The sequence below is a fragment of the Pleurodeles waltl genome, chromosome 12, assembly GCF_031143425.1.
Source record: "Pleurodeles waltl isolate 20211129_DDA chromosome 12, aPleWal1.hap1.20221129, whole genome shotgun sequence".
In the NCBI taxonomy this organism is placed as follows: Eukaryota; Metazoa; Chordata; class Amphibia; order Caudata; family Salamandridae; genus Pleurodeles; species Pleurodeles waltl.
This window is the reverse complement of record NC_090451.1, coordinates 539041952-539330309: the sequence shown is the minus strand read 5'-3', so window position 1 is coordinate 539330309 and position 288358 is coordinate 539041952. Positions and strand designations below refer to the sequence as shown.

At 45.3% G+C, this 288358-nt stretch overlaps 1 protein-coding gene across 3 annotated transcripts; it reads left to right on the top strand.

Annotated features, from left to right (window-relative positions):
* The first annotated feature begins 57687 nt into the window (after positions 1 to 57687).
* Positions 57688 to 235271, top strand: GFOD2 (Gfo/Idh/MocA-like oxidoreductase domain containing 2). Of its 3 annotated transcripts, none has more exons than XM_069217565.1 (4): positions 57688 to 58062; positions 151274 to 151378; positions 174924 to 175277; positions 232575 to 235271. In XM_069217565.1, the coding sequence occupies exons 3-4, from the start codon at positions 175019 to 175021 to the stop codon at positions 233474 to 233476; spliced, it is 1161 nt and encodes a 386-aa protein (XP_069073666.1). In that variant the 5' UTR covers positions 57688 to 58062; positions 151274 to 151378; positions 174924 to 175018; the 3' UTR covers positions 233477 to 235271. The 3 variants fall into 3 exon arrangements, with proteins under 3 accessions (XP_069073666.1, XP_069073667.1, XP_069073668.1); XM_069217566.1 differs by lacking the exon at positions 57688 to 58062 and adding an exon at positions 122259 to 122845; XM_069217567.1 differs by lacking the exon at positions 57688 to 58062 and adding an exon at positions 140039 to 140214.
* Positions 235272 to 288358: the final 53087 nt, after the last annotated feature.

Genomic DNA, 288358 nt, shown 5'->3' with positions numbered 1-288358 from the left:
GATAAACTTAGTAATCTTAAGCAAGACTTACAGCTAGTTAAAACTGACATCCAGATCCTTATACACATCACCTCAAATCTCCAGTAGCTCTATATTCCTAACCTGACAGCCTGGAGTAATAGTACCCCACATACTAAACATTATAATCTACCCTCAAGGGGCAGGCTGAATTTCTCAGGGCATGAGACATCATTCAAGCTGAGATCACCTAACCTGCATTGGAAAGTCTGACCCCATCTCAATACCATCGCTAGACCCGAGAGGGCTACAGTTCACGTATCTGATGCACACATTCATTCCGTTCTGTTATCATACTCCTCAACTCATTAGAACTCGTCAACCTCACCAGTCCAAATCCAGACTATTCCTTCCAACCGGCTTAGAGAACCTAGCCGCAATTATAAAACCATTACACATCCCCACTGTATACCAAGAGACATTAGTAAACAAATATAATTTTAAGTCTATGCTTCTTAATTGCAGGTCAGAAGTTAAACATGCAGCTGACATTGCTGATCTCAACCTTCCACAAGACCTTGTGCTCAGAATCTTAACTAAAACTTAGCTTAATGACACATCCTCACTCATTCTGGACACTCTGGGGGTGATTCTAACCCTGGCGGTCGGTGTTAAAGCGGCGGCCAACCCGCCAACAGGCTGGCGGTAAAAAAATGGGATTCTGAGCCTGGCGGGAACCGCCAACACAGACAGCCACCTTAACACTCCGACTGCCACGGCGGTACAAACAAACAGCGCAGCGGTCACCGCCAACAGACAGGCGGCAGACAATGTACTTCCCACACTATTCCAACTCACCAATACGCCACCTTTTCCGGGGCGGGAGCACCGCCGATAAAAACACGGCGGAAACAGACTACGGACGGGAAAACGCTCACCACTACGCACTCCAGGAGGAAGGAGGACAGCATGGAACCCGAATTAAACATCCTACCTGCTCTCGTCTACCTTCTCATCTACCACGAGTACGAAGTCCGGCGCAGACGACAACGGTGAGTACTGCACCTACGACACACGGGAGGGGGAGGACGAAAGGTTACGGGCACACACATATGCGACCCCCCCCCCCCCCAACTATGTACTCACCAATGCAGAGCACCAAGTCACAGTGACACCACCCAAACACCCCTGAAAAATGCCAGGACATAATCATATTTGGAATAAATATTTATGTACCAAAAAGCTCCAGAAAATTAGCGTACAACCATGAAAGATATCCACAACAAAACTAATGACATACACATCAGTGTATAACTGAAGTAACAAGTCCTGCACATCCTACGAATTCAGCATGTCCGTGGGCCAAAGTCTTGAGAAACAAGGGCAAAGCCCACACAGGAGACCCGAGTCCTTTGGAGAGAACACTGCAGGGGCATCAGATGTAAAAACTACAGGCACCTCAGGGGGAAGGGAAGGGGGGGGCACCACAGCCACATGAGTCCACGACGCCAGATCCACGAGGAGCCACCATGCCCACTGGACCATCCTGGGGAGTGCAAAGCCACAGTCTCTCAATGTCTCTACAGTGGCTGGGCTGCCCACTGGACCATCCTGGGGAGTGCAAAGCCACAGTCTCTCAATGTCTCTACAGTGGGTGGGCTGCCCACTGGACCATCCTGGGGAGTGCAAAGCCACAGTCTCTCAATGTCTCTACAGTGGGTGGGCTGCCCACTGGACCATCCTGGGGAGTGCAAAGCCACAGTCTCTCAAGTCTCTACAGTGGGTGGGCTGCCCACTGGACCATCCTGGGGAGTGCAAAGCCACAGTCTCTCAATGTCTCTACAGTGGGTGGGCTGCCCACTGGACCATCCTGAGGAGTGCAAAGCCACAGTCTCTCAAGTCTCTACAGTGGGTGGGCTGCCCACTGGACCATCCTGGGGAGTGCAAAGCCACAGTCTCTCAATGTCTCTACAGTGGCTGGGCTGCCCACTGGACCATCCCTGGGAGTGCAAAGCCACAGTCTCAAGTCTCTGCAGAGGGTGGATTGCCCACTGGACCATCCTGGGGAGTGCAAAGCCACAGTCTCTCAATGTCTCTACAGTGGGTGGGCTGCCCACTGGACCATCCTGGGGAGTGCAAAGCCACAGTCCATCAGGTGGATGACAGTCTCCACTGGTCAAGGAGGAGGCATGGTGGGCACAGTGAACCATAAACGGTGCTCGAGACGGCGGTGCCCAGCGGAGCGGTGCTTGAGAGGAAGGGCCCAGCGGAGCGGTGCCTCAGAGGAAGGGCCTAGCGGAGCGGTGCTTGAGAGGAAGGGCCCAGCGGAGCGGTGCTTGAGACGGCGGTGCCCAGCGGAGCGGTGCTTGAGAGGAAGGGCCCAGCGGAGCGGTGCCTCAGAGGAAGGGCCCAGCGGAGCGGTGCCTCAGAGGAAGGGCCCAGCGGAGCGGTGCTTGAGAGGAAGGGCCCAGCGGAGCGGTGCTTGAGACGGCGGTGCCCAGCGGAGCGGTGCCTCAGAGGAAGGGCCCAGCGGAGCGGTGCCTCAGAGGAAGGGCCCAGCGGAGCGGTGCCTCAGAGGAAGGGCCCAGCGGAGCGGTGCCTCAGAGGAAGGGCCCAGCGGAGCGGTGCTTGAGACGGCGGTGTCCAGCGGAGCGGTGCCTCAGAGGAAGGGCCCAGCGGAGCGGTGCTTAAGACGGCGGGGCCCTGTTCAGCGGTGCTCTTCTCCACGGCGGGGCCCTGTTCAGCGGTGCTCTTCTGCACCGCGGGCCCTGTTCAGCGGTGCCTATCTCCACGGCGGGGCCCTGTTCAGCGGTGCTCTTCTGCACCGCGGGCCCTGTTCAGCGGTGCCTATCTCCACGGCGGGGCCCTGTTCAGCGGTGCTCTTCTGCACCGCGGGCCCTGTTCAGCGGTGCTCTTCTCCACGGCGGGGCCCTGTTCAGCGGTGCTCTTCTGCACCGCGGGCCCTGTTCAGCGGTGCCTATCTCCACGGCGGGGCCCTGTTCAGCGGTGCTCTTCTGCACCGCGGGCCCTGTTCAGCGGTGCCTATCTCCACGGCGGGGCCCTGTTCAGCGGTGCTCTTCTGCACCGCGGGCCCTGTTCAGCGGTGCTCTTCTCCACGGCGGGGCCCTGTTCAGCGGTGCTCTTCTGCACCGCGGGCCCTGTTCAGCGGTGCCTATCTCCACGGCGGGGCCCTGTTCAGCGGTGCTCTTTGCACCGCGGGCCCTGTTCAGCGGTGCCTATCTCCACGGCGGGGCCCTGTTCAGCGGTGCTCTTCTGCACCGCGGGCCCTGTTCAGCGGTGCCTATCTCCACGGCGGGGCCCTGTTCAGCGGTGCTCTTCTGCACCGCGGGCCCTGTTCAGCGGTGCTCTTCTCCACGGCGGGGCCCTGTTCAGCGGTGCCCATTTCCATACCACCTCCTTGTGGTCAACAAAGAAAACATATTAATAGTTTATAGAACTTCTCATGTGACATATATTCAGGCCTTTGTACATAGGTGGTGACTTTAGCATTAAGCTCTTTGAATGCAGTATGTGTCTGGGCAGTTAAACCTATTCTTTATGGGACATGCCCAATGAGCTCTTGCTGGCCATGCTAATAGACATTGGGTTTTGCTGACTCAAACAATGCGTGGTGGCCGGGACAAAGCAAAGTAGTGAAACAGTATTAACTTGTCCTCAAAGGTGCATACTCAGATGGTAGAAGGCAGGATACAACCTTTCTTACACAGCTGGAGATCAATCATGTTAGACAGATGGGTCTTGCAAATCATTCAGAGTGGCCACAACTTGGCTTTCATTTCCTCCCCATCCTGATTTTCCTCCACATATCAGAGTGAGTATCATTGGACAATTCCACAATCTTTCTGCAAGAAATCAACTTTCTGCTGGCCAAGGGTGCTATCGAACAGCTACTGGTTGCGGAGAGAGGTGGTATCCTCTATACTTCCTGTTACCAAATAAGGATTGTACTGTATTGCAGCATTTTTATAGCACTTACTACCCCATGTGAGATGCTGAAGTGCTTGCCTACATGAGTAGCATGATACGCCAGATAGGGTGTGTGGTTGGAAGGATGTAGTTTTTGATCCTGTGTGGGAAGTGTTTCCATGTCATGCATTATGACCACTGAGTTGTGGGTATCGTTTTAAGGGACGCAGCGCATAGCAGAGTGTTACGCAATGAAGTGTAGAGAAAGTCGTGAAGTTTTATGGTTTTCAACATGGATGGAGCTTTTAACAGCTACGCAGGTCCGTTTATGGTATTTCATAGGATTATAGTCTGTTTAGCAGGTTACAGCACTGAGGTGTCTAATCTCAGATTTTATGTATAGTTGTGATCCTGAGCTAGTATGGTTGGAGGGAGAGAGAAGAAGAGAGATCTGTTGAGATGGACATTTTTTGTTATCATCCCCTACAAGTCCAAATTTGTTGCTGACCACTGCATATGATGGTTTCAGTATTATTGTGGGCCATAACTGTTATGTATAGAAGTGCATAACTAAATAATTCCATGGTGAACTACAGTTTTGCCTTTTTCGCTTACCTTTATAATGAAAGCAGTTTGTTGGTTGAGTTGTTTGTAATTTGTGGGTTGTACCCTGAGGACTGCACTTGAGGGTGAAACTGTTTTCTGTGCTCCGTTGCCTGGGTGCAGGCGGTGCAGTTATCTAGTGTCCTTGCAAGAGACACGGTGGTATGATGATAAGTGGTGCAAGCCCGGAGTGCAGTGTTTTGTTTGGTTTGTATTGCTTGAATTTAACTTGTAGGTACAGATGTCCTTTTGCTTTTGGGGCCTCAGGCCCCCCTCCCCATTGAATGCTTTTCTGGAGAAAGATGAATGAATGAAATGGTGCTTGTAAAGCAAAATGGTCATCACTGGTGAATGACAGCCAAACTCCTAAAAACTTTGGGGTTTATCATTTATAACTCTAAGCTCCACCTGGGCCCCAGACAGTGGATTTCCTTCACTGGGACTATCCTGGACACATTGGCATTGAAGGCATTTCCGCTGCTTCAGGTTTCAAAGGGGCCAGCATCAGGGTTGCCTCCCAGACTCCATCCAGCTCTTGCAAGGGACAGCTACGGATCTTCTGTGATGGTAGAGAAATGCTATCTGACCTATGGCAAGCCAATCTCCTGTCAACAACCCAGGGTTGTGGCATATGCATCACCGCTTCACCTGTGGGAGGTGGCGATCAGATGCTTCTGGTATCTGTCAAAAACATGGTTGTCTGTCAATCTTCTGGTGCTTAGGGTGATCTGAGTGGCTGTGAAAGCCTTCCTGCCATTTATCAAAGGGAGATTGCTGCAGGTCCTCACAGACAACACAACCACTGTGTTTCAGTGGAACAATCAGATCAGGGTGGAGTGGGGGCATGGATCCTGTGCCAGGACGTCCTACGTTAGTGGAGGAGTTTAAACCAGCAAAAACTATTTCTAGTATCCAACCTTCTAGCAGGTTCTCTGAATGGCAGTGCAGATGAGGTGAGCAGATGTTAGATGGCAAATCAGGAATGGTATTTCCATCCTGAGGTGCCAAGGGACATCTTTGATCAGTGAGGCTTGCCCTGCTTAGATATGTTCACCACTGTTGAGAAAGCATAGTGTCAAAACTACTGCTTACTTGAGTTTCCTGGTGGCATGGGTGTTCTGTACCCGTTCCCGCCATTGTGTTTCCTACATCAAGTTCTAAGGAAAGTCAGAGCAGACCAGGCACAGGTCAGCTTAGTAGCCCAGATCTGGGCCAGAAGAGTACGGTACCCAGAGCTCCTGAGAATGAACATTTGCCCTCCGAACTGGCTATTATTTAAGTAGGACCTCCTATCGCAGCAAAAGGGAAGGGTCCAGCACCCGAGTCTCCGCAACCTACACTGACATACATGTAGATTGAGCATCAACAGTTACATGCTTTTGAGCTGCTGGCTGCAGTAGTCGATGTCATCCTTGCTTACTCTAGATGATTGTTCCTCGCTCCTTAACATTCCGTTCCCCCTTCCATTTAATAGTAAGTATTCCCCATTTTCCAGCCATTTTCCCCAGCCCCTCCCACACATTTACTATTAAAATGTAGGAGCATGTTTGCTGAGATCTATGCAGTCAGGGCATCTCTGCACATAAAAGATAGGAGAGGCGGAAACGTCCACATGTAGGCTTGTGAATGGCATGTTGTATGTGAGTACTACTACTAAGTAAATCACAAACCGCAGTTTATGAATAGGCCATTTAGTGTTGACATTTCATATGTGCATGCTCTTTGAACTGATGCACAGTTACTCACTGCAGCTAAAGACGCTTAAATCAGTTGTATTGGTTTCTTTCACCTCTGCAAGCCACCACACGAGTGAACTGCAGTTGCTCTTGTTGAAACCACCCTTTACTAATATGTTTGTCTTAGCCCTTGTTGCCACTAAAGCCTTCGCTGAATGGACATTTTGAAAAATCTAAATTGATGACACGTTCTATTTAATTCTAACTATCCAACGTTGAGTATGCTAAATCATTGCTGCTGTTTTTGGCAATGTAGACATTGATGGACTTGGAAATATCTATAATTTGTAGAATTAATATATATGCCCTGACTCATCTGACTTTATCTCTCACCTGCACTAGCTTACCAAGCAGTTGTGAAGGAGGCAAAAATGCACATCAGAAGGATCTTGCCTTCAACTTTGAAAGCATACCATTTACCATTGAGCAAATCTGCATTTCACCTACTCCTGATGCTTTAGCCTAGTAACTTAAGTTTGGGTACTCTTTTAACTCCTTGAATAAATCTGTTGTATAATGCTGGAGTTAGGAATCATTAGACAATGCACACTGGAAGAGTGAAGGCTTTCTTTCTCACGCACTGGAGCCATTTGCTTACTTTCTAATGCACAGCTAATAATTTGCTGTCATTTCCCGCTTGGACCTTTCCCTTGAGACTGGAAATCGTTCCCATCCTGTGTCTCACCCACTGCAATGCACCTTGTGTCAGGTCCCTTTTTATGGTCCTGGATGAGCCTGTTTTCCCACTTACCATGTAGAGCTGCTGAGCGCTGAGGCCTTCAGTTCCCAAGGATCAAATGTGTTCTGGCCTCCAACAGTAGGTGCCATTGTGGGTTCTTCCTTGATTAGGGACTCAGTAGCAGCTAGCAGTGCATCATCTCAGCCTCCGCAGGTCATGCTTGGTGTCCCGGGAGCCTGATTCTCTGATTCTGTGAGACAACAAGATCTTGCAGGATTACCATCTGGATCCAGTTTGGATGCAGTTCTATATAAACTACAACAAGCCCTTAATGATTAACTCTGGACATTTATGAAGTGGCAAAATACTTTCATATAGACATCAAGAAAATGTGCAACATAATGCTGAAAAGCACGGTGCAGAGCAGAATGCCACTCTGGTACATTGTTGAGAATCTTCATAACAGGCAACCAGTGTGGTCTATCTTAAAAATATTTTTCAAGGAACAGTGGTCAGTGAAAATGAGGGAAGAAGTCCATGATCGCTAGTAAAGCCTTACCAAAGCAGAGGGCTAAAGAACTCTGCACCCAACAAAGAGCAAGTCGAGCAGTGCCTAAATAGACTTTATGAAAACTTATCAATCAAAAATACAGAAAGATATTTAATATCTCAAACATATACAAAGGAAAGCTACATCACTGACTCCTATAGTTTAGCAACAAATATGTATACAGCATTTGGTGTTCTTAATGTCTTATGAGTTTGTATACAAAGTTTGATCATCTTCAGTTAACAAATACTAAACCAAGGTGACACCCTTGCAACGCTGAACAAACAAATGGATAGACCAGCTCCGATGGCTAGCTGAGATCAACTATGCTATAATCCTATTCCCTCGCTCTACCCTAGCTGTTTATCCATAGCTATTCTACTGTAGGATACCTGTGACACAGGAGGGAACTTGTGGAATCCACAGTGTCTCCACAGCATATCTGAAAATCAAGATGGTAGCCATGACACTTGCCTTGCAGCTGTTTGCTGTCCTTCTTCCAATGTGGTCAGACAAGGCTCACACAGAGCGCAAATACACAATGGAAACATCAGGTTCACTCACTTGTGAGGCAAAAACTACAGAGTCTCAAGACTTTCTCACCCTGGCGTGCTATTTGCCTCAGTTGGATAAATCTAGAACCTTGCATGATTTGCTTGATCAAGGACTTTGAAGTATAAACTGATGAAATGGGCATTGACAGTGAAAAGCACCTCAAAGTCTGTTGATGCACTATGTGGAGTCTTGCACATGGGACATTTTAGTATTTGGCAGAACGAGACTGGTACCTGTGCAGGTTTGGAAACTAAGACCTTTGTGCCAAAGAAAATTTTTGATTATGAGTGAAATGAAATCATGTCAGCATATCAAAACACTGGGTGTAAGATTAATATTTATAGATCATGATTTTTAACAGTTTACAGCATGGGAAGGTCACACCTTTTTGGTTGCAGGTAAATGGCAACGTAGAAAGCTTCAGGGCAACACTAAAGAATATTATGCAGCTCGCCAAGTTCACTACCGGCCTTCTTTAGAGTCTGGCTGACAGGATACTCCATCACAAACGTGGAGGATGCCCTGTCCACTGTTATTAAAAGTCCATTATAGTCCACAGCACTTGTAATATAGTGGATGAGACAGCCTTCACATTTTAACGGAGTTTCCTGTCTGATAAACTATTTTTTTGATAAACCATTTTTATTAGTTTCATATAGAACGGCTCAATAGGTCACTGGTACAATCAGCACAGGTAAAGTAATGCACCATATAGATCCAACGCATGACACACTAATGCACACACAGGAACCACGGCCCCACTCGTCAGATTGCACACATCCCCCTATGGTAAAACTAGGCTTCTTGCCCCTTCCCAACTCCCCCACACCTTTGTGTATTTGGCTAGGCACCCTCGTGGTTCATAGACCACCTTATCCTGCTGAGCACACCAGTCCACCCCCTGATGCAACTTTACAGTCGCGGCAATGTCTCTTTTGGCAACCAAGCAGGCCACCCTCACGAATGTCCGATGTGCTCTGCTGGAACCTACCCCGTCGAGCACCCCTAGGAAAACTAGTAGTGGAGCCACTTCGACCTCCACCTGTATAACTCTTGAAATCTCTCAGAGCACAGCCCTCCAACAACAGGTTATATGGGGGCAAGTCCATACCATATGAAAGAAGTCTGCGTTGGGGCTTGCACAACGAGGAATATTCACCTGGGGGCCACTGGCCTGCTCTATGTAACTTGTCAGGTGTGAGGTCTGCCGTGTGAAGAAAGTATGTCTGCACCACTCAGAGTCGGGAGGTCGTAATTAGAGACCGTGGGGCCATCAACGCTTCCCTCCAGTCTCCATTGTCGATCGGACCCACCCACTGCTCCCATCGCTCTCGGAACTTGTCAAGTGTTTGGGTGGTGTTACTAACTAATGTGCGGTAGATGCGTGACACTCCCCCTCTGCCCATGGCGCGCATCATAATTTTGGCCTCTGCGGGGCTGAATTCCAGGAGTTCTGTCCCTGTCTGAATATGTGCCTGCAATGCGTGCTTGAGCTGCAGATACTTGTGAAATTGGGACTTATGCAGCTCGAATTGCTCCTGGAGCTCCTGAAACGATCTCATGTGGGAGCCAGTCCAAACATCATCCAGCTGGGAGATACCTATAAGGTCCCATTTATGGAACCCCCGAAGCGCTGAGACCTCCTCCAGCCATAGTCCCTGCTACAGCGGCATCTGCTGGGTAAGGGGACACCACCACCCTGTTGTTCGCTGTGTGGTCCTCCACCCCGCCAACACCACTGAGTTACTTGTTGTTTTTGCATTTGTCGCCCTAAGTGGGAAGGGTATGCCCAGACGTGGGTCCCGTGCTTCCCATGCCACTGGATTCAAGCTAGCCTGGCTGATGAGGGGTGAAACCCCGAAACCGGTCCCAGGATGCTTGTTTCCAGTCCAGGGAAGACCTGGCCTAGCAGTTCGGGCTGGACTGTTCCCATGGGGAACAGGGTCAAGACTGATTTGCATATGGCTGGGTCCAAACTGGAATGGCATGGGCAGCAAAAAAACGATGGATTAAACCCAGATCTGTGACTGGGGGTGAATGTCTGACAATGTTCAGCATTCCGTCCATCACTTGTTGTTTTTGCATTTGTCGCCCTAAGTGGGAAGGGTATGCCCAGACGTGGGTCCCGTGCTTCCCATGCCACTGGATTCAAGCTAGCCTGGCTGATGAGGGGTGAAACCCCGAAACCGGTCCCAAGATGCTTGTTTCCAGTCCAGGGAAGACCTGGCCTAGCAGTTCGGGCTGGACTGTTCCCATGGGGAACAGGGTCAAGACTGATTTGCATATGGCTGGGTCCAAACTGGAATGGCATGGGCAGCAAAAAAACGATGGATTAAACCCAGATCTGTGACTGGGGGTGAATGTCTGACAATGTTCAGCATTCCGTCCATCACTTGTTGTTTTTACATTTGTCGCCCTAAGTGGGAAGGGTATGCCCAGACGTGGGTCCCGTGCTTCCCATGCCACTGGATTCAAGCTAGCCTGGCTGATGAGGGGTGAAACCCCGAAACCGGTCCCAGGATGCTTGTTTCCAGTCCAGGGAAGACCTGGCCTAGCAGTTCGGGCTGGACTGTTCCCATGGGGAACAGGGTCAAGACTGATTTGCATATGGCTGGGTCCAACCTGGAATGGCATGGGCAGCAAAAAAACAATGGATTAAACCCAGATCTGTGACTGGGGGTGAATGTCTGACAATGTTCAGCATTCCGTCCATCACTTGTTGTTTTTGCATTTGTCACCACTGAGTTACTTCCAGAACATTACGTGGTAGGGGGTCACCGTACAACCTCCCAAATAAGCCAGAGAAGCCCATCGTCAAGAGTTCTAACTGATACGCCGGGTCCGACCAGCCCCCTCCCAACCAGTCGTGGATAATCAATAAATGCATAGCTAAGTAGTATAGATAGAGGTTGAACATTCTCAAACCCCCTTCATAAACATCCCCGTTACAGTTACGGAGCGCTAGCCAGGGGCGCAAACCATGACATAAGAACCGCGCGCCACCGCCTCCATCTCGCTAAACCACTTCTTAGGAATATGGTGCGGAAACGTTTTAAGCACATAGAGGAGCCGAGAAAGCACCATAATTTTATATAGCGCAATTCGGCTCAGAATGCTGAGGGGGAGCGACGCCAGCGCTGGAGGTCTTCCTTTACTCTTCGAGTCAAGGGTGCCACATTGAGGGACCAGGCCAACTCAGGCAAGAGTGCTACATGTATCCCAAGGTACCGGAAGCTATTACGGTGAAGGGGGATATTCTGCTGCCAATCATAGCTATCCCTGGCTGGGCTCAGCGGGACCAGGAGAGACTTACTGGGATTTACTACCAGACCTGAAGCTTCCGTGAACAGGCCTAAGAGCTGCAACACTCGAGGCCCGCTGCTAGCTGGATTTGCCAAGAAAACCAGTACGTTGTCTGCGTACAGCGTAATGCGATCTTCCTGCCCAGTGGGCCATGCCCACCCATCAAACAAAGGATCCTCCCTTATCAGCCTCGCCACCAACTCCATCGCCAGTGCAAATAAGAGCAGAGAGAGAGGGCAGCCCAGATGAGTCCCCCTCCGGATGGGGAACTAATCCAACACCATCCCGTTCACCTGCACTCTGGCTGTAGGGTTAGAGTAGAGGAGCCTCACCAACGCCCAAAATCGTGGGCCGAACCCAGCTCTCTCCAGCACCCCCTGGAGATGGGACCAGTCCACCGTATCGAACGCCTTCTCGAAATCCATGAGAAGGAGTGCCAGTGGAGGGGCCAAGAGGGCCCGGTTAGCCAGAGCCACATGCAGCCGTCTGATACAATGCCTAGTACTCCTATTCGGCATAAAACCACGCTGGTCCGAATGTATTAGTGAGGGCAACACTTTCCTCAACCTGGCTGCCAGAACTGTGGAAAAGATCTTAATCTCTGTATTAAGGAGTGAGATGGGTCGATACTCCGAGCAGCTCTGCAATGGAGGCTTTGTCTTGGGAATTACTACAATAGTTGCCTGGTCGAGCCCTGGAGGGAACCCCCCAGTCTTATCTGCCTCCTAAAACATGGCTAGCAGGTGAGGGGCAAGCACATCTCGAAACTTACTATAGAGCTCAGCCGGTAATCCGTCAGGACCTGGAGTCTTACCCGCCGCTAACTCAGAGATGGCGGCTCCAATTTCCTCAACACCCACAGGCTCGTCCAAGTCCTGCCTGTTCGCCACCGAAATCTTCAGAAAGGACACCTCATATAACAGGGGAACCATCCCTCTCCGCCAGGGGTCTGGGCCGCTCCTCATACAATCTTGCATAGTAGTTGGCAAAGCCCTGCGCAATCTCGCAAGGTAACCTTGAGTCCATCCCTGACTCGTCAATGTCCTCTAGAACGATCCTCCCCACCATCGGACCAGTCGCTAGCCAGTGCAGAAGCTTGCCGTTTTTGTCTCCCCACCCATAAACTGGGGCCACGGAAGCCCGCCACATGTGCTTCGCCGTCTCAAAAGTAGCGTGCCTAATCTCCTGCCGAGTAAGAATGAGCTGCCTCGTGACTACTTCACTTTCGGCCTCCACAAGTCGGTCCTCCAGGCGCACCGCTTGGGCCTCTAACACTAACACCGCCTGACTGCGCGCCTGCACGCAAAGAAGGTATTTGGCGTGTCCCCGAAGGGTAGCTGTAAGGAAATGCTTCCTTGGCATGGTTACCCCCTAACTTTTTGCTTTTGCTGATGCTAAGCTTTGATTTGAAAGTGTGCTGGGACCCTGCTAACCAGGCCCCAGCACCAGTGTTCTTTCCCTAAACTGTACCTTTGTCTCCACAATTGGCACAACCCTGGCACTCAGGTAAGGCCCTTGTAACTGGTACCCATAGTACCAAGGGACCTGATGCCAGGGAAGGTCTCTAAGGGCTGCAGCATGTCTTATGCCACCCTGGGGACCCCTCACTCAGCACATGCACACTGCCTCACAGCTTGTGTGTGCTGGTGGGGAGAAAATGACTAAGTCGACATGGCACTCCCCTCAGAGTGCCATGCCAACCTCACACTGCCTGTGGCATAGTTAAGTCACCCCTCTAGCAGGCCTTACAGCCCTAAGGCAGGGTGCACTATACCACAGGTGAGGGCATATGTGCATGAGCACTATGCCCCTACAGTGTCTAAGCAAAACCTTAGACATTGTAAGTACAGGGTAGCCATAAGAGTATATGGTCTGGGAGTTTGTCAAACTCCACAGTTCCATAATGGTTACACTGAAAACAGGGAAGTTTGGTATCAAACTTCTCAGCACAATAAATGCACACTGATGCCAGTGTGCAATTTATTGTAACATGCACCCAGAGGGCATCTTAGAGATGCCCCCTGAATACCAATCTGACTTCTAGTGTAGGCTGACCAGTTTCTGTCAACCTGCCACGCACCAGACATGTTTCTGGCAACATGGGGAGAGTGCCTTTGTCACTCTGTGGCCAGGAACAAAGCCTGTACTGGGTGGAGGTGCTTCTCACCTCCCACTGCAGGAACTGTAACACCTGGTGGTGAGCCTCAAAGGCTCACCCCTTTTGTTACAGCACCCCAGGGCATCCTAGCTAGTGGAGATGCCCGCCCCTCCGGCCACTGCCCCCACTTTTGGCAGCAAGGCTAGAGGAGATAATGAGAAAAACAAGGAGGAGTCACCCACCAGTCAGGACAGCTCCTAAGGTGTTCTGAGCTTAGGTGACCCCTGCCTTTAGAAATCCTCCATCTTGAGTTTGGAGGATTACCCCAATAGGATTAGGGATGTGCCCCCTCTCCACAGGGAGGAGGCACAAAAGGGTGTAGCCCCCCTCAAGGACAGTAGCCATTGGCTACTGCCCTCCCAGACCTAAACACACCCCTAAATTCAGTATTTAGGGGCACCCCATATCCCAGTAAATCAGATTCCTGCAACCTGAAGAAACAAGAAGGACTGCTGACCTACAAGCCTGCAGAGAAGAAGGAAGACGACAACTTCTTTGGCCCCAGCCCTACCGGCCTGTCTCCAACTTCGAAAACCTGCAACCAGCGACTCATCCGACAGGGACTGCGACCTCTGAAGCATCAGAGGACTGTCCTGGATTAAAGGGCCAAGAAACTCCCGTGAGCAGCGGCCCTGCTCAAAACCAGCTACTTCTTTACAACAAAGAAGCAACTTCCAAAGGCTGCACGTTTCCCAACGGAAGCGTGAGACTTCACACTCTGCACCCGACGCCCCTGGCTCGAGATCCAGAGAACAAACACCACAGGGAGGACTCCCCGGCGACTGCGAGCCCGTGAGTAGCCAGAGACGACCCCCCTGGCCCCCCACAGCGATGCCTGCAGAGAGAATCCAGAGGCTCGCCCTGACCGTGACTGCCTGTAACAAGGGACCCGACGCCTAGAACCAGCACTGCACCCGCAGCCCCCAGGACCTGAAGGAACCGAACCTCAGTGCAGGAGTGACCCCCAGGCGACCCTCTGCCTAGCCCAGGTGGTGGCTGCCCGAGAAGCCCCCCCTGTGCCTGCCTGCACCACTAGAGTGACCCCCAGGTCCCTCCATTGAAACCAATATAAAACAAGACGCCTGCTTAGCACACTGCACCCGGCCGCCCCTGTGCCGCTGAGGGTGTGTTTTGTGTGCCTACTTGTGTCCCCCCCAGTGCTCTACAAAACCCCCCTGGTCTGCCCCCGAGGACGCAGGTACTTACCTGCTGGCAGACTGGAACCGGAGCACCCCTGTTGTACATGGGCGCACCCATGTGTTTTGGGCACCTCTTTGACCTCTGCACCTGACCGGCCCTGAGCTGTTGGTGTGGTAACTTTGGGGTTGCCTTGAACCCCTAACAGTGGGCTGCCTATGCCACAGGACTGAGACTTGTAAGTGTTTTACTTACCTCCCAATCTAACCTTTACTTACCTCCCCCAGGAACTGTTGATTTTTGTAATGCTCACTTTGAAAGTAGCTTATTGCCATTTTTACAAAGACTGTATATGATATTGCTTTTATTCAAAGTTCTAAAGTATCTAAGCGAAGTATCTTGCATTTAAAGTGTTTATTGCAAATCTTGAACCTGTAGTTTTTAAAATAAACAAAGAAAATATATTTTTCTATATAAAAACCTATTGGCCTGGAGTAAGTCTTTGAGTGTGTGTTCCTCATTTATTGCCTGTGTGTGTACAACAGATGCTTAACACTACCCTCTGATAAGCATACTGCTCGACCACACTACCACAAAATAGAGCATTAGAATTATCTAATTTTGCCACTATCTTACCTCTAAGGGGAACCCTTGGACTCTGTGCACACTATTTCTTACTTTGAAATAGTAGATACAGAGCGAACTTCCTACAGTAGCCATACAGGCAGCCCAAAGTGTACCCGGGGACGACACCAAACTGAGGTTAATGGAGAAATATTCTGACAGGCAATCTATAGGCTGAGCTTAGTCGCTATCCTGAAGAAACCAGGCGTTAAGCTGCCACATCGGGCGTCGATCCGCATCAACGCCATCCATTCGAAGCAAGAGCAGTGCATGATCTGGTACTCCGTGTGGGAGCATTTCCCCGAGGTATGTTGAGGGCCGGAACAAGAAAGAGGTCTATCCTGGCGTGAGTGTGGTGCGCTGCCAATGTGTGGGTGTACTGCCTCAAACAGGGATGCCATGTCCGCCAGACATCGCAGAGACCGAGACCCTCCACCCAATTAAGCAGCCCTGACGCTCTGGCAGCCCGATTTGAGGACAAGGTTCCCATAATGTCTAGCTCTGAGTTTAGCACCGAGTTGAAGTCTCCTCCCAAAATAGTCAGTCCTGGGGGAAGCCCCGCCACTACATCCCTAAGGGTCATAAGAAAACTCTGCAGCGCTCCCGGGGGGCATAAACACTGAGGATGTTGATGGGGTGCCCTCCCACCAACCCGGAGATTACCACATACCGGCCCTGCGGGTCCGAGTGAGAGGTAGTCACCACCATGGATAAAGAACGGTGCAATAAAATGGCCGTCCCCCATAAGCCCCTGGAAAAGCCCGCATGATAGACTCTGTCATACCCCTCTCTCAGCAGCATGGGCATCGAGTGCCGAGTATATGTGTCTCCTGCAACAGTACCAGAGACGGTGCAAAGCGACAGAGGGTGCTAAACACCGCTGACCATTTGATTTTATCCAGGAGTCCGTTTACGTTCCAGGATAATACCCGCTTAGCAGACTCGGACATAAGCAAAAGATCAAGGCCAGTGCACCCCATGGCCCACCAGACATATCCATTGTGACCTATCAAGCCAACTCTGAAAAATGAAACACTGAGTCAACCTTAGCAAAAAAACACTAAACAACCCCTGGACTCCCCCCAACTGCCCCCTTCCCCATACTTTCACCCCAGAAGCATCTGTCACTGCAAACAGTAGATACAGAATGTCTACAGTAAGCGTGGAATGGTGGACCCCTCCATTTGAGTCGGAGTCCTGCAATGCGGCCAGTCACTGCCCCTCACCTCCGGGGGGAGCGCTCGCCCGAACTCTCCCAAATACCCACAATAAAAGGAGTCAGAATCAGGAGAGCAAGGGAGATTGGCACAGGCACTCCCCCTCCACGTCTCAAGTCGGCCTCTTCTCCTCAGGGACGTCTGGCACAGCCCCTCCTCCAGTGGGGGCCCGATCTGGCCAAACATCTTCCGCCGAATCTCCATGAGGATTGCTCCTCCCTCTCCGACGGGACCAGGTGTGCCTGCGGCCCCCCCGCACTCCCGGGGGACCAGCCCGGCCCATCGCTGGCGGACTGCTCCTCAGCTCAGAGGGCCCCCCCTAGTCACACATCGCTCTTCCGTGAGCCACTCCCATGCAGCCTCCGGCAAGTCAAAGAAGAAGGATTTCCCGTCCATCATGACTTTCAGCCACGCAGGAAAGAGGAGCATGTATGTCATTTATATTGCCCGCAGCTTCTGTTTGACTCCCTCATACGAGCGGCGCCTGGCCTGCACCTCACGGGTATAGTCCGGGAATATCAGGATCCTATGATTGTCCCAGCAGAGGTCCGACTGGGCCCTAGCCTCTCGAAGGACTACATCCCGGTCTTTGAAGTTGAAGAATCTTGCTATCATCGGCTGCCGGGGGTTGCCCAGCGGCGGCCGCGGCATCAGAACCCTATGGGCACGCTCTATGGCAAACCACGGGGAGAGCTGCTGTTCCGGGACTCATAATCGAATCCAACATTCCAGGAATTCAATTGTGGAGCTTGTCTCCACTCCTTCCGGGAAGCCCACGAATTGCAATTTATTAAGCCTGGAGCGGTTTTCGGCATCTTCTGCTCTGTGGTGCAGTTCACCGGTACGGGTTTGCAGCTGGGCAACCTTAATCTTAAGGTCCGCAATCTCGTCCTCAGCCTGAGAGACTCGGTCCTCAACCTCCCTGATGCAGCCTACTGCCACTCGCAGGTCCTGATCCAGGATGCCCACATCCTCCTTCACTTCACCGACCTTGACTTCCAATGCCAACTGCGAGGTCTGGATAGCTTGAAGAATCGTGTTCTCTCCCCCCGCCGCCGCGGTCTCCGTCTCTCCCATCGCCCGAGATGATCCTTGTTTAGTAAATTGGACTATAAGCTGCTGCGATGCCTCGAAGGAGCCCCAAACAGGGTCTCCAGCTGCACATTCTGGCCCCAGAGGGTATCTCTAGGCTGGTGGGCGGATCACAGCTCCTCTCTCCCAGGGAGCGCCAGCTCAGCCCCTGATCTTTGTCTCCACAGCTGCGGTCCAGGGCCCATTCACACCCAATCACCAATCTGGTCTCACTGGTCGTTCACTGCTCCGTGGTCCGATCCGTGAATTGCTCGCCGCACGCCTCTCACTGGGGCTCCACCCTGCCCCCCCTGGTCTGCGCGACTCCTCCAAAGGTCTCTGCCTCCACACCCGGGGTCCACCCAAGGGCCGCCGATGACTGCGCACGGCCCTGGCCTCCATCGGGGGGGTAAGGGGTGGGAGAAGGGAGTCAGGGGTCCCGGATCGCCTCAGAAGATCCACAGAGGCTCCCCACTGGGCGCATCTAGCCCAATCAGTCTACTGCTGCCGGCCCCTCTCAGACTTGCTGTCCCCTTCATGGGGCCCCGCCTGACTCGTGTCCTTCTGCCGCCACAGATTGCAGCAGGGCCATGACCATGTCACCGCCTGCCCCCGGGGGGCCCGGGCTCCTCACTGCCAGCGTCCAGCCTAATCGGCCTGCTGCCGCCAGCCCTTCAACACCCAGTCCTTACTTCTGTGGGGCCCGCTTCCTTTACTGCCACAGCCTTCCCCGCCAACGGGGCCCCGACCACATTGCCGTCCACCCCAGGGGCTTCGGGATCTCTATCACCTCCCGGGTGTCCCTGGTCCCAGGATCCACCACTGGCTATCAGTTGAGGCCCGGCCAGGCCAAGGGCCCCGCAACACACTCTGCTGTGGCTAATTTCAGGGCGGGGCTCCGGCAAAGTCCTGGGCCCGAGCGTGAGAAGCGCCAACTCCTCTCTCCGCCCAACCCTCAAACCCAGGCCGCAGCACGGACCAAAGGCCGCTGCCCGGGGGGTTCAAAGCACCAAGTCTTTTCTTTGCCACCAGCGCAGTGCACTCACCAGCCAGGCAGTAACGTCCCGGCTCCAGGCGCGCCTCTGCTGAAAGTGCGCCCGCCCTCAGCGGCCACCGAGACTCTGCCACGGCCCGCCTCGTCCACGAGGCTGCAAGAGGGCTCGCTGCGACAGCCTCAGGCAGCCTCCGCTGCAGCGTCCACAGAAAGAAATCAGGTCCCCGGCCACCCCTTCACCTTACCCGGAACCAGGGGTCTGCGGGTGAGCAGGGGGCACCGGAACAGCGGGCCTCTCGCCGGCAGATGACGGAGGGGTCCGGAGCACTCCTAGAGTGTGACCACAATCTTGACGCCATTGACCACGCCCTCCCTGCTAAACTTTAAGGCCATAAGTCTCAATTATCAGATGTTCTGTGCCCAGCCATAAGGGACTATTGTGAAACCCCTCACAGTGTGGCTGGAAATTCACCAACTGAACTACTACTTGGTTTATGCTCCAGACTCAGATTCCACATGCTACAATACTTCCTCACTCATGTAACGAGGATGTGTGACAAAATGACTGTCACTAGAAAGAGAAAGACTGAGGCCCTCATTATGAGACTGGCGGTCATGAGACCGCCAGCCTCGCTGTGGCAGTCCTACCACCCCAGAGCCGGTCCTACCACCCCAGGACCGCCACATTAGGAGTTGTGGGGTTTGACAGACGCCAAGCCTCCACAACCCCACCTGGACCACTGGTGCGGTCGCACCGCCAGGCCTCAGCTTGCCGTCCGGATTACGAGGTTGCACACCGCCAGGCTTTTCATGGCGGTCACGCATCGGGCGACAGGAATCTTCATTCCTGTCACCACACATGCACACATTCCCCCCACCCGTCCACACACTCACAGACACCCGCACACCCCTTCATGCATGCATGCATTCACATACACACCCATTGAGCATATGCATACATGCACTCATACACCTCCACTCACTCACATTCATCAACACTGACACCCCCACTCACTCGCACATACACACACACACACATACACTTGCGGACATGCACGCATTCAGCACCCCCTCCACAAACACACACGGACCCAAACACACCACAGACCACCCCTTCTGACGCCCACTTACCTCTTCCGTCAAGGAGGATGTCTGGGAGAGGATGAGTCCTGGCGGTCTTCCCTCGCCGCCCTCACCACGCCAGCAGGGATCTGCCAAGCCGTGTTACGGCTTGTAATGCGGACGCCAGAGTCCTGCTGGCTTGGCGGTGCCAGCAAGGGACGCGCCGACCACCAGCATGACTACTGGCTGCTTTCCGCCTCAATAATGGTGGAAAGCAGCCAGCACTCGTAATATGGCGGTCTGCTGACCGCTAGCCCTGGCGGTCATCTGGTGGGTTGAGTTTTGGCAGTCAGTGGAATTGACCGCCAAAGTCCAAATGAGGGCCCGAATGCTCACAGTAAGGAGGAGTGGCACCCATATGTTCATCTCCAACTCCTCAAAATTGTAGCATGCTGAACTGAGATTCTGCAAACGTTTGTGAGCTGATGAATTAACGGACAATGAAGAGGCCAGAGGAAGTGCGCTTTTTGCGTACAGGCCAATACACTGGATTTGGGCAGGAGTCTCCTGATTTTTAAGACCAGTAATGGCTTTATTTGAACTTTTTCTGCCTAAAATGGACATCACTTGAACGCAAGGCGATGGGAAGATAAATGCCCCCATTTATTTTTCAGCATCTCTCTCTTTATTTTACCAAATGTTGGAATATATACTGCTGTTTTGTGCTTGACCACATCTTTCTATCACCAACATGTTGTTTATGAGTTCAAGTTAGTAGGACGGGCTGCTTACTACCCAAAGGTCACTCGCATACAGATACACACATATCACTCACCAGTATCACTGGGTCCACTGGCTTTTTTAATAAATGGGAAGTACTGCACCCCCTTGTGTCTTTATGCTTGACCCTGAGCCTGAAATAACCATTACCTAGTTTTGAATCTGAACAAAGGGTCTCAACCTAAATGCAAAATCCTACCGCTTGAGAGATTAATCGCTGTAATAGACTAAACCCTGTGAGCTGTTTATATTGGGGAAGAAGTATTGTTTTCCTGCATCTATATTGCCACCAAAGCATACATGCTGACATTTCTAGTATAGCCCTAAAAGGAAAATGACATTGGGAGAATCGTAGAACAACATCATTCTTGAAGGTGACATTTTGTTGTAAAGAAGAGCTATAGTTGTATTTTATGGTAGATTTATATCTACCCCTGACAAGGCATTGAAGTGCTTTGCAAAGAGGTAGCAGTCAGTGTTGTGGTTGTGTGCTATGCAACATTATTAGATTTGATATATAGATTAGTTGCCTGCAATTTCTAGTTAGAAGGAAAGGTAGTAGATAATTGTTATTATTGATGTAGATACTTCAGTTATGTATTTATTTGAATTCCTAGTTCTGTCTCCTGTGATTGAAAGAAGTTTAGGAAAAGGGGATTATTCTGTTGTTTGGTTGTCCTAGCACACTGTTTTACTAGATGGCAGCATCACTGTTAGAGAATACCGTTCTAAATCTTTAGAGTCATGCTTATACATGGTGGGTCAGCGAGCCTGGTGGGAGAGCTCCGGAGGATTTAGTCTGGCAGGTCAAGTGGTTTAGGAGAGAAGGGCACAGAGGCACACACGTTAAGTTATTAGAGTATGAAATTATCCTGTTATGCAAGTGTTGGGGTTTGAAATTCCCCTGTCCGGTCTACAGATATTTTCTCCTGCCCAACTGCATTTCTATATGGGATACTGACTTTTATTTTGGCTTTGGCATCACACTAATCTAAGGTTATGCACAAAGGCCTAGGCCTGCCTCTTCCTATGTAAGATCTTGGGCCCATCCTGTGGCCTGTAGAAGGACACCAAGCATGACTTCATGAGAGCAGAGGTATACTATCTTTCCCCTGGATACAGCAGACAGGACAGTGGGGGCAGCAAAGGGTGCTTCTAGAAAAATGAGTAGTGTGACCAGACCTATTATCTGTTTCCACTTATGTAAATAACTTATGTTATTATGGGCATTCCATGTGTATGGCAAGTGCATGCACCTGTGTAGTGCATGTAGCACATGTGGTGAAAACGCTGCGTGTATGACTAAGCCTGAGTACTGGGATCCATTTGGATGCTGCTGACTTCGTACAGCACAAGACGGAAGGTAAAAACTGTGTTCCCAGACCGCAGAATTGCTTGCATTCCTGCAACTAGAGAGATGAGATTCAGACACTGAATGAGGAGTAGGAAGACAGGGTAATCTTTACAAATTCTTTCTGAGCACTGTCATTTGGTAGATGGTAGGGGTGAGGGATGGACCTGTAGTCTGTTGTGTGAGGTTAGTAAGTTTTTAGGTGCGGCTTCCCCTTCATTTGTCCCCGATTACTCCTTTAGTTGGGCTGATGATAAATGCAGAAACCTTAAAATGCACTGGGTCTGGGTTGTGTATGCTTCGGGCTACCCGCCATGCTACCCGCCGTGAGAAGTATCACTCTACACTGCTTCTCAATGTGACCCCTGCAAAATGACATGGAGTGGCTGCACGGGCTACAAGAATGGATGTCTCAATCTAATTAACCAAAATATATATATATATATATATATATATATATATATATATATATATATATATATATATATATATATATATTTATATTTACAGGGATGTTATAGTTAAGAAATAGAATTTAAAAAAACCTTAGAAAGTCACTAAAAAAAACAAAGGTTACAGGGATGTTATGGTTAGGTACTGAATTTACTCACAAGAAACATAGAAATTCAGCAGTTATAGTTACCAGCCCTAACTATAACTTACACCCCGCAATGCACTGGTTATGACTCACATCTTACATCACTCATGACATGGTCAGTGAGACTGCTGATGATATCACTGATGACACCTCAAATGACATCACTGATGACATCATCCAGTCTGTGTTAGTGTGTTAAAACGTTTCTGTGAGTTAAAAGATACATAGTAATGTATTGCATAATTTAAATTAGTAGTCTTCCAAAGATACTAATCACTGATAGAATTTGTAAAGTATGTCATTTGAGTGGACACGTGTGTGTCTGCATTTGTATGTAAGCTGTTGTGTGAGTGGCTGTATAGTTGGGTGACTAGCTGTGTCAGTAGCTATTTTATTGAGTGAGTTTGTTTCTGTGTAGCTATATGGGTAAACAAGTGCATGTGTGAGTAGTTTTATGTGTGAGCGAGTGGTTTTCTCAGTAGTTGTAGATGTAACTGAGTGAATGTTTGAGTGCTTCTATTGCTGGGTAGCTGTGTGAGTAGGTCTTTCTGTGAGTTAGAGGCTGTGTCAGTATCTGTATGGGTGACTTAGGGGGTGTGTCAGTGACTGTATGCACGAGTGATTGAGTCAGTGAATGTACGGGTAAGTGTACTTGTATCAGTGTCTGGATAGGAGAGTGAGTATATGTGTTAGTATCTATATGACTAAGTGAGTGGTTGCATGAGTAACTGTGTAGGTGAGTGACTGGTTGTGCTATTTGTTGTATTTGTTGTACAGGTGAGTGAATGGGTGTACACGTAGTTGGGTGAGTTACTCATGGTCTGGGTGGCTGAGTATGTGGGTATATGAGTGGACGTATGGGTGCTTGATTGGCTCAGTCAGTGGCTATATATGCAAATAACTGAAAATTGTATTAGCTGAGTAGGTGGGTATGTAGCTGTGTGAATGCTTTATTGGTGTATAAGTAGGTGTGTGAGTAATTGCATGGCAAAGTGAGTGGCTGTGTGACTGGCAATATGATTAAGCAAATAGGTGTGTGAGTACATTTTACAATGAGTAAATGTTTGTATGTGTAGTTGTATGGGTGTGTGAATGAGTATGTGAGTGGTTGTGTGAGTGGGTGTATGAGATGTTTGTAGGGACGTGTGAGTCTTTAGGTGGTTTAAGGATTTTTTTAAACACAAAGTTAAAGTATAATAATTATGTTAATCCAAACACCGCGTGTGAGTGGATGCATGAGTATATGAGTGAGTTTGTGGAAGGGTGCACAAGTCTCTTAGTGGGTCTGAGAGTGGGTGCATGAGTCTCTGACTCTATGAGAGCGTGCATGAGTCTCTGAGTGAGTCTGTGAGTGGGTGCATGAGTACCTCAGAGGGGTTGTGAGTGGATGCATGAGTCTCCGAGTCTATGAGTGCATGGATGAGACTCTGAGTGGGTATGAGAGTGTGTGCATGAGTCTCTAAGCGGGTCTGTGCGTGCATGAGTACCTCAGTAGGTTTGTGAGTAGGTGCATGAGTCTGAGTGCATGCATGAGTCTCTGAGTGGGTCTGTGAGTGTGTACATAAGTACCTCAGTATGTGTGTGTGTGTGTGTGTGTGCAATGAGTACCTCAGTGGGTGTGTGAGTGGATGAATGAGTCTCTGAGTAGGTATGTGAATGGGTGCATGAGTCTCTGAGTCTATCAGTGCATGTATGAGTACCTCAGTGGGTCTGTGAGTGTGTGCATGAGTACCTCAGTGGGTCTGTCAGTGAGTGCATGAGTCTCTGAGTGAGTGTCTGAGTGCATGCATGACTCTGAATCTATGAGTATGTACATGAGTCTCCGAGGGTTCTGTGATTATGTGCATGAATACCTCATTGGGTGTGTGAATGGGTGCTTGAGTCTCTGAGTGGGGCTGTGAGTGGGTGCATAAGTCTCTGAGTGGGCACATAAGTACCTCTGTGGATGTGTGAGTGGGTGCATGAGTGTCTGAGTGGGGACAAGAGAGTGTCTGTGAGTGTGTGAATGTCTTTTTTTCTGCAATATTCTCGAATTTGTTGAAATGTTAAATGGAGGCTACGCTGGACATTGCAACTAATTTGAGAATATCGCACGTGGGACAAGAAAACCTTTTTTTCAATGTTTTATAACATATTGTATCCAAGGAACACCCCTATATCCCACCCATGGGTCAGGGTACATCCAAACTTACCTTTTATACCTGTTTTCCTCAGTTGTTTTTAGCCCCGAGGCCCATATCATTAATTAAAATGGCAGCCCCAACATTCTGCTCAGGTTGTGGCCAGCCAATCAATGCACTGCTGTTTCCCTGCACATTAACCACTCATCGCAAATTCGCCGGGACCCTAGATATCCAAATTTGGATTTCCTTAAATATCCTGAAAACTACTGAATGGATTTACACCAAATAAAATGGTGATCTCCGGCCACCTTTCTGCCAAATTTGGGGTAATTCCATCCAGCCGTTCAGGCTCTAGGCATGTCTAAATAGTCTATGGGAATTAACATGGGAAACACACTTTTTTGACCCAACCCCTTTTTTTATTGGCCCCTGCTTGATGGATCACCCCAAAACATTCCTTGATCAACCAAACTCAACTTGACACTTTTTGGGGAAAATTTTGTGAAGATTCGTCAAACTGTGCCAAACATATAGGCACGTAAAAAAACCTTTTTCTATGGAACTTAGGTCCTAACTAACAAAGGTTAAAGAACTAGAATTAAAAGAACCTTAGAAATTAATTGAAAAAAACAAAGGTTACAGGGACGTAATAGTTAGGTTCCTCATCAATAATTTGATTGCAAATGTTGCAGTTATATTATGAATTATGTCATAGAAGATGTAATTACTGATGCAAATTGTGTGGTAAGTAGCAGGGCAAGGCGAGGCAATGCTGCCGGCCCCCTCGGCCCGGGGCTTTTTTTTTTTTTTTTTTTTTTAAGTGCAGCCTGGCGATCCCTAGGGCCTAACACGGTTGGGGGGGGTACATGTCGTTTATTTAAATAAGTGGCCCTGATGGATGGGTCCTGGTGCTGATAACGGCTTGGGGAGGGAGCCATGCTGCCCCTCCTCCTTTAAAAAAATACACGGTCCTGGAGTGCTGCTAACTATAACTAGTGAATGTAGTATTATATTTTAAAGTATATGCTATTGCTAATCACTCTGCTAGTGTATTGTGCTCAATAATACACAGCACCACCATGTGGGAGATTTTCATAAATGAGTGCCGGTATTAATGAATAAATACAGGTGCCAAACACTGATGCAGATTTAGCTTTGGTCCAGCAGAGAATCAACAGAGGAATGGCCATCCACTAATTCCTGTGAATGTACAGACCCACTACACCAAAAAGTGTGCTGCATGTTTGGAGACCCGTCAGTGATGTAAAACCACGTGGCACTAGGTGGACACCGGTAATCGCTGACAACTACTAACCCCAGCTGAGAAGAGCACAGAACAATACACATACTATCAACATCTAGCCCCTTCGCTGCCAGGCCTTTTCCCCCTCCTGTGCCAGGCCTTTTTTTGCCTATTTGGGGCAGTTCGCGCTTAGGCCCTCATAACTTTTTGTCCACATAAGCTAACCAAGCCAAATTTGCGTCCTTTTTTTCCAACATCCTAGGGATTCTAAAGGTACCCAGGCTTTGTGGGTTCCCCTGAAGGAGGCCAAGAAATTGGCCAAAATACAGTGAAAATTTCGTTTTTTTAAAAAAAAATGGAAAAAGTGGCTGCAGAAGAAGGCTTGTGGATTTCCCCCCGAAAATGGCATCAACAAAGGGTTTGTAGTGCTAAACTCAGCAGCTTCCTAGCTTTCAGGAACAGGCAGACTTGAATCAGAAAACCCAATTTTTCAACACAATTTTGGCATTTTACTGGGGCATACCCCATTTTTGCAATTTTTTGTGCTTTCAGCCTCCTTCCAGTCAGTGACAGGAATGGGCATGAAACCAATGCTGGATCCCAGAAACCTAACCATTTCTGGAAAGTAGACAAAATTCTGAATTCAGCAAGGGGTCATTTGTGTAGATCCTACAAGGGTTTCCTACAGAAAATAACAGCTGAAAAAGAAAAATATTGAAATTGAGGTGAAAAAAACATCAATTTTTCTCTATGTTTTACTCTGTAACTTTTCCCTGCAATGTCAGATTATGGAAAGCAATATACCGTTACGTCTGCTGGACTCCTCTGGTTGCGGGGATATATAGGGCTTGTAGGTTCATCAAGAACCCGAGGAACCCAGAGCCAATAAATGAGCTGCACCCTGCAGTGCGTTTTCATTCTATACCGGGTATACAGCAATTCATTTGCTGAAATATAAAGAGTAAAAAATTGCTATCAAGAAAACCTTTGCATTTCCAAAAAGGGCACAAGATAAGGTGCTGAGGAGCAGTGGTTATTTGCACATCTCTGAATTCCTGGGTGACCATACAAGCATGTGAATTATAGGGAATTTCTCAAATAGATGTCTTTTTTACACACTCTCCTATATTTGGAAGGAAAAAATGTAGAGAAAGACAAGGGGCAATAGCACTTGTTTTGCTAATCTATGTTCCCCCAAGTCTCCCGATAAAAATGATACCTCACTTGCGTGGGTAGGCCTAGCGCCGGCGACAGGAAACACCCCAAAGCGCAACGTGGACACATCCTAAATTTTGGAAAAAAACAGAGGTGTTTTTTGCGAAGTGCCTACCTGTAGATTTTGGCCTCTAGCTCAGCCGGCACCTAGGGAAACCTACCAAACCTGTGCATTTCTGAAAACTAGAGACCTAGGGGAATCCAAGGAGGGGTGACTTGCGGGGCTCGGACCAGGTTCTGTTACCCAGAATCCTTTGCAAACCTCAAAATTTGGCTAAAAAAACACATGTCCCTCACATTTCTGTGGCAGAAAGTTCTGGAATCTGAGAGGAGCTACAAATTTCCTTCCACCCAGCGTTCCCCCAAGTCTCCCGATAAAAATGATACCTCACTTGCGTGGGTAGGCCTAGCGCCGGCGACAGGAAACACCCCAAAGCGCAACGTGGACACATCCTAAATTTTGGAAAAAAACAGAGGTGTTTTTTGCGAAGTGCCTACCTGTAGATTTTGGCCTCTAGCTCAGCCGGCACCTAAGGAAACCTACAAACCTGTGCATTTCTGAAAACTAGAGACCTAGGGGAATCCAAGGAGGGGTGACTTGCGGGGCTCGGACCAGGTTCTGTTACCCAGAATCCTTTGCAAACCTCAAAATTTGGCTAAAAAAACACATGTCCCTCACATTTCTGTGGCAGAAAGTTCTGGAATCTGAGAGGAGCTACAAATTTCCTTCCACCCAGCGTTCCCCCAAGTCTCCCGATAAAAATGATACCTCACTTGCGTGGGTAGGCCTAGCGCCGGCGACAGGAAACACCCCAAAGCGCAACGTGGACACATCCTAAATTTTGGAAAAAAACAGAGGTGTTTTTTGCGAAGTGCCTACCTGTAGATTTTGGCCTCTAGCTCAGCCGGCACCTAGGGAAACCTACCAAACCTGTGCATTTCTGAAAACTAGAGACCTAGGGGAATCCAAGGAGGGGTGACTTGCGGGGCTCGGACCAGGTTCTGTTACCCAGAATCCTTTGCAAACCTCAAAATTTGGCTAAAAAAACACATGTTCCTCACATTTCTGTGGCAGAAAGTTCTGGAATCTGAGAGGAGCTACAAATGTCCTTCCACCCAGCGTTCCCCCAAGTCTCCCGATAAAAATGATACCTCACTTGCGTGGGTAGGCCTAGCGCCGGCGACAGGAAACACCCCAAAGCGCAACGCGGACACATCCTAAATTTTGGAAAAAAACAGAGGTGCTTTTTGCGAAGTGCCTACCTGTAGATTTTGGCCTCTAGCTCAGCCGGCACCTAGGGAACCCTACCAAACCTGTGCATTTCTGAAAACTAGAGACCTAGGGGAATCCAAGGAGGGGTGACTTGCGGGGCTCGGACCAGGTTCTGTTACCCAGAATCCTTTGCAAACCTCAAAATTTGGCTAAAAAAACACATGTCCCTCACATTTCTGTGGCAGAAAGTTCTGGAATCTGAGAGGAGCTACAAATTTCCTTCCACCCAGCGTTCCCCCAAGTCTCCCGATAAAAATGATACCTCACTTGAGTGGGTAGGCCTAGCGCCGGCGACAGGAAACACCCCAAAGCGCAACGTGGACACATCGTAAATTTTGGAAAAAAACAGAGGTGTTTTTTGCGAAGTGCCTACCTGTAGATTTTGGCCTCTAGCTCAGCCGGCACCTAGGGAAACCTACCAAACCTGTGCATTTCTGAAAACTAGAGACCTAGGGGAATCCAAGGAGGGGTGACTTGCGGGGCTCGGACCAGGTTCTGTTACCCAGAATCCTTTGCAAACCTCAAAATTTGGCTAAAAAAACACATGTCCCTCACATTTCTGTGGCAGAAAGTTCTGGAATCTGAGAGGAGCTACAAATTTCCTTCCACCCAGCGTTCCCCCAAGTCTCCCGATAAAAATGATACCTCACTTGCGTGGGTAGGCCTAGCGCCGGCGACAGGAAACACCCCAAAGCGCAACGCGGACACATCCTAAATTTTGGAAAAAAACAGAGGTGTTTTTTGCGAAGTGCCTACCTGTAGATTTTGGCCTCTAGCTCAGCCGGCACCTAGGGAAACCTACCAAACCTGTGCATTTCTGAAAACTAGAGACCTAGGGGAATCCAAGGAGGGGTGACTTGCGGGGCTCGGACCAGGTTCTGTTACCCAGAATCCTTTGCAAACCTCAAAATTTGGCTAAAAAAACACATGTCCCTCACATTTCTGTGGCAGAAAGTTCTGGAATCTGAGAGGAGCTACAAATTTCCTTCCACCCAGCGTTCCCCCAAGTCTCCCGATAAAAATGATACCTCACTGGCGTGGGTAGGCCTAGCGCCGGCGACAGGAAACACCCCAAAGCGCAACGTGGACACATCCTAAATTTTGGAAAAAAACAGAGGTGTTTTTTGCGAAGTGCCTACCTGTAGATTTTGGCCTCTAGCTCAGCCGGCACCTAGGGAAACCTACCAAACCTGTGCATTTCTGAAAACTAGAGACCTAGGGGAATCCAAGGAGGGGTGACTTGCGGGGCTCGGACCAGGTTCTGTTACCCAGAATCCTTTGCAAACCTCAAAATTTGGCTAAAAAAACACATGTCCCTCACATTTCTGTGGCAGAAAGTTCTGGAATCTGAGAGGAGCTACAAATTTCCTTCCACCCAGCGTTCCCCCAAGTCTCCCGATAAAAATGATACCTCACTTGCGTGGGTAGGCCTAGCGCCGGCGACAGGAAACACCCCAAAGCGCAACGTGGACACATCCTAAATTTTGGAAAAAAACAGAGGTGTTTTTTGCGAAGTGCCTACCTGTAGATTTTGGCCTCTAGCTCAGCCGGCACCTAGGGAAACCTACCAAACCTGTGCATTTCTGAAAACTAGAGACCTAGGGGAATCCAAGGAGGGGTGACTTGCGGGGCTCGGACCAGGTTCTGTTACCCAGAATCCTTTGCAAACCTCAAAATTTGGCTAAAAAAACACATGTCCCTCACATTTCTGTGGCAGAAAGTTCTGGAATCTGAGAGGAGCTACAAATTTCCTTCCACCCAGCGTTCCCCCAAGTCTCCCGATAAAAATGATACCTCACTTGCGTGGGTAGGCCTAGCGCCGGCGACAGGAAACACCCCAAAGCGCAACGTGGACACATCCTAAATTTTGGAAAAAAACAGAGGTGTTTTTTGCGAAGTGCCTACCTGTAGATTTTGGCCTCTAGCTCAGCCGGCACCTAGGGAAACCTACCAAACCTGTGCATTTCTGAAAACTAGAGACCTAGGGGAATCCAAGGAGGGGTGACTTGCGGGGCTCGGACCAGGTTCTGTTACCCAGAATCCTTTGCAAACCTCAAAATTTGGCTAAAAAAACACATGTTCCTCACATTTCTGTGGCAGAAAGTTCTGGAATCTGAGAGGAGCTACAAATGTCCTTCCACCCAGCGTTCCCCCAAGTCTCCCGATAAAAATGATACCTCACTTGCGTGGGTAGGCCTAGCGCCGGCGACAGGAAACACCCCAAAGCGCAACGCGGACACATCCTAAATTTTGGAAAAAAACAGAGGTGTTTTTTGCGAAGTGCCTACCTGTAGATTTTGGCCTCTAGCTCAGCCGGCACCTAGGGAACCCTACCAAACCTGTGCATTTCTGAAAACTAGAGACCTAGGGGAATCCAAGGAGGGGTGACTTGCGGGGCTCGGACCAGGTTCTGTTACCCAGAATCCTTTGCAAACCTCAAAATTTGGCTAAAAAAACACATGTCCCTCACATTTCTGTGGCAGAAAGTTCTGGAATCTGAGAGGAGCTACAAATTTCCTTCCACCCAGCGTTCCCCCAAGTCTCCCGATAAAAATGATACCTCACTTGCGTGGGTAGGCCTAGCGCCGGCGACAGGAAACACCCCAAAGCGCAACGCGGACACATCCTAAATTTTGGAAAAAAACAGAGGTGTTTTTTGCGAAGTGCCTACCTGTAGATTTTGGCCTCTAGCTCAGCCGGCACCTAGGGAAACCTACCAAACCTGTGCATTTCTGAAAACTAGAGACCTAGGGGAATCCAAGGAGGGGTGACTTGCGGGGCTCGGACCAGGTTCTGTTACCCAGAATCCTTTGCAAACCTCAAAATTTGGCTAAAAAAACACATGTCCCTCACATTTCTGTGGCAGAAAGTTCTGGAATCTGAGAGGAGCTACAAATTTCCTTCCACCCAGCGTTCCCCCAAGTCTCCCGATAAAAATGATACCTCACTGGCGTGGGTAGGCCTAGCGCCGGCGACAGGAAACACCCCAAAGCGCAACGTGGACACATCCTAAATTTTGGAAAAAAACAGAGGTGTTTTTTGCGAAGTGCCTACCTGTAGATTTTGGCCTCTAGCTCAGCCGGCACCTAGGGAAACCTACCAAACCTGTGCATTTCTGAAAACTAGAGACCTAGGGGAATCCAAGGAGGGGTGACTTGCGGGGCTCGGACCAGGTTCTGTTACCCAGAATCCTTTGCAAACCTCAAAATTTGGCTAAAAAAACACATGTCCCTCACATTTCTGTGGCAGAAAGTTCTGGAATCTGAGAGGAGCTACAAATTTCCTTCCACCCAGCGTTCCCCCAAGTCTCCCGATAAAAATGATACCTCACTTGCGTGGGTAGGCCTAGCGCCGGCGACAGGAAACACCCCAAAGCGCAACGTGGACACATCCTAAATTTTGGAAAAAAACAGAGGTGTTTTTTGCGAAGTGCCTACCTGTAGATTTTGGCCTCTAGCTCAGCCGGCACCTAGGGAAACCTACCAAACCTGTGCATTTCTGAAAACTAGAGACCTAGGGGAATCCAAGGAGGGGTGACTTGCGGGGCTCGGACCAGGTTCTGTTACCCAGAATCCTTTGCAAACCTCAAAATTTGGCTAAAAAAACACATGTCCCTCACATTTCTGTGGCAGAAAGTTCTGGAATCTGAGAGGAGCTACAAATTTCCTTCCACCCAGCGTTCCCCCAAGTCTCCCGATAAAAATGATACCTCACTTGCGTGGGTAGGCCTAGCGCCGGCGACAGGAAACACCCCAAAGCGCAACGTGGACACATCCTAAATTTTGGAAAAAAACAGAGGTGTTTTTTGCGAAGTGCCTACCTGTAGATTTTGGCCTCTAGCTCAGCCGGCACCTAGGGAAACCTACTAAACCTGTGCATTTCTGAAAACTAGAGACCTAGGGGAATCCAAGGAGGGGTGACTTGCGGGGCTCGGACCAGGTTCTGTTACCCAGAATCCTTTGCAAACCTCAAAATTTGGCTAAAAAAACACATGTTCCTCACATTTCTGTGGCAGAAAGTTCTGGAATCTGAGAGGAGCTACAAATGTCCTTCCACCCAGCGTTCCCCCAAGTCTCCCGATAAAAATGATACCTCACTTGCGTGGGTAGGCCTAGCGCCGGCGACAGGAAACACCCCAAAGCGCAACGCGGACACATCCTAAATTTTGGAAAAAAACAGAGGTGTTTTTTGCGAAGTGCCTACCTGTAGATTTTGGCCTCTAGCTCAACCGGCACCTAGGGAACCCTACCAAACCTGTGCATTTCTGAAAACTAGAGACCTAGGGGAATCCAAGGAGGGGTGACTTGCGGGGCTCGGACCAGGTTCTGTTACCCAGAATCCTTTGCAAACCTCAAAATTTGGCTAAAAAAACACATGTCCCTCACATTTCTGTGGCAGAAAGTTCTGGAATCTGAGAGGAGCTACAAATTTCCTTCCACCCAGCGTTCCCCCAAGTCTCCCGATAAAAATGATACCTCACTTGAGTGGGTAGGCCTAGCGCCGGCGACAGGAAACACCCCAAAGCGCAACGTGGACACATCGTAAATTTTGGAAAAAAACAGAGGTGTTTTTTGCGAAGTGCCTACCTGTAGATTTTGGCCTCTAGCTCAGCCGGCACCTAGGGAAACCTACCAAACCTGTGCATTTCTGAAAACTAGAGACCTAGGGGAATCCAAGGAGGGGTGACTTGCGGGGCTCGGACCAGGTTCTGTTACCCAGAATCCTTTGCAAACCTCAAAATTTGGCTAAAAAAACACATGTCCCTCACATTTCTGTGGCAGAAAGTTCTGGAATCTGAGAGGAGCTACAAATTTCCTTCCACCCAGCGTTCCCCCAAGTCTCCCGATAAAAATGATACCTCACTTGCGTGGGTAGGCCTAGCGCCGGCGACAGGAAACACCCCAAAGCGCAACGCGGACACATCCTAAATTTTGGAAAAAAACAGAGGTGTTTTTTGCGAAGTGCCTACCTGTAGATTTTGGCCTCTAGCTCAGCCGGCACCTAGGGAAACCTACCAAACCTGTGCATTTCTGAAAACTAGAGACCTAGGGGAATCCAAGGAGGGGTGACTTGCGGGGCTCGGACCAGGTTCTGTTACCCAGAATCCTTTGCAAACCTCAAAATTTGGCTAAAAAAACACATGTCCCTCACATTTCTGTGGCAGAAAGTTCTGGAATCTGAGAGGAGCTACAAATTTCCTTCCACCCAGCGTTCCCCCAAGTCTCCCGATAAAAATGATACCTCACTGGCGTGGGTAGGCCTAGCGCCGGCGACAGGAAACACCCCAAAGCGCAACGTGGACACATCCTAAATTTTGGAAAAAAACAGAGGTGTTTTTTGCGAAGTGCCTACCTGTAGATTTTGGCCTCTAGCTCAGCCGGCACCTAGGGAAACCTACCAAACCTGTGCATTTCTGAAAACTAGAGACCTAGGGGAATCCAAGGAGGGGTGACTTGCGGGGCTCGGACCAGGTTCTGTTACCCAGAATCCTTTGCAAACCTCAAAATTTGGCTAAAAAAACACATGTCCCTCACATTTCTGTGGCAGAAAGTTCTGGAATCTGAGAGGAGCTACAAATTTCCTTCCACCCAGCGTTCCCCCAAGTCTCCCGATAAAAATGATACCTCACTTGCGTGGGTAGGCCTAGCGCCGGCGACAGGAAACACCCCAAAGCGCAACGTGGACACATCCTAAATTTTGGAAAAAAACAGAGGTGTTTTTTGCGAAGTGCCTACCTGTAGATTTTGGCCTCTAGCTCAGCCGGCACCTAGGGAAACCTACCAAACCTGTGCATTTCTGAAAACTAGAGACCTAGGGGAATCCAAGGAGGGGTGACTTGCGGGGCTCGGACCAGGTTCTGTTACCCAGAATCCTTTGCAAACCTCAAAATTTGGCTAAAAAAACACATGTCCCTCACATTTCTGTGGCAGAAAGTTCTGGAATCTGAGAGGAGCTACAAATTTCCTTCCACCCAGCGTTCCCCCAAGTCTCCCGATAAAAATGATACCTCACTTGCGTGGGTAGGCCTAGCGCCGGCGACAGGAAACACCCCAAAGCGCAACGTGGACACATCCTAAATTTTGGAAAAAAACAGAGGTGTTTTTTGCGAAGTGCCTACCTGTAGATTTTGGCCTCTAGCTCAGCCGGCACCTAGGGAAACCTACCAAACCTGTGCATTTCTGAAAACTAGAGACCTAGGGGAATCCAAGGAGGGGTGACTTGCGGGGCTCGGACCAGGTTCTGTTACCCAGAATCCTTTGCAAACCTCAAAATTTGGCTAAAAATACACATGTTACTCACATTTCTGTGGCAGAAAGTTCTGGAATCTGAGAGGAGCCACACATTTCCTTCTACCCAGCGTTCCCCCAAGTCTCCCGATAAAAATGATACCTCACTTGTGTGGGTAGGACTAGCGCCCACGAAAGGAAAGGGCCCAAAACACAACGTGGACACATCACATTTTTTTATAAAAAGCAGTGCCTACCTGTGGATTTTGGCCTGTAGCTCAGCCGACACCTGAGGAAACCTAGCAAACCAGTGCATTTTTGAAAACTAGAAACCCAGGGGAATCCAAGATGGGGTGACTTGCGGGGCTCTGACCAGGTTATGTTACCCAGAATCCTTTGCAAACATAAAAATTTGGCCCAAAAAACACTTTTTCCTCTCATTTCGGTGACAGAAAGTTCTGGAATCTGAGAGGAGCCACAAATTTCCTTCCACCCAGCATTCCCCTAAGTCTCTCGATAAAAATGGTACATCACTTCTGTGGGTAGGCCTAGCGCCCACAAAAGGAAATGGCCCAAAACACAACGTGGACAAAACATATTTTTTCACAGAAAACAGAGGTGTTTTTTGCAAGGTGCCTACCTGTGGTGTTTGGCCTGTAGCTCAGCCGGCCCCAGGGGGGGGGCAGAAATGCCCTAAAATAAATTTGCCCCCCCAACCCCCACCCTCCCCCGCCGGGAGCGACCCTTGCCTACGGGGTCGCTCCCCCTGCGTGACATTGGCACCAAAAAACAAATCCCCGGTGCCTAGTGGTTTCTGCCCCCTTGGGGGCAGGTTGAGCTAAACTCAGCCAATCTGCCCCCAAGGGGGGCAGAAATGGCCTAAATACAATTTGTCCCCCAGGGGAGCGACTTTTGCCTGATGGGTCGCTCCCCATCTCTAAAAAAAAAAAAAAAAGAAAAAAAAAAAAGAAAAAAAAAAAAAATTCCCCTGGCGCCTAGAGGTTTCTGCCCCCCCCCCCCCCCGGGGGCAGATCGGCCTAATAATAGGCCGATCTGCCCCCCGGGGGGGCAGAAATGGCCTAAAATAAATTTGCCCCCCCAACCCCCCCCCCCCCCCCGGAGTGACCCTTGCCTACGGGGTCGCTCCCCCCTGCGTGACATTGGCGCCAAAAAACAAATCCCCGGTGCCTAGTGGTTTCTGCCCCCTTGGGGGCAGATTGACCTAAAATTGGCCAATCTGCCCCCAGGGGGGCAGAAATGGTCTAAATACAATTTGCCCCCCCAGGGGAGCGACCCTTGCCTGATGGGTCGCTCCCCATCTCTAAAAAAAGAAACAAAAAAAAAAAAAAAAAAATTGCCCTGGCGCCTGGAGTGTTCTGCCCCCCCCCCCGGGGGCAGTTCGGCCTAATAATAGGCCGATCTGTCCCCCGGGGGGGCAGAAATGGCCTAAAATAAATTTGCCCCCCCCAACCCCCACCCACCCCCCGGGAGCGACCCTTGCCTACGGGGTCGCTCCCCCTGCGTGACATTGGTGCCAAAAAACAAATCCCCGGTGCCTAGTGGTTTCTGCCCCCTTGGGGGCAGATTGACCTAAAATTGGCCAATCTGCCCCCAGGGGGGCAGAAATGGTCTAAATACATTTTGCCCCCCCAGGGGAGCGACCCTTGCCTGATGGGTCGCTCCCCATCTCTAAAAAAAGAAACAACAAAAAAAAAAAACACAAAAAAAAATTGCCCTGGCGCCTAGAGTGTTCTGCCCCCCCCCGGGGGCAGTTCGGCCTAATAATAGGCCGATCTGTCCCCCGGGGGGGCAGAAATGGCCTAAAATAAATTTGCCCCCCCAACCCCCCGGGAGCGACCCTTGCCCTGCGTGACATTGGCGCCAAAAAACAAATCCCCGGTGCCTAGTGGTTTCTGCCCCCTTGGGGGCAGATTGACCTAAAATTGGCCAATCTGCCCCCAGGGGGGCAGAAATAGTCTAAATACAATTTGCCCCCCCAGGGGAGCGACCCTTGCCTGATGGGTCGCTCCCCATCTCTAAAAAAAGAAACAACAAAAAAAAAAACACAAAAAAAAAATTGCCCTGGCGCCTAGAGTGTTCTGCCCCCACCCCCCCCCGGGGGCAGTTCGGCCTAATAATAGGCCGATCTGTCCCCCGGGGGGGCAGAAATGGCCTAAAATAAATTTGCCCCCCCAACCCCCCCCCCCCCGGGAGCGACCCTTGCCTACGGGGTCGCTCCCCCTGCGTGACATTGGCGCCAAAAAACAAATCCCCGGTGCCAAGTGGTTTCTGCCCCCTTGGGGGCAGATTGACCTAAAATTGGCCAATCTGCCCCCAGGGGGGCAGAAATGGTCTAAATACAATTTGCCCCCCCAGGGGAGCGACCCTTGCCTGATGGGTCGCTCCCCATCTCTAAAAAAAGAAACAACAAAAAAAAAAAACACAAAAAAAAAATTGCCCTGGCGCCTAGAGTGTTGTGCCCCCCCCCCCCCCGGGGGCAGTTCGGCCTAATAATAGGCCGATCTGTCCCCCGGGGGGGCAGAAATGGCCTAAAATAAATTTGCCCCCCCCAACCCCCACCCCCCCCCCGGGAGCGACCCTTGCCTACAGGGTCGCTCCCCCTGCGTGACATTGGCGCCAAAAAACAAATCCCCGGTGCCTAGTGGTTTCTGCCCCCTTGGAGGCAGATTGACCTAAAATTGGCCAATCTGCCCCCAGGGGGGCAGAAATGGTCTAAATACAATTTGCCCCCCCAGGGGAGCGACCCTTGCCTGATGGGTTGCTCCCCATCTCTAAAAAAAGAAACAACAACAAAAAAAAACACAAAAAAAAAATTGCCCTGGCGCCTAGAGGTTTCTTCCCCCCCTGGGGGCAGATCGGCCTAATAATAGGCCGATCTGCCCCCAGGGGGGTCAGAAATGGCCTAAAATAAATTGCCCTCCCCCCCAGGGAGCGACCCTTGCCTAAGGGGTCGCTCCCTTTGCGTGAAATTCACGCAAAGAAAAAACTCCCTGGTGTCTAGTGGTTTCTACCCCCCTTGGGGGCAGATTGGCCTCATCAAAATAGGCCAATCTGCCCCCAAGGGGGGCAGAAATGGGCAAAATATAATTTTCCCCCAAGGGGAGCGACCCTTGCCTAAGGGGTCGCTTCCCACCAAAAAAAACAAAAATGAAACATAAAAAAAAGAAAAAAAAAAAAAAGTCCCTGGTGCCTAGAGGTTTCTGCCCCCCCTGGGGACAGATCGGCCTAATAGTAGGCCGATCTGCCCCCGGGGGGGCAGAAAAGGCCTTCCCGAAAATATGCCCCCCCTGGGAGCGACCCTTGCCCAAGGGGTCGCTCCCTTTTGTCAATAACAATAAAAAAATAAAAAAATCCCTGGTGTCTAGTGGTTTCTACCCCCCTTGGGGGCAGATTGGCCTCATCAAAATAGGCCAATCTGCCCCCAAGGGGGGCAGAAATGGCCAAAATATAATTTTCCCCCAAGGGGAGCGACCCTTGCCTAAGGGGTCGCTCCCCACCTCAATAAAAAAAAATGAAACAAAAAAAAAAAGGTCCCTGGTGCCTAGAGGTTTCTGCCCCCCCTGGGGGCAGAAAAGGCCTTTTAAAAAAAATGCCCCCCCCTGGGAGCGACCTTTGCCCAAGGGGTCGCTCCCTTTTGTCAATTTCAATGAAAAAAAAAAAAATCCCTGGTGTCTAGTGGGGTTTCAAAAGCCGGATTGCAAGCAATCCGGCTTTTGAAACCCTCGGAGGGACTTCAAAGGGAAGGAAATACTTTTCCTTCCCTTTGAAGCCCCTCCGGGCCTCCCAAGTGATTGAAAAAGAAATGCTTTTGCATTTCTTTTTCAATTGCGCTGGAAGCAGAGCTTCCAGCGCGACGAGGGAGGCCCCTGTGACACATCAGCGCGCGCGCGCGCTGACGTCACAGGGGGGGGGGGTGGGGGGGGTCGGGGGTGGAAGGGGAAGGTCTTCCCCTTCCATCCCCGACTTGGGGGGGGAGGGGGGTGCACGGGGGCGCGCTAGCGCGCCCCCAAGTTCCCCTGTGCCATGGACGAGATGATCTCGTCCAAGGCACAGGGGAACTGTAGCCTTGGACGAGATCATCTCGTCCAAGGCACAGAAGAGGCTAGAGAGCCAGACCTAGCCCACTCCTGATAGGAGATTGTGTACTTGTCTAAGACTGCTTGTTGCGGAGGAACTTCTGAGCACAGCCCAAGGCAGGCAGGGAACATCCAAGGAATCTGGGTGACCTTTAAGTGCTACAATGTGACAGAAGACACTTGAAAACTTGACTGTTTCTATGATAACTACACCACCCCTTTGACAGAACCTAGAAAGACAGTGGCATCTTCAAGGTCAATCTCAGCTTACAACCCACAGATTGGAAACAACCCAACTAGCAAACTACTTTTGATATGCAGGCAAGATACAGAGGCTTGACCTATAGTTCGCCAGTACATTATATAGTTATTTAATTTCCTATATAACATTTCTGCCCAACATAATACGAATACCATAATACTCAATGGCCAGCAGCCACTTGTACCTCATATCTCTTACATTCACATAAGACGTATCTGCAACCATGGTTGTCCATCACTAGTAATGTACAGCTAATAAATCAGCCATCATTAATCAATCAATCTTTATTCAAAACATGAAAAGCCATTAAAGCACCACATCATGTAAACATGCAAACAAAAATACAATTAAGCAACTCTAAAATCACTAAGTACTCTATTACGTCACACATAAATACATATATATATCATAAATGCATAGCGGCAGGATACAGTTTTCTAAGACTGAATACGTATGAACTGCATCACATATAAATTAGGAAATGACAACAACAAAAAACATCCCTTCTCAAATGTGTCAATTGTTTCCTATTATGAAGACACAATTTACACAAAAGTGCTAGGTTCAATGTTGACTGAGTAGATCCCTTGTCTCAGGGACATACCAAATTATTAGAGCCCCAGCAGCCCCTTTCTGGAAATGCAACAAGATGGTGGACTAAACCAAAATGGAATCAAGTTAGGACATATATATGATGCGCATTGGAGACCAATCAAATATGAGGTTTTATCCTTGAGTACGTGTAAGTTGACAGGTAACTTATTAAAGTAATTTCATTATGATCTTTCAGATGCCTTTCCTGTGCTCTTAACCCACAAGAATAATCTTTTAAATCTCCTTTTGAGAACCATATTATATTTTCCGGAGTCTTCCAAAGTTTTATCAAGCCCTTCAAGATATCTCTTGTATGGGCTAACCAAGGGATTTTGAGTGCTTTGGTAGATTCCGTCTTAGCTTTGGACTAGACTGAAAGCCATAAAAGCAACAGTTTTGCATCTATTATATCCAATAAAAAGTGGAGCCCTTGTTACATAGGTATAACAGTCTCAGAAATATAATGTGGCACTGCACAGAGTCCATCTAAAAACGTATCTTGCCTTTGCCCCGAATACCTGCACCACATGATACTGCTGCAACTATTTTAGCACCATAGAGGGTCAGAATTTCATATCCCTCATTAGGTCTTAGCATATTAGTGCAGCTCATTTTCTTATGTTGATTTTAACGGCCATTGGAAGAAAAATGTAGACCTAGATGACTAAAGTTCTTGGTACTTGAAATCTTTCTCCATTTAATATAAAAGGAACTGGTCCTTAGTCTGCCTTTAACTCAGCTCATAGTGAATGTTTTCCCGTATTAATCCTCAGGTCCATCGCCTCCTTATACTCTGAGAAGGACTTAATTAGAATCCTCAGGTCTATAGGAGTTAGAGATAATGGGACCACGTTGGCTGCATACAAAAGCATTGGTACAGGCCACTGACCAACTCTAGGAGTTTCAGGACCAAGAGACTACAGTTTACCACCAATGTTGTTGATAAAAAGAGAGAAGAGAAATGGTGCAAGAATACATCCTTGCCGGAAGCCTATTTCAATCCTAAATGACTTAATTAGTTCCCCCATTGGCTCATTTCAAGCACTGGAAGATTTTCTTTATTTTAAATTTTTTTATTGATTTTTGAATGAACAAAACACAACATAACAATATCCAAGTCTGGCGCAGGCAGATTCATACTGTTAGCAGTTTGGCACCATTCCTCTACAACACCACCCACGGCCGTACATTTATATCCAAAGGATAATCCTCTAAGGTAAAGACAATAGAGACAAAAGGTGAAACCTAGGGTATCTAGACTTCTATATATAGCCCTAAACAAGGTGTACATTTTAAGGCTAAGTAATCCACCCAGACAGCCACCGGGATTCAGCAATCAAGATTTGGTGCAGTATTATTTCTAACAAAAAAGGGTCATTTATTGTTTTCCATCATAATATCTTATAACTAGTCTCTGCAGGCTGAACTAAATTTGCCCAGGCCTTCTCTTGTTACTCTGTTTTCCTATCAGAAACTGCCCTGTAATACCTGGTTCTACCTGTCTGAATAGCAGAAGCGTCTCTGGGATAGCAATAAAACAACTTGATAAGGTCTCTATGGGCAGGAGTGCATGTCTGGTTAAACCATCTCTTTTTTTCCTGTTCTATATCTTTAATTTTCGTACTCTGTAGTTGGCTAATGGAGTTAGAAATTTGATCATGTGACTTTTTTGACCAGCTAATAATCAGACTCAAAATAAAGACAGGTTAAAATATGAACTCTACTTTCAATTAAGTCTGTAGTGAATCTAGAAGGGTCAACTCAATTTAATACCATTCTGCCCAACAGGGACGATATTCAATAGACTACTGATCTGTTTTGATGATTGCAGATTTATTTGAACAGTAAAGGCTATCCCGTTATGGCTACTTATGAAATTCTCCCCACCTGAAAATTGATGGGTGTAATCATCTCACTAGCTGAGCAACAATATGATCACTTTTACCTCTGCTTCCTCCACCTTTAAAAGTGGGAGGTAGGAGGACACAACTTGAGCTATCGGAATCTGTCATATTTAAATTATATTTGAATAGCAATTTATTTAGGACGGATCCATAGGGTCAATCCGTAAAATATCCAAAGTCTTCACCCTGAGTATCGGTGAGGCTGCACACCTGTTTGGAAGAAAGGGGACATTTGGAGGTATTAAAATCGCTGGCCCATATTAAATAGACATCATTTGAACTGGAGGGAATCTAGGTCACTCTGCAATTCTTCTATCACCTCAACCTGTGAAGCATCAAATATATTATTAAGTAAATGATCAAAAGATTAGGGTTACCCTCAGATTTTAATGATACCAATTGTAATATACTGATGTTAAAAATGTATTTTGGCACTTTTAGCTGTACTGTAGTGGAAACCAGTACAAGTAAACCCCCTTTGGCCATACCCATACTGGATTGGATTGCCGCTATACAAAAGGATGTAAAGCCATCAACAGTGAATGTGTCAACTAAGCCATGTTTCTTGGAGAAGGACTATCTGTGCTTCATTGAAAATTTAGACCAGTCCTCCGAGACAAGGTTGACTCCCATAGTATTGTCCTCCGTTTGCCTGGATAGTTTTGTGTGACCCCTTTTCCTTTTAGCCGGTGGAGGCTGTGCTATAGATGTGGAGTGGTTTACATTTGGGGAAAGTAAAGCATGTGATACACGTGGATTAATCTTGGGTTATGGGTGAGACTTCTCCATAGGAGGGTTTGCTTGGATTCCCCTTAACCCCTCCACTGTACCTCTTTAACAGTATGCTGCGTCGCTTCCAGTCTCTCCTCCACATTTACAATCTCTTTATTTATCATGCTCATAGCCCCAGAGAGGTAGTATGTGATAGAGATGGAGCTAGGAAGAAGATTATCCTTGGAGATACTTTTCATTGTAGTCTTCCTTTTACCTATATTTATAAAATGTAGAGACCCAATGCTATATAATTTAACTAGGATATTTAAGAACTAAAAACATGCAAATGCACTTACAGTCTTAGAACCAGTTTTTAGAGGGGTGGCCCAGCCAAACCTCGACTGCCTGCGGATGGTCCTGCTCTTGGCCCGGTCTTTGCTTGGGCACACGCCTAGGTATGCCCTACACTGCGGGAGTTCTCAGCATCTCTTATACACCTGCCAAACATGTAGAACAATGCAGCTGCCTTCCAGCCACAGAGAGATCTGGGACAGGCAGTCAAGGCCTCATCAGCAACGATCAGGCATCCCGTGCTGCAGGAGTTCTCAGCATCTCTTATGCGCCCACCCGGTGGGTAGAACAATGTCACTGCCTCCCAGTCACAGGGAGATTTGGGACAGGTAGTCCAGGCTTCACAAGCAACAATAGCAACAGTCAGGCATCCCATGCCGCACAAGTTCTCTGTGTCTCTTATGTGCCCACCTGGCATGTAGAACAATGTGGCTGCCTCCTAGCCACATAGAGATTTGGGAAAGGTAGTACGAGTACCACCAGCAACAATCAGGTGTCCTGCGCTGCAGGAGTTCTCAGCATTTCTTATGGCGCCCAGAACAATGTGGCCGCCTTCCAGCCACAGGGAAATCTGTGAAATATAGTCTGGGCACTACCCTCAACAATCAGGTGTCCAGATTAATCTTTCAGACATTTGTAGCACTTTTCCACCAGCCTATTCAGAGGAAGTAGCTTTTAGAACAGAAAGTGATGTTTGTTGCATGCTGTTACCAGCCATCATCAAATGAACAGGGACTGAGTAACTAAACAGATCTGTCAAACACTGCTGGTCAATTGGGGGACTTTAATCTGCTCCACAACTGCAGGTCCCAAATATCTATATACTACGACTACTTCTGTACATCTCACAATGACACTCAGACATGGAATGATAGTAACAATGCCCATCCCAGCAGATCTCTCCCCTTCACTTTCCATCCAGCCATGCCACCCCAGGAACACAAATCTACACAAGATTTCATACTGCACAAGCCAGTGCAGTAGCCAGTGAAGCAGACTAGGTAAGTGCTTCAGAACATGACCTAGGTGCATTAAGCGCTATATAAATGCTGCAGTACAAGAAATGTTTCACTGTTCATGAAGATTGCACCACCCTGTAACGACCGGAGTCCTAGGAATAAAGTGTAAGAGGCACTGCGAACATGAATACAGAAGAGTATGTGTCGCACAAGTTAACATCAGGATGCATCTATTGATGCACCTATTGAACAGCAAGCAAGGGCATAGCAGTGCAACCTACAGCTAAGCCCTCACCTTTCAATAAGACTGAAAGACTTTTTGTGATTAACATTGTCATAACTCGCAGGAAACTACTAGCGATCATTAGATTATGTTTTGTTAGAGCCAATAAGGAGTGTAGTGTGCAGCTCATCACACAGAGAAGATGTTGTTTGCACCTCTGAGGCTGGGACAGCAGGCTGAGACAGTAAAAGGGACTAGGCTGCTTACATGCTGCCAGTCAGGGATACAGTGCTCACTGGGCTAAAAGAACTTAAGCCCATCCCTCTGTTCCTTTCCTTAGCTCAGGCTGATGCAGCTTCCAGTAGACCATTTTTCCCCTGCAGATGGAGTTTCAGTGTCAACCTAGCGGCAGCACTACAGGCTGAAGTGCATAAAAAATATGGTAACTGTGTTAAAGTAATCAACTGGAAATACATTTGTTTTTGTCATGAAAGCTCAGCTAGTTAATGCTATCAATGCAGATGTATGTGCGTGAAACCAGGCATAGAACTAAATGTTGGTTGTTGCACTAGGAAATAATAGCATATGTATTTTAGTGCTATGGGGTCCTAGCCTACAATTAAAAGCAATGTGAATATGCAAGTCAATATTTAAAAAATATATTACATGCAGTATAAAGCTGCTGCAAAATGTACAGAGATTTAGGACCAGGTTTACTAACACTTTGCATCAGATTGTTGTCAGCCTTACTTTCCAACGCAAAGCATGACTGTGTTGGAAAGTTGCCTAACAAAATGCAAAGTAGTGTTACGCACTACTTTGTGCCACTTTGCATCAAGGGTGCCTACCAAGGATGGTATATGAATGTTCCCATTCAACCATCAATGGATTTTGGCACAAATCTCTTATCTTCTAATATTGTAAGAAAAGGAATTGTGCCAAAACTTAGCCTCCTGGAAGCAGGCTTAACTGTGGAGCAACTTTAAAAAGGCACCACATTTGTTTCAACTTTGCATGAGTGCCACTGGTGTAACGAAACGTGAGCCCTCCCCTGCAAAGTACCTTGAGTGGGACCCCTCCCCCTGGACCCAGTCAGGAGCCTGCCGCCTGTGCACAGTATACTGTGCTGAGGAGGCCCCCTGGAGCTCGAACCCTGCACTGTGGGGGCTGCAGGGTCCTTTGTTACACCACTGATGAGTGCTGCATGAGTGTTGCACTGTACAGTACACATACAAAGTGGGGAAAGTATTAAATCATAATTTTGTACTGCAAGTGTCTCTTTCCAGTACAAAACGTAAGCTTGCCATCACACTTCAATCAATCAATTAGGAATTTGTAAGGTGCACTGCTCACCCGTGAGGGTCTCAAGGTGTTGACGAGGAGGGGGGGAAGGGGGAGGGCGGTGCTGCTACTGCTCTAACAGCCAGGTCTTGAGAAGTTTCCTGAAGGTAAGGAGGTCTTTGGTCTGAAGACATCCTTGCACTAGGGAGCAAGGGTGTATGCATGCCGCAAGGCAGCCTACAGAGCGCCAGAGACGAAGACAGCAAAACAGAGCCATATCTTAGTAGATATTGTGCTGTTCTGCTCTCTCTTTCACACAGCACAACAACTTTGGTTGCTGAGCTGTGTGAAAAGTTAGTTACTCTACTTTAGCATTTAACATAAAACAAGGTTGTTAAAATATATTTGTAATAATATGCAATCACACTGTGCCTAGTACAATTGTGTTCTTTATAAGTCTCTATTAAAAAGCTGCACTCCAGAACTTAGCTGAAACACTCCTGCATTACCTCTCAAAAGGAAAGTGTTTGTCACCATGAAGCCTCACATACCTCTAGCACCTAAAACCATATGCTGGATTCCCACCAGCCTTCAGATTTGCTGCTAAACCAATTGCACACATTTACATTTTAGTTGAGTAGCAGCCACTCCGGTGAGAAGGCTGGTTTCTTCTTTCTCTGTCTGCCTCCCCCTAAGTTTCACAGATCAGGAGAAATCATCACCTCCCCTTTTCAGCGAGAGGCACCTGAAGGTTGGCCTTATTTGTTCTGGTTGTTTTTTTTAACAAAAAGTTGAGGAACTGTTTTAGTAACATTTTAAACAATTGAGAACCATGCACCCTTTAACCAGTAAAGTTGGCCAAAAAACATTTAGAGGTTGAGGGGGCTTTGTTTTTGTAAGTGTCTGGTACCTCATGGTGTCATTCTCTATTTAGATATCCCCACCTGCCTGGCTGAGATTTCTGTGCTGTGAGGGCAGACATTGCAGGCTTGCTGAGAGAGCACTTAATTATAAAGCATCCACTGTGCAAAACTAATTGTATTGAAAAAATAAACTCTCAAAGCAGGAGTTTAGTTTCCTCAATACAAAACACAGGTGGCCTCGCATACAAGGAGCTTTCTCCCTGTGTGTGGGTGCCTTTCTCCATATGCCTTGTCCTTATCCAAAATAGCTTTAGCAGGAATAATGTGTGATAGTAACCTCATCCTCAATAGGGTGGACAAACATCTTTGGGGGTTATTCCAACTTTGGAGGAGGTGGTAATCCGTCCCAAATGTGACGGATTTACCACCAGCCGTATTACGAGTTCCATAGGATATAATGGACGCGTAATAGGGCTGGTGGTATATCCGTCACTTTACAGTCACTTTTGGGACGGATTACCACTTCCTCCAAAGTTGGAATAACCCCCTTTGTGACTTGACAGCCCCTTGGCAAATCAGCTGCCAAGTTAGAGGTTTACACCAAAAGAGCAGGGAGAAGCAGTGTAAAGATTGCCCTTCTGCAAACTAAATAGAGTGTAGGAATAGCAAGTTGGGAGAGATGAAGCACTGCAGAGTTACGGAGGTGCATCCGCTCCACCAAACTCTTGATTGAGGCCCTTAGTTTCACCTCTGTCTTTCCTCTCTGTGCCTTTAGCCTGCCAGCATGTGGTACATAGTGCTAAAGAAAACACTAAAATTGGTCTTATACATAGCAAACCATTGTAGGACAGGCTGGAGGTAGTTATTTTTTGGGAAACTTTAAGATTTTTGGAGATAAGGACAAAGGCAGCACATCAAGCATGAATATGCAAACAATATACACAAAGACACAGCATTACAATCAGACACAGTAGACCAGATCAATGAAGATGCATTGAAAAACAGGGCAAGCTGCAGTACAAAAGCACAACGTAGGGCACTGAAGGACATCAGTGAGCTGGGGGGCAATGGTCCAAGATAGGGGAGTGTCTATCCGCTACAGGAGGGGCGGGCGAAAGGGTTTGGAGATATGTCCTTAGAGGTTGCCATATATCTTTTGGGCGAGAAGTTGGAGGTTGTAAAGAAGCAAATAGCTCGCTAGTGGTGTTGCAATAAGTGAGGTCCCGTAGCCAAGCTGCCTCCGTAGGACGGGCAGCACTGCCCCAGTATAAGGTGATCCTCTGTTTAGCAAAGCAGTAGTGCCATAGCGGCAAAGCACCGAGTAGACTTTGACAGCATTTTCACATAACCCAGCAGAGCCTGGAAGGGATCAGGGGTAAGGTCTTGGTTGACCGTACATGAGAGAGTGAAGACGGTAGCTCCCCAGTATGCAGAGATATCGGGACAGGACCAGGCCAAATGTAAGAAATCGGCCTGCTCGGCCTTGCACTTTGGACAGAGATGGGATTGTGCATGATCTAATCTAAAGAGAGCAAGTGGGGTGGTGTATGCTTGGTGTATGAATTTAAAGTTTAGTCATTTGTGACAATAGTTGTTGGATACTACTTTAACCTGTGTGCCGCAGTAATACTAAATCTTGTCTGGCAGTGAGCACCCCAGATCCCTCTCCCAGGAGGTCCTCAACTTTTCCGGCCAAAAGGGGTTGCAGAGATAAGTGATACAGGAGGGAGATGAAATGTGCATTATCAGAAGCTGTAATGGTAAAGGACAAAGAGGGGAAATCTCTGGGTTCTGCAGGGTATGTAGGCAGTATAGCGGGCAGTGTACCATGGAGAGTATGCAAGATTAATCTATCCTTTACTGAGGATTGGTGCACCTCGGTCACATTCGTGGCCAAGTGGAGCTTGGAGTCTGCAAACAAATTGCCGATTGTGTAAAATTGGAGGGAAGTAAGAGTGCGCTGAGTAAGTCGCTCGCATGTGAGTGGGAGCCATGGATTGTTAGAGAGGGGGATGTGTGGTAAATAAGGGTTTCAAAGCCTAAAAAGCAGCATAGTTTAGTCCATGCCCATTAGGTTGTTGGGAGAGTCTGTATTTACGCCGGATTTCTCTGCAGGCCTTTAGGCAACAGGACGGAAAGAGATGCAGTGGTGGGGGAGTTGTGAACGCACTGGTCTGAGGTATTGGATACTGTTATCACGATGGTACCAATAGTAGGCAAAATGCGCTTGGACAACTAGGTAATGTAGATAAAAGTCCAGAACACCAAAACCTCCACATTCAAAAGGAAGCTTCAGTGTGGGCCCGCGTATGTGGGGACGCCTTCCCGTCACACAAAGAGTCAAAAAAATGCCTGGTTAAGGCAATAGGACTGTTAAAAAAAAATACAGGAATAGTGGAAGAACAATAATTTTTATAATGGCAACTCTCCCGGCATGGAATAGAGACAGGGTTATCCATCCTCAACCTGAGTGACCAGCCTGTCGACTGCCGGGCCATAATTACGCCAGATGACTTCAGCGCTGCACCTGTGAAGATGTACACAAAAGTATTTAGTAGAGTCATGTCTCCAAATCAAAGGGTAAGAATGCTGACAGGATACTGTGGCATCAGTGAGAGGGAATATTTCTGACTTATTCCAGCTGATGGAAGACCCAGAAAAGACACCGAAGCGGACCGCCTCCTCTATCAGTGGGTTGAGATTGGTGATCGGGTCCCAGGCGAAAAGCAGCATGTCCTCCGCATAAAGTGAAGCAAGGAGGGGGCCGTGGCGGAATCAAAGCCCACTATGCAGATGCTGCTCTTAAAAACGTCGCACCACTGGGTCCATACAGATGATAAATAACAAGTGGACAACCAGGTTGGAGGTAGTTTAGGCAGTTAGGAGTTCAGCAGGTGAGAAGCAGGGCTGCAACCCCTCTACCGCTGTATGTAAATTTTTCATTTAGCAAAAAATGGCTTGTGTGTTCACACAAGTACCCCAGACTTTGAAAGCATTGCATACATTTCGACTCTTCAGGCATTACAAAGTGTAATTTACTGCTATTAAGACTTCTTTTATTTAAATTCTATTTCTTAAGGCTCCAGCTCATCAAGGGCTCTATTAGAGGCAGTTTTTAATCTATACAATATTGATTGTGTCAAAGTGACTATTCCTCTCTCACAAGTTGTTTGTGACAATTTGGCATTTTTTCTACAAGAAGATCAAGAGATCGTGGTAATTGATGATTGTATTGCACGCTTTCAGTTTCATTCTGGTTCATGCAGCATAATTACAAGCCTTACCCCGCTTGTCACTCCTATATTAGCTCTCCCAATGAACCCCTTGGGTGCCAAGGACGTAACGGTTACCCCTTGGCTGCACCACTCGGGTGCCGAGGACGTAACCTTTACGTCCTGGGACTCGGCCCACGGCTCCCCCATGTGCCTCCCACTCCCCTCCCATGGGCAGGGATAGAAGGGGAATTGCTTCCCCTTCCACCCTCAACCCGTCCGTGCCGTTTTATGACATCAGGCTTTTCCTTTGATGTCATTCTGAGCATTTCTGCAGCCCAATCATAAAGTGATCGGGCTGCGGAAATGCCCACTAGACACCAGGAATTTGGGAGCGGCCCCGTGGGCAATGGGTCGCTCCCCAAGGGGGGGCTTTTTTTTTAGGTCATTTCTGCACCCCTTGGGGGCAGATTGGCCTATTTTAATTAGGTCGATCTGCCCCCTAGGGAGGCAGAAACCATTAGGCACAGGTTTTTTTTTTCTTTCAGATGGACACGACCCTTTAGGAAAGGGTTGCTCCCCTGTGGGGGGCAAATTTATTTTAGGTCATTTCTGCCCGCCTTGGGGGCAGAAACCACTTAGGCACCAAAGATTGGTGTGTGTGTGTTTTGTTTAGCGGGGCAGCCCTTTGGGCAAGGGCTGCTCCACATGGGGGCACAATACTGTTGGCCATTTCTGCCCCCCTTGGGGGCAGATCGACCTATTTATGGAAGGCCCATCTGCCCCCAAGGGGGGGCAGAAAGCCCACCAGAGACCAGGCATTATTTAATTTTTTTTAAAAGAGGGTGGGTGTATGGTCATACCCCCACCCCAAATAAATGGGGACAAAGTTGTTCTGCCCACCGGTGGGCAGATGGGGCAATTACCCCCGCTCCACAACCGGGGGGGGTCAGAAAGCCTACTAGATGCCAGGGAATAAAAAAATATATATATAGTGGGGTGGTGGATACCAACCGTTGGGATAAGATCTTTTAGTGCAGGGGGGAGAGGTTAAAGACTTTTACCCTCTTCAGATGGGATGAGGGCATAACCATGTTATGCCCTCATCCCATCTGAAGAGGGTAAAAGTCTTTAACCTCTCCCCCCTGCACTAAAAGATCTTATCCCAACGGCAAGCAAGAGGACATTTGATTATTTTGGGTTTTGGTTTTACATTTGGGCCATGAGAGTTTGTCTAACTCTTAAAATTGTCCCACTTGGAATGGTGAGGGCTGCACTTTTTCGACTTTGGGATGCTTCCATGTAGAAAAATCTACGGGACCTAGACACATCTGAAAACTAAATATCTGGGTGAGTCCAGGGTGGTGTGCTTCACATGCACCCGCACCATTTTCTTACCCACAATGCCCTGCAAACCACCAACTTTGCTTGAAATCACACATTTTCCCCACATTTTTGTAATGGAACCTTCCAGAATCTGCAGGAATCCACAAAATTCCTTGCCACCCAACATTGTCGCATCCATCCCGATACAAATCCTACCCCACTTGCCAGCCTAAAAACGTTTTTTTTTCAAACTGCCCTTGTGGACCCGCTTTGGTTCTCCCTCAATTTCGACATGTTTTTGGCTCTTCCCTTTCACAAGCACTTGGCCCACCTACACAAGTGAGATATAATTTTTATGGGGAGGCTGAGGGGAATGCTGGGTGGTAGGAAATTTGTGCCAGTTCGGTGATCCCACACAGAAATGTGGTGGAAAAAGCGGTTTTTTTTTTAGCTAAATTTGAGGTTTGCTGAGGATTCTGGGTAAGAAAACACTGGGGGATCCATGCAAGTCACACCTCCCTGGACTCCCTCGGGTGTCTAGTTTTCAGAAATGTCTGGGTTTGGTAGGTTTCCCTAGATGGCTGCTGAGCCCAGGGCCAAAAACGCAGGCGCCCCCGCAAAAACAGTTAGTTTTGTAATTGATAATTTCGATGTGTCCACGTAGTGTTTTGGGGCATTTCCTGCCGCGGGCACTAGGCCTACCCACACAAGTGAGGTACCATTTTTATCGAGAGACCTGGGGGAACACTGAGTAGAAGGAAGTTTGTGGGTCCCCACAGATTCCAGAACTTTGCAGCACTGAAATGTGAGGAAAAAAGTGGGTTTTTTTGGCCAAATTTTGAGGTTTGCTAAGGATTCTGGGTAACAGAACCTGGTGAGAGTACCACAAGTTACCTCATCCTGAGTTCTTCTAGGGTGTCTAGTTTTCAGAAATGTCCGGGTTTGCTAGGTATTCCTAGGTGCAGGATGAGCTAGAGGCCAAAATCCACACTTTGTAAAAAAGCAGGTCTGTTTTCTTTGGGAAAATGTGATATGTCCATGTTGTGTTTTGTGGCATTTCCTGTCGTGGGCACTAGGCCTACCCACACAAGTGAGGTACCATTTTTATTGGGAGACTCGGGGGAATACTTGGTGGAAGGGAATGTGTGGCTTCTCTCAAATTCCAGAACTTTCTATCACCGAATTGTGAGGAAAAGGTGTTTTTTTGCCAAATGTTGAGGTTTGCAAAGGATTCTGGATAACAGAACCTGGTGTTCCACAAGTCACCCCATCCTAGATTCCCCTAGGTGTCTGGTTTTCAAAAATACACAGGTTTGGTAGGTTTCTCTAGGTGTTGGCTGAACTAGAGACCAAAATCCACAGCTAGGCACTTTCCAAAACACATGTCAGATTTCAATGTAAAATGTGATATGATAACTCTCACGGGGTGATTTTAAATTGAGTAAATGGCGCTCTCCCTCAATTATCTGTAAAGGTTATCCAAACATTGCCATTCACTTGGACATCCCCCCAAATTAAAGCAGGATGATAACAGCTCCTGTTATCCAATACTATAAATCCGAACGGCACACGTTACGATTCAGTAAGCGTCAATAGTTCGTAATGTATGAATTGTTTTAAGAGTCCAATGACAATCTTCATGAATTCAATCAAAGTATTCTTTATTCCTCTTGAAAGTTCTTGTGTCCAAAATTGCTTCCGTTCCCGTCCCAGTCAACACGTGTTTCGTCTCGGGAATACCCCTTGACTTCATCAAGACTTCCTTATCATGAAATTGACAATCCCAAAAACGAAGTTTGTGAAAAACATATAGATGCATATCCTTCTAATCACTTTCTATAGTCCGCGAGTACGTCGGAAAACATCACGTACTCGCGGACTATAGACAGTGAATAGAAGGATACGCTTCTATATTATTGGGGCATCCAGATACAGATCTCTTACTAAGATAAGTACACACAGCCAGATTACATATGGCAGTACATTAAATATTTCAATGGTTATCACAAACTTCGTTTTTGGGATTGTCAATTTCATGAGGAGGGTTCCTCCTTACTTACTTTCCTAAAGTTGGACTCTCCAGAAGATTGATGTTCAGTCCAGTAAGTAGCCTAAATTTGTTACACCTGTTTTTACCTTCAGCCTTAACATCTATTTTATCTGACATAGTTCCTAGTGGGGGGGGGGGAGAAAGGGGTTGTCACACCCATTTTAGAAAAGTCAGACCTGGGCCCCCAGGCAGAATCTATCAGCCCAACTTTCATTTGCCAGCAGTCACTAAAATTGGTGAGAAGTCAATTACTAGTTACTAGCCAGATGAGTTTAAAGCGTGGTTAGGCACTGAGACTACTCATGTAGCTGTATTGAATGATGTCAGACAATATTACAATGAAGATATTTCCACCTGTGTCATCTTATTTCCTCCAAATGAGGATCCCGAAGAAAAATCTTGTTTTTATTATGTGCCATATGAAAACTTGTGTTGTTAATGCTATCATCATTTCTAACTTGAACTATGCCAATGCTTGCTGTGCTGGACTATCTGAGTCAGCTATTTAAAAGCTTCAAGGTGTTCAGAATATGGCGGCATGACTTGTCACAAAGTTCCTTCTCTTTGCTACTTCTGCTATTTGGAATGCACTCTAGCTTGGCCTGTGCAAAATAGAGTACCATTTTATGCTTAGGAAGGCTCTTAAAATTAATCTATTTTATTGATTACCTTCAAATCTTTCGTTGTGTTGTTAGTCAACTCAGTGCCAAGGTGCCTGAGAGCATTTGTTGCACTTTTTACGTAACAACTCAAATCATACCTTACATGTTTAGATCTTCAGTATATTTAGTGGGTGCCCTCAGCAACTAAACACAGGCAGGGCTGGTAGCAGTTTTAGAAGAAATCTAGCAGAAATGATGGGTTATGGCTCTGAACCTTGGTGATGGAGTACTGTAAATTGAGGGATAGCTTAGGTGTCTGGTGAATTACCTATTAGTAGACTGAGAGATAGCTCCATTATGTGAAGCATGAACATATAACTTATCTAACCAGAGTCATAATTCTCTGCCTAATTCAAAAAGCCTCCATGATTAAATTGTCAGAGTGGTTAGACAGATGTAAAATTTGTTTTCAGTTTTGGCTACTGTGTTTTTTCTCTGGGATGGTGTCTATACAGAGAAAGTACACAAGCATTCTACCTGTGCAGAGAGTATGCTGTATTGTCCTGCCTTTACACACTAGTATAGTTTGGCAGCAAAATGCTTGAGAAAACATATTCTGCAGTCAAACTAAGCCTGGGTCTCTCAAAAGTACTAGGTGTTTTAAGTCTGATATTGTGTATAATAGGTTGTCACTGCAAAACCATTGCACAATAAAAATACTACTCTGTGCATTACTTATTCCAGTGTCACAATACAAACAAGTAACCATGTTGTCTGCCTGGTGTCTCTCTTGAGCCCCATTCAAGGGTGTGTCCCTTTCGCTACCCAAGCCAGGCCAATTGCTTTAATTATTATAGAGATTTAGCAACAACCATTATAGCGATTATATTCATTCATCCTAACTGAATGTAAACAAATGTGCAGTTTATAATGCCCATTGCCCTTGCAGAATGTAATTACAACATTGATATTTTAGTGGAATTGACACTTTATGTGCTGGGGGATTCAGACCAGAACTGAAAGAAGCATGTGTTGTTTTTATTTATAGCATATGCAATTAAGAGGCATGTTTTTTTTCTGCTAGAGTGACCTCTTTACAGGACATTGTCCATCAGATACACATTCTATGTGTTCAGGAGATGAACAAAATACTTGTATTCTTTGTGTACTAGAACACAGTTTGTTGCAAGGTAAGAACCTTTTTTGGCAGTTCTTAAGGCAAAGTGGCTTTTTGCATGGATGCAGCTCCCTCATCTCATATGAAAATGCTCCATGTGGTATGCTATTTTACTATTTATTTTTTTAATTAGGACAGGGCAGATTCCTGGCAGATTAAGTAACGGGTGGCAATATTGCAAAATGATCGGCATTCACTTATTTGATTGCAAGAGGAATGGAAGATGCATTAGGAATCATTCCCTTCACTAGCCACTCAGACATGCCAAATCAATGGTGATAATCAGTAAACTCAATATTCTGAGACCTGCATATGTGAGAAGCCTCACACAAACATATGGATAGACTGAAAACGTACCTTTAATCAACAGTCAGACAGAAGAGCCTTTCTGAAGATGGAATTAAAATTGTTTCATGCCCTGATTGTCATTTCACTGAAGGAATTTTTGGAGCAATGGCAAAAATGGCTGTTGTCCTGAAACAACTGTGAGGAAACTTGTTCTAAAGTACTTTGTATTGAATTATGTAGAATCTGCTTTTTTAGTAGTTAAAACACTCATTAACCTTTTTAAAACTCTCAGTAGCCTAATAAACATTGTTCTCTATTTTTGTGTATTGGCTCTAAGGATAGCTCTGACTTCTTGAAGTGTTAGCTCCACCTCTGTTGGTTGACATATTAAACTCCTACCCCACCCTGACATTCGGGTAAGGTTACCTTGATCAGGCCACCCCTGCTGCCAGTCCACGAACTGACACTGTTTCCATCTTACATGCAGCACTAGATCCCAAGCACCGTGTGATCCCCGCATAATGCAATATAGCATTGCAGTTACTTTTTTATTTGCAATAGTTTTATTTTTCAGATGTGAGTAATGTTATTCATTTTGTTCTAATGGATGCATGTTGACACGCTCTATACTGGCTGTCCAATCTTGATTTTTATGTCTCACCTCAGACACTACCTACGTATTGTGTCACTTGCACGACATTTTGTTTGCTTACAGGAGCTTAGAACCCTTGTGTTGCTTACCATTAGTTGGCTATCTCGTCACTCTCATTTCCTTGCTTCTCTTTGGTCAGCGTGTGCCAGCTTCACTTCATGCTTGTGTTTTTGTCCCTTTTCTGGAGCATGGCCCAAGTACTGCTTCCTTGTCCAGTGTTCTTCCTCAACTTCAGCTTTCAGAGCTTATTTTTTCTTTTAATTGAGCACTTCATAGGGGTGCATGTGTTTTCAGGCCATCTCCCTTCTGCCCAACTCCACATTGTTGCTTGCCTCCTGCCGTCCCGTTGCTTGCCCCCTCATGTGTTGTTGCGTTTCACGTCCCACCCTCTACTCCTGTGTTGTTGCTTTCCCACTCCCTTTTGCATTTTTGTTGCTTGACCCGCCCCCTCGCAATGTTGTTGCTCGCCCTGTCCATTCTAACCCCTATATGCATTATTGCCTCTTGTCTCATCTCTCTTGCCCCCTTCCACGTTCTTGTTGCTTGTCCCATCCTTTTCTCCTACTTTCACACCCTCCTGCGTTGTTGCTTGCCGCCTCTCCCAGCCTACCACCTCCTCCTGCATTGTTACTTGCCCTCTTTTGTCCCGCTGGAAAAAAGGTGCTATGACACAGACAGTGCCACATCATAGTCCTTTTTTCCCCTCTAACTTTCAGCCACACTGCTCAGCAGCCGTGCTACTGTACAAAATGGCTAAAAGACATTGACAAAGCCAATAGCTTTTTTGTAGGTGAGACCTATTGACTTTGCCAATGCTTGTTTCACCTTACAGTTGTATTATTTTCGCATTCTCCTGCTTAAAATTTCCTCCACTCCAAAGTAAGGTAATTATGAAATTTAATTTCCAAAGGTTTTTTTTTTTCTTCGAATCTCTTTAAAGGTGTACCCAAATGTTTATATGCAAGCTGATGCTTCAACCTGACCTCTGATGTTAGCTATTCGTTGATATTCGTGAGTAAATGTGTTTGTTGTGTACTGCTGGTGTCATTGGGCTTTTTTTGTATCCTGTGCAGAGTTCAAAGTGAGTGGGATCTGAGAGGCATAACAAGCCTGTAATTTTGTAATTTGCCAAAACAGTTCTACTACTTTACATTAAAAGATAATAGTCCTGGGACTGTAATTTCTGACATTTGAGATACCTCAGCCGATGTGAAACGGAGAGCGTTTCCTGTGCTGTGAAGTCAGGGAAGGGACAGATAGCTAAACAAGAAACAAGCCTTATCATCATTGTGCCTGCTACCTGAAAGCAGTGTAGAAGTGTGCAACTGGGTAAAAGGTTGCTTGGAAGCTGACACTGGCCTTAATTGATGGAGTAATTTGAAGCTTCATGATGACTAAAATTTATTGTTTTTGAGAGGTATTGTAAGGTGACCGACCCGCTGAGCTATGAAGTGCCTGCTTTTAATGGGCAGTTATAAAAGAAAATGATTGCTCTAGGTACAGTCTGCATATTATAAAATCTACAATTTGGAAAAACTTTTTAGTCTTAAATCAAAATCTTTTGCACATTTTGTGCCAGCCTTCTTATACCCAGGGCCACTGGAATTATGTGACTTTTGCCTAATTATATATTTGCCAAATTTGTCACATAATCCATCTTCTGCTGCTTAATCTGCAGAGTTTCACAAAAAAAATCTTGTTTGTAGCTCAAACAATTCTAAAGTTGCTATAAACGCAGCAACACATGTTGCCGCAAAGTGGAAGGCCCTTTGCAAAGATGGACCGGTAACCTTTTTGTTGCTTATCGCTGTATTTGGGTATTACACTGGTATAATGGGGTGCAACAAATGCCAAAATAGTGTTACCAAGTTTAAAAATGATGAAGTAATAGTATGCCAAAATGTGACGCGTTATGCCATATAATTTGCCTTTTTTTGCTGCATAATTTACTAAACCCTGCTGCATAATTTGGCCCACTCCTACCCCAAAATCCAGTGACCCTGCTTATACCAAGTTTAAAACAATGACTTACATATGCAGAGTGCTTTCTGTCAAAGGCAAAGACCTCATAACACTAAAAATACGTCAAAATCCCCCACTGAACCTATTATGTGGCTTTCTGTGTACACACTCAGACAAGCGCTAGGATCACATTAACCACTAGAGATTTCATAACATAAAATAGCTCATCTTTCATTGATTAGTTTAACGTGCATGTATTATTAATTTAAAATACATGTGTTATTCTATATACAGTTATCTGAAGGTGAAAGGCAAACAAAATAGTTCAAGAATATATATATATTTTTAACCCATCTTTGATGCCGCCACTCAATATATTAAAAGCAAACTAAAAGTCTCACAGTGCTATTATGTTCACTGTAAAAGTGTAAATGAATTAGTCAACGTGTGCCACTGGGCTTGGCAAAATTTAGCAGCGGCCAAACATCACGACAGCTCTTTGTAGCTGTTGCTGCGTGTACACTTACATCCCAATTCGCACTTCTATCACACTTTAAAAACGCAGAAAAATATCCATTTGTACAAGTTTATCGTGTATATTACGAATCGCAGGTGCATTTACGACTCAATGTGCCTTTATTACGTGGGTTTTTCCAGTCGCAAAGACTGCAATTGTGTGTACTTCATATTTGCGAGAGACAAAATCAAACAGCGTCAGGTGTTCCCTACTTTGACCGTGGGTGCTTCTTCTATGTCTATGACTACCTCACGCCTGCCATAGAAACAGAGAAGGTCCTCAGTCCCAGGGATCCAGCGAAATGGTTCAGCGGTCCGGTCCGTTGCAGCCGCTACAGAGGAGGTGCGCAGGGTGGGCAGGGCCGCGCGCTTCCATGCAGGTCTGCACGCTCGTGATTCGACTAAGACCCACTCGATAACAGATAGCATCGGAGGAATAGGAGAACGGGAAGCTCCTCCCAGGGGCAAGTGCTGTCACACAGAGAGGACTCCTCCCCCGTCTCGGGGTTGTAGCTCAGTGGTGACATTCCAGGGAGACGCCCGGGATATTGGCAGAGGGCGGTGCGAGAGCCTGGGCTTCCGGACCCAGAGAACCGAAGATGAGACTGGACCGAGAGCCTTTCGATGGCACTCAAACCAAGAGAGGTAAGGTTTCCCTACCACTCATGCGACTCACAGCACCTCCTCAAACGTCAGACACTTCAATCTTTGCCGCTGGACATCAGCCTCTCGGCAACTTCTCCCCCGAAATCAACATTTTTCCCACACCTTCTTCCTTGACCTTAGTCACCATGCTTCTCCTCTCAAGACATGAGTATCCTGGCATCATTCATACTTTCCCTCTACATTACTAACTCGGTAACCTACTGCCCCTTTCCATCCTCTACCCTACACCACCCGCTGCCGTCTCTGCAGATTCCTTCTGGTCCCCTCGCCGGCATCGACCACCCGGCAGAAACACTTTCATTCTTTCTTCAGAATTCCAACCTTTACGCTGTACCCCTGTTCTCTGACCTCTGCCCAGGCACCAACTTGCCAACTTTATGCGTCTCGCAAGTTCCACATCTGTCCTCCTTATTTCTGTTCACCAACACCTTCCTTTAGGACTAGTTCACCAATACAGTTATAGATCACTTGATTCTTAACATCTTTTCTCACCACTTGTTTCTAGACACAGCTAAATTCGTCAGTATATAATTCTCTATAGCATCCCGATAGCCTCACTCTGTCACCAGCTTAGCAGGAGCAGCACCCCTTCGTCAAGTACAGCAGAAGTTGGGTCTCTTGACCAGTGAATCAATAACTGAATCATATCATTGCTTACATATCTGCCTCCGACATCCGCTCAACAACACCTTTTAAAAAAACGTACAACCTTTATTGTATTGCAGCATTTATCTAGGGCGTACCAACCCTTTGTGGGGTACTAGTTTTGCCAACATGATAAGCAAGCTAGGCCATGTAGGGTGTGTGGTTGTAAGTTAATTGTCTTTGTTTTTTGATTCTGTGTGGGAAGTGTTTACAAGCCATCGGTGATGACCTCTGAGATGCGGTTATTGTGTTATGGGATGCAGTGTGTTAATGACGAGGTGTGTGAGATAGATGCATAGTTCATTATTATTTTTAATAAGCTGGCAGCATTTGGGCAGCTCAGCAGGCCCATTTATGGTGTTTTTTTATGATCATAGCCTACGTAGCAGGTTACTGCATTGGGTTGTCCAACCTGATAATTTGTTTAAAGGTTTTGGTCCTGAACAGCTATGGTAGGAGAAAGAAGTGATGGGGAGACCTGCTCGGATGGGCTTTGTTACTATCCTCTCATATATGAATTTACCTGTGAGAAGTAAATAAGTGATCTTAGTGTGTAGCTAGTTGGTAGCTGATGTGGTGGACTAGATTAGAGTTTTCTAATTCACCAGCAGTACTTTACCCATCTATTGAATTATGCCTTGCCTGTTCAGTTGGTGATGACTAGTTTATGGGCTGGTACTGTACTGGTTGATGGACAAGACCCTCAGCCTATATGTCTTGTGTAAGTGCAAGAAGATTAAGCTATAGCTATCTGCCAACTTCTGAGTGTTATGGTATTAGTATTACTGTAGAACAGAAGGATTATATATGAATTGACAGTACTATATAATATTCAGGCTAACTACAGGTCAGGCCTTATCAGCTCATCTGGATATAGAATTCAGTGTGTTTGTTGAATTGTGCCATGTTTCTGGACTGTAAATTGTAGAGTATACTTGAAGGTATGCTTATATTGCCGGGTTATATTATGATGTGGAGATTTATAGAGTGCACTTTCACCTGTGAGGGTATCTTGGCACTGAGCAGTTGTGAGTCTAGCCACATCTAGGGTTTAGTGGGACTACTCAAAAAGCCAGGTCTTTAGCTTCTTCCGAATTCAAGAAGTGAGGAGGAGGTTCTTATTTATAGAGCCAAGTTGTTCCACACTTTAAGAGCGATGTAGGAAAAGGCTTGGCCACTGGATCTGGTTTTCCATATGCTTGTGACATGTGCAAGTAGGAATCCAGACGAGCGGAGGTGTCTGAAAAGTTGTGAAAGCAGATGCAATTGTTTGGGTATGCTTGGCCAGAGTTATATAGTGCATTGAAAAAGTGGGTGAGCAGTTTGATTTATGCTTGTTTTTGAAAGGTGAGCCAGTGGAGCTCCTTTAGGTGTGATTTGACATGAGTGTGGTGAGGGAGTTTACGAGCTGAATAATTTGCAGCCTTTTGGTGAGTTTCATGTTAATCCCGGCATAGAGGGTGTTCACCTAGTCCAGCATGCTTGTGACCAGGGCATGCGTGATGGTTTTCCGGGTGCTGATTGGGAGCCGTCTGAAAATCTTTCCACACATAGTCAGTGTATGGAAGTATGAGGCATTGACTTAGGTGGTCTTGTCGAGTTTGCTGTCAGTGATGAGCCCAAGGTTCTTGCCATGGGTGGTGGGGTTGGGTGTTGGTCCTAGCTCTGTTGTCCACGAGGTGGAGTCCTCTGTGAAGTGTTATTCTTGAAGATCACAATTTCGGTTTTGTCAGTGTTCAGCTTTAGAAAGTTGTTTTTCATCCAGTGGGTGATTCCAGTTATGCAGGCATTGAACTTGATCTGGATACTAGGCGCGTTGTCTATGAGGGAGTGAACAAGGTGTGTGCCGTTAGCGTAGTAGAGGATATTGATGGTATGAGAGTGGATGATGCTGACAGAGGGATCATGTATACATTAAGGAGTGTCGGGCTCAGGGAGGGTCCTTGCAGAACTTCTCAGATGAGGCTGTGGGCATCTGATGTACGGTGCCAGTCTGACGTCTCCTTCCTGACTGGAAGGACCTAGTCAAATACCTTTGAGTGTGTGTCCTGGGATACTGATGTTGTGTAGGCGTTGGATGAGGATAGGATGAAAGACTTGTCAAATTCTATGGAGAGATCCAGGAGGACAAAGGCCACTGTGTCTCCTCTGTCCAGAGTAGTGCAGATATCAGCTGTGATGGTGATGGGGGCAGTTTCCGTGCCATGGTTGGGTCTGAAACCAGACTGAGTGGTCATTGAGGTATCTGTTAATGATTTTCTATAAGTCCCTTTGCAGGAATTGTACAGGCAGATCGGACTGTAGTTGACAAGCTTTGACGGGTCTGTAGGGCTTTTCAGTAACGGTAGGACAGATGCATGTTTCCAAGCATTCAGAATGGGTGTGAGCATGGCGCTAATGGTTTACAATCCTTTGGAGTAGGCTTGGTGGTGGCATGGTCTGATGGGGGCCCTTGAGTCGATGGACTTCATGGTGACGGCGGTTTTCTCTGGTGTGATGACAGTCCATGTGGTTCGTGTTGTTGTTTTTTTTTTTTTTTTTAATGATATTGGGAGGCATTCAGAGAGGTCTGGTTGTGGGCTGAACTTACTGTAAATGGTGGTGTCTTTGTTGCTGAAGAATTGAGAGATTGTTGCAGAGGTCCTGTTAGGGGGTAATAGAGGTGGAGGCAGCCAATGGTGAGGTGGTATCTTTTACAATGGCAAACATATCTTTGCTTCTGTTGGTATTGGAATCAGTGTTGTCCACCACGGTGGCTCATTTGGTGGTAGCATCTTAAGGCAGATTTGAGCATGTTCCTGTCTGTATTGTTTTAGCTCATTCTTAATTTGTGCACCAGTTTGTTTATATTGGCTTTTCATCAGCCTGAATTCCTCTGTGTACCAACTGGCCTGGGTTCTGGATCTTCTGTCGCTGTGTACTGGGAGCGGTGGGGGTCTGCGCAGAGGGTCCGCACGGTAGATGATCGAATTGTTGTAATTCTAGATGGCTTTTGGGAGACTTTTGCTGTGTTTGGTTTGGTGGATGTTGACATCTGTGTTCCAGACCTTGCCAGTGATGCTGATCCAGTTTTGGGAGGCTGGTCTGGTGGTGGTGTGTTCGGTTGGACGAGGATGCTGAACTTGATGAGGGCGTGGTCTGTCCTGGGAACTGGTTTGGGCTCAACTTGGATGTTGTTGAAGTTTGTGCAAAGAAGGTGTCTGGAGACGTGCTTAGGTTCCTTTAGTCATTGGGTGAGGCGCAAACTTCCAAATATAGTGTTGTGAGACTGTATGCACTAGGACCCTTGTGGTTCTAGGCGGCCTCATTGGAGGGATTACGCAACTTGCTGGGTGTTGTTAAGATGTGGTTGTTAATGGTTATGATGTAATCCGAGTGCAGTGTATGCTCGTATGTTCAGGAATAAAGATGTCTGCTATAGAGTTCTGTGTGAGGTGTGGTCATTTACTTGATCCTGGGCTGGGGCAGAGGCTCCAACAAGTAGGGGATATGTGCCCCTAAGAAATGAGAGTGCGCTCCCTTAGAGTTTGCATCAGTACAGCAAACTGTTTGTACATGCCATGTATGCCCAAATCGATGAGAAGAAGTTTGAAGTTGGTGTGTGTATGGAGTTGAAGCCCTGCTCCAGCCCACATACAGTCTTCGAAGACGTGCAAGGCCTTGCAGAGGACTGCTTTCAAAAAGCCCACCGGAATCCTTTGGTAAGGCTAAAGGAAGAAATACTGTGTTGCTCCATAACACAGAACCATCATCCGTGCAGTCCTAAAGACGGTGGTAATCCGGTATGAAAGTACAATTGTACTTTCCCGCAAGAGCGAAGAAAGTGCCACATAACCTCGAATCGGGTGTGACGACCCAAGCCCATGTGAGAAGCCGATGTGTACCTAGCGGCAAGTGGCATCCAGTGCACCAAAAGCCATCACAATAGCAAATTTATTCAGTGGCTGCTGAAAAGAGCATGGTTTCTGCGGCGGTAGCACCGCCCCCAAAACCATGGCAGTAGGGCTACCAGTGACAGGGAATTCCTTCCCTGTCAACGGTAGACCCGTTCCCTCCTCCCACCCCAAAGCAGGCACCTAACTCTCCCCTACCCCCCCTACAGTCACAGCACCCCCTACTCACATTCGCCTCCCACATGCACCACACATACACCCATTCACCTACACTCCCAGAAATGCATCCACTCACCAATACAGGCATTCGCTCACACTCATCCATAAACGCATTCACTCACACATACTCACACACATCCATAAACGGACACACATTCATACGCAGACACCCCACACACAACACCCCTCCCCCTCCCCTGTTGGACGCCTGACTTATATTGTCCGGTGAGAAGGCCGACCGGTAGGGAACTGGGAGGGACGCTGCCACTGCCGGCAGTGCCCCGCCAACAGGATACCGCCAGGCTGTATTAATGGTCTTAATATGGCTGGCGGCATCCTACTGGCGGGGCGGTGCAGGTGGTAGCAACGCCAGAACACCACCACTCACCATCACGGCTACTGCCGGAAATCTGCCCACAGTTTGGTGGAAATACAGCAGTACCCATTATATGGCAGGCGGAAGACCGCCAGCACTGGTGGTCTTTTAGCCCCTCTGGCTTTGGCGATCTCTCTCAGAGTCATAATGAGGACCCAAGTGTGGTTCCCGCGCTTAGACAAGTGGGTTGAGAAGGAACTAAAAGAGTGCCATCTTTGCAACTGCCTTTTACCCAAAGTTACGCAGCGTCCATTGACAAGGTCTGACCTTCCTGCACAGGTTTGGGAAAGAGTTGCAGTTGATTTTTTTTTTGGGGCTCTTAGGAAAAGGTTATCATCTCATGCTAGTCATTGATGAATATTCAGGTTTACTTTAGTAGAGAAGTTATCATCAGCAACCCATGACAAGGTCATCAAACAACTGGATAACATATTTTCAATGTGGGTTGTCCCCGCCGTTCTTAAATCTTACCATGGTCAGCCGTTCAGAAGCAAAGAGCTTAAGGAGTCTCTAGCTAGTCTAAATATCAAGCATCGAAAGACTACACTTCTGTGGCACCAAGCCAGTGGTGGTGTGGAACAATTCACGGGTACCCTCAAATGGGTAGTTCAGCGAGCATCAATGGAGGGGGTCGAGTTGAACCAGGCCTTATGTTAAGCCCTCAAAGCTTATCGTTCAAGTTGTCACTCCACAACTGGTGAGAGTCCTGCCACCTTGCTATTTGGCAGAGTCATCGAAGCCAAAGTGCTACAGTCAACAGTGAACAGACCTTTCAATGCTGATAAGCTTCGTGTCACAGATACTTTTCGGAAGGGCAAAATGAAAACATTTGCCGACCGACGTTTACAAGCTCATGGAGCAGTCTTTGATGAAGCTGACTGGGTCCTGGTCAAACAGAAACAAAAGCAGAAAACAAACACTGTGTTTGCTGTTGAGCCTCTGAGGATGGTGACTTGCAAAGGACACATGGTGATGGCTCATCTTCCGGAAAGTCCATCACATGTTACTCGTCACACTTTAACTACCTACGTCGACCTTAGCTCCTGCAATTATGAATTAAGCAATCCCGCCTAACAGTCTAGATCAAACATCAGAGCCAGTGCCATCAGTGCACAACCAGAGTGCATCTCAACTACCTCATATCACTCGACCTGGCAGACTAGTGCAAGCACTTCTATAACTTATTGAACAAATGTAATGTGACTGTTGTTTATTCTTTTTTATTTAGCAGAGGGGGGATATGTAGTGTCGTCAGACTGTGTGCTAGGATCCTTGCGGTTCTAGGCAGACTCAACAGAGAAATAACTTAACTTGCTGAGAGGTGTTAAGGTGTGATCATTAAGGTTATGATGGGATCAGAGTGCAGTGTGTGTTTGTATGCTGATGAATAAAGACATCTGTTATAGAGCTCTGTGTTTGGTGTGGTCATTTACATGCTTTCGGACTGAGGAGAATGATACAGTAAGGTCTTTATTCAGTATCCTTGAGTTTGGGTCAGCGTGGTCTTCCAGGTGGAAGTTCAGGCCTTTGAGTAGAATGTAATTGCTTGCATTGAGGGCTAGTGGGGCAGCTGGGTCTTGAAATGTTGCCCAGTACATAGTCCAAAACGGGGAAAAATTGGATGTGGTATGTCAGAGTTATATGTGTAGGACGAGGTTCATTTTGCTCCCACTTTCTAAAATATGATTAATTGTCCTACGTTCTGTCATCGGATATCTGTCCACGTCTGACCAGGTATGAGATCTAATTGGCATTCCTTTCTCAGCTTATTGCTAAGTAATTCACCACCATTTCCTTGACTGCTATTTCTAAAATGCTGTGGTCTTGAAGATAAGGAGTAGTAGCAGATTTTAGATTCTCTAAACTAAGGTCTTGCAGAATTAAGCCACCAACAAGGTTTTCATATCCTTTGAAGCAACTTCTTATTCAGTTATGTACTTAAGGAGCCCTTTTGTGCTTCAAGCTGGCTGAGAATCTCTTAGCACCACACAAGGGATGTGAGTTGTGGGGTAATTAAGTCCATGTGAAAAGAGTCTCACTCTAGGGAACCATGTCACTTTTTGAGGCTTCTCTGCTCTCAACAGAGCAAGTAGATACCCACAAATGTAGTTGAGATGCATTATTTTAATAGTTAATTGTGCCCATAAAGTTACAGGATTTCTTCTGTGTATCGGACCGATTGCCCCTACTTATCTTCACTCTTGGCCTTTAGTAGATGGCTCGCGCATTGTCCTTTTCATGTGAGCCAAGTATATATACCTTGGTCTCTGAGGCCACCATACACATCTTTGTTACAGTTGTGAAGTTGCTTTATATAAACATCGACGCTCCTCCTGCTGGTGTTCTACCAAGCTGTACTGAGATTAGCCAATGGTGCCAACACCCTTAACTGCCAATTTCACTCGCACATTTTCATTGCTACCAGTGTCTTTGATCTTTTGATGCCACTTGGATGGCGAGGATCAAACCCTTTTTAGTCCTCAAGTAAGGTCTCTTGGCATTATCTTCCAGTTGTCGAAATACAGAAAGTCTGAAGTGGGTGCCTCTTATGGGGCTGAAATTTAGAGTGCTATACCTCATAAACTAGGCAGTATGTTTTCTTGAATAACCAGTTAGCAGTGGGCCCAAGAACCTAATGTTGTTTTTGAACTTTGAACTATATTTGAAGCTTTTGGGAGTAATAGTTGCACTTAGGTCCCTGCTGCTACAGATATCGATGTGAACTAATCGTCGCAAATCCATTCATCTTGTACATCTGAAGAAGGTAGCACCTTTGATCAATCCCCTTGTCTCCTAGAGTTTGCACATACAAGAGCATTTCTTGAGCGTTTGAGTCACGTGATGCAAATGCTAAAAAAAAAATCTGTTTTCTCAAAATAAATTGATTCTTAAGTATGCATTTCGGAAGTATTACAAAGTGATTTTTTTATTATAAGTTGTTACTATCTTTTTGGGTGCGTAAATCCTGCAGACCACAGTCCAATGGACCGTAGAAAACCACTTTGAGGAAATGCCTCCTCTATTTGAAGATAATTTACTAATTCACTAAGCATAGGTTGTGTACCTTGCCACTCTTCACTCTGTACCATCTAGGCCAGTGGTTCCCAATCTGTGGTCCAGGGACCCCTGGGGGTCCGCGAAGCCTCGTCAAGGGGTTCGCAACTGCTTAGAAAATGTAATAAGCTTAACAGATAGGTCCCCATCTTTGAGTAATGACTCAGTGGGGGGTCCCACAATTAATTAATGATTCAGTGGGGGTCCCCAGGGTCCAGTATTGATAAAGTGGTGGTCCACAGAAGTCAAAAGGTTGGGAACCACTGATCTAAGCAGTTCATCAGACTCTAAGGCACCACTGATTTGCAGATATGATGGTATAAGTTATGAAACCTTTGGGTTTATTATATTCATGTGCAAGATGTTGGCAATTCTCCCATTTAGGCTATAATATCTTTAGGCTGCCTCTTTGATTCTATGTCCTACACATGGTAAATGTTATCAGTGTGCCTTGACACAGAAAGCAAAATGCTGTGGAAGAACATTGATTTTGTAAATATTCCTACAGTGCTATTGCTTAGAGTTTATCCCCGATCTTTATTTTGCTAATGTATTCATAATGTATTTTTTAATGTAGTTTTCTTTATTTTGTAATCAGTGACATTTGTGTATGAATAGTTGGTTGTGGCCTTGCCAAGTGCATTTTTTAATGAAAGGTATTGCAGCGGGCTCCTCAGAACTGGTGCGAGCTTTCACACCACTCTTAGCAGTAACTATTAAAATAAATTCTATAGACTCTATTCTGTAGGCTCCTCTGCTAGTCACATTTTATGCAGTTAGCACTATTGATTCTCCATGAGTCAAGCTCCAGCACCAGATAGAATCTGTCTCTAGCGGGGGTAGATTTAAATTTACATGTAAGCCAGTTCTGGAAATGAACTTGGAACAATTCTAGGATTCAGTCCTGGGTTTCAGAAGTTTAGACTGAAAAGAGGAACAACTCTCCCAATGTTTTTGAAGTAGTGAGCGGCATCCAACACCAGGTTGGGGATGCCTCTTGTTCTTCTTATTGTAGGAAGCTGGGTTCTATTTGCACTAAACACCCCCACCCCATGTTTTGCATGGTTGTTGATGCAGCTTAGACTGAAGTGCACTGGGTTCCTGCTAACCAGGTCCCCAGTGTCTGTGTTCCTTCCCCACAATAGGACTCCTGGTCATTTGATCCCCAAAGGCCGGGCACTTTAGCACCTCTGTAAGTTCCTAATAAATGGTACCAAAGGCCTAGGTACTAAAGAGGGCCCCTAAGAGCTGCAGGATAACTTATGCCGCTCCAAGGGGCCCAACACCAACCTCATGCAAACTGCCTTTGGAGGCTGCGTGACAAGGTACTCCCAAAAGTGAAAACATGACATGAGACACAGCCTGTGTGCCACATCCCCTAAAACACTGCATGTAATATTTGTAGGTCACCCCTACAGCAGACTTAACAGCACTAAGGCAGCGTGCATTATTTTACATGTGTGGGCATATGTACAAGAGCAAATATGCCTCTACTATGTCTTTGTTGATTCTTAGACATAGTAAATGTGCAGTGAAGCCATATTAAATACATGTGCTGGACGCTGGTCAATACAAGTTACCCAATTACATGATGGCTTCACTGAAACTAGGGATGTTTGATAGCGAACCTCTCGTATTTATAAACCCTCACTGATGCCAGTGATGGATTTATTAATACATGAACCCAGAGGGCACCTTAGAGTTACCCCCTGAAAGCCTACCAACTGCTGGTGGGCTCACTGACTAGTTTTAGCCAACCTTCCACCAACAGATAAGATCCTGACGCCCAAGGGTGATAGCCCTTGCTCTTTCGAGGTCAGAAATAGAGCCTGATCTGGCAGGGGTGTTACACACCCTTCCAAACAGGATGCTCTGCAGATCTGCATTCCAAAGCAGGAGGCTTCAAAGAAGGCCTTCGCCTTTGGTATGCATATCTGGCCTTCCTCCGTGGAAGATGCCGATCTCCCGGCCCCATGGCCCATCTGGCACCTGAACAGGCAGGAAAATTAGCACTTGCAGGCTGGGCACACCCCTAGGGGAACCATCCTGAAATGAACACAGCCTTAGGAATTTTGTCATCTTGTGTGTGATGGAATTGGAAATTCTGGGACAGGGTGATGTCCACTCCCAAAGGAAGTGGTCATCTAGTGGTTGTAGTGTCCCCGAGGGCACATAGCCCATTGGCTACTACCCTTCACTCCCCTTAACACCCCCTAAATAGAGTATTTAGGGGACCCTCTAATACCAGGACCTCAGATCTTTGCTGGTCATAAAAGGAGAGGGCAAAGAAGCCTGCTGACTCGAGAACTGAGAATCACGACTGACTTGGTTCCAAACCCGTAAGCTGCATCTGACCTGTCCTGCCACTGCAGTATCCAAGAAACCAGAAGAGCTGCCAGTGCTTTGCAAAACACCAAGAACTCCCTTAGAGCAAAGGAGCTGCTTCTCTTAATCTGCAGTCAACCCAAGAAATAACTGTGAGGACCAGGACTGCCAAAAACCTGACGCCGGACATAACCACTGCATCTGAGCCAAATATCTGGAGCTGAAGTGGGCCAATGGTATTGATGTGGGTCCCAGCCCCTCCGGAGATGAAGCCCACCTTGAGTTTTCCCACTGTGACGCTTGCAGCCCCTTTCTGCTGATGCCCTCAAACCATGAGTATCGTCTGCACTGGAACCCGACGCTAAGACACCACTGCACCCGAGCCCCACAGCCCAAGGGGAAGTGGGTCAGCGGTGTCCCTAAGTGCACGAGGATCTCGAGGGTAGTGCCTCCCTGTGGGTTCCTCCAGACGGGCCTCCCAGTCCCTGCTTGCAGCCTCCTTCTGACCGGACCAATCACCATTGAAGTGAATTGGACACCCGACACCGTAACACACCTTTGCATCCAGATGCCCCAGAGCCCCCCGAGGTGAACTGTTAGTCTGGTCTTGGACCTTGCCCCATACTCACCTCAAGTCCAGAAGAACAGTCCCGATAACATTAGGGCACCCAATGCTGAAAATGTCCTACATGCGGATGCCCAGTGCCTCCAAAAGTCATCTGTTGATGCTGCCTTGGACCTTGCCCCATGCTTACCTCAACTCCAGAAGATGGGTGCTGTAAGTCGCTGCTAAGCACCTGTATTCAGTATATGTTTTCTCTCCATAGGATAACATTACAGCTCCAAGAATTGCAATGCATCAACTTCTGAAAACTGTAAAAATTCATACCACCTAAAAAAAGTACTCACCAGGTTCTGATGATCTTCATATCAAAATGTATATGAACCTACATGTTATTTTTACAAATTGGTGTCTGATTTCTTTATTGAGTGCTTCTTGCTTACTGCCTTTGTGTGTGCAGTACATGCTTAGCACTACCCTATGATCTGCAGAACTGCTCGCCCACACTACCACAAAAAAGAGCATTTGGGGTGTCATTTGTGCCTTTGTAAATCCTCTGGTGTTTGTTTGGACTTTTTACACAGGCTACCTCTTTTTGGTCCACTACATAAAGAGCCAGCTTCTACACTTGTTGTTACCAAACTTGATCTGAGGGGCAAATGGCTGGAACCGTAAATCATGTCATAGAACATGTCACGAGTGATGCAACATTTGAGGTCACAAGCAATGCATTGCTGGGGTGGAAGACTATAACTGGAGAATTTCTGTAAACAAATATTTTTAGTTCAAAACCTTAATGTTGTCATTGCCAGATTCACCTAACTCTAAAGTTACTTCACCTTTGTTTGTTTTTTCCGTGAATTTCTAAGGTTCTTTTTTTTTTGTTTTAAACAGAAACATCTTTATATCAGACCTAACCATAACATTATTTAAAAATTTCAACATTGTTTTTCAATGGGGAGCAAAAAAGAGAAAAAATATATACTAGGGAACACTTTAAATCTCTTTTATTTAATGCGAAATTGTCCAGGTAGTTTTTTTGTACAAAAAAGAAACAACAACATTCCAGAATATATACAGACAAAAAAAACATTATGCAGATATTTTTTTGAAAAACAGTTTCATTGGAAATTTAATACATAAGAGCAGTGATATCCCAATATTATCCAAACAGGATGTACTGAATAGCTGTTCTCGAATTTATTGACATATTCCTAAATTGAGTTTCCAAAAGTTCTTTTAGAAAACAACCAACGTGATTTGTAGCCATAAAGCAGGGCTGTGAAGAATAAACACAAATCTCATAAGTCAGTTGATATTGCATTCAAAAACGTTCCTATGTTATTAATATCAGTCTTTACATTGCTAATAGTGCTAAGGGATATAGTGGCAAAACATAACAATCAACATATCAATTGGCCAAGTGTAGCACATTGCAGATTTGTCAAAACAATTTATTTGTGGAAAAATTCGAAAGGGCCATTCCCACCCTTTTATAATTATAAAACCCCTTCAGGATCTTCAACAATCTAATCGCAAGCTCCTTACTTAGTGAGTACTGTTAATATGGCAATATTGAAAAGTTAGGTCATAAATAATGGTACTCTACTGACAAAGGAGTATGGTATGGTAAGGTCTCACATTTGAGTTCATACAGGTCGCATCTGTAGATAAACTGAAAAGAAATGTGAAATAAGAACCAAAATAACATGTATCTATAGTGAAATGGAACCAAAGTAATCTTCATAGCTATTGTGATGTTATGGAATCTCTACATTGCCTTCTTACAGAGGTTAGTAGCTGGAACACTACAATTCTGCTAAAATAATTACATTTATTACGTTGGGGTTTCCATCATATTTATCATGTTGAGATTTCCACCAATCTTATATTAATGATGACATACAAGTCTGCCACAGCCAAAACAACTAATATGAGCTTATCGTACGAGACCAAAAACAGATTAACATCACAATCACAATTTACTGCTACCACTACGTCAGACTTTAACAATAAGGGCTGAAAAACATCAAGAGAATCATTAAAAGTAATTTTAATTTCCTGCGGCGGTATTCCTACTCATTTTTCCACATTATATGACTTCTGCACAAATAGAACCGGGCAGGGGTTTTTAAACCGCACTCAGCACTCTGATCAACTCATGTTTTCACAGAAAGCAACATGAATTTAAAAAGTGCTGATGAAAGAAAAAAGCAGAAAACAACAGATAATGTGAATAAAATCCAAAGCTGTCAAACTTTCATGAGGACTGAGTACTAACAGAGTGTGAAACAACCTAACATTCATTGAAGAAAGACCAAACATGTTATTACAGCACATTCCTAATTCTCCTTATTAATGGCATTAGTATGATAGCTTAATCGCACCCTTATTGTTTACCATATCTGAAATATCTCCTATACAGTGGCATGTACATTATAATCTAATATCTCAACTCATGACAAAATCAGAACGTCAGTATATTTAAAAAAAAACTATAACTTTCAATAAAAATAAAGAATTAAAAAAAATAATGGATATTATAGTTTATAGTTCTGCATATGCAAGTCTCGAACTCACGCAAGTAGCAAGAAACATCCAGTAGGATTAACCTTTGTGCTATATAACAAGTTGAGCATTGCAGCTTACTGCTTGTACTTTTATGGTCTTATTGGTATTGAATAAAGTTACTTTGACTGTTGCCAACAAATATTGACTAGTAGTTGGTTTATCCCCACATATGCAGTTGACACACCCCTGTTGAAGTAGTTGATCGCAAACAAACATCCCAGTTTTTGACAATCATAGATAATTAAAATATTCTGGTATGGGCAGCTAAAAAAAAAAGAAAAGAATTATAAGGGTTTGTTATATATATATATATATATATATATATATATATATATATATATATCTCCCACACCCACACAAAATTGCAGGAAACATCCAGATGTATTGTACTTCTCCTTCCGAAGTAGTCCTACATTCCATTCAGAGAGACTAGTACAAAAAATGAGTAAACTCAAAAAAGCCTTTCACCTGTTATCCATTAAGGTTGATATTAAGATGGCAAGTGGTCTGCAGCATCATGTGAAGCTCCCTATCAATATTTAAACCCAAATCAACAGTACAACGTTTTTCAATCCACCAGGTCTCTCACACATTCATAATCTGTGAATTCTGTCCCTCCCTCTGTGGTGTTCTTGTACCTGTTGTATGCCAACGGCAGATACATTTGCTTTTTAATTTGACTTATGGTTATCATGGAAATGTTGACTAACCGGATATTTCTCATCTCTTTTCCTAATAGCATTAATGTGGTTGTTCAGCCTTTCGTTTAAATGGCGTATAGCTGATCCTGTGTATTGTTTCCCCACAAATATAAGTGTTTAGATAAATAAAAAAGCATTTGCAATGCAGCGTGTCTCCCATTTGCTCAAGTTAGAGCTATTAGCATTGTAAACTCCTAACCGGACGTTTCTTGCCACACAAATTAAAAGGAAAAAAACGAAGCACGATCGCATTATGTAAAATGCTGCGCGATCACGCTGAAATTGAAAAGCCGCGCTGTGGGAAAATAAAAGAATAAAGTAGTCCAGAAACCATGCCGAAAACATGAAGCCTCGTATGTTTTCAGTAGTTTACCAGTGCTGTTTAGGTCGGCTAAACACCGGAAAAGGCATGACGTATGCATGCCTTTGACGAATTAAAGCAAGTAGATTTTAAAAGGCAAGCCCACGAACCAATGAAAGTGACTGACATGACATGGGCTTGGTTAGAAGCCCAAAGAGAAATTACTGCAGGGGACGGAGCGCTTTGCGATCGCCCCTAAAAAGTAAACTGGCAATTATTGAAAGATTGTATAGAAAATTTGTTTCTCCCATCATGGTTCCAGAAAGTCTTGGTTTTGTTCACAGTGTTTTTGCAACAAACACATGTGCTGCACTTAAAGCAACCTGAAACTTTATTATGCAGCCAACCCTCAGGTTTTCTTGTCCTATATCTTGTGTGGCATAGAGAATATTCTTTATTGTGTCAGCTTTTCTAAAAGTAAATAATGTTTTTTTGTGAAATACATGTGAACAAATCTGTATCAATTCTGAGAATATCTGTGTTTTCTTAATATACTGTGGATTTTACTATTCTGAGTATAACATTTTGTCATGAATTTCACCTCATGTTGACATTCCTTCTCTCTTGGGGGCTTACTTATATCAATTGAAAAAGTGTGTCTTTAAATGTTGTGTGCTTTCTTCACTGATGCAGTAAATAGACAAGTTCCTTTTATCTATCTAACAAAGACTTCTCAGCCTCGTGATAGTCTGCAGATTTGGTACTGTTCTGTTTGAGTTTAATTCATATCTCAAATGGGATATTCTTTTTTTGATTATAGAGATATCTTACATATAGTGAATGATACTGTTGCTTGAAGTTTTCTTTCTGTATGATCTCATCATAAGTTTCTGCTCACTTATAAAAAGTTCTAAATCAAGAAATCGTATTGAAGTCTGATGGTATTCTAAAGTTAGTTGTACATTGACATATTTACTATTGAGAAACCTATGATACTCCTTAAGTTCAAGTTCAGTGCCATCCCAGATGATTAAAATGTCTTCATTATAACGGGCCCATAGGACAACATGTTTATGCAATGACTCATTCCATGGTCCCTCTCATGCCATTCCATGAATAGGTTAATATAAGAGGGAGCAGACCTTGCACCCATAGCTGTACCTCGCATCTGGTGATATAATTTCCCCGGATAGAGAAAATAATTACTCTTCAAAACAAATTGGACAAATTCAAGATTAATTTTGATGTGTCTATAAAAACTATAAAAACATTTAAACCAACCATATGATTGATAATTGTATACAGGCTTTTCACATGCATGGTGAGTAATCAGAAACTGTCATCCCATAGAATATCCTGTAATTTCCTTAGTAGCTCTTTAGTGTCCCTGACATAATATGCAAGATTTGTGACAAGTGGAGCTAAGAACAAATCAACATACTCTAACATTCTCTCTGTACTGGAGTCTATCCCAGATATAATTGATCTACGTGGCAGTATTTTGTGAATTTTAGGTAAGAAATAAAAAATCAGGATGACAGCTTATTTAATATCCAGGTATTTATATTCCCCACAGTCCGGCATTTCATCATTGTGCTGTTTTGTAAGTAAAATGGAGGCTTCAACTTGTATCATACAGTAGTTTATATTTTAACACAATTCATACTCAGTACAAATAGAAAGCTGTTTAATAGCTTCAGAATCATAGACCACAAAGTTAACTACCACAACATTTTCACCTTTGCCTGCTTGATGAATTTTATTTAAATCTTGTTTCAAAGACATCAAAGTCTGTCTGTCTATGCATGTCAGGTTATTGTGACCCACAACTTTTCTTCATTGCATCAATTTCCTTGCATGTCATTGTGAAAAACTCGTCAATCACATTTTCTTTAGTTAGAACAGGAATAAAATGAAATTCATTGGCCAGGAAGATATTCCTAATTGGACCTTCCTCAATCTCCATATCTCGGGTTAGGTCTTCTATATCTGGAATGTCTTCATCACCCAAACTCAAAAGGACCTGAATATCCTTGATGGTAATTTTAGATAACTTAGAAGTTTAGGAAATTTTCCACTGGAGTTTAGGAACAGAGCAAAAAACATTTTTAGTTTTAACTTTCTTACAAACTTAACTAGATCGGATTTAAGTTCGGAAGCATCACAGTGCCTAGTAGGAACAAACTACAAGCCTGTTTGTAGGACTTTAAAATCATTTTCTGACTACAGCCTATCTAAAAGGTTCACTACAATGTTATTGACTGTCTTTTGTTTGCCTTCACTTGCAAGTGTGTGTTCATTCCCTGAGGTTGTTCTCTGCTTGTATATTTCCGGCCTCCTCTTTTTCCTCTTGATTTTCTATTAACTGCCCATTTCTGTGTTCCCCATTCTACAGGCCTCGTCTTATTTAGATCGTCTTAAAAAAAAAAAAAAAAAAAAAAGTGCCAGATCTGTTAACAGTATTATCACTTCCATCAGATGCTGATAATGTAGAATAAATATTGGATGTGTCCGATATAGTCAGATTTTAACTATCTTAGTGGTTGTCTTTTTACCACTGAAAGTATGGTTATTTCTTAGCGAAGGAATATACCTTACCTAGTCAGTGGTCTCTTCATCTCTAAGAAATGTAGATTTTTTTTCTTACTTATTTTAACCTTTTTTCAGTGAATTACAAGGGTTTTTTAAAATGTATGTTTATTTTTTCAAAGTAATATTTTATTACCATACATAAAACCCGCATGCAGCCAACCCCAAGCTGCGCACAGCCTTTGGCTGTGCTCGTTAGGGAGCTGATGATGGGGATCATAGAAATTCACCTGCCTTGCACAGTTTTTTCCTCAAAGATTTTACTGCAAATATTACATTGATATTATCAGTGATGTTATCAAAGATGCCATGAGTGCCGTAATTTGTGGGGTAATTGGCAGTGCATGGCAAGGCCGTGAGTTATAGTTACCTTAGGGCATGAATTACAGTTACTTGAGTTAACTCTTAACAGGTGAATTTCTATGGTTTCGTACATTTAAAATGTGAGCCTAACTAAAACGTCCCTGTAAGCTTTTTTTTTTTTTAAGTGAAGTTCTATGGTTTAAAAAAAGAAATATTATTTCCTTACTGTAACGGCCCTGTAACCTTTGTTTTTTTTTTCAAGTGAATTTCTATGGTTTTTCTAATGTAAAGTAATTTTCATTACTATACGTTAATCCAACCATTGCTGAGCATGGCCTGCCGCCAGGCCCTGTAACCAACTCTCCTAACCACCCAATCCCACAGTGCGCACGGCCCTTTGGTCATATGCAGCAGGAGTTGGATGTGGCCTGTCTCTGTGGGTGTGAGAGGGTGTATCATGGGGTGAGAGTGGGTGTGAGAGTGTCTGGGTGTTAGAGTGGGTACATCAGAGTTTTAGTGGGCACACCAGTGTCTGTGTGGGTTTGTGAGTGGTGTGTGTAAGGGTTTCAGTGAGTCTGAGTCAGTGTGCGAGGGTCTGAGTGAGTCTGTGAGTGGGTGCATAAGGGTCTGAGTGGGTGTGTGAGTGGGGGAAAGACTGAAAAAGTGAAATGGAGAGAGAAAGAGAATGAGAGTTGGAGGCAGAGAGAATTTGTTTAGGTTTTGGTGAATGATATACTTAGAAGATAATGCCGGACATATTGAAAATACGATCTTTGCAAACTTACAGAATTATCAACTTTTATTATGAACTTGAAACATTTAAATTTGAATCTAAAATAGAGTAATGACTACTGGCACAACTGGACTAGAACCCTCAACTTTCAGTGTAATGATCACCTTAACCATTATTCCACAGGTGACTTCTTGTGCTGTTTTTTTCTGTGAAATATATATATGGCTTTTGTCATTTTACAGCTCGGCAAGGATGACACTGTGTCAATCCTATGCTTAAAGATGTTGCTGTTCAAAATGGCAAAAGACTTTGTCACTATCTAGCTCGGCGAGGATAGCACTGTGCTGATCCTATGCTTAGAAACTTTGCTAGATAAGCAGACATTTGAGGTGAGAAAATCTAGAGTGTCGCTGGTGTTGCAGGGTGCTCCTTACTAGAGCTGCTCTCCACCTAAATTTTGGAACTTCCCAGAGTTCTCCTTTGTTTTCAGCATAACTTATGCGTCACTCTAACCCTGAAAGGGCCTTGTTTTGACTTGTACTGGGTGCTCCCTTGTGTCTGGACAAAGCTAAAACCCTCTGAAGAGCTCTAATGAGAGCGAAACACGTGTCAGGGGTTGCTTTACTCATTCCAGGTTGGCCTGGATGGTATTTGACCAGTCCAAAGCTGTAATACTGTGCATGGAGTGGTAAATGGCTTTTGGTATTTTACAGCTCGGCGAGGATGACACTGTGTCAATCCTATGCTTAAAGATTCTGTTGTACAAATGGCAAAAGACTGTCATTATCTAGCTCGGTGTGGATAGCACTGTGCTGATTGTATGCTTAAAAACTTTGCTAGATAAGCAGACATTTGAGGTGAGCAAATCTAGAGTGTCGCTGGTGTTGCAGGGTGCTCCTTACTAGAGCTGCTCTCCACCTAAATTTGGGAACTTCCCAGAGTTCTCCTTTTGTTATATATATATATTCTCTCATCTCTTTTCTCTTCCCCGTTCTCTTTTTCTTTCTTTTCTTTCTCCTCTCTCTCTCTCTTTCTGTCTCTTCTCTCTCTCTTTCTGTCTCTTCTCTCTCTGTTTTTCTTTCTCTTCTCTCTTTATTTTTCTTTTTCCATCCAATTATGGGATGGGAGAGAGAGTGACAGAACCACAAGGGGTGCCTCAAGGCCCCCACAGTCCTAGCTGGCTCACCACATTCTTTGGGAGCCAGCATTGCTCCACCAAGGAGGGAGCTGCTTTTAATAGCAGCTCCTTGCTAGTGGGAGCAATGTTTTCATCTGTTTTCCCTGGACACATATTTGTGTGCAGGGAAGCCTGATAAACTCCGCTTTCTGACAGTGGACAGCTCCGGCTATCAGAAAGCGGACTTTGTTGGCTTTTGCTTGGTAGAAGCTGTCAGCTCGCACCAAGCAAAACAACTAGCTGCGTCGAGGGGATGTGCACCCTGTGACATAGCAGGAGTCTTCCCTCAGAGATGGCGGACCACATGGCCATCAGTAGCTCCTCAAGAGGTGCTGCATGCCCCTTCTCCAACAAGTATAGCCCCGGGGAGGTGGTGGTCCCAAAGGCTACAGGGGAGCCAGGCAGCCACCCTGCACTATTTATATTTAGTGCCCTGAGAGGTGGTGGTCCCCTGGGCTGCGGGGGCTGCCCGGCCTCCCGCTCCATTTATAATTAGTGCCCCAGGAAGATGGTGGTTCCCCAGCCCTGCCCCCAACATTGAATTACCATTAAGCCCCGGGAGGTGGCGGTCTCTTCAGGACTTGGCACATGCAGGGGCTTGGGATTGATGAAGCAGAGTCCCAGCATGGCTCCCAACACTTCCTTTTTGTTGAAGTGTTGGCAGCTAATCAGATCTCTGCACGAGATTGGAAGGGTTCTCAGAGCCTTTGCGTCCTTACATGTATACATTTGAATTTTCTTTAATTTCTCTAACTGACTTACACTAGATCACAAAAATGGTGCTTTCTGGACCAGGCCTCAGCTTTCTGTCAAATTTGGTGTAATTCCCTCCAGTGCTTTCTGTGCTGGTGCTGTTCTAAATCCCTATGGAAAGATGAATGGGGGGGGAAGTGTTTTGGACCCCTCCTTTTTCTTGGCCCCTTCTTTTTCTTCGCCCCTTCTTGACAGATCACCCAAAGCTTTCCAGCAGATGCTGAAGTGAGTGTCGTATTTTCTTGGAAAATTCCATGAAGATTTTATATAGAAACTAGGTCCTAACTATAACTACTTAGTAGATATATATATTTCCTCACGGTGAGGTGGGGAACCCCGTAAATGAAGCTGGCAGGCTTCAGATTGCAGAAGAAAATCACGTGCACTCCTGATGAGAATGTAATCCAGTAAGGTTTATTCAAAGCAACGCACCCAACCATTAATATATATATTTTGTTCTCTAAAAAAGATCAGTGTACTGTTGTAGTTAGGTGAATATGTCCGTGATAACAATGTTTTGAGGAAAAAAAATAATAATACAGAAATTCACCAGTTATAGTTAGCAATGCTAACTATACCTTTCGACCCCGCCGTGCACTACTTATGACCTCACATATGACGTCTCTCATGAGTAATTTGAAAAGGTTTCCCTGCCCACAGGCAGGGAAACCACTGTGTCCCAGGGGTGGGCTCCCTAGACGTAGCATCTGAGCCGGCCCCTGGAGACAGGGTCACTGGAGACATTAATGGTTTAGGGAGTGGGGCTGAGCAGCCCTCTCCTCTTTTTGTTACATTTCGGCCTCTGGGTGGGCTCCTCGGGTCCTTTTGAGGCTTAGGGAGTGCGCCGCTTGGCCCCCCCTCCCCATCTAAAGTATCTTTGGCACCAGGGGTAGGTTCCCTGTGGCTTGTCGAGGATCAGGGATGGGGGGCTGTGGGGCCCCCTCCCCATATAAACAAATTTTTGTCCCTGGGGGTAAGCTGTCTGGAGCCTCCGAAGGATCGGGGCGGGGGGTGATTGGCAACACAACTCCCCATCCTCTTCATGAATACAACCCCTGGGGTAGGCTCCCCAGAGCTTATAACCATTTAATGTGCCCAGCCAGAGAAAGATTTTACACACACAAAAGCATAGAAATTCAGCAGTTATAGTTGTACTTATGTTAACAGACATTAATTCATGACCTAAATTTACTTCACTGCACAAGTTATTGTTTCTTTGGGTAACTGTATCTGCTGAAATTCTAGTTTTTGTACATGAAAAATCTGAACCTAATTATAACATCCCTGTAAACGTTTTTTTTTTTAAAGTACATTTCAAAGGTGTTTTTAAATTGCATTTACTAACTATACCATCCCTGTACCTTTTTTTTTCTTTTTTCTGTGAATTCCTATTTTTTTTCTTAGCGTTAAGTAATATTTAATTACCTTATGCTAATCCAACAGCTGCCATGCACCACCTGTGACCAGGCCCTGCAGCCAACCCCCCCAACAGGCACCCAACCTGTGGCCGTGCCGGGCTGGAGTTTGGCCAGAGGTCAATATCCTGCATGCAGGATAGGGGGCACATATCTGCTCCTGCTGCAGATGGGGCGCTGGCTGGGACCATGGGGGGGGACATTAGCACTCTGTCTGCCCAAAGTTGGTTCCCTACCACGGCCCCTTATATATTTTGTTTTCCTAAGTTCAAGAAGGGGGACTATGACCCTGAGTCCTGTAATGGCTGCCATTATCACTTTTTGGTATGTTGGTGGCAACCAGTCAGAGTGCTTGCTCTTGCAGGAGTAAGATGGCCTAAGCAAAATAAATCTCCCTCAGATGGAGGAGAGGTGGGCCTGTGTAGGTAAGTGGTAATTAAAGGAAGCGGAATAATTGTATGTGAGACAGGGTGTAGTGGTCTTTTAATCCCTGAAAGGACATCAAGGTCACCTCAGTAGACATCTCCCAAGAATGTAATAACAATACGATCCCATTGGCAAAACCTTCGAGGTTGGATACCTGTTGAAACCAGGTGCCCTGCTAAAAAGCAGTCACCCAGTCAGACGGTGATCCCAGCAGGTAAGGCGCACCTTTGCCCTTCAACATAATACCGCTATACGAGTGTAGGATGGTACAGTTAGAGCCAATCTGCCTCTGTAAAGCAGATAGAGAAACCCTACAAAGCCCAGAATGTGAAGCTCTAATCTATAGGCAAGATCCTCTCAGCCCTCTGTAAACCATTCATTTCTGGGTACCCAGTGTGCTGCTAGGTAATATGCATAGATGTCGGACATGCCAAGGCCGCTGTCAAAAGAGGACTTTTGTGCTGAGGTAAACGACAACTGATGACACTTGCTGGCCCACATAAAGGATGTAAGTTTTAAAGTCAGAGAACTGAACCATTCCTGGGGAACTCAGATAGGGAAAATTTGCAAGGATGTATAAATATCGAGCAATGCACATCATTTAAAAAAGTGCGCTGCGCCCCATGGGGTTAAAAGGTAGTCCGTTATATCTGTGGAGATCGTGGTCCAGGGATGATCTTAGGGGCTGGAAGTTAAAGATCCAGGGCAAGTCTGGGTGGCAGCATTCTACGAATTTGCAGGTATACAAAGGAGTTCAGCATAAGAAGTATGTCAGTGCACCAGTGTCACCCCGCAGCATACCTGGTCATCTCCAGCAGTAAGGATTTATGCAAGTTAATCTGTAGACCCAAGGCCTCCCCATAGAGGCGGAAGATTTCCAGGCAGCGGGGGCCAAAGGACAAGGGATCATAAAGGAAAAGGAGGTAATCATTGGCATAAAGAGCTATTTGGTCTTCAAATGAAGGGCCTCACTTCCAGCTTGAGATTTTAGCATCACATCATATTAGACGGGCCAACAGTTCAATAGACAATAGTAATAAGTAATAGTAACAAGGAGAAGTAATAAGGGGAGAGGACAGCCTTGGCGTTTACCTTTACAGATTGGAAAGGAGAGGGATAAAATCCCGTTAAGACAGACCTGAGGCATGGGAGCATTGTATAGGAGATGTACAATTGTACGTAAGAGTGGGCTCAATCTTGCTAGGAGTAGGCCGGCATCCAGGAAAGACCAGGAGTCTGTGTCGCAGGCCTTACGAAAATCTACTAAGAGAAGGGCCAGGTTATGGCCCAGGCGGTGGGTCAGAGATGGGGCCAGTCATACTCGACAAATACAGCTGTTGGTACTTCTATCCAGCATGGAGCCACATTGGTTGGGATGAATAAGATGGGAGAGAGTTTGAATCTGGTCGCAAGGATTTAAGCAAAGATCTTAAGATCAGCATTAATGAGTGAAATCGGGCAATATGAATCGCACTGGTCCGCAGGAAGTCCCGGTTTTGGGATTACATCAGTAGTGGCACAGTTGCGGTCTGGGGGGAGTGATCCTTGTCGTAATGCCTTCGCATAGAGGGCAGCTAGGTGAGGTATCAGAATAGTGCAAAATATTTTACAGTATTTGAGGGGGGTCGTCCCAGAACGGAGTTCTGAGATAGCCTGGTCCACCTCTTCGATCGTTAGCGGTTGGTCTAGATCATGGGCTAGAGAACATGGGACTAAGGGGTAAAAGGATGTCCCAAAGAAGGGGTCTCTCGCTCTCCGAAAGTGGGGGGAGTCACACGTCATAGAGGTCCTGATAAAAAGCAGCAAAAGCTTGAACAATCTTCGGCAGATCCTTTCGGAGGTCACCTGCCAAATCTCTGATGGCCAGCACTATTTTCGTAGAGACACCGTGGGTTGCCAGCCAGCACAACAATTTACTAGATTTGTCTCCCAAGTTATACACCCATGAGGTCAAGGCCCTCCAGCACTGCTTTGCCTCTTCAAAGGAGACCTGCCACACCTTGGACCATCATCTTGCCAATAAATGGCTCACATCACCTGTGATGGAGCTATGAACCTGGTGCTCCGAAGTAAGAATCGCAGCCTCCAGATCTGTCACCTGTGCCTGTTGTAGGGATTCCCATTGTTTCATGTAGCCTTTGAGTAGTCCCTTCAGGGTAGGTTTACCTGCTGCTCACATTGTTGCCACTGAGGGTACGGAGCCCAGGTTGGTTTGAAAGAATTCCTTTATTTCCTTCTTTACAAAGGTGGCACATTCGCAGTTAAATACCATACATTGAATCTCCAAATGGGATGCTGGGTCGGCAGTTGGGAAACCCTTTCAGTAAGGAGGGAGGTGTGTTTTGAAATGTTGCTTGGAAGGATCCGGATGGGCCACAGTGACAGGAGATCAGCTACTGGCAACCAAACCAGGCAGATCCGTGATTACGTATAGTGTGCCACGGACTGGTGAGTGCATGAACGTTGTGAGGGATACCACGAATGCCATGCATTGCAGAAGCCCGTGAATTCTAGTCAGGCGACTAGCCATTCTGAGTGTGTCCATCTGCCAGATCGGGAAGTTAGAAGTGTCGAATTGGAAAGCTTGCAATGTGAATACCTGAAAAGCAAAAACAACCTTTTAACAAAATAACAACCCTGCAATAACCAGCAGATGTCTCTTCACCCCCCACCTCCCCCCCCAAACTTCTACCCCTTAAGCATCTAGCGCCCTTAATCAAAAGATAGGTTACAAAAGGAACACCAAGAAAAACTTGGCGGGATTCACTGTATGTCACCCATAGGTCTGATCTTGTGCCTGACCGTGGTAGAACAAGTTACTGGAAACTAAATGTCTATGTTTGAGAATCGTATATAAAGTAATTTAAGTAATATAGCATCAAGGCATTGGAGTGTGACATACATAACCTCCTCCCCTCGCCCCCGGCAGGTAAACGATCTGGTGTTGAGGTATACAATACCACTTTTGAGTATCTGCCAATAATCTTGTCTCCCCGTGGGCCCCCTGCCTTTACCAGGGGCTGCATCAAAGAGGGGAGGCTCAGGCTTGGGAGTTGGGTGTACTGTCCAAAGAACCAAACAACTGTGGGGTGGCCGCAAGGGTAACTTCAGGCTCCTTATCAGCTGGAGTTTTTGCCACCACGGTATCACCGGACGAGGAGGAGCTCTGAGTGGTAGCTTCTTGATCAGGGCTCGGCGCATCCTTTCAATAGCCAAGCATTTGGATAGGTTTTCTGTGGGGAACTAGGATCTGGACCAATGTTTGAGACGGTCGCCCAGCTGTGGGTCCTCCATTGCCTCTGGAATTTTGACCCCATGCAAGTTATTACACCTAAAGCGGTTCTCTGCATCCTCCACACTCATTTAGGGCCTCCACTGAAGCTGTCCGCGTGGATACTTAGAGCTTGAGTGTCACTATATTGTCCTCCGTCGTGGAAATTTGTGTTCATGCTTCAGTCACTCTTTTTGGCCACTTTGCGTAGGTCCTGGCACAGAATCGAGAGGTTTATCCGGAGGGCGATTACTTTGATCTCAACTGCCTCCTGTGAGTCCTGGATGGCCTTGAGGACCGTGTCCAGATCTGCATGAGTCTGAGGTGGAGCTATGGATTGGGGGCCTTCAGCCGCTTCTTTGGTGTCAGATTTCGGGACCATGTATTTTTTGGTCTGAGCTGTTGCAGGTGGGGGAGGCTTACAGCATCTGATCTTTAAGTATATTCTGATCAAGGACAGAAGAAGGAGAAATCGTAGGGAGCGAACCCACTTGCCTTGGGACAGCAGGACCTGCCTGCTTCTGTGAAGTCTGGACCTCCAGGGAAGGCCCACCACAGCATGCCAACTAATCAGACAGGCAAAGGGTGCTCAGAGGAGATCAAAAGGAGGGTCCAATTTCACTGACCCACTCGCCCAAAAGGCAACACAAGCAGTCAGGGGCATCCAGTCAGGAATACCAGAGACAGAGCCGCGGCAAACCACACTCTTGTCACCCTAGTGTATAGTCCTTCATACAGTACATCAGAGTGCTAGTAGCGTCCCTCCAATTGAGTGGTGCTCGCCCCTCCCCCCCCACATAGTAGCTATCTGGGTGGAAGGGTCTAGCCAACTCCCTCTCCCCAAAGTCACAAGCAGGCAGCGGTATTGAGACATTTTGCCTATATGGCAGTCTCAGATTGCAGACGATCAGTGGCGAGGGCACCGTGCAGGCTACCCAATTGTGCTGCAAAGTTATAAGGTGAAGACGTGTGAGGGGAGGGCTAGCACTCATGTCACTGTATGGGAAGTATAGGAAATCATTTGATCTCCTCCTGAATTCAAAATGTCACACTGCCCCAGCTGCCATGCAAGGATTATGGATGGCATCAATAGCCTCAGAGCTGAACACTGCTTGCCGTGGTAGCGGCCCATCAGCAGACCTTTGTCACATCTGGGGGAGCACTCAGAGCAGCTTGCAGGTCCACTAGTGCGGTGTTAAGGTTGCCATTTTGTCAGGGCTTGTGGCCTGTCCCAGCCTTGAAGGAGGGTTCCTGGCAGCTTTGTTATTGGTGAAAAAGGGGGCAAAAATGGTGTCCCGAACCCGGCAAATACTCTGCAGGGAGTGAGGAGGGTGAAAGTGGCCGCTGTCAGGCAAGGTGGGACGAAGGTGAGTCAGGCGATAGGAGCTTCACTAATGCTCAACCGCAATCTTGGCCTCCGTAGCCACGCCCCCGCATGTTATATTTTTCATGTGCAGTTGTTACACTTATAACTTTGATAGACTACTGTAAATGTGTTATATTATCCATTCATTAGTTTGATTCTGGTTGGTTATGAATATTGGCGAGCTATAAGATTTAAACTATGGTTTGCATGGCCATTGCGCCAATTATGGATTGCGGTTGTAACTGTAACTTGCAAATTTCAATGTGTTTCTTCGGGTTTAGTTTGTAATCATAAAAGTGTGTTGTGTTTTTTTTTTTTTTTTTAATGATACTTTGAGGTGTTATACCCAAGCTAACCAAAGCTTCAATTTAACTTTTTTTCCAATTATTTTTTGCTTCTTTTAGATCATATACAACCTGTAGAGGTTCCCTGAGATGAACGCTCAGTAGGTTGCCAGGCTCCACTACGCACAGCTGTTGGCAGTGCAGTCTCTGGCCAGGCCCTGCGTACCACCCTTGTGGGCAGCCAACCTCTGTTTTTGAGGGCCTTTGTCCGAGTGCAGCAGGCTGGGGTAGCGGGTGGACAAAGTGTCTGTTTATAGCCAGGTCCTGATTTTTTTTCTTCTTTTTTTTTTCCTTTTGAGTAATATCTTTTAGGTTTTATGCATCTCAAAATTGGATTTTTGGACTGCCAGCAGGGTCCCGGACGAGGTTCAAAATTTGATTCTGTGACCCCAGCGCAAGCTTCAGACCTTTGCCTGAACCAGTTCTGCTGATCCAACAATAGGCCATCAATGGTCCAATATGCTTCCCCTGGGTTCGCAGTCCTGTGCTCATTTAGCTTGTGACGGGTTTACAGTTCACAATTGGGATTCACAAAACTGAGGCAAGGAGCTGTGGTGAGTGCAAACCCTAGACTGGATCTGCGAATTCTGCGGCAACAAAGTTATTATTATTTTTTTTTTATTATTATTGGCTCTGTGGTTTCCCTTTCTGTTCCCCAGGCATAGGCCTTGGTGTCTAGGAGTGTCTCACGCTTAGGATCCTTGACGTTTTGTGTTGTGATAGATACTTCTAACTGCAGATTCCTTAACTTGCGCATCTGCAAAAAAAATGTAACAGCAATGCTCTTCCTTGCTTGTTGGTGGTGCCATGCGGCTCCTCAATGACTGATCTCCCCCAGAAGTGAGATGGAGCAGCGCTTATATGCACCATCCCTGCACATCAATGTAATTTTCTTTCTTTCTTTGCCTTTGTATGTGGATCTAGAGCTTGCGTCCAGCTTTTTCCTTGTCCATTTCAGGTTTTTTTTCTTGCAAAATTCCTCTTTCCAGTGTGCAAGAGAACTATGTCTCCTCTTAAAACTATAGGGTTTAAACCTGGTAGGGACAGTCGCAGACAGATGCCTGTGACAGATCCCCACGAAATGTTCCTCTGTTGTCTTGTTCAGTGCATGACTCCAAGTCCTGTGGGAGGTGTGGCCTTGTGAGCCTGAAGGCATACCAGGAATACCAAGCGATGCTGTATGTTGCTGAGCACTGAAATAAGTTTTGGAAGCAGGGACCTTTTACCAGGTTTTTTCTACGCAACAGGTCTCTTCACTGTATGAGTCAAAGCACAAGAAGGCCCAGCAGGATTCGTCCCTATCTTGCCACTCTCAGCCTGAGAAGTTGCAAAGACATCAGGGTGCCGCTTAGTCTGGCTTCCAGCTCCACCATCTCCCCCTCCGGGAGGAGCTGATCCCAAGGCACCCGAGCTTTTGGTTCTATCTGCAATGTTGCAGGCGATAGAAACCTTTTATGAGGCAGTTTTGAGAAATTTTGCTTCCCCTTCTGGCTCCTTCTGGTGTGGATTTGTATCTCGAGGATTTGTCAAGATCTCTAGTTTGGTAACTGCCTGCGGGTCCACCCTCTGCTCCATCTGTGCCTCCTGAATCCACCTCTGGTTTACTCTGACACCTGAGCCAACCACCGATCTGAGCGCAAAATCCATACAGGTCCCTTTTGTATTGACATAGAGGCAGACACCACTGGCGCCGGAGGATGACATCATTCAGTCTTAACCAACTATATCCCCAGCCTCTGAAGATCGTGTTTCATGGTTGTAGTGACTTTAGCTCGCCCTTTTGAGTGAAGTCAGAGATTTCTTTGGTTAGCTGCCTTACAGGTCCTGTTTTCCAGATAAAGTGGTGCTTGGGACTAGGATGGCCTTTTTAGGCCAAAGCCTACCAGACAGCGCAGTTGTCTGGTTTGCTAACAACATCTTGGGTACATTCTAAAGCTTCCTTGGGAATGCATTCTGTACATTGCTTACCATTACTTTTCTTTCTTTGACTTCAAAGTGAGAGGATTTATGTGACAATCATGCTGGCTACTGGGGTTGTGCTGGATGGAAGGCTGTATGATGGTATTTTTTTCTAGCACACAACAACATGTAAATGTCTGTAAATTAACTGTACAAATATTTCAGAATATATTGGAATTACAAAAGTGCAAATCAAGCACGTTTTGGCATTTTGGAGTGTTTAAAACAAGTATTTTAATACAATCAAAACAAATCAATACACTAGGTTAGTGGTTCCCAGTCTGTGGTCCGGGGACCACTGGGGGCACGCAAAGCCTCCTCATGGGGTCTGTGACTGCTTAGAAAATTAAATAATATTAGCAAATTAATAAAGTGTATGTACCTAAAGTGGCTAAATGTACAATTTAAATTTTTAAAACGTAATGTAAATGTCAAGGAATTTGAAATTGGAGGCTAAAAATTACATTAGTATGCTGAGATGGATTTGTGGAAGCAGTGCAGGTGCATAAAACAGAATATAGTATGGATGATGTGTGGCTTCAGTTCCATTTATAAAAGCTCCAACCTTCCTATTAACATTTTTATTATTATTTGTAATCTATATTTGTTTGCAAACAAAAGAGAATGTGTTACCATTTGTGTACGTGTTTGATGGAATGCTTGTTTTTGTATTGTTTTGCGGTTCAAATCATAGACATAGACTTGGGTCCTCGACTTCCAGAAATGACTTAGCAGGGGGTCCCCAGATTCCAATATTGATTCAGTGCGGGGCTCCGGACTCCGATAATGATTCATTAGGGGTCCTGGGTTCCAGTAATGATAAAGTGGGGTCCACAGAAGTCAAAAAGTTGAGATCCACTACACTAGGTTATGACATTTTCACACGATCATTTGTGTGCCTCCTACTTTTTCAGTAAAACTGTATGCCTGTGTAGACGTAATGGTCATTTTAATTGAAGAAATTTTGTCTGTAATGGCAGTGTGCTACCACACCATGCATACTTTACTTTACCCTACTCCACTCTCCTCTGCACCACCCCACACCACTCTACTCCGCACCACTCCACCCCACTCTACCCCACACCACTCCACCCTACCCCACACCACTCCACTCTACACCATTTCACGCTACACCTTTCTCCTCTACACCACCCTAATGTATGCCAATGCACTCTACCCCCCACTTCTCTGCTATGCACCACTGCAATCTTTGCCACTTCACTTTACACTTCTCCGCTCTGTGTCACGCCACTTACTCTGCATCAGTGCATTTGGTATGAATCTGCTTTGTGCCACTGCATTTTACTGTGTGCAACTGCACTCTAAACTGTAACACTGCACTCTACTCAGTGCACTCTACACCACTTTACTCAAAACCAATGCACTATACGCAGTCTACTCTGCACCACTGCACTGTACAACAGTATAATCTACTCTGCAACACTTTATGCCACTGGAGTATATTCCACTGCACTCTACGCCGTTGTACTCTACGCCGTTGCACTCTGTTCCACTCTATTATATTCTGCACCACTCTGCTCTATACCACTCTATGCCATTACCCTCCACGCCATTGCCCTCTACGTCACTATTATACACCACTGCACACTACAACAGTGTGCTGTGCAACACTGCACTCACTGCCACTGCACTCTACGCCATTGCACTCTACTATACACCACTCCACTCTATGCCACTCTACTCTGCAATGCTGCACTCTTCGCCATGGATCTTCACACCACTCTTCTATGCACGACTGCACTCTGTGCCACTGCACTATACACCAGTTCACTCTATACCACTCTACTCTACACCACTGCACCACTCTACAGCAGTCTGCTCTCTGCCACTCTACATCATTTCACTCTACGTAACTTGACTCTGCACCTCACTGCTCTCTACACCAATGCACTCCACTCTACACCACTACATACTACAACTCTGTAATCTGTGCCACTTCAATCTACTTTGCACCACTTTACACCACTCTGCTCCAGTACACTCTTCACCACAACACTCTATACCACTACACTTTAATCTCCTGTGTACCACTGCACTCTATGCCACTTCACTCTGCACTGCTCTACTTTATGCCAGTGCAATCTATCCCACTCTGCTATGCACCACTGCACTCTTCGCCACCGCACTCCACATCACTCCACTCTGTCACTCCACACCACTCTACTCTGCAACCCTGCACCACTCCACTCTACCCTGCACTGTCCTTTATGCACTACTCCACGCCACTTCACTCTACTTTGAAACAATCTACTCTACACTGCTGTACTCCACTCTGCGCCATTCCACTCTGCCATTGCACTCGGCACCACTCTGTGCCACTGCGCTCTACGCTACTACTCAGCCACTACACTCTACCCTACACAATTCCACTCTACGCCACTTTGCTCTACTCTGAAACAATCTACTCTGTGCCACTGCACTCTGCGCCACTGCACTCTATTCTGCATCACTCTGCTCTGCATCACTCTACTCCGCACCACTGCGCTGTATGCCACTGTGCTCTACACCACTGTACTCTATACCACTGTGCTCTAAGCCAATGCACTCATCACCACTTTACTCAGTCAATGCACTCTATGCCAAGTACTCCCTGTCTTCTGCACTCTATGCTACTATATTCTACTGTGCAACACTGTGCCACTGCAAGCTACGCCACTCTACACCATTGTGTTCTACATCACTATCCCACTCTGCACCACTGTACTCTATGCCACTGCTTTCTACACCATTCTATTCTTCCCTTCTGCACTCTGCTCTGCAAGACTCCACTCTCCACCACTGCACACTGCCACTGCACCCTTCTCTGCACCACTCAACTCTCAGCCGCTTTATTGAATTCTAGGCCAATGCACTGTATGCCACTACACTATGCATCACTCCACACCACTCTAATCTGTTCTGCACCACGCCACTGTACTCCATACCACTGTACTTTGCTACTCCACTCTACCTTGCACCACTTCAGTCCACGCTACTTCACTCTACGCCACTGCAATCTACGCTGCATCACTCTACGTTACTGCATGCTATGCTATTCTATGCCAGTGCACTCTATATCACTTACTCAAAACCAATGCACTCTGCCACTGCATTCTGTTCCACTGTACTTCACAACACTTCACTCTAATCCTACTCCCCTCTACAACACTCCACTCTGATGATCTGCCCTGTTGCACTCTACTTCACTCTGACATCCTACTCCACTCTGTGACACTCTATAGCACTACTTCAGTCTATGCAACTCCCTCTGTCACTCTATGCCACTTTACTCGACTCTGTTCTGACACACTACTCCACTCTACTCCATTACCTTACTCTATGCCACTCCACCCTACTGTGCACCACTTGACTCTTCAACACTCTACTCCACTCTGTCATTCCACTCTCCCTATACTACTCCCCTAAATGCCACTCCACTCTATCAACTCTGCTCTGTTCCACTCTACAACACTCTTCTCCACGCAGCACCCTCTATGCTGCACTGCTCTACACCACAACACACTGCCACTGCACTCTACGACACACTACTCCAAATATCTTCATTCCACTTTGACACTCAACTCTGCTCCACTTTGACACTCCACCCCATGCCACTCTATTTAACCCCACTAATGTTTAGCCATGCTGAACAGCAGCAATGCTAGTATACAACAAGTCTAAAACATTGGCAAAGCCAAAAGTGCTTGCGTAAGTGAGACTATCGGCTTTGCTGATGCTTGTTACCAAAAGTGGTGACTACTGTTCATGTGGGACAAGCCGTCTCTCTCCCATCGTTCTTTGCTCTAGCTCACTCCTTAAACGAGGAGATTAGGCTCTGTCGGCTGGCCCCCAAAGAGCTTCAAGTTTTTACATCGATTGCACCTAAAATCATTGTGTGAACCATCCGTTCTTTGTGAGGTGCTCTGGGGAACAGAAGGGCAAGGCAGTGCAGAAAAGGACTCTGTGAGGTGGATAGTTCTCTGCATTAGGATCTGCTGTGCACTTGCCAAGAAGCAGCCTTCGAAGGGATACTGGCACACTCCACCAGGGCCAAGGCTGTGACTACTGCGCTAGCACACGGAGCGCCTGCCCTTGAGGTGTGTCAGGATGTGACTTGCACATTGGTACCCACACGAAACACTGTTGTGACGGTCAGGTCCGACAGGATGTGACTTTTTGATCAGAGCCATTCCACCGGCTTACCTTTGGTAATGCTCTTTCTGAGGATACACTAATGGCAGGTTACTTATTGCCCTCCCACCTTCCCATTCTGTGGGATGGTATTTCTTCATCAAAAAAAGGTTCCAGGTGAGTAATTCTGCACACTTGTATAGCTGATTTATTGTAGGGCTTCATGTCTGAAGGGGCGGACAGAGTCCAGAACGAAACGAACATTGATGCGTAGTGGGGGGGCACTTATTTACAGCTCAATCATCATTTAAAGTTAATGCAATATAAAGTTAATGCAGAGCTGTGCGGCGCCACCTAACAGCGCTGGGAACATTTATGTTAAAATTATCCAAAATCCAGTCTGGCTCTTGGGGATATTCTAAACAAAAGGAATCTGCAGCTACAGTATCCACCAGAATTAGCCTTACCAAAGGTAACTTGTGGCCGTTTCCCCTTGTCCTTTAATGGTGGCTGCAACATATTTTTCCGAAGTTACAGACGGAAATTACATTGTTTGATTTTACATTTCTGGCTCAGGATCTGGAAACCTGAAAAGGCAGGTGAGAAAATCAGTTGAGCTGTGGATGCACTGTTTTTTTGTGTTTTTTTAATTTTTTTATTTTGTGCCTGGGAAGGTCTGCAAATCCAAATTTGCAAACCTCTGTAAATTAATGGCCCCGATATCTATAAAATGTATCCTCTTCATCCCAACTGAAGAACCTCTTTAAATGCTAATTTCTACTTAACTGATTTACACCAAACAAAGCAAAGGCACGTTGTTGAGTACAGTTTCTTCTTCATGCCAGATCTGGTGGAATTTTGTTTGACCTTTTTTCTGTATTGAGGACCAAAGAATCTTAAGGGAATTAAAATGGCAAATAGCACACTTGGGACCCCCGCCCCCTTTTTTTCTTGGCTTTGAATGGATAGATCTACACAAACCTTGCCAAGAAGAACCCAAAGTTGATGTACTTTTATTGGAAATGTTTGTGCACATTCCTCCAGCTACATCAGCGTTAATAAGAAAACAAATAAGCATTGGTAAACCCAGTACGTCTGGTGTAGGCACCAACTTTTTGGCTTAAGCAATCCTTGAATTTTGTGTGGATGTGCTTCTTGTGAAATGGCAGAATGCTGCCGCTCACAGCAAAGCTAGCCAATGGCTGAAGTCGACTGACCGATTGTCCCAGGTTGTATGCTGTAATGGGAGGAAGAAAATACGAATGACAGAATAATAGAGCAATGGATGAAGAGGACTGGCTGAAATGTATTATAGGTAAGTATATTATAAGTATTATGTTAGTGAGCTAAAAAGGTTTTGGCTAATGCCAGACTTTAAAAAATGCCTTTTCAATGGACAGTCTGACCTAACTATAAATTCAGAAGCACTATTGGCGCTTCTGTAATAAATGTGTGTGTTCCTTAAAAATAAAAACACATAAAATAAATTGACTTCAACCTTATATTTTGAGGTATATGCCTACCATGTTTCTTCCTTGCTGCTTTTTTATTCCTTTGCTGTTGTGAAGTTTGTCTTCGCAGGTGATTGCACATTTGCTCACAACCATTCTAATTTGTTGTGACACTGATCAATCTGGTTAAACTGTTTTATTGGCCCTTTGTCTTTCCCTCAAATTCACTGATTCGGTTTAGTCCAGCCCCTAGATGTGATTTGATTCAGTATTTGCAGGACACATTTCCAATGTTTTCACATTACTGAATTATAATCTCTACTTTTTCTCATAAAATAAACTTGTCAAGTGTAATTTAGAGTTAAACAATGATTCTTTAGTAGTGAGTTTGGGAGCTACTTTAATCAAAGCAGTCCATTTAAGGATATGTTGACTTGCTAGATTTTAGGATCAAATCACCTTGAGTGGTTCATCATTTCCATTTGCAAAATGAAGAAATGCTCGATCCTAGTATTCCACTGAATTTACTGAGCCAGCTTTGGTCACAGTTTTACAGCAGTGGAATAGGTTTCTGTTTTCCCACTACCGTTTCTTCACTTAGATGATCTATTACTAGACACACTGGCGTCATCAGAAAGTATCCTGGCATCCTCACTGAGGTTGTTGTCCAATCCATTCTTTGAAAGATTCCAATGAAATTGTTCATTGTTCTTTGCAGACCGTCTGCCTTATTTTTTAATTACTCTTTTTTGGGGTTGTTCACATGCCTCAAGGCAAACAACAATAATGTGGTGCACTTTTCAGTGCTCATAACATAGGAAAATATCCATGCTGCATAGGGTGATGCCCAATGAAGACAAGACTACATTAACATCAAAAGACATGTTGGAGCTTGAACAAGTACAAGTACAGGTTGCCAGGAGAACTGTTTTAGGCATGGTATAGTGGTCAGGACTACTCAACAAGGATCCCATATATGCGGTTAATCAGCTGGGCCAGGCATATGGGAGTGTATGATATCATGCAATGTGTAAGGAAACATGAACATGTCCTAGCTACTTTTATGACACTATGTTACTGGATTTGTGCGCTAGTGCCAGCAGAATAGAGTCCCTCCCTATTACAGCAATTGGTCTCCCAACCTCGTTTCTGTTGTGCCTATTGGCATTGTTCTCCATCTGTGGTCATTTGTACATCTCTGCTTTCCATTCCTCAGTTTACAGGGAGGTGAGGATTTCCAATTCATGGCAATGGGTCTTTTTTAAAGATCCATAGCTAAATCACTACATTTACTAATTGATTTGTCAGTTTTACGACTCGTCATCAACCCTAGGAGGCAGGTTGTCAGCATTTTGATGTGTTGTTTGTGGGTCAGTTTTGTCACCTGATCTCATTTCTCAACCCAGAAAGTATATTTCGCTGTGCAAGCCCTGGTCATGTGGTAGAACTCAGTGTGATTGACACTGCACTGGGGCACCGGTGTGGAACAATCAGGGAACATTGAGTGTAGTCTAGCAGGTGGTGAGATGTGCAAGATGCACAAAATTTATTTGCAACAACTTGAGAAGTACACTTTGGCAACTTTACTGAGCATCCCCACCGGTCACTGTTGTTTAGTTCCAATTCCAGGTCTCTTCCCTTCGCCACTTGGTTCTAGGGGCTGGTATAGCTGCCTTCTTCTTCTCCCTAAGTGCCTTGTATATACGTATTATTCTGTGGCGGTGGGTGTCACTACATAAGCAATATGTATAAGGTGTCATCATTTTTGGGTTCGCTGTTGGAATCATTACATGTAGCTATTACCTCCCTACAGAGGCCTTGATTTGTTCGGAACTGTCCAGCATGCAGGACATATTCTTCTCATAATTTTGCGAATGTCATGCGGGTCCTATCGTTATACAGCGGCCCACTTAGGTGATGGTGGCTCTTGACTGGTGTGCACTATGAGCTGTTAGCCATGCCTTCTTGAGTTTGGGCATTCATCACAGCAGTAGCTCTGGCGAATACACCACACACCACATTGTCTTCTAATGATATTTGAGCAAGCAGAATATTGACACACGGAGAAGAATCTCGGTTGATTCAATACCTGCACAGTCCCTAGTTCTGTCTGCTTAGAAGTGACCTGAGCAACGGACTTCCAGGGTGATTGAGGTCATGAGCCATTGGAGCTTTCTGCCAAATTGTAAGTTTTAAAATTGGGTGCTCCTACTGTCGTTCTGGAGCAATAATTTATGAAGGGTATACTGCACCTACCCGAACTCTAAACTAGTTTTGTTTTTTTAATGTGTGCAGTAAATTAGAACAAGCATTGGCAAAGCCAATAAGTCTTGCCTTTGTGACTGGTTAGGTTTGGCAGTGGTTTTAATCATACTTCTCAATGCTGTGTAAACCAAAAAGTTTTTTACGTGGCCCCTGATACATTTTTGCGCATGCGCCATGCACAGTGCATTCGTACGTGCCCCTAGAAAAGGACACAGCCTTCTTTTTGGTTTGTTTGTTACCTATCTGAGCCGGATCAGTAGCTAAAACCAAACAGACAAAAACATTTTTTTTTTAAGGTGGGCTGGGAAGTGGAAGTCCTTAGGGGCAAAGCAACAGGACGGGTCTGAAGCATCATGGGGGAGGACGGGTGATAAGGAGGCAGCACAGAGGAGGGTGGAGAACACTGAAGCAACACAGGGACTGTACTGGGACACAGAAGCAACAATAGGAGGGCAAGAGACACAAGCAACATGGGGTTGGCAGGGAGACGTGGAAGAGATAGAGAAGCAATTCGTCAGAGGGCGGATGGAACACAGAAAAGCACAGGTGCGAACTCAACAGCAAGTGTGTCAGGGAGAAGCACATAGGGACGGACAGCAGCATGAGGGGAGAGAAGTACATGGGGGAAATTGTTTGAAAACACATGCACTCTGTGTTTCCACAAATAAAGAACAAACTAGTTTCCTAACATTGAACACCGACAGCGGGCAAACGCACTCTGCACAAAGAGGGACTTTGAAAAGGTTGAGAAGCTGGGACTTGATTGAATTTAGAGCGACAAGCAAAGCCATCCAATAATAAGCAATGGGTGAGCCCCAAGGTCCTCCTTGGTCATGGTAAGCTACCGTATGTCTTGCAACTGACAGCTAGTAGGCTTGATCTAAAAAAGGAATACTGCTGTCTCAGAAGCACCATTTGATAAGAGGAGCTTATTCTAGAATTCCGAGGTGACTGTGGTTAAAGCCAGGGCCTTGTCCATGTTCCCAATTTTAATGTTGGCTATCTGAACATGTTTAATTCTATGGACAGGTCAGGAGTGTCCTACTAGGCCTCCTGCTTTGTGATCAAAATCACTTATCCTTCTCAAAATGAAGGGCTTGGACAGTTTCTTGCTGAGCTCTGAGGCGAAAGTGTTGACAGCCCTCAACTTCTCATCTGTATCAAAAATGTCCAAATATTTTTCTTTATCTCTGTTTTCAGTTTCACGTTTGTATAATGTTTTACTACCCTAATAGAATTCCCAGGTTATCTCTATGGGCCACTGTCTCTGTTGCACGATTTACCGGAATGATCGGGTATCAAAAGGGAGCGAGACTAACTAAAAGGCCCAGCATGCTGGCCTTTTCAAATTTGCTAATCCCACAGTTTTCTTAGTGCTTTGTTCCCAGGATATAGGGACCTTGTTGGTAACGGTCACCCCCTTTAGGGAATACCTTGTCACCTGCCACAGTAGTGCGTTTCCTCAGACGTTCTATGGATTCGACCACAGGCTATCATTTTATTAATGGGAATGATACCGCAGTGTTATACGATTCCTTATAACGATACAAAGGACTGACCTATGGACTGGTTGGTGGTGTGCCGCAATACATCATGTTATAACAAAGGCTTAGTCCTTAGGAAAACTGGCTTTTGATGAAAATAAGCAGTTGTTATTTTTTGTGGGTAATAGACTTGCCTGTGTAGCAAATAATGCAGAAGAGTTGTGATTTATATAGTTAAGGGTTGGCACTTGTTGCATCTCCTTATTAGGTTTGGTTTGGCAGCAGAGCTATCACTTTACCTTGCTTGGTACACAAATAAAGCTTTAAGTAGTACAGATGAGAGTCGTGCTTTGGGTCTGTCCCCATTATGATTATCATGAATATACCATTTGATCGGGCATTAGTTGTGTGCCTTCTTTGGGGGGAAAAAAGGTCTGGAATTGTACTTCCTTGCTTGTGGAAAAGCTTATGTTCAATGGAGCTGGACTACATTGGTTATGGTGACTAGCCAGTGATCAAGGCTATAGGCCTGTTCAGTTTATTTTGAAAATGTATGACAAAGTAGGCCTGGGGTATTTATTTTGAAAAGCACATGTTAAAGCCAATAGGCATTTAAGTGTGGGTTCTTAATACACAGTGCTAGTCTGTAGAGATATATTTTGCTACATAATCTCTTACATATTCATGTAATAGGCACAGGATGTGGTGCTAGATACCCCCTCTGACAAACCCAGAAGGTACCACAATTTGTACCCTGATAATCCTTGTTAAACCCACTTAGGAGTGCTTGCGTGTTGTTTTACCAACTGCAATATTATACATAGTGTGTATTTTTATACCTCATGTTCACCCTAATGAGCAAGCTTACACTTAATACATCAGAACATAGTCGGTTATGGTGACGAGTCAATGATCACTTCTACAGGCCTGATTGGTAGTCTTGTAAACGTTATGCCAGATGCCATAAGCCTGACTTGTTTATTATGAAAATGCAGTAGGTCTAAAAAGCATGTGAAGTACAAAGGACTTTTAAGGGTAGTTTGTTACTAGACTGTATTAAAACCTGTAGATAGGTATTTTGTTACATTGTAGCTCACAGATTACCATAGTAAAGGGTTTTAGTACTAGGGGTAGATGTTTTTCAGTGTGATCGTTCTAGACCCTCTAAGGAAGTAGGTGTTTAATGTTTTGCTAACTAGATTTGTGGATATTTTTTTTTTAAGACTGTGCCTAATGGCTTCCTTTTTGAAAATATTAGGCACTGTATAGTGTGCCTGTATTTGTATTGCTGATAAGCCAGTGGTAAGGGATGTAGGCCTTACTCGTTCATTGTTTATTATTAGAATCTAAAAAAACAGTCATAGACAGGTGACAGTGAATTAAGGGGATGTTTTTCACCTGGGATTCTGAGTGACATCAAATGGAGAACAAGGAGTTGTCTATGTCACTCAGAATCCCTTGATAAAAATATCTAATAGTTCTTTTTTTACCCATCTATCATTTTATGTTATGCATGCACCCTCCCCAAAATCACCTACCTCTGCTTTCGACAACTACGCATGAGCAGAGGAGTAACGAGGCAGCCATTCATAACATGGCCTTTCCTCCCTGTCCTGAGTTTTAAAAAAAATTGCCTCCTGCTTCTTACCCCACCACTTCATGTGCCTTGCCTTCCCTCCAGAAGTTGTGCTCCCTCCTTTATAGTGTTGCTCTTGCATGCTTTCTGAGAAAGCTTGTGCTCAGTACATAAGTCCTGTGTTGGTTATGATGACTGTTAGACCTGGCAGCCTTAAGGTGGTCTCCCTCCAGCTTTTTATCTACCTCTTATACTTTTCTGACCCCGTTTTGCTGGTAATAGGACTCTCTGCACTTTACCACAACTAACCAGTGGTAAAGTGCATGTGCTCTTTCCTCTGAACATGGTAGTATTGGTCTATCCCCAATTCACATATTTAATTTTTGCTTATAAGTCTCTAGTAGAGTGGTACTATTTGTATCCGAGGGCTGTAAATTAAAATGCTACTAGTGGGCCTCCAGCAGTGATTGTGCCACCCACTTAAGTAGCCCCTTATGTCTCAGGCCTGCCATTGCAGAGCCTGTCTGTCCTCATAGTGAAAAAAGTTGATTTTCTCTACTGCAAGGCATATCTCTCCCATAGGATAACATTGGGATTGCCTTATTACTTTTTATAAGTGTAATTCCCAGCTGTGAAGAGATAGTCTTTTCATGTTTGGTGTCCCTGAAATAACAATTTAAAATCCAAACTTATGGTGAAGTAAGATCTTAAATTGCAATTCTGAAAATGCACTTTTAGAAAGTTGGCATTTTCTTACTTTAGTCATTTGATGCCTGTCTCTGATCACATGTCTGGGGTAGGTGACGGTTGAACTGTGTGTATTTCTTCTAGACAGCCACACACATTGGGAGTGACTTGATGGGCCATCCTGGCAGGATGGGAGGGAGGAGCTGGGCACAACCTCACACCTGAATAGGCAGTGTCCTATCCACACATAAAGAGCTCCAAATTCCCCTGTAGTGAGTCTGGAGCCAAGGAAGGACTTATGTGCATTTCAAAGGCCTGTCTGAAGTCTCCCCCACTTCAAAGGCATCATTGGGTATAAGTACTGGACCTCAGACACCATCGCTTGAGTACACTTCTGGACCTGTGGATACCTGCCAGGAAGAAGGGCTGTTGTGCTGCTGAATTCCTGTTCTGTGGACCTGCACCCCGCTGCCCTCTGCATGGGTGAGAAGGACTGGGCCTGCATCACTTGACCCCAGAACCCAGAGTGACTCCAAGAGCTAATTGATTGACCTCCTGATCTGAAATCTCAGGGACATAAAAGACTTAAAACACCCTGCTTCTGCACCTGGAGTCTGCCAGCTGTGAGTCTACCCTGCCAAGTGGTGCCACCCCAGTCCTAGGCTCTTGGAAGTGGGCCTAACGTGCTTGCCAGCAGAACCAGCGCATCCTCTCTGCTGAGCGATGCAATCCCCAGCAGAACCAACGCATCTCTGCTGAAGCAGGGCATCTTGAAGCAGAACCGACGTATTCCTGCTGCTGCATGGATTGGACTACTCGCATAGACTCTCGTCACCATTGCATCTGCCGCATCTTGAGCCCGACACGTCGCCTTCGGAACCGCCACTGAGGGACTCTTTTCCTGGCGCAAGATCCTCGCATTTCCAGTCAGCTGCAGCCTCAGCAACAACACCGAAACTCTGCATTGCAGCTCCACTACTCATTGGAACAGAGCATTGTCTCGACTGCACAACACATCCTTGACACCGGCCTTCGCATCACAAGCCCCGTCAACAGGATCCTCGACTCAACAGGACATTGCACCGCAGCTTCACCTCTTCTCAGAACCAACCCATTGCATTGGCTGCGCAGCGAATCTTCGGGGTGGATCCACACAACTCCTCGCAACCATGATTTAAGAAATTTTGAATCAGCATACCTAACTTGGGTCCTTGTAGCTAGCCCGCGCTCCCTCACGGTTGGCCTGAACTTTTGACTTTGTCCCTGTCTTGCATGATCATATATCCCCTATAGCCCTTCTTGGTGCTATTTTTACTTAAACTTTGAAATTCAGTATCTCCAGTTCTACTTAATGAATTTTTGTCTGGTGTTGAATCTTTTTGGTGATGTTTTCGATGTTTTACTGTTCGAAGTGTTGCACAAATACTTTACACATTGTCTCTAAGTTTAGCCTGACTATGTGCCAAGCTACCAGAGGGTGTGAATGTGTTAATTTAGGGTTTGCTTGTGCCTTAACCTGACTAGGATTGTGGTTGCTGCTTGACCAGGGCTGAAACCCCAGGTAACAATCAACCCAATTTCCAGCAATGTCAAGTCAATGATAAAGGCTATAGGCTTGATTAGAAACAATTATTATGCTGTGTTTAAAGCACGTTGACAGCAATTTTGTTACATTAAATCTTCAGTTTGCTGTAGAAGGCAAGAGATTTGTTGTTGGTTTCCCCATTTGACAAATCCTGGAGATAAACGATTTGTACTGTGATAATCTTTGCTAGGCCCTTTTAGATGTCCTTGACAGGTTAGGTTGTCTGCCAGGGTCTTTTAAGAACAAAAATCACATGGGTTTGGTCAGTCCTCTTCTGCCATTGGTCTGTCCGATTGTTATTCATATTCTGCACTGCTAATGACACCATGGGGCAGTGCACCAGCCCTTTTCAGCCATGAATCTATTGCCTTGTAGGTCACATGTGTACATTCACTTGAAAATGCGTACATTTCAGTGACAGGACTCCAGAGCCAGACCTTTGTTTTTTTTATTTGGTTTTTCTTTTAAAGGTCCAGTTAATTTTTTGCCCTCCTTTTTGTTAGTTTAGAGTTTCATACAGTGATGCTAGGCCACTTGCTTGCCAATCATTTCATCTGGTGTGTGCCGCATCCCGAATCGCCATTGCTTCTAAATTGGATGGCTACCTTGCAATGGTATTGTTCATACTGTATAATTGTTTGCCATTTCAAGATGACTGTCATATTTAGAAGAATTACGCCAGTCATCTTGGATTGATACAACCATGAAACACTATGCACAGTACCATTCCAAGATGACCCCTTTGTGCAGTGTTTACTGAGTGGCCATTTGGAAAGATATTGTGGAGAGTGTATCATTGTTTTACTGTTCTTAGATGGCCAGCGTGTTGCTGCAAAATGTGTCAGCCGTGATGGAACTTTAAAACCACAAAATGCCATGTACAATACCTTTGAACGGCGGTCGCCCACTTCTGTGTTTATCTTACTTGTTACAGCAAGAATATGCCTAAAACATTTAGGGGACTGCATTTTTCTTTATCTACGCTATTTTTTTTTTTTTTTTTTTTTTTTTACATATGTTTGTTTAGTTTGTGGCAGTTTTATTGTGGCTTTGTCTGTGAATTCAAGAATGAGCCCGAGGGTAAAGATGAGTTATAGAGTGCACTTATGATGCCTAAAGTTACCAGTGACTGCAGACGGGCTTAAGCGAGACCTATTGGAATTGTTTGTTAATAATGCTAGGCAGAGTCCTTAATGTGCGAACTGTGCATCTGACATCTAACCCAAGAGCCATTCAACAGAAGCATCGACCCATTGAGATACTTCATTGTAAGAGGTTTTAAATCGCTCTGCACAGAACTAGCTTAATGAATTTAGCCTTAGATGTAAAATAATTTAAGCTCCACAAGTAATATTGAAGTGATACAGTCAGCCACGCCTGGGAAATTGTGATACGTTTTTTTAAATGCCCACCTGAGGGAAGCAGAGTGTGTGTCTGAGCAGCCATCGGGGGTGCTATTAGTCTGGTATCCTTACTTTCCAGCAGGAGCACCAGCTCAAATGAGAAGCTTTTGTTCGAGATGTGTGAACCACTGAAAGCTCAAGTATGAAAGCTACTGAAAGCTCGAGTCTAAAGTCTGGCTCTGCTCGAGGTTCTATTGGAACCTCGACCCCATATAGAGCCGAGTTTTCATGTGGCTTCTGCCTGCCTCTAGCCAGGATGTGGCATTAGGGCCAGAGCGGCTGACCATGGGACTGGGGAATCATGTTTGAACCTCGGCATCGGCTGAACATCATATGATTGGGACAACTCATTTCATCTCCCTGTGCTTATAAACAATGCCGGTGACCTTGTGTAATGGAACTGGTACTCGTGTAAAGTGCTCCAATACCTTCAGGCCGAGGCTGCGCTATATTTTAAGAACTGCAGAAAAATGCACTGAAAGGTAAAAAAGCATTTACATATCAAAGACAAATAGATAACCCATTTACAATCTGATTTGTACAAAGTGAAACCAGAAAACATTGTTAAGTTGTATGATCTTAGGTCAATATTTTATTTCACCAAAACTTTTTTTCTTCATGATCCCATATGAAAGCACTTTCAAATTCGTAAATTCAGACCACCAGTTGTACAAAACTATCACTTTTAATAAGTACTTCTCACTACAGTGCTATAATATTGCCTATTAATCAGTGGCGGCCGGCAGCTTTAGGAGGGAGGGAGGGGGTGGGCGGGAAGTGCACATACACACATTCTTTCACACACAGACATGCATGCATGCACACACATCCATTAACAACTCTTCTAACATTCAAACATGCACGCACGCACCAAACATTCATTTTAAAAGTTCACACACACTCATTCTTTCACACACACGCACATCCATTAACAACACTCATAACATTCAAACATGCACGCACGCACCAAACATTCATTTTAAAAGATCACACACACACACACACACACACACACACACACACACACACACACACACACACACACACACACACACACACACACACACACACACACACACACACACACACACACACACACACACACACCCCTTCAGCCTCGGAGGTCCCAGGAGGGTTGAGACTACTGCTAAGGTCAGCCAGTGAGGGAAGGCAGCAGTCCCAGCCTCGTCACAGAGTGGGATGGGGTCAGTGAGGCTGCTGACCCCACCCTACTCTGTGACGAATTGTCACTGATTGACACTCGCCCTGGGTGCTTCAGGGCTTAAACCTGAAGTGCCCAGGTCGAAGTCAATGGGTGACGCTTTCCTCGTTTCCCAGGGGAGGGCCTTGAGGCACCTTTGCTGAGCCGAGGAGGTCACGCCCACAGGAGCTGTGACCTCCTCTGCCCAGCAAAGTTCTGCTCAGGCAGCCAGGAGTCTGAGCAAATCCCACATGTCTCACTCCTGGCTGTCTGAGCTGAAAATGAAGAGTGTCTGTCAGGCTGACCTTTGTTCAGCCTGACGGACACTCTTCATGAGGGGCAAAAGGTGGGGGTGGTGTGTCCCCTCCGCCCTAAAGGACGGACCGCGCGTGCTATTAATGTCAAAGCTTCCATATGTTAAAAGAACACACTTTTTTTTACATTCCTAGGAGACGTTATCATAATTTACTTGATGTTTGCCGTATTATTTGCATAGCAAATATTTCCAGGACTCTGCTGGTGCACAGGCTCTAAGATTCAAGCCAGACCATGGGCACCGCTCTCCCTGTTAATTTGTTGGCTTGCTCACCTCTAGCCATTGTATGTCAGGTGGTGAAATGCGGGCTGCTGTGATTGCGAAACTGTACAGTCTTGCAGGGTGCTGGTGTTTGGTAATGTGGGTCTAACTCCGAAATTACAAAGCATATGTATCCAGAGCCTAAGATTCTTAGTATGGCATAGGAAACCACAAATAGCGTAATATCATTGGACAGTTATTATTTTTGCAATCTTTAGGAAAGACCAGAAATTCCTTCTCCATTTTGTAGCACTGTCTTGGTGGTACATGTAAATCAAAGAGTTGGATAGGTATTCCTTGAAATGTGTGTGAACAGTGAAAAGGTATCTTATTTCAGCCCATTGAACTATTGACGTGCCAGTGATCCTTGCACCCATAATAACTCTTGCATAGCACTTGAGGACAGAGTGCACTCCGTCCTGGCACCCAATTTTGAGCTTCCTCGTGGCCGCACCTGTTTTTCAGAGTTTGTAAAATAGGACTGAAACACCGCCCTGCATGGATCGTAATCGCCTGCGGTGTTAATCGAAAAACCTAGGCAGTAACAATGTTTTTTCTACTCATGGATTTTAAATTCAGAAACTTGGATCCAGTGCTGTGCCTCCCAAAGATGCAAACAGCACAGAACCTGAGCAAAGTTGCGTTTTGCCCTTTAACTGTAGTCTGTTTTATGGCCAATACTAGCTAAAGCATTTTAAGAAAATTGATAAAATGCCACTGTAGAATGACTCAAAGGCCACCACATAGATTATACTATTTATGTTGCCCTCCTGGTTTGCACACTTTTTTGGGTTGGACAAAGTACATAAGGTGTTTTTTTGTTGTTGTGAAGCTGATAGCCCCAATAATCAGGGGATTAAAAGGCTATGAGGAGTGCCTACTTTTGATCTGGGATCCTATTTTTAAGATGAAAAAGCCCGATGTTCTGGCGACAGCCAGTGGCCTGTAACTGCTCTGTCAGATCCATGCAAGTAGGAATGTAAAGCCACTAGTAGGAATGTAAAGCCACTAGTAGATGCGTTTCTAGTAAAGGTAATCACTAGACTTCTTTATGGAATAGCAGCATGTGGTGCAAGCCCAACTAGCCAGCTAAATTAACATGCTGCTATTGTTAAAAAAAATAAAATCTTTTATTTGAGCACCTTAACTTCACTGGTGCAGCTGAGGTTGGAGCTTGGCCTTGCGACACTGAGTGGTCATCGTGCACATTGCTGAAAGATCCCAGCCTGGACTAGAAGTAGAGTCTGGGTAGTGTAGTAAAAGCTGATACTGTCAACACATTTAAAGTGCCCCTTTAAAAAAGTATGGGGCATGGGCTAACATGCGCGCCGCCTATAACCAGTTCCATTTGCGGCACTGCAGGAATGCAGTCACTTCCGATGGATGCACCGTTAGACAACAGATAGAGGGGTAGTACAATAGGTTGCAGTTTTTGATGTTGAAGGTTTCTGTTATAATGGGCAGCCGAACAGCTACCTTTCGAAAAACCAGGCAGTAGTCTGCGTCTCCAAACGCCGACCTCCCCTTTAATCAGTTTACTGGCCGGCCCTTGGGTAATAAAAGCAACGTGTCAAATACTGCGCCCCTTTGAACTGTCTCTTATAAAGCTCTTAAATTGTACTACCTGCTCTAAACGTATGGGCCCCCTCCTGCAGGTGGGGAGAATCTGCCTAAAATCATTTTTAATAAACGCTTTAAATTTGTTCTTGCATAGGCCTGAATACAGAAGGTGCCGCGAGAAGGATATTTTTAACTGTTTGCTGCTGTTCTGAGCTGGGCTACTGCTCTCCTCAGTGAACCAGATGGTTTGACTTATGATTAACACCCAGGTTTGTTCCGCCTCAGTTTTTGGGATGTACCATGTAAGCAGAGGGTTTTCCTTTTACTCCCTAACTGCATAGTTTTGATAATGTTGAATTGAGTATGCCGTTAATTGGGCCAGTTTTGTAGGGTTAAGCTATTATGCATTATTGCGGAGTGTGATCTAGTTAATCTACAAGGCATTCACTAACAGTATTTGATGTTTTGGATTTAAGTGCTAGCCAGGGAACAGTGAGTTTATTGTGGGAAGACTACCCCTACTACGGAGTGAGCATCACAATTTTTGCATAGTTTAAATATGTTAATATTCATGCCTTCGTGCATGATTAGATGTAGAAACCAAACCTTCGTAGTTGTATGTCTGCCTTCTCCAGTAACTACCAGTGAAAAGATGCAATTAATCAACACCTTTACTCCTATCTTTTTTAAATTTATGTTTACAAACTCCCTGTCAGTCAGCTATGTACCGTCAGTGTGGCTCATGTAAAACGTTTCAGATAAAAATATTGACGTTGCTTGGAGTCTGTAAGGTTGCCAATTGTTTTTTTACTTTTTTTTTTCTATTAGTTTTCTTTATTGCGTTGTTATTATTGTATTGCTTTTAAGTAACTCGCAATCGAATAAAACTAACCAGGTATAGTAAGTAAGCAAAAGGGGAATGTAGCTGATGCAATTATAGTGCACCTTCAGGATGCATATAGCACCTTTTAAAGAATGCAGTAGGTTTGAAGAATTTCAACTCTACAGATATACCTCACATATTCGGCGTGCAAAAATCCAGACATGAAAGCTGGTGTTTGTAGCAGTTGCTGAATCTGGAATGTCTACCGAATTTCTTCTAGATTAGGGGTCTCCAACCTCTCATTAGTGAGAGCTTCTTCTGATCAGTGAAAATCATACTGAGCTACTGAAGGCTAAACAATTCGTGCATTGTTACAAGACATGCTCAAGCACAGCTTCATTTACTTTAAGCCTAATATCCATAGATTCAAATACTATTGTGTGAGCAAAATAATTTGACTAGGGACACTGTGACAGGGCTGCAGTAGGAGTATGGTCTTTAGGGATGTACGAACATGTGTGCATATGAATGAGTGATATGTGTATGGGTTACCAAGAGCCAGTGTTGTATGGCACAGGACATACCTTTCACCGTATGTGGCACAGTTACACGTATAACACAAACATACAGCCATTGTTTTTAAATGGGAAAAATTTAAAGGACAGAAAAATGTTCTGCAAAAAATGTTTGTTGAACCTGACCTTTTCGCAGGGTTACCCCCAAACTTTTTGCCTTCTTCCTTCTATTTTTTCTGACTTGTTTTTGTTGGCTTTAGGACTCTGGGCACTTTACCACTGCTGACCCGTGCCAAAGTGCATATGTTCTCTGTCTAAATTGTATTAGTGATTGGTTCCATCTTGATTTACTAGTAAGCTTCTAGTAAGTGCACTATATGTGCCCAAGGTCTGTAAATCAAATGCTACTAGTGGGCCTGCAGCACTGATTGTGCAACCCACGAGTATCCCTGTAAACATGTCTCAGACCTGCCACTGCAGTGACTGCAGTTTTAAACTGCCATTTGGGCTGGTATGTGCACTCACTTGTCAGGCCCAAACTTTCCCTCTCACTACAAGTAAGTCACCCCTGCAGAGGGCCCAATGCAGCCCCATGGGCAGAGTGTAGTACATTTAAAAGGTAGGACATGTACTGGTGTGCTCTACATGTCCTGATAGTGAAATACTGCTTATTTCGGTTTTCACTATTGTAAGGTCTATCTCTCCCATAGTGTAAAATGAGGATTGCCTTGAAATATCTTAAGTGTAATTTCACATTGGGAGCAGATAAACATATGGAGTTTGGGGGTCTCTGAAGTCACAATTTAAAAATACATCTTTTGATGAAGTTGGTTTTCGAATTGTGAGTTTGAAAAAGTTACTTTTAGAAAGATGGCATTTTCTTGGTTAACCATTCTGTGCCTCTGCCTGTCTGCTGTATGCACGCCTGGGTTAGGATGACAGTTGGGTTGTTTGTGCATTCACTCTAGACAGTCACACAAAAGGGACTGAGGTGTGCCCTGCATATCCTGATGGCCCATCACCAGGGTCTTCCTGAGCTATAGTGGTGGGAGTAGCTGACACTTGCACCTGAATAGGGCTGTGCCTGTCCTTACACAAAGCAGTCTCCAACCCCCTGGAGTGTGTCTGGGGCCAGGGCAGGGAAAGGCAGGGTCTTATACACCACAACGGCTTCTCTTTGAATTTTGCCTACTTTAAAGACAGAAATGGGTATAAGTACTGGACCTGTGACACCACATAGTTACAATCATTCTGGACTGACGACTTTCTGCCAGGAAGAAGAGCTGAATGCTATAGGAGGGATTCTGCCTGTTGCTTGGTTATGCTGGCATGCTGCTAGCTGCTTCTGTCCTGGGAGTGAAAGGACTGGACTTTGCTTTTTACATCCTGCTTTCCAAGGTTCTCCAAGGGCTTTAACTGAGCTTGTCTCCTGATTAGAAGTTGCAAGGCCATCAAAGACTTAACCTGTCAGCGCTGGGCTCTCCTCCTGAGAGTCCTGACTTGCCAAGTGGTGAGTGAGGTCTGGTGCAACAAAGAAGAAACTAAGCACATCAACTCCAGAGCAACTTCCGAACCGGCGGCACTCTCCAGTTCCACGCTGCTGCCTGCACCGGAGCCGTGGTCCCTGCTGAGTGCAACAACCACTACCTGCAACACAGGCCCGATGCCACCGCAGCACCTCCGAAGTCCCATCACAGTGTGAGTCCTGAGTGCAGTGTAACAGATGTCCGTGACACCCGACTCAGCCGCAGCACCTGTGGCCACGTGGTTTGTTCGCAACACCGCAGAGTTAGCGCCTTATATCTTGACCTGCTGTATTCATCGACCCCCGCCTTGTTGTAAGGATCCAATGCCTTGCCACCAATGCTGCATCACTTCCCCTGCAGCTGTAGGGGACCGAACCCCTCCTCTGCCTAGCAGTATTGAACTGATACCTCACCTCTCTGGTAGCAGGAAGGAACTGACGCCGCACCAGCTCCAGAGATGCCTCACCTCCCTGACTCCATGCACCGTCTGTTTCCTCATCGTTTTTCAAAGTACTGTACCTGGGGTCCGTGCATCTCTTTAACCGGCCCGCACTACCTCGCGGGTGGTATCGAACTATTGAAAGCAATGCCGTTGAGCCATTTTGATAGCCCCAGTTGGAGCTATTGTGTTTCTAAGAGCTATATAGCATTTAATCCTAGACAATTCATATCTTTACTTGTTTATGTTGGATTTTTGTTATTTTGGTCTTGGTTTACTCAGATAAATATTGGGTATTTTTCTAAACTGGTGTGGAGTACTTTCATGATGTTTTCACTATGTTGCTGTGTGTGTACACAAATACTTTACGCATTGCCTCTGACAAAAAGCTAACTGCTCGTGCCAGGCTACCAAGGGTGTGAGCAGGGGCTATCTTAGCTGTGTGGCTCCCTTACCCTGACTAGACTGAGGGTCCCAACTTGGACAGGATGCAAACCACTGCCAACTACATTTCCCATTTCTAACAATGTTAAAAATATGGAATTGTTTGCACTTTAAATTTCTCACATTTAAAAAATGACTGCATTTTTCAGTTATAAGTATGGCACAGTGTCTACTGGCCACTGGGAGCAAGAGGCCTTTTGTAAATGTTTATAAAGTTTTGTAAATGTGACACTATGAAATCGCAAATCAAAATAACTTATTCAAGGTAACTTTTTATTTTAACCCCTTCGCTGCCAGGCCTTTTCCCCCTCCTGTGCCGAGCCTTTTTTTGGCTATTTGGAGCAGTTCGCGCTTAGGCCCTCATAGCTTTTTGTTCACATAAGCTACCCACGCCAAATTTGCGTCCTTTTTTTCCAACATCCTAGGGATTCTAGAGGTACCCAGACTTTGTGGGTTCCCCAGAAGGAGGCCAAGAAATTAGCCAAAAAACAGTGAAAATTTCGTTTTTTTCAAAAAAATTGGAAGAATGGGCTGCAGAAGAAGGCTTGTGGTTTTTTCCCTGAAAAGGGCATCAACAAAGGGTTTGGGGTGCTAAAATCACCGGCTTCCCAGCTTTCAGGAACAGGCAGACTTGAATCAGAAAACCCAATTTTTCAACACAATTCTGGCATTTTACTGGGACATACCCCATTTTTACGATTTTTTGTGCTTTCAGCCTCCTTCCAGTCAGTGACAGAAATGGGCATGAAACCAACGCTGGATCCCAGAAACCGCAACATTTCTGAAAAGTAGACAAGATTCTGAATTCAGCAAGGGGTAATTTGTGTAGATCCTACAAGGGTTTCCTACAGAAAATAACAACTGAAAAAGAAAAATATTGAAATTGAGGTGAAAAAAACATCAATTATTCTCTACGTTTTACTCTGTAACTTTTTCCTGCAATGTCAGATTTTCGAAAGCAATATACCGTTACGTCTGCTTGACTCTTCTGGTTGCGGGATATATAGGGCTTGTAGGTTCATCAAGAACTCTAGGTACCCAGAGCCAATAAATGACCTGCACCCTGCAGTGGGTTTTCATTCTATGCCGGGTATACAGCAATTCATTTGCTGAAATATAAAGAGTAAGAAATAGCTATCAAGAAAACCTTTGTATTTCCAAAATGGGCACAAGATAAGGTGTTGAGAATCAGTGGTTATTTGCACATCTCTGAATTCCGGGGTGCCTATACTAGCATGTGAATTACAGGGCATTTCTCAAATAGACGTCTTTTTTACACACTGTCTTACATTTGGAAGGGAAAAATGTAGAGAAAAACAAGGGGCAATAACACTTGTTTTGCTATTCTATGTTCCCCCAAGTCTCCCGATAAAAATGATACCTCACTTGTGTGGGTAGGCCTAGCGCCCGCGACAGGATATGCCCCAAAACACAACCTGGACACATCACAGAAAACAGAGTTGTTTTTAGCAAAGTGCCTACCTGTAGATTTTGGCCTCTAGCTCAGCCGCCACCTAGGGAAACCTACCAAACCTGTGCATTTCTGAAAACTAGAGATCTAGGGGAATCCAAGATGGGGTGACTTGTGTGGCTCGGACCAGGTTCTGTTACCCAGAATCCTTTGCAAACCTCAAAATTTGGCTAAAAAAACACATGTTCCTCACATTTCTGTGGCAGAAAGTTCTGGAATCTGAGAGGAGCCACAAATTTCCTTCAACCCAGCGTTCCCCCACGTCTCCCGATAAAAATGATACCTCACTTGTGTGGGTAGGCCTAGCGCCCGTGACAGGAAACGCCCCAAAGCGCAACGTGGACACAGCCAAATTTTTGAAGGAAAACAGAGGTGTTTTTTTTGCAAAGTGCCTACCTGTAGATTTTGGCCTGTAGCTCAGCCGCCCAGCGTTCCCCCAAGTCTCCCGATAAAAATGATACCTCACTTGTGTGGGTAGGCCTAGCGCTCACGACAGGAAATGGCCCAAAACACAAAGTGGACACATCACATTTTTTCATAGAAAACAGTGCCTACCTGTGGATTTTGGCCTCTAGCTCAGCCGGCACCTGGGGAAACCTAGCAAACCAGCGCATTTTTGAAAACTAGAGACCTAGGGGAATCCAAGATGCGGGGCTCTGGCCAGGTTCTGTTACCCAGAATCCTTTGCAAACATCAAAATTTGGCCAAAAAACACTTTTTCCTCTCATTTCGGTGACAGAAAGTTCTGGAATCTGAGAGGAGCCACAAATTTCCTTCCACCCAGCGTTCCCCTAAGTCTCTCCATAAAAATGGTACCTCACTTGTGTGGGTAGGCCTAGCGCCCATGAAAGGAAATGGCCCAAAACACAATGTGGATACAACATATTTTTTCACAGAAAACAGAGGTGTTTTTTGCAAAGTGCCTACCTGTGGATTTTGGCCTCTAGCTCAGCCGGCCCCAGGGGGGTGGAAAAATGCCCTAAAATAAATTTGACCTAAAATCGACCAATCTGCCCCCAAGGGGGGCAGAAATGGTCTAAACACAGTTTGCCCCCCAGGGGAGCGACCCTTGTCTGATGGGTCGCTCCCCATCTCTAAAAAAGCAAACAAACAAAAAAAAAAAAAAAAAAAAATTTTTTTGCCCTGGCGCCTACGGCAGATCGGCCTAATAATAGGCAGATCTGCCCCCAGGGGGGGCAGAAATGGCCTAAAATACATTTGCCCCCCGAACCCCCCCCCCCCGGGAGCGACCCTTGCCTACGGGGTCGCTTCCCCTGCATGACATTGGCGCCAAAAAACAAATCCCCGGTGCCTAGTGGTTTCTGCCCCCTTGGGGCAGATTGACCTAAAATCGACCAATCTGCCCCCAAGGGGGGCAGAAATGGTCTAAATACAATTTGCCCCCCAGGGGAGCGACCCTTGCATGATGGGTCGCTCCCCATCTCTAAAAAAAAAAAAAAAAAAAAAATACCAAAAAAATATATATATATTTGCCCTGCCGCCTAGAGGTTTCTGCCCCCCCCTGGTGGCAGATCGGCCTAATAATAGGCCGATCTGCCCCTAGGGGAGGCAGAAATGGCCTTAAATAAATATGCCCCACCAAGCCCCTCCCCTCCCCCTCGGAGTGACCCTTGCCTACGGGGTCGCTCCCCCTGCAACATATTGGCGCCAAAAAACAAATCCCCGGTGCCTAGTGGTCAGATTGACCTAAAATCAACCAATCTGCCCCCAAGGGGGGCAGAAATGCTCTAAATACAGTTTGCCCCCCAGGGGAGCGACCCTTGTCTGATGGGTCGCTCCCCATCTCTAAAAAAAAAAAAAAAAAAAAAAAAAAAACACAAAAAAAAACACACATTTTTTTTTTTTCCCTGGCGCCTAGAGGTTTCTGCCCCCCCTGGGGGTAGATCGGCCTAATACCAATAGGCCGATCTGCCCCCAGGGGGGCAGAGATGGCCTAAAATAATTTTGCCCCCCCACCGCCCCTCCCCGGGGAGAGACCCTTGCCTACAAGGTCGCTCCCCTTGCGTGACGGCGCAAAAAAAAGATCCCTGGTGCCTAGTGGTTTCTGCCCCCCTTGGGGGCAGATTGACCTAAAATCGGCCGATCTGCCCCTAAAGCGGGCAGAAATGGCCTAAATACATTTTGCCCCTCCAGGGGAGCGACCCTTGTCCAAGGGGTCGCTCCCCATCTGTAAAACAAAAATACAAAAAAATCAGGGCCTAGTGGTTTCTGCCCCCCTTGCGGGCAGATTGGCTTCATCAGAATAGGCCAATCTGCCCCCAAGGGGTGCAGAAATGGCCTAAATATATATTGCCCCGTAGGGGAGAGCGACCCTTGCCTAAGGGATCGCTCCCCACCTAAAAAAAAAAGAAAACATCACAAAAAAAAAAAAAAAAGATCCCTGGTGCCTAGAGGTTTCTGCCCCGGGGGGGGGGGCAGAAAATGCCTTTCTAAAAAAATGCCCCCCCCTGGGAGCGACCCTTGCCCATGGGGTCGCTCCCTTTTGACAGTTTCATTGAAAAAAAATGGTGTCTAGTAGGGTTTCAAAACCGGATTGCAAGCAGTCCGGCTTTTGAAACCCTGTGAGAGACTTCAAAGGGAAGGAAATATATTTCCTTCCCTTTGAAGCCTCTCAGGGCCTCCCCCATGGGATTGAAAGAGAAATGCAAAGCATTTCTCTTTCAATCGCGCTGGAAGCAGAGCCCCTGTGACTTAGCGCGCGCTGACGTCACAGGGGGGGTTGGGGGGGTCGGGGGTGGGAGGGGAAGGGCTTCCCCTTCCATCCCTGACTTGGGGGGGTGAGGGGGAACCCCACAGAGGGAGCGCTAGCGCTCCCTATGGGCTCTGTGCACAGGACGTAATGGTTACGTCCTGGGCACAGCAGCACTGTGCCTCAGGACGTAACCATTACGTCCTGGGCACAGAAGGGGTTAATGTTCTCCCATTTAAAAACATTCAAAAACATAATTGTATTCTCAGGCTCTGAGATTGAGTTGACAAGGACTCTTAATTAAAAGTTAAATACCACAGTGCTTCAGTTTTTCACCTCTGTGTCCCAGCGCCAGCCTGAGTCATACATCTGACTGAGCACTGCTCATTGTCAGGCCCTGCTATCTGCAATCTGAGGAAAATAAAGACGTCCTTTTCTTAATTTTAAAAGGAAAATGTGACCCTGGGTTATTAACAATTGAACTCAGGACTGTGAGCTACGCTTAAGGTGTCTTGGTGCTACTGGTAGCTCCTGAGTTACTGGTTGGAGACACCTGTTCTAGGCAAACCACTGTTGGCCATGGCACTGTCTTTACCCTTAACAGCTACAGAGCTGTTGCCTTAGCTCTTTTCTGTTTTCTCTTACTAGTCAGCTCTGGAGAGCTGTGGGTTAACATGGAACTTTGCATAGTCATGGAGCTTACATGAACAAGCTAAGAAAGTGTTGCACAGCCTTTCTATCTGCATAATTCCACATTCCCTTGTGTGTATGTAAAATGCAGTCTTTCTGCTGGCATCCAGTCCTATATGTTTCCCCAGTGTAATCAACCAGTCCAGAGGCTAGCTAGGATTTCTACATTCCAGTATACGCCTGTGATCTGTTGCAGTTCGCATCTACAGGGTGACTAGTCTGTCCATGTATCAATATTGATGCTATTCAAATATTACTTAGTAATATAGCCTAAACTCAGGCTTGCTCAGACCTAAAAACTCTTTTATTGATTATTGATGGCTTTCTTCTCTGCCTTCAGACCCAGTACTATGCTGAGAAAGTATGTCCTGTTCCACCTTCATCTGCTCCCAGGCTTATTTACATTTCTCACTTGAATTCATTGATTTCTTCCTACATATTTCAGAGTTGATGTTTTATCTTATTTTTTAGAAGAAAGTGTAGTGTTTAAAAGTGCTTGTAGGCCCCAGTAAACATGTTGGAAGACCAGCTTCTAAGTTGTGAGTAAGGTGGTTCCGGGAACCTTGAGAATGATGTGGGAAAGTGTTGGATTTGAGAAAAGCTTTCTTTTGGATGAAGGAAGATTTTCTTCTTCTTTCCCAAAATGTTTTTATTGCGTTTTTCATTGCAATACAGGTGATCAAAAGATAATTCTTATTTTCAAATTGCCTTTCTATGCTTTACACCCTCATGCACACATGGGTTGAAACCTACTCCTCTCTCCTGAAAACAATACAATTTTCAAGGCAGCATTACAGCCGGATTGATTCTTACCCTCCTCTCCTGTCAAGATATCCTCTTTGAGGACTTCCTGTATTAGACTGAGATTGAGGAGCAAGTGCAAGTGTGTTGAATTTTGTTTAGTCTGTATTACTTCTATTTCCTTACTGCCACTTGTTTACTGTTAATCAAGTTGGAGGTGGGGGCAGCCTAAGCCTTGCAGGGTTAGAATACTTCTCTTTAGTCCTTGCTCACAAACCTCCCACCTGGGGTCAGGACTCTGTAAACCTAACCTCTATCCTTAACTGGTGGGACTTTTTCTCCATTGCTATAGTTTCCCAAATTTTCAAAGCCATTGTTCCTTTGAGAGGGTGATTTTCTGTTTCCACAGACTCACTAAAACCATTTTGCTGTGGTCAGCAGTTTAGAGATTAGTTTCCATGTCCCCGATTGTGAATTAAACCACTTTTCTGGGTGAACTTCCAATGTGGTGTGTCTGAGTGCGCGGATACCATACTTTAGTAAAACTGAGTTCTTCCTCCTAATACTTTGTAATTTGAGTCTACGTCCACCAAATATGATTTAGTACCCTCTACTTACACATCTTTTCCAGGATCTATTTTTTGCACCCTTTTATAGGTAAATAAGCTTATCCAGTGTTGGATAAAACCCCATCTAGATAGCACAAGGTGATTCTCTGTGTTGAATGGGTTTGTTACATTTTGAAAATACAGTTTAATCATGTATCCAAAGCTGCATCAGAGATGCCTTTATTAGCATTGTTTTACCATTGTGTCATCCATCTCCACTTGAGACTGTGCAGTGCCTAATGTCTAAGTTGGTGATATCAGAATTTCTTCTTTTGAGAGATTTTTATAGTTGTCAAATCTTCCCTTTGTCATAAAGATTTCTGGGGGCCAGGGAGATGGAGTTGTAATGTGTAGGTGCATATGGTGAAGGATGCGATGTAAGGATTCTGGTCAAAGCCATTGCATCCCATGTGTTAAAGTGTGCCGATAATTTGGATATAGGGGAGCATGGCTGGTTTGCTGTCTTTAGGTAAATATGTAATGTTCAAGAGTGTTCTACCAGCACCAATCTCACTCTACCAGTTCTAATTATACCATGTGTTTTCCAAACTACTTTTTTCTTTGTTTGCAAAGCACGGCCATTGCTGCTTGCAGTTCACTTGATCTGCCTGTGCAGTCCCACCACCTCCCCCCCTGTCAATGCTTGTTTGCCACTGTGACCGCTAAGTGCAATTGTCCTTCTTTTGCCCTTGTAAAACAAAAGAGCTTCACGTTAATTAACTTGTAACTATCCACGGAGAAAGTAAACAATAGAATAAGAAATATTACATATTTACTGGTTTCTCAGCAGAACAGCCTCGGATTGCTGTAAAAAATATTTATTAATTAAAAACAATCGCTTCTGAAACAGCAGGAGAGCTAAAGTTGCAGCTTCCCGCTTCCAGTTCATCCCAATGCTGTATTTTTCCATAGGAAGCCTTCGTGGTCCACGGAGAAGAGACCTACAAACCAAGGACTGGATCCTGCCAGTGCTGGCCTGTAGGTGGGTCGGCCCATCAGCTTGGCCTCTGCTGTCCAGATTGTGATGCTTATAGAAACTCTGCCATGTGCTTCTCCCCTCCGTGGGTCTTCCCCCTATTTTTAATATTTTTTTTTAATTTTTTTTACAGAATCTCCCTCCACCCCTTGCAACACTTTTTATCCCCATTTCTAGGCTGGCTGAATGCCCCCTCCCCACTTAAATTCATGGTTACATGAAAAGCGCTGCCCGCTGTTGCAGGGCTGCAGCTGCGTGCACGTTTAAGTATTTTTTTTAACCTTCGGTGCCCGGTCGAAGCTGTCTTTGAAGAGATAAGCCAGGTTTGCATGTTTAGCCACAGATGGTACAGGAGTGGGGTTGAAGGTGGTGCCTATGGATGGGTAAAGGGAGGGTAGCTTATAGTGACTTTGAAAGGGAGTGTGGGGTAGATGGTGCCTTTAGAAGGGGTTAGGGGCAGCCACAGATGCTGTCCTTGAAGGGGGGGGGGGCATGGTGGTACAAGTGCCACAAGGTATGAACATGACAAACAAGGGCTGTCCTTGTGTGCACGGACACGTGTACTCTGGAAGACAAAAAAAATTACATTCCTTGAGGTTTTTTGCAGCCTCATAAAGGGGCCATCCAGTGTAAAATAAGCCAAGCTGCCCTTCACTAATGATGTATTTGTCCCCGCCCCCTCCACCCACCATCATCTCCTGTCAGCCACAATAATTCTAAAACGTTCCTTCGTGGCTTCTGATCTCCTTCACTGTAGGGTCTTTGAAGTGTATTTTCATTTGTTTCCTGTGACTGGTCCGAAGCTTCCACTCCAGGAAACCCAGCCCTGCACACATTTAGATTAATGTGCTGTAAACATTCCCAGTGCCAGGTTTTTTAAATAAATAATCCACCTCACCCCTATCCAAGCCACCTCAGTCCAATCCACCACGCTCAATCCAGCCCACCCCACTCAATCCAACCCAACACACTCCAATCCACTCCACCCCAATCCACCCACTCCCCTCCAGTCCAATTCACCCCATTCCAATTAATTTCAGCCCTCGCCTAAGTGCAGTCCACCCCACCCTACTCCAATCCTATACCCCACTACACCCCACCCACCGTTCAGTCCACCACACTCGAATCCAGACTATCCAGCCTACCCCACTCCAACCCACCCCAATCCAATCCACTCCACTACAGTCCACCCCACCCCATTCAAATCTACCCCTCTGTATCCCAGTTCAGCCCACCCACCTTCAATTCATCCACCCCACCGTACTTCAATCCACTGCACCTCAATGCAATTCACCACACTCTAATCCAGCACACCATAACCCAATCCACACCACTCTGATCGAGTTTACTGCAGCCCACCCCTCCCCAATCCAATCCACCCACCCCATTTAATTCCACCCCATTCCACCCCAATCCACCATACTCTCATCCACTCTACTCCACTCCAATCCACCACACTGTAATCCATCCACCCACTCTATCCCAATCTTATCCACCCTACCCCATACCAGTTCGGGCCACCCCACTGTAATCCATCCAGCCACCTCACTCCAGTCCATCCAGCACACCCTAATCCACCCCAGTCCAATCCAGTACACCCCAATCCTATCCACCCACACCACCCCACTCAGTCTAATCCATCCCACTCCAGTCCATGGAATACAATCCACCATACTCCAGTCGACCAGATTCCAGTCCAATCCACCCCACCCCACTCTTCCCCAATCCAATACAGCCCACTCTACTTCAATCCAATCCACCCCACTACCTTGATCCACTCCACCCTATTCCATCCCACTCCATTGCACGACACCCTCTGCCACTGAACCCTACTCCCCTCTACTCAACTCTACAACACACAACTCCTCCTACTCCACTTTGCGACAATCTACTCCTCAACTCCCTTCTGACACTCCATACCACTAACTTCTGGCCATGCTGAACAGCAGCCACACTGGTGTACAACATGGCAAAACACATTGCCAAAGCCCATAACTCTTGTATAGGCGAGACCTATTGGCTTTGCCATTTCTTGTTTTAAGCTGTTATATTGATTTTATAAACGAGGTGCATACATTACATATGCATAATGTATCAAGTATATATAATATCGAGTAATTTTGAGTGTGAGATATAACAAGAGAATGATAACCAGAACATAACCCTAATCAGAACTGTATATTGCTTTTTGTTCAGATATCAGGAGATGGCTGTACAAGTTTCTTATGATGTATGAAGCCATATCTCTTGAGCTCCGAAAGTTCTGGGTGGAATAGGTGTTTATTGGAGTGGAGCTAACATGTGGTCTGTTAACTGGTGTTCGGGTCGTGGATCATCCTGTATCAGGATCAGGACATCTAGCAATAATGAATCTAGTTATCATCCTTGATGTTGTTGTTGCGTTGGGGTGCCTGTTGGGAGTACTTCCCAACTCTGCCTTCCCAATCCATAACCACTTCCCCCTACCCCACTGATTCATAAGTCCTCTACGTCTGTCAGCTGCTTTAAATTTCAGTGTTATGATCATTTCATCCCACACCATCAGGCTGACTGCGCCTACTTTGTCGTAGCAGTATATTGATGATGTCACACTTCTCCTTGGCCTACTTTTCCAACTCTTTAATCATGATTCCAGTATTGGAATCGGAGTTGATTTCCAGTCCATAGCATTATACAAGACTCTTAGGTATATTCAGTTACCTTAGACCATTCTTTGGTGAATAGTTGCTTATTCAGGTCATGCTGCCACTGCTCCCTCAGTGGTGAAATATCCATTTTGGGCTTTTTCTCTCTCCAACAGGTCCTTCGTGATTCTGCAGCACCTTATTTGTTGTCCCTACTTGCATCTCACTTTCTGTCAGGGCTTATTCTTTCGCAACTCGGGATTCACCTTTAAAAGTCTTCCAAGCGCCGGGTAATACTTATGTAGCATACTTTTGGCACGACTCTTTTTAATTTATCAGTAATGAATTCACATATTCATTTCTGTATTTTTTCATTGTCAATCTACGTATTTCTTGGTTTATTCTCCACGCTCATGCCATTTTCCGATACGTAAGCCATCCTTGTGACTGTCATACATGAAATGGCAGTTTCGAGATAGTTTGGTCACATGCCCTTGTTGAGACTCTGCAGCCCCTTGCCTGGTTTTGACCACATGCCCTTGTTGAGGCTCTGCAGCCCCTTCCCTGGTTTTGACCACATGCCCTTGTTGAGGCTCTGCAGCCCCTTCCCTGGTTTTGACCAGTGGAACAAGAAATACGTTTCTCACTGGGCTCAAGAACCTATCATCCAGCCTCCCTTTTTGCCCGATAGTTTTCTTATGCATCTGTCCTCTTTCAGACGAGTGGATTGGACCACACTAATGTTGCCAGCAGTGTCTTTCTTAACATGTGCTCGATACACAGCCTTCAAAGATTTGCTACACTGCACTGGTAAGTGAGTTGCCGGGCAATCTATCTGTAGTAGCCAGTGCCACCAAAATAAGACGATTCTGCACCCGTGGCTTTTTCCTCATAATTATGGGTTTGTTGCATTTTCCACATATTCCTTCATCTGCTGCATAACTTGCAAATTTTAACAAAAAAAAGTCTGCTCCAACAGATTTAAAACCTACTAAACGTGGCAACATGTGTTTCTGCGCAGTGGATGGCCCTTCAAAAATGTTGACTAGTTATCTTTCAGTTGCTCAGTGCTGTGTATTTGTGTTAAACTAGTACCTGTAAGGTGAAATCTTTGCCCAGGCAGTGTTACTATATATAAAAATAACAAAAATAATATGTAATAATATCACAAATGTGCAACACTATCATGTCTCCGCATAATTTAGTCAAACCTGACGCCCAATTTGATCCTCCCGTGGTTTGATTCTCCAGTGCCACAATTTCAGTGTAGCATAGGTATGGCTATAAAACTTTGCTGCTGTGTTTCAATATTCATTCAACTTCGGGTGATAAAACACATATCAATTGGTTCTTAAGAGTGTATGATAAACAACAAACTGCAGAAGGAATGGGTACAGTGGATATAAAGAAATTAGAAGTCCATGCTGGTCCTGTCAGCTGTGTATAAGCAGTTTCAAAGAGAAAGACTTCTTGACTGCGTTCTGTAAAATGTTAAGAGATGCTCTTAACTCTCGATAATCGTGCTTATTTTTGGATTATCCCTTGGGTTTTGACCCTTTGGAGCAAAAGATGACAAGTATATCTCTTCTTCTACATAATAATGTGGTCCTCCTTGAGAACAGCTGAAGATCAGTTTGAATTTTGTGGTTGAGAGATGGTATTTTATGGATCTCCATTCAGATCGTTATGTAGCGAGGAATGGGGATTGGTTTATCAATTATTGCTAGCAGTTACCTTTGCTTCTTCTCCACCACTTTGCTTAGCGAGTCAAATTGTGGACAACGTTGATTTAAATGCTGCATGTGGGTACATAGATTTTTTTTCCTTACTCATTTCCCCAGCACACGTTTTCCTAACGCTCTTGCGGCCTCAAACTTTCACATAGCATGGTGAGCAAATACGAGTCCTTTTCGGTGCGCACACCAACCAATTGTGATGACCCCTGTATTTTTAATTTAATGACATTAAAACGTGTTTGAAATATTGCCTAAGTTATTATTGACACATAAAAAGCTTCACCTTAGCAGCGAGGGAGACACTGGAATGAAACTATAGAGTAGCGTTCTTTTGCTGTTCTGGATGAAAATACGGACTTACAAAAAACAATTAATTACAAGCATAAAGATTTAGAGATGTATATTGTATTAAAGTGTTTATTGAATACACGTCGACCTGTTACAATTCCAAAATCCAACCATCCACTATTGTAGGTCTGGGCATAATCGATATTCTAGTTTGAGTCTTGGCACAATTTGGGGGCTTTTCTTGAGGGTAGGTTAATGGTGTAAAGCTATAATTTTTATAAACATATTACCGTGTGGTCTTGATCTTGTTAGTACACATTGTTATGTCTGGCTTGAGAGCGCAGCTGTTATCAGATTTTATGTGATCAACGAAAAACATTCAGAGTACTGCTGAGAGGGGCTTAGGCGCCACCCACACAGTGTTTCCTAATTACATGATTTGATTGGGCTGCAGTTGCGTGCTTCCATTGAAAAGAGTGCTTTACAGGACTTTTTGGCTGGTGGCAAAGCATAAACTCAACACAACAAGACTGAGTTGTTTGTGGCAGCAAGCCAGTGATCATGGCCTTTGGCCTGATCTTTTTATTATGAAATGCTATGATAAAGGCAGTAGGTCTGGCATATTTATTGTGTAAAGCTTGTTAGATATCAATTTAAGGTTGGATTGTTGTTACTCTGTATCAAAGCCTGCAGTGAAGGGTTTTGATCCATGGAATCTAACAGATTAATGTAGGAGGCAAAGGTTTTGGTGTTGGTTTATTCCCCCCCAGGATGAACCATGGATACAGAAGATTTGCTCTGTGTGGCTCTCTTAGGAGACATAGTATTTTGCTTAGCCATTTGTAATTTTGTATACCATTGTACTTTTAGGACTGTTTGTGTAATAGTTGCCTTGTAGGAAAGTTCACACTGAAAACAGTGAGGCTGATTTGGTTTTGGTGACAAGCTATAGGCATTGATTGGTTTGGTGGACTGGGAACAATTATTTACTATGTCATAGGTCTGATCTCCTTACTATGAAACGTTTTATAAGAAAGGCAGTAAGCCCAGCTCATTTATTGTGAAAAGCATTTGTTAATGTAAGTAGGCCTTTATCAGTGAATTGTCACCATGTTGGGTTTCAGCTTGTAGACTGGTATTTTGTTACATGCAATCTCACAGATTACTGCAGTAGGCAAATGTTTTGGTGTTGGGAACCCTCTCCGACAAACCTTGGGGGTTGTAACTGTGTTGATTCTTGTTAGGCACTTTTGAGAGGGGTATATGGTGTTTTTCTACATATTTGTAATTTTATAATTGTATGCGTGATGCGTGCCAGTCAAAGTGCATTTGAATAGGCCTAATTATTTATGGTGTCAAGCTATAGGCCTTACTGATTAATTGGGAAACATTATGCCAGACTCCATAGGTTTGATTTGTTTATTATTAAATGTTATGACAAGGCCAGTAGGCCTAACTTACCTGACTTACTTATTGTGAAAAGCATGCATTAATGGAAATAAGCTTTTAATTTTTAAGTGCAGAGGGCGACCATTGGATGGCCTCTCACTATCTTGATAAGAGTGGAGGATGTCAACGAATGAACTTTTTTACCTGAAAAGAAAATGCCTATTCAAAAGGGCAAACGGGCGAGTAATGGCATTTAACGAGGGACCGAACAGGAAAATGCACCATTGCAGGACACTCTGCCAGGTCACAGAATGTGAACAGTCTCCAGCAGTGACGGAGTGGTATTATCGGTACAAGCATATGTTTTGCCTGCCTCAAAAATACCACCAATTTTGGGGTTTTGGGATTGCAAATTTGCATTCTTGCAGCAAAATTTGTCATTCCAGATCACAAAATTATGGGGGGGTGACGGGCCGACCTGGTCCGACCCGCACTGTGTTCCCGCTTGTGCTGACTCTGCCCAGGCTGACCCGGATCCATCTCCGGGGTCAGCCAATCGTGAGGTCCGTCGTCCTTTCCGACGGGGAAAAGGACATTTAAAAACCCGAGCCGCGGGTTGGAAGGTGTGGGAGGCTGACGAGGAAGAGAGGATTGGGAGGAGAAGGTCATTGGTGATACCACAAAAAGAATAGGACGAGAATGCAGCCAAGGAGGCTACCGGGACATCCCCTTTGTGCACTGAGCAGCCTGCTCCTTCCGAGGACGAGAGGAGGAAGACGCCCGGAAGGCTGGCAGTTCCAACCCGAGACGAGGTGTGCTGACTCTGGGAAGCGAAACGTGATCTCCCGCCACGCTCCAGGAGGAGCGTGGCACTGGCAGGTGCGTGGCAAAGTCCTGAATAGGGTTAGGGAGGTTGGGAGGGAAGGAAAAACCATATAAAGTAAAAAAAAAAAAAAAAAAAAGGTGGCGGGGAAGGGTGAAGACAGATCCAAAATACACAACATACAGGAGGTAAGGTGGCGGGCATCTAGTAACAGTAACAGGCAAAAGGATTGAGAAAGAGAGAGGAAAACAGATAAAGAGAGACAGATAAAACGCGGGACAGACGAGGAAAAGAGGTAAGAAGGACTGCAGAAAAGGAAAGGGAAAGAACTGGGAAAAGATCAGAAAGGAAGAGTAAGCACAACAAGAGGCCTATCGTCATAAGAAAAGTGACCAAATCAGTTGAAACGAATAGATATTTAACTAGAGACGATATTACAAATTAAACAAGGGAACAGGGAACAAAAGATTGAGAAAGAGAGAGGAAAACAGAGAAAGAGAGATTAAAAAGAGTCCAAAGACCTGAAAGTAAATACCAGGAGAAGAGGGAAAGACAGAGGCAGGAGGAAAAGGAAACGTAAAATACTTACCGAGACTATTTCTCTTCCTCCCACATGTGCTTCCCTAGAGACCAAAAGGAAGGACAGAAGAAGAGGACAAACCTGTGAATCCCTGGTTGGCAAAGAGACTTAAAGGGAAACCCCAACCCCCTACGCATTCCATGCCATCGGACTGTTGCTTATTACCAATAAAATCATATTAAAACCTCTGTTCACTGCTTCATGTGCCATTACTCGCGCCAATCCTGTAACAGGGGGATTGTTCAACTGTGTATCCACTATAGCAGGCTTAGGAGAACAAGCCCAGCCCGTGATTAGTGTAGCCACTAAAGAGGACCTTGCAGAGTACAAGGGCTGCCTGAACATTGCTTCTGATGGATACAACTACCTGTGGATTCCTCACTCATTGAATTTTCACCCTGCGCCAGCTTTCGACGCAAATTTTCTTCCTAGCTTCTGCACGTCAACGAGGACGTCACAATTGCCCACACGACGCTGTCTGACATCATACTGGCAATAAGAGGTCCGTGCCGACGTCCGTTTCCTTTTTTCCGTGCCTTCAAACAACGGTTATTCTTCGAGGGAGCTACGGTTTCTACTCTGCGTAGTTACTGTTTCTTTCTTCAAAAAGAAAGCATGTCTCAGCGAAAGTTGGGATTTAAGCCCTGCAGGGAGTGCAGAGGCAAAATGTCGGTGACAGACCCACATGTAGACTGTTTGTGGTGTCTCAGCTCCGACCACGACGTGGAGAAATGTGACTCCTGTCAAAGTATGAACCTGAAGGCGTTGAAGGAGCGTGAGGCGAAACTCTTTTTGGCGAAATCCAAGAAGAAAGAGAAGCGGCATCGGCGCAAGTCATCTTCACCTAGGTCCCATCGGCGTCACCGTAACTCCCGGCGTCGTCGTGAATCTCGGGAGGTTAGTCCCACCATCACTCCGCAGACGCCTCCTGCATCACCGACTTCACCGACTTCGCCTATGACTCCACCATCTGTTTTTGAGGTTCCTCAACGTCAGGAGTTCTCACCGGCTTCTCAGACGCCGGGGCCGGCGCCGTTGTCACCTCGAGCCCAGGCTCCGCAGTATCCGGCTTTCCCGGCTCCAGGTGCTGACAGTTCCTCGTTTTTAAATGCGATGTTTGCCATTTTCCAACAAATGGCTCCAGGTGGGCGACTGGCTGGTCCTTCGGGGCCATTGGCCTTTAATATGGGTGCTCCGGCTCCTCTGCGTCCAACACCTTTCATGCCCTTCCTTCCTTTGGGAGGTGTTGGTTCGGCGCCGGTACCTTTGGCGTCGACTTCACAGCCTGCGACGCCGAGTAGATCTGCTGGTCCGGCACCGGAGAGTTCTCCTGTTCATCCTTTGCCTCATTCGGTGCTGAAGAAGTCCACGGCGCCGATGTATCCGGCGTCGGATGGATCCGAGAATTGGCGTCCGGCATCGACGTCGGCTGACGCCCTGTCGACGCCGAGGATTGAAGCCGGGCTACATTCAAGGAGGCTTGCTCTTCGCCCCCTTGAGGAGCAAGAGTATCGGAAGCAGGCCCTGGAGGAAGGGGAGATTGAAGAACCTCTGGGAGATCTCCAGGGTTTGGATACAGCAAGTGGCTTAGACACCTCTCCAGAGTGGGACTTAACATCTCCTGGAGAAAATACAGAGGAGGCTGCTTCATTCCACTCTGTAATAAGAAAAGCAGCTGACTTTTTGGACCTTCCCTTGCCGGTGTCTGAATCTAAACCCAATATATTGACGGAGGTGTTACATCCTGCTTCGACAGTTGCAGAGCCACTTCTGCCATTTAATGAGGCTTTGTTAGACCCAATTTTAGAGATCTGGAAAAAGCCGGTGTCATCTTCGGCCGTTAATAGAACGGTGGCACGCAGATATCGTGTGGCTCCTGCGGATCCAGGCTTTTTGTCTAGGTACCCGACTCCAGAGAGCCTGGTGGTTCAGGCTTCATGTTCATCTCGGACTGCCCCAGACTCTTTTCCGGGGCTGCCTGCGGACAGGGACTCAAAAAAGATGGACCAATCTTCCAAGAAAGCGTTTTCATCATGCAGTATGGCTCTCAAGTCTACTAATGCCACATGCATTTTGGGCAGATACATCTACGCCCTTTTGGAAGAGATAAAGTCATCCCATTCGGAGGTGTCTCAGGAGGTGTTGAGTCTCGTTTCGATGCTCAAGCTGCGGCAACCCAAGTAATCCAGTTGGGGCTGGACACTTCTGATTCTGTGGCCAGAGCTATGGGCACTGCCGTTGCTACGAGGAGGCAGGCCTGGCTTCGTTCTTCTGGATTTTCATCTGATGTCCTGTCAGCCCTGCTGGATCTTCCCTTTGATGGGGATAAACTTTTTGGATCCAAGGCGGACTCAGCCCTTGAGAGATTTAAGGAGAGTAGGGCCACAGCGAAGTCATTAGGCTTGCAAGCCTCCTCTTCTGCTTCTTCGAGACTGTTCACAAGATTTAGGGGGTTTGGTCATGGCTCATCCTTTTCCTTTCGGGCAGATTTCAGCAGCAGCCCTCCACTGCTCTCCCCTATAGATCATACAGGGGGAGGGGTAGGGTCCGAAACAGAGGAGCCGCCCAGCAGCAATCTGCCTCTTCCTCTTCCTCTGGAGGGGTGCAGCATGGGAAGCAGCCTTAGTCTTCCACCAATTCCTTTACATACCACTCCTGTAGGGGGGAGGTTAATGAACTTTCTCCACAAGTGGGAGGAAATAACATCAGACTCCTGGGTCACCAGTATTGTGGGGAAAGGCTATGCCCTTCCCTTTCGGGAGTTTTCACCCCCATCCTGTCCCGCCCATCCTACTGTTCAGAAGAGCATCTCCTGTTACTAGAACAGGAGGTTCTAGTCCTCCTTTCAAAGGGTGCAGTGGAGTTGGTTCCAGAGCAGGAGAGGGGTCAGGGTTGTTGCTCAAGATACTTCCTGATCCCCAAGAAGGATGGTCGGTTGAGACCAATCCTGGACCTGAAGATTTTGAATTGGTTCCTCAAGCAGGAAAAGTTCAAGATGCTGACCCTAGCTCAGGTGCTTTTGGCGTTGAACGAAGGAGATTGGATGGTGTCTGTTGACTTGCAGGATGCTTACTTTCATATCCCGATACTCAAGTCGCACAGGAAGTAGGAGGAAGGTGGGATCGCAGCACTATCAGTTTGCGGTCCTTCCATTTGGTCTTACTTCAGCACCTCGAGTCTTCACAAAGGTGATGGCGGTGGTTGCAGTAGAGCTCAGAAGGAAGGGGATAGCGGTATTTCCTTACCTAGACGATTGGTTGATTAAAACCAAGTCTCCGGAGCTTGTGCTGCGTCACCTGCAGTCGACAACCCAGTTGTTGTACGACCTGGGTTTTTCGGTGAACGTGCCCAAATCTCACCTGGAGCCCTCTCAGCGCCTCCTGTTCATAGCGGCAGTACTGGATACAACATTGAATCGTGTCTTTCCTCCGCCTCAGCGGATTCAGGCGTTGGTTCCAATGTTTCAAAGTGGAGCGGTCATTGCAGTCCTCAAGGTCCTACGTCTGCTCGGTCTGTTCGCTTCTTGCATTCTGTTGGTCATGCATGCTCGCTGGCACATGAGGCTCTTCAGTGGTGCCTCCGAAAGCAGTGGTCTCAGCACAAAGGAGATCTCGAGGGATCGGTAAAGATCTCCAGGGACGCTGCAGTGGATCTAAGATGGTGGGTTGCGGACGGCAATCTTTCCCAAGGAAGGCCGTTCTCGCAGCCTCCCCCAGTGACCACAGTAATAACGAATGCTTCCACTCTAGGGTGGGGAGCTCATCTGGGGGACATGGAGGTCAACGGTCATTGGTCTCCAGTGGAACAGATGTTTCACATAAATCTGTTGGAATTGCGGGCAATACGTCTGGCTCTCAAGGCCTTCCTCCTTTCCCTTGGCGGTCAGTCGGTTCAGGTCCTGACGGACAACACTACTGCGATGTGGTATATAAACAAACAGGGAGGAGTAGGGTCGTACCTTCTCTGCAGAGAAGCTCTGTGGCTATGGTCCTGGGCAAGGGACCATCGGATTTGCTTGGTAGCGAATCATCTGGCCGGAGTCTTGAACGTGCGTGCGGATGGTCTCAGTCGGCACTTCTCGACCGATCACAAGTGGCGTCTTCATCCAGATCTAGTCCGGCAAGTCTTCCAGATGTGGGGAATCCCTCTGGTAGATCTTTTTGCCACTTGGGAGAATACGCACTGCCTGTTGTTCTGCAGTATCCGGTGCAAGGGGCGTTGGGGGACGCGTTTCAGATATCCTGGTGCGACCAGTTGCTTTACGCGTTCCCCCCCCCCATACCTTTGATTCCTCGGGTTCTGAGGAACATTCGCCAAGACCGGGCTCAAGTCATCTTAATAGCTCTGGATTGGCCAAGGAGGGTATGGTATTCAGATCTTCTCCAACTCTCCCTCTGCCCCCCGCTCCGTCTCCCTCACAGGGCCGACCTCCTCTCGCAGTCACAGGGGCAGGTTTTACACCCCCACCTCCAGAGCCTGCACCTTCATGCCTGGAGATTGAACGGGGCAACCTGAGTTCCTTTTCTCTCTCACCTGAGGTAGTGGATGTTATTTTATCGGCCAGGCGACACTCCACTAAATCTATCTACGCTAGCAGGTGGGCTAAATTTGTGTGTTGGTGTGGAGAGAAGCAAATTGATCCCTTACATGCCCACTTATCAGATATCTTGTCTTTTGCGTTGTCCCTGGTACAGAGGGGTTGTGCAGTTGCTACAGTCAAGGGCTATTTGTCGGCTCGGTCAGCCTTTCTGTGTCTTCCAGACCAGCCTTCTTTATTTAAATCTCCTTTAGTATTGAGATTTTTAAAAGGCCTCAATAATACATTTCCTTTCATTATGCCTCAGTGGGATTTAAATCTAGTCTTAACGTTTCTTATGGGCTCACCGTTTGAGCCAATGCATTCTTGCCCCATAAGGTTATTGGTTTTGAAGACTGTTTTCCTTGTTGCAATTACTTCAGCTAGAAGAGTGAGTGAGCTGCAGGCTCTTTCTGTTAAGCCCCCATATACATCCTTCTATGTAGATAAGGTGGTGTTGAGGACCGAGGCTGCTTTCTTGCCCAAGGTTGTTTCACCCTTCCATTTGGGTTAGACTATTACTCTTTCCTCTTTTTATCTTCTGCCTCATCCTTCGAAAGAGGAAGAAAGGTTGCAATGTTTAGACCCGAGAAGAGCGCTGAGCTTCTTTGTGGACAGAACGAAGGAGTTTAGATTGGAGGATCAACTCTTCATTGGGTACGTGGGAAAGAGGAGAGGAAGGGCAGGCCACAAGAGAACACTCTCCAGGTGGGTCATTCTTTGCATTAAGCTGTGTTATTCTCTGGCAAAGAAAGAACCCCCTGATGGAATAAGAGCTCATTCCACCAGAGCTAAGTCGGCCTCTTCGGCCTTGGCTAGGGGTGTTCCTGTGGTTGACATCTGCAAGGCTGCAACTTGATCATCTCTCCACACTTTTGCAAAGCATTATTGCTTGGTTTCGGAGGTTAGGAGGGATGGCCATTTTGCACGGTCGGTGCTGCAGGATTTCTTGGTTTGACCATTCAGGCACCCTCCACCGAGTGCGGTACTGCTTTGGGACTCTATTCAATGAGTGAGGAATCCACGTGTAGTTGTATCCATCAGAAGAATGAGTTACTTACCTTCGGTAACGCCTTTTCTGGTGGATACACTAGCTACCTGTGGATTCCTCACGGTCCCTCCCGCCTCCCCGTTGCCTGTCTGGTCTTACCAAGTTATCCTTGGGTGAGCTCCTGTTGGTAGTTTATTACTTTCATATGTAGTGTATATATTTATTTATAGAAGTACATGTGTTAAAAAATACAAAAAAAAGAGAAAGGAATTTGTGAGGTTGCTATACATAGTATATATTTTTGCGTATTGACATATTTGAGCTGATGTTTTATCTATTTTGATTTAATTAAATATTGTTGTATAAGTATTTGTTTCAATTGCCTGTTCGTCTCAGAGGCACGTAAAAAATGTTGGTACTGACGTCTGCACGTCGGCGAGGACCTCTTATTGCCTGTATGACGTCAGATGGCGTTGCGTGGGCAATTGTGACGTCCTCGTCGACGTGCAGAAGCTAGGAAGAAAATTTCCGTTGAAAGCTGGCGCAGGGGGAAAATTCAGTGAGTGAAGAATCCACAGGTAGCTAGTGTATCCACCAGAAAAAGCGTTACCGAAGGTAAGTAACTCGTTCTTATCTACTAAAGAGGACCCCAGAAAGTACTGCCTGTGATTAGTTGAGAGAGTCATGCAAAGGGCAAGTACTGGATGTGCCTGGTTTATTTATTGGATAACGATTTATTGAGGAGACTTCAGGTGCTGTGCTGCCTGTGATTAGTTTATTCGGTCGAGCCTACCAGGAAGCACAACTATCTAGTACCTGTAGCCTGTGCATTAATTACCATTAGTTGGCTTTACTGCCCATCTAATTTACCCGCTTCTTATTTGATGGCTTTTCATGTCCCATCTTGTCAGTACTGTGTTTGCCCTCCATGGAGCATAGCCTCTTTACAATTTCTTTCTTTGGCTTCTGTGCTTCCATTGCTTGCTTTTAGGGAACTTTTCTTTTGTTGCAGTACTAGTTTTCTTGCGGTCACACTGGCTCGCCCCTCCCACTAACTCATTACTGCCTCGTTCTCCAAACTATCCAAAAAGCTCTCTCACACCTGTGTTTCTCCCTTTGTCCACAGGTTATTTTGCTTGCTTTGCTTATCCTCCTGGCTTCTGTGTAGCTTCACCCCCAACCTGCACATTAAAAAAATAAATTATATACATATATATATGCGTTTGCAATACTTTTTTTTTTTTTTTTTGTAAACCCATCCACCAAGGAACGATCAATTAAAATAAAAATAAAAACGTGTTGAATGTATTATGCGCATGCCTACAAAGTGTCTCGACAGCCGCGACATTTGTTTTCATACACATACCGAAAAATAGTAATGATGCTGTACAACATGGTTAAAAGCCACTAGATCTCATAGTAGACCTATTGACTTTGCCAAATTGAGTAGAGCCTGCAAGGGAGCAATTCCTTTCTGGTGCTTTCTCGTACTTAAAGAGTACCATGCTGCGTTCAAGAGATAGCTGGGATTCCCATGTACTGTAGCGTGCCATGCCGAGATCAGCGCCATCTCTGCAGTTTCTACACTACAGATGATGCCACGGAGAAGCCACAGCGCTTGAGAATCCTGAGTGAGTAGCCACTGCCGGCCGCCACACATACTAATGTGCCACCCACAGTCCCCCTATGAGTGCACTTCTATTCGTTGCTATGGTTTAAAGTTATGTTGTGGCGAAGCCTGGGATAAAAACAGCGTCCCATTTTGCCTTTCCGCTGCTATTGTCGGGCGTCCTTGGATCCGGTTTCAGGTATTCTTTTTTATATATTTAGGCTCAATGTACAATATTTTGCAAAGGGAAACCGGAAGGTACTTAACCGTGTACTTTTACTTAGCAGTATTACATGTAGGTCAGCGCCATTCTGACTGGACTTAATGCACGAGGCTTAATCTTGCAGCTCGCAAGGGGAAAAACGTGCGCCATCTCTTGCAGGATGTTCTGGGAGTGAACAGCAGTACTTTGACGATGACGCACTAATATTGCCTGGAATCTTAAACATCGAGGAGCATATGATTACAGAGCAAGGGTGATGGCTTTACACATATCGACGTCAGACATTAGAATCCAGGGTCGGATTGGGTCAGAAAATAGAATCAGGCACCAAAATAAGAGGCCCCATTAGTACGTTCAGTGATAAAAAATAAATAAAAGTGAGACATATGTTTTCAAAATGAGGCAGTTTTTAACTTGAAAACACACACTATATACATGTTTACCAACGAACGGAAGACTGCATGGATTTGAGCTTTCTGCAGGCAGTGTTTTATATCGGGGAAATCAACAGTAAAGCCCGCACAACAGAACGTAAAACAGGCCCACAAACAGCCAACAAGCAGTGGCAAAACCAACAGGTCTCGTCTTTGGGACCTGTTGGTTTTGGCATTTGTTTTTGGCGGGACTGTACAGCCTTGGAGGGCACACTGGGTGGCTTCTTTAACCCCTTCTGTGCCGAGGACGTAGTGGTTACGTCCTTTGGCACAGTGCTGCTGTGCCGAGGACGTAACCACTATGTCCTCGGCACACAGCCCAGAGGGAGCGCTCTCGCTCCCTCTGTGTGCTTCCCCCCACCCCCCCAAAGGCAGGGATGGAAGGGGAAGCCCTTCCCCTTCCACCCCCGACCCCCCCCCCACACCCCCCTGTGACGTCAGCGCACGAGCGCGCGCTGATTTGTCACAGGGTCTCCCCCATCGCGCTGGAAGATTCTTTCAATCACGTGGGGGAGGCCCGGAGAGGCTTTAAAGGGAAGGAAATGTATTTCCTTCCCTTTGAAGTCTCTCCCAGGGTTTCAAAAGCCGGATTGCTTGCAATCTGGCTTTTGAAACCCCACTAGACACCTAGGATTTTTTTTTTTTGTCTGAAACTGACAAAAGGGAGCGACCCCTTGGGCTATTATTAGGCCGATCTGCCCCCAGGGGGGGGCAGAAACCTCTAGGCACCAGGGATCGTTTTTTTTTTTTCTTTTTGTTTTGTTTTGGTTCTTTTTTATGTGGGGAGCGACCCCTTAGGCAAGGGTCGCTCCCCTAGGGGGCAAATTATATTTAGGCCATTTCTGCCCCCCTTGGGGGCAGATTGGCCTATTTTGATGAGGCCAATCTGCAAAGGGGGGCAGAAACCACTAGACACGAGGGAGTTTTCTTTCAAAAAATGTGATGTGTCCATGTTGTGTTTTGGGGCATTTCCTGTCACGGGCGCTAGGCCTACCCACACAAGTGAGGCATCATTTTTATCGGGAGACTTGGGGGAACGCTGGGTGGAAGGAAATTTGTGGCTCCTCTCAGATTCCAGAACTTTCTGTCACCGAAATGTGAGGAAAACGTGTATTTTTGGCCAAATTTTGAGGTTTGCAAAGGATTCTGGGTAACAGAACCTGGCCAGAGCCCCACAAGTCACCCCATCTTGGATTCCCCTAGGTCTCTAGTTTTCAAAAATGCACAGGTTTGGTAGGTTTCCCTAGGTTCCGGCTGAGCTAGAGGCCAAAATCTACAGGTAGGCACTTTGCAAAAAACACCTCTGTTTTCTTTCAAAAAATGTGATGTGTCCACGTTCCGTTTTGGGGCGTTTCCTGTCGCGGGCGCTAGGCCTACCCACACAAGTGAGGTATCATTTTTATTGGGAGACTTGGGGAAACATAGATTAGCAAAACAAGTGTTATTGCCCCTTGTCTTTCTCTACATTTTTTCCTTCCAAATATAAGATAGTGTGTAAAAAAGACATCTATTTGAGAAATGCCCTGTAATTCACATGCTAGTATGGTCACCCCGGAATTCAGAGATGTGCAAATAACCACTGCTCCTCAACACCTTATCTTGTGCCCTTTTTGGAAATACAAAGGTTTTTTTGATAGCTATTTTTCACTCTTTATATTTCAGCAAAAGAATTGCTGCATACCCGGTATAGAATGAAAACGCACTGCAGGGTGCAGCTCATTTATTGGCTCTGGGTACCTAGGGTTCTTGATAAACCTACAAGCCCTATATATCCCTGCAACCAGAGGAGTCCAGCAGACGTAACGGTATATTGCTTTCAAAAATCTGACATTGCAGGAAAAAGTTACAGAGTAAAACGTAGAGAAAATTTGATGTTTTTATTTTCTGTAGGAAACCCTTGTAGGATCTACACAAATGACCCCTTGCTGAATTCAGAATTTTGTCTACTTTTAGGAAATGTTGCGGTTTCTGGGATCCAGCATTGGTTTCATGCCCATTTCTGTCACTGACTGGAAGGAGGCTGAAAGCACAAAAAATCGTAAAAATGGGGTATGTTCCAGTAAAATGCCAAAATTGTGTTGAAAAATTGGGTTTTCTGATTCAGGTCTGCCTGTTCTTGAAAGCCCGGAAGCTGGGGATTTTAGCACTGCAAACCATTTGTTGATGCCATTTTCAGGGAAAAAACCACAAGCCTTCTTCTGCAGCCCCTTTTTCCCATTTTTTTTAAAAAAAAACGAAATTTTCACTGTATTTTGGCTAATTTCTTGGCCTCCTTCTGGGGAACCCACAAAGTCTGGGTACCTCTAGAATCCCTAGGATGTTGGAAAAAAAGGACGCAAATTTGACATGGGTAGCTTATGTGAACAAAACGTTATGAGGGCCTAAGCGCGAACTGCCCCAAATAGCCAAAAAAATACTTGGCACAGGAGGGGGAAAAGGCCTGGCAGCGAAGGGGTTAAAGTAAAACAACAACAAAAATCTTTGACAAAGCCTGTAGCTCTCACATAGGTGAGACCTATTGGCTTTGCCAATGCTTGCTGTAAATAGCAAGCTTGGTCCTCATATTATTGACCTAGAAGGGTGAAAACACTTGCCAGGCCTGCCATATTCAAAGCTATATTCAGTAAGCTGAATGCAGATTCCAACAGATATATTCGTCCTCTGAGTTATCCCCCAGTCGCACTACCTGTAGGGAATGGGGAAACGTGTGCCTCCTCACTCAGTTATGTGCCCTTCAGTGATCCAAGATCGACTCTACTGCAAAGTTTACACGGCAAAAGGGAAATAAGAAGCCGTCTCGCTAGCAAACCTGTGCAATAAAATGCACATTTGGCAAAGCAGTATATTCGTGTCTGTCTTTTGTGGCAAAATTAAAGTAGTCAAAAGTAAGCATGTATGTTTTTGTACATGTGGTGCTTAAAATCCACTGCTTTGTCGAGTGCTGTAATTCTTCTAGTGCTTTACATGCACCCACTCTCAGAGCAGGGTAAAGTGAGCCGTGCGTACTCTGTCTGGTGCACTGCGTAGAGAACATATATACACAGTTTTCTGAATATGATCAGTGCAGACCAGCCATTCTATTGGTATTGTGCAAGATGATATTCATGTGCAATACTGAATTTTCTCAGGTGTACAGCACCAATTTTTTGTAGGAAGCAAGGCATCTGCACTCTGTCCATCGCGTTGTATAACTGCACAGCAGTATGCACAGTGCTGTGCAGTGCCTCGTGCAGTTGATCGCTTTAAGAGTGCTTGGAACACATCGTGTTTTATGAGGAGCTGGAACAGTTCATGGTAAGTGCGAAATATACTCCCAATTACACAATATTGTAGACAGCACAATACCTTGTGTGGCACGCATACACAAATCCTCTGATCATAAAAAGTATCTCGTTTGTATAAAGCACTTAGAATGCATTCTGTGAAGGTATACACACTAAGGACGGCTGTACATGCAGTTGGTACCGCAGGATGCTCCAGCATGAAGTTTTGGACGTCATGGGCACTCTGATACACTGCTCAGCGGTAAAGTTCAGAATACTATTGTGCCGTGAATAAGGATGGTTATCAATGGGATGTTTTGCGTGTGCCGTGTACTTCTACACTCTGCATTGCACAGCATTCTGGTTTAGCAAAGCATACAACACAGAGGGCTTATATGCCCCCCTGCAACACATGAGTTTCCGTAGGAATACCAGAGCAAAGACTGGTCCAGGTGATTATCAGTGGCCTGTCAGATGTATGCAGCTTACTCGTGTTGCAGTGTGTGGCAGATCTCATAAAGGGCCTGGCCTGCGCTCGGTGCTTCACTTTACCAGTCAGAACCTCCATCAATGTGAAAGTCAACAAATATCAATGTACTCTATGCTGCCACCTCTTAACACAAACTTAAGTGGTTTACAAAACGAACAAAATGAGTCTGGCAGGTTCATTACTGGCTTAAAATGGAAACAACAGATACATTTAATAAAAACATTTGTTGCCAGTCCCCGACCACACCTAAAGCCTTAGCCATATTTGCAATTTTGAAACACATAGCAGGGATGACTTATCTTTTTTTCAATAAGAAACCCTTCCTCAAAGACAGACAATCTTTAACATGGGCTACATAATGAAACCACCCAAATGAATAACGCCCATTGAGAGAAGCTGAGATGATGTTAAATTCCAGAGTTTAGAGCTTACAGGAGGAGTTACTATACACAACTCAATCATCAGGAGGGACTGTCCAACCTTGAACTCATTTAAAAGCGTTAATATCCGAGATTTTAACTGAATATCTACAATCAACATCTCATTGTTTAATATTGTAGTACTTTCCAAATAAAGACAAATTCATTTTTAGTTTGGTAGTTCCAATGGCATTTTGGTAAAACAGTACAGATTATAAATATTGGAAAGCAATCCTTTAAGTTATCGTTACTAAATTCTACAGGAAATAATATATACAAAGGCAAGGCCACAACGGTAGAAAGAACATTTTACCAAATTAAATTACTTACACAGACCCTACTCAGTAGTAAGCCAATTTATTTTTATTTAACTTTTCCTTTTCAAGAAGTTGATCCTGGCTCATCATGGAGACAGTGAGCTTATACTGCAGGACTATTAAGCATTTCCATATACAACCACTGCACATTTACTAACAGAAATCCAGTGTCTCACTGGGACCTATCAACTTGTACAGAAGCGGTCAATGAATCCATGAGCACCTAATATGTGTAGTTTTGAGCAATATTTTAGCCTCCATAACCACAATTGATTTTTCTAATGATACCTGGATGGAAGCTTTTGATCACGTAAATAAAACAGATGCAATTGTTCAGTACAGTAAAACAACTGATAGAAATCGGTAAAGGGCTTTAACTTTTCGTCTTCTCCGTTGAGCATACGTCCTGTAGATGAAGTCCACTCCTGTATCCTTGAGTGATACATTTTTACTTTTAGTTTGTGTGCTAGTATTTTATCCACACTATTGTCCTGTATTGAAATAGAAACCATAGCACACCTAGCTTTGCACTGTTGGTAAGAAAGGTGTTGAGTGATTCCATCACATAAACAGCTGTTTTTCTAATGTGTTCAGTAAGATAGACGGTCTGTTATAGTAAATCTCTTCTCCAACATTTTTCCTTAAGGGTATGTAGACATCTTATGTTTCTCATGGAGACTTCATTTTACCACAATTAATAGATAATTGAAATATTCATTATTATGCTCTTGCATGTCACCTCTGAAGACTGGGGGCCCCATTTAGAGTTTGAAATAGGATTACTCCATCAAAAATGTGACAGAAAGCCCATCTGCCCTATTGCACGAGCCATAAGATACAAAGCACTTGTAATAAGGTGCATTTGTAATAAGTTGAACTGGATATCTGTCACGTTTGTGACAGAATAGCCTGTTTGCCCTTGAATCTTTTTAGTTTGGTCTTCAAATATTGATTTTAGGATTTTATAAGCTTCCCTAGTGGGGTTGTCCTTTATAATGAAGTATATACAGTAACGCGCCAAACTATCTTTAAGACAGCAACTAAAATGTCCCTTTCCAAATTCTGCATATGTATACAGGAAGGCTATTAATGTCTCCTGCTACAAAGTGGGACCATACACAGTCTGAATGGGTAATGCATGGCCACCAACAGTACCGCTGCTTATGTTTTAAACCCCCTTTCTTTATCTTGCTTCTGTTCTATGGATTTAGGCATGGCGCTTTTGTCCTTGACATGGTTACTTCTTGATATTTTGTAGGTGCAGTTTGTTCCATAAAGTAATGTGTTCAGTTTATTCTTGAATCCTGTCTCTTTCATGGTTAATACAAAAGAAGCTTCAATAAGGCTAAGAGTCACAGAGAAGCTTTTGGTGAATTCATGGGGTGAAGGGTAGTGCTTCTGTCCTACCTGTAGTATTGATTTCACAATACAATTTTCATTGGATGTTTACTGCAACATTACATCTAATCGCAGCTACCATTTCACCCCTTCCGTACCGAGGACGGCCAGGAGTCATCTTCAGCCGTGGAGCTAGTGTGCTGAGGACAGCTCTCAGCAGTCGTCGCACATGAGTCAGGAAATCCCTCAGGTGCAGGCATTAGAAGGATTTCCTTTCTGCAAAAACAGCCCCGGGAGGTGGGGAACAAGTTCCCCACATCTTGAGGCTGTTTTTAGTTTTCTTTGAAATTACGATCAGCGCGTGTGGATTCCGGTTGACAGAACCTGGTGAGAGCTCCACAAGTCACCCCATCCTGGTTTCCTCTAGGTCTAGTTTTAAAAAATGTACAGTTTTGCTAGGTTTACCTTGGTGCTAGCTGAGCTAGAGCCCAAAATCCACAGCTAGGCACTTTGCAAAAAATGCATCCGTTTTCAGTGGAAAAATGTGATGTGTCCATATTGAGTTTTAGGGCATTTCCTACTGCGGGCACTAGACCTACCCATACAAGTGAGGTACCGTTCTTATTTGGAGACTTGGGGGCACACAGAATAGCAGAACAAGTGATATTACCAATTGTCTTTCTCTGCCTTTGTGCCTTCCAAATGTAAGACTGTGTGTAAGAAAGAAGTCACTTTGAGAAACGCCCTGTTATTCATATGCTAGTATGGGTACCCCCAAATTCGGAGATGTGCAAATAACCACTGCTTTTAAACTCCATATCTTTTGCCCATTTCTGAATTACATAGGTTTCATCACATCATCACGCTCTATAAATCCAAATGTGTCTCAGCGGCAATTTATGGGTGGGGGGGCTTTGAGGATATACCAGCTCAGCTATACTACAACGGGCGGAGAATACATTTCTCCATCGGCTACTTTTGGTACTTAAAAATGTAGCGAACATTATATGCCATGAGGAGTTGGGAATCCGCCATATTACAGATTTGATCGACATTGCCCCTCTTTTGCTATGGATAAAAGTATGGTTAAACCCTGCGGCTACTCTAATACAGGATTGTGTAAAAGACTGCATTTCGTTAGCAAACTACAACAAAATTCCATGGTTAAATTTTATTCAAAATCCAACTTTTCCGGCTCCTCTTAAATTAATTCCAGATCTCAGGCACATTGTTTCAAATTCTGACTCTCCCAGGACCACGTAATGAGCAGCTTCCTAATTCTATGTCAGGACCGGAGGCGAGGATTAGGCTGTTCTTTCTTTATTTTTTATTTTACAGCATTTATCACAACAGCCTAGGAACAACAGAACGTTAAAACTTAATTTCCCAAGAGACTTTGGGAAAGAATATCAAGAGAAGCACAGTTCATCAAATCCATGATCAGTACGCCCTTTCAAAACTCTCTGTAGACGCTCCCTCTCTCTCCTTCGCTGCTCCAGCAGCCTTCAGCTAGCTACCTCTATACACTGTCTTGTGTATTTGCGATTTAAACAATTTACTTGACTATTATTCTTTGATAATACAATTTGATACTGCCGCTTTCTCATCCCATTATTGCCTCCTTAACCATACTATTTCTTACAGTGCAGGAACATTTATCACTCTTTCGCTGCTGCTCCCTGTCACGTCTTCAACTGGTAAAATGCGACTGGCCGCGTCCTTGTGTGGGAGCTGGTATTTCTACCATTAATTCACCAAAATACATAAATTCACTATTCCTGAGCTCCCCATCTGGAATCTGAACACCCATGTGAATAGGACTGCTGCACCTCTGGCTGTTTTAATTGGGACATGACCCAGGCAGTAGTTGTCCCCATTAAAACTCAAGGGAGTATTAGTGTCCCGGGCCTTTATGGTGCTGCCTGTAAATCTCTTGACTCTTCCCAGCATGTTGACTACCCTCTTTCACTCACAGCCTTTTCCCAGCCCAGTATTATAAGTATGAAGGACCTGCTGAATATGTTGAGGAGGAGTAAATAACTTACCTCCCTATTGATGATAATGTTTGCCAAGTCATGGACGGCTCTATATTTAAAGTTGTGTCGCAACTTGTGGCATCCTTGGAGAAGAAAGTCCTTCAGATGGCATCACAACCCCTATGTCTAAGGAAAGAATCTTCTGGGTCTCTGGCAGCCCTCTCTCATCAGACACTAAACACAAAAGCTCAGATGACCCTGGGGTCTATCTCAGTGCTTTTGCCCACCTTAAAAAGGCTTTCATGAACTCCCAACACCCTGCTCTGCTTCCCTGTGTTTCTCAGAGGACCTGTCTGTTTCCCTCCCTTACCCGGAACCTTGGACGAGGAAGACTACCCGAGTGCCTCAGATGGGGATGGCAAGACCACTAGACCCTGGCTCCCTTCAGGCAGTTTCTCTTCTGCGTTCAGCAGAGTGGTCCCCAGTGCCCAAAGTTGCCTCCTATGTGGTGGACCACCTACGAAAACTGCTAGACAAAGAAGTCCGCAATCGCCTTTGGGCTGCGTGTCCCCACCCCTCCTTAGAGGGCAAGGTTGGTCTCACCCCGACATTGATGCTAGGATGGCCACTTACCTGGCCACTATTGTGCGGAACCCAGAAAGTGAGATTGACTGTTCCTGGCGCTCATGTCAAGATAAGCTGTTAGACATAGTGGGGCCCCTTTCCAGGTTTCTTGAAATGGCCAAAGATGCCAAGGCATGTGCCACCTTGATCTCTCCAGAGGGCACTGTCAAGATGGGCTCAACAGACCATAATTTCCTTACAAAACATTAATTATGTGATTTCCACCAAAAGGCACAGATCCCTTTTAATAAAAATTGACCCAAAACATCTGGGGCAGGTCCTATTGCCAAAGAGAGTTTCTTTGGAGACCCTTCAACCGTGAATTGGGAAAAGTTGTGAATACATTTAGTTCATTAGACAAAGCCCAATCCTCTATTAAAAGAATCTTCACATGACGTTTTTTTTTTAGCTGGAGCTGGTCGTGGAAGGGGGTGCTCGACTGGCTGCTTCCTCTATCAATCCGGCATACGAAGAGGACAGTGGACTCTTTCCGTTTCAGCAGCTTCTATCCCATTAGAAGCCATCCCCAACAGCGAGGTTGAAGAAGGACCTCCAGAGGCAATAGCTCCCTCAACTCCTCTTGAAGTGAGTATGCAACCCCAACTTGGGGCTCAGGCTTGGGGGGAAATTGTCAGAATCCATTCACAACTGGACTGGGAGGCTCTTACCTCAGATGTCTGGGTTCTTCAAACAATGAGGGATTTCCAAATAGAATTCTTCAGCTCACCTTTCCAGCCACGGAGACTACTAATTTTTTCCCCAGTTCAAATAGACCTTGTGGATTTATAGATTACTCAACTCTTGGAGAAAGGGGCGATTGCCCAAACAGAACTGCACCCTATGGTTTTCACCGCAACCTCTTCCTCGTGGTGGGGGCCAATGCCCTGTTATCAATCTGAGGGGGTTTAACAAGTGGCTAGTCTTCTGCCACATCAAGATGGAGGGAATCCATCTTCTTAGAGACTTGTTGCAAGCAAACCATTGGATGGTGCATCTAGATTTGAAGGGCACCTACTTCACAGTTCCCATCTTCCCTCCCTACAGGCATTTTCTACAGTTCCATTGGAGGTCACAGATATTCAGGTTCACCTCCTTTACTTTCGATCTCTCATCAGCTCCCTGGTGTTTCATCAAGGTACTGAAACTGGTGGTGGAACATATAAGATCCCAAGGTGTCGGACACATTGTCTATCTAGACAATATCCTCCTAATGAATCAGTACCCAAAGAGATTATTGAGACACCCCCAATCGAGCATCAATCTTCTGAAGTCACTCAGCTTTTTTTTCAACAAGACCTTGCAGTTCTTGGGGTTTGTGGTGAATTCAGTCACAACCACGCTGAGGCTCCCATCACAGAAACTCACCGAAATTGGACACAAACTCAGGAGAACTCTAGCCAGACGAACCAGCTCTTTGCAACATCTCACCTGCATAGTGGGTCTACAGGCCAAAGTCCCAGGACCCCCACACTACCAAGCCCTACAACACATCAAGATCTTTAGTCTGCAGCTGGGCCTCACATACTCTGTTTCCCTCTCACAGGCAGCCTAAGAGTAACTGTAGTGGTGGATCTCCCATATCGAGGCCTTGAACGTGCGAGCCATTTTTGGCTTTCAACCCGATTTGATGATACAATCAGATGCCAGTGGCTTGGATTGGGGAGCATGCTGCGGAGAGTTCTCCGCAGGAGAAAAATGGTCTTCCTCTGAGCAATCCTTTCACATCAGTTGCCTCGAGTTGATGGGCGGCTCCTTTGCGGTGAAATGTTCGACCAAGCACAGAGCCCAATGCTGCATCATTCTTAAAATGGACAATGCAGCAATGGTCCGCTACATCAGTTATCCGGGGGAAACAAGATCAAAGTCCCACTTCAACCTAGTGTGGACGTTTTGGTCCTACTGACTGACCAACCAGATTTCGGTGACAGCGGAACATCTGCCAGGGTAATCTAACCAGATAGCAGACTGGCACTCACTGAATTGGAAAGATACCAGCTCGTGGAATTTGCACCTTGGAGTGTTTCTGGAGATACAATTCAAGAGCAGACCTTTCTTGATGGATCTATTTGCCTCTTGTCTGGATCACAACCTGAATCAGTACTGCAGCTGAAGACCAGATCCCAGTGCAGAAGCAACAGATTTGTTTCTCCAGGATTGGAGCAAGGAGAAAGGATATGCGTTTCCGCCGTTCGCCATGATCATGGGGGTGTCCACCCAAGTCTGGAAACAACAGGCAGATTTTGCATTTGTCACTCCGGTTTGGAGATCTCAAGTCTGGTTATCGGTTCTGATGGAACTTGCTTGGGATTTTCCAATCCGTCTACTCCTGTTTCCAGATCTCCTACTAGATTCCTAGGGGAACCCTCATCACCTGGTCTATCTCATGGCATGTAGGATTACCAGGAGTGCTGGAAAGTCCTGGGCATTTCACAGGAAGCTGCTTCACTGCTTGCTAAAGCCTAGTCGGATAGTACCAACAAGTGATACCTCTTGGTCTGGTCGCGATGGATGGGTGGATGTCATCAAGGACAATTGGATCCTGTGGAGGAGGATACTGTCCACATCATGAATTTTCTTGCTTCCCTGCCTCAGAAGGTTTGGGTAGTGGTCCAGTAACACTTTTATATCTGCCAGTTTGGCAGGCCACTCCTCAGTGAATGGGCATTCGGTAGGGGAGCACCCTTTGGTTTGTAAACTCCTTAGAGGTATTAGACTATCGCTTCCTCCTAAACCTAAATACTCTATACTTTGGGATGCTAATAAGATTATGCTCCTGTTCAAATCTTGGCCTTCGAATAAAAATCTGTCTAGGAAATATCTGTAAAATTAGCTAACATGTTATGCCTGATATCATATTGCAAATACTCAGATGTGAGCTTAGCAGGTAGAGTATTTACTCCGGATGGTGTGACCGTTCACATTTCTAGGATGAAATGAGATTCAAGAATTGCCTAATATACTATGTTTCCAGAGCTTCCACAATTGAACGTTGTAAAAGCATTACAAGCCTATGAATGTATGACAGAGGAACTCCCTCCTCACGGGGAAAGACAGTTGCTCATTGCCCTGACATAACCTCGTAAAGCAGTTTCCTTTCCTAGATTGTCAGATGGGTCAAACGAGCCATGCAGGAAGCTGGTGTTGACACTTCCATTTTGGAAGCTCATTCTGTCGGAGGGGCCACGGCCTCTAAAGCTTTTTCTTTAGGAGTCAGATTAGAAGATATTTTAAATGCGGGAGACTTGCCCTCGGTCTCTACATTTAAGAGGTTTTACTTTAAACCAGTCCAAAACCTGCTATCGCTGGTGGTGTAGAAGCTTTAAACTAGCCTAATCTTTGCCTCCAGTCCTGACATACAATTAAACATTTCCTAGCTTTCATAACAGAAAGTTTCAATTCTAATTTAAGGACGCGGAGGCGAGAATTTGACCAAGCAGTAATCCTTTCTATCCACCCAAGGTGAGGTGATTATGTAATGATACTTTCCTGGAAGACGTTTCTCCTAGTTACATGTAGGTATTTGATGACTTTGTTAGCTGATGGTTCCTTCTGTATCATGCTGGTTTAAATTGTCATCTCTTGACTTGGATTGTGATTTATTAACCCCTCCGCTGCTAAGCTTTTTCCCCCTCCTGTGCTAAGCCTTTTTTTGGCTATTTGGGTGGTTCATGCCGAGGCTCCCATAACTTTTTGTCCACATGAGCTATTCACATCAAACTTGCGTCGTTTCTTCCAACATCCTGGGGATTCTTAAGGTACACAGTGTTTGTAGATTCCCCTTGTGAGGACCGAGAAATTAGCCAAAATACAGCAAAAATATGTTTTTTGGGGAAAAATAGGAAAACAGTACCGCAGAAGAAAGCATCTGTTTTTTCCTGCGATTGGTGTCGACGAAGGGTTTGCGGTGTTAAAACCACCATCTTCCCAGCTTTCACGAACAGGCAGACTAGAACAAAGAAAACACATTTTTGAACAGTTTTGGTATTTTACTGGAACATACCCCCTTTATCCTATTGTTTGTGCTTTCAACCTCCTTACAGTTAGTGACATTAATGGGTATGAAACCAATGGTGGATCCTGGAAAACTATACATTTCTGAAAAGTAGACAAAATTCTGAATTCAGAAAGGGGTAATTTGTGTAGATCCTTTAAGGTTTTCTTATGGAAAGTAACAGTTAAAATGAAAAGATATTGATATTGAGTTGAAAAAACTGTTACTTCGGTCTGTTTTCATCTGTAACTTTTTCTAACTATGGCAGATTTTCGAAAGTAATTTACCGTTACATCCGCTGGACCCTTCTGTTTGCAGGGATATAAAGGGTTTGTAGTCTCTCCGAGAATCCAAGCTACCCCGAGCCAATTCCTGAGCTGCACCTTGGAATGGGTTTTCATTGTGTACCGGGTGTACGGCAATTCATTTGATGACATATTAAGAGTGAAAAATAGATCTTAAGGAAATCTATGTATTTCTGAAATTGGCACAATATGTGGCATTTAGAAGCAGTGGTTATTTGCACATCTCTGAATTTGGGGTACCCATACTAGCATATGAATAACAGGGCTTTTCTCAAAGTGACTTCTTTCTTACACACAGTCTTACATTTGTAAGTTGCAAAGGCTGAATTTGTGGGTACCTATAGTAGCATGTGAACTAGAGGACATGTTTCAAAATGTCTTACATTTGGAAGACGCAAATGCAGAGAAAGACAATGGGTAATAACACTTGTTCTGTATTCTATGTTCCCCCAAGTCTTCCAATAAAAATGGTACCTCACTTGTGTGGGTAGGCCTAATGCCCGCAACAGGAAATGCCATTAAACCCAACGTGGACATATCACATTTTCCCACTGAAAACAGTTTTTTTTTTTTTTTGCAAAGTGCCTAGCTGTAGATTTTGGGTTCAAGCTCAGCCGCCACCATCCAGAAAAATCTAGTAAATCTGTACATTTTTTAAAACTAGTGACCTAGGGAAAGCCAGGAATGGGGGACTTGTGGGACTTTCACTAGGTTCGGTCTCACAGAACTTTTTGCAAATCCCTTAAATATGTCTAAAAAACACATTTCCTCACATTTCTGATATGCAAAGTTCTGGAGTCTGAGGGGAGCCACAAACTTCCTTCCACCTTGTCTTATGAACACGCTTTGGTGCCCTTCATTCTCTACATGTTTTTGGCCCTTCCCTGTTGCATGCCCTTGGCCCAGCCACACAAGTGAGGTATCATTTTTATTGATGGAGGAAGAGGAATGCCTCGTGATAGGAAACTTGTGCCGGCGATGTGATCCCACACAAAAATATGAGAAAAATTAGATTTTTCTTTTTAGCTAAATTTGAGGTTTGCAGGGGATTTTGGGTAAGAAAATTTTGGGAGATCCACGCAAGCCACATCTTCCTGGGCTTCCATAGGTGTCTAGTTTTCAGAAATGTCTTGGTTTGGTTGTTTTGCCTAGATGACTGCTGAGCCCAGGACCAAAAACGCATTTGTCCCCCTTGCAAAAACAGGTTGTTTTGATAGATCATTTTGGTGTGTCCACATTGAGTTTTGGCCCTTTCCCTGTCGCGGACACTTGGCCGATCAACACAAGTGAGGTAGCATTTTTATCGGGGACCGAGGGGATCACTGAGTGGTAGGACATTTCTGTTTATTTCTGTTTCTGGATGAATATGGAACAGAAATGTAAGACAAATGTGTGAATTTAATCACATTTTGAGATTTGCAGGGCGTTGTGGGTAAGAAAACATGCTGGGATCCACAAGAGGCACACCACCCTGTACTTCCCAAGGTGTCTAGTTTCCGAACATATTTAGAGGTGGTAGATTTTCCCTAGATTAGAAGCAAGCACTCTACCAAGTCTCTTACTTCTGTGATGTCCCAAACACTCAAATTGTGAAAAAAAAACGGCCTTAGGTTTTGTTAAAAGACCCCCTAACCCACCAAACTAGTTGGTGGTATGCTTCTTCACTGGGGGCCCTCCTGAGATGCCTAGTGTGTCAGGGGTGTGCTTTGACGCCTGATTAGAGCGGAGCGATGTTTTTTCATGAGTTAAATTCCCAACTGAGAGGAGAAGTGCAATGAAATTGTCTTGTGGATTCCCACCATTGTGGCATGTTTTTAATTGTCGTAACCTTGGGCAAAGGTTAAAAACAGTGATTTTCATAATTTGATATGCTTGAGGCATCACAGACTTAAGAGACTTGGTAGCATGCTCGCTTCTTGTGGTTGTTGATAGTAATTTGGGAAGGTGGGAAAGCTTTCTCTTCTGACCCTCTTCACTGGTATCCAAACGTACTAGTTGGATTTGGCACGAGGGGGAGGGATGGTTCAACATATACATTTTTATTAACGAGAGATTTCACAAAAATTAAATGCACTGTTAATAATTGATAGGTTACAGAGTTGGACCAATGACTCAAAGCTTGTGAGCTGTAAAGCCACTCAATACACCAACCATTATACAGGCTATTCACACTCTTTTCATACATGACACACAAATCATTCACATGCCAGCCGCAGAGCCAACACATTACAACATTCATGACAAGGCACAATGTACAGACAATGTACACCCTGGCAGCGAAAGACCGAAAATAAAATTATTACTGCACAACCATATATTTGTCAAGAACACACACATACTGGTTGAATTTGGCACGACAGTGAGTGATGGTTCAATAGATGAAGTTTTAGTAACATGAGATGTCACAAAAATGAAATGCACTGTTGATAATTGAAATGTCAAAAGACTACCAATGACTCGCAGCTTGTGAGCTGTAAAGTCAAGTGTCAGCTCACTCACATCGCAAGCCAAGCACCAGCCCCTGCACAGCACCAACCAAGCGCCAGTCCACACAAACTGCCAGTCAACACGCATCCCCGTCACATTTGTTTTGACAAAAAAGAATACGCAAATGCAAAACTACAAACGCAACAGCTCTAACTAAATACATCACACTTAGGCCAGCCGTGAAACTGAACAAAAAATATAAAACGATACAGACCAGGCAATGCTCACAGATGCTCCCAAAAAGTTTATTTTTATTTTTTATGTGGTACGTTTAAAAACAAGAGGACACACACAGCCCAGGTTTAGAAGAATAATCAGGGCACTGCATATGACTCTCCTTCTGCACGCATCTTCGCATAAAGACTCTACATTTCTTACAGGGGCTATTTTGTTTTGGGCGTGGGAGGAGTGTGATCAGCAAAGTAGCCATCTTTCAGTCTAGCCACATCCTTTACCACTCCAACTCTGGGAAAACCTGCCTGTTCCTCTACAACAAAGCTGCTTATCACAGATCAAAAGTCATCTTTGACTCTGGAGAACAATCCTTGAACACAACAAAAGCATTAAAGGTTGCTAAATGGAAAAGATGGGTAGCCATCTTCTTATACCAAATGTAAGCCTTACGAATAGCAGTGTTAGGTTCCAACCTCTGATCTACTGTACCTACACTACCCATGTGCTTATTGTAGTTTAAAATGCACACTGGTGAAGTATGTTTACCATTGATGGTAGTCAGCATGTAGACATCCCTCCTGTCTGCAAATTTCACAGTTAGCAGTTCATCATTACACAAGGCACTGCACTGTCCCCTCTCAGTTTTTTACACACTAGCTCCTTTGGTTATCCTTTACGATTAGAGCGGACTGTGCCACGAGCAACAGAGTCCACTATGAACAATTCCCTGAAAAATTGCACACCAGTTATTTAGGTGCAAATAGTGAACTTAGCTGAAAAAGTCTTCTACCAGGTTCCCACACAATTTTCTTATTAACTCCAAAAGTGGATGGACAACCAGGGGGTCAACAGTGGAATCTGTACCAGTGTAGACTCCGAAATAATAGACATCTTAATTCCATAACATGCCCTCTTGCTAGGAATGCACAGCCTTAAAAACAAACAGCCTTGGAACAGGACCAAAGACTCGTCCACAGCTGTTTCTTTCCCTGGAACATAGATCTCTGACAATCGATCTACAGGGTGATCAAGGACAGGCCATATCTTAAAAAGACGGTCACAAACAGGGTGATTTTATGGCTACGCTAAAGCATTATCAACAAAATGCAGCATCTGAAGCAGAAGCAAATACCGATTATGGCTTATGTTTGCAGGAAATAAGGCTGTTGCCATCAAGCGACTTGTAGACCAATATAAACACAGTGACTGCTTCCTTATCAAGCCCATCACAAAAGTTGAACCCAAGAACTTCTTCAACTCTTCCAGAATTGTGGAAGTCCACCGGGTACGTCCAAAGTGGTGCCCAAGTCTGGTACTGTTGTTCCTCACATACTGTCAAGCATACAAATTAGTCTGCTCTACAATATCACCCAAAAATTAATTGTACATAAGCAACTCAAAGAAATTTATAGGCAAAAAGCTTTTAGTATTCACTTCGTGCCCTGCAACACCAGCAAAGGTAGGCAACGCCGGCTGCACCATGTTTGGGGCACCCCAGAGTTCAGATCTTCCTATGGGAAGCCTTTCAGCCCCAGGATGCTGCACTAACCACACGAGTGTTGTCCTCTAAAACAGGCACTTCATCCGCATTGAGAGTGGCTTCATCATCAGATGATTCCTCTCAGACAGAAAATTCACTACCAGAATCTTCACTTCCTCCTCTGCTTCCGATTCAGAGTCAGTCTGATAATCATGGTCGGAGGAAGATTCAAAAGGCATCCCAACAATCTGCTGAGCAGTCATCCTGCAGCTAGCCATGATCCTAATAAAAGTTACTTGACAAATATGTCAACAACAACCAACACTGTGTAAAATAAGTAATAAACAAAGTGTGGCTTTATCACAAAGACCTATATACTCACAAATACCACCTCTCACTTGCCAGAAACAGCTAGACTCGCCTGCACCTATTCTGCACAGACTCAGCAAGCACCAACGATATCCCGCTAAAAAGGAAAAACTAAATAAAATTACACATGACAACACAATACACACAATGCTCAAATCCAAGGATAATTTCTCACAACAATATAACATAGGCTAAGTATGCTGCTATTATCACACCATTTACAAAAACTGGACCATGCACAGCAAAACAGTATAAAAAGTTTTTCTTACCAAACAGAAGCAACTACGCAAAGTGCAGATCTACCACTGCTGGACCTGCAAGCAGTAGTCACAGCAAAGAAATCAAAATTTTTGCACTAGAATAAAAAAGAGAAATAAACATTACGGTCACAAATGCAAACAATGCGCCAGTCTACACACACCAAGTTTGGGGGCAGATGGGCCTAAAATATGGCCAAAACATTCAGCCCCCCTAAAGGGAAGCGACCCTTGCAGCAGCATAGTGAATAAAACATCCCTGGTATCCAATGGTTTCTGCCCCCCTTGAGGGCAGAGGGGCCTAACCAAAAGAGGTTGATCTTCCCCCACATGGAGGGTAGAAATGGCCAAAATATGTGCCCCCCTAAAGGTAGCGGTCCTTGCCCAAGGTGCTGATCCCCAAAATTTCCATTCGTGTCTAGTGGTAGCTGCCCCCTTGGAGGCAAGTGGACCTACAAAAAGAGACTAATCTGCCCCCTAGGTGCGGGGCAGAAACTGCCAAAATAATTGCCCCCTACATGGAGCGACCCTTGCCCAAGGGGTCTTTCCCCAAAATTGCAAAATGTTAAATCCCTGGTGACCTACTGGTTTCCTTGGAGGCAGATATTTCTCTCTCTCTCTCTCTCTCTCTCTCTCTCTCTCTCTCTCTCACACACACACACACTCTACACCCTCTTTTTTTTGGTAGGATGGAAATTTACGCTGTTTTGTCTTTCTCAGGGACGGACTCAACTAAACAAGACTAAATTTCAGGGGGAGTGTCCACAAAGCATCTTAAAGGGCGTTCTGATCCTGGATTGGATGAACTGTGTTTCTCTTGATGTTCTTTCACAAAGTCTTATGGGAAATGAAGTTTTGATATTATGTTGTTTACAGAGTGTTCTAATAGCTGCTGGTAAATAAAAAGTGAAGAAAGAACAGCCTAATCCTCGCCTCCTTGTCCTTTTTAGAATTGAAACTTTCCTTTACGATAGCTAGGAAATTTTTCATTCCCATTGGTATTATAAATGTTTCATTTACACACAGATTACATGTTTAAAGCAGCCGATATCTCTTTTATGAAAGCATGTGGAAAAGGAGGAACGACTAGGGCACTCGGACGTGGAATTACTGATTGCTCTGTTAAAGTCCTCATTTCTTAGTGAACCTTTATGGCCCAAATCATAATAAATGGAGCAGATTTCACTCTTAGTCCAACACCTCTGAAGTCACTAGTACCTCTGAGGGTGGGGGAAATATGGCTCATTTCCCAGGCTGATCGTAATGATGGTCCAGGCATTGTTGTTTTTGTTTAACTGTATTGAATTGTTATATGTAAAGTGCACCAGTACTTGCAGTTGTGCAAGAATAGTATATAAAACTCTTAATTAAATGGACACAGAAAGAAATAGGTGATTGCATACAGTTGGGGAATTCTGGGGGTTGAGTGAGGAAAGGAAGTAGGGATGAGTGAGGAGTTTAAAACCCTAGTTTCACTAGGACTGTCAGGCCAGCCACCTCGCTTGATGCTGCCTTGTATCACACAGTATCTTATACAGGCAGTCGGAGAAGAGACTTTTTCAAACACTGGACTCTTATGTAAGCTGAAATTGTGTATGCTGTAAGTTTCCAGCTTGTATTTTAAAGCTCTGTCTGATCTCAATTCTTAGTGGGATTTACAATTTCTTGTGAAAAACTCTGGTGCTGGTGTTCGTGCTGTTGTGAAGTGTAGGGGTAAAGTGTTTAGACTATGGCAGTGTTCCAAAGCCCTCTCCTCTTGCCCTTTCACATAGGATCACACAGTGTAAATTATTCAGTGGTTGGCAGGTCTTCTAGGTATCCCAAACATTTTAAATTCCATTTTAGAAAACATATTTTTGACAGTCAAGAGTGGCACCTACATGTACTGTGTATGTTGTGCAGGTTAGAGCTTCTATGGGTGTTGCAAGAGACAGATAGCTCTGCCAGGAGGTACTTGAATGGCTCAGTTGGAGATTGACTCGGCAAGAAGACCATTGACTTTTGTGTGAGGTGTGTTTATGTGTAAGTTTTTGAAGAGCGTAATATACCTGTAAATAATCATTAAAGAGGCTTCAAATGTACCAGACCATACATGGACATTGAGTTTTGGCTAAATTACGGAAACCATGTAATATGGATCAGTGACCTACACTAAAACTCCAAACAACAGATGTGCGGAAGATAAATGATGCTAAATGAAAACAATGTTGTTTTGCATAAATGTATCAAAGCATTGGTGCCTTAGTAGTTCCTCACATTTTTTAAAGTAGAAAAATACATTTTGGCGCTAGATCTGGTTGCCTATGTTTTGAATATTGTCCAAACTCCTTTTGAACAAACTCCTTTAGATGTTGTTTTCAAGTAGTGATTCATAAAAAAGATTTTTACCAGTGTCTTAAAGAATTTTGTTATGATTGATCCCAAGAAGGTAGCATTTTAGACGCTAGAACTTACCACTCATTTTGGTATTCAGTACAAATGTATATTTGGCTGGAAAGGAGGCTGTGAAACACTGCATTTGTATTAAAATAAAAAACTTCGATAAGATTGACATTATGGATTTTTTTTTTTTTTTTTTCAGGAATATAATCTGAGGATTCAGATGACTGACGATTTATGAGCTGTTGTAAATGCTCAAGAAACACAAGGCCCCAGATTTGCACAGGAGAAGGTGATTGGGTTCATGGTGAGTCAGCATTTTGAATGTTTCCATTTCATTTTTTTTTTTTTTTTACTCAATCTGCAAAAGATATTGGAAGCAACAATATAACACGTTATCACAGCAAAAATAAAATGCACTTTAATATTAAAAAGCTGAAACTAAAGTTAGTATAAGAATAACACAAAGTGTTTAAAAATGCAATCAAAGAGTTCCTTCAGTATTTAGTTGATTATCTAGAAGGATGTTGATCTTTTGGGAGAAACACGCACTAAAAGTAACCAGAAGAGGTCATCACACCTTAAAATGCACATTTCTAAGACTATATCCGTATTGAGGTCCAGAACATTAATTTCCAGTCATTTCACTCAGAATACCTCACTGTTTTCACAAATGGCTGAAGCACTCCAAAAGTAAATTGTCACCGAGTGTTGCACCAAGAAGATTCTTCTGTACAAAAGCTCAGCCTTTCTCTAAGGTTTCTAATTTCAAAATGTCTCAGTTGTTGGATTAATCAACTCCTCCCAAAGGGTACAATACAGGTAACCTAGGAATAGGAAGAAGCAGATACATCATCACATTCAAATTTGGTTTTAATTTACAGTATATTTTTCCAACTTTCTATTCTTGCTTCAAGTTGCAGAGTACCCAAGTTGAGTTTTAAGTAAGGAATTTGTATGCACACATTGCACTCCATTGATAGATGCTGTTCAGTTTTCACAGACTGCTTATGCTCAAAATATAGCAGGGGCATGGGACCATGTCTTGCCTCATTTGAACTATTATATTGACCCCTCCTCCCACCCCCTGCGTTCTCTGTAGTTGAATTATGATCCGTTAATATATACTTATTTCATACACGAAGAGAGCAGGAGATTAATAGATGAGTTAAGCAGTCGGGCCCTCATAAACCTAAGCTACAAGATATTCCCTCTGTTATTTAATTTGTTTACTCCTTAATGTTGCTTGAGGGTGTTTGTTGCATCGGGGACTCCATTTCATCTCTGTGACAGCACAGACACACACACACACACATAAAGTAATATCGGTTTGTGTCTCCTTGCCTTTCTGGACCTGCTGGATCCTCTTCCTTTTGTGTGCTGATACAGGCCTGTGCTGCTTGTGATGATGGTGGCTTGCAGAATGCCCTTGGAGCTGTTCTGGAACCAGCTTTGATGTGCCAGGGTTGGGTCAGGTCGTGGTGCTAAAAGGCACTGTTAGAGACAGCAGGTGGTGGTATCTAAGGTTGAGGGCACAATAGAGCTACTTCCAGTATCTGAGATTCACTGGTTGCAGGAGTGACATCATGGATTCCGATGTGTGACCTAAATGGGGGTAATTGCAATCTCAGTGTTACTAATTTTCCCTTCATTTTCAGGGAAACTGGGATGCCATAGGATAGGTGCTACCCTTTCTCAGTCCAGGGAGAAATGTTCCTCCCTGCTTTGCTTTCCAATTTTTAATGCTTCATTGCCTTTTTTATGGTTAACCCGTTTTTATTTGAGTACTTTTGACTGAGAGTAATAATACAGTACTGTCAAGACCACTGGAAAAAAATAATGGGGAGTGGCTAGCTGTCGCCTGATATCCATCCGAGTAATGAAGGAATGAGTGAATGTTCGCACAGATGGATTGTTGGGAAAACAGTGCCACAATCTTTCACCTAATAATCCTCATAATTTCTTACCAGTAAAGATAGCATTTTTGGTTATCCGGGTGTGCGTGCATTGATCTCTTGCAAGGAACCACGCTTTATGTTGATATTTATGGTGATTGTGATAACACTGTTTTTATCAAAAGCTTCGGAATGGTACAATGCATTTCTATACTGCAATTAGTACCTTGGCACGTGCAGGGTAAACAGTGTGCTTTTTATTCATATGTTAAACTAATGTAAACAATGACCTCAAATTTTAGATGCCAATTCAAATAAAAATGAATAGCTGAAACATGATTGAACGCATCCACTCATTCCTATGAATACATATAAAGTGGATATTTAAAAACAGAGTAACATTTTGCCAAATCACAATGTAACTGGGTGTTGTAAAAGCTATTAAATAATTCTAATTATGTGTGAGAAAACATATTTTCGTTACTCAAACCATTTTTGGAAAGGTTTGCCAAATTCCTTTAAAGAAAGTAATACTATTTCTAGCTGTGAAGGTTATCTCAAGTCTTCAAAAATATCGTTGCTACTACTTTTCAATACCAGTCAGAATCATTAGGTTACTTTTTTCCCAACTTCATTGGTGTCCAGTATCAACAGAAAATGTGCTTTCGGCTAACGTGTACCTATTAGACCTGTGATGCCAACATTAACTTTTTGTATTGATCATAAGTAACTCATATTCTGATATTTCTAGCCCCAATTCTATGTCGGGACCAGAGGCGAGGATTATGCTTTCTTTCTTCACTTTAATATAACCATTTAAAAAATCAGCAGCTATTTAATATCACAGCAAACTAAACAAGTCTAACATCCAACCAGGTGACAGGAGTCCAAAACATAGTCCCTCATTGCTATTCAGACTCCTTCTTTCATCGCTATTCAGCAGCATCAACTAAGCCACTTTTCTGCTCTATGCTTTGTTTGTAGAATTTGTTTATCTCGCTGATAAAAGCACTAATTGCCTTCACTGTCAAATGTTTTTTCCCCTTCTAGATTCCTACTCCTGGTTGCAGGACTACACCGTGCTCCTTACGCGACTTATTCTGTCAGTTTCCACTGGACACTGCAGTGCATTCTACCACCCACTAGAGGGCGCTGGGGGCCCCGGGTCTCTGTGGCTCTGCGACACATGTCTCTTGTCAAATCAGAGGGAAGCCTACTAGAGCCACTGAAGTCTTGTCCGGCGTGCGGACCTCTCACAGGGGTTTCTGTTTTCCCACCCTCTTACCATGATGACCCCCTTCCCCGGTATTCTTTATCTGTGATGCCCTTCAGTGTTGGCATTTGCCGGTCATGCAGGCCGGATCCAGGACATGGTTCCCAGATAAGCCCCATGGATACATAAGGCAAGAGTGTCCCATGGCTTACGCCCTCACAATTGTGTGGCCCCCGGCCCACCTACGTTTACTGGGTTCCCCAGTGCCATCGCCACAGTCTGCATGTACAGTACAGGGACCTATCCATGTTGTATTGTGCAGCCTCAGTCCTCTACCTTAACTGGGGCCCAACAGTTAATACACAACATATAAGTGGGTTAGCAATCCATCTCCTGAGCTCCTCTCACGCAGAGCAAAATGGCCTTCTTGGCTCAGGCCACCTAACCTCGCCCCCCCGTTAACTAGCTCACATGACACAGGCCCATCAAGATCATAGTGTCCTGCCCCTGAACCAGTTCCCAATTCAAAGGTCATGTTGGATATGTTAAATCCAGACAACCTCTTTTACTCCAGCTCTGTGGAGTGAGCCCCAGAGGATAAGGTAGTGAAATACATGGCAGGACATCTTTGCAACCCCTTAGAGAAAGAAAACCGCAATCGCCTTTGGGCGGAGTGTCCCTGCCTCATCCTAGAAGGAAAGGTTGCCCTGACTCCTGACATAGATCCAAGATGGCCACCTTCTTGGCCAAATTTATTAAAGATCCCAAAAAGGGCATCAATACGTCATGGCGCTCTTGCCAAGATAAGTTGTTGAATGCCATAGGCCCCATGACTGACGAAGATATTAGAAATGGCAGAAGAGGCCAAGGTCTCGGGCTCCTTCATCCCTCCGAATGTTCTCTCCGGATGGTCACAGTGCTCTATTATACTCTTGGGAAACGTGAACTGCGCACTCTCTACTGAGCGCCAATGATTGCTGTTAATCAGGGTCGATCCTTCACTGGGAGACCTGGCCTCCTCAGAGGTGGGCGCTGTGGCCCAGTGAGGCCAGTTCTGGGACCCCTTCATGAATGACTTGAGAAAGTTTGTGGCCACATTTGCCCCACTTGAGAAAGCCCAGACTAACATCCAGCATATATTTACCTCAGGGGGTTCCCAGTTGGCCGGTTGTGGTAGGAGCCACATGACCGCACGCTTTGCTTCTTCAAGTCCTACAGGGACAAGGCTCTGGACGTGGCCAGTGGCAACACAACGCACACTTCACCCCCTTGTTCCCCACGGTAGGCTAGCAGTTCCACTGACAAGACTGTTTCAAGGGCCACTCTTGCAATTTCTTTACCAACGGTAAGTGTTCTCCATTCTTCTCGACAAAGGGTAGGGGGCCATCTGGCACTTTTCCTACAGGCATGGACTGCTATCACCTCAGACGCCTGGGTCCTACAAACTGTACAGAGTTTCGGCATTGAGTTTTACCAGTTCCCCAGACAAGAGTCTTGGCCGTGCCCCATCTGCTTCTCCCAGCACGCTTCAGCGCTTATTGTCAAGGAAGTTGAGGCCCTCTTAGAGAAAGGGGCCATGTGTCATTCGGTGACGCATCCCAACGAGTTCCTCAGCAATATTTTCCTGGTAGACAAGACCAATGGGGGCCAGAGACCAGTAAAAACCTCCGGAAATTCAACAAGTGTCTAGTCTTCCTCCACTTCAAAATGGGGGGCATCCACCTCCTCCGAGATGTTTTGCTACCATCAAACTGGAGGGTGCATCCAGACTTAAAATATGCTTACCTGTCAGTTCCTATCTTTCTTCCTCACCGCCCATTTCTGTAGTTAATCTGGCATTCGCAGACCTTCAAACTCTCCACATCCCCATTTGGCCTTTCATCAGCACCCTGGTGCTTCACAAAGGTCCTCAAGCCTGTGGTAGAGTATCTTCTGGTGCAAGGGATAAGACTCTTCGTCTATTTGGACGACGTTCTCCTGTTAGCCCAATGGCCCCAGAAATTATCCCTTCAACTTCAGATGGTGGTAAACCTCTTGCATGGCCTGGGATTTGTCATCAACGAGAAAAAAATGCTTCTGCACTCTCTCAGATAACAACCTTCCCAGGCTTTGTGATCAATTCCACCACAGCCTCTTTGAGCCTTCCATCTTGGAAAATGGCACAGATTTGCCACAATTTAAGCTAAATGCTGCCCAAACCTCACATGCCACCCAGGCAGATTGCACGTCCGGTGAACCTTCTTTCGTCCTCGATCCAGGCGATCTTACTGGGTCCCCTTCACTGTCAAGCTCTGCAGGTCATCTCCTACAAAAAGTTTTAATCTACTTCCAATCTGTACCTCTGTCAGATGAGGCAAATAATTGGTGGGTCACACACATGGAAGCATGGGTCTTTGGGTTTACTCCTGATTTGGTCAGACTCAGACAGCAGCTTGTCAGGATGGGGTGCCAGGTGTGGGGATTTCTCCACAGGAGAAGTTTGGTCAGTGCAAGAACGGAGCTTACATATCAATTGTTTGGAGCTCCTCTCTGATTCTTTCACGGTAAGATGTTGGACCATAGACAGAATTCAATTCATCGTTCTCCTAAAGATAGCTAACATTTCTGAAGTGTGTTAAATCACACATTCTAGGCTCTGGCAGAGTTAGTGAAGAATTTTCAGCATTTTTGCCTGGAGAATCATATTTCTTTCACAGCAGAATATCTGCTGGCGATGGAGAATATCACCAGGCGATATTGGACGCTCCCAGGGCTTTTGCAGCACACTGAACTCCTTCAGTCCAAGATCTGGGCCGACAGTACGACCAAACAGTTTGTCAGCTTGGACATGATGGATAAATTGATCTTTGCGACAGGGTGTGGCTCCCATGGGCGCGGATTTAGTTCAGGTCCTCAATTTCGTTTCCTCCTTGGCTATGGGAGGAATTGCCTATCCGTCTATTAATACATTTTGGGTGGCTGTTTCAGCAGGTCATGCTCCAGTCGATGGGGCACCGGTCGGGAGCATCCTAATGTTTTATGGTTGCTTAGAGGAATTTGCCTTTACCTTCCACAAGAACCCTGTTATTCAACATTGTGGTATGTAAACCACGTCCTAAATTTTTCTGTCTTGGCAACCAAACCGATTTCTATCTTGAAAGGAGCCTTCAGCAAACTGGCAATGCTTCTTTATCTGCTTTTGTGCAGACCTGTCTCTGATGTGAGAACGCTTGATCTTTCTGGTAGGGTATTTTCCCCTGATGGAGTTTCCTTTAATGTAAATAGACCAACCAAATCTAATACTCGGGTAATCTTTTACCTAGCTTTTCAGGATGTCCCTAAGTTGTGTGTGGTTCAGTGTCTTAAGGCTTATGAGCTAATGACTGAAGAAATCTGCCCTCCGGCAAAAGGCAACTGCTCATAGCACTATGGAAGCCATACAAAGCAGGGTCATCTCCCACGATAGCCTGCTGGGCTTGTTGGGTAATGCAGTAGGCCGGTATTGATAACAGGATTATTGGAGCTCACTCAGCTAGAGGAGCAATGGACTTGAAAGTTTTTTGTTTGGGTGTGCATCTGGAGGACAAAATGAATGCAACGGACTGGTCCTCAGACACCTCCTTTAAGAGGTTTTACTTTAAGCTGATATTAGAGGTGACTTGGTTGGTGGTAAATAAGCTTTGAACTAGCATAATCCCTTGCCTTCGTTCCTGACATAGAATGAAAATTTGCCTAGCTTCCGTTACAGAAAGTTTCAGTTCTATTAAGGACACGGAGGAGAGGATCATCCCACTCGACAATGAATACCATGTGCTTTCCCTCCCCATTCTGGAGTAAGTAATTCTTTTTCAGATTGGTTGACATTTAGTTATGAGATGTGTTCTCTGTATGATCATATTTAGCCTCCTCTAATTTCTGGTTTACGCTTATGACTGTAATATGATGAGGACCATTCCTCGGACAAGTCATTTATGTGTCTATTTCTTCATAGAATCTGATGGTTCAAAATAGACAAATTAACATTGATCGGCGGCGTGATTCATGAAGTAAGAGGGAGTGAACAGCTTCAAGGGACTATGGGACTCCAGTCACCTGATTGGATGTTGGGTTTGTTGTGGTTCCCTAGTGTTCTGCTAAGAGTAGTTTATTTTTTTTTTATATTCTTAAATGGCTGCTGTTTTTTAAATGATTATAATAAAGCAAAGAAAAAAGCATAATTCTCGCCTATGTAATAGATTTGAAACTTTCTGTTACGGAAGCTAGGCAAATTTCCATTCTTCATAATAGTCAAATGGACTGTGGAAAAAGCTCTCCGTGGAGATATAGCCATTCTCACTGTAAACAAAACAAAAAAAACTTAGACCCATTGAGCCGTTGATTATCCACCCAAAATGAATCTTTATCTTGGAAATATGCTTTGTGTGATTTTATACGTTCAACAATGGCTGGTTTTATCAACTCCTGTCCAAGGCATCTAAGCTATATTCGTCATACATTCAACAATGGCTGGTTTTATCAACTCACATCCAAGGCATCTAAGCAGTATTCTTGACATAACTCAAAAAAGTTGGATTTTGCCTCCTTTACGTACATGAGTTTATTTAGGCCACTGTTTCTCCAAACCTTCAAAATACCCTTTTATGATGTAATAATCTCTCTGGATTATTCCATATTGGAGGAAAATCCCAGTCATTATGAAGGACAAAGACTTAGGTTAAAACTGACCTTTTATAGGGGAAGAGCTGATATGTAGCATCTGTACAGGGCTGCAGGTATAAATCTGTGTGTCCCTGACTAGAATCGCCATACTATCTCAGTTAGTCTCTCTATAGCCTGGTTTGTGAGGGCTGTAGTGATTCTCACACAAAAGAGGGAACTATTTAGACATTCAGCTCCCTCTAGTTCATAACTGGCTTTGGAGGCTTGCTCCGATATTGGCAAAACAAGTAAAGAAAGATTTGTAAATGATAATTGTGAAATGCATTTATATAGCACTTATTACCCCTGATGGGAAGTTGAAGTGCTTTGCGGTAAGCAGCATGCTACTCCAGAACTCAAGATTTGAGGTTAATTGTAGATTAGTACATTTGTTTTATTTCTTTTCTTTGTGAGTTAGTTGCATTAGGTCTGTGTTCTTGGTTTCATATATATTTAGTAAAGATGAGAGGAGGGGTAGAATGATGGGAGAGGATTTGAAAGGGAAAGTGATAGATTGTTTTTTTTAATTGTGTTTGTGTCTTTTATTTGGGTGACATGGGTAAAAAAAAAAAAAAAAAGGAGCGGAAAGTTGGAGAAGGATGTTTTGGGTTTAAGAGTAGTCGAAAATGTTAAAGATGAGTCAGAGAGATTAGTGATGGGACAAAGGCTGAAAGCAGGATTTTTTTTTCCCCCTCCTTTTTTAATATAAAAAACTGAAATTAACTTTTAAATAAACATTTGCAGATGTCACTTGGTAAGGTTGTATTGGCTGGAAAATACCCTGCTATATAAATACCCATATGTGCACAGATCTGATGTGCACATTTATCTTGTGGTGAAATATGCAGCTTTTTCATTACCTTATTAAAGTTTTTATTAGCAGACATAAACTTTTCTTTATATGCACCTACATGTACACAGAAGCAGCAATTACAGCATTGGCCTTGATGGGCCTCCTTTTTTGGGGGTGGAGTGGGGGGTTTACTCCACTGGTGACGAGTTGGATAACAATAGCAGCTCCTCTGCAGTAGCAGAAGAGTGTTTCCCCCCCAACTATTGCCCACACTGGAAGGGATGATTGTGGCTATTTGCCCTAGTGGTAAAGCTCTGGGTCCAGATGAAGTCCCCATGGATCTGTTCAAGAGCAATCAAGACCTGTGGGCCCCCGTGGTAGCCAACGTCTTAGAGCAGCGATTTCCTCCATCATGATTCCATCTTGGTCCAACTCCCTTCTTCTGAATTTCAAGAAAGGCAACAGAGAGAACCTCAGTTGTTATTGCCCAGTCTCCCTCCTGGTCTCTTACTGTGAAAGTGGTGGGTCATGTCTTACTCTACCACCTGGGAGTTTGGGCGGAGGAGAGCTGCACTCTCTTAGATATCCGGTGTGGGTTCAGGAGGGGAATGGGGACGGACTATCAGTGCCTTAACCTCTCCCTTTTTCCAGGGAAGTATATAATCGCAAATCAAGGTGCGCTACATATGGGCTTTATGGATCTACCCAGTGCCTTTGACCGCGTGTCCCCCTCTAAATTATGAGGCATTATGGAAGGTCTCAGCATTGACAGGTGTTCTCAATTCCATCATGGAAGTCTGTTGCTACTCAAATGCTGCAGTAAGGTTCAGACTGGGGGAGCACGTGCTCTGAAACGTTTGAGGTGTGTAGGGCGTCCTGGCACTTTTCTATTTTCCCTCTATATCAATCACTTGGGGACGAAGTTAGTATTAAGATATAGGACATGCCCCAGATCGGAAGGCACTGTGTACCGGCCCTATTGTATGCTGACGATGCTGTCATCATTGGCCGCTCACACATAGAGTTGCAGCATCTTTTGGATACATTTGCATCCTTTAAGAAGGGGCTTGATATGAAGATTAACACCAGTAAAGTCTTTGTAATGTCTTGGGGCTATGGGATGAGTCCAAGACCTATCTTTCGGCTTATGGCTACTCCTGTCAAACATGTGGCTAATTTTAATTGTCATGGGATAACTTTTATTTGTAGGGGATCCTGGCAACTACAGCTAGAAAACAGAAACAACCAGTTTGCTGTTTACTCCTCTGCTACTAAATTAGACAAAAGGTTGCTACCTCATATGCTGGTCATTTACTGTGCAAAAGGTGTTGGTCTGGCAATTTACGGAGCGGGGTCTGGGTAAACCTATGCGGTTTTGCCCCCCTAAAGACCACAGAAAACATATAAACACGTTGCCTACTGGCCCTACCCCCGTCCACTATCTTTATGATCAGCCACAAGGAGTTAGGGCTTACCTACCTTGAGGACCACCTAAAGATATGTCCAATGCGGTTATGGGAAAGGGTCTGGGTAAATGAGCCCCCCTCCTAAAACATAATGTTAATTGAGGATTGTCTGTCCCTTTCGCAATCCCTAGAGATTCTTTGGTTGGGGGCATCCATAACATGGACTGCGGCCCTGGTTAGATGGAATTTGTTCAGAGACCCTTCACGTTCATTGCCCACGATGGCCAAAAACACACTTCGAGATATATGTTGCACAAATTGGGAGGACATGAGATGGACCAAGGTGTCTGTATTCTCGTCTGTTCTCTGTAGCTTAACCCACTCAGGAACATCCAACTGTTCTTGTTGTACGATGCTTCACACTACCAGCACTTTATACTGCTCAGATTTTGTCTTAACCTATTTCACAGGTGGTTTACTTTCCCCCAGCGCGTAACCTCTTGTCTTACCTATGCAATCAGAAGTTAGCACACACCACTTTACATGTCATTTTTTGTGCTTTTTATTCTTATTATATGTCTTTGGGTTTAAAACTGTTATTAGTCAAGTGCAGTCTGCAACATTGCACAGAAGCTTTGCACTTTCTACAACCTCTGAGCTCAGATAAGATCACTTTCACTGTACATACCTTCCTGAAGCTGGAGCCTAAGGCAAGGAAGCTGCTTGGATAGTCTCCTACATAGTAACAAGCCCTTGTGCTCTTTGGTTTTAGATTTACCTTAGCTTTATCTTGGCAGCCCAGACACTTTTATGTTAGTGCTGTGATTGTGTGCATTCAATGTATTTTTGGGACTTTATGGAATATGATGTAACAACGTCTTGGCCCGTGGCTCAATTTTTCTCTTATAAGCCATAGGCAGGTCTTCAAATTCAATGTTGTCATCTGCATTTTAACCTGAGATTGTGCTTAATTTGCACCTTTATTTTATTTCCACTCTGAGGACTTTTTATGAATTTGTGTTGTTTTATTGTGTTTTATTACACTTGTTTGTATTTTACTTTTGTGGTTTGTATCAATTTGACCGACTAAAGTTGATTTGAATTGACATTGTTCAAAATACATGTCTTTTGTGATGTAATATACAGTTTTCTCCTAATATGATTGTATGTGCTTGTAACAAGAAGAAAGTTCTGTGTACAATGGCACATGTATAACAAGAACTTCCTCTCTACACTGTGAGAAGCAGAGTTGGCCATTTAGGAGTATACTGTTGTGGTACATTGTTGTGTAGCAAGTATAGTTGCCATGTGGGGATGAGCCAGCTCTTGAGTAATAATCTGAAACTAGGGTGGTTGTCGGTGGATCTTGTTTGCAGGTAGTGAATTCTATATTTTGGTTGCATGAACAGAAAAATCTTTTCCACCCATGTTTTTTTTCCCATGTAAGAACTTCTGAGGCAGGCAGCCTTTCTTAAGTGTAGGTTTCTTTGTTGTATTCCTTAATTTTCTTCCTGATGAAGAGTGGTCATTTGCATATATTATCTTGTGTGTCATACAAAGCAGCATGAAGGTGGATCTTATGGCAACTGGTAGCCAGTGTAGGGCTCTTAAGGGAAGGTAAATGTGTGCTATGGGTTTAAATGTAGGAGTAGTCTAGGGGCAAGGTTCTGATTTCTCTGTAATCTTCTAGTTGACAGAGGTGAGCTGTGATACAGACCATCAGTGTAATACAGTTTTGATAGGACAAAAGGGATGGTAGCTTTAACCTTATGAATAAATCTTAGGTGCAAGAAGATGCTTTGCAGGGTTTTCATTGTGTGGAAGCTTGATTTGCCAACCTTGTCTAGTTGTGCATTCATTTACATCCTGGCGTCCTTGGTAATTCCAAGGTTTCTTATGTTGTAGAAAATGTAAAAAAATAAATAAAAATAAACGCACTGTAGTAAACGTGAAAATAGTGTGCAGCATCGAGGCCAAGCTGAAATCAGTCATTTGTAGTTCGAAGCCAGTTTAGGCCTAAACCCTACACCTACATGAGCAAGGTTCATTTTAGGATATAATGGAATATGAGATATGAAAGGGTTTTCAGTTGAAGGCCAACTCATGTCTAACTGACCCTAATCATTTACATTTGCACACAAGTCCCCTAGCACACTCTCCGTGCCTACAAACAGATTACAGCCAGATAAGTCAATGGGTACATAATTGAATTAGCCCTGAGCACACAGATGCATGATTAAACAATGGGTGCAGGGAAGAGTCCAAATTCTGAGCTCACAAGGTCTGAGACAAAGAATGCCGCCAGCACACACTTTGCGTAAATTACATTTACCATGAAGCACGCACACATTCATGGGTCAAAGAACACCCTGTCATAAAGCATTGTCGAATGTATAATAAAGAACGTGCAATGTATTAGCTTAGCAATTCGGGGTCATGGGATCACATGTTTTCAAGTGATTTTCCATTTTAAATCTATAACTTGCAAGTTAACTATTATTTACTATTTGTAATAAAGTATTGTGTCAAATTGTATAAAAAAGCCTGTCTGTGAACAGGCATTTGAAAAAAAACATAGAGGCAGGGTGTGAAGGGCTCAGGTGTGGTCTGCAGCGTTTTCCTTCCTGTTGCGAAATACTGTCTTTGGATTGCCCAGAAGAGTCTGTGTGGTTGTTTGGGTCTGGGAACATTTTCGTTCACCTCGCAGCACTTGCTCCTTGGATAAGTTTGACGGTGGTCCTAGATCACCAGGCACAGAGATGGTCAGACATTTTACAGTTCACACAGGGGAGAGTGTTTTGGTGTTGGAGGTTATCAATTTGGGATGGCTTGATGTCATTCATTGGCCAACAGACCAGAGGCAATTGAAGATTTTTGATGTTCCAGTGTCCTTTGGGTTTTCCAATTTCATAAGTGTCTGTGTGTCATCTGTGTAATTATGGCAAGTAAGTTGTAATCATTGATCAGAACTGGTAATGATTTCATATAGATATTGAAAAGCATGGGTGAGAGAATAGAGCCTTCAGGGACTTCTGCTTTAATGCTGTATGGTTTAAAAGAGAACAAAGGAGAGAACAATAATTGTTTTATTGAGTAGATAAGATGTGATCTAAGCAAGAGCTGTGGCTTCTGTTCCGGCTTCTGCATATCTTGGGATTAGTGTCATGATCCACTGTGGCAAAGCCTGCTAAAAGGTCCAAGAGAAGAAGGACAGCAACCCAATTCTGCCCCAACATGTTTTTAAGGTTACCCAGATAGGGATAAGGGCTGATTCAGTGCCTTTTCCAGGGCAGAATCCAATTTTGAAGTCAGAAAATATGGAATTCTCTTCATTGAATTGTGATATCTGGGCAAAGGCTGCTCTTTCTAGAAGTTTGACCTGGAATGGTTTGTTTGCTATTGGTTTGTAGATGTCAGGGTCTTGAATATCTTCTAGGGTAGTTTTGTAGGTCGAGCATAGCGGTACGCAAGCGCTGCTTTTCCGACATGTTGGTATGTATCTGCGCTTTTAATAATGCCCACCTCACGCCCATTACTACCACTCGTTTGTGGGCTTGCCCTTCAAAACTCCTTTGACATTGATAAATGGTTTACGTTTGTCCCTGCTTGGTGAGGTTTTGTTACCACCTTGACCATTGCCCCTGTTACTTGGCTAATTGCACTTTTGCTTATACGTTTGACTGTGAGCAAACTTATTTTCCTTTGTGTGTGTTTCTTCACGCTGATGCTCATGGCGGCCGTGGCACGGTGAATCGGCTTGCTTATGTGAAACAGTTTTTTACTTTTCATTTTCAATTTATGTGGCAAGAAAAGTCCGGTTAGGAGTGCACAATGCTAATAACTCTAATTAGAGCAGAGGGGAGACCCATGGCATTGCAAATGTTTGTTTTTAATAGGTGTATGTATGCCTTTTTAAGATTTCTGGGAAAACTGTTGAGGAGTTGTTGATGAGTGTTCTGACTGGGATGCCGTAGAAACTTCTAGCAGAATATTTTTAAATATTTGAGGTGGACAAGTGTTTGTGAAGAAGAGGATGGCCGTGTGAATGAACTTTCTGGGGAAAACACAGTGCTGTGCAGAAACGTATAGGGGGAGAGTCGCACAGCTTATTCAAAGCCATGCAAAGGACCCTGGTCCTTAGGTCTTTGGAGCCTTTTTGGAACCTACTTAAAAAGCTCGATCTATTTTAAACACTGAAATATCCTTGGTGTCTTTTTCATTGTTTGTAAACGCAACTACTATGGATTTAGTTTTTTCCAACTTTTTCCTTTTATATTTAGTTGTCTTTTTTCTAAAGTTACAACTAAACTATCAGCAAAAAGATTAAAAAAACACACTCTGCGTGCCAAATCCTGAAAGACTATCACAATGTTTACACATATACCGATTTTCCCTCGGGCCATGTGTGCCAGTCTTGCAAAAATGCATCAGCTTCCACTTCATATCTGCAAAACTTTTCATTTCCACATCAGTAAGCACTATATTCAGAATAACAAAGCAATTATACATCTCCTAGAGTTGCAAATAAATCAGTATTTCTAGTCATTTTGCATAATTGCCAGGTGACATTCAGTTTATCAACACTTTCCTTCTGCCCAGACCCCTATCTACTTTACGATCGTTTCTGTTTTATTTATATATGTATATAATCATAATTTATTTGTTTTAAGTTGGCAACAACACAAAACAACTGTACTCCGCCCAACTTCCACATACAATACCTGTTTTTTACCAATTGCAATTTCTCTGCTTTTGACCATTCATTTCCGTCTTTAAACCATTTCTCCATTCTCTAGCACCCTAGATGGAGCCAGTGTATGACATCACATCTCCCGGCTAGTATAAGAGAGAAAGTTGCTTACTTGTACCTCATTTTCTTTTTTCTTCACCTCTTGTTCACCCCAAATGACAAAATGTTGTTTGCCACTTGGTCCTACTACCCCCTGAATGTTTAAAATCGATCCTTCCTAATAACCTTTATTTTATGTCATAAGACCTTGTGGTATGAATGAAATTTGCGTCTTTTGCTGTACCTCTAGAGCAGTCCTCCACCCTGCTTGGATCAATTTTGTGTAGTATTTTCGGAATCGGATAAATCCTATGTAGATATGGGTGAACTCGCATCTAGCAGTACAATAAATTGAACTAATTTGGGTGTCCACTCGAGGTCAGTATAGGTTTGACACATACTTCTTCCCACTGTCTATTAATCTGTGATTTAATGCTTACTAGATGTCATTTCAAGAACAGTCACAAGTATTTTTGCAATTATAGATTGTTAGGGGTAATCCAGTCTATGTCTCATGGCGGCCTTCACTGGCCTGGAGAAAATCAGAAATTGTCCCGTCTGCATCCCATACAGGTTGTGTGCCTTCTCAAAAGTAATAAGTCTCTGTGTTTAGATGCCCTATATCAAAACAACTGCCTTGTCTCCAACTTACCTCCACTTCCTCAATATACAGTGCACTTAAGGGTGCTCTAAAATGGAATGTTATGGAATACACCTAACCAGCCTACTCTTGTGAGATTTCTAGATGTGGCACATCAGTGTAATTAGGTAAGGGGCTCTGGCCTCATACTCGCTTGCTCCCTGTCAGAAGTCCTGCGTTCCCTTTTTGTTCTCAGGGTTAACATATTCGCTTTTTATCATCATTGCACCCTCTTTCAACCGTTGCTTTAGTTGCTATGGTTGTGTGACTAAGTATATAGCTCAAGGTCAGGATTAAAGCACCCAGTGAAGGGTTCTCAAACGAGTTTCTCATAAGCTATTGGTAGTTCTCCAGCTGTCTGTAAATAGCTCTCCCTTGTGTAGAAGAGTCTACTAAATTTGAAGCTTTTGTTTGGCTGAATTTATAGATGTATATTAAAACTGAAGAGTGTGCTTCTAAGATGAACATATGTATATTTTCATACTTTTATAAGCTTGGTTGGAGTAAAACGGTTGAATTTCCAAAACATATTTAAAGCTGACATTTAAGTGATAAATCATGTGTCACTAGGGTAAGTATATTACTAAATTTATTATGTTGGTGCCAGGAGGTGCAGCAAAGGTTTCTATGTATTATACATGTAGAGGCATTCCAAACTGGCAAAGCCTTTTTTACACTGCTTCTGGAAACGAAACCCTACCTGATGCCCTAAAGTGATCATTGCTGGCAACCCTTTACTTAGCTGACCACTGCTAGTAATGTTGCACTTAGTGGACACCAATGTAATCTTGTAATAGCGACCACAGACAACACTAATAATATAGGTAGCTCTCAATGGTTGTAATTTGGCATAAGTAACTTTAATTACCGAAAAGGTTGGAGACTCCTGACCTAGTGTAAAGTTTGGGGAGGAGACAGTACTAAGTTACAGAATTTGTCATTATTCTAACCAGATCTTTGTGTTACAAGGCATAATGTCCATAGTACCTGCAGCAACCTTTAGAGCCCTCTTTGTAACCTAATCCTTTTGGTTAAAGCCACTCTCTCAGTCAGAGATAAAGGCAGCCTCACCCAAAACTGTCAGGTTATGCAGTCTTTAATGTAATTCAGTAGATAAGAAGTTCAAAATGCTGACCCTAGCTCAAGTCCTACAAGTCCCACTGGTGTGGGAGCTTTGGGATTGGATGGTGTCAGTGGACCTGCAAGATGCGTATTTCCTATTCTGAGGTCCCATCGGAAGTACTTGCGGCATGTGGCGGGTTCTATACACTACCAATTTGTAGTACTACTCTTTGGGTTAACATCCGCACCTTGAGTCTTCACAAAGGTGATGGCAATGGTGATGGCCCATCTTAACAGGTTGTGTCCCCCCCCCCATTTTTCCGTACCTGGATGACTGGCTCATCAAAGCCTGCTCGCCGGAGATACTGTAACATCATTTGTAGTCAGTGGTATCTCTGCTCTTCGACCTGGGCTTTTCGATCAACAAGCCTAAATCTTACCTGCGGCCCGCCCGACGACTCCAGTGCATAGCATCAATATAGAACACTACCCTTTGCTGCGATTTTCCTCCTCCTTTTGCTGACATCCAAGAGATGATTCAGTTGATTCAACCAGAATTGAAATTTCCAGTCCTGAGGGTCTTTCGACTTCTGGGTCTGCTACCTTCCTGCATTTTCTTCATCACACGTGCGCATTGGCACGTGAGGGCCCTACAGTAGTTCCTCCACAGACAGTGGCTCCAGTACGAGGTGGACCTGCCGAACTCATTTGTAATCTCCCCAAGCGCTGCAGCTGAATGGCTTGGTAGGGGAACGAGACAAACCTGACATAAGCAATGGCCTTTACTTCTGCTCCAGCCATGACGACGGTAGTGATGGATGCCTCCACCCTAAGGTGGGGAGCTCACCTGAAGGATCATGAGATCACCGCCCTTTGATCTCCGTAGGAACAGGTTCTTCACATCAACCTGCTAGATCTGTGGATCAGTTCAGCTGGTGCTCAAGGTTTTCTCCCCTTCATCATGGGTCAATCCCTCCAGATCTTGACAACATAACTGTGATGTGGCACGTGGACAATCAAGGGAGAGTAAGTCTCACCTTCTTTGTCTTGAGGCATTGAGACTGTGGTCTTGGTGCACCACCTCTGTATTTGGCTCTAGCCAATCACATAGCAGGGTCTCTGAATGGCAGAACCAACAGCCTGAGCCAGTGTTGACTTGCCAATCACAAGTGGCGTCTTCTATCAGAGGTAGTCCAGAACATCTTCGCTCAGTGTGGGACTCCTCATGTGGACTTATTCGCTTTCACAGAAAATGCTCGGTGCCAGTAGTTCTGTGCCCTCCAGTATTCATTGAGGGGAACTTTGGGGCATGCATTCATGTTGAGATGGAGCTTTAAACTGCACTATGTGTTCCCCACCCCATGCCCTTGATACCTCAGGTTCTGGGGAACATTTGCTAAGACTAGGCCCTAGTCATTATTATAGCCTTAGATTGGCAGAGAAGGGTGTGATATGCTGCTGACCTGTGCTTCTCCACATGTCCTCCACTCTGTTGGCTATTCGGCCTGGATATTTTTTCCCAGTTTGGGGGAATGGTTTTGCATCCCAATCTCCGAGGCCTCCACCTACATGCTTGGAGATTTAAGGGGATAACGGAGCTCCTTTCAGCTGCCCCTGGAGGTGGTAGATGTAATGTTATCTGCACTTTCCCCTTGCACTGTCAGCCTACTTCGGAAGATGGGACAGCTTTGTTGTATGGTGTAGAGACAATGGTGTGGTTCCTTTACAGGCCAATATATCCCAAGTGCTTCAATTTGCACTTTCCCTAGCTCAGAGGCGATGTGCCATTGAAGGGCTTTTTAGCCGCCTTGTCTGGTTTCCTCTGTCTGCTAGTTCAGTCATCCCTGTTTGTCACCTGTTGCTGTGGGTTTTCTTATGGACTTGACTAATCTGTTTCCTCCCACTCCTTTTGTGGTGAATGTGTTTCTCACATTTTTTTTATAGGGACAACATTTGAGCCACTGCATAGCTGTAGCCCTCGCATGTTGACCCTTAGAACTGTGTTTTTGGTTGCCATCACATCTTCTAGAAGGATCAGTGTGTTGCAGGCCCTCAGCTCCCCCCCCCCCCCCTCGATCACTTCATTCTTTCCAAGCCACCCATCTATTCAAGGTGAAACGTAGTCAAGACATTGCAACCACTATTTCAAGAAGATTGGAAAAGAGATATTCACCCTACTCACCCTCGTCCCTCAAGTAGGTCTAAGCTTCAGTGTCTTTCATTGTTATTTCCTGGAAGCTAGTGTTGCAGGGTAAATAAAAACTTAAAAATGGAAAAAAAGACAAACTTTTCTTTGGCAATGAAAAGACAGATCTTTACTGTCGCGACAGGGAGACTGACCCTCCTCACACAGGCAGGAAGCTGGTCTTCCGTTGCTGTGGCACAGACAGCCAAGCCAGCCTCTTATAGACAAAGTCACACAATGCTTTATTACAAGACAGTAAATAATGATTGACTGGTCAGTCACAGAATGAAACAGAAAAACATTTGAACACCTGTGACCCTGTAACCCCTTAACTCCAAATTAATCTTCTAAACATTCTTCACTTGTGACTTTAACAATGCTCAACAAACCAACCAGTCTTCACTCTTGAATGCATACATCTCTGCAGCAAATACAATTATAATACCATGTGTGCCTTAACATTGTAACCCTAAGACCTCCTTGTAGTCTGAGCTGATTAGATTTTCTGCACTCATTGTCTAATCAAGTTTACATCTATTTGGAAACACAAAGTACATGCCAGTGAGCCCTTATGCCTAAAATCATAAATAACTTCATGTTTGCTAAACATGAGTTAGCTTTTAACTGTGACCCTTTCAAGTTAACTCATTTCAGTGTCTTCAAATGAACTCTCACCTTATTCCAGTCAGCATTGGATTTGGGCCTGCAGTGTTTTTATTTCATACATCTGCATAGCGCTTTCTGTCAGTGTCTGTTGTTGTATTATGTTTTCACATATAAAGTCTACATTTCCTATAACACAAGAACCACAGTCCTCCAGATATAATGTTTATTACAGCTCCTCTCCAGCAGATTGTTTCTGTTTTCGCCTGATGTCATCACGCGGGTGCACCATGCTTCTCACTTGGACAGTATCCTTGAACTCTCCAGACCCCTCCCTCCAATTCTTATCTGTGACTCCACATCATACCCTAGGCCTCTACAGTGCCCTAGCCAGTCGCAAGCCAGTTGACTAAAGCAGAAGAAACATGGTCTTACCCCATGGCTCACCTTCAGCTTTGCCAGGAAAATAAGCATCTACTTCATATCTCCGGCACTAGATTCCTTTCAGCTACTTCAAAGGATTTCCTCTGCTTCTTAAGTTCAGTGTGATCAGGGGATACCTTTACCAGTGTGCCTTCAGATTGGATGTATGGGGTACATCTTGCATGTTGTAGCATACCGTTGAGGTCCAAGAGGTTTAGAATCCTAGCGATGATGGCACAAGTGGAAGCTCCTGGTTTTGGAGCTACACCATGCTCCATATGTGTGCTTTTTCAGTCAACAACCATTTGAATTCTTAAAGGATGCACTTCTCGAATAGGTTTGCCAAGGGGCCCTCCTTCCATTCTGGAAAACTCATGAATTCAAGATTATTCCTTAGAGCCTGGCCCCTTTCACTCTCTTATCCCACCTGAAGTTTTCTTTTAGTCTGCTGGAGACTGATCATGATGGTTTGCATTTTTAGCAACCGTGTTTGTTTTGGATTTCACTGCTGTCTGATTATCCTTTGTGCGGTCAGCCGTCTTACAAAGGAGGTTCATTTCAATGTACCCCATATATAAGTGGGCTTCTTATGCCACAACCATTTTTTTTTTAAGTCCCCCATCAGCTCAGAGCTATGTGCTCACTCCCAGCCAGGCATTTCTCCGCCACCCCTTTGGCTCTTGTTGATGTATATTGGACTATCTTGCAGGTCTTTATTTGATTTATGTTTAATCATGCTGGACATTCAGGTCCCCATTTGTGTACGTGTCTATATGCGTCCACACTTGTATAATGCAATGAGGACCATCATCCAATGTCCCTTTCCATTTAAAGCTCGAAGTTGGGCCCAAAGACAATTTCTAGCCACAGAAACACAGGGCCTGAGTCTAGACATCTACTCAGCAGGGTAGATTTGGCTCCTAGCCTGCAGGAATCTTGGGATCAAGCAGTCATTCCCGTACCAGGTTCAAGTCATTCAGAGTTCAAGATAACCAAGGGGGGTGGGAGGAGGCAGTGTTGGAACTCCACCCTTGAAGTCTTGCAGTTCTTTAGGTGCCCAGGAGGTCACACCTTACAGGACAACACAAGAGGCACTGCTGCTGTCCACGCAGTCCAACCCCTTTCAACTTTGTGTAACAGCCTCAGCTTTGGGCTTTATACCCTTTCAAGACAGGCTTTCCCGCTGAGCCTATTTGCAGTCTGCAAAATTTGGCTGAAGCGGCAGGCAGGGCTAGTCTTCAACCCTAGGCAGAGAGGTTTTCCTAGGGGCACAACTCACTGGGTCTTGTCCTGCAGGGGTGCACAGGGTTTCTTCCGCCAGTGCAGGCTGATGTGCTTCTTCTGTCCGGTCCACCCAATTTTCCATAAAGTGCAGGTGTCCAAGTCCAACAAAAAGCAAGGGGATGGCATGGAGGGAGCCACACTCCCCAAAATTATAACAAGTGGAGAAATGATTGTGGGCTCCAATTAGTTACAGATGTAGCTACAGCCACGATTCCCTGGTGCCACCATTTTGAGACAATCTATCTGCCATCTGAGGGGCAGGGTGTGGGGTAATATGTTTGTCCGATCATTGCAGGTAGAGCCTGCCACAAATGTCGAAGAACCTGGGCCCAAAAATGTCTTTATCACTCGCTCCATCAGGCAGTAGAAGAAGTAATTTTGGATTACTGCTCAATATGCAGGATTAATGCAAGATACTATAACGGAGGTTGAGGGGGGGGCTTCAGGGGTACGTGCATGTGGCCATTTTTCAACCAAGCATTGTTCTTTCCGACTCTTAATGTAAAAACATTTGGAGCTGTACAGTCTTCTCAGGCACAAAAAAATCATATTTGAACCTGGAGCCTTGTGTGGTGTCCGATTTAAGGCAGGAATTATTTACCTAGTGTAAATAACAGAATCAGGGTATCAGCCCACGTGTTGGCTTTATTGTCACTCCCATTTGTTTTCTTCTTATACATTGGCTTGCCTTCCCCTTGCCTCTTTACCTTTTGGTTGATTGGCAGACCTGCATACTTCCACGACTCAATTTTTGGGGAAAAACGTTCTTTTTCTGTAAGCACTCCATGAGTGTGTGGGTTTTTTCAGGTCTCTTCCTAGTGTGCTGTCCCCCTGATCCCCCCCAAAAATAATCCCTGCACTTTCCTCTGCAAGTACTCAGTGTTGCTCCCCCCTGTCACGCTCAGTGCTTCCTCATCCTTGCCTTTTTTAAAATTTGTGGGAGGGATGGTCTTCTTTTATAAAAGCACTTTTGCGGAGGTAAAAAAAAATATCCTTTATTTTTTTTTTTTATTTTTTTTTTTACTGCTTCAAGTTTGGGCTGCCATGTTGGATTATTAAATTAAAAATTGGTGCCTACTAAACGATGTGGCCAGTGTAGTAGTTTAATGTGCATGTGCTATGCTATTTACGCATTGCATCATCATCACTTTTTTGCCATTGCTGCACAGCATCAGCCAAAAGCATGTTTCCTTTTTCCAATGCCCCACAGTATTGGCTAAGCCAGTAGGTCAGAGGTGATAACTATTGGCTTTTCCAACAATTGTTGGGTCTGACGTTCGCCAGCGATCTTTTGATTTCAGTAAAATCACATGTATAATATACTTGTAGGGTTTTTCATTCAGCTGTCTGCATCCTTTGGTCTGTTGTGTCATTCATATTACATTTGCCTGCTGCCGAATACCACCTGGGACAGTGTGTCAGCTGACTTCGACCGTTGTCTAACTTTAGTGACAGCGTTTTTCTCTCACAAGTAGTTCCCTTCAGTTCCAGTGACTGCGGACTGTGTGTGCCTTTTGAGACCTACAAAATATTTGTGCTTTTAGCCAATTTGTTTTTATTTTGGCGATGGCTCAACATCTCCTCCAACCATGATGTTTTACAAAAACGTGCAGAGTAGTAAGCATTAACAAAGCCAAAGGAATAGCATACAGTGCAGGACCTTTTGGCTTTGTCAATGCTTGTTGAAGAAGATTGGCTCTTTGTGGCGTGAGGAAAGTAGTTTTTCACTGAAATGTTAGTGAAGGCAAGAAACGATCGCCGTGGCCTCAGTTGTAATGAATTCCAGGGAGCCTGGGACGGATATAGGCGAACACTCGCGATGTGTAACTGTCTGTGGGTCAGGAAATGGCCCCACCGAACGTGTCGGTATATTCTTACCTAATCTGCTTTTACTTTTTGTTTCTGGCTTTACTTTAATGTAACCACGTCTTGCTGCGTGTAACATTTCTTAGGATTTTCTCTGGAAATGTAAAAAATAAAAATGTGCACCATTTCGTTTGAATTTATTTTCACTGGTATCCGAATGATGGTAAGGTTAAAACTACTGAGAAGGGTTTATACGTGTTGGAGAACAGTTTCCCTTTGCAGCATTTGAAGGAAGTGTCTTTGTTTTCTTCACATTCCTAAGCATCCTGAATCTCTACCTGCTCCTACTGAGTAGGCGTCTGGTGCTTTGTTCACACAGAAGGCCAAGTTCAAAACTATATTACAAACGTTTTACCGGTTGTGTTTGCAGAAATGCAGTTTGTTCAAAAATAGGATCGCTATACGCTGCTAAGGCATAGCCCTTTATCAGTATGTTTTGTATTCAGTAAGCCAGTACCTTAACTACGCTGTTTTATTTTTTGGCTTCAGTATGTATTCCTTTGTGTGTTTGTTGAAAACTGTCCTGAAGTATTAGCAGCCAAAATTACGACCGAGCGCTATATATTAAATGAGTGCGGTGAAAGCAATCCGCTGTCAGCCGGTACACTGAATAAAGACAGTATGTGGAGACAATTCAATGACTGGTCATTACCATATGTCTACCTCCTGCAAGTTGAAGGTGTGCACCATGCTATGGAGGTCTTCGTAAGGTAACGGACGCCATCACAATGGTACATCTTTCAGTGACATTGTTGTTCTCTCTCTCTCTCTCTGGCAAGAATTTCAGAGCAATTACACACTTTATGTTCTCCAGAACTAGTTCGTGTTTAATGGGCATCTGGATATGCAAATCCCCACTTTTGCCTAAATGATTGTACCATTGTGTGTTGAATCTCAGTCCAGTGTGGTATTGAAGAATTGCATTATTTTTATGTGGTCAGAATGTATTTTGGTTTCATAAAGGAGCGATAGAGAGTTGAATTGTGAGTCACCTGTAACTTCCATTTGTGTTCTAGGGCCACTGCAGAAGGCTACCAAGCCCACCATGCCTTTTAACGTAGCCTCTAAGGAGAGGGGGTTAAGAGTGAGAGACAACTCTGAATGAAGCAGAATGAAGACCTTGCCGGGAATCGGCGTTTTTGGCACCGGCAGCACTGCCCGGGTGCTGGTCCCCCTTCTGCGAGCTGAGGGCTTCTCCATTGAGGCACTCTGGGGAAAGACCGAAGAGGAAGCCAAACAGCTTGCCGAGGAAATGAACATCTCCTTTTACACGAGCCGGACGGATGATGTGCTTCTGCACCAACACGTGGATTTGGTTTGCATCAATATTCCTCCCCCTCTCACCCGGCAGATTGCAGTGAAAGCTCTTGGTATGCATCCGTAAAACATCTTGTATTTTTAAAGCACTGCAGTTTTAGGAAGGCTAAATAGTCGTCCCTCATATCATAATTCAATAACATAATACATGCAGTTGCACAGAGGCATATCAAGCTGGCTATTTTGGCTTCACCTCTTATGGTTGAAAAGTATGAGACGATTATCGGTCATCTTTTTATTTTCTCCTGTGAGACTAGATTATTTTCCTCATTTTCATGTAGATGTGCAGACAATTGTGCATATCAGTAGTGAGAACTTGATTGCAATATTTTTTTCTGAACCATGGTAGTGCGAGGCATGTCTGCAGAAAGAAAGGCACATATTACAGTGTAATGTAGTGCTAGTTAAATTGTTTTGTTAAAGTTTGTTTTGTCATATTTATTGATTTCAGTAACATACAGTCTGAAACTCTATCGAAAAAAGGTTAAATGAAATTAATAGCTTCCATAGCATTCGGTCACAGGGGACATCTGATATGAAATAGCATGTTATAAATTGAACCTTAATACTCCAATCCAACCCTTTTACGATTTACAACCTCCTCTGGAGCAATCTGATATAATGTATCTGTCAGTTTCGGGACCACTGAAGCATCAGCATCAGCAATCATCAGTCTGTCAATGGGTGGTCAATCCACAAGGTATGCATGTTGTCCAGGCCCCTATGCAGCTCAGCTCAGAGCCCACTGTGGACATTAGACTTTTCAGCAACCATCTCTCTTTATAAGCTGTATCTCACTCTCCAGACAAGCTACGGATTAGCTGGTCGTGTGAGCAAGAGGGCTTTTTCATGGGAGAGCAGGTAACTGCGCAGGGGCTCCCAAATGTCCCATGGTCTGGAATTTAGAGGCAGGGTTTCCACAGAGAGTGTCAGTTGGTCATTGCAATATATAAGGTCAGACAACCACTCCTTAAATGTAGGAGCCCATCCCCTTTCCCATCGACAAGCAATTCTACGTTTCACTAACAGTAAAACCAGTGCTACAAACTTTGTATAACAAGGTTCAGTCTGTTGTGAGTAATTCAACAATGCCAGCAGGGGAGTAAGTTTAAAAGTTGTGTCCAGCATTTCCCTCATCTCTGTTTCGATATCATGCCAATATTCCCCTATACATCCACATTCCCAAGTTAAATGTAGGAAGTCCCCACCCTCCATGTTGCACCACTGACATTTGTCATCTTCATGCAACCCATATATGTACAGCATATGTGGAGTGTAGTAAGCTCTATGCAAGAATTTGTAATGAGTGATGCGGGGGTGACTACTAATGGAGACACGTAGTATCCTTACAGCACTCCCTGCAGATGTCATGTGTCAACTCCACACCTAGTTCAGTTTGCCAGCGATCATGGGCCCCAATATTTCTGGAGTGTAGTATAATGTGGAAACTAGGCGGCATGGCGACTGTGCTTGTAACAGTATGTAGAGTATTCAACGTGGGTGGTTCTGTTCTTTAGTGAACTTGAGGGTGGCTGCTTTCACATTGTGTCGGAGTCTGATTTTTAAATATATATCTAGTATTAAGGGGGGCTCCTCCATCAAAAACTGCTCCTTGGTTTTAAATTTGCCATTTATATATAAATTGCCCCACTTACTGTAGCTGAGCTGATTTAAAAGCTTTCTGCATGGAGCTTCATGTGTGGTTGGTAGCAGAGGACTATAAGGAAGTGGAAGAAGTGGAGAATTTGGCATAGGCTTTCCTGCATAGCGTGTGAGGGCTAGCCATGCAGCTGTAGTGCATGCCAACGTGGAATCTCCTAAGTGTGGAAACTCTAGTATAGCACCTAGATAAGATGTCGCTGGAAGCGAGCCCATATATCCCTCCTCCACTGCCAGGTGTGGTAGGTGAGGGGCGGATTCAACCAATATATTGCATTGTGAGCTTGTGTACAATTATAACAGTTCAAAGTTCGGTGCCTCCAATCCACCCCCAGAGAAGGGAAGGGTAAGCGTATCCCAGGTGATACAGGGTTGTTTTCCCGCCCACGGTAATCTAATCATTTGAGGGTGGAGTGCGCAAAAAAAGCCCTCCTGGTGCGATAAGGTATATTGAGGTAAAAATAAAAGAGTTTAGGAAGTATGATGATCTTCATTAGACCTATATGGCCAGCTAAGGACAAAGGCAGGGATATCCATCTGGTGACACTGTCAGTAATTGCTGAGATGGCACTACCATAGTTCGCTCTGAGCGTGTGCTCTGTATTTAGAGTAATCTTAACCCCTAGGTATCTGAACTCTGTACAGCACCACTGCAGCGGGTAGGGCTGCGCCTGTGGTGTCACTAGAAAGATTTGTGATTTCCCCCAATGAATTTGTACGCCTGATAGTTCCCTGAAATAAACAAATTCATGCAGCACTCGGTTCGTGCTGTGCCTTTGTGTAAAGTGACACCAGTAGGTGTCCTGAGGGGTATCCGAGAGCATAGTCCCGGTGTTTTTGCTGTAATTTAGCAGCCAATGGTTCCACAGATAGCGCAAACAGGAGCAGCAACAGCAGGCAACCCTGTCTAGTACCCCTACATATGTGTAGTGGGTCAGAAAATGAGCCATTTATTCATACTCTGATGATGGGCTGCGAGTACAAGAGGGCTAGCCAGGCCAGGAATCAATCAATCAGTCAATCAATCATGAAATTTGGAAAGTGCACTACTCACCTGTGAGGGTCTCAAGGCGCTTGGGGGGGGGGGGGGGGGGGATGCTGCTGCTCTAACAGCCTGGTCTTAAGGTATTTCCTGAAGGTTAGCCGTTCCTGTGTCTGTCGCAGGTGGATAGGAAGAGTGTTCCACTTCTTGGCGGCGAGGTGGGAGAACAATGTGCCACCGGCGGTCATTCTGTGGATGCGTGGAATAGTGGCGAGGGTGAGGTCAGCAGAACAAAGCTGGCGGGTCAGGGTGTAGGAGAGTCGCCTGTTGAGGTATTCTGGTCCGGTGCTGTGCTTTGTGAGCGTGGGTGATGAGCTTGAACATGATTCTCTTGTTGAAGGGGAGCCAGTGCAGGTCTCTCAGGTTGGCTGTGATGTGGCTGTGGCAGGGGATGTCTAGGATGAGGCGTGCAGAGCATTCTGTATGCGTTGATGTCTTTTCTGGAGCTCGGCTGTGGTTCATGCACAGAGGGCATTGCTGTAGTCCAGTCCGCTGCTTACGAGGGCTTGGGTGACCGTCCTTCTGGTTCCGGTAGGGCTCCATTTGTAGATCTTCCGAAGCATGCCGAGGGTGTTTGTAAGGAAATGCCTCCATGGCATGGTTGCCCCCTGACTTTTTGCCTTTGCTGATGCTATGTTTACAATTGAAAGTGTGCTGAGGCCTGCTAACCAGGCCCCAGCACCAGTGTTCTTTCCCTAACCTGTACTTTTGTATCCACAATTGGCAGACCCTGGCATCCAGATAAGTCCCTTGTAACTGGTACTTCTGGTACCAAGGGCCCTGATGCCAAGGAAGGTCTCTAAGGGCTGCAGCATGTCTTATGCCACCCTGGAGACCTCTCACTCAGCACAGACACACTGCTTGCAGCTTGTGTGTGCTAGTGAGGACAAAACGAGTAAGTCGACATGGCACTCCCCTCAGGGTGCCATGCCAGCCTCTCACTGCCTATGCAGTATAGGTAAGACACCCCTCTAGCAGGCCTTACAGCCCTAAGGCAGGGTGCACTATACCATAGGTGAGGGTACCAGTGCATGAGCATGGTACCCCTACAGTGTCTAAACAAAACCTTAGACATTGTAAGTGCAGGGTAGCCATAAGAGTATATGGTCTGGGAGTCTGTCAAACACGAACTCCACAGCACCATAATGGCTACACTGAAAACTGGGAAGTTTGGTATCAAACTTCTCAGCACAATAAATGCACACTGATGCCAGTGTACGTTTTATTGCAAAATACACCCCAGAGGGCACCTTAGAGGTGCCCCCTGAAACTTAACCGACTGTCTGTGTAGGCTGGCTAGTTCCAGCAGCCTGCCACACTAGAGACATGTTGCTGGCCCCATGGGGAGAGTGCCTTTGTCACTCTGAGGCCAGTAACAAAGCCTGCACTGGGTGGAGATGCTAACACCTCCCCCAGGCAGGAGCTGTAACACCTGGCGGTGAGCCTCAAAGGCTCACCCCTTTGTCACAGCCCAGCAGGGCACTCCAGCTTAGTGGAGTTGCCCGCCCCCTCCGGCCACGGCCCCCACTTTTGGCGGCAAGGCTGGAGGGAACAAAGAAAGCAACAAGGAGGAGTCACTGGCCAGTCAGGACAGCCCCTAAGGTGTCCTGAGCTGAAGTGACTCTAACTTTTAGAAATCCTCCATCTTGCAGATGGAGGATTCCCCCAATAGGGTTAGGATTGTGACCCCCTCCCCTTGGGAGGAGGCACAAAGAGGGTGTACCCACCCTCAGGGCTAGTAGCCATTGGCTACTAACCCCCCAGACCTAAACACGCCCTTAAATTTAGTATTTAAGGGCTACCCTGAACCCTAGAAAATTAGATTCCTGCAACTACAAGAAGAAGGACTGCCTAGCTGAAAACCCCTGCAGAGGAAGACCAGAAGACGACAACTGCCTTGGCCCCAGAAACTCACCGGCCTGTCTCCTGCCTTCCAAAGATCCTGCTCCAGCGACGCCTTCCAAAGGGACCAGCGACCTCGACATCCTCTGAGGACTGCCCCTGCTTCGAAAAGACAAGAAACTCCTGAGGACAGCGGACCTGCTCCAAGAAAGGCTGCAACTTTGTTTCCAGCAGCTTTGAAAGGACCCTGCAAGCTCCCCGCAAGAAGCGTGAGACTTGCAACACTGCACCCGGCGACCCCGACTCGGCTGGTGGAGATCCAACACCTCAGGAGGGACCCCAGGACTACTCTGATACTGTGAGTACCAAAACCTGTCCCCCCTGAGCCCCCACAGCGCCGCCTGCAGAGGGAACCCCGAGGCTTCCCCTGACCGCGACTCTTTGAATCCTAAGTCCCGACGCCTGGGAGAGACCCTGCACCCGCAGCCCCCAGGACCTGAAGGACCGGACTTTCGCTGGCGAAGTGACCCCCAGGAGTCCCTCTCCCTTGCCCAAGTGGAGGTTTCCCCGAGGAACCCCCCCCTTGCCTGCCTGCAGCGCTGAAGAGATCCGTTGATCTCTCATAGACTAACACTACAAACCCGACGCTTGTTTCTACACTGCACCCGGCCGCCCCCGCGCTGCTGAGGGTGAAATTCCTGTGTGGGCTTGTGTCCCCCCCGGTGCCCTACAAAACCCCCCTGGTCTGCCCTCCGAAGACGCGGGTACTTACCTGCTGGCAGACTGGAACCGGGGCACCCCCTTCTCCATTGAAGCCTATGTGTTTTGGGCACCACTTTGAACTCTGCACCTGACCGGCCCTGAGCTGTTGGTGTGGTGACTTTGGGGTTGCTCTGAACCCCCAACGGTGGGCTACTTTGGACCAAGAACTAAGCCCTGTAAGTGTCCTACTTACCTGGTTAACCTAACAAATACTTACCTCCCCTAGGAACTGTGAAAATTGCACTAAGTGTCCACTTTTAAAACAGCTATTTGTCAATAACTTGAAAAGTATACATGCAATTTTTATGATTTAAAGTTCCTAAAGTACTTACCTGCAATACCTTTCGAATGAGATATTACATGTAGAATTTGAACCTGTGGTTCTTAAAATAAACTAAGAAAAGATATTTTTCTATACAAAAACCTATTGGCTGGATTTGTCTCTGAGTGTGTGTACCTCATTTATTGTCTATGTGTATGTACAACAAATGCTTAACACTACTCCTTGGATAAGCCTACTGCTCGACCACACTACCACAAAATAGAGCATTAGTATTATCTATTTTTACCACTATTTTACCTCTAAGGGGAACCCTTGGACTCTCTGCATGCTATTCCTTACTTTGAAATAGCACATACAGAGCCAACTTCCTACATTGGTGGATCAGCGGTGGGGTACAAGACTTTGCATTTGCTGGACTACTCAGCCAATACCTGATCACACGACAAATTCCAAAATTGTCATTAGAAATTGATTTTTGCAATTTGAAAAGTTTTCTAAATTCTTAAAAGACCTGCTAGGGCCTTGTGTTAGATCCTGTTTAGCATTTCTTTTAGAGTTTAAAAGTTTGTAAAAGTTTGAATTAGATTCTAGAACCAGTTGTAGATTCTTAAAAAGTATTCCAACTTTTAGAAGCAAAATGTCTAGCACAGATGTGACTGTGGTGGAACTCGACACCACACCTTACCTCCATCTTAAGATGAGGGAGCTAAGGTCACTCTGTAAAATAAAGAAAATAACAATGGGCCCCAAACCTACCAAAATACAGCTCCAGGAGCTTTTGGCAGAGTTTGAAAAGGCCAACCCCTCTGAGGGTGGCAACTCAGAGGAAGAAGATAGTGACTTGGAGGAAAATTCCCCCCTACCAGTCCTATCTAGGGAGAACAGGGTCCCTCAAACCCTGACTCCAAAAATAATAGTCAGAGATGCTGGTTCCCTCACAGGAGAGACCAACACCTCTGAAATCACTGAGGATAACCCCAGTGAAGAGGACATCCAGTTAGCCAGGATGGCCAAAAGATTGGCTTTGGAAAGACAGATCCTAGCCATAGAGAGGGAAAGACAAGAGATGGGCCTAGGACCCATCAATGGTGGCAGCAACATAAATAGGGTCAGAGATTCTCCTGACATGTTGAAAATCCCTAAAGGGATTGTAACTAAATATGAAGATGGTGATGACATCACCAAATGGTTCACAGCTTTTGAGAGGGCTTGTGTAACCAGAAAAGTGAACAGATCTCACTGGGGTGCTCTCCTTTGGGAAATGTTCACAGGAAAGTGTAGGGATAGACTCCTCACACTCTCTGGACAAGATGCAGAATCTTATGACCTCATGAAGGGTACCCTGATTGAGGGCTTTGGATTCTCCACTGAGGAGTATAGGATTAGATTCAGGGGGGCTCAAAAATCCTCGAGCCAGACCTGGGTTGACTTTGTAGACTACTCAGTGAAAACACTAGATGGTTGGATTCAAGGCAGTGGTGTAAGTAATTATGATGGGCTGTACAATTTATTTGTGAAAGAACACCTATTGAGTAATTGTTTCAATGATAAACTGCATCAGCATCTGGTAGACCTAGGACCAATTTCTCCCCAAGAATTGGGAAAGAAGGCGGACCATTGGGTCAAGACAAGGGTGTCCAAGACTTCAACAGGGGGTGACCAAAAGAAAGGGGTCACAAAGACTCCCCAGGGGAAGGGTGATGAGACAACCAAAACTAAAAATAGTAAAGAGTCTTCTACAGGCCCCCAAAAACCTGCACAGGAGGTTGGGCCCAGAGCCTCTTCACAAAACAATGGGTACAAGGGTAAAAACTTTGATCCCAAAAAGGCCTGGTGTCATAGCTGTAAACAGCATGGACACCAAACTGGAGACAAGGCCTGTCCCAAGAAAGGTTCCACTCCAAACTCCCATCCAGGTAACACTGGTATGGCTAGTCTCCAAGTGGGATCAACAGTGTGCCCAGAGCAAATCAGGGTCCACACTGAAGCTACTCTAGTTTCTGAGGGTGGGGTGGATTTAGCCACACTAGCTGTCTGGCCGCCTAACATGCAAAAATACAGACAGCAACTCTTAATTAATGGGACTAGAATAGAGGGCCTGAGGGATACAGGTGCCAGTGTCACCATGGTGACAGAGAAACTGGTTTCCCCTGGCCAATACCTGACTGGAAAAACTTACACAGTCACCAACGCTGACAATCAGAGAAAAGTACATCCCATGGCAATGGTTACTTTAGAATGGGGAGGGGTCAATGGCCTGAAACAGGTGGTGGTCTCCTCAAATATCCCAGTGGACTGTCTGCTTGGAAATGACCTGGAGTCCTCAGCATGGGCTGAGGTAGAACTAAAAGCCCATGCAGCAATGCTGGGTATCCCTGAACTGGTGTGTGTGAAAACAAGAGCACAATGCAAGGCACAGGGTGAACAAGTAGAGCTGGAGTCTGGAAGAATGGCCCAGCCTACCAAGAGGAAAGGAAAGTCAGTTGGGAAACCAACTGCAACACAGCAAAAGAAAGGGAACCTCTCTTCTCAGGAAGAAGTTCTGCCCTCTGAGGGAACTGAGCCTTTGGAGCTTGAACCTTATCAGGTTGAGCTCTTAGGCCCAGGAGGACCCTCAAGGGAGGAGCTGTGTAAGGGACAAGAAACCTGTCCCTCTCTTGAAGGCCTTAGGCAGCAAGCTGCTGAAGAGTCCAAGGGCAAGAAAAATGGAACACATAGGGTCTATTGGGAAGATGGACTCCTGTACACTGAGGCCAGAGACCCCAAACCTGGTGCCACTAGGAGAGTGGTAGTGCCTCAGCTGTTCAGAGAGTTCATCCTAACATTGGCCCATGACATTCCCCTTGCTGGACATTTGGGACAAACCAAGACGTGGGAGAGGCTAGTCAACCACTTCTACTGGCCCAATATGTCCAACATGGTTAAGGAGTTTTGCCTCTCCTGCCCCACCTGTCAAGCCAGTGGTAAGACAGGTGGGCATCCAAAGGCCCCCCTCATTCCACTTCCAGTGGTGGGGGTTCCCTTTGAAAGAGTGGGTGTGGACATAGTTGGTCCACTAGAACCTCCCACAGCCTCAGGAAATATGTATATCCTGGTAGTAGTGGATCATGCTACCAGGTATCCTGAAGCTATTCCCCTTAGGTCGACTACTGCCCCTGCAGTAGCCAAGGCCCTCATTGGTATCTTTACCAGAGTGGGTTTCCCTAAGGAGGTGGTGTCTGACAGAGGTGCCAACTTCATGTCAGCATACCTGAAACATATGTGGAATGAGTGTGGAGTGACTTATAAATTCACTACACCTTACCATCCACAAACTAATGGCTTAGTTGAGAGATTCAACAAGACATTAAAGGGCATGATCATGGGGCTCCCAGAAAAACTCAAAAGGAGATGGGATGTCCTCCTGCCATGTCTGCTTTTCGCTTACAGGGAGGTGCCACAGAAGGGAGTAGGATTCTCACCCTTTGAACTTCTGTTTGGTCATCCTGTAAGGGGACCACTTGCTCTTGTTAAAGAAGGCTGGGAGAGACCTCTTCATGAGCCTAAACAAGACATAGTGGACTATGTACTTGGCCTTCGCTCTAGAATGGCAGAGTACATGGAAAAGGCAACCAAAAACCTTGAGGCCAGCCAACAGCTCCAGAAGTTTTGGTATGACCAAAAGGCTGCACTGGTTGAGTTCCAACCAGGGCAGAAAGTCTGGGTTCTGGAGCCAGTGGCTCCCAGGGCACTCCAGGACAAATGGAGTGGCCCTTACCCAGTGCTAGAAAGGAAGAGTCAGGTCACCTACCTGGTGGACCTGGGCACAAGCAGGAGCCCCAAGAGGGTGATCCATGTGAACCGCCTTAAGCTCTTCCATGACAGGGCTGATGTGAATCTGTTGATGGTAACAGATGAGGATCAGGAGGCAGAGAGTGAACCTCTCCCTGATCTTCTGTCATCAGACCCAAAAGATGGCACAGTAGATGGAGTGATCTACTCAGACACCCTCTCTGGCCAACAGCAAGCTGATTGTAGGAGAGTCCTACAACAGTTTCCTGAACTCTTCTCCTTAACCCCTGGTCAGACACACCTGTGTACCCGTGATGTGGACACAGGAGACAGCATGCCTGTCAAAAACAAAATCTTTAGACAGTCTGACCATGTTAAGGAAAGCATCAAGGTGGAAGTCCACAAGATGCTAGAATTGGGAGTAATTGAGCGCTCTGACAGCCCCTGGGCTAGCCCAGTGGTCTTAGTCCCCAAACCTCACACCAAAGATGGAAAGAAAGAGATGAGGTTTTGTGTGGACTACCGAGGGCTCAATTCTGTCACCAAGACAGATGCTCATCCAATTCCAAGAGCTGATGAGCTCATAGATAAATTAGGTGCTGCCAAATTCTTAAGTACCTTTGACTTGACAGCAGGGTACTGGCAAATAAAAATGGCACCTGGAGCAAAAGAGAAAACAGCATTCTCCACACCTGATGGGCATTATCAGTTTACTGTTATGCCCTTTGGTTTAAAGAATGCCCCTGCCACCTTCCAAAGGTTGGTGAATCAAGTCCTTGCTGGCTTGGAGTCCTTTAGCACAGCTTATCTTGATGATATTGCTGTCTTTAGCTCCACCTGGCAGGATCACCTGGTCCACCTGAAGAAGGTTTTGAAGGCTCTGCAATCTGCAGGCCTCTCTATCAAGGCATCCAAATGCCAGATAGGGCAGGGAACTGTGGTTTACTTGGGCCACCTTGTAGGTGGAGGCCAAGTTCAGCCACTCCAACCCAAGATCCAGACTATTCTGGACTGGGTAGCTCCAAAAACCCAGACTCAAGTCAGGGCATTCCTTGGCTTGACTGGGTATTACAGGAGGTTTGTGAAGGGATATGGATCCATTGTGACAGCCCTCACTGAACTCACCTCCAAGAAAATGCCCAAGAAAGTGAACTGGACTGTGGAATGCCAACAGGCCTTTGACACCCTGAAACAAGCAATGTGCTCAGCACCAGTTCTAAAAGCTCCAGATTATTCTAAGCAGTTCATTGTGCAGACTGATGCCTCTGAACATGGGATAGGGGCAGTTTTGTCCCAAACAAATGATGATGGCCTTGACCAGCCTGTTGCTTTCATTAGCAGGAGGTTACTCCCCAGGGAGCAGCGTTGGAGTGCCATTGAGAGGGAGGCCTTTGCTGTGGTTTGGTCCCTGAAGAAGCTGAGACCATACCTCTTTGGGACTCACTTCCTAGTTCAAACTGACCACAGACCTCTCAAATGGCTGATGCAAATGAAAGGTGAAAATCCTAAACTGTTGAGGTGGTCCATCTCCCTACAGGGAATGGACTTTATAGTGGAACACAGACCTGGGACTGCCATGCCAATGCAGATGGCCTTTCCAGGTTCTTCCACTTAGAAAATGAAGACTCTCTTGGGAAAGGTTAGTCTCATCCTCTTTCGTTTGGGGGGGGGTTGTGTAAGGAAATGCCTCCTTGGCATGGTTGCCCCCTGACTTTTTGCCTTTGCTGATGCTATGTTTACAATTGAAAGTGTGCTGAGGCCTGCTAACCAGGCCCCATCACCAGTGTTCTTTCCCTAACCTGTACTTTTGTATCCACAATTGGCAGACCCTGGCATCCAGATAAGTCCCTTGTAACTGGTACTTCTGGTACCAAGGGCCCTGATATCAAGGAAGGTCTCTAAGGGCTGCAGCATGTCTTATGCCACCCTGGAGACCTCTCACTCAGCACAGACACACTGCTTGCAGCTTGTGTGTGCTAGTGAGGACAAAATGAGTAAGTCGACATGGCACTCCCCTCAGGGTGCCATGCCAGCCTCTCACTGCCTATGCAGTATAGGTAAGACACCCCTCTAGCAGGCCTTACAGCCCTAAGGCAGGGTGCACTATACCATAGGTGAGGGTACCAGTGCATGAGCATGGTACCCCTACAGTGTCTAAACAAAACCTTAGACATTGTAAGTGCAGGGTAGCCATAAGAGTATATGGTCTGGGAGTCTGTCAAACACGAACTCCACAGCACCATAATGGCTACACTGAAAACTGGGAAGTTTGGTATCAAACTTCTCAGCACAATAAATGCACACTGATGCCAGTGTACATTTTATTGCAAAATACACCCCAGAGGGCACCTTAGAGGTGCCCCCTGAAACTTAACCGACTGTCTGTGTAGGCTGGCTAGTTCCAGCAGCCTGCCACACTAGAGACATGTTGCTGGCCCCATGGGGAGAGTGCCTTTGTCACTCTGAGGCCAGTAACAAAGCCTGCACTGGGTGGAGATGCTAACACCTCCCCCAGGCAGGAGCTGTAACACCTGGCGGTGAGCCTCAAAGGCTCACCCCTTTGTCACAGCCCAGCAGGGCACTCCAGCTTAGTGGAGTTGCCCGCCCCCTCCGGCCACGGCCCCCACTTTTGGCGGCAAGGCTGGAGGGAACAAAGAAAGCAACAAGGAGGAGTCACTGGCCAGTCAGGACAGCCCCTAAGGTGTCCTGAGCTGAAGTGACTCTAACTTTTAGAAATCCTCCATCTTGCAGATGGAGGATTCCCCCAATAGGGTTAGGATTGTGACCCCCTCCCCTTGGGAGGAGGCACAAAGAGGGTGTACCCACCCTCAGGGCTAGTAGCCATTGGCTACTAACCCCCCAGACCTAAACACGCCCTTAAATTTAGTATTTAAGGGCTACCCTGAACCCTAGAAAATTAGATTCCTGCAACTACAAGAAGAATTACTGCCTAGCTGAAAACCCCTGCAGAGGAAGACCAGAAGACGACAACTGCCTTGGCCCCAGAAACTCACCGGCCTGTCTCCTGCCTTCCAAAGATCCTGCTCCAGCGACGCCTTCCAAAGGGACCAGCGACCTCGACATCCTCTGAGGACTGCCCCTGCTTCGAAAAGACAAGAAACTCCCGAGGACAGCGGACCTGCTCCAAGAAAGGCTGCAACTTTGTTTCCAGCAGCTTTGAAAGGACCCTGCAAGCTCCCCGCAAGAAGCGTGAGACTTGCAACACTGCACCCGGCGACCCCGACTCGGCTGGTGGAGATCCAACACCTCCGGAGGGACCCCAGGACTACTCTGATACTGTGAGTACCAAAACCTGTCCCCCCTGAGCCCCCACAGCGCCGCCTGCAGAGGGAACCCCGAGGCTTCCCCTGACCGCGACTCTTTGAATCCTAAGTCCCGACGCCTGGGAGAGACCCTGCACCCGCAGCCCCCAGGACCTGAAGGACCGGACTTTCGCTGGCGAAGTGACCCCCAGGAGTCCCTCTCCCTTGCCCAAGTGGAGGTTTCCCCGAGGAACCCCCCCCCTTGCCTGCCTGCAGCGCTGAAGAGATCCGTTGATCTCTCATAGACTAACACTACAAACCCGATGCTTGTTTCTACACTGCACCCGGCCGCCCCCGCGCTGCTGAGGGTGAAATTCCTGTGTGGGCTTGTGTCCCCCCCGGTGCCCTACAAAACCCCCCTGGTCTGCCCTCCGAAGACGCGGGTACTTACCTGCTGGCAGACTGGAACCGGGGCACCCCCTTCTCCATTGAAGCCTATGTGTTTTGGGCACCACTTTGAACTCTGCACCTGACCGGCCCTGAGCTGCTGGTGTGGTGACTTTGGGGTTGCTCTGAACCCCCAACGGTGGGCTACTTTGGACCAAGAACTAAGCCCTGTAAGTGTCCTACTTACCTGGTTAACCTAACAAATACTTACCTCCCCTAGGAACTGTGAAAATTGCACTAAGTGTACACTTTTAAAACAGCTATTTGTCAATAACTTGAAAAGTATACATGCAATTTTTATGATTTAAAGTTCCTAAAGTACTTACCTGCAATACCTTTCGAATGAGATATTACATGTAGAATTTGAACCTGTGGTTCTTAAAATAAACTAAGAAAAGATATTTTTCTATACAAAAACCTATTGGCTGGATTTGTCTCTGAGTGTGTGTACCTCATTTATTGTCTATGTGTATGTACAACAAATGCTTAACACTACTCCTTGGATAAGCCTACTGCACGACCACACTACCACAAAATAGAGCATTAGTATTATCTATTTTTACCACTATTTTACCTCTAAGGGGAACCCTTGGACTCTGTGCATGCTATTCCTTACTTTGAAATAGCACATACAGAGCCAACTTCCTACAGTGTTGAAGCAGGAAGAAGAGACGGCAAGACTTGCTGGGTCATTGATAGCGATGAGTCCAGGATGAACCCAGGTTGCGTGCGTGGTTGGTGGGTGTCGGTGCGATTCCCAGTGTGGCAGGCCACCAGAAGTCGTCCCAGGTGGATGGGGTGGAGCCGAGGATGAGGACCTCAGTTTTTGTCAGAATTCCGTTTCAGGCAGCTGTTCTTCATTCGGCGATGGCCTTCATTCCTTCATGGAGGTTGGTGTTGGCGGTGGGAGAGGATCAGCTGGGTGTCATCGGCGTATGAGACAATGTTGAGGTTGTGTGATCGGACGATGTTTGCGAGCGGAGCCATGTAGACGTTAAAGAGGGTCGGGCTGAGGGACGACTCCTGGGGTACAACGCAGATGATCTTGGTGGCTTCAGAGTGGAATGGAGGGAGGCAGACTTTCTGGGTTCTGCCGGTGAAGAAGGAGGTGATCCAGTCCAGGGCTGTGTCGTGGATCCCCGTGTCATTGATCCCTGTGTCGTTGAGGCCTGTGCGTAGGGTGTGGTGGTAGGCGGTGTTGAAGGTAGCTAAGAGTTCCAGGAGGATGAGGGCTGCAGTTTCACCGTTGTCCAGTAGTATCCTGATGTCGTTGGTGGTGGCAATGAGGGCTATTTCAGTGCTGTGGTTGCTGCGGAATCTGGATTGGGACGAGTCCAGAGTGTTGTTCTCCTCAAGGAAGCCGGTCAGTTGTTTGTTGACGATTTTCTCAATGACTTTTGCTAGGAAGGGGAGCAGGGAGATGGGCCGGAAGTTCTTGACGTCCTCTGGGTTTGCCTTGGTTTTCTTGAGGAGGGCGTTGATCTTGGCGTGTTTCCGGCTCTCTGGGAAGGTGGCAGTCTCGATGGAGCTCTTGATAATCTTCCGGAGTTGGGGTGCGATGACGGAGCTCGCTTTGTTGAAGATGTGGCGAGGGCAGGGGTCGGATAGTGAGCTGGATTGGATGGTGTTCATGATTTTGATGGTGTCGTTGACGTGGGTCAAGGAGAGGAGGAGCTTGATGTGGCTGGGGGCGGTGAGTCTGTGGTGTCGGTGGTTGACGGGGGTCAATACGTATCAGCACAGCCATTAAGTCCCATTCAAGGGGATCAAACGTCTTGGCGGCGTCTAAGAATATGGCCAGGGCTTCTAGCATTGGATCTATATCATTCATTACTGCAGAGTGTTCACAAGCTGTGTGAAGTTGATCTCCCTGGAACAAACCCAGATTGATCGGGCCGGACCAAAAATGGTAAAAGGAGGGAGAGGTGATTTGCAAGAACATTAGCTAGGATTTTGACATCACAATTGATAAGAGATAAGGGTCTATAGGAATCACACTCATTTGGGGGTTTGCCAGGTTTCAGGAGGGTGAGAATCAATGCCTCCTGCATAGTGGGTGGTAGCACGCACGCCTCTTTAGACACCCAATATACTTTGGTTAGTATGGGTATCACTAAGTCAGCATATGCCCTATAAAAGTCGGCTGGGAGGCCATCTGGTCCTGTGGCCTTTCCACCTGTATAATCACACCCCTTATTTCATCTGCGGTGGAATCAGTGGTTAGGAATTCACGCTGCGCATCACTGATCCAGCCCAGCACTACCTCATGGAACCACATGGTAAAATCAGCCGGTCAACCCTGCTTGAGCCATACAGACCCTCGTAGAAGCATGTGGAAATATACTGCTATACTTGGGGTGTCTATATGAGAATGTCCCTCCCGTGACATAATTTCCAGAATGTTGTTAGTTGCTGGTGAGCCATAGTGGCCAACGTGCGGCCCGGCCTTTCTCCTTCGGCACAGGCAGTAGCATATTTGCCTCTATTTAGTCACTCTCGACCTCTTCTCTGTACTCTGATAGGGACTTTCTTATAGTGGTTAGCTTATCTGTGCTAGTGGAGGTTCCCAGGAGAGACTCAAGCCGTTTTAGTTCAGCTTCTAGCTTTTGGAGGTCTGCACGAAGGGTGCGCAGTACTCCACAGCTCTTCGAAATACAAATTCCTCTCACAGTAACCTTAAAGGCTTCTCATACTGTACCAACAGAAGGAACAGAGTCAGTGCTGCTGCTCAGGAAAACTACAATTTCTTGCTTCAGTTCCTTCTAGAATGGTATGTCAAGAAGAATTTCAGGGTTCAATCTCCATGAGCTCCTGCTGTCAGTATTGGTAGGCAGGTTCAGTACTAACAGAACAGGCAAGTGATCAGAATATGATCTTGCAAGATGCCGTGCTTTCTATATCCAGGGACCCATTTTTCTGGAGAAAAGCCAATAGTCTATGTGAGACCAGCTATTATGAACACCTGGGCTTCGTGATTGACCAGTCTCCATGCATTGATTAGGGAGTTCTCTTCCATTATATCTATGATGTGTTTGGCAGCTACACTGTGTGCTGAGTGGGCGGGCCCTATCTGTTGTGCATAGCATTCAAAGCCTCTTTAAAGTCCCCACCCCAGAGTTCAAGGCATGGTCCATTGTCTGCAACAAGCTCGCACACCGTATCAAAGAACGCATGGTCATCAACGTTGGGTCCATCGCAGTTAGCTATGATAGCAGCATAGGATCTCCGTCTGTAGAAAACTATAAGTTATCGCCCTTGCTCATCATTGAGGGAACCTTGGAGTCAGAGGAGAACTCCCATGCGGATTACTGTGATGGTACTGCAGCCATATGAGGAAAAGGTAGACTATTACTTACATGTGGCCCATCTTGCTGCAAATGTCGCCCCTACAGAAGCCGAGAAGTGCAACTTCTGCAATAAGGAAATGTGGATATTATGTCTCTCCAGGTAGGCTAAAATACGTAAAATACCTCTTACATTCCACGTCTGGCATCTCAGTGGCTCACCGGGGGAAGTATTGCAAGTTTCAGTAGTAGTTTGGTGACCCTTATTGGACATGGGACAGTACTTCGCAGTGTGTTGACAGAAACAGTCATTATACCCACACATTGCCCCCTGTTATGACCTGTGCAAATCTTGGTTAAAATGACAAACCGTGATGATAACCCCTCCTCCTACCCTCCTCCCACTCTGACGGGCTAAACCCATGTCGGTTCCCTCCCATTAACACCAAATTTTCCCATGCAACAAACTTGTAATTATTAAGAGATTCTATACATTAGGGTTAACCTCTGGGGGACTTTCCAAGTGCTAGGTGGGTTCACTCTCAATCGCACAAGGGTGCCTGGGAATAAAACAGTATCATTAGCATTTTGCTAGAAGCTGAGCGGTATGTTTCGCCCTCCAATGTGGCCATGACCCTAGAGGCTAGAGGGGCATAAGGCACAATGGAGACCACCTCCAAGACACTATGGAGACGACCTCCAAGTAAGATGTCAGTCTATGTCTGATGTGGGCGACCTCGATCTAGATCACGTCCCTCCAGTATCCTTTTTCCGCAAACCAGCATCTATTTTTTGCAGAAATTTTTGGTCTTGTGGGGGATTTGCAAACACTTGGTCCTTTCCCTGGTAGGTGATTCGTAGTTGAGCTGGATACAGAATCGTATATGGAAACGTTGCCTACCGGAACGTCTGCTTTACTATCACAAACTGTCTCCGAGCCTTCTGTATCATTAGGTTAAAATCAGGATATATTGACACAGCATTACGATTGAAGTTTCAGGGCTGCTGTTCCCTGGGCATTCGGAGTGCTGTATCGTGATCCTTGTAGTTTAAAAATCGAGCGATAGTTGGGTGTGCAGGGGCACCTAGCAGTGGTCGCGATGCAAGGAATCTGTGGGCTCTCTCGACCACAAACACCTTGGAGAAGGAATTAGCACCAAAGAGCTTAAACCGTAGCTTTTCTACATGGTCCTCCATCCACCCAGTGTTTGTCGATTCTAGCACTCCCATGATACACACATTGTTGCACTATGAGTGTGCCTCCAGGTCATAATTTTTAGCCGCTATAAGTTTTAAAACTTTTTCCATGCTCGAAAGTTGCTCTTTGCGGGAGGCCTCAATGTCTTCAACTTGGGAAAGCCGTTGCTCTGCTTTCTGCAACCGCCCATCATGTTTTTCCATTTTGTGTGCCATTGTATCAAGCCTGGAGCACATAGTGTGCATTTTAGTTTCAGTCGACGATAAATTGCACTTCATAGCAATCAGCAATGTTTTCATGTCTGTCATCATGGGAACAGTCTGAGGGCTGCTCTTCTCCTTCAGACGCGCCTGCGGTGTCATTTGCCAACCTTGTCGCCCACTACTGATCAAATTGCAGTTTGTATTTCCTGCCCTCAGCTTTGTTCATGTCTGTGGCACACCACAGTGTGGTTATGGCAGCACAGAAATCCTGTTGTTGCAGAGTTCAGTACTTCCGGCAAGCCGCCTATGCCGCAAAGGGGTGCGATCAATGCCCAGCTGCAGCAAGAAAGTGGCAGAACAGACTAGGGCGATTTAGTCACCTGCGTATGGGACCAGGGTGTAGCCTTGCTACATCACTCCAAATGCTTGCATTGCGATAAGGGTCGACCGTGGTATATAGTGCTTGTCTCTTCATTGCGTTGTATCTGCACAGTCTCACCTTTCCCTGCAGGTAAGTAAGCAAGGATAAGCGAGTGGCTCAGGTGCTTGTGGGCCCGACAGCCAGTGTCACATTGCAGGCCTGTCTGGGGTGCAATCTTCCCCAACCTTTCATGGCTGCCCTGCATATGAAGAAGTTGGTAAGGTCCTTCCCTCCGGCAAACTTGGCATAATAGGCCACCGCGCTGAGATGTGCTTGGGCCCAAGCTCTGGTTTTCCCCATGGAGTATGCCCATTCTATGAACCCTTGTACATCCTGTTCTGAAACTGCACTCTCATAGACACCCCTGTTGCTCTCTGGAAGGTTTCCCAGCACTTACGATACTTCGCTTTTGTCTTGGGGGCAAGTGCTTTTTCCACTAAAATCCTCAAATCTGTTCCACCAGGTCCCACAGATGATTGGGTATAGGTGTCATTTCTGGCTCTGACTGTGGTGATAGATCCCTGAATTTATGCCATTGAAAACAAGACAGTATGTCAGCCATGTTATTTTCACAGCCTCTAATGCACCTAGCTCTGATTGCAACATTCCCCTGCAATTGGCAGCCCATCAGGTTTCATACAAGCGCATCACCGCCGGGCATTGTGCTGCTCCCAAGATGATTGCCTACACTATTGTATGGTTGTCTGAGCATAGTGTGATCTGTCTGTTAGTTGGAAGGGCCTGACTGCAGGGATTGCCCTGCTGGTGAAGTTGAGTCTATCTATCTGCTGTTGTAGTTCTCCCAGGATGGCTTTTTTTTGCTTCTGTTGAGTACCCCCATGCAACATTTGAGCTCCACCACCTTTGCCTGTGGAACCCTGCTGATTCCCTCCATTGTGTACAGCTCAGTACTCAAAAATATCAATTTTGTGGCTGGTCTTTCTGTCTTTTTTTTTTTGCTGGCCAGTAGCACTCCCAGCTCTCGTGCCAACTCCCTGAAAGACTGAAGCAATGTCCCACTTTCGGAAGTGCCCCCTTTACAATGAATAGGAAATCATTTAAATAATGTATACACTTCCCTCTTGTTTTGCACAACATGAACACCCATTCCACAAATCCACTGAAAGCCTCAAAATATGCGCAGGAAATAGTACAACCCATCGGTAGACACTTGCCCTCCCAAGCCTCCCCCGAGGAGTTGGTAGCTATCGGGGTATACTGGTAGGAGCTGAAAAACTGCTTCTAGATCTACCTTTGCTAGAAGGGCCCCCTTTCCTGCCACTTTTATCAGGTCAGTTGTGTCATTCACTGTTGCGTAGGAGACGGAGCAGCTACTTTGATCTAACCAATCGTTCACGGATTCCCCTGGATAGATGATGTATCAGTCTGACTTTCCCTTTCCCTTTCCCTTGATTGGGGACCAATCTGTAAAGGGGCCTGCTACTCTACCAAGAAACACCTATTTTTCCACCTTCTGTCTTGCCACCTCTGGATTGCCCCTATCCAATTTCAGATTTTAGCATAGGGAGGGTTTAAGTAGAGCTGTCTGTGTCCTTTCCCTGGATAGTTGTCTGGTGCCCTAAGCAGCCATATCGAAAGACGCTAAGGGTGAGCGAGAATGGAGGACAGAAGATGAAGATGACCAAATTGCAATTTGGGCAGCAGTTAATGGTTTCTTTCTTTGATATCTGGATCTTGTAAACATGCAAGGAATCTTCTTCTGGTTCCAGTTGTGCTCAACACTTCGGTCAATCATGATTGGAGGACGAGGGGAACTAGAGTGGTTCTCATTGAAATCTGCCTCAAAGATCTGTTCGCACTCCAACAGTAAATTATTGATCCTGTTTAGGACAGAATTATCCCCTGTACTTTTACAACTTTTCTTTGATCTTTTCTTGAACACCACCCCTGACCCTCCCCACACCATCTTTCCTTTTGCCCATAGTCAAAAAGATGAATGCTGTAAGGTCAAACACAATTTGCTTACGTCCAAAGTCAGTGTTTAACTCGCAGATAACGGGTGAAATAGTCGCCATTAGGTCCACCAAATTGTCAACAAGTCGCTCAACCACAACAGGAAAGCACATTATCCAACAACAGTAACTTGTGGTGGAGCACACATGAGAAGGGTGGCCCAGTCTCCTCTGGACTGCGGTGGGCATGGATGGGCCTGCCCTTGGCCCGGGCTTTGCCCAAGCACCACTGCACGTCAGGAGAGCCGCCTTCTGGGGCCCTGTGTAGTCTGGTCCACGTAGTCTACCAGCTGGCAATAAAACAGACCGAGTGTTGGCAACCTGCGCAGTGGGACTGTTAGACACGCTATGTTGTGCTCCCAAGACTGTAGGTGAAACCGATGAAGCTGATTACTGGAGCTGCCTCTTGGGGGCCTTTGTAGTCTGGCCCACTTAGTCATCAAGCTCAGTCTTCCTTGCTTCCAATGTATGTCTCTGTCAACAGAGTCCTTCAAACACCAGGAAACGGGCATTACCAGATTTTACTGTTCATCCTACTTTCCCATTTTGATATCCTCTAGTGCCCTAAGTAGTCTGCTGATTTTGATGGGGGTTGTGATGGGAGCTGCATATTTCTGCAACTTCCCACTCCCCTCGTCCCTGGATGGGTGGGGTGAGGGGGGGTAGGGGGTTCTGTTTTTTGGTGTCTTTGTGATCTCCCATCACTTTCTGTTTTTAACAATCCACTGCTGGTTGGTCTCCCCCAGCAACTGCTACAGCTGTGTCTGAACTTACAGGTCTGTCCCCCCTTACACTCATCCTTGTCGGACCTCCAGCATGTTGCTGTCCCGCTCCTGTAAGACTTACTCCCTGGTAGGGTCCTACCTTTCGTGCCCCGTGAGAAGTCCTTATTTTCCTTGCCCCCACCCCTAGGTGGGGGGCGAAAACCGAGCTCCCGATTGGTCACCCCATCCCTGGCGGCTACCATGAGGTTGGTGAACCCTTTTACATGCTGCTGGTCCCATTCTATGAACGGCAAGGTTTGCATTTTTTTCCCTGAACCCCTCGTTATATAGGAGCCATACGTCTCCCTGATATTTTTGCTGTGCCACTGTTCATGTAGGAACAGGTCAACCGCGCTTCCCGGGAATTTCTCAAGGAAAACACAAGCCAGGGTTCTGAAGGCACAGAGCCATTTCTCTATTGACCTTTTAATCCTTGGCCTGCATCTATCCTTCTTGTCTTCCTCCATTTTATCTTGCGTTGTCAAGTCTAGTCCTGCCTTGCGTACTTCGAAGAGTGAAAAAAATATCTATGAACTCCTTATGCCATATGCTCTCTTTCACTGCTAAGGAGATGAGGTTAGCTGTGCTGGTTTCCTTTGCTATTATTGGTGGGTTACCTGAGGATGGCCGAATGTATGCACTGGCTGTTTTCCCCTGGTCCAATGCCTGTGCCACTTACGTCTGGTCTTTTTCTTTTTTCCCTGGTAAGCCCTGTAGAAAGCTGGCCTGGTGTGTGGTGGACACCTGTGTTGTTGGCACCTTATACCAGGTCCAGGCAACCCCTATTAGTGAAGTATAGGCAGTGTGTAGGAAGCCAGGGCTCTATAGAGGTAGCTAAAAAAGAAGTGACTCAAACAGATGATTTCACTAAAGAACAAAAATATATTTCTACTACAACGTTTCAGCTTCCGCCTTCCTCAGGTAGTACAAGATGGTTTTCTCAGTGGCTGCAACCATCTTGTACTACCTGAGGAAGGCGGAAGCTGAAACGTTGTAGTAGAAATATATTGTTGTTCTTTAGTGAAATCATCTGTTTGAGTCCCTTCTTTTTTAGATATTACATTTTCTTGTGGCTCTTTGTACCCTTTGGGATCCAGATTTTTGCCCTGGCTGGCTGTTGTTTTCTTGTGATCCTGCATCTTCCAGTATGTATGTGTATATATATATATATATATATATATATATATATATATATATATATATATTTAGATATATTACACAATAGCAAATAGCGTAGAAGCAACAAGCATTTGTAATAATAATAGAAAATAGTGAGGGCCTAACCATATACTCAGAAAGCGGAGAGAAGTCCCCCACCCAAGGATGTGGAGTATTTAGAGTGGAGCTGGAAGAACTAGGGACCCTAAGAGGTGAGTGCCTGAGTGACCCCCAACAACCAGGAGAACAGAGGTATGGACCTGGTCTTCCCAAGGACTAACAGGGGGACTTAAAAAAGGGATTGTGCAAGACCTGGGCCAGACTTGAAGAACCTAAAGATGGATTCTGGCAGAAGAGGACCTGCAAGAGAAGGTGGTAGAGTCCAGTTCGAGATGGAGTGTCCGGAGCCACTAATCACCCTTCTGTAGTTGCAGAACCAGGTTGACGGGGAAAGAAGACCAACTGTGCAGCGCAGGAGCTGAAGAGGAGTCACTGAAGCGGTGCAGATGGTGTCTTGTGTTGGCTATTGGGTTGCAGATGGTCAGTGGTTAGGAGAACCACCAACAAGCCTTGGCAAACGCAAGAGGAGCAAAAGAAGAATTGCAAGCCTGAAGACGACCATCAACGCCCAGGGGACTCGACCCTTGGAAGGGAGTCTGGGGTGACCCTCAGCAGTCTGGAGAGCCAACAGAAGCAGTCGCAGCCCTCACAGGCAACCCACTGGCAGTGGACACAATATGTCACAGCGAGGCCCAGTCAGCACACCTGAAGAGGAGTCCCATGTCGCTGGAGCAGCAGAGAGGAGACTGTGTTCGGCAGGATGAAGTGCTGGGTGCCGGGGCTACTCGGAGCCTGAAGGTCCCTTGGAGCAATAGTGAACAAGCCTTGGTAGCTGCAAAAGTCATAGTACACACGGGTAATGTCCTGCAAGGAGAGGCAAGGGCTTACCATCTCCCAAGTTGGACAGTGCACAGAGAGGGCCAAGGGGACCACTCCAGACTACCACTTGTGATGCAGGATCCATGCAGTTCCAGAGGAGAGCAGATCCACGCAGCCGACGTCATTTCAGTTGGCGCCTGCATATGCAGGGGAGTGACTCCTTCACTCCACTGGAAATTCTCTCTTGTTTCTTGAAGGCTTGCTGACCCCAGAGGATGCACAGCTGGGGAAATTGTGCAGTTGCTGGAAGGAGCCGGAGAAACAAGGTTGCAAAGCAAAGTCCTTGCTGAAGTGGCAGACTAGTCGGGTCCTGAAGAGACGAGTTGAGTTCCAGTGGCCAGAAGTAGAAGTAAATGATGCAGAGGAGTCCTGGTGGAGTCTTGCATGTCGAATCTGAGGACCCACCCGCAAGGGAGTCCCTAAATAGTCCTAAAAGGAGGTTTGGTCACCTAGCATGGTGACCACATAGCAGGAGGGGTCTCTGACGTCACCTACCTGACCTGGCCACTCAGGTGCTCCCAGGGGCCTCTGCTCATCTTGGTTTCAAGATGGCAGAAGCAAGTGGCCATCTGGAAGAGCTCGGGCACCACCCCTGGGGTGGTGATGAATAGGGGAGTGATGACTCACCTTTCCTTTGTCCAGTTTCATGCCAAAGCAGGGACTCGGGGTCCCTGGACTGGTGCAAACCAGTTTAGGCAAGGAGGGAACCAAATGTGCCCTTCAAAGCAAACCATTTGCTTGGGGAGGCTACCCCTCCCAAGCCATATAACACCTGTTTCCAAGAGAGAGGGTTTTGCCTCCCTCTCTCACAGAAATTATTTTTTCTGCCTTCCCCTGCTTGAGCTGGTCAAGCAGGAGGAGGGCAGAAGCCTATCTGAGGGTTGGCAGCAGTGCGGGCTGCCAGGAAAACCCTAGAAGACTGGTAGGAGCAATACTGGGGGGTCCTCTAAGGAGCCCCCAGAGTGCATGGAATCATGCAACTAATACTGGGAACAGGTTTGGGGTATGATTCCGACATGTGATACCAAACATGCCCAGGTTCAGAGTTACCATTATGTAGCTAGACACAGGTAGTGTGACCTGTGTCCAGTACATGGGTAAAATGGCTTCCCTGCACTTACTAAGTCCAGTGTAATGGAGCTGGAGTTCGTAGGGGCACCTCTGCTCATGCAGGGTGTCCTCACACACAGGGACAGCACTCTGCCCTCTGGGCTTGGAGCACCTACCATAGGGGTGACTTGGGGTGACTTACAGTGACCTGTGGTGAAAGTGTGTATCTACCTTTTCACACAGGCTGCAATGGCAGGCCTGCAGACACATTTTGCATGGGCTCCCATGGGTGGCATAATACATGCTGCAGCCCACAGGGGTCCCCTGGTGTCCCAATGCCCTGGGTGCCTAAGTACCATTTACCAGGGACTTATAAGGAGACACCAGTATGCCAATTGTGGAGTGCACAAAAGGTCTTAGGCAACCAAATTAAGAGGGCAAGAGCACAATCACTGGGGTCCTGGAAAACAATCTAAGCATACTGATAGCAGGAGAAAAGTGGGGGTAGCCATGCCAAAAAGAGGGTACTTTCCTACTGGCCCTGCTTCCTCATCCCTTTGTCCTTGCCCCCCTCCCACTGGGTGGGGTCTCCTGTGGAGGGTCAGTGTTGCTGCCTTTTGCTTTGTCCGTTTGTGCAATGTTCCTCAATACCCCTGACATGTGGGGTGACGTTATATTATTACCCCCATGCTTCACCCTGCTTGGCTGGGCTGTTAAGGCATGCCGGGCCAAAAAAGGGGTGAAAGCCCCATCGTGATATTGTTCCCCGCCAGGCCCACCCGGGGGACTTCACCAGTGGAGTTGTGGGTTGTGCCTGCGCCAGCCAAGGGTTCCACCTTGCCGGCCATGGGCGTGCCTCGCTAGTTGTTGCAGGGTTTTGCGCGTCCCTGTGGGCCTGAGATCCCTGCTTTGTTGTGTTGATCACCCCCACTTGGGTCCCAAAATGTATTGCCTCACAACCCCCTCCCATGACTTGCCGTCTGCACCCATTTTGCTGTATACATGCCTTACCGTTCTTATGTGTCTGCTTCGTGTTATCCTGCTCTGTGTACACTACCGTACAGGCTTCAGACGACGCAGGTCCCCCAGATGTGAGCACTCTCTTGTTGCTAGTGTCACAACTTTCTTCGTTGCTGCTCCAGGTGGCTGTAGATGTAGAGGTCATAACGGCGAAGGACTCCTCAGGTTTGGCCATCCTGTGCTGCCTTGTGGTGCCCTCTCCTCGGCCCCTGTGGCACCTTGACTTTCTCTGGGGCCGCCGTTCTGGCTACAGGCCCTTTGTGCCTGGGACCAAGGGGGATTATATTGCTGTCTTGTAGGGGCTTCCTGGTGGGTTGTGTGGGCCTCGCTGTCCTCTGCTCCTGGCTTGGTTCCTGCTCCACTGGCTTGAAGATCTGCGTATTCACCCATTCTTTGCCTTGTCTGGCCACCAACTGCCTTGCTGCCATTAACATCTCCTGCAGATCATCGTCCAACTCAGGTGATGTGGTCGCACATGCCCTGGCCTTCACTGTCTGCTTGGGCGCTGGTTCCTCCTCTTCATCCCTGAAACGTGCAGGGTGCTTCCTTTCTCACCCTTTTCCAGCGATTGGTCCATGCCCTGTCATGCCTGGTGCTCTTTTCCCTTTCCGTGGGACAAAGGTATCTTCTTTGGCCCTCAAAGAAGCTTTTAATGGTGCTAGCAGATTTTTTACTTTTTTGTTGCAGTGCCTAATTATGAAAATGCCTATGGATCTTAACCACTAGGCCATCTATCCCTCTGCATGTGTTTTCAGTTAGGCTAGCAATACAAAATTCCCGCTTACTACTGGTGCCTGTATTTCCTTGCTTCTTTTTAAATTGGCACTCAGCAGTGCTCAGGGCTGGCCTGGTCTAACTGCGGTTGGTTCCTAAGTTCTGCGTTGGTCCCAGAAGAGCTGCTGTTGACTCCCAGGGTTGGGTTTGAACCCTTGCCCTTAATGGAGTGTGAATGGATATAGGAAAGAATTGCTACTACAGAGCTACAGCTCACAACAGTTTGCTGTGCTGCCCCACCGTTGGCTTCCCATGCTTACCTTTCAACGGCGTTTTGGCATGGGATCGCCGCCTCCTCCACTGTGCATGCTGTGCCCATACACGTCGGCACTCCTTTTGTCTGGGTCGCTGTCCACCCCTGGTTTCCTCCACCTCTGCTGCAGTGGCAAACCAGCTGCCGACGGTATCCCAGGTGACGAGTCCAATAGCGACGCTCTTGCTGGTCTGGTCCAGCTGTGTGTAAAAGGGGGCCACTTGCCCCCTTTTTGACCTGTACCCGCTGCTCCGTGATTGGCAGCTTTAAATAATGGCTGACAATCACTGCCGAGCCCGTTCCTGGGCTTTTTCGGCCTCCTGCCCATCTGGTTTTTGCCCTCGGGAGGCATTTGCCATGGACCTCGGTCGGGTCCGGCTTTGCTTTCCTGGCCCACGCTCTATCTCGATCCTCCCACTTCTGGATCTCTGCCAGAAGGTGTGTGGCAACTCTTCACACATGAATACAAAAAGCTCTGGGAACATACTTCTGTTCCGGTAGTCGATGCCTTTCTACAGAAGGAAGTTCAGGATGCAGGAGACGTGGCTCAGTAAGATATAGGTGATAATATAACCTCTACCATCAAATTGTGTATGTCTATAACGTGGAGTTTCAATATAGATACAAGGTGTCTGACGGTGTTCTGTTTCCTAGGTATTAATCAAAGGAATGCTGCATATAATATATCGAAGGACGAGCTAAGGGTAGGGGAGCAACTCTGGATCATGATTAACAGTAAGGGTGTTTTGCGGGTAGGAAGCTATTGTTGTACCAGAAGAACTAAGAGCTAGGAGAACTAGGAGTGGTGAAGAGAAGGCCTTTGAAAAAGTGGGTCTTCATTCCCTGACTAGCAAGAATTAAGGTTGCGTGTCTGTGAGGGAGGGGACACTGTTCCAAATTCTCTGTGCAAGAAAGAAGAAGCCTGACTTCTGAATCTCCAGTTTAGTTAGATTTTGTGTTATGTAAGATCATTACTCTTTGTATTCCATTGACTACTTGGATGTAGGCTGACAAAAGTCAGCCTTACATAAACTCTGCCGACGAGTTTGATATGATAAATCTAGCTAAATGAAAATATTTTTCATTATCAGGTGAGTTTATTTAAACCTTCCTACCAAATGCATTTCAGATCAAAACACAGTGCTGGATTTTGACTTTTATTAAAAAGAAAATCAGACGGATTATATGTGGCACAGTTATGGGTGTTATCAAAAAGGTCAATGTTTGTGGTGTTTGCATTTAGCAATGTGTTTGCCATTACACAGAAGTCACAGCTCAAAGGAAGAGCAGCATATGTTGTAATGTGCGACAAAATTATCTTGTATATTGGTAGTTTAACATTTTCCATTATTCTACCTCTCTGCTTGGTTTAGGCATAAGGAAATGGAAGGGGCCTTCGTATTGCAGAGATGTGTATCTGCTTCAGTTGGATGAATTTATATCATAGTGGAATTCTCATTTGAAATTGACTTAGTCTTTTTTTTTCTCTTCTCTGCTGTGCTTGAGTACCAAAGTATGTGCATCAATTGTTGAATGTCTCTAACATTGTAAAAGAACTGATGGCGAGCAGGAGGGATCGTTCATTGGATTCAAGGTGGGCATGAGTTCGTACATGTTACAAGGATATTGTCAGCTTTAGTCAAGTTTCAATGAGTGGTGAAAGAAATGCATAGGCTCACGTTGCAGTATGGCGCATATGCTGATCGCTGCTCTACCTCTACAGTTACCAAAGAGGTCCAGGAAGGGATATTAACTAGATGCAAGTAACATAAAAAGTGATCGCAGTCCTTGCAAAGAGACCAGAATACTGAATGTAAGCTAGGTGGGATTATCTTCTTTCAGGGCCAAGATAACTAAAAGTATGAGTCTGGGGCAAGCACAAACAAAGGTTTGCAGATTGGGACTGAGCCCTGAGTTTGATTTTTGTGTCACTCAGTGAAGAGCGCTAAGATTGCAAATTCATTAATCTCTCCATGCTGAAACGCATTTCATCATACTTGTGAAGAAGAAATTAAATGAGGTTACCTTACATTTTTTGTAGATAGCTTGCAGCAAAATCAGAATGTGAAATGGTTGACAGGAAGAGGAGGGTTTGAGCAACTGTTGGCTCGGAGCGGGGCAGCTGGGTTGTTCACTGGGGCTTCAAATATGTCACATGGTTATTTTGTCATATCAGCGGATGTCAGTCTCACTGCTTTTCCATTGCTTCGACTGTTTGCTTCTAAATTATGGAGAATAATAAATGTCATAGCTGTGTACCCATCAGGATAAGAGGAGAAAAATGAAGGAGTGCAGGAGTCCATCTTTCCAAGAGCAGGCTGTAGAGTTCAGCCTTTAGAATCAAGAGCACATGTTGTGCATGGAGGTAAAGAGATCTGTCTCTTGGAACCCTTAGAGTTAACTCATTTTCTTCCATTCATGCATGACTTAAGTACTTTCACTTGGAGAGTAGGCTTGTATCTTCTCTACCCGGGGCAGATACAGTTGACTTGCTTATGTAGAGCATACTCCCAGAGAGGCATTAAGTCTTTTCACTGTGGTTAGAATCCCACCCATTCCTTTTTGGTGGTATAACAATATTTTTCAGAATAAAAGTAATTGCAGCTTCCAAAGGTCGAAGTCTTTTTGCAAATCATTTAGTGTGGAGGTATGGAAAGTAGACAATCCAGCTGAAAATATAAGTTTTCCCCTATGTCAGTAGCAATTGAAGCAGAACAAACTGGTATATTTGGGTTAAGGGTTCAGATCACCCTCTCAGACATGAATATGTTTGCAGGTTTGTCAGTCTGATATGAGCATCCTCTTGATTGTGTGAAGTCATTGAGCTCAGTGATCTTAAACAATTGTATCAAGTGACCCTGGAACTAATTCTAAAGTGTGTTAAAGGGTAGTGAGTCTCCTCTATTGTGGGAACACCACTACAATTGAAATTAATCATCCATAATGGTTGGCTCCTGTTTTCCCCCTATCCTTTGTTGTCATATATTTAACTCATTAATTAGGTTATCTCACTTTTCACTTCCCCAACATTTACATTATCCACCTTTACGTGGCCAGAGTTCTTTTTTTAAATGTTACAGTGTCATTTTAACTTTAACTTCACTTTTAGTATTGAGGTAATAATCTGTTTGATGTAATGGTTAGGAGAGATGTAGTGGTATGTTGCAAATAAAGTATGTTGTGGGTTAGCAATGTAAATATTGATGTGATGGCTGGAGATGTAGTGACCTAGGCTCCCACAGATGAATCATTTGAAATCACTTTAGGCACTGTCCACTTGAGTTGGACCTATGGTGGGCTATTGAGCTCTTCACACCTTCTTGAAAGAACAAGTAGCTTTCTGGAAACAAAGTCAACTAAAGTGACAGCCTTAAATCTGAATTTTTTTGTACAACCTTGGAGTGTGGGCATCACAAGTACTGCCTTGAATTATATCTTAAATTGCCATTATAAACCCCCATATTAAACCTCAGTATCTTCTGAGATCTTATGATAATGTGAAAGTGAGCATTTTTCAAACTACGCTAGTCTTATTGTTTTTGAACTGGGAAAGTCCTCCCCCAGAGTGCCTACTTTAAATCCCTTTCTATATAGGCTTGATTAGAAATCTGAGCCGACTAGTGCTGTTTTCCTCCTAGTACATTGGATCACACTGAATTCAGGATTCTCTTTTTCCTATCCCCACCAGAACTCCAAACTGTGGGTGCTCCCCGTCAGACCCATTTTACAGGGCTACCCAGGTCTTTCTGTCACTGACCCCACAATTCCTCTGAGGCTCTGTCGTGCTTCTCCCAAATGCTGCTGTGGGTGTAGCTTTAATGCTCCCATGCCTCTATTTTGGCTCCAAGATCACTACACCCAGGTTAGCCTGTCTGGCAGTGCAGAAAATGGCACTTACTGTGGCAGCTGAAGTGAAACTGTCATCCTAGCCACCCGCAGGGTCCACACCCCATGCTTTGTCACTTATTACTTGTTTGACTACTGCTTATCTGAAATTATTAGTAAACCAAATTAAAATTGAAAAGCATAAACATCTGAGTGTGACATTGAGACACTAACATTTATTAGCATTAAATTAGTTTCAGTCTGGTATCTTAAAAGTTGCAAATGATAAGTGGTGCACACTGATAGTATGGGCAGAAATAAATCACGGGTACAATAGCATGATTTCTAACAGACTTCATTCATGAAATGCAAACCTGCTACAGCTAAGATTAAAGTAGTCATTTCCTTACATTAATTCCATATTGTGCTGGTATCTGTATTGTAAGAAATCATTTGTTGCAGGTAGTAAAGAGCTAGATAGCTGTCCTTTTGGTGCTGTTTTATAGATGGATCTTTTGAATGCTAGAATTTGGTTTCATCAAAAACCCTGGTTGTTTCTTTTTTTTTGGCCTTAATAAGCCCCACCAGTTTGTTGCCTAGAAAGCGGCTAGTTATTTTACTGAGCCTCTCCATTAATTGAACTTTTATAGGTAACGTTCTGTCTTTGGATTTTTTTAAATGCAAAATCTGGGTATCAGTTATTATTCCTTCAGTTTGTTAATGATTTAAATTGCATGGAACCCATGCACTTTTGAGAGAGAATGTCCCTCACTGCTTAGTTAAATATATAATTTGCATAAACCTGTCCCAGAAGTAGAGTGAGGTACTTATTCGCCTCATCTCATACGTTTTTGTTGGTTATCTTGTATTACAGTGTACGTGAGGTCACTACCTGTGATGACGATTCTACAATGAAGAAGTAAATATTGATTAACTCTAGTAACTAAGAATCCTTTTTTGGTATTGTTGGCTTACCCATAACATCCTATATTGATTCTGCAAGGCTGTGCCTGAACAGGTTTTGCTCATAAAAGAGCAGACAGAGTATTTGAGTGTCTCATCTAGAAAATGGCTTTTTTAATACAAATAAGAGCAATTTTTTTAAATTACACTTTTCCAAATCTGTTTTGGAATCGCTTTCATCTCTGGGACTCCTGTGAAGTTCATAACATTCATGAAGATGCACATGATAGAGCAATATAATAACACAAAGTTCCTTTTTACCTTGTTTACCTTTTCTATTCAGTATTAAAATACTAGTACCTCCTTTTTCTTTTAGCTTGCCTTCTGAAGAGAGGGTAGGTGTGAGTCATCACAAGAACAGAAGGTTATATTCCTCCTGGGCACTGAGGCCACCGATTCCTCCTTTTCTTTGAAAATTATCTCAATTGCACCCCTTTTGAGAAAAATATAATACTTCTGTGGGATTTTCTAATCGTATTGACAGACATATGCGCCATTAACTTGTTGGGCATGGACTTTCTTAACAAATTACATGCAACAATAAAATTCATTGCAGATGGCATAGATCTTGAATGTACCGAAAGCCCCCTTTTCACAAATGCCTACTTCACCTGACCCCAAACTACAGTACCTAATTGGCTGTTGACAAAGTAGGCAGAAATGTTTGGACCTCCGGTAAAAACGACATGAGACAAAATGTTTGTTTTTCCTATGAGTGCCATAGTACAAGATATCACCAGAAGTAAAACATAGAATGGAGATAGTTATGCAAAACCTCTTTCAGAACTAGGTGATAAGAGACATACAGGGTCCCCCATGCAATAGGCTGATTCTCCCTGTGGTAAAAAGAGTGATGACCACACTGTGAGAGATGTCTCGAGGTTTGTGTTTGACCTCTGCAAGATTAACAAAATACTAGAACCACGTTTGCCCAGTGTACCCAACTTTACCACTGTGTTAGCTGACACTCCTCCTTGTTACTTTTCTGTCACACTGAATTAAAAAATGCAAAATTTTCCATTCCTTCTGCACAAAGACTCGCAATACCTTTTTAACATTTTTCATTTAAAAAATCTCTTATTGTTTTGCCCCTATCGTACACGGCTACACGAAAAGCCCCTCTATTTATTCACAGGCACTAAAAGCACAGCTAGACACCTTTCAGTTGACACCAACTACCACTCTCATACAATAATAGATTACATATTCTTAGCTATCACCAGTAAAACAGACTGCGCTCCTGATAACATTGCATTATTAAATTTACTTGCTACACATGGCCACAAGATATCTCCCACTAAATTACATTTTCTTCAACAGGAGGTTGCCTACTTAAGACTCCTCCAGTTAAAGGGGGAAAGGAGTCTTGACCCTCAAACAGTAAAAGCTGTATTGAATATTCAACTCAGTACAACACAACAATGAGTACAAGCTTTCCTGTGTATGGCAGGTTGTTGCAGGCAGTGGATACCGAACGTTTCCATTCTTTCCAAACCCTTGCTAAACCTCACAACTAAAGACACAGCACAACCAAATAGTTTTCTGCAAATCAAACAGCACTTTGCGATTCTCCTGCTCTTGAAAAGCCTGACTATACTAAAAAATGTCTTTCTTTTGTGCATGAACAAGATAGGTGCGCACTTGCTGGATTTACACAACAACAGTGTGACAGGAAAACACCCTGCACCTATTTTCCACCACCTTAGACGTGGTTGCTGAAGGCTTACCAGTATGGCTGTATGCAACGGCAACTGTTTCCCTAAAACAAGCTGAAATACTGATTCTTGAACACAAAGTGCATCTGTACCTCACTCTGTAGATTTAAACCGCAAACTCAACATTGGACAAATGCCAGACTAACACATTATAAGTTATGTTTTTCAGTCCTCATGTTACCATACATCAATGTAACACACTTAATCCAGTGACCAGTTTGCCCCTTTCCCAGAATGATACTGACACACCCCATGATTGTGTACTGATCACAGAACAACCAATGGAAGAAAGAAATTATGACTTATGGGTTGATGGCTCTGCTTTAAGCTCAAGAATGGGGCAGCTACTGCAGCCTAAGTTGTTCCCACCTTATACAATGTCATTGAAACTTGTAGACTATTAGAATTATTGGCACGAACAGCCAAATTAATAGCATTGACAAGAGCCTGTGAGCTGAGTGCTGGATTAACTGTGAATATAGCCAGTATGTGTTTGGAGTTGTGCATAACTTTGGCAGGCTTTGGGCAGAAAGAGGTTTCCTCATGTCTCAAGGAATAAAAATATAACATAGTCCACTGAGTATTAAATTATTGAATGCTTTATCATTGAAAAATGAGTAGCTATCATCAAATGTAATGCACACAAAAAGATAGTAGATGGCATAGGAAAAGGGAATGATTTTGCGGATGAAATAGCCAAAGAGACCACACAGAATATCATGTTGTTAACATATGGTTCCCATTGAATGTTTATTGAAGAGAAAGAAAGTGCATATGACTTCAGTGACAGATGTATAGCAGAATTGAAGAAACAAACAACTAAAGAAGAGTTACAAAAATGGCAACAATGTGGTACTCTGGGAAATGGGTGTTGGAAGGATCAACATGGTTATTGATTGATGCTACCTGACAAACTGTCATATCCTATGACACTGATGATGCACAGGCCTTTCCATTTGTCGTCCTCAATACAACCTGTGTCCAAGCCATACAGTAAATCCATCTTCTTGACCCAACCAATGATAGTTTACTATTGGGTCCAAAGCTGCAAAGGTTTGGTGACTTTTCAGGTCCTAGTAATGGTGAAGAATAAGAAACAAAGAGGCCCCACTGCTCAGGAGGAACAATTAGGATAGAAAGGAACCATGCTGACAAACAAATTGTGCTTATCATTTGCCCTTATCATCATTACTACCCTAACAGCGTCGTCCTCTACTGGTATGATCTATACTTTACTGGGTTCAAACAACACCATGCTTATTGAAAATCTGGATGACCACCATTCCAAAGGGTACCATGAAAACGTTGCCATACAAATGATAAACGCCTATCACAAGGAATTAAATGTCTCAGACTGTTGGATTTGTCTAAAACGTCCTTCTGTAACACAACACGGAATGCCTTTGTTGCCTTTGATTTTGACACTTAATGATTCTTGTTATAGTCTATTTAAAGCAGTAGTTACCTAGTTTTCTGGCCAAAGGGGTACTGATGTAAGATACAGATACAAAGATAAAATAGTGGTACCACTGGATTGTTCTATCAGAGGGGAAGGTTCTCACCATACATGGATGACTTGAATGGTTGTGTCATGAATAGAAGATATAAACAATTTGTCCTGGGGATGAATAGCTTGAGTCCCAACACCTCCACCTTATTTGACAATTGCCTGACTTTATGGGTAACAAGAGGACACAAGCAGTTATGTCTTGCATCAAATGGATCGCAAGAGATGGGACGCAGTAACTGCACTCATTTATTCAATCTGGCCAATGCCTCTTGGTCCAAGTTATCAGTAGCAGCAGGGGAGAGCATTTATTTCCTCTGTGGACAAAAAGCATACCCTTGACTGATCCAGGGTTAGGGATGGTCTTAATTTGGGCCTGGTGCTTCCCCATATTCGACACCATTCTAACGAAAATGTAAGCTTATATCTGCTAACAAACAATGTAGCTAGAAGAAGGGAAATGCACAGATCTCTGTACCCAGGAGTTTGGTGATTTGCAGCTAAAAATACTACCTATGCTAGGAGTAGTAATTAATCCTAGAAGAATAAGACAATAAGGCCTTTTGTTGGAAATAACAATAAAGAAAAACAGGCACCCTAGGTATTATTACAGTAGAAATGGTAGCCATGAGACAGGTTATTCTCCAAAATCTCATGGTACTTGATATGCTCCCCATTGAGAAAGGGGTGTGTGTAAAATGATACACACTGAATGTTGCACATTTATCCCCAGTAATGCCCCGAATGTTTATAAGGCCATAGAGAATTAACATGAAATAAGTGCATAATTGTGTTGAACTAACATTGTGGGGTGATGTTTATCCACTGTTTGGAGCCCGAGACTGGACTATATTAAAGGTAATAATAGTTACACTGATTTTGATATTAGCTGTTTGTTGATGTATAAATGTGCTTCCTGTTTGCTGTCAGACATGTACCAAACTGTGCACTCCCCCACCAAGTAATGTTCACATTTTCGAACAACATGATACAGTGAAAAACGTGACTGCAATAAGGCAATTATATATTGAATAGCAAAGTTACAACAAAATGATGAACAGTTGTTCAAAGGGATTTTGTGGGAACATAACTGTGACACTGAACAACTGTTCTTCTGTTTTGCGCCTTTGTCTTTATTTCATGAGCAGTGCAGCTGTACGAACCCTGGCCTATGCACGTAGGAAAGAGGAGTGGGTAAAAGTCAGAGAACTATTTATGCTTGTCAGTGGCGTAGCGTGGATTGTCAGCACCCGGGGCAAGGCAAGTAATTTGCGCCCCCTAACCCGTGGATTTTAGCACTCGAGTCTCTTCCAAGATGTTGCGCCCAGTGCTGCCGCCCGCCCCCCCCCTGCACCCCCCACGCTGCCCCACTGATGCTTGTTGGCTTAACCTTTGCTTCAAGAACTGAAGGAACACTTAGATAGGTATGCTAGAAAGAAAGATAAACACAGATGTTGAAACTGCACATGTCGTCACACTATGAGAATATATTTATTCTCTGCTAAGATGCCCATTTGTGATTGTATAAAGCTTAACTTTTGAGACACTATTGTCTGCACACATCTGACTCAGCTATTTCAGTATATATCAAAGTAGTTCAAACAGCATATAAAGATTGCACCATCTGCATCTGGCAGAGCATAAATAAACATACCTCCACAACTGTGTTTTATTGCTGTCTCTCATAACAGACAAGTGTGCCTGATTTGTATGTTCAGACCCTCAGCTCAGAACCCACAACATCAGTGATGTAGCCAAACACTTCTCACAAAAAATGCATAGAAGCACAGCAGACACTGCCTGGCACTCAATTTTAAATCATGTCATATTCTTACTAGGAAAGCAATCTCTGCATCTTGTTCTTCCTTAAACCCTGTTCCATAAAAAGATATCCAGTATCCCATATCGAATACCAAGAAATCTCCTTGTTCTTCAAATCCTTTCCCACTTGCCCTTTCCAAGGAAAAAGCCAAAGCCATACTGCCACACTTACGCAAGGCAGGTTGCTTGATGCCCTCCAATGGGCCATGTCTGCCCCCATGGAAAAAACCTTATTCTGATCCTTTGACCCTTGGAAATTACAGTTGCATTAAGAGGCACCCTTCCTTGCTAGAGCATTAAGAAATTCATTGCCACCCATTTGGAGATTTTCACTTCTGAATATGAGTTAGTCTCGCTTCACTAGTCCGAGTTTCATTTGGACCACAGTACAAAAACCTCTATTATCAAAATCATAGATAACTTCTAAGGCATGTTATGAAGCTGCTATTCCTGACTAATCCGCTTCCTTCAATACCATCTGCCAAAACATCCTCCTGCATGCCTTCTCTAAATGAATCTTCATTGACGGCACAGTATTAAAATTGTTTGAAACGTTTCTGTCCATCAGAACCCACAAAAACATTTTTTTTTATTTGCCTTTTTCAAGAAATAAGCACAAAAACAATCAACATTGCTCTCACCAATGTCAGCCACACTTGAACAGATAGGATCAACTGTGCAATGCCATTGTAACACATAGGGACATCTATACCACAAGGCAGGTAATCCCACGACACACAACCCGGTAAGATTCCTCCAGGGTTGACAACAGATATGTTGTGAGGGGGACGGAGATGTCTTTAGGCCTCAAAGGCTGTGTTAGCTTTTTCAATTGGTTCCTTCAGTAGGCCATATTGAGAGCTATTGCCACTTGGTGGGTACTGCTTGTTTGCCTCAATGCAGAGCGACTCTCTGCTTTCCCAACAGGAAGGTCACTGCCATAAACTTGCGATTAGCCGGCTGCAATCCCTTGGCCAGACCCAGTAAACAGATGTCAGGGGTACGGTCTAGCGGCTCCAGCACCATAGCTAGCAGAGCCCCTGCAATTTGAGTCCAGAATCTCCTTACAGAAGTACACAGCCAGGCCAGATGTAATAAATCTGCTTCCAGCACCCCACATCACACACAGTTTGCACCGCTCTTCAGACCATATTTGCGTAATTTAAACAGGTGTGTAGTTCATTTGGTGCAAGTACTTAAAATGTATGCTAGTAAGTTGCGATGGATAGGAGTATGTTATGTTCGTCTATGCGCATCAAAATTCCCAGTCAACCAATGTCATTGGCTGATGAAGGACTTAATTCCAGTTCTTACGTGCTTTATCTTGGGTCGTTGGTCTATCTGTCTGCACCCAATGTATAGTTTAGTTATCAGGCTTCTGTGCATGATAGGAGTGAGTAGGGTTTGCAGCGCACAAAGTGTAGGAGGCTTCCCCGGGAATTGAGGATACAACTTGTGGAGGTGAGATTAGAGGTTTTAGTATGTGAATGTCAGTAATGGGGTTTGCTGTTTTGTGTGTGTGTGTGTGTGTGATAGAGTGCTTCAAAGGTACCATTAATGTAGATGTGGCACATAGTTTTTAGCCCAACACAATCAAGTAGTTTTACTGCTGAGCCTTCCTGTTTGACCGAAGTAGCAGGGTGAAACCGTAGTGGGAGTGCTGGTGCATAAAAAGGGGTCTTACAAGCCCACACCCAAAGCATCTGCCAAGCTGTTGTTGTGGAGTGAACTATGTTGATTTCCGAACATCACCCCCTCCCTTTTGTGCGGCAGTATATCCTGGAGTGGAATTGGATGAGCATCATCATGCATCACCACAAAGTGCAGCATATAGTCATGTGGAGCGTGCCAGTAGTTCACAAAATTGGCCTGCCCACTCAGATAGCTGAAGTGGAACTCAGGTGTATCAAAGCCCCATCAGGCACATGGAAGTGTGTGTGTGTGTGTGTGTGTCCCATCGTATCCTAGGTTGTTTCCCAGCCCATCCCATGTCAGGGTAATCAGGTATGTCCTATGCGTTTTTAAAAAGAAAGTGGTGTGGTAGCATAATGGGAATATTAATACAAAGATTTTAAAACTTGGGCAACACCACCATTTTCATGACAGCTATCCTGTCTGCTAAAGATAGCGACAGCCTAGACCACCTAGAGACCTGATCTTCTAATTTTGAGAAGGCCTACTGTAATTGTATTGAATCACCAATTCCGGGTCACTATGAACCCAAACCTCCAGATATATCACAGGATCCGTGCTCCACACAAATGAAAAGTCAAGAGGGCTCATCATAGTAGTTGAAGTCATAGTGAAAATGACTGACGTCTACCGGTTGATGTACAGGTCTGAGTACTGTTAAAACTAATATACTCCAAAATACAGGCAACAAGTGCCAAGCAGGCTCCCTGATATACAATACCATGTTGTCCACTTATAGTGATATACTAAGGGGACAGAACCTAAATTGTAATGGAAAGGCAGAATGTCGCTGTCGGGTCTCACATACCAGTGGCCCCAGCATTACAGCAAATGATAGTGACGACAGAAGGCACCCCTTTCACATGCCCATATAGGTAGGAAACACCTCAGATGTGTTACCTTTAATAAGCACCTGGGCAACCGGGTTAGTGAAAAGGAAGCTGATTCAGTGCAGGAATGCCTCCAACATACCCACACTGGGCATTATGGTGAACATATAGCTTCTTAAAATGGAATCAAAGGCTTTAGTGGCGTCCAGTAGGACAGCCATTACCTGTAGAGAGGGGCTCAGCTGATGTAATAATTCAAAGATGGCCCGTAGATTGTGTGTAGTGGAGTAGGCCATTATAAAACCAGATTGGTCCGGCAACATCAGACTTAGTAGTAATGGCTGGAGTCTGTTCACCAGTACCTTTGCAAGGATCTTTGCATCAGTATTAATTAAGGAAAGAGGTCTGTGCAACTCACAGCACTCTAGCGCTTTGTCAGATTTCAGAAGGGCCGCAGTGAGCCTCCCGTTGTGAGGGGAGTAATGATGACTTATAGTATGCAGCTTCCTCTTACAGGGTGTGGAGGTGTGGTGCCCAAATGTTGGCGAATTCTTTATAGAATTTACAGTGAGTCCATCAGTGCCAGTGCTTTACCATTAGGGAGAGAGCTTATGGCATATTTTACCTCTTCACATGTAATAGGTTGTACTAAATATTCATGTTGTCTGGGGGCAGCCACGCAAGGGCCACATCCTAAAGGTAGTCTCCTATCTCAGCCACTATAGCAGACTGATGGGTGCTGTAGAGCTGGGCATAGTAGTTTGTGAAATCAGTTAATATAGATGGCGTGTCGTAGTGAATGATGTTCTCCAGGTTAGTAATCTGCTGCTAAGCTATGTCCCAGTCTTCCACCCTTCCCATGTGTTCCAGATGTGTGTTGGGCATCTAGTTCATTAAAAGTGGTGATGTGCTATCGAATGGCAGCAAGGGTGGCATTTCTAGGGTTGTTTTCATAGTCACATTCCAGGAACCTTAATTTATCCTCACTGTTTCGCTGTTGTGCACTTACTGCTTTCAACACTGCCGCCTCTGTGCTAATGCATAAGCCTCTGATTGTGACCTTGAAGGCCTCCCATAGTGTTTCAGGTCCGGTCACAGATCCAGCATTCTTGTCAGAATATTCAACAATAGCTAAGTGGAGCCGATTCTGGAACCCAGGATCTAGGAGTGCCGCTGCCCGAAACCTCCACGCGAATAGGGTGGGAGTACGTGTTGGATTGAGATCTCTAGATTCACTAGTGCATGGTCAGACAGAATCTTAGGCAGGTGTGTGACCTCTGTCGTCCTGGCACAGATCTCCCGGGATACCAACCAGTAGCCCAAGCAAGACCGCGACCGATGGACAGAGGTGGTCCTGTGGAGAAAGGATGCATTTGTGCCCTCCTGCTGTAGCGGGTGTCGGAGCCTCGATATGTCCACAATACCATGTTTGTCCATTTTGTCCTGTATCACCCAAGCGGAATGTTTACCATGCCAGTCCGTCACAGCCGACCGGTCCAGTATGGGGTCTAAATATGTGTTAAGTTCCCTCCCGACCCCCCCCTCCCCTCCCCCGAATAAAATAGCCATTAATGGAAAGGTGTTGATGTTGCTCCAAAGAGCCATATAAAAAACAGGATCATCCACATTGGGGCTATATGTATTGACCAGAGTGATAAGAGTACAGTAAAGCCTACCCTGTGCTATCGCAATGTGGTCCTGTTTATCCACCATGTATTGGGTAACCGTAAGCAGCACTCTTTTGTTTCACAAGGATCATGACACCCGTGGAGTATGAAGAGTAAGAAGAGGCCAGTCTATACGCCACCCAGCAGGCTTCGATGGCCAGTTCTTTATTTTGTGTTAAGTGCGCTTCTTGCAAGAATGCAATCTGAATACGATGCCTGTCAAGATAAGAGAGTACCAGTCACGTTTTGCTGGGGTTAAGCCCCACAGATTCCAAGTCATTTGGGTTACGTGTCCCTGGGAAAGGGCCATAATAACAACTTAATGTTGATCTCAGCACAGTGTATCTTGGCAAGTACTGTATGGTGCACAGGAAGAGCATTGTAATAAGCAACATAATGGTGGCCTTGTAAACAACAATCAAACAAGCCCACCACCCACCCACTTCAGCATCTCAAACTTGCTAAAGACATTCCCATTTCCTGAAATCAAAAAAGTCATAAGTAAATGGTAACATTATACATCAGACCATGTAACGTATTCCTTCCTACTCATATGGTCTATACATGGTGTACCTTCATGGGGGCTGCCAACTTCCCAGTCCTCCACCAGCGGCCTGGCAAATAACAGCAGTGTTCCTACCAACATGAGTAAGTCCAGGCAGCCAGGACAGATCCCACAACAGAAAGAGCAGACCCACTTCTGCTCCTCTGAGGTCTTGCTTCTCTTAAACCGAAAAAGTGCAGCAAGCATAGAGTTCAAAGTCTTGTGTTCAGCTCTAAGTGCCATCAGCTTCAAGATTGTCAGTAAACTGGTCTGTAAAAGATAGATATCTGAAAAGAAGTGAACAGTCAATATGCAGTCAAGGTGTTGATAAAAAAAAAAAGCAAACTTTTATTTGCTTTAACCACTTCGCTGCCAGGCCTTTTCCTCCTCAGGTGCCAAGCCTTTTTTGGGCTGTTTCGGGAAGTTTGCACTTAGGCCCTCAAAACTTTATGTCCACATAAGCTACCCCCGCCAAATTTGTGTCCTTTTTTTACCCAGTGTTTGTGGGTTCCCCTGAAGGAGACCAAGAAATTAGCCAAAATATAGCAAAAAGATTATTTTTTTCAAACAAATGGGGGGGAAAAAGGGCTGCAGAAGGCGGCTTGTGTTTTTTTCCCTGAAAATGGCATCAACAAAGGGTTTGCGGTGCTAAAATCACCATATTCCCAGCCTTCAGGAACAGGCAGACTTGAATCAGAAAACCCAATTTTTCAACACCATTTGGCATTTTACTGGGACATACCCCATTTTTAGGGTCGTGCATGCGTATTGCTAGCGGGACGCTTTAGGTATTAGAAAAGGGTTCGGAGCCCCGTCGACGTCACGTCAGTGTCTTTCATTGGCAAGTTTGCTTGCCTGTTAGAATCCGCTTCTTTTGATTAGTGGAAGGCACGCATACGTCATGCCTTTTCCGGTGGTTTGCCCTCCTGGAGCGCAGCGACCAAGTACAGAAAACAGGAGAGGCTCGCTGAGTTTGTAGACTACTTTTTCTCTATTTTCGCAGCGCGATCTCGCCGGGCAGAAGTCGAGCGCTTTGCATACTATCGACCTTGTTACACACTTCATTGCACTTTTGCCGGTTACGTTCATAATAGCACTTTTGCCAATAGGTATTAATTACATGTGAACTGTAGCAGCGCGATCGTGCTGTTTTTTTCTTTTAACGCAAGAAAAATCCGGTTGGGAGTTTGCAACTGTGAACAGCTGTAACTCTGACAAATGCGAGACCCTAGTGCATTGCAAATGCTTATTACTGTTTTTTGTGCTTTCATCCTCCTTACAGTTAGTGAAAGAAATGGATGTGAAACCAATGCTAGATCCCTAAAAGCTAAACATTTTTGAAAAGTAGACAAACTTCTGAATCCAGCAAGGGGTAATTTGTGTAGATCCTACAAGGTTTTCCTACAGAAAATAACAGCTGAAATAAAAAAATATTGAAATTGAGGTGAAAAAAACAGCAATTTGTTTCCACGTTTTACTCTAGCTTTTTCCTGCGATGTCAGATTTTAGAAATAAATATACCGTTGGACTTTTCTGGTTGCGGGGATATATAGGGCTTGTAGGTTCATCAAGAACCCTAGGTACCCAGAGCTGCACCTTGCACTGGGTTTTCATTTTATACAGCCATTCATTTGCTGAAATATAAAAAGTGAATAATAGCTACCAAGAAAACATTTGTATTTCCAAAATGGGCACAAGATAAGGTGTTGAGAAGCACTGGTTATTTGCACATCTGTGATTTCTGGGGTGCCCCTACTAGCATGTGAATTACAGGGCATTTCTCAAATAGATGTCTTTTTTACGCATTGTCTTACATTTGGAAGGAAATAATGTAGAGAAAGACAAGGGGCAATAACACTTGTTTTGCTTTTCCGTGTTCCCCCAAGTCTTCCAATAAAAATGATACCTCACTTGTGTGGGTAGGCCTAGTTCCCGCGACAAGGAATACCCCAAAACACAACGTGGACACATCACATTTTCCCAAAGAAAACAGAGCTGTTTTTTGCAAAGTGCCTAGCTGTGGATTTTGGCCTCTAGCTCAGCCGGCACCCAGGTAAACCTACCAAACCTGTGCATTTTTTAAAAGTAGACACCTAGGGGTATCCACGCTGGGGCTCTCACCATGTACTGTTACCCAGAATCCTAGGCAAACCTCAAAATTTGGCAAAAAAAACACTTATTCCTCACATTTCGGTGACTGAGAGTTCTTGAATCAGAGATGAGCCACAAATTTCCTTCCACTCAGCGTTCCCCCAAGTTTTCCGATAAAAATGGTACCTCACTTGTGTGGATGGCCCAGGTGCCTGCAACAGAAAAAGGTCACAAACCTGTAGAGATGGAGGGGATAGCACAGTGAGTTGATAAGCACATATTTTTCTTTTGTACATCTTTAGGCTGACTCTGCTTTGGGGACCCACACAAGTGAGGTATCATTTTGCTTGGGAGACTGAGGGGAATGCTGGGTGGTAGGAAATTTGTGCCGGAGTGGTGATCCTATAAAGAAAAGTGAGGAAAATGATTTTTTAAGCAAATTGTGAGCTTTGCAGAGAAAAATGGCTAAGAAAATGTTGGGGGATCCACGCAAGCCACACCTCCTTGGACTCCTTGGGGTGTCTAGTTTAAAAAAAATGTCTGGGTTTGGTAGGTTTCCCTAGATGAAGGCTGCACCCGGGACCAAAAACATAGGTGCCCCCGCCCCCCCCAAACACAGGTAGTTTTGTCATAGATCATTTTGATGTGTCCACATACTTCTTTGATATTCCACACACTAAAATTGTGAAAAGACAAGCACTTAGATTATGTTAAAAAGACCCCTCATCCACCAACCAAGTTGGTGGCATACTTCATCATCAGGTTCCCACCCGAGACATCTCGCGTGTCATGAGTGTGCTGCGACGCCTGATTACAGTGAAGCAGGTTTTGTCATTTTTACCACACATATTGGTTGGATTTGGCACAAGAGTGATGGTTCAGTAGATCAGATTTTATTAACAAGAGATTTCACAAAAGTGAAATGTACTGCTAATAAATGAAAGGCCAAAAAGCTGAACCAATGGCTCACAGCTCGTGAGCTGTAAAGCCGTGTCAAGGCACCAACCGCTTTACAGTCCATTCACACACCTTTCATACATGAAATGCACAAGACCATTCACACCGCCAGCCGCGGGCCGAGCACATTACAACACTCGCATCAACAGACATCGCCATTCAAGGGCCCCTCACTCTTATATACCGTCATGCCTGATACAACAATCACACCAGCTGATGGGAGTGTGTGGACTGGTGTTTGGCTGGCACTGCCAGCTAAGCGCCACTCCACGCACACCGCCAGCCAAGCACCACCCCACACACACTGCCAGCCAAGCGCCATTCCACACACACCGCCAACCAAGCGCCAGTCCTTGCACACCGCCATCACTTTTTTTTTTTTGCTTTTAAACAACAAAGAAATCATTAATTATAAATAAGTACAAAACTACACACAGAAGCTCTAACTGCCTACATGACAGTAATGCCAACCATGAAACTGAATGTATGAAAATATAAAACAGCAGTTTACGCTCACGGTATTTCCCAGTAATTCTTCTGTGTGTGGTAGCTCCTGAAACAGCCAGCCACAAACAGCCCAGGCTTTGAAGGACAATCAGGGCAGTACATCCTGGTCTCCTTCCTGATACCTATTTGAGCACAGACTCTACATCCCTACCATTGTACACCCGGAAATTATAAACATATCCTGTACTACTTTCACACAGCATATACAATTTAATTCCATACCATGCCCTCTTGCTAGGAATGTAATGCCTAAAAACCAAACGACCCTTAAACAGGTCCAAAGACTCATCTACAGATATTTCCTTGCCTGGAACATAGATCTCTGAAAAACGATCTACCAAATGATCAAGGACAGGTCTAAATCTTAAAAAGATGGTCAGAATCCGGGTGATCTCTTGGCAAGGCTAAAGCATTATCTACAAAATGCAGCATCTGAAGAAGCTCATACCAGTTACGACTCATGATTGCAGGCAATATAGCAGTTGCCATCAAAGGACTAGTAGACCAATATGAAGACAGTGATGGCTTCCTTATCAGCCCATCAAAAAAGTTAAACCCAAGAACGTTTTCAACTGTTACATATTTGTGGGAATCCACCAGCTAGCTCTAGAGTGTTGCATAAGTCTGGCAGCGTTGTCCTTCAAATACTGCTCTGCATACAAATTAGTCTGCTCAACAATCTCTTCTAAAAATACATCGTCCATAAACAACTAAAAGAACTTGACAGGCAAAAGGTTTTCCGTATTTACTCTTCACCCTGGGAAACCAGTAAAGGCAGACAACTGTGACTACTCCATGTTTGGTTCAACCCAGGTGTCGGGCCCAGCCGGCTGCTGCACCATTGGCACAGCGGTGTCCTCCTCTAAAATAGGCACTTCATCAGCTGAGAGTGGCTTCATCATCAGATGATTCCTCTCTGACAAAAAATTCCCTACCAGAATCTTGCACTTCCTCCTCTGCCTCAGATGCAGAGTCACTCTCATAATCATGATCAGAAGATGACTCAAATAGCACACCAACAACATGCTGAGCGGTCATCCTACGGCTAGCCATGATCCTTCCTACAAAAAGTAACTGGACAAATGCACCATCAACAACCAGCACTGTGTAAGATAAGTAATAAACAAAGTGTGGCGTTATCACTAAGAGTAAACTTAAAAACTATACCGCTTACTTGCCTGAAAAAGCTAGACTCACCAGCAACTACTCTGCACAGCCACAGCAATCGCCAATGATATCCCTCTAAAAAGAAAAAAAAAAAGCAAATTAGACATAAGACATCACAAATATCATTGTGCATACATCTAAGGACAATTTCACACACAATCCTGCATTTAGTACACCACCTACAAACATGTCATTCATGCATGGCAACAATACTAATTTAGAGTAAATTTATTTACTTACCTAAAACATGCAACTATGCAAACCGCAGGACAACCACTGCCAAAACCGCAACAAGCCACAGCAAAGGAAGCAAAAGCTTTGAACTAGAACAAAAAGAAGAAATAAACTGTTATAATCACAAATGCAAATACTTCGCCAGCTGACAAACACCCCGCCACCAAACATTTATATATTTCCCCTGGTGTCTAGGGTTCTCTGCCCCTCCTTGGGGACAGATGGACCTAAAAAAATAGGCCAATCTGTCCCCAAGGGAGGGCAGAAATGGCATAGAATATACTGCCCCCTTTGAGGGGCGACCCTTGCCCAAGGCCCCCCCACACTCCCCACACAAAGCACACACACAAACACACACACAATCCCTGGCGCTAATTGGATTCTGCCCCCCTTGGGGGCAGACGGGCCTTAAAAAAATAGGCTGATCTGCCCCCAAAGGGGACAGAACTACCCAACAGTGCTTTGCCCTCTTTGGTGGGGTGACCCTTGCCAAAGGGGTCGCTCCCCAAATGCAAAAAAAAAATCAAAGGAAAGACATAAAAATCCCTTGCGTCTTTATGGCTTCTGCCCCCCTGGGGGCAGAAGGGCCTAAAAAAATAGGCCAATCTACCCCCAAGGGGGGCAGAAATGGCATAGGGTATTTTGCCCCCTTTGGGGGGGGTGCCCCTTGCCTAAGGGGCCACCCCCCCCACACACAAAGCGCACACACACACACACATGATCCCTGGCGCTAAGTGCATTCTGCCCTCTTGGTGGCAGATAGGCCTAAAAAGAATATGCAGATATGCCCCCTTGGGTGGCAGAACTACCCAACAGTGCTTTGTTCCCTTTGGGGTGCGACCCTTGCCAAAGGGCGCACCCCCCCCAGCACAAAAAAACAAAGGGGAAAAAAAATCCCTGAATTCTTTATGGCTTCTGCCCACCCTGGGGTTAGATGGTCCTAAAACAAATAGGCCAATCTGTCCCCAAGAGGGCAGAAGTGGCATAGAATATATTGCCCCGTTTTGGGGGGGGGGGGGGCACGACCCTTGCCTAAGGGGCCACTCCCCCACACAAAACACACACACACGATGCCTAGCGCTAAGTAGATTCTGCCCCGCTTGGGGGCAGATGGGCCTAAAAAAAAAGAAGGCCGATCTGCCCCCAAGGAGGCAAAACTGCCCAATAGTGCCTTTTGCCCCTTGGGGGCGACCCTCACCCAAGGGTCTGCCCCCAACACACAAAAAACGCACACAAAAACAATCCCTGGTTTCTAGTAGCTTTTGCCCCCCTTCAGGGCAGATCGGCCTAAAAATAGCCGTAACCATTATTTCCTTGGCGGGAAAGGGGTTAAGTCCAGGCTGAAACATACAGAGTCCGAATTTCAAGTGTTAAGTCCTCCTTGAGTTGTGATGTGCCTTTTATATGTGTAAACACTCATTGGTTTGCATTACAAATGCTGAATCATCATTTATGTGCAGCTGAGATGTTTATACTTCAAAGGAGAGATAGTTATGCTTCAAAGGAAAGATAAGTCTGTCAGCAAACTAAATTTACAGCATGTGCTTGTCTACTCTCTCAGTTCCAAGGCTGTTGTTTGAGGCAAACAGCATTCCTTGTGCAAGCAAATGTAACCTCTCCTAAAGGGCAGGTTCTTTTTACATATTGCAGACGTTTCAGTTTCAAGCACATGCCACTTTTATCTAATTCAAAAGCACTATTTTCACAGTCGAGCATTTTGTCAGAAATTCCATGCAAACAACTAATTATTTTTCTCAGTTCTCTTAACCTCAGACCATACATTGCTGAGATAAGGCAGCTTTGCATACCTGTGCTCCTTCACCTGCATTTTATAATTAACAAGCGAGAAATGAAAACTTCACGTTTACCTCAAGTGGTCACCCTACAGAAACATGAGCATGTTGCACAAATCATCTTAGAAGCACAATTCAAAATGGGAGATCAATTGCTTAATGTTTGAACGATGGTTCAAGTTTGCATGTTTATAGTTTTGGCTTTCACAGGTCCCAGCGCCGATTGGTGATAGTCTTGAGAAAGTCCTTTGCTGCTTTGGGATTTGCATATCTTTTCTGAGTGCCATGATAATCAATTTGGAGGTGCGCCAGATAGAACGTGGCATAGGGGATTTCGGCCTTTTGTAGATGCTTATTGATGGATAGATATTTCTGGCGGGCCACCTGCACCGCCATTATGAAGTCTGTAAAGAAGGCTATCCGGGTACCCTGGCAGGTAAGTTTCTTCTTTTCAGGCATTAGCCTGAGCACTATATCACGATCGCGGTAATTTAACAATTTCGCTATAATTGGAGAAAGAAGCACCCAGGGGGCTAGCCGTTCCATGAGTGAGCAATAAGTCCACCACCAGCAGGTTTGACACGTTTTTAGGGCCAAAGAGCATGGTGAGCATCATTTCAACATAGGTCTTTATTTTGCCCGTATTGGTAGACTCCAGGACACCTGTGATGAGCAAATTATTTTGACCTGCGCTTCTAGATTCTCATTCTTGGCCTGTGTGACTGCCAACACTTTCTCCAGGTTCAAGGATTTCATGCTCATGGATTGTAGGTCATCCTCCACAGTATAAATCCTCTGATCCATTGCTGTGAGTTGTGCCCTCTGTTCATCAAGGTTTTCCGACATGTGGTCCATCCGCAGGGTCAAGGAGTCCTTTTTCTCATCAATGGACTGAACACTTTGCTGCATGGCCATCAGTGTGTTTTCCAGCGCGGTCATGTTCCGGGACCCTGCATCCTGTTCCTGGTCTGAGAGTGCATACTGTAGCGCCTTGGCTGAGCGCCAACACTCAAAATTGAGGAGTGTTTGGCTTCAATCAATTTTCCCTGTTTGTTGGCAGAATTGTCCCAGCTCACTTTGTTGTCTCTGCCACCAATCAGCATCTGTGGACCAAAGTATGCCTTGTACAGTGGTTGTCCCCCATCACTGCTGCAGCGTATCAGGGAAAAATGGGCACCAGGTTTCTCCACATGGGGATCTCTGTAGTCAGGTCATGATAGGTAGCTTTTTAGGAGCACAGCACGTGCAAGATTGTGGCGCAGAGGAAGGCTTCTGAGTTTGGAACCACACAGGCAACCAGATGTGCACCTCAGGCCCACAGCTCCACGCACAAGTCCAGGACTGCTGCATAGCAGCACATTAACCAGATAGGTCCCAGTAAATGATCAGCAGGCCCTGCACAGAGGAAGATACACAGGCACTTGCAACAAACATGACATTGATATCAGCAGACTGTGAAAGTTAGTTTCTAAGCCCCAGCTCAGGTAGTCATTCCCGTGCAGGAGCTCTGTATCCAAGCACAGAGCAGGGAGGTGGTCAGACACCTCCGAAGCATACCTTCAGTTAGTTCACGGGGTTAGCACAGGCGCAGAGCTCAGGTCCAGACGCTGAGCTTGTCATTATTAATCGTTGTGGAGCAATGGTGGGTGAGGTGCCTCCCAGCAGCTAATGGAGCCTGAGCTCCACGGTGCCAAAATAGTATATAACTGAGCTATGTAGTAGATTGCTTAGGCCCACAAAACCCGCGGCTACAGTCACCATCCGGAATAGCAGGTGGCGCACCCCCACGGGTCCACACCTCCCAGCGGGCTCGCTGCAACTCAAGAACTCAGAACTGTAGCTTTGCCGCTGCGACTGCCTACCAGCCCCCCTCCACAGGAGTTAGCCGCCACTCCCGCACAGTTTCCCACAGCTGTGAGAGGGGGGACCAGATGCTGTGCAGGTGGCTGTGCTGCTCCAACCAGGTGCTCCCATGACACGGCTCTCGTCTGCTGTCATGGACCGCGCCTCCCCAGCAGCTCCCAGGTTACTTGCCACCACACATTCATTAAGAGGGACTCCTCATCTCTGGGTCATCGCACTGCTGGGGAACACCACATCACCCCATTGCACCTCGCCTCGGTGTCAGCGTTGCACACTGCGCGGCCTCCACTCCTGTGCTTTAGAGCAGCTCGCACGGCGAGCAGTTAGAGGACATTGTTGTCACCAGTGGAGCACAGGAATCGTCTTAGCGGGCCAGGCGAGTCACCCCAGCCTTTCCAGCACTTAGCTTCCCTTTCCTGGCATCAGAGCAGTCTGATTAAAAGCCCTGGCCAGCAGAGGTGCACTAAAGTGCCACCATCTTGCTGTGGGCTCTCTGGCACGCCGCATAACCCACAAAAGCATTAAGACTGCACCTTTCTATCTTCACCTATGACCATTCCTCTTCAAACACCATAAGAATCAGACCTATTGTCCTTACTATTCAAACTCATTGTTGATGATCTGGTAAGATGTTCTCGAAAACTGGAACAACATGGATGATAAGGACCCATGCCTCCAGATTACCAGCATAGATAACATTAACATAGTAGCCCAATCCCCGCTATAATTTCTTGAATGGGTCGCAACTAACAAAAACTAGAGGAAGTCATATAGACCATGATGTACGGTCTGCCAGAGAGTGGAGGCAATGTCCTCCCTCACCCTAACCCACATGCCACATTGAGAGATCCCACATGCTTGGTATGATGGTGGTGCTGTGAAGAAAGCTGCCTGTTTTTGCACCGCCCATCACAACACTGCAGGTTTGCTGAATCTGCTTTGCTTAGAGCACCTTTTTGGAAAATGTTGTATTTATTTTTGTCATTTATTTTATTTTATGCAAACTGCTGCGATCCTCAGAACTTTCTCCCTGCATGTCAGGACCTTTGAACGTTTACCCTGCTCATGTCTGCCATGCCTCTTATGGCGGACACAGGTAGGGAAAATCATTGACGTCGCCCCATTCTTAATAGGTTGGGCTAACCACTACTATGCTGTAGTAGATGGACCATTGAGATTAGAGATTACTGTCAGTGGAGCCAGCCAAGAATCTACAAGTGATAATCCAGAGCTTATGTTACCTTTAAATATGGCTGTGAAATGGCAGCTTTGGTGTGGTAGGAGACACATCACTTTCCAGTGCTCTCCTGCTAGGAGAATCCCTATATCAGGCTTAAAGTCCATTTGTCTGAATCATAGCAGTTTCATGGCCATCCTTCCAGACTAGATTGCCGAACTACAGGCACTCTACATTTTCCCCAAGACTGTGAATTTAGAGAAGTCTCTGGGCTTCACGTTAGTGGGTTTTTGTAATCTTCACTTCTATATTCAGGACATCCCAGAGAGTTCCAGATTCCCTTTGAAGCTGCATTGCAAAAGACATTTGTTAGAAATGGGGTCTTTGGTTGGCAGTCAGGTTACCCCCTGTCCAAGCAAGGACCCTAACTCTAGTCAGGGTAAGTCACACACAATTATGATGTGCCCACCCTCTGTTAGTTTGGCACTGAGCAGTCAGGCTTAACTTAGAAGGCAATGTGTAAAGTATTTATGCAATAAATCATACAATAACACAATATAGCACTACAAAAATACACCACACAGTGTTTAGAAAAATCTTTAATATTTATCTGGATAAATGCAGGTCAGAACGATTAAAATGCAAAAAGTATATGTTGAGATATCACTAAAAAGTGATATAAAGTGTCTTAAGTCTTTTTCAAGCAAACAAAGTCTCTTTCAAGTACAAAGTACCTGGTTCGCGTGAAAAATCTCTGCAAAGGACTGCAGAGGAGGAGATGCCTGGAAACAAATGGGTGTGCGTTGATTTCTTGGGCCGCACACGGTGATGCGTTGTTTAGTGTTCATGCAGGGACGGCTGTGCGTCAATTTGCGGCGCTAGGTTGTGGATCCTCTTTGGGTTGCGGGGTTTTCAGACACCCCGGAGACGATGTGTGGATTTCCGACGCTGCTAGGATGAAGTCACAGGAGCTGGGTCGATCCGGTAGGCGGTGCGTCAAATTTTCTACCGCACAGCAGGCGCTGCGCCGATTCCTCCCTGGAAGTCGGGGTGCGTCGTTCCGGCTCGGCTGTGCACCGATCCGGTGAGACCGTGCATTGAATTTCCAGTCGCTACGCTGGCGATGCGTCGACCTTCTCGGTGCGAAGTCGGGCTGCGTCATTCCGGTACAGCGTGCTGTGAAATTTTCACTGCAGTGCAGGCTGTGTGTCGAATTTTGCCACACAAGAAGTCCTTCTTATAGAGATGAAGTCTTTTTGGTCCTGAGACTTCAGGGAGCAGGAGGCAAGCCCGATCCAAGCCCTTGGAGAGCACTTCTTCACCACAGCCAGAGAGCAGCAAGGCAGCACGGCAACAGTGAGGCTGCAGTCCTTCACAGAAAGCAGACATGGGAGTCCTTTGGGCAGCCAGGCAGGTCTTCTTGGCAGGATGCAAATTCTGGTTCAAGTTCTCTTCTCCAGGAAGTGCCTGCGTTGGTAGAGGCAGAGGCCCTGGTTAAATACCCAAATGTGCCTTTGAAGTGGGGAGACTTCAAAGAGTGGCTTAGAAGTGCACAAAGTCCCATTTCAGTTCAATCCTGTCTGCCAGGGTCCCAGTAAGGGGTGTGGCAGTCCTTTGTGTGAGGGCAGGCCCTCCATGCTCCCAGTCCAGGAAGACCCATTCAAAATGCAGATGTATGCAAGTGAGGCTGAGTATCCTGTGTTTGAGGTGTGGCTGAGTGAATGCACAGTGGAGCTGTCAACTAAGCCCAGCCAGACGTAAGGCACAGAAAGATTTAAGTGCAGAGAAATGCTCACTTTCTAAAAGTAGCATTTCTAAAATAGTAATATTAAATCCAACTTCACCAGTCAGCAGGATTTTTTATTAGCATTCTGGCCATACTAAATATCCCTACTCCTTTCAGATCAGCAGCTACCACTCAGACAAGGTCTGAAGGCAGCCCCAATGTTAGCCTATGAGGGGAGCAGGCCTCACAGTATTGTAAAACAAATGTAGGAGATGTACACTACATAGTTACATGTCCTGCCTTTTGCCTACACAGCACCCTGCCTTATGGGTTACATAGGGCATACCTTAAGGGTGTCTTATCTGTAGAAAAAGGGGAGTTTTAAGCTTGGCAATTCTTTTTAAATGGCAAGTCGAATTGGCAGTGAAACTGCACACACAGGCCTTGCAATGGCAGGCCTGAGACAAGGTTAAGGGACTACTGACGTGGGCAGCACAATCAGTGCTGCAGCCCACTAGTAGCATTTAATCTACAGGCCCTGGGCACATATAGTGCACTCTACTAGGGACTTATAAGTAAATTAAATAGCCCAATTGGATTGGGTGTGATCCAATGTTACCATGTTTAAAGGGAGAGAGCATATGCACTATAGCACTGGTTAGCAGTGGTAAAGTGCACAGAGTCTAAAAACAGCAAAAACAGAATCTCAAAAGTGGAGGGAGGCAGGCAAAAAAGTTAGATGTGACCACCCTAACGCTTTCAGGTCTAACAACATTTTTATACCAAAATTAATTTAAAAACTGTTATCCAAGCACTGATTAAATCACCTATATGCTGTGGGAAAGTTCTACTAGAGGCTGTCTTAAGTCCCTCTTTAAATTTCTCCAAATCATTCCTCCCCTCCACAACAAGATAAATACCACATTTGAGGATATTTGACAGAATCACTTCCAGCCTTACATCTTTTAATTGGCAAACTCTTGAGTCTGTATATCATCTTGAGTGTCCTACACATAGTAGTCCACCTCAGTGGCAGTTTGAAAACACTCATTAAGTGGAGCACTGCCCTGGTACGGGACATCACTCAGTGTTGTTTTGAAGACCCTCACGCATCCATTTGGTGTCATGCTTCTTCATCGGGTCTCATCATACTGCTCCCTAAAAACAAGGATGGGCTCAACCATACTCCAGGGAGCACTTAAGATATTTTCTTTTCCCAGGGTCTTATGCTAAAAATACCTAGAAAACATCTAAGGTATCCCTTTTATTGATGGTGTTTTTGGTATGATGAAAAATGAAGAGAGTATGTGGAAATTATGATCCTATTCCTTCTGTACGAGTCTACATGTTAGAACGCCTATTTGTATTAGGCCCAGAAGGTCCAGGGCTTTCATCAGGACCCATACATCAGTGTTTGTATGCCCTGGGACAAATCTGTTTCCTACACAGGTCTGGGATATCGTACTCAATATTCACAGATAAGACATTCAACATGCAAACATATAACGTGTATTTTTAAAGACACACTTTGTCTTTGTTTTTTGCTGGGTATTCCACTTTGGTTGCCCTTTGCCATGTAGCCTACTTGTCACAGGAAGCATGCCTCGTCTAAACCTACGTGGGCCGTGTGTGTTCTCCCCCCCAACACTTAAATCTCGTCTACGCATATGACTGCTGTACTTAAGCCCTGCACTTAAAGCCCTCTTTATCTTGCACATAAACTGGAGCTCTCTGGCAAAAACAGGCCTTTGAGAAGCAGTTGCACGTTTCTGTTTACTTCTTATTTTAAAAACATTTCCACACTAGAACATTTTATCTCTCTATATATATATATTGTCTGCGCTGGTATTGTTCTTTTGTATACCTCTGCACTGGTGCCACATTCTAGTTGTACCTTCATCCTTGTTGCAAATTTGATTCTGATCAATATTGTATTTGTATAGTACATGGCCTTCTGATGTTTATAATGACTTCTGTATCTCTCATTTATGTATGCAACTGTACATGTATCCTTCACCTCTTGTGTTGTACGCTTTCCAGTGGACTGTTTGTAAACTGTATATATCCTTCATTTGCACATACAAGTGTACAGGTATCCATCATCTGTTCTGCTACTTCACCCACTATGCCACCTCCGACATTGCAGTGTTAAGACCAGGGACACAGGAATTACATAGACCTAAAGAACCAAATTATGTGCTAGGGATGAGACAATTATGTAGCAACAAAAACAACTTAATCTGTAGCAGTATTATTTCGTTATTTTGTCATTTTAACAACTATTAATTGTCTGGGAAAAAGTGTACCTCATTAGTACCAGTTTTATCCCTGAATACATCAATCCGCAACCGTAGATTTACTGGCTGATCCTTGGAAAGGGTCTCAGCGTGGCACATAACAGATGTGGTGTTTTTTTGTTTAGTGATTCTAGATTAATTTAAACTGTACGTAATTTTTTGGGTGAAGTCTAAGAATGATGCAGAGATGGTGTTTTTTGTGGCCAAGACGCAAATCCATAAGTAAGTGTATTTTCCACAGGCCACAGAATCTCATATTACCAGGGTCCCCGGTTATGACTAATTGCCCTTCATTGTAAAATGCTTTCCCACCCTCTGAGTTTTTAGTAGAGTTGTCTCAAAAACTATTAATGAAAGTAATACCATCAAGCAGTTTTTTTTAAAGGGGGCATGACTCTGGCAGAAGCTACATGCTCTCCTCGATTTCTTTTACATAGTGTTATAAATGATATCTTGGTACAGGTATTTTGTAGAAAAACTGCCTTTTTTTTCTTTTTAATATGAGACTCATTACTTATTGGTGTCACCAAGACAGGGACCCCTTCCTCAGTGAAGAATGTCCCTCTTGAGTTCTTTTGCAGTGATATGGTTTATCCACCTACATATAGTTGAAGAGAATGCAATAGAAGTAGAAAAAGTATTTGTATGCCACAGTATGGTAAGATTGCAAGGAGCTCTCCTTAAAACTGGAAGAATATGCTGCTAGTATGATTTCACACGACATCGACCTTGAATGAAGCCCCCCTCCAGTGTGGCTTTAACAGTATTCAGTATTATAACCCCTTTCCATGGCCTTTTTCCTGACCACCAATATATATATTTGTGGGATAAACACCCTGACATAAGTCTATAAAAAACATTTACTTCAAGCCCGCAATATTCTCCCTCCATCTCACCGAGTAGTACTTTGAATAAATAACCCCTCCTTAGAGAGTTATGCTACCCAAGATCCTGCACACCACTAACTCACAGAAGTCAATCTTCTCTAACAAATGTATAAACTGTGAGCTACCTAAACATGGAGATCTGTGAGTTAAAACAGGATAGACTAGAGTAGCAACCAAACTTTAATTTTAGGAGAAATAACCACACTGAACTCTCTTGTAAGAAGTCATTGGCCAGATGTATGAAAAATGCCTTTTGCGAATCGGAAATAGTGATTTTTAAGAAATCGCTATTTCTGATTTGCAAAATGCAATGTATCATATTTGCGATTCGGTAATAGCGATTTCTTAAAAATCGCAAATGCTATCACCGAATCGCAAATTACAATACCGGCCCCATTTGCACCTATTCATATTTGGGAATATTTAGCATTTACCAAATTGTGAATTCCTAACTGGAATTCGCAATTTTGGGAAATGCAAAGTCCAGGGTGCTGGGGGCCTAAGGCCCCCTCTGCTGCACCCCAAAACATTTTTTAACAACATGTAAGGTGCACACATGCCAAAAGGTCGTGTGTGTTTAACATGTAAATTTTAAAAATGCATTTTAAATGCATTTTTTAAATTTGCACATGGTTACCACCAAGTTCAACTTGGTGGTAATAGCGATTCCTTAATGCCCAATTCACATTAAGGAATTGCTTCATACATGTGCTTTAGAAATCGCAAATAAGGATTCCTTATTTGCGATTTCTTATTTAGAGAGTCACAATTTGCGACTCTCTAAACAGGGTCGCAATTTTAGGGAATCGCCATTTTAGAAATTCCTTCAAATTGCATTCAGAATGCCTTTGATACATTCTGAAAGGGCTTTTTGCATTCACAAACGGGCATTTGCACCGTTTGCGAATGCAAAAAGCTTTGATACATCTGGCCCCAAGAGCCTTTCCACAGAATGTGACTTAAAGAGTTCTCCCCCAGGTGCTCTTGGCGCGTCCCCCCTCAAAGACTGCCAGGTAAGCAGTAGTGTATCTCACATTGGCTTACTTTGGGTTGACCATAAACCAGGGGTTGGTAAGCGCTTTGTCCTGTCACACTTTGAATCACTTCCGGCACCCTTGTCATTCACTTCAACATTTAGGAAGCAGGAAGTGTCACACTATTCACTCCAGTGAGAAATGAGGTCACTGCCCAACCAAACCATTCACTTCTCAGTTAGAAATATAGATGACTTCTTAAGCTTTACGTTGTCTTATGTAACCCAAGCAGAGTCTGTACACACAAGCTGCATCACAACATGGTACTCTCCTTTTTCGTACAAAATCAACACGTTTTACACTTCAGTGTAGTTTGGAGCCAGACTTACGCTTATGAAGGAAGAATGTTAAACAAAAACCAGTCAAACAGTGTAGGCATCTCAGTCCTACTCATTACATTCTCACTGTCTCTAACACAGACTAACCATAGCCATTAGAATGAATGACTATGTTAGCTCGAAAAAGGAGAAAATAAAATAATCTGAATTTGCTACGAGCCCAGAGTAAAATGAATTTTACAGTGTCTTTTCCTCACACTATCTCACTGAAGACACCCTACAAGGAGAATCATTGTTTCAAAGCTCTCCTTCAGTTCATGCTCAGGCTAGAATTCGTACTTTCCTTGCATTATTGCTTTTAGCTGACATTTCTCTTTCAGAGAGAGGTATACACATTAGGAATTGAATGTGAGAGACCGAAGAATTGATGGAGTGTTGGGAAAATCCTTTCGCTACCTTCAGAAGTTCTGTAAGGAAATCAGTGTGTTGCAAAAGATGTGAAGTAATTTTTTCGGAGCACTAAACCAAGTTTCCCATGTCTACTTTGATGGTTGACAGGACATTGCATAGCTCGCTTGGTATGTGGGAGAAGAACAGAAGTATTACGGACTGGGAGAAATAAAAATAAAACCTATTTGACCTAATATTTTTAATATGTTTCCTCTGTAGGTATTGGGAAGAATGTGATCTGTGACAAAGCTGCAACATCGGTGGATGCATTCCAGATGGTGACAGCTGCCAGATACTACCCCAAACTCATGAGTTTGGTGGGTAACGTGCTGCGCTTCCTGCCTGTCTTTGTCAGGATGAAAGAGTTGATTAAGGAGCACTACATCGGGAACGTGATTATCTGTGATGTCAGAGTATACTGGGGTAGCTTGCTTAGCAGTAAGTACAACTGGATCTGTGATGAGCTGATGGGAGGTGGAGGCCTTCACACCATGGGGACATATATCATAGACCTCTTAACCCATCTCACCGGTAGAAAAGCTGAAAAGGTACATGGCCTGCTGAAAACATTCGTAAGACAGAATGCATCCATCAGTGGCATCCGCCATGTCACTAGTGATGACTTCTGCTTTTTCCAGATGCTCATGGGTGGCGGTATCTGTAGCACTGTAACACTGAACTTCAACATGCCTGGTGCGTTTGTCCATGAAGTCATGATAGTTGGCTCGGAAGGTCGGCTTGTGGCCCGTGGTATGGAACTATATGGGCAGAAAAACACTGCTGTCCAAGAGGAGCTGCTGCTAATGGACTCGTTGAGTATTAGCACAACAAGCCTCTTGGAAAAAGGACTGAAAGAAATTCCTTTATTGTATTTGAAGGGCTTGGAGTACATGGTGCAGGCACTACGTCAGTCTTTCGAGGACCAGGATGACCGTCGGACATGGGACGACAGACCAGTTACCATGGCAGCCTCCTTCGAGGATGGCCTCTACATGCAGAGTGTGGTTGATGCCATCAAAAAGTCCAGCCGGTCTGGCGAGTGGGAGGCTGTGGAAGTCATGACAAAGGAGCCTGATGCTAATCACAATTTGTGCGAACTACTTCAGCGAAATAACCTGTGACAGCATTTGTTTTGGTGTTTTAACCCCTAAATCCTAAACTTTAATAGAGGCATTGATCTTTAATTGTTTCAATCTGTTTTCGTACCGTTTAGTTATTTTCAAACTTAATTTAGAGACCTCATTGTTTTGCCTTTTTAAATTGTATTTACCTGCCTCCCCATCGGGGTTGAACCCCTCCCCTTTGTTCAGGTATGGATAACGCCCCATATCTATAGGGCTCTTGTTGATCACAAGAACAGTTGGTGCTGCTTCTCTGCACGATGTGTGCAGTGCCTTTTAGTTCTTTAAAATTCCTTTCCTCATCCACACTTCAGAAGCATTCAGGTCATGAGTCGTAGCATAATCAGTGGTTTTCAGTTTGTTTCAGTTGCACTCCTTACAGACACTGTTAAAATTTCACACAGATCTGGCGTTTGCCATACAGTTTCAGTCGTCTAATTTCATCACCATGGCAAGCTTAGCAAACTATTCCTATCAGAAGACAACTTTTTACTCACCTTTGCATGAGTTGTAGTTCTAGGCACAGCAAGACGTAACATGAATTAAGGACGCTTTGAGACCATGAGAATGCTACCAAAATAAAAAGTGTCTAACCCTTGTTAATAAAGGCAGCTTGCCTGAATGTATGTTAATAGGTGCTATTCATCAATTTTACCACCTTAACTAGCAAACTCCATGAACTCCTATATTGACAGCCTCTTCCTAAATCAAGGGGCCATAGTGAACTATGCAGTGTGAGTGGCTTTTGCAAATGACTTCTCCTTGTAGATCTGCGCACTGGTAAGAAAAGTGAGTATGATAAACAACTTTTTTTTGTTTTTCTTTTTTAAACATACTAACGGTATTTAGTTTTAATATTTACGAACTCTATGCCCTTTCCCCCAACCGTGACTGCCAAAGATTGCTTTTAAGGTATTAAATACTATTTTGTTTTGCTGTTGTCCAATAATTCTATGATTTAATTGGCCATTTTTATATTCTCCAAGCATTAGATTGTCTCTGCCTGGCAACATTGCCGCTGGGTTGTAAGGCTACTGCCAAGATCTCAGTGAAATTTAAAACTAGTTAAACTGCCATATTATGGAAGATGTTGGTTGTTTGGTGATTCGTCCCTGCTCTTCTTTAATGTGCATTTTAGGATTTGGAATCCACATAGAAAGCACTACACATTTTTTAATATTACTGCTGTCTGATTACCTGCTTGTGGAGTTCTGTGGTGTGTTCATCTTTTGGGCACCTTATCCCACATACCTCAGTTAACATAATTCCGAATGACGCTGGCAGATGATGAATTTCCCCGATGTTGGATTTCCCCATCAGGGGTTCGGGTTTCCATATTGAAATCTGCTTTCAGGTGGCTGAGTAGGTCTTTCCAGGGCTAAGTTGGATTCCTCAGTTTCCAAGTTTGATAGACTAGTATTTCACCCGAGCCACCTTGTTGGCTTCTCTGGTTGCTGAGCCAGCTTTCCCAGTTGTTTAATCTGCTTTTATGCTAGAGGATAACAATGGCATTTTTTCACATGATACCTTTGGCTTTAGGCAGTCTAATTTTCTCAGTAGGCAACATCTACTTTGTCACCTTGGAGTCAACTTTCACCCCCTTTACATACCCCGCCTTTGATTCTTCTTCCATAAGAAACTTCTAGTCTTGTCTTTGTATGGGAGATAAATCTAATCTTACATTTAGTAAAAACTCATTATCCCCAGTGGTAAAATGTATGTTCGATGGCATCTGTCGCTGTAGATACGCATGTTCTGCAATAGCTCGCCATCTGGTGTTGGGCCGGAGTGTTACAAGTTGTTTTTCTTCGAAGAAGTCTTTCGAGTCACGGGACCGAGTGACTCCTCCTTTTGTCTCCATTGCGCATGGGCGTCGACTCCATCTTCGATTGTTTTTTATCCGCCATCGGGTTCGGACGTGTTCCTGTCGCTCCGAGTTTCGGAGCAGAAAAAATAGTTAATTTCGGAAGATTTTCGTCGGTATTGTTGCGTTCGGGATCGGCGTACTTAGATTCAACACCGCATCGAAGATCGAAGAGCTCCGGTACCCTTCGGGGTAGTTTTTCGATCCTCCGTCGGGGCCTGGTCGGCCCGACCGCGTGCTGAGGAACGCCGATGGAACGGACCCCGTTCCGTTTCTGCCCCAAATGCCACAATAAATACCCCTACACAGACCAACACTTGGTCTGCAACCTGTGCCTGTCACCTGAGCACAGCGAAGACACCTGCGAGGCCTGTCGTGCGTTCCGGTCCCGAAAAACACTCCGAGACCGTCGAGCCAGAAGACTTCAAATGGCGTCCGCACCGACAGCCCGACGGGAGTTCGAGGAACAGGAAGAGGAAGGTACCTTCTCGATCCAAGACTCAGACTCCGAAGGATTCGACGATACACAAACCGTGAGTAAGACGTCGAAAACCACACAAAGAAACATTTACAAGGCCCAGGGGACGCCACTGCCACCAGGCCATGGCTCAACCCATAAAATCGGTGACCGACCGTCGGCACCGAAAAAGGCCCAAACAGTGCCGAGATCGTCCGACTCCGGTCGAGACACCGGCACGCAGCCTTCTCGGGACCGAGAAAGTGCTGGAGACAAGCCTCGACACCGAGATGCCGGTGTGGACACGGCTCGACGCCGAGACAGCGGCACCGAAACAGATCGACGCCGAGAGGTTTCGGCCCCGAAAAGGAAAAAAGTCACCTCGGAGCCGAAAAAACACGCAGACAAAGTTTCGATGTCGAAACAAACTGCAAGCGACCCAGCTTCAGGCTCTTATACAGAAGAGCACTCGCTAACCTCCCAAATGCAGAAGCATAGGTTTGAGGAAGAGCTACAAGCAACTGATGCGGACCATACGCAAAAGCGTATCTTCATTCAGCAGGGGACAGGAAAAATAAGCACCCTTCCCCCCATTAGGAGAAAGAGAAGGTTGGAGTTCCAGACGGAACAAGCACCACAACCAAAAGTGGTGAAAAGAGTTACACCACCACCCTCTCCTCCGCCCGTGATTAACGTTTCACCAGCACAAACGCCATCACACTCCCCAGCTCACACCACCATGAGCCAGGGTGACCAAGACCAGGACGCATGGGACCTATACGACGCCCCAGTGTCAGATAACAGCCCAGAGGCATACCCTACAAAACCCTCTCCACCAGAAGACAGCACCGCGTACTCTCAGGTGGTGGCTAGAGCAGCACAATTTCACAACGTAAGCCTCCACTCAGAACAGGTCGAGGATGATTTCTTGTTCAACACACTCTCCTCCACCCACAGCTCCTACCAAAGCCTGCCTATGCTCCCTGGTATGCTCCGGCACGCAAAGGACATATTTAAGGACCCGGTCAAAAGTAGGGCAATCACACCAAGGGTGGAAAAAAAGTATAAGCCGCCTCCTACGGACCCGGCTTTCATCACAACACAGCTGCCACCAGACTCTGTTGTTGTAGGAGCAGCTAGGAAAAGGGCCAACTCTCACACATCTGGAGATGCACCACCCCCAGATAAAGAAAGCCGCAAGTTTGATGCAGCTGGTAAGAGAGTCGCAGCACAAGCTGCAAACCAGTGGCGCATCGCGAACTCCCAGGCACTACTTGCGCGCTATGACAGAGCCCACTGGGATGAGATGCAACATCTCATTGAACATCTGCCCAAAGACTTCCAAAATAGGGCAAAACAAGTGGTTGAGGAGGGACAGGCCATCTCCAACAACCAGATCCGCTCCTCCATGGACGCTGCAGATACAGCTGCACGGACAATTAATACATCTGTAACTATCAGAAGGCATGCATGGCTCCGAACGTCTGGATTTAAACCAGAGATTCAACAAGCAGTTCTCAATATGCCTTTTAATGAAAAAGAACTGTTCGGTCCACAAGTGGACACAGCGATTGAGAAACTCAAAAAAGATACGGACACTGCCAAAGCCATGGGCGCACTCTACTCCCCGCAGAGCAGAGGGAATTACAGCTCATTCCGTAAAACGCCCTTTCGAGGGGGGTTTCGGGGTCAAAGCACACAAGCCAGCACCTCACAAGCCACACCGTCCAGTTACCAAGGACAGTATAGAGGAGGTTTTCGGGGACAATATAGAGGAGGGCAATTCCCTAGAAATAGAGGAAGATTCCAAAGCCCTAAAACCCCTACTACTAAACAGTGACTCACATGTCACTCACCCCCTCCACACAACACCAGTGGGGGGACGAATACGTCATTATTACAGAGCATGGGAGAAAATCACTACAGACACTTGGGTTCTAGCAATTATCCAACATGGTTACTGCATAGAATTTCTACAGTTCCCTCCAAACATACCACCAAAAGCACAAAATTTAACAACACACCATTCCAATCTCCTAGAGATAGAAGTGCAGGCACTATTGCAAAAGAATGCAATCGAATTAGTGCCAAACACACAAATAAACACAGGAGTTTACTCACTGTACTTTCTGATACCAAAGAAGGACAAAACACTGAGACCAATCCTAGACCTCAGAGTAGTCAACACTTTCATCACATCAGACCACTTCCACATGGTCACACTACAAGAAGTATTGCCATTGCTAAAGCTGCACGACTACATGGCAACTTTAGACCTCAAGGATGCTTATTTCCATATACCAATACACCCATCGCACAGGAAATACCTAAGGTTTGTATTCAAAGGAATACATTACCAATTCAAGGTACTGCCTTTCGGATTAACAACCGCACCAAGAGTCTTTACCAAATGTCTAGCGGTAGTCGCTGCACACATCAGAAGGCAGCAAATACATGTGTTCCCATATCTAGACGACTGGCTAATCAAGGCCCATTCGTTAATAGAGTGCTCAAATCACACAAATCATATCATACAAACCCTCTTCAAACTAGGGTTCACCGTCAATTTCACAAAATCCAAAATTCTGCCACGCAAGGTACAACAATACCTGGGAGCCATAATAAACACATCAAAAGGAGTAGCCACTCCAAGTCCACAAAGAATTCAAAATTTCAACACCATCATACAACGCATGTATCCAACACAAAAGATACAAGCAAAGATGGTATTACAACTCCTAGGCATGATGTCATCATGCATAGCCATTGTCCCAAACGCAAGACTGCACATGAGGCCCTTACAACAATGCCTAGCATCACAGTGGTCTCAAGCACAGGGTCACCTTCTAGATCTGGTGTTAATAGACCGCCAAACTTACCTCTCGCTTCTGTGGTGGAACAACATAAATTTAAACAAGGGGCGGCCTTTCCAAGACCCAGTGCCACAATACGTAATAACAACAGATGCTTCCATGACAGGGTGGGGAGCACACCTCGATCAACACAGCATACAAGGACAATGGAACGTACATCAAACAAAACTGCATATCAATCACCTAGAACTTCTTGCAGTTTTTCAAGCACTAAAAGCTTTCCAACCAATAATAGTTCACAAATACATTCTCGTCAAAACAGACAACATGACAACAATGTATTATCTAAACAAGCAGGGAGGGACGCACTCCACGCAGTTAAGCCTGTTAGCACAAAAAATTTGGCATTGGGCAATTCACAACCAAATTCGCCTAATTGCACAGTTTATACCAGGGATACAAAATCAACTCGCAGACAATCTCTCTCGAGATCACCAACAGGTCCACGAATGGGAAATTCACCCCCAAATACTGAACACTTATTTCAAACTCTGGGGAACACCTCAGATAGACTTGTTTGCGACAAGGGAGAACGCAAAATGCCAAAACTTCGCATCCAGATACCCACACAAACAATCCCAAGGCAATGCCCTATGGATGAACTGGTCAGGGATATTTGCTTACGCTTTTCCTCCTCTCCCTCTCCTTCCTTACCTGGTAAACAAACTCAGTCAAAGCAAACTCAAACTCATATTGATAGCACCAACTTGGGCAAGGCAACCCTGGTACACAACGCTGCTAGACCTATCAGTGGTACCCTGCATCAAATTGCCCAACAGGCCAGATCTGTTGACACAGCACAACCAAAAGATCAGACACCCAGATCCAGCATCGCTGAATCTAGCAATCTGGCTCCTGAAATCCTAGAATTCGGGCACTTACAACTTACCCAAGAATGTATGGAAGTCATAAAACAAGCAAGAAGGCCATCCACCAGGCACTGCTATGCAAGTAAATGGAAGAGGTTTGTTTGCTACTGCCATATTAATCAAATACAACCATTACACACAACTCCAGAACATGTAGTGGGTTACTTGCTTCACTTACAAAAATCTAACCTAGCTTTCTCTTCCATTAAGATTCACCTTGCAGCAATATCTGCATACCTGCAGACTACCTATTCAACTTCCCTATATAAAATACCAGTCATTAAAGCATTCATGGAGGGCCTTAGGAGAATTATACCACCAAGAACACTACCTGTTCCTTCATGGAACCTAAATGTTGTCCTAACTAGACTTATGGGTCCACCTTTTGAACCCATGCACTCCTGCGACATACAGTTCCTAACCTGGAAGGTGGCATTTCTCATCGCCATTACTTCCCTGAGAAGAGTAAGCGAGATTCAGGCGTTTACTATACAGGAACCTTTTATACAACTACACAAAAATAAAGTCGTCCTAAGGACCAATCCTAAATTTTTGCCAAAAGTTATTTCACCGTTCCATCTAAATCAAACAGTGGAACTTCCGGTGTTCTTTCCACAGCCAGATACCGTAGCTGAAAGGGCACTACATACATTAGATGTCAAAAGAGCATTAATGTATTACATTGACAGAACAAAGAACATCAGAAAGACTAAACAACTCTTTATTGCATTTCAAAAACCTCATGCAGGAAACCCAATTTCAAAACAAGGTATAGCCAGATGGATAGTTAAATGCATCCAAATCTGCTACCTTAAAGCTAAACGACAGCTGCCCATTACACCAAGGGCACACTCAACCAGAAAGAAAGGTGCTACCATGGCCTTTCTAGGAAACATCCCAATGCAAGAAATATGTAAGGCAGCCACATGGTCTACGCCTCACACATTCACCAAGCACTACTGTGTAGACGTGTTATCCGCACAACAAGCCACAGTAGGTCAAGCTGTATTAAGGACATTATTTCAGACTACTTCCACTCCTACAGGCTGATCCACCGCTTTTGGGGAAATAACTGCTTACTAGTCTATTGCAGAACATGCGTATCTACAGCGACAGATGCCATCGAACTGAAAATGTCACTTACCCAGTGTACATCTGTTCGTGGCATCAGTCGCAGTAGATTCGCATGTGCCCACCCGCCTCCCCGGGAGCCTGTAGCAGTTTGGAAGTTACCTTCAATTATTTATATATGTATCATCTCAACCTTAAATAAGTGCATACTTAGTCACTCCATTGCATGGGCACTATTACTACAATTCAACTCCTACCTCACCCTCTGCGGGGAAAAACAATCGAAGATGGAGTCGACGCCCATGCGCAATGGAGACAAAAGGAGGAGTCACTCGGTCCCGTGACTCGAAAGACTTCTTCGAAGAAAAACAACTTGTAACACTCCGGCCCAACACCAGATGGCGAGCTATTGCAGAACATGCGAATCTACTGCGACTGATGCCACGAACAGATGTACACTGGGTAAGTGACATTTTCATTACCCCTCAAGGGAAATTATTTGGTTCTCCTGTTAGATGTGCTTTTCTTCTAAGAACTAGACAAGAGTTGTATCTTTAAGGTGCGAGTATTTTCTCCCCTGATTTAGACAGGCGTGTTTTCCCACTGAAAGGATAAGCCTATTCTCTCTTTTCAGAGGTAAGCTTATTCTTACTTTTGGTAGATGATTTTATCTCTGTTTTAGTAGATGAGCTTCATCTCTCCCTTTTAGATGATGAGCCTATTTTCTCTCTTAGTAGATTATTTTATTTGCTCTGTTTGGTGTATGATTTTGTATTCAACTTGGAATAGGTGCCACTATTTTCCTTGGCTAGATGAGCTGTTGCTCACCTTTTTACATGATCGATTATTGTGTACATGTAGATCATATTTTTCTTTTCTAGATGAGCTTATTTTCCTTTATGGTTAAACTAACTTTTTTCCTTTGATAAACATTCTTCCATTTTAAATGATCTTAATCTCCTTTGTGGTAGATCACTGTTTATCTGCATTGGTAGATGCACTTATGTTCCCCTCTCATAAGAGGTTTATTTTCTCTAACTGTAATATGAGACTATTATATAGATCCGTAGATTATCCTTTGGCAAATTATCTCATCTTCCGTCCTAGGGGGTACCTGATCATTTTCGCATATTTGAATAGATGTGATTTGTTCTCTCTTGGTCCCAAGTCATTCCTGTGCATCTGCCAGGTTGAAGCAGTGCATTGTATTTATATGCACCGGGGTGGTAAAGAGTGGTTGTATGCATGCTGCCTAATAGCGTCACAAAGCCCCCTCTTGTATTGCACTGCACTTGTTCGTCATCAGCCCACACATCAGCAGTGATACATATGTAGAACTCTACAATTCTTACTGAAGAATGTATTATTAGCTACAGATTCCAGTAGAAGATAAGCCACAGAATTATTTGGTGGCAAGACACACTTACAGCTTTAATAAATAAATTGTCCAAGCAGGTTGTGATTTGGATTTGAGTAGACTCAGGGTTAGTGCTTGAAGTAGCGTCATACTGTGCTGCAAGGGGTATTGATGTGAATATTGATTTAGTAGAGGTTGTCAGTGGCAGGCTTGATTGAAGGTACTTTTTTTCAAGTATAACAATCTGACAGATTGCTTTGCTAAGAAGCGCTAGATACTGCATGCAATTTAATGCCACAAAAAATGTGAAGTCATTAGCAGTCCTTCACTGGCAACCCCTGTACAATGTGCCTTGTCTATAGTAGCATGTAATGATCTGTCATCTTGTTATGACACTAAGAAACACGTTTTTTTTTAAACGTGCAAAGTGAGGGGCAGACGGAATGATACAGTACCATCACTCAGGTCTTGGGTTAGGGAAATTTCAAGGACAAATGATGAACATTTACAATGCACTATGCTGACAGCCTACCAGTACAACTCACCTGCTCTTCCTATGTTCCCCCTGCACTCCTCATGGTGCCCTACTTGTTTTGGTCTGATACTTCTGCTTCCAGACTCTTCTGCTCACCTTCCTACCCTGTCACATCTGATGATCTTTAATGTAATGTCACAAGAGGGTCTGTGGTATTCTCTGGTGGCATTGTTTGCCCTATCTCCACGCTTGTGCTATTGCCTGACAGCCACTGGGATGACCTTCCTTTGACTGACATTATAATTCTGAAGATTCCTTTCCAAACTGTTACTTCATATTTGGCTAGTAGCTTTCATGTGAGGACACCAGCATCTCGATTCGGTCTTCTTGCATGCAGCACCGTACAGTGATTACATTGTGCATCATCTTACCATACTACTATTGCATCTTGCAATACATGCCATCATGCCGTACCTCTAGCACCTGTTATACTTTTTATTTCTTGCTGCAAGACTTGCAATTGCTTTTATCTCTGACCACAAGTTCCTGGCATGAACATCTTCACCTGCCACTGAACAGCTTTGATTTCCCTTAATGCCATATCATACCATACTGCAGTGACCACCATCATACCACCAGGACACTGGAGTTTTCTGATTGCCTTTTTCCAGGTACACCAGAGTCTTAATGTAGCTCTCACCCTATGACACTAGATTAATGTGATGATTTTCTATCACATGATCACAAGAATCATACCCAGTCTTCCTTTCATGTTAGCAGACTTCTGTAACAGTTTATTTCCATGACACCTTTCTCCTGTGATGTCCTTCATGCTACAAGGTTCCTGTGTAGGCCTTCCATACCGATGTGTGTAATTTAATCACATCTTTATTGGTTAATATTGGACAGCTTTTGTCAGTTACATGACAAAGGAGATTTGACACTGGAGTTGTAAGTAACTCATGAGGTTGGGTGCCACTGTCAGTGCTGACTGACAGAATGAATGTCAACATTCGGTTAAAACAATATTGGTCAATGCTTTAAATGAAGGACCTCCGAGGTTTTGTATGGAAGTGAATATTGCTACTTGAATGACATACTGGTGACCTTAAAATATTTGGCGTGTGCTGTACATTTTTTTTAAATGTTTCTGTTGTCTGTATCTTTTATTAAGCTTTGTGGTGTTATTACATTTGTTCTTTCCTTGAAAGTATAAAGAAGTGATGATTAATTTATGATTGGTTATATTATATTTCGGAAATATTCACAATTGTAGCTGTTCTTTTGCTGTCACAATTTCTACTGAATACCCTGTTTATATTAAAATGATGCACATGACATACAAATAAGATTATGTGGTATTTGTCCAGAGTTGTCTTTTGGAATGGGTGATGTTACAAGTTAATGTCTCTTTACATTTCGTGTCTCTCACTTCACACTTGTGTTGTAAGAGATGCATGTATTCTGAAGTGCTTATATGCTATCTTGTTGGTTGTTCTAGCAATTGTGCTCCTTTTTTGCGAACCTATTAGTAGGTGGTAAATTATTTCAATTTGGCTTTTCAAACGAAGTAGTAAGTTGGCTGCAAATGCAGCATTTATTAAGCTAATTACATTTATAGGACTTTTACGACAGCCAAATTCATTTTGCAAAGTATTAAAGTACACCGTCCCTGTAATATCAACAGATGCCTTTTATGGAATGTATCACTTCTCACCTCACTCAGGCTGCCTGAAAAGCTTTTCTCCAGCAGTAGCTCTCCACTAGCTGGCGCCATTCGTAACGGCACCTCGGGACATCACATCACCAGAGTATATTAGACGATATATTTCATGCTGGTAAATGTTCTTGTTTTTCCACATCTCATTGACCAGAGCTCTTTTAGTGTGTCACCAATGAAATTCCTCAGCATTGGACAACAACTAGGTCAGATGGCTGCTCCAAAACTTAGGGGTTCTAAGCATTGTCGCTTTGATGCCCCTTTCGGATCCACACAACAAATGAATGATGTGCCTCAGATAGGAGCATAATGTCATGGTCTACAATTCGTCTGTATCTAATTACCCAGAGGTCATCTGGGAATGAGAAGCCAAATTGTTCCTGGCTAAGGCCCATTGGGGAGACGCCTAAGCACTCTCCTTCACTTGCAAGTAAGTGGCCTATATTGGAACAATCTTCCAAAAGATTTCCCCACAAAACAAACACTAAGTGGCACAGAAAGGAGACGTCCCCTTCATCATCAAGGATACGGTCCAATTGTAAGGACCGTATCTCTACACTGGATATGGATCATAAATATTCTGGCCACAATTCCCCCCACCCCCGCAAAAAAAAAGAACTTAGGGGTTCTAAGCATTGTTGCTTTGATGCCCTTTTCTGATCCACACAACAAATTAATGATGTGCCTCAGATAGGTGCATAACGTCATGGTCTACAATTCTTCTGTATCCAGTTATCCAGAGGTCATTAGGGAATGAGAAGCCAAACTGTTCCTGGCTAAGGCCCATCGGGGAGACGCCTAAGCACTCTCCTTCACTTGCAAGTGGCCTATACAGGAACAATCTTCCAAAAGATTTCCCCACAAAACAATAAGTGGCACAGAAAGGAGAAGTTCCCTTCATCATCAAGGATACTGTCCAATTTTAAGGACCGTATCTCAACACTGGATATGGGTCATAAACATTCTGGACACCCACTTTTATGATGTTCTATTGTAAGACTACCTCTCTAGAGCTTAGATGTTTGTCTAGGTAGGGAAGATTCTCAGCTCCAATGCCTTTGCGATGTCTGACAAAGATTATGGCCCTATAAAGGATGTTGATTTGAAGCCTACAAAACTTCTTCTCAATTATAATGCTGATGCTATACTTGGGCAAAATGTGAGTGAAACACAGATACTTTATCAGTTGGGAACATCCCTTACTCTTCTGGGCACTGTTGTATCAGAAGTAGCTTAAGCCTTAGAATTGAACGTGCCTTCTATGGAGGTGGAGTCTAATATTTTAACTGATCTTGCATCCCTTCTCATCAGTGATTGAGCTCAGCACATTAAAACGTTTGGAGACCACTGCTCTAAACATTGAGGGTTCAACCTCTTTAGGAACTGTGATGGGCAAACATCCATTACAGTCCCCCAGGGTATATGTTTGTGGTGTCTGTGGTCAGAATAGAACGCAAGGTCATGTGACTCCTGCTTCAGCCTGAATCCCAAGTTGATAAATGAGAGAGGCCATGCTGTTTATGGCCTAGGCCTTGGCCGAGATCTAAGTCCCCTTCACCATCATTAAAATTGTGAAGGGAGAAATGCTACAAACACACAAATAGGAAGAAGCAGCCTTGGTCTTCTAGAGGTAAGCCCCACGGCTCTCCCTTTCATGGAGAGTCTGCCTCTGAACAAGAACTTGTAATAATTCCTGCAGAGGATAGGATGCCAGTGGTGCCTTCAGGACTCACCACTGGTCCCTCAGTTTCCCTTCGACACAAGTCCTCCGATGCCTTTGCAAGCTCAACCAAAGTTCTTCATGCCAGGCTACCCAGAGTTTCAGACTCTGGTGCAGATCAGACATCCCTCTTTAGTGCAATGTTTGAGATGTTCTGTAGTGCCTTCAGGCTCCGCTGGACGTTTTGAGATGCCATATGTGTTCATGCTGGCGATTCCTTCCCCAGTGTGCTTTGGCCTCCTGCCTACAGCACCCAATGCTGTGAAGATGCCGGACAGTTCACTGTTGCAACTATATGGAGCAGCGAGCGGGCGCCATAACAGTCTGCGCCTCTGCCCTGCCAGCACTGCCACACAGGTCCTCAACATTAATAATGGCACTACTGGGGCCATCAGGTTATCAACCACCTTGGCATTTGAAGTACAATCTCTTTGGATCTGTGTTTCGTACCGCCACTCCAATCAGACACAGCAGATTATTTGACCTTAAAGAACACAAGTGGCTTGGAGACATTTCTAGGAACAGAGATGGAGTTTCCTCCTGCCCCTCCTTCTCCTGAAGTGACTTCCTTTCATACTTTCACCCACAAAGCAACTGAGAGCCTCAACCTACCAGTTCAGCCTTTGGTGACCAAGTCTAATCTCTTCACTGAAGTTCTGCTGTCGGTAGGGCAACCTTTTGAAACATAGCTCTCCCTTGTAATAAGCTCTTCTAGAACCAGTCCTGGTGGGCTGGGAAAAACGACCTGCGCACTAGCTGTCACTAGGCTCAAAGCTAGAAGGAACCAACCAGTCGTAGGGGAACCACCAGTTTTGTGGCCTAACGCAAAATGATGCAACCACTCCTCAGAATGAGATGAGCAGCCTCTGAGTGTTGCATATCTCACAGATATTCATTGTCCTGGGCTGAATGTGGGACCCCTGAAGGATTGGGAAGCCCCCTGAAGGGCTGGGACTGCCCCTGCTGCCAGTCCTTCCAGTCCTCTCTTCACCTGAAGCCTGACGGTGTTGACTTCTTGAGGCCCAAAACAAATTTCTTAGGCCTTTCCCACTACTGACAGGGAGTCCAAATATCTTGAGGCTGTTGGGAAGAAAATATTCTCGGCATAAAGCCTGGCACTCAAGTCCCTCTTAACACAACATGCCTTCTTGAAAACTTCCATGCTTTGTGGTGCTTGGTTTACAGGGCGCCTCACCACCCTCCAGATAATTTGAAAGAACACTTTTCAGAGGTGGAGAAAAGATTGACAGGGTGCTTCAAGACACATAATCTGAGCTGGACTTGCTAGAGCTTACTCACATGCATGATCAATGGGCTCTTCAGTATCCCTTCCCAGCTGTGCATGGCTAAGGTCCTCTTTAATGATGTGCAAGCCATTCTAATGGACTTTACATCTGATGTACCCAAGTTGTGTTGACACAAAGCTGATTCATCTCAAGAAAACTTTGAGGTGAGCAGGGTTACTGCCCATTATCTTGAATAGCAGTCTCCTCAAAGAAGACTGTTGGCAGATTTCTGGGCTTGTTCCGAAGCTTCAAGTTTCACAGTTAGAGACAAGTCAGTTAGCCTCAGAAGCAGTCAAGAACCAGATGTTTAGACAGGATAAGTGTAGGGGCAAGGGTAGAGTCATGAAGCATGCAACCTCTTCCTTTCCCTTTCCAAGAGCACAGATGTACTTTTCCCTTGTTGGACCATGTGAAACGTGGAAAGGTAGCTGTCCTCCTTTCTACAGGCCTACAAGGCAACACCTTTGGACCAGTGAGTCCTTCAGAATGTAGGAGGGGGGTACGCTCTACCTTTCCAACAGGCCCCACCACAGATCCATCCATAGCAGGCCCCTCAAGCAGAAGACCATTTTTGCATCCTGCAGCAGTAGGCGGCAGTCCTGCTGCAGTAAGGAGCAGTAAAGTTGGTCCCATAGCAGGAAATTGGGTAGGGGTGCTACTATCAGTATTTACTGGTTCCAAAAGGCAGTGGTCTTCATACGATCTTGGCTCTTCAGCCTCTTTTTCCACAAGGAAAATTCAAAGATGCTGGCCATGGCTCAGGTACTTTTTGGTACTGAAAACCAACTCAATGGTGTACTCTCCTTTCATTATGCAGATTTCCACATGCCGATCCTGCAACCTCACTGGAGTTACCTGTGATTCATGGTAGGATACCCGATCACAGTCCTTTAGTTTGGATTGACATCAGCACATCATCTTCACAAAGGTGATGGTAACATATCAAGAATTTCAAGACCTTGGTCTGTCAGTTTCCTGCATTCTCCTGGTCACGCACACACAGTGGCACATGAGGGCTCTCCAGTAGTACCTTAGAAGGCAGTGGTATCAGCATTGACAGATGTCAGACATCACTGTGCCATGATGCTATAGATCTAGATTTGTGATCTACTGAAGAGATTCAGTTGTGTGATATGTCCTTTTACACCCAGCAGCCGTGTCTATGGTGGTGATGGATGCCTCCATTGTAGGGTGGGGTCCACACCTGGAGGAACTGGAGAAAAGAGGACTCTGGTCTACAGAAGAGCAGGTTTGTCACATCAGCCTGTTTTAACAAGGTTGATTCAGCTGCCACTTATGTGATTCCTCCCTTCCATTTATGATCAGTCAAGATCTTGACCAACAATATGACTGCAATATGCGATGTCAACAAACAGGAGGAATGGAGGCGGTCATATTCATTATCAGAGGTGTTGAGACTGGGCCTGGGTGCACCAGCCTGGAACTCGAGTGAACTCCAATCATCTGGCACACTTCCTCAATGTCAGAGTCAACAACCTCAGACTGTCATTTTGCCAGCCATGAAATGTGTCTTCACCTAGAAGTGGTGCAAGGTCTCTCTACCCTTAGGGCACCCCTCTGGTGGCTTTTTTCCACTTTGGACAGTGCCTGTTGCCCACAGTTCTGTGCCCTCCAGTATCTGTTGCCAGGAGCCCTGTGAGGGTGTTTTTTATTGAGGTGGGTCTTTCCATTTAACTCAGCGTTTCCTCTTACACCCTTGATACCATAAGTTCTGAGGAATATTCAGCAAGCCCAGTATAAGTAGTCCTCTTTGCCGCAAAGTTCCAAGAAGGGTGTGGTATTCACCTCTCCCTGTGTCCCTTGCTGCGTGTACTTCTCAGGGTGGATCTCGCCTCTCAGTCGGATGGGTAGGTGCTTCACCCCAACATCCACCTTCATGTTTGGAAATTGAGCTGGGAGACATATGTTAATTTCTTCTGGCGCCAGCTGTAGTGGATGTCATTGTATCTGCTTGCTGTGATTCCACAAAAAGTGTATTCTGAAAGGTGGAACAGATTTGTTCCTTGGTGCCCAGTTAACAAGATAGCTGTCTTGAGCGATCGCCTTCAAATATCAAGTTCGCACTTTTGCTAACCCAGCAGGGTTGTGATGTAAGTGCAATTAACGGATACCTACCAGCCATGTTGGCATTTCTCTTCCTTCCAGACCAGCCTTCCCTGTTTAAGTCGCCTCCTTTACTGTTGTCAGATTTCTGAAAGGACTAATTTAGTTCCACCTGCCTAATTTGTTATGCCGCAATGGGGTCTTAACTTGGTATGACATTTTTTGATGGGTTCTCTATTTGAGCCACTTCATAGTTGCCACAAGGCCATCTTTCTGGAGGATACTCTAGCTACCTGCAGGTTCTGCACCTTTTGAATATCCCAGTCATCAGGCTAATTCCAGAAACATTTCAATACCTCTCCACACCAGTAGAGGGCTCTGGCTCAACTTCAGCACTGAAATCAGCACCCTCAGGACACTACTGTACCCACAAATTGTCCCTATCTGTTCACTGACATCAGTTTCCATCCATTTCTTGAAGTGCTCTTTGAGGCGAATGGATGAAAATGACATTGATTAAATCGCATGCAGTACAATTTACAGAATTAGGACCTTGTTAAAAATGTTACTTTGTAGTCCGCCGTGGATAGGAAGAAGGGCAGGAGGAATTTGCAGCTCAAATATCTTCCAGAAAGATTGTTACAAAATGTAAGTAACTTTTTCTTCTGATGGATAGTTCTTCCTCCAGATTCCTCTCATTTTGAATAGATTCCCTAAACAGTATCTGGGCTGGAGGTAGTTACATGGCTTGTTATACTTAGAAGTCCTGTAGGGCTTATCGTGCTAAGTGGCCTTCCCTTTGCACATCCTGGTCCAAACAATAATGCTTTCCAAAAGTTCTGAGAGAAGCCCAGGTGGCCACTTTGCAAATTTCTGCATCCCGGACCTTTCTTGCCAGAGCAGATGTAGAAGACTTCACCTTGGTAGAGTGAGCCTTGATGCCCTCCAGTGGTTCTTTGTGAGCCAAGGTGTAACACATTTTGATGCACAAGATGATCCATCTTGATAACATCTTCTTGTGAACTGCCTTTCCCTTCAGCTTGCCTACATAACTGATGAAGAGTTATTCGTCAATTCTAAACTCCTTGGTCCTGTAGATGTAGAAAATATCAGCAACTCTAAACCTCCCTTCTTGTTGATGCACCACATTGCAGTGCTATTGTCTGCCAAGAACTGTAGACTGGCTGTGGAAGAAATGCAGGAAGGCTTGGAGCATAACTCTAGCAGATTTATGTGCAACCTCTGCTCCTCTGGGTACCAAAGGCCTTGGATCTCCAGTTCCTCAGATATGCTCCCCACCATAGGGTGGAGGCATCCATAATGACTTGTCACTGGCTGTGGAGTTTGTAACAGCTTCCTTGGAATCAGATTGCCTCCACACTCTGCAATTTTAAATTTGCCTTAGTATCCCTGGAGATCTTGATGGAACTTTTAAGACCTCTGCCTTATTGGAAACACTGTCTGCAGAGACACCACTGTATGTGCCACCATGACCATCACAATGCAGGAAGCTAGCAGGCCTAGCAGCCGTAAGACCGTCAGGGTTGGCACTTGCGCTCCATTCTGAAATATTCAAATCATAGCCTAAATATTCTTAACCCTTCGAGGAAGAAAGGCTGTTCTCTATGATGACCAGTACTGACCTATTAACAGGAGCACTCAGAGGGCACCAGGTGTGATCTGGGCTTGTTGATGGGAAAAGCCCTTCTCGAACAGCAACATCGCTGTGATTTACAGGTGTCGTGAGACCATTTCTGGAAAGCCATCTTTGAGGAGCTGTTCATCCAAGTAAGGGAATACTGGGATCCCTAATAGTCTAAGATGGTGCACACCCACTGCAGTCACCTTCGTTAAGACTTTTGGTGTGAAATTCGACAAAACTAAAGGACCGCAAACTGATACTGGATGGATCCCATCATGAAGCGAGGTACTTCCTGTGTGCCTGCAGGATTGAAATGCGAAAATATGCATTCTGTAAGTGGTCAGATGTCATGCAGTCATCCACTACCAGCACAACAGTACGCGAGCCAGGGACAGCATTGAAGTTTCTGTTTTGTAACCCAGTCAGAACCTAGAGGTCTAGGATTTGCAAAGACTTCCATCCTTCTTAGGGACCATATATTAACGGGAATAACACCCCTGGCCCTGTTCCTCCTCTGGCACCACCACTGCACCTCGCTACTGTGAAATCTTTGCCTCCTGTTGTAAGATTTGCAGGTGATCAGTGGAGGGGAAGGGGAAGTGGCCTGCTGAAAGGGTAGGACATGCCCCCCTTGCACAATTTATAAGACTCATTGGTCTGAAGTAGTGTCCCTCCGGGTCAGTGGAAAGGATAATAACTATCCTCCAATTAGCACCCTGATTTCTAACCAGAGGAAAATACGGCTGCTTCCCAGTGGTGGTTGGGTAGGAGGTTAAAGATGAGGAAGAGAGGGGAGATAGAGGTAGGGCGCATCCTTTTTATTTGCCATGGCATCAGTATTGTTTGTAGCAGGTATTGGCCTTTTGTTGTGGTTGAGAGACGTGCTGTTGCTTCTAAAGGAGCATTCACCTTGAGAAGCTGTGGAAATGTAGAATTTCCAGTAATTTCTTTGTTGTGTTAGAATACTGACCGATCTTGTGGTTGCCTTGCTTTCCTTGAAATCTCAAGAGCAGTCAGCCTTGGCTCCAGAGAGGCATGAACCATCAAAAGGGAGCAGTGGACGTTCTGAGAAAAGCCTGAACCTCTCAGCCATGCATGGCAGTGAAGGGAGACTGATTTTTCCCTGGCCTGAATAACAGAGTCCACTGTGTCTATCCCGGATTGAATGACTTTTTACTGCTGCTTGGCTGCTTTGATAAGTGGGGACGAAGCTCCCACACGGTGTGGGTGTACTGATCCATGAGACAAGTGGTATTTAAAGATTTCAGAGACATACTGCTCACAGAAAACTACTTCTTGGCAAAGTGATCAATCTTTTTGGACTCTCACTCTGGTGGGGCTGTAGGGAAAGTGCCTGGCAAGAGTGTGGACTAGTAGGATACCGGTACCATGAGGTTCTCTGGTGAAGGTTGTAAAAACTGAAAATCTGGGTCGCTCTGTAGCTTCTCACTGTAGAGGATGTGGGTTTCTACCACACAGCAAGAATTGAGTCTGTAAAGGCCTTGTTAAAAAGTAAAAGATGTTCCGCATTGTGGGACCTAGAGTGTAGTACCTCTTTCACGAGGTTGTCCTTAGTTCAAGTGATTAGAAGCTAGAGATAACACTTCTTCCACCCTCTTAATGATAGAGTGACAAGAGGTGACCTTCACGGGAGGTACTACAGTTGGGGAGTATAGCTTCCATTTAGGCGCGGTGTCAAGGCCACTAGAATCTTTAAGGCCAGTCTGGGCTGAGGATTTTAGAGTGCCCATCCTTGTGCCCATATCTGAGCAAGGAGGGGTCAGAGTCCTCTGTAAAAAGTATCATCCTTTCTCTATAAGGTGCTGATCCTCCCTTTCGAGATCAGTGAGGAGAAAACTCAAGGAGAGTTCATGTATCCAGTTTTGGGGGCTGGTGGAGCAAGAGGAGTTGACTGTAAAGACAGAGGAGTGGGTTACAGTGCCTTAAAGGTCATTGGGTCAGGGTGCTAAGGTTGAAGAGCCTGATTGGATAGTAAGAGGGGACGTCATGGACATCTGCTCATTATACTCCCTGGAAAGTTTACACCCTGAATATTTAGGGGGAGACATCATCTAACTGTGCTTGAAATATTTGGAGGTTTGACAAACATCAAAGACTCTTCTACGGAGGCTCAGGATATGCGTCAGTAGCATGGAATAAACTTATGTCAAATGGATAGTTTTATGGCTCCAGTGATGGCATGAGGGTGCTGCTTCTACCACTAAACTGGAGCCAGTGCCCTCTTCCTTTTTGGAGAACTATTGAAATGTTTCTATATGCCGCCTGAGACATGAGATATTAAAAAGGTGAGGAATCTGCTGGTAAAGGTAGCCATCAGAATATACTTTATTACATATGTTATGTGTTGTAGCGTGTGCTATCCATTTCTTAGCAGTTTAACCGACTCCACAAGATGTTGGAAAGATTAGACTTAAGGAGTTGATCCCTTGCACACCAGGGTTATGGAATGCCACAGTTAAGGGCTGTCTGGGAGTCTTGATTGCCTTCATGTGATCAACATTCACTGTTTAACCACTATAAACCTATTTTCTGAAAGGTTTGTTTTACTTTTTTTCTTGCTCTGTTTCTTATTCCTCAGTCCGATTTGAAGCTAGATTTGACTTTCTTGATGGCATCCCCCCTTTGAGCAAAGATAGGGGTGCCTGTCTGACCTCTTATCCTGAAGACAGTTTTGTTGCTGGTGATAACTTTACCGTGTAGGGTCAAAGAACTTCAGGCTCTCTCAGACTGCCCAGCCTTTACTTTTATGTTTAGCTAAGTTGGTTCTCTGCCTCTGCCTATTCTTCTTACCCATGGTGGTTTACTCATCTGGTATGGCTCACTCTATTACTCAGGCAACACAAAAGGATGATAGACGGAGTGCTGAACAAAGCAAACACTCACCCCCAGTCACAGATCTGGGTTTAATCCATTGTTTTTTTGCTCACCATGCCACCCCAGTTTGGACCCAGCCATATGCAAATCAGTCTTGACCCTGTTCCTCAAGGGAACAGTCGAGCCCGAACTGCCAAGCCAGGCCCACTGGACTGGAAACAAGCATCCTGGGACCTGTTTCAGGGTATCACCCTTCATCAGGCAGGCTAGCTTGAATCCATTGGCACAGTGAGCACGGGACCCACGTCTGGGCATACCCTTCCCGCTTAGGGCAACTTTAGCAACACAAAAGGATGATGGACAGAGTGCTGAACAATACAAACACTCACCCCCAGTCACAGATCTGGGTTTAATCCATTGTTCTTTTGCTCACCATGCCACCCTCACTCTATTACTCATCCATCTCTACTCTCCTAGACATCCAGTTGGTGGAATTACTTCAAAGAATGGCCCTGAGATGTGTGGTGGCTGGCAACATAGAACACACCACTTTGTGCTGGGTTATCTTCTGTGTTAAGATCTCCTTTGCCTTGGTGAAGAAAGGCCATCCCAGGAGCATTTATGCCCAACTTACTAAACTATGGCTGCTCCCACACCTCTGTGCCAAGGCATCCCATTTGCCAAATCTGCCGGGTGGCTGTAGAGTTGTCTTTCCATATTTACTTTTTGCCATGTACTACTACCTTATTTCTCATGCAATCAGTCATGGGTAATTTGCCCGAACACTGAAGCATGACATTCTTTGTCAAACTGGCACTACTCCATCCAGCCTCCCAGGGTGATATTGCTTTGGGACTCATTCAGAGGTTAGGAATCTGTGCAAAGATGTATCCATCAGACGAAGTTGCTTCCCTTCAATAACCATAATTTTGGTAATCATAAAACCTTCCTACATGTTCTTTACTGCTTGACCACTCACCTGAGGAGTTCGGGCTGATTTAATTATTTTTTTTTTTTTTTTTGCATTATTCTTTTTAGTAAATCTACAATACAAAAACAAGAGATAGTTATCTTGGAGTAATATTGTTCAGGCAAAACACGTATCAGCAAACCAATTATACAGTCTATTACCACCCATCAACCATCTTGGCCTCCTGCTCAGTCCAGAAACAAACATTTGTGTCATCCGGTGTAGTGTGTAGACCTGTTGTGTACTGTAAATATCATGGTGATCTGTACTGCTTCTTGCATTGTCTCCTTGGGTGTGCACAGCATGTTGCATTACAGAGATATAGTCAAAAGGAATGATTTAAGACTACCCCAAATATGCCAGCGCCTGGAGGAAGGGGGAAGCATTGTCGAATGGATAGCAAACTGTTACAATAGAACATGGACTCAATCCAACTCTTATATTTTGATGGCCCAACAGTCATCTCTATACATTAAAAGGAACCATCATCATGGCTGTTCTTTCAGTGTATTGGAAGTTTGGCGGACAGCCACCACGTATTTTGACAGCTGTTTAGGTCGAGCGCGCAAGCGCGTTGACCTGTTGTAAGTATTTCGGGCTTTTAACCATGCCCATCCCTTTCACTTGTGGGCTTGCCTTTCTAAAATCACTTGATTTCATCAGTAAAGGCTTTACATTTGTCATGCCTTGAGGCCGTTTTTGTCACGCCTTGCTGACTGCCCCTGTTACATGGATTATTGCACAATTGCCGATATACTTCTCCGTGGTCAAACTACTTCTTTTGTCTCTCCCTTTCATGCTGGATGGCGGCCATGGTGCTCACAGCGCGGAGAGGCACAACAGCGTGAACTCGATCGGCGGAACTGGAGCTCTAGTCGCATTGTTCACAGTTACCTAATCAGAGTCATTGCTTGTGGCTCTCCCCTTAAAATACTTGAAATTGTTAAATGCTTTACATAAAACATAAATCCTCAAAGCAAAAGTGGCTGTCCCAGCACAGCAGGAGAGCCAATACTACAATATTCACTGCACTCTGGAAAATACTGACCCATAATGCTTTGCAGGGCATTACTTTTACAAACCATTTGTGCTCATAATTAAGCCTGAGTTGGTCCTAGGACAATGTGACCACCACCAGAACGTTCACAACAACGTGCTCTTCTGTCTACATCATCTTTGGGTCCCCACAGTGTGTTAGTGGGGACACCAAAATATTACCGCTCCCTCCATTCAATATCTGTTTACACTTTCCCATGGCTGGAACGTTTGTTTTACAGCTGGGAATAGCCTGTGTTTGTGACAACATTGTTATAGGCTTGCTACCTCTGAATATATGTAATGCACTATTCCCTCTAGGGGCTAAATATATGGGTACACTGCATTATTTATTGCCATTTTCTTTGTGTGGTTATGCCCTCTAGGGGCTAACTATATAGTTACATGATCATATTTCTTACAAATGCTATTTTCATTGTGGTGTCCTCTCTGGGTTGTTCAAAGCATTACAGTCATATCAACACATTACAATATTTGTGGCGCTTTGCAGGATGTAAGAGCTTGACCTCTCACCTGAGAGGCAGGTTGTCTGCAGGGGCGATGACTGTCCCCCTGCAGCAGTCCCGCAAGTGTCCCCAAAAGGGTGGGGGGACTGGATGAGAGAGAGAGAAGAAAGATATTGTCTCTGTTGCCTGATCAAGTAGGGCTCACAATGCTTTGGGGTGCAGGTAACTGTTGTCAGTGTTAGTTGTTGAGAGTCCAGCGCTATAAGGGAAAGGACAGGGATGAGTGATGTGTTGAGGGCACTCTTGTACAGTATTTATGCACAGTATATTATCTGAGCTAATCACCTGTCACGCAACACATTTCTCGCACTTACTCTCCACTCAATTGGGCTTACAGGAATGCGCCATCATTGCCTGGATCTTTTCTCTGTCGCATACTGCTTATAGTAATCACTCTTGGTGTAGTTGTTCACACTGGAAACTTAGAACAGACAACAAAAAACTCTGTCCACAAAGGAATAAACGTACACTGATTTATACAGTCAAGTGAAAACCTACTCTTTCTGTTTTTGCGGAATCACTAATATCAATTCTAGACAGTACTAAAAGAGTTCCTACAAAATGAGGATCATTATTATAATAAGCGACATGCACATAATTAGCAAAGTCACACGTTTGAAGGTTGTTCATCTCGTAGCACTTTCTTTGTGTGCTGATGTCTTTTCTGATTTTAGAATAAATCAACAAGACAGGGACTAAATGCACGATAAATGTCAAAGTTTTAAATGTTTCTGTACACTCTGTCAACCTCAAAACCGTTGTTCATTCTTGAAAATAAAGTTATGTAGTCACACACGGAAGTCCTCAATCTAAAAAATAAAAAAACATTCGCTAAACAGAGCGTGCTTCCTTCACTTTGCTTGTGTAAACAGCTGCCTTTATCTAGAGACTGAAGAAGTTGTCTCGTCTTTTGTTTCCCAGCACTGATACTGAAGCTTTGGAGGTAATTCCCAGGAGTAGGCTCTCTATGTCAGCTTCAAGAAGAACCGGAACAAGCCAAGCGCTCATAATGTGTGGGTTTTTATAGTCTGTGCAGGAATGAGTCACGAGTCATGATTAGCACATGGCTCTTGAAAACACAAGTGTGCTGCCTAATAATCAGTGAAGGCAGCTGTACAAGAATGTGCAGGGGCTCAGCTGTTTCTAATTAACCCCGTGGATGCCCCAAAGAACCTCGTGGAGGTTGAGTAAACAAGCTTTGATAAAATCAAGTAACATTGGCTAAAGAAGCCCTGGTAAAACCATGGTGTACATACTTTTCAATCTAAAAAGGGAACAAGTTTTGGCCAAATCAGCAGATACTGTAAACATTACACCTTAACATAACTACCCCAACTGAATATGAGCAAGCCAACAACCCGGTGGTAGTGATTACACACATAACAAGAAGATGATAAATGTGAGGGAATCGCAATCTAGGGCATTACTTTTACAAAGCATTTTTGCCCATACCAAAGCCTGTGGTGGTCCTGGAACAATGGGACCACCTTCAAAACATTGACCACAATGTGCTCTTTTTATCTACATCATCTCTGGGTCCCCACACTATGTTAGTAGGGACTCAAAAATAAGAACCCCTACCACCATTCATTATCTTTTTAAGCTTTCTCGTGGCTGGAACCTTTGTTTTACAGCTGGGTGAATTTATGTTTTATAGGCTTTGTTGTAATATAATTACAATAGTCCTGCTAACCTTGAAAATTTGTAATGCACTATGCCCTCTAGGGGCTAAATATGGTTACACTGTATTACTTTCTCCCATTCTTTTTTCATGTGGTTATGCTCTCTAAGGGCTGACTGTATGGTTACATGACCATGTTTCTTCCAAATGCTGTTTTGTATTGTGGTGTCCTCCAGGGGCTGTTCTGAGCATTGCAGTCTACATACTTTAATATTTGTGCCACGAGTACTTGCCCCATAATGCTTTGCAGGGCATTACTTTTACAAAACATTTTTGCTGTGGTGGTTCTACGACAATGGGACCACCTTCAAAATGCTCTTTCTGTCTGCATCATCTCTGGGTCCCCACATTAGGTTAGTGGGAACCCCAAAATAACACCCCTCTGCCCCATCACCCCCCCAGGATGACAGGAGAGCGTACAGTGGGGCATGGACCGATCAATAAAGCATTTGCTGTATAAATAGTATCTGCCTCCTGTCAAAGTAGACACGTCACGCAAAAGTGCTTTGCAGGGCATTACTTTTACAAAACATTTTTGCTGTGGTGGTCCTAGGACAATGGGACCACCTTCAAAATGCTCTTTCTGTCTGCATCATCTCTGGGTCCCCACATTAGGTTAGTGGGAACCCCAAAATAACACCCCTCTGCCCCATCATCCCCCGCCCCCCCACACACAACCGGGATGACGGGAGAGTGTACAGTGGGGCATGGACCGATCAATAAAGCATTTGCTGTATAAATAGTATCTGCCTCCTGTCAAAGTAGACACGTCACGCAAAGATAAATAATTTGCGTTTCTTAATATGAACACTAGAGGGCACCAGTGACCTTTCTAAAGCTACTCCGACCGCATCCAAGGACGCTATGATTGGGAGAGACACAAATGGAATAAATATAGATATTCTCCCAATAGAAGAACTGCAGATGAATTGTAGAGCTGCCAAAACCCAAAGTGGAGGAAGCAGCCCTTTATGGGTTACAATCATGGGAATGCTTAAAAACATGAACAGCTCCAGCACTTTAACAAAACCAGAGTCGAGCTAGGGCAGAATTTAAAATAAAAAAGATAACTGACAATGAGTCTTGAAACCAGACAACCAGGCCGACTCGACCTCAAAATGTGCAGAAACGTACCATAATTGAACTAAATCAATGCTAGAAAAGACCCATCATAGCTCCGGAAAAGTATCCTCCCCAAGTAGTCTCATATATTCAAAAGTAATCGTGTTGTTTGACAGCTATTTTCTTATGAGACTGGTGTGGCTTTGTTACTAATGTGAACTACTTTTGACTCTGTCATGATACTGTTACACAATGCACTTGTTTCAGCTCTACTTTTGTTCTGTTGCAGGTGCTCAGCGGCTCTGCAACTCTTCTGTTGTAGTGCCGCAGTTATTCTGAAATAATCTTGGTTTGTTAAAGATGTTTACTGGGCTGTCTTTCTTCGGGTTCTGTTATAATTTCTTTAATAGAGTTGGCCTCGTCTGAAAATTGTTAGTTCTGTTACTGGACTCCAAATTACTGGATTAAAAGTAATGAGTATCAATTACCAATGTAAACATGAATTTGATTCGTACAAATAACAAAACAAGAACAATATACTTATATTACCCCATTGCTCATTTGCCTCTCTTGCTCGAAATTAAGAGGGTGGGTGCTAGCAGCCTTATGTGCCTGCATGCTGCTGGGTGGTAACTGCTTTTATTTTTACTTCCTGTTGTTATATTTCCCTCAGATCTGGGAGGTCAGTAATTTTAGGAGCAGGCAATTACTTGCATTTAACGCCCCAACCAAAAATTCTAACTGTTAATTCCTTCGGTAGAGGACAATTAAACTTAAGTCATGCAATGCTGATATCCATCTTTTTAAAGTTATTTGTCGAACATCATACAGAAGGACTCCCCTTCTATCCCACCCTTGCTTGCGATCAGAATCTTAATACATCTTTTTTATGTCATGTTTAGATCAGAAATCATTGGTTAGTTAAGGCGGAAAATGATTCTGCACTTCCATCATCTCACACCAGACCTAAGTACTACTTCGTCGACCTTTGATTTGTTTTTCTCACCTTCGTTGTCTTGGCACCCTGTTCAAGCAGGCTTTGTCTCGACATGCTACTCTCACTATTGGGAAAAGCTGATTAAGACAGAATTTGAGGTGCTGGAAATATTCCTAGTGTGTTGTTAACCTAAAAAGTCATGACTGGCTGAACTATGCTATTTTAGTGTTCTGTGCTGTGAATGCTGTCCCAAAGCAAGAGGACACAGCAAGTTTTGCTGAAATTCATAAACAGCCAACTTGTGATGCTGCTTCTTTGGTAAAAGGATTGGACGATAATCAACAATGAACCTGGAAGGATTCAAGGAGCTGTAGAGGGTGAAGCTAATGTCATAATCTGGAATGTTTATGTGCATGTCCAAAGTCAGTCAGTCAACAATACTTTATTCAGCTACAGTGAGCCATAAAAGTGCATAGCAAAGACAATAAATACATGAGTATAAAAAACATTAATAGGCAGTAAATAAAATGAATTAAATACTGCATACACTAAAAGATGCATTAAAATCTGAATAAACATGATCAGTGAGAGCTGACGACATCTATACACCCAATATCTCGTTCGGATCAATAAGGCACTTTTTTTTTTAAATAAAATTGACCGTAGCATAACATATCTCTGGACTCCCTAAACATTGTAAAAACACAAAAGTGATCTGATGTTAGATTCAGACAGAATTGGGAGCAGGAAACGTCTCCTTTGTGTAGTATAAAGTGAACAAAATAAAATAAGGTGCAGTGTTCTTTGTGCTGAGTTACCATCACAGGAGCAAGGGTGCAGAGAAGCAAACCTCAGCCACTGGATGGGAAAGGCCAACAAAAAATGGAGTAAATTAAGACGTCGCCTTCTTAGTAAACGTTTGAGCCACTAGATGTTAATTAACTGAAGGTAAAATACTGGCAAAGGGCTCACGTTTAAATTCCAAGAGATAATTCTGCCAACCCTTGTATCCCAATGTGTCACGTGCATAGATAAACATTGTCTGTAAAGCACTTCTTTATTTGCAGAGATGGTCAAATGCACAGAGTTCTCTGGGTCTGAGAAGAGCTCTGAGAAGACCAGGTCTTTACAACTTGTTTTACATAAAACAACCATGGCATGCCTGTTGCATTATCTAGAGCAAGATAACCAGACAATACAGCTCTGCTGTTATCTGTTATTGTTAATTCTCACTTGTACTACGTTCACAAACTGGTATAAGCATGGATTAACAGTGCCTTTTAAAATCTGGATCATGGCTTTCCAAACAATTTTGTGGAGCCTGTGGCCAGTATGGTGATTATGCCAGAATAATTTGTAAATTGTTTTGTAAGGCTTGCTTAGATATTTCAGCAGAAATGATAGCCGACTGCCCGACAAATTTCTTGGCTGGGAATGCACACCTCCTTGTGGCTAGGCCTGGAATTCACTTTTTAGCTTGAAGCGCTGCAACATTTGCTCGTTTTGGGGCTCTTTCGTTGGCTTGGCTGCAGTTTAACACACACCTGCATGACAGCTTGACTTGTAAAATCAGTGTAATTAGACAATCTTGAGCATTAGCACCAGCTAAATTACACAATGTTGCATTCATTTTCATTTTTTACACATGGGGACTCGTTCGTGGGCTTGCTTTGCACTTCAGAGTAGTTTGTATTTTAAGGGCCTTGTTTGGAAAAAAAAAAATGCAGCTGGTCTACGAACCTTTTATTTATATGCAGGGCCACTGGAATTATGTGGCACAGAGGACCAAAATATGTGGCAGGGTTGACCAATGAATGTGGCAAAAGAAGTCCAGTTATAAATTTACAATGCCAGTAGCTCTAACTCAAGTAAATGTGAGACCCATTGCATTGCAAATGCCTGTTTTGTAATGGGGTTATCCCCTCCAGGGGCTAACAATACATTTACATTACCATGTTTTTGTTATGATGCTCTCTATGGGCTGTTTTGAGCATTACAGTCTAATGTCAAAAGTTTATTTCTGATAAAAGTTTATATGATAATTGTATATGTTTAATAATCTCTCCTTATTACAGTTATGACCATCATTTAGGCCAATTTAACATCCTTATTAAACTATAACTTTTTGAACTAGCCAGCCAGCAACTCTGATGATGGGGTGGTGAAAGTGGTATTCTATTGGAATTAGCATAGCAGATTTAAATTAGGATGCAAAATGGCAACATTTAAACTTTTTGCTGCAGATGTGGGAAGAAGGTAAATGGAAGTGCTTTAAGTATATGCAGGGCCACTGGAATTATATGGCAGGAATAGATGAAATTATGAAGCAGGGTTGACCAATTTAAGTGCCAAGAAAAGTCCAGTTATGAATTTACAATGCCAATAGCTCTAACTCAAGCAATTGTGAGACCTATTCCATTGCAAATGCTTGTTTGTTTCTGTCCCTCACCGTGAGGTTTTTCCTGGCATTGACGGACAGGAATAAAAAAGACATTAAAACGCCCACTTAATAGGATTAGAAGTGCAATTTCCTTCTTCTGATGGCTTCTACTCAGTTGGAGGAAGTAGTCTGATGACAGAGCCAGTGGTAGCTCATTTGACTGAATATCTAAGGCTGGCCATCTCTAAATGAGGTGGGCAGACAGAGGTTTTGGCAGGCAGGGTACTCTGTTGCATCTGCAACCAAGTACCCTGTCTGGCAAATGCTTAATCAGGCCTTTGGTGCCTTGACTAATAAGATACCTAGGTACCGAAACGTGTTATCTGCTGTACTTCTTGTGGTTGTTGCTCTCTCTCTGTAGGCCTCAGTAGGGTGTGGAAAAAATCCTGGAACTGATGTCAGGTGACTGTTTGACTCGTAGCATGTCCAGAGGCCAAGTAGCAGTTTGAGCTACATCAGGTTACTTCACTGGAGAGCCAGTCCCTGATGGGGAAAATCCTTCCAGGACAGTTTGAAACCCGGAAGGACAATTCTTATGGTGAAGAATCTGTGAGAAGATTGTGTATATAGTAGGCAATTGTTACCAAAAGTACGTTGCCTCTTCAGACACATGTTTTCTAAATGGACTTCAACCAGTGGAAAGCCATTAAATTTAAACGGTTTACTGGTGGCAACCAAAGCACAACAAAATGGTTAGTAGTTGGGTACAAGCCATATAATTGTACCTTTTTACATTATTCTCTATTTTTTCCATTTGTATTAGATTGCAGTAACAAGAATTGTGTGACATCTGCCAGAGATCATGGTGAGAAATGATTCCCTACTAATGACAGCTGCAAACGGAGACTTCTATAGGATAAAGAAAGTAATGCGAACTCTGGTGGACTGAGCATCACTTTTCCATTGTTAAGCAGATTTGGAGCTTTAATTAGTAACTTTATAGTTTTGTGTCCGATCAGAAAAAAACATACCTGCTTACTACAGTGGGGTCTGGACTGTTGGAACAGGAATGTTCCCCATATGGTGGATAGTTGTATTCTGCTATAATTGCCCAACTGTGAGTATCTGGAATCCTGGTTTTGATTCTGGCTCCAGCCTCATGTAACATAGGGTTTGTGCCAAAGTCTGGACCTGTCCTGTGAGATGAGTGAAGTCCTGGACTTCAAGGGGTGCAATAAGCTGGTTCTCATTTGTTTGGTAGTGGACTGCTGTAATTGTCATGGAGTTTACCATGTAGAGGGCTGACAGCATGTGTACTATGTTTTGTGAATCAGTAGTTGTGACCAGATCTTTTTTATGTGTCACATGAGTGGAGAGTTACTGGCCCAATTGTGTAAGTCTGGGTCTATGTGCTAACTCAAACCCAGCTCGAACATCCTAATGGATATTATACGGATTTGTCTGTCTGTAACATATGGTGCATGTTTTTTGTATTTTAGTGAATGGAGATACATGGGTTCCATTTTGGAAGCTTGTGACCTGTTCATGTGCACAAGATGGAGACCAGGTTGTTCACCAAGGCAATGGATGTATATTGCTCACATTCTTGAAGCTGTAGGGAGGAGACCTACACAGTGCAATCAGAAAGTAGAGACAGGGTTCCTCTAAGAAATTCAGTAATGTCCTTTTGCTGAGAGGGTTTACTGGTTAGTTTTCTTCAGCACTGCCATTTGGTAGATGGTGAAATAGAAGTGTTGGACTGCAGTCTTGGTTGCTCACATTGTGAAGGGTCCTTTAGGCAAGGTCAGTCTTTTGACCTGTTCCGTGTGTGTGTGTGTGTGTGTGTGTGTGTGTGAATGTGTGTGTGAATGTGTGTGTGTGTGTGTGTGTGTGAATGTGTGTGTGAATGACCCTGCTGTGAGGATCCTCAATCTGCACAAAGGCAGCATCTGGAGAGGACACATGCACGAAATACCACCGCAGACTGGTTCTGAGGGTGCATACAGCAAACCAACATCCCATTTTCTTTGAATATATAAAAGTAGGAAAGGCAAAGATGTTTCCACGCTAACAGTTTTCCACACATACATTTCAACCTCGCTATGCGTTATTCTTGGGACTAATGGACAATATGGAAGAAAAAGCGGCTTAGTTAAAGAAGAAAAAAGAGCCTGGAGGCGTAACCTTTTAATATCGTACAGTAACCAAAAGATAGATTATATGTAAATGGGGAAACAAGATGCCCAGTAACTCAGAAATGGACATTACAAACAAATTGGAATAAAGCACAAACAAGGAGTGTGTTAAAAACGGAAATCTGCTATGACAGTATGCGCCTACTGCAACTAGTTAACAATATTTTACAAATGGAAGTGGTCAAATGTTTATATTTACACCAAGAATTGCCAACATTTTGGTCTCTTAAGGCTGTGTGTGTGTGCGTGAGACCATCCTCAGGACAAAAGGGCATTCTTATTAAGTATCCCATCAAATAACTAAGTTAGAAAGTACACCAGGTCTAGCCAACTCACTGGCATGCTCAAATCAGGGCAAAATTCTGTGCCCTGAGGTCAACCAGATAATAGCAACCCACATCATCCAATTCAGAACAACAAAGCGCAAAATTGCAAAAACCTAAGGGGAATATTTATACTCTGTGCCGGATTTGCATCATTTTCTTTGACGCAAATCCGGCGCAAACTTAACTTCATATTTATATTTTGGCGCTAGACATGTCTAGTGCCAAAATATTGGAGTTAAAGTCATTTTTTGCCTGCGGAAAACTACCTTGCGTCAATGAAGGAAGGCGTTCCTGGGCAAAAAATGACTCTAAGGCCTTAGCGCCATATTTATCTTTCCATGCAGAAATCACGCACGGGAGGAGACGGCCTTAAATAATGGTGCTAAGCCTGCATAGCGCTGTTATATAACGCCTGGGTAAGGGCACGCATTAGGGGACTTGTGGGCCTTTTTCCATGGTCAGAGACATGGAAACAGACCAAAGGTGCCCTTCCCTGCCCCCAGGGACACCCCATCCACCTGCACCCACACCTGGAGGACACCTAAGGATGGGGGGGACCCATCCCAGGTAAGTCCAGGTAAGTATTTTTATTTTTTATTCAAAGTCCCATAGAGGGGCCTAACTTGGGTCCCCCTAAATGGCACTGTGCCCAATGGCCATGCCCAGGGGACAGGATACATTGATATGGTGCTAGCTGGCGTTCAACATTTTGACGCTGAACTGTGTTTTCGCAGTTCAGCGTCAAAAAGTATAAATATGGGCCTAAGTACTTCCACAGAAAGTGCAAAAGTTCAGCAGTCTAAAGGTTCACATCAGCATCTGTGTTGACCACACTGCATAATAAAGGAAAGCCAGACGATGAGACTAGTGCAGGAATGTACGTGATGCCATGTTAAAGGCACTCTTATGTCTGAAAAACACCAGTCGTGCAAATTGACCTATCCGTGCAGTAAGGCAACAGGCTCTTTGACACGTTCTTTCAGGTTGTCAATTAGTCTTGACAGTAGTGTGTGGTTTTGTTGCATGTGTGAAAAAACATTCCTTTGGAAGCATGATTGTTTTATTTTGATACTTTTTTGCAGATTCACTGGGGGTAATTGTCTGCCCTGTTGTTTGATTATCAGTTACATAAAAGTGGGACTAGCTGATCTGCGTGTTGTTCCAGTTCCAAGTTTTCTTTGGCCCAAGATGGAGTACTCCACAGAGTACTCTGACGTTTCTGCATTACAGCTAGCTTCCTAGAGGTGAGGGGGATATCACCTGGCGTCTAACCCGAAAGGAAGAGATGTCTCCCTATCCTGAAGCACCTGGAAGCTAACATGCTTACCAAGAGAGGGCAGACGTGTGCAAACCCTGCAGGAGGTGTAATTTTCATGGGTGAGCTACAAGCAGTTTATCGCCGAGCTGAAAGTCCATCCACTCAGAGCGACTCAAAACAGTAATCTGCATGATGCAAAATCGGAGAGCAGTCTCCTGGCAAATTGCCTGTATTGTGGCACTTGCTTTAAGCTGTGCCCGAATCGGCTGTGTTCCTCTGCACCTGAAGTTGTTCCACAGCAGCCTAAACTGCAGCACTGTCCTGAAGCTATGCCTGAGACTACTGCACTGCTGCAAACCTGACATTTTGTCTGAGCTGTCTGCACACAAGATGTGCCTGGACAGACTGTGCTGCTTTGAACTTGAAGTGGTGCATGAGTGAACTGTGGCACTGTCCTGAAATTGTGTCAATGTGGACTGTGCCATTTCAATCCTAAAGTTATACCTGAACAGTCTGTGCCTCTGTGAAGTTCTGAAGTTGTGACTAAGATGACTGTGCAGCTACAACAGCCTGGAGTGTGCCCAAGCAGAGAGGGTCGCTGTGGTTACTGGTTGAACATGAACAGACTGTCCCAGTACACCCTCACCCTGACTTGAGCCAGGTTTGTGCCACCCTCACCCTACTCACTTCTCTTGTTGCGGCTCACACCTCACCTGAAGCCCAGAAGTGGGTTTATGACCAGGTAGGGTCCTGGGACAACGCCAGTGCCTGCACAGACCCTGGTGGTGGCCTCTACTGCCTCTTCCAGTGACATTGACCCAAGTGCCAGAGAACTTTCAATCGGCGCATCTCCTGGGAAAATGGGAACGAGAGCCATGTGTGTATTTTGGGTCAGTGCCTTGGACAGTAATTTGACGAAGCTCTGTAGTGTTGAGATAAACAAAATGGACTATTAAGAGTAACTCGGTTCACAAACTCTAGAAGGGGAAGCAGAGAGTGGTAGCACTTCACCTGTGTCTGATAGCTACACCTGCCTCCAGCAGACTTGAACCCAGGAATAGGTGAGTGAATAGGGAGAAGAGGGCAAGGGGGAATTATCAATCCGCACAGTACTGTGGTCCACACCAGTGAAATACTTTTATCTATATGCTGTAGTTTGTAGTATTATGTTTTCTATGTGTATTCAAGTACTTTCTTTTTTAACAAAGACAAACTCTGGGTTGGACATCCAAATTAACTGTTGGTCCTGAAACATTTCCACACTATCTCCCTGAGAAGCCTGTGACTGCTCGTTATCGCTACCGCTGAAAGTCCAGAACTGAAAGGGTTGTCCTTGGCCAAGGATACAAGGCCATAGCAGGGTAGACTGTGAGACAATCCAAAGGCACTGAAGGTCACAGTCTCCCTCACCCATCTCTCTACCCACATTTTTGTGCTCTAAAATCTGCTTCAATGTTACTCTTTCTGAATTTTCTTTGTTAACAGGTCCTCTTGATCCACTGGTCTGGGAATTTCTGTTCATTGCAGCGCAAGACCTTGACTTGTCTGCATATAATAGAGCGATAATCATAAAACCACTAATACGGAAGACAAAAAAGGATGTCTCATTTGGAGACCTTTCATGACATTGATTTAAACAGTGCTTTGAGGCAATATACAACAACGCGCCTAAAGGAGCAGAACTTCTCTGACAGTCCTTTAGGTTTTTGTTTACATAAACACTGTTGCGCAGGTGTGCACAGTAGCTCCCCTATAGAAGGAAGAACTTGTCTTCTAGGCCTGTAGTGTCTGATGTCATTATGCTATCCAATAAACTTGATATGGCTTCAGATGCATCAACCTTTCCAATATTTGACATTTAAGCGAGCTTGGAAAATATTTTTATTATGTTTGTAAAACACAGGCAAGTGAAATCAAAAATAAATCGACGGCTACACAGCAAGATTCAGAGGATGTAAATGATATCCAGAACCTCATGCTGTGATAGAGACTTCTGCATGAAGAAGATCCTGAAACCAGACGTGTCCACAGTTTGTACATGAGAGCTAGATCCATGCCATATATTTCCAGCAGATTTGTATGGGATAAATGTATATGGAGTGAAAATAAAAGATAATCCTTTACATAGTGGTTATTTTAAAAATCTAACTTGGAACTGTCTCTCGTGTGTCAATGTTGGGTGCCACTATCCTAAATCTTTGCTTAGCAAGCACCACTGATTCAAACAAGAAAAAAGTGCCTAGAAAAGGTAGGACAAGGGGATCTACACTGTAGTTTCCCCTGTGTATCTGTGTTATATTTATTGTAATCTTCGTAGTGCTTTTACTCAAAGCGTTGTACACACAAAAAGGAACACGATGCAGAGCAAAATAACGTAACAACAATGAAAACAGCTTTGGGGTTTAAGCTCAAAGTTAGTCTGATAATTTAAGGAAATGAGCTTTCAGCAATGCCTTGTTTCTGTGGAGGATGTACTCCTGATATGAGGGGACAGTCAATTTCACAGAGTAACTGCGGGGAGAATAAATTAGTGAACGGGGGGTGGACCATAAGGCGTTTTAGGAACTGATGAGAGAAGCAAAACAACAAAATGAGTTTGGGAGCGAGTACGTAGCGAAGGCAGGGAATAGAAGAAGCTAGTAAGTGAAAAATTTGAATATAAGACAAAGACACTGGCACCCACACTGAAGAGACAGAAGCAGCCAAGGAAGTTATGCAAGACAGCGTGAGATGTACATAATGTGAAAGAGAAAAGACAAAGGAAATGTGGAAGGTTTCGGTAGTCTGAAGTGGAACTGTTGTATATCTAGAGCGGCCAACATAATGGGAACTACAGTCACTAAGATGCAGATGAATAACAGTCTGAAACTAAAGTTTCAAATAAGAAAAGGGAAAAGTGAACGGATTTTACGTATATGGTTTAGACGAAAGCAACAGGGTTTAGTTTTGTATAAAGGTACTCCTTGAGCTGCAGAGATTGGGGCTTAGTATCAGTGCTCAATATTACGCTGATGAAAAATGTTAACAGGTTTCTGACTCTGAACGTCTGCTATATCAGAGGACCAGACGAATACCAAGGAATACTGCTATATTTGAAGAGGTGTGATATTAAAATAGTGTTCCTTTCAGTGAGGGACATTTATCTGAGTTGGGTGGTGGGGGACAAACTTCTCGAGCATGGAGGTAAGAGTGACAAGTACTGTTAGTTAATTTCCTCCTAACTCTGGGATGTGCTTTCAGCTTCCTCTAGATCGATCGTACTGTTAGATCTCTTCAGCAAAAGTGAGGAACTCTACTAGCGACAGTTTAGCTGTACATCATCGCAGGCAAAGCACGATTTTGCCGCCTGCCTACATATACGTAGTCCTTTAAGATTCAAAAGAGACATAAGCAGTACTCTACAATCCCTCTTCAATTCCTTACATATACATAGTAGATGAACAACATCTTTCCCTTCCCTGCACAGGTGACATCAATTTGTTAGCGAAGGGCGCTTCTATTGTGGTAGGTGGTTGGCTGAAGGTAAAATGCTGAGGTGATGCCGTAGGTACTTCTCCTTGATGGACCTTTTGAAGCTTGTACTTAGGTAAACCTCAGGGGCTGCGTTGGCAATACTTTGTATGGTAAGCCAGCCATGTGCCCTTTCCGCAAGCCTTGCTTTATCCTCTACCACAGAGATTCTTTCAACTGTTTTGTTGACAAGCTTTTAATTAATGTGTGGTCCTTCGGCTTTCCCAGAGTCCCTGTAGGCCTAGCTGATTGATAGAATCTTGCGATAGGCTCTAGCCGCACTAACCTCCTTTTTTTTTTTTATAAACTTTATTTTATTAGTTTTGCAAACAAACAGCATTCAATGTAGTAAAACAACCAAACAGTACCATAGAATAGTTCCGCTTCACAGAGAGATGCAGTGTCAAGACATCCAGGCTTTGAGGATTACGTTACAACAGGTATGTCCTCCTAGGGTTCATTACTTTAATTTGAAATGAGGGAAGCGAATCATCTACACATGGACCAAATTGTCTAGCCAAGCCAGTCCTCTCGCTACCCCAAAGGAGGCCAATAAACATTTGGTCGTCACAATTGTTACACAGATATCATCCCATTTCGCCCCTCACGCCTCCGCAAGGGAATCCTAACTGGAATTGTCCTCACCTGTACATCTCTCGAGTAGCTGTCCCCAAGCAGTAATTTCAGCTGCTACCCTATCATCAGTGCATATTAACCGCATATGTTGTTCCTCTGCTGCCCCCTATTCCATCAGATCCTTTATCTGTGGCTGTAAGAGGATGCTCCTAGCTCCCATCCACCCGATAGCCACTGTCCTCTTTGCTAACAGCAAAGCCATCTGGGCAGTCTTATATGGTATCTTCCATCCCTTAGGTCTAGCTATTACCCCAATACGCATTTTCTCGGGGAATGTGTGAGTGTCAGCCAAGTAGAACCCTTTATTTTCGGTACTACCTCCCTTCAAAAAGCCTGAACACCAGTGCTTAATTTGTAAATAAAAACGTGCCAGTACCCAAAGCTCTCCTCTGAAACATGTAGCTGCTGCAATTAAATTTGGGAACACAGAATACTGAGGCAGCTTAATCCTGAAGCCATCTCGAGCCTCTTCAAATCATTTAAAATCACTACCTGCCCCTTCAGCTCACTCCTGCAGCTTTCTGCTTTCTCACATTGTGATGCTTTTTCGTTTTTCTCGTCCTCCATCTTACCCAAATGTGTATTTTGCTAGCAGCTAATGCTTGAGGCAGAAGAACAAAATTAAGTGCTGGTGCTCAGCACCGGAAACAACAAGCACAAATTAAGCACTGCTGAACCCCACCTCACGCCCAGGCCAAGTGCAGAAATGTGACCCCTGTTTCTCTGCAATGCCTACATCGGGTCTTCCTGGTCGGATTCATCTTATTCAGTATGTGTAGCATCATGTAGATTCGGTGCAAGTAATTAAAATGCATTAATTTAAACCTATTATTGCATGAGATGTTGCACACGAGTTCCAAAGCTTGTCTCCATTCCTCATCAGAAATTTCCTCCCCAATGTCTCTCTCCCAGGCGCCCTGTGCAACACACGCTGTAGAACAACGAGATCAGGTGATGACCCTCCCCCCTTCTGATGAGTCCCCCCAGTACTTGTGAAGCCTGTGGAGCCTCTGGGAAATCACACCATATTTCCTGTGCCATCCTTTCTAACTTGGCATATTGCAAAAATTGCCCTGGTCCTACTCCAAATGACTCCTGTGCCTCCTGAAAGGGGATAAAGCGTTCACCTGGATATATGTCCCCTGCTGTAATGCAACCACCCCCCTGCCATAGCTCCATAGACATACATTCCTCAATGGATCTGAAGGGTGCTAGATCCCATAATTTGAATCCCTCTCGAGAGGTGGACGGCGGTTAATCTTCTTAACCACCTGCTCCCATAAAGAGGCCGTGACTTAGACTAAGGGGGTGATTCTGACTTCGGCGGGCGGCCTGAGGTTTGCCCTGGGCTGGCGGGCGGCCGCCAAAAGGCCGCCCGCCAGCCCAGGGCAAACCAACCTTCCCACGAGGACGCCGGCTCCGAATGGAGCCGGCGTAGTGGGAAGGTGCGACGGGTGCAGTGGCACCCGTCGCGTATTTCAGTGTCTGCACAGCAGACACTGAAATACTTTGCGGGGCCCTCTTACGGGGGCCCCTGCCGTGCCCATGCCATTGGCATGGCAGGGGCCCCCAGGGGCCCCACGGCACCCCCTATCGCCATCCTGTTCCTGGCGGGCGAACCGCCAGGAACAGGATGGCGGTAGGGGGTGTCAGAATCCCCCATGGCGGCGCAGCAAGCTGCGCCGCCATGGGGGATTCCAAGGGCAGCGGTAAACCGGCGGGAGACCGCCGGTTTACCCTTTCTGGCCGCGGCAGAACCGCCGCGGTCAGAATGCCCTTCGGAGCACCGCTGGTCTGTCGGCGGTGCTCCCGTGGCCGGTGACCCTGGCGGTCACCGGCCGCCAGGGTCAGAATGACCCCTTAAGTGTGGGATCAGATGTTTTGATCTGCCCCCCTTCATCAAAAGTTGCGGCAGTGTGTCCCCACCCAGGATGCCCCGAAATAGTTTCTTCTCCCATCTAATTGAGTTCATCATCCATTTGGCAGCAGGTTGTAACTGTGCTGCATAATAATAGCGCTGTATGTCTGGGATTGCCAGTCCTCCTTCTTCTAGGTGTTAAGAGGGAGACCCTGCTGCGGTGTCCCGCCAAAACCAGTGAGACCAAGAATCCGTCCAGCTTACAGAAGAGCCTGGAAGCAAGTGGAAAGCGAGCATTCTGAACAAGATATAGATAGCGAGAAATAAAAAACATTTTTGCAACCTCTGCCCTACCCATCACAGATAGAGGAAGTCTATTCCAAAAGGCAACAGACCTCACCAGGCCATTAACCAAACTCTCTACATTGAGACGGTTATGAGCTGCCTCTGTGTGAGTGATCCAAAAGCCCAAGTATCGGAAACACTCCAGCTGCCATCGCAGCCCCACCTTCGATAGTTGATCTGCCTGTTTACCTCTGAGTCCCCACAGGGGAAATAGCAATGACTTTCAGGCATTAATCTTCAGACCTGAAAAATTACCAAACGTTGCCAGCAACTGCATGAGGACGGGCACCAATTCCTCAGGGGGCCTAAGATAAATCAATGCATCATCTGCATATAGTGAGAGAACATGAGTCTGTGTCTCTATTTGTATCCCATATTGGCTCATATCTCGGCGCAACAGCATTGCAAGAGGCTAAATGGCCAGTGCAAATAGGAGCAGTGACAGGACATCTTTGTCTTGTACCTTTACCCACCACAGAGAGCTGGCCCTCCCCACCCGAATATGAATAGTGGAGTCTGTATAAAGGAGGTGCATCTAAGCACAAACATTTGGCCCAAAGTTCATACTGCGTAAGACTGTCATCAGGTAATTCCACTCAACAGTGTTAAATGCCTTTTTAAGATCTAATGGCACTAAAGCTAAATTATGGACGACCTCTGGGGTCTAGTGCAGGACATAAGCAACACAGCACAGGTTAATGGTAGTGCTGCGTGCCGGTATGAATCCGCATTGCTCTATGTGGACCAATTCTCAAATCACACCACTCAATCTGGTCGCTAGGACCTGGCAAAGGATTTTAACATCTGAATTTAACATAGTTATGGGCCTATAAGCTGAAGAATCCTTTGCGTCGCCCACTGGTTTCAACATAAAGCATACTATCCCTTTGCGCATTGAGCCTGGCAGTATTCCCTTGACCTGCGCCTCCGGGAACACCTCTAGTAACTTGGGCAGGAGTCATGCCTTAAAAGACTGATAGAATTCCACCGGGATCCCATCTCCTCACATCCCTTTAGTTTTATTCATCACTTTACTGGCCTCTTCTAGTTCTTCTTTCAGCGATATATCCTCCTCTGGCCCCTACTGCTGTTCATGGCTCAGCTGGGGAAGACTCACCCCTCGCACAGAGTGATCCAGGTCCCGTCCCAAGCCAGCAGGACCTGCTCTATATACGGCCCTGAAATGTTCAACAAAGGGAGCCAGAATCTGAGAGGGATCTACCCAGACGTTTACCTGTGGACATTTGTGTGACAGTGATTCCCCCCAAGAGAAAATGGCCCAAATGGCTGTATATATTATGTGTTTTTGAGTGACATGTAAATTCTAGCTTCTTGGAGTGTAACTCCCGCCAACCTTCTAGGAGGCCCAGACAGTCCATTTCCCTCCTGAGTGATCTCATCATGAGCAGTTTCGTACCCTGCCTTGGTGGGCTGCGATCTTTGTCACCATCCAGCACACAATTAAAACCTCTAACTCAGATCAGGGAAGTACCCACCGCATCCTCAAGCAAATCTAGCATTTTATCGTAAAACATGCGATCATCTGAGTTGGGTGCATAAGTGTTTATGATGGTTATAGGTTTGTCATCCGGTGAACCCTGTAACAGTATGTAGCAGCCCTCCACATCAGCTTCACTGTAAGTGTACTGAAATTAAACCCCAGATGCAACCCATACGGCCACTCCCTGAGCATAAGAAGAGTATGTGGACATAAATAATTGCCAGTGCCATTTCTTCTCCAATTTTCGCGTTTCCTCGCCCATTAGATATAGAACCTCATTATGACTTTGGTGGTAATAGATCCGCCACACCAGCGATGGCAGACGGACAGCCGCCAAGCCAGCAGTTCAGACCGCCATATTACGACCACAGCTTTCAACCCACTGAAACCAAGCCAGTTTGCCGACAGTACCGACAGTACCGCCAGTGCGGCCAGACCTCCGCCGATGGCGGTTGCCATCCCCAGGCTGGCGGTAGCCACTGCACCGTCTACCATTATACGACACTGCAGACCGCCATGATTTCCGGGGCAGGACGCCCACCACCCAAAGCCTCTCAGAAACAGCAAGTACAAAAGGAGCTACTCACCTCCAGGGACGCAGACGACTCAGTGGAAGCCATGGAACCCCACTTTGAAATCTTTCCAGCGCTCTTCCTCGCCTTTCTCCTTTATGACCGTCGACTGTAGGAGGCTGGCCTGGCTTATAGTGGGTACCTTATGGTACTTACACCTTGTGCCAGGCCCAGTTATCCCTTATTAGTAGATTAGTAGTGTTCTAGCAGCTTAGGCTGATAGAGGTAGCTATAGCAGAGCAGCTTAGGCTGAACTAGGAGACATGCAAAGCTCCTACTATACCACTTATATCATATAGCACTATATCATAAGAAACACAATACTCAGAGAAAATAAAGGTACTTTATTTTAGTGACAATATGTCAAAAGTATCTCAGAGGATATACTCCCTTAGGAGGTAAGTAAAATATACAAAATATACACACAAACCAAAATCAGGTAAGTAAACAGTTAGAAAACTAGTGCAAACACTGTAGAATACAATAGAAGACAATAGGCCTAGGGGCAACACAAACCATATACTCCAAAAGTGGAATGCGAACCACAAATGGACCCCAGGCCTAGTGTAGTGTGTAGAGGGTCGCTGGGAGTGTAAGAAAACACTAAGGTTGTCCAAGATACCCCACCCAAAACCCTGAAAAGTAGGAGTAAAGTTACCCTACTACGCTGGAAAGACAGTAAAGTCGAGATAGGGGATTCTGCAAAGGCAACAACTGACTGCAAAGCACTGAAGATGGATTCTTGGACTCGAGGACCTGCGAAGAAGGGGACCAAGTCCAAGAGTCACGCAAGTGTCCGGGGGGGGGGGGGGGGGAGCAGGAGCCCACTAAACCCCGGATGAAGGTGCAAAAGGGCTGCCTCCGGGTGGAAGAAGCCAAAGATTCTGCAACAACAGAAGGTGCCAGGAACTTCTCCTTTGGTCAGAAGATGTCCCACGGCGTGCTGGAGGATGAAGAGTTCCTAGCAGCAAGAGTCACAGTTGAAGAAAATGGATGCTGCCTGGTCCCAGGAAGGACCAGGAGATCGCCCCTTGGAGGAGGAGACAGAGGGGACGCTCAGCAGTACAGAGAGCCCATGCAGAAGCAGGCAGCACCCGCAAAAGCACTTGAACAGGCGTTCAAGAAATCTGAGCACGGCGGTCATCTCAACACTACAAAGGAGAGTCCCACGAACTCGGTGGTCAACTCAGCGAGTTGAGCAATGCAGGACGGAGTGCTTGGGACCTGGGCTGTGCTGTGCACGAAGGATTCCTTGCAAAAGTGCACAGAAGCCCTAGCAACTGCAGATCACGCAGTACACAGGATTACTGTCTGGCGTGGGGAGGCAAGGACTTACCTCCCCCAATTTGGGCAGAAGGAACACTGGACTGTCGGGGTCACTTGGATCCAGCTCCTGTGTTCCAGGGACCACGCTCGTCAAGATGAGAGGGAACCCAGAGGACCGGTGATGCAGACGTTTGGTGTCTGCGTTAGTAGGGGGAAGATTCCGTCGACCCACTGGAGATTTCTTCTTGGCTTCCAGTACAGGTGAAGGCAGACATACCTCAGAGCATGCACCACCAGGAAACAGTCGAGAAAGCTACAATGTTGCTGGTAGTCATCTTGCTACTTTGTTGCAGTTTTGCAGACATTCTGGAGTAGTCAGCGGTCGATCCTTGGCAGAAGTTGAAGAGTGAGATACAGGGGAACTCTGGTGAGCTCTTGCATTCGTTATCTGAAGAGAAACCCACAGGAGAGACCCTAAATAGCTCTCACAGGAGGATTGGCCACCTAACCAGGTAAGCACCTATCAGGAGGGGTCTCTGAAGTTACCTGCTGGCACTGGCCACTCGGAGGCCTCCACTGTGCCCTCACACCTCTGCATTCAAGATGGCAGAGGTCTGGGACTCACTGGAGGAGCTCTGGGCACCACCCCTGGGGTGGTGATGGACAGAGAAGTGGTCACTCCCCTTTCCTTTGTCCAGTTTTCGCGCCAGAGCAGGGGCTGGGGGATCCCTGAACCAGTGTAGACTGGCTTATGCAAGGAGGGCACCATCTGTGCCCTTCAAAGCATTTCCAGAGGCTGGGGGAGGCTACTCCTCCACAGCCTTTAACACCTATTTCCAAAGGGAGATGGTGTAACACTCTCTCAGAGGAAATCCTTTGTTCTGCCTTCCTGGGACTGGGCTGCCCAGACCCCAGGAGGGCAGAAACCTGCTTGAGGGTTGGCAGCTGCGGTAGCTGCAGAGAAAACCCCAGAGAGCTAGTTTTGCAGTACCCGGGGTCCATGCTGGAGCCCCGGGGATGCATGGGATTGGCACCCCAATACCAGATTTAGCATGGGGGGACAATTCCATGATCTTAGACATGTTACATGGCCATATTCGGAGTTACCATTGTGAAGCTACATATAGGTATTGACCTATATGTAGTGCACATGTGTAATGGTGTCCCCGCACTCACAAAGTCCGGGGAAATTTCCCTGAACGATGTGGGGGCACCTTGGCTAGTGCCAGGGTGCCCTCACACTTAGTAACTTTGCACCTAACCTTCACTAAGTGAGGGTTAGAAATATAGGTGACTTATAAGTTACTTAAGTGCAGTGTAAAATGGCTGTGAAATAACGTGGACGTTATTTCACTGAGGCTGCAGTGGCAGTCCTGTGTAGTATTGGTCTGAGCTCCCTATGGGTGGCAAAAGAAATGCTGCAGCCCATAGGGATCTCTTGGAACCCCAATACCCTGGTACCTTGGTATCATATACTAGGGAATTATAAGGGTGTTCCAGTGTGCCAATCAGAATTTGTGAAAATGGTCACTATCCTGCAGTGACAATTTAAAAAGCAGAGAACGCATAAACACTGAGGTTCTGGTTAGCAGAGCCTCAGTGATACAGTTAGGCACCACACAGGGAACACATATAGGCCACAAACTATGAGCACTGGGTCCTGGCTAGCAGGATCCCAGTGACACAGGCAAAAACAAACTGACACACAAGTAAAAATGGGGGTAACATGCCAGGCAAGATGGTACTTTCCTACACCGATGTCATTGGTAAGTACACCTGCAGAGCACACAAGGGGAGGAGTGACACACCCACACATACCATGCACGAACTCCAGCTCTCACATACGCGCACACACGCAGCACAACACCCATACGAGACACACACAGAACACAGCCACGCCAAACAAACATCCCATACACACACATCGGATCACAACAACGCAACCGCACCAATAGCACCAACAAGCAGAGACACACAAACTAATATAAAGGCACAACACTACATATAATTTCCAAATACAAAAAAGAACTGAGAATCTGAATAAAAAAATGCCTATAAATGCACATTTAACAGCACATGATAGATAGATGGAAACTCATCAGAGAACAAAAGAACTCGACAACTGTACGTTAAGGAGACCAACAGGAATCCTGTTTTGTAACCATATATTAATAACAAATGCAGTGTAAATTATACCAAGGCCCGTAGGCCAGTCCAAAGTCCAATGGGCCCAACTGTGCCTGTCTAAGGCTCCAACTTGACTCCTGACAGCCTCCACAAGGTAAGGGCACCAATGGGGCAGGCAGGCACCTCAAGGGTCTGGGGTTGGGGGTTTGGGAGAGGTGTACTTGGGCTTTGGCTTAGGAGGGGGGTCCTTGGGCTTTGGCTTGGGAGGCGGTGGGGTTTCACACTGGCACTTGACAGAGGGACAGGGGCCTTGGAACCATGTTTTAGGGCAGTTTTCTTCTTGGGGACAGGGGACGGCTTCTTCGCGGGTAGAGGGGCAGCAGAGGTAGAAAGGGGGTCACAGGAGGACTTGGAACTGGAGAGACTTGGCTTGGGGAGGGAACCATGAGGGCGAAGGGCAACACGGGTGGGACAGGGAGCAGGTCAAGGCAGGAAAGAAAAAGCTTCTTAGGACCAAGGGGGATAGATTGAGAAACAGGTGCAGCAGTGGAGGTAGAGAGAGTGATCATAGGATGTGTAGGTGTGTTGGATATGGGTGCAGATGTATGGAGGGTATGCATGTGTGAGGTGGAGTAATGTTGAGTGTCTTAGTGCAGGCGTTTGTGTCCTTGGGGGGGGGAGAGAGGGTGGGAGTGGACAGACAGGTCGTGTGGATGAATGTTGGAGTTGTGTCTGCATGTAAGGTTGGCGTGCTGCATGTGTGAGTGATCATTAAGGTGAGTGTATGAGGGTCTGCTGTTGTGGTGACTGAGGGCAAAGTGGTGACAGGACTGGGAGTGAGGATGCAGTGCTGGCAGGTGTGAGTGGTGTTGTGACAGCAAGGGAGGAGGTGCTGGTGGAGACAGGGGAGATAGTGGCTGATGTAGTTTCTGCTTTTGTGTGTTGAGTGTGTGCATGCTTGTTATGTGATTTGAGGTGCCTGTGTTTGTCTTTGCGTACCTTGTCTGTTGATTTGGGTGAGTGCTTGTCTGTATGTGTGGCTTGGCTAGGAGAGGGGAGAGGGCTTTGGGATGGGGCCCACGTAGCAGGAGGGAGGACGGAAGTACTAGGGACACTGGTTGCTGTCAGTAAAGAGGCCAGAGCCTGAAATGATCTCTGTAGGCCAGTCAAGGCACTGTGAATACCCTCCAGGTAGGCATTAGTCTGCTGCATCTGGGATGCCAGGCCCTGGATGGCATTCACAATACAATGGTTGACTGCCCTACAGAGAGGGAACTCAGGAGGTCAATAGCCTCAGCATTCAGGGCAGCAGAGCTGACTGGGGCAGGGGCTTAGGTGCCTGTGGCGAAGGAGACACCCACCTTCCTGGGTGAGTGGGCATTGGCAGCTGGGTGGGAATACTGGGCGGGTGGTGCTGGTAAAGGGGTGGCGGATGAGGATGGTGCTGGGATGGTCCCAGGAGGTGCTGCCACTGCCAGGCAGCTGCCATCGGGGGAGGAATCTGTATCAGTGGTATCCAGTCTCCCCGTGGTTCTCCCCTCACCCTCTGTCCTACTGGTCCCCTTGGCTTCGGTGGTCTCTGCCTCCTGGATTCTGTGGGATGCAGCCTCCCCACTTGCCAGTGCCCCTACTCCTTCACCAGCTGATGTTAATGCACACAAGGATAGGATTGTACAAAAAGTAGGGGAGGGGATGAAACAGATGGGAGCATAGGGTCAATACCAATCCACATTGCACATATGTACATCACAACAACATAGCTCTGTGTACATTCCTGAATACACCCACTACAACGTCAATGGAGATCTCCCTACACCCACTGTGCATACACTCTGATGTGCATGCACAATCATGATACCACTTCTACACTTGGGTACTAATCTACAGAGTTAGGGCTCTTGAATACAGGACCATTACTGTGAGAAACCTGTCACTAAGTGACATTTGTACATTGTCATACCTACCTGTGTCACCCATTATGGACATGTATAGATAGGTCTGGATACCAACTTAAGATCCTGTATGTCCATGTGAAGTACAAAAACTTGGCACTGTAAACATGCCATGTCCACCTGAAGCTCAGATGCTCACCTATCACAGCTACTTCTGTTCACAGCACAACTGCATCCTAACCTACATTAACTGTCGTAGCTACAGTTTACATTCTTGATACCATGCCTAACACACTCATCCAGTCCATTGTAAACTGTGCAGGACATGTACTATGACACTCACCCCCTTGTGGCTGCTGTGTTGCCCTTAAGTGTCCATCCAACTCTTGGTAGGCCACCATCAGTAAGCGGGCCATTGGAGGAGAGGGGCAGGGTCCGACAGGCACCCCTTCCTCATTGGGAGGCAGTCCCCAACTGGGCCTCTCATGCGGTCTTCCGGGCCCATCGTCTCAGGTCCTCCCACTGCTTCTTGCAGTGGGTGCTCCGCCAAGTATGGACCCCCAAGGTCTGCACCTCTTTGGCGATGGCTTTCCACAATCCCTTCTTCTGATGGGCGCTGACCTGCATGGGAGACACAGAAGGAAAGGCACATTAATGTAGGCCTGACAACCTACGCCAATCATAGGCCTACCAACAGTACACTAATCAGCACCGTACACGACTTCACACTTTCCACAACATTCCTAGCAGTCATATCCATAGGTACACCCTCCACTGTAACGTCCTGCATACACCTACTATTACACACTTACATACCTATGTAGCAACATACATAACCACTATGCAGCCCATCTGCTGTTCTGGAGCCCCAGACAGCTTTGTGTACAGGGGTAGGACCCCATTCACAAGTTTCTCCAGTTCTTCTGAGGTGAAAGAGGGGACTCTATCCCCTGTAACACGTGCCATCGGGGCTCCCGGGAACATGACACAGCAGCACACTGAGTGGAGGTCTTAATGGCTGGAGAGTCAGGAGTCAAGTGAGATACACTGTAGAAGATGGCGGTCATAGCCGCAACGGTCTGCAGCGTCACCGTCGGCGGTAGTCGTCATTGGTCCCTGTATGCTATAGACATCAATGTTAACCAATGAGGAGTTGCACGGCAGTTCTAACTGCCTACCGCTGTGATAGCATACGCTGGCGGAATGAGCTCAATGACATCTGTCTCCTACATACAGGACAGACAGCAGCCATTTTGCAATACAACTGTAACAAATACATTCATTAATGAAGTCACTACTCATTTCCAACATGGACATGTGATGAGTTACGCCCTGGGACAGTTTTAAGTACAATTAGGCAGCATGAACATGGAATGTGAACATATTCTGGTAATGACATGACATTGTGGGAATGCTCTTACATTTGTATGGTGACTGAAGAGTAACAATGACAGATCAGCATCTCACTATTGTCACCCATTGTTACTACCAGATGTTTGTGCAACTGACATGGAAATTACAACATCTCAACACATTAAAGTCTGCTTTGCATGCAACAAGTGGCAGCATATGTGATGTCGATTCACCGTTTGTCACCCTGCAGTGGGATGCATGAATGGAAATCATTGACATACTTGTGTTGTATGCCATGTGTAGATGCCGACCACTGTGGAGGGTGAGGCATGCATCTGCGTACCGGTCCCTGGTTGACTTGGCAACGATGGAAGAACGCTACATCATCTCCCACTATCGACTGAACTGTGCTACAATCAGGGAGCTGTGTACCCAGTTGGAGCCATTTGACAACCTACAGCCATTCCTCCAACTGTGCAGGTGGTCTCCGTCCTCCTTTTCTTGGCCACTGGCTCATTCCAGGGGATAGTGGGAATGGCGACAGGCATGTCTCAACCTATGTTCAGTAATGTATTGGGGAAAGTCTTGTCCACCCTAGTCAAACATATGGACAGCTACATTCAATTTTTCAAACCTGTAGATATTCCCAGTGTGAAGGCTGATTTCTATGCATTGGGACATATACCTGATGTTATTAGGGACATAGATGGCACACACATTGCGTTAATACCACCCAATGCTGATGAGCAAGTGAACAGGAACTGTAAGGGTTTTCACTCCATGAATGTGCAGATGGTCTGCTTAGCTGACCAGTACATCTCCCAGGTGACTGCAAGGTTTCCAGGGTTTGTCCATGATTCGTACATGCTCAGGAATAGCAGTGTCCCATGGTTGATGGCGCCTCTACAAAGAGTGAGGCCCTACCTCAACTGTGAGTATGATGAGTGTATATGTCATCACTGTTACCCCAACCTTACTACTCAGTCTCAATGTGACATTGTGGAATGTAAATGTTGGTTTACCCTATCCACAGGTGATTCAGGTTATCCCAGTCCCTCCTGGCTGACACCGGTGAGGAATCCAAGGACCAGGGCTGAGGAACACTACAATGAGGCTCATGGGAGGACAAGAAGGGTGGTCGAAAGGACAGTTGGTCTCTTGAAGGCAAGGTTCAGATGTCTGCACATCTCTGGGGGTTACCTGCAGTACGCACCACAGAAGTTGTGCCAGATTGTGGTGGCCTGCTGCATGGTCCGCAATCTGGCAGTAAGGCGGAACATCCCATTGCTGGAGGAGGTAGGAGTGGGGGACAATCTGGTGGCAGAGGAGGGAGGAAACATGAGTGACTAGATGGGGATGAAGAAGATGTAAGCACCATGACAGATCTCATCCAGCAGTACTCCAGCTAAGCTTCTGGTAGGTACTTCTCTATGTTTGACATGTCACATGTTGGTGTACAGATTGTGTGCACTTCATTATCCATCCCTGATATCAGTAGGTGTTGACCCCATTTGGGTTTCAGATGAGTTTATACAGGAGAGGTCTGACAAGTATGTCCATAGTGCCACTGTTATGTTAGCTAGTCCATCTGTCTGGGTTACATATAGTTTTGACCTCCTATCTACTTCTCCACATATTTGTGGCTTCTACATTCTGGAATCACACTGAGGCATAGTTTGCAGCTTCTTGTGACTTCAAATGCTGTCGATACTTGGCATCCGAGGGTGTGACCTGTGTGGTACTAATACAATGAGTGTCTATAACTCAGGTCATTGCTGTTAGATGCAGCGATTAACTAGTGAAATTGTACCTGAACAGGGTTGTGGTCATGTGTGCAACAGTTTCGGTTTGTCTATCAGTGTGTGGTCCTACAGTGTGAATCGTTTAACCATCATGGTACATACTGTTGGCAAAAGTAAAAATAATGTGTGTTGAACATTCTGTGCTATCAATTGTAGATGTACTATGGATTATGTATCACTGCACTTTCCAGTCTGCTACCTGAGGACCCAGGGTTGTGTGGACACTAACTTTGCTGCAGAAAGCATACCACAGCATGATACATACACACCTACAATGTGTTTTAGGACTCAATTTCTGTGACATGTCACACATTTGTTGCACTTTTACAATGAGTAATTGCATTACACCAAACGGTTGTCTATGTACATTTATTGTGTGTACCAAAGGGTGGATAGGGTGCAAAGCAGTGGGGCCATGTTGATCGGTTCTATCAGTCTGTAAGGCCCAGCAGTTGGTAGCACAGGTCCAGTATCCATGTGGCATTTGGAAATAGGGTTATGGCAGAAAAAAAGTCAACAAGGTGTCTTATTGGCACACAAGGGAGACAGTTCTTGAGAGGCTCATTTCCTGGCACTGGGGTTGGTCTTGGCTTCTGTCCCTGCAGGATGTCTGGGTCTGCGCCCATGTTTGCGTGGTGGCTTGTGAGTCCTCAGGCGTGACCATCATCCCACTAGCTGCAGCAGATGTAGAGGGCTGGTCAGTAGGTTGGCTAGTGGAAGGGGCCTGGTGGTGGGTGGAGGACTCACGCAGGACTGAGAAGAGCTCCTGCATCAAGCCTTTCATGGAGGTCATGGTGGCATTAAGGGCATGCCACTCCTGCATGGCCTCCTGGTGGTACTCCCTCTGCTGGCTCAGATTCTCCCCCAACAGGTCTACTAACTGGCCCATCTTGTCCTAGGATAGGTTGTATGCTCCCAGGACTTGTGCTGTGGCCTCATGGGCAGGTGGCTGTCTGGGTTGCCCCGCCCTGTGACACCTAGGTGCACTTTCACTAGCCCTAGCCCCCTGTACCTGTGTCTCCGGCACGGTGTGCCCACTCCCACTTACATCAGGATCTTCATCGTCTTGTGTGGTGGTTGCGGACTCAGGCCCCTGTACAGGTGGGCACACTATGGATTGACTTGGCCTTGAGACATTGGTGTGTGGCGTTGGACGACAGGTGTTGTGGTGGCAGAAGTTGTTGGGGGCTCCATGGTGTCCTGGGTGAGGCTGGTGGAGGTGGACTGCCCAGACAGCCCGTATGGGCCCGGTAGGTCTTCCAGTTCCAGACGTCCTGTGTCGCTGTCACGACTGGGGTCTTCATCAGGTTGGGGACTGGCTGCAAGTGGCACTGGTTGTCTGACAACATTCTCAGTGGCACTTGTGGATGAAGTGGTTGTTATTTGCATCTGTCTGATGTACTTTACAGGGGCTGCAGGGTGAGTGCTATGTGTCATGCTTCAGGACTCGGGTGTAGTTGTGCGAGGGGAATGTGCATTGTTAGGTGGCTACAGGGTGATGCATTGTGGAATTGTAGTGCTTCATGCTGTACATGCATTGGGTGCATTTGGGAGTGTGGACTTTGGGATTGGTGTTAGTGGGGGTGGGCATGCATGCATTACAGGTATACTTCATACAAGGGGACTATAGGTGACTTACCAATTTCCAGTCCTCCGGGGATTCCATTGAGACCCTCAGGGTGCAGGATCGCCAAGACCTTCTCCTCTCATGATGTGAGCTCCAGGGGAGGTGGTGGGGGCCCACCACCGGTTTTCATGAGGACTGTTTGGTGTCTGGAAGCCATGGAGTGGACCTTCCCTCTCATGTCGTTCCACCTCTTGCCTATGTCGTCCTTTGTGCCCGGATGGCTTCCCACTGGATTCACCTTGGGGATGATTCTCTGCCATGGACTCGTGCCCCGAACAGCTGTGGTTCTACCCTGATGATTTCGTCCACCATTGTCCTTAATTCGTCATCAATGTAACGGGGGTTCTTGTGTCGGGACATGGTGAGTGTGATGTGTGTGTGAGTGTTAAATATTTACGTGAAGTGTGATGCGTGAGAGGTGTGTAGGTGCCTGTGATGTCTGTGCAGTGTGGACTTCAGCGTGGACGTGCAATGTCTGGCAGTTGTTTGTCGTGGCAAGGGGTTGTGTGTGTTTAATGGGGGTGGGGATGTGGTGTTGTGTATGTGTTTCAGGTGTGGGGTATTCGAATTGGCCTATGTAGTGTTGTATTGTTTTGCAGTGGAGGTTCCATATTGGCCACGGCGGTCCCGACCGCCAATGGATTACCTCTGCGCTATGCCGCTGTGCTGATTTGTGGGTAGTATTAGAGGGGCGTAGTCTTGTTCTGCCATGGCAGTGTGGGTGGTGGCTCCGCATCTCTGCCGCCGTTGTTTACCCTGTCGGTGTCAGTTCTGTGGCTGTGTTCTGGCGATTTGTTTTTATGTGTATTAATTGGGCTGGTGGATTGCCACCGCCACTGCGGTCTTTTGGCGGCCGCCAGCATGGCGCTCTTCGTGACAGACCGCCAATGTCATAATCAGGGCCATAGTTCCTGCAGACAAGCAACCTATACTCCCTGTCTACGGAGAAACAAGTGTACCCTATATTGTGTAGTATATCGTATGCGCCTTCTGACATTCCAAGATATTACCTTCAAGAAATCTACCATAAGCTTGGGTGTTGTCTCCCTCTCCACCTAAGACCCTCCACCCCAGAGGTCCTGCTCTCCAAAGGTGGAACCCTCCACACTAGCCCTCCACAGTGGGAAAGCTCCATGCACACTTTATCAACAAACATAAACATTGTTTCATCTGTTCCCAAACCGTAACTGGAAATCCCATCTACCCCAACCCAGGATGAGCAGTAACACAACTAACACATTTGCTGAAAATCCAGTATAGCTAATGCTGCAGGGACACCCGGCCTAACCCCAACTTCCCCAATCATGCCTACCACCTATGTGGAAGAGGCTCACACCAAACCCCTTACAAGGTAACGTACCATGTCAGATTGTAGGAAAACAAGTAATAGAAATGTCAACAGTTATATTCCGAAAGAATATACTTTTGGCATGCTCAAGGTGGGGACGTTGAGCTTTTTGTACTGGCCCTGTTCCTGGGGACCTTGTCCCAGGTTTCTAGCCACTGCCAGACATCTCTTGGCGTATGATAAAAATGTGATTTGCTCCCAGAAAGCGCACAAAGCCTGGTGGGGTATAACTGCATATATCTTAGGCCCATGGATCTCAGTTTGGCCTTGACGTCCAGAAAGCCCTTCCTTGAGTTTTGTACCTTGTTGGTATAATCAGGGTAAATAGAGGTCTTGTGATTTTCATAGCAAACAGAGTTAGTTTCTCTGGCAGCTTGTATAACACAATCGCGATCTTTGTAATTCAAAATGCATGCAATAATAGCTTGAGGAGGAGCTCCTGGCCTTGGGCTGCCACAAGCGCACAATGTGCCCTCTCGATGATGATCATGGGTGAGAGGCCCTTTGGCTTCAAGGTGGAGCGGATCCAATTCTCTACACAGTGCTCAGTGGACGGCCCCTCAGCTCTCTCTCTTTAAAGGCCCCTCCTTGCCTACTTTCCTTCTTCCATTCTTCTGTGTGCTACCTCTCGTGTGCTGCCTGGACAAAGCAGATGAAGCAGGCAGAGCGTTGAAGGACAGCAAGCCGCACCACTCACTAATGTGGCTGCCTCCGCTGCACACCACTCACCCCCTTTAGTAGCAATGGCCCTATTGACCTCTGCGCCGGACTTGCCTCTGTGCTGGCAGCATTGCAAATTGTGCTGCTGCTACAGTGTTATTGCTGACCGCTGTCGTGCTGAAGGTCATCCTGGTGCTGCCTCACCTCCCCTGCAAAGATTCAGGGGAAGGGCACAACGAGCACATGGCGCTGACGAGGAAGCTCTGATTCTGGTGTTCCAGTGATCTAATTACCTAGTATTCTGAGTTTCAAGTTCCAAACTTGAGCTTACTCTCAGCTTGATCTCTGGGTACAGTGGGCTTAGAGAGCTCAGAAAGGTTCATGGGGCAGTTGGCTGTGCCAAGAACGAGGTGAGATGAGGCGAGAGGAGTAGGTGAAGCCCTGTTCCCCCTGTGTGCTCGCCTCACCGTTGCTGCTCTTACCTCTTAGCCTCCGCTGCGGCCTCCTCTTCAGCCTCAGGCCTTGCCTTCCACTCTGCCTGATGCTCCAACCCCTTCACTCCACACCTGCCGGTCGCTCACCAATACCAAGAGGGCCGACTAGAGCTAGAGGACTGGTGTGTCAGCAGCCAGCTTGCAGCAGATCACAGATGGGCCAGTTTTGATGCCCAGGATACCCGGCTGGGGCTAGAGCCGGGCTGGAGATGAGACTAAGCCGGGAGGTCAATCTTTGCAGGTGGAAGGTGGAGGTAGAGTCACCAGGAGACTCTGAGGATCAGTGGTCGTGGACGTGAAGCCAATCCAAATCCTTGTATATGTGATTCATTAATACTAAAGCCTTTGCTATTAAATCTGGGTGCTCCAATGCTTTTAGGTGTGCTTGCATTACTGACAGTTGTGCCAGTATAAACAATATTGACATATTTATCCAAAATGTAAGTTTATTTATGATTCTCCTATAATAATCCCTAACTATCTGCAAAATACACAATACACAATAAAGCAAGTTTGGTGTTATTTTGCTTTCAAAGTGATATGTACACAAAAAATCTGCAACTTGAAAAAACGTTTTGCTAAACTACTGTGCAACTTTAAATGCAATTTCTCTGAGGCATCATTTAGTAAAACGTGTGATGCATGCCAGTATTAAAAAAAGATGAATAATGGCAATATAAACCATGATAGGCAACTTTACGGGTAACATGAAAATATATAGGGGTCTCATTGAAAAAAAAGTCACAAACCTGCACCCACAGCTATGTGTCCTTGCATTGGTGCAGGTTTACAATTTTCAGCAATTTGTAAGAGTTGACCTAAGCAGTCCTGAAAACCGTACATCTGACACACTTCTGTGAATTCCGTTATCTGATGCACAGATTTACTGAGTTGATTCCAAATTAACTTTCTCTAGACCCTTTTTTTCCGCCCTGGACAAAACGTTTTACTCCTGCCCTTGTCAGGAGTAAATTTCCATCCTTTTCCAGTGTTTGAAGAGATCAGAGATGAGTAGATGAAGACCCTTAAACATGTTAGTTTGTGGATGTGCACAGACTCACCAGGTATTTCAAGCCTGGAACTACTGCTTCCCACCTGCTTCCAACCCCTGTATGTAAGTTTACAGAAGGTGGAATAATCAAAGCCTAACTAGAATTCAAACCATACGAGCACTAATATAATCTGCCATGCTGTTATCAAAGGTCTGTCATAATAAGAGCATTGCCAGAATGTGTCACCTTACTGCATGGCATCAGAATTAAAAAAGTTTAGGTTTTTTTTACAGGA

What these genes read in the sequence shown, in the direction of transcription:
- GFOD2 (XM_069217565.1), top strand. Translation starts at nt 175,019, where the DNA reads ATGAAGACCTTGCCGGGAATCGGCGTTTTTGGCACCGGCAGCACTGCC. An exon ending in GATTGCAGTGAAAGCTCTTG is followed by an intron (nt 175,278 to 232,574) that starts GTATGCATCCGT and finishes TTTCCTCTGTAG; the next exon opens with GTATTGGGAAGAATGTGATC.